The sequence below is a fragment of the Ptychodera flava genome, chromosome 10, assembly GCF_041260155.1.
Source record: "Ptychodera flava strain L36383 chromosome 10, AS_Pfla_20210202, whole genome shotgun sequence".
NCBI lineage: Eukaryota > Metazoa > Hemichordata > Enteropneusta > Ptychoderidae > Ptychodera > Ptychodera flava.
Window position 1 is genome coordinate 2,361,691 of NC_091937.1, and position 283,481 is coordinate 2,645,171.

Sequence of the window (283,481 nt, forward strand, 5' to 3'; positions counted from 1 at the left end):
TCATTGTTTATCTGCCATGTATTGAAATGTTGTTAGAAACACGGATATGACGATTGGTAGACCTGACTCTACTATCAACCCATGCACAGTCAAAACCACTACAAATCAATTTATTCTTTTACTCAGTATCACTCATCCTGACATGAATGTGACCAAATGTACAGACATAAACATCTTGTTCATCTGGTTCTTCAAAATCTTTAAAATGAGCTAGCACTGTTCAAGATGCTACTTGAAAGAAAGAACTGACAACCTAACAGAGTAAGTTGCTGTAGAGTAAAATTCAGAAAGGGACACAACTTTATGAAAAGTGCACTCATTTATTACTTGATTAATAAGACTTACAAAATGATGATAATATAAAACCACTATTCACAATGTAATCGACATGTAATTAATTCAAAAACTGTACAATTTAATTAGAATCATATCATAAGATACTTATCAGTGATGGCTGTGTGCATTGGGTGTGCACATGGTGCAATGAAACTCAGCTTTGTAAATGTGTGAATGAAATGGTGAGATTTCATCATCACAGAAAACTACTATCAATACTATATGGTTGATACAGATATACATGTACAAGGATTGATAATGAATGGACAAAATACTGATATCAGTACATTGATCTCCTAGATGGGTAGAGCTCCAACCTGACAAATTTGAATTAAATCATATAATAAATAGTCATACAAATTGTGGTCCTATATTTAATGTGGCATAAGATGGCAATGAGAAGTCTACACATTGTATCAACATTCTACTGCCACAATGCACTGGTTCAGAAATGGAATCTGTAATATGTTTGAAGATGTTTAATGAGAGTCACTTTGGCAAGACGAGGGTTAGATAGAGATTTCAGTATTGTACACTTTGCAGTACTCAGCACTTTTCATCAGAACATAGTACATACCAAACAGTTCATGAAAAAAACTGATTGTGTGGTTGAACAAACAATCGACAAACTGAGTTTTGGATCTCTATTTGATACACCCATTTCAGTGCCACTAAGTATTTTACAAATAAACTTTGCTTTCCAATAAGAAAAACTTGGGCTGCTGAACAAACAAATAAAGTATGTTCTGTGTATAAAGGAGAAAACAAAAAGTCTGAAGGAACTCTCTGGATTTTACTGTAAGTTATCCGTAATAACGTGTTAAATGTTTCCAGTCTCCATAAACATTGGTTAGGTCTCTCTCACAGAACACAACTCTGTTAACTGATAAAATTCTATGTTGTGGCAAGAAAATGTACATCTATGACAACATGGACAAACATGAAAAAGACAAATAACATGAAGATTATTTTCTATTTGTTGGGGTAATATGATGTAAAATTTATGACTGATGTTTTTCTACAGATAATACACATATTGTTGTTATGATGATTGACTTGAATGTACTCTGTGTATTGGCCAGTCTTTCTACAACTTTAACCCTTTCACCACCGTGGTTTCAACCAATCCCATTGTTTTCTATGGTAAAGTTGGACCTCTAGACAGGGAAATAGGGGTGAAAGGGTTAATGGACAGTGAATACTTAGTAGACAGTCTTATGATAATCATCTATGACAGGCTATACTTTATAAACAAGAAATGAAAGCATTACAAAATTTGTAATTTGTACATCTGTAATATCAGTTCAGTCATACATCAAAATAGGAAAAGTTAAAATACAGATCGTTTGCCAAATTTTGAGTTTTCTATCGTCACAAAAACCAATCTGATAAATTCCACAAATTTCTAACCAGGATATTGGAATATTTAGAAACTGTTAAGTAGTTAATGCAGAATGCATTCAGTCAGTATTTTGTCTTGTCAACAATGATAACAATATGAAAACTAGTATTCACGGGTAGATAAGATTTGATCACAGTTTGTCTTAATCTCGATGGGAGAGGATGTCTGTAATATGTGATGGTGCAGTTCCTTTTGATAACTATGTTTTTTGAAAGAGGAAATGAAAAAGAATCTAAAAGATTCAATTTGCAATTTTGAATCCAATTCACATTCTCTGAGACAAGAAGAATGCCCACTGTCCTGGATGAAAAAACCAGCTTTGAGTTGAAATAATTCATTTCACTGCTAATGACATAAAATTTCAAGGTAGCAGAATAAATCACTAATAATTAAACCATCAGTCATACTGAGACACCTGTGATATCAGTCACACTAACACATCTGTGTTATTAGCACAGACAGATAGTGAAATATTACATTTATCATTTGTGGAAACACACTGTAATGGAACATCATTTTTCAAGCTTGCAAAGAATCTTTTGACAAATACCTTCATAGAAAATAAAGAAAAGTACAAAACCATTACACTGATAAAATCAATGCTTAAACACTAAATAAACGTCTTCTCTGATATTCTCTGATGTTGGATATTTAATAAACCTAGGGTTTCTACCAATGAAATTTAGAAAACAAACATATCAACATAAAAAAATGGAGGTAGATCGTTACATATCTTTGTTGCCTAAGAAAATGGAAATGGTGTAACTGATTACACAGAAAGATTTTAGGAAACACACGCTGACAGCTGGCTTGTGGTATATTCTGGTGTACATAACATTGTTTGTTTTACTGTGTACTGGTAATGGTTTCACTGCTACAATTCAGAAATGTTTTAGGAGTCCTTATCTCAAAGTAATAAAACTCTGATTTTTTGTAAGTAGCATTCAAATACCATACATTGATGTAGACTGCTGCAAAAATACACATGAACTTGACAGCTGATATAGATGGTTGTGATGCAAATGTCAAGTCTGAAATTACAAACTGTTAATTAAAAAATAATCTACTTCATTCCATACAGAAGTATGAGCTACATAATACACATACCTGGCCAATCAATGGAGGATCTAAGACTTGATATTTAAAGGAAAAAAGTCTCTTTCAATCTTTTAGTTTGGGTTTGTTTCAAAAAAATTTTGATGCAGTAAAAGTGAAGTTCATGACCCATTGTTGAACAGTAAGGGATGGAAAGTGATTACATTGAAGACTTAATAAAGTATTTTTTGCTTTCTTTTAAGTATTAAGTCATATTTTTACATCATTAATTATACAGTCTGTCATCTTTTTCTCATATTTCCTGCTCTTAGTTTTGTTACTTGGTGCAGTGGAGCACGAAAATTGGTGTTGTCATGACAACAACTCAAAGCTGTGATGAGTTTCATGTGTGCATCTTGTGAGCTGTGAATCGAATTCTATCCAGTTTTAGGAACAGAAACATTGTGACCAAGGAATACAATTTTTCAATTTGACAGAAAGTGATGATAAATGGATTCTAAGAAAGCTGTCATGATTTTAGGTTCTTCATCTCTGAAGCAGACCACACTGTCTTCAATAATTAATTACTTGGATCATCCTAATTTCTCATGGTATACATGTAGCAGTGTAAAATTATCACTAGTAGTTTTACACATAGATATATCATGAAAACTTGGAATGACCCAAGACAGAAAACACAATGTGATATATTGGATGTGACGCTATCAGTTTGAAAAGTGCATTGACATGACCTTGGTATGACCCTGGTGTGACATACCAAACAACAACATACAGTATGATGCAAATTAGGACAAGTGTTTCAATTGTTGATTTAAAGATCATTTTTAAGATAAATATGTACAAGTATCTATTATCTAGTCGACCCCTGGGAGGATGATCTTGTTGAGAATGCTTAGAGGATGATTGGTGTTCATGGTGACAGTGTTAGCTGTGCATCTTCAGCATAGTCTAATCCATGGCCACTCTGACTCAGCTGTGATATACTCCTGTCTGTTGTCAGTTCATCAAACTAGAATCCAAGGAGACAAGCAACTCAGTTATTCATGGAATCTGTTCTGAGTGCCAAGACATAACATGCAGTATCAATGTGCACAGAAGGAACACCAGGAGTAACGTGTCAGGTATTTGACAACATGAAGACATTGAAAGATTTGAAACTTATGATTTTCTGAGATGAGGAAGGTTGGTGGATGTATCTTGAATTATGACCTTAGAATTTTTATGCCAAGAAATAGACAAAGTTGCTGAAGCCTTCTCTTGTTACCTAATATAATCAATTATGTACAATTGACAATATCATGAAAATTACAATACATGTACTTCCTAGATCAGAGCAATAAATCCAATCATTTGTTGTACAGATTCAGAACACTGAACAACATTTATATTTCAGAACTACATCATACTTGAACTGTTACATCACCATACAAGATTTATTACATCATCATTCCATACTTGAACAGTTACGTCATCCCACTTGAACTGATATCATTCTAGAATGGTTATATTATCACTGTGATAAAACAGTTGCTATGTCATTTGGGTGACTTCATTACACTTGCAGATGACAGCTACTGTAGCATACCTGACATGACATATTGAATTGCACTATTCTAAAAGTTACCAAGGAAAAATGTGTAACATCACAGGAGGATCTAAAATCATGCCATGAATTCAGCTGTAACAGTCAAGCTGCAAAGTTCTCATAAAATACTGAGTTCCTGCCATCACTGGTGATCAGCCCAACCACAGTCCCTTGACAAAGGAATCATGGCCTGACATGTATCATGAATAAATCATTGTGACTTACCAGCCAAACCACAGTGCCTTGACAAAGGAATCATGGCCTGACATGTATCATGAATAAATCATTGTGACTTACCAGCCAAACCACAGTCCCTTGACAAAGGAATCATGGCCTGACATGTATCATGAATAAATCATTGTGACTTACCAGCCAAACCACAGTCCTTGACAAAGGAATCATGGCCTGACATGTATCATGAATAAATCATTGTGACTTACCAGCCAAACCACAGTCCCTTGACAAAGGAATCATGGCCTGACATGTATCATGAATAAATCATTGTGACTTACCAGCCAAACCACAGTGCCTTGACAAAGAATCATGGCCTGACATGTATCATGAATAAATCATTGTGACTTACCAGCCAAACCACAGTGCCTTGACAAAGGAATCATGGCCTGACATGTATCATGAATAAATCATTGTGACTTACCAGCCAAACCACAGTCCCTTGACAAAGGAATCATGGCCTGACATGTATCATGAATAAATCATTGTGACTTACCAGCCAAACCACAGTGCCTTGACAAAGGAATCATGGCCTGACATGTATCATGAATAAATCATTGTGACTTACCAGCCAAACCACAGTGCCTTGACAAAGGAATCATGGCCTGACATGTATCATGAATAAATCATTGTGACTTACCAGCCAAACCACAGTGCCTTGACAAAGGAATCATGGCTTGACATGTATCATGAATAAATCATTGTGACTTACCAGCCAAACCACAGTGCCTTGACAAAGGAATCATGGCCTGACATGTATCATGAATAAATCATTGTGACTTACCAGCCAAACCACAGTGCCTTGACAAAGGAATCATGGCCTGACATGTATCATGAATAAATCATTGTGACTTACCAGCCAAACCACAGTGCCTTGACAAAGGAATCATGGCCTGACATGTATCATGAATAAATCATTGTGACTTACCAGCCAAACCACAGTGCCTTGACAAAGGAATCATGGCCTGACATGTATCATGAATAAATCATTGTGACTTACCAGCCAAACCACAGTGCCTTGACAAAGGAATCATGGCCTGACATGTATCATGAATAAATCATTGTGACTTACCAGCCAACCACAGTGCCTTGACAAAGGAATCATGGCCTGACATGTATCATGAATAAATCATTGTGACTTACCAGCCAAACCACAGTCCCTTGACAAAGGAATCATTGCCTGACATGTATCATGAATAAATCATTGTGACTTACCAGCCAAACCACTGCCTTGACAAAGGAATCATGGCCTGACATGTATCATGAATAAATCATTGTGACTTACCAGCCAAACCACAGTGCCTTGACAAAGGAATCATGGCCTGACATGTATCATGAATAAATCATTGTGACTTACCAGCCAAACCACAGTGCCTTGACAAAGGAATCATGGCCTGACATGTATCATGAATAAATCATTGTGACTTACCACCAAACCACAGTGCCTTGACAAAGGAATCATGGCTTGACATGTATCATGAATAAATCATTGTGACTTACCAGCCAAACCACAGTGCCTTGACAAAGGAATCATGGCCTGACATGTATCATGAATAAATCATTGTGACTTACCAGCCAAACCACAGTGCCTTGACAAAGGAATCATGGCTTGACAAGTATCATGAATAAATCATTGTGACTTACCAGCCAAACCACAGTCCCTTGACAAAGGAATCATGGCCTGACATGTATCATGAATAAATCATTGTGACTTACCAGCCAAACCACAGTGCCTTGACAAAGGAATCATGGCCTGACATGTATCATGAATAAATCATTGTGACTTACCAGCCAAACCACAGTCCCTTGACAAAGGAATCATGGCCTGACATGTATCATGAATAAATCATTGTGACTTACCAGCCAAACCACAGTGCCTTGACAAAGGAATCATGGCCTGACATGTATCATGAATAAATCATTGTGACTTACCAGCCAAACCACAGTCCCTTGACAAAGGAATCATGGCCTGACATGTATCATGAATAAATCATTGTGACTTACCAGCCAAACCACAGTCCCTTGACAAAGGAATCATGGCCTGACATGTATCATGAATAAATCATTGTGACTTACCAGCCAAACCACAGTGCCTTGACAAAGGAATCATGGCCTGACATGTATCATGAATAAATCATTGTGACTTACCAGCCAAACAACAGTCCCTTGACAAAGGAATCATGGCCTGACATGTATCATGAATAATCATTGTGACTTACCAGCCAAACCACAGTGCCTTGACAAAGGAATCATGGCCTGACATGTATCATGAATAAATCATTGTGACTTACCAGCCAAACCACAGTGCCTTGACAAAGGAATCATGGCCTGACATGTATCATGAATAAATATTGTGACTTACCAGCCAAACCACAGTGCCTTGACAAAGGAATCATGGCTTGACATGTATCATGAATAAATCATTGTGACTTACCAGCCAACCACAGTGCCTTGACAAAGGAATCATGGCCTGACATGTATCATGAATAAATCATTGTGACTTACCAGCCAAACCACAGTGCCTTGACAAAGGAATCATGGCTTGACAGTATCATGAATAAATCATTGTGACTTACCAGCCAAACCACAGTGCCTTGACAAAGGAATCATGGCCTGACATGTATCATGAATAAATCATTGTGACTTACCAGCCAAACCACAGTGCCTTGACAAAGGAATCATGGCCTGACATGTATCATGAATAAATCATTGTGACTTACCAGCCAAACCACAGTGCCTTGACAAAGGAATCATGGCCTGACATGTATCATGAATAAATCATTGTGACTTACCAGCCAAACCACAGTGCCTTGACAAAGGAATCATGGCCTGACATGTATCATGAATAAATCATTGTGACTTACCAGCCAAACCACAGTCCCTTGACAAAGGAATCATGGCCTGACATGTATCATGAATAAATCATTGTGACTTACCAGCCAAACCACAGTGCCTTGACAAAGGAATCATGGCCTGACATGTATCATGAATAAATCATTGTGACTTACCAGCCAAACCACAGTGCCTTGACAAAGGAATCATGGCCTGACATGTATCATGAATAAATCATTGTGACTTACCAGCCAAACCACAGTCCCTTGACAAAGGAATCATGGCCTGACATGTATCATGAATAAATCATTGTGACTTACCAGCCAAACCACAGTCCCTTGACAAAGGAATCATGGCCTGACATGTATCATGAATAAATCATTGTGACTTACCCTATCAGTGCTGCTGTTGAGAAAGTCATCTGCCATGGACAAATCTTCTTCTATTTCTTCAGTGATACTTGGTGCTGAGATACCTGATAGACCACCTTGTTGACTTTGACTTTGTGTGGGTAGAGTTTGGCTGTCAGAAGAACCACTACTACCACTGTAGTTATATGACAAATATACACATAGCCATACCCACACGTACACATACACACACATACAACCATGAAGGGTAGGATAGGCAGACACATAAGGGTATCATTTAACAAATGTTACATCAAAAGGATTTAGGAAATTGAAACATGAAATGTACAAGTGGCACGTATGGGATGTTGTTGATGATGACATTGACAGAAATAAAATGTCATAAAAAATGACAGAAGGAATCAAAATTATAGTAACAAACAATTGATACATGCATGACACAATGACATATAAATATTTATGAAATAAGATGTACATGCAAATATATCATGCAGTGAAAAATTAATATTGAAATAATAATGACAGACATGATAACAATATATTATGATATATTATGAATAGATTACAGAAATCAGGAAACACATTATTTAACATTAAATTGAGTACAATGTGAGGATATTTGCATCAATAACAAAGAATTACCCATAGAAAACAAAGACATAAAACATATTCAATTAATTTACAATGTGTGCAACACCACCGGACCATAATCACAACCACAACAAAAAGAGTTGGGGGAAAAAAAAGAAGAAAAATATGGAAATGAGTTGATAGTGCACTTATCTGAGTTGTGTTATTAACTTTCTTGATTTCTCGTTGAGTTTTTGAATACAATAATATAGAACATAGAATAGATAAGATACCATTTCATAGTCCACTTTACAAAAAAAGACCTTTAAAAAATCACCTATTCATATCTGGATATTTATCTGAAGGTTCAAGGTTTTACACCATATCAAATTTACCATTTAGGAAATATTAGTATTTCAAAATACACTTCACAATATGCTTGGTGATTAGGCGTTACAAACACCCTTACATAGATAGTATTGGATAGACACTTCACTGAAGGAATATATCTTTGTTTTGTGATGTCAGCTGGATTTCTAAACAAACAAATATCATACATGAACAATATGCAGTAAACAGAACAAGCTAAGATTTGATTTGGAATTCTGGGAGAGGGGTAACACACTGTTAAAAATCAATCTACAATAAAGTGAAAAGAACCCTATCACTTTGCTTTTTCATGACTTCATCAAACAATCAAAGGACATAAAAATCCAGATGAAGGCTGCCACAAATTCAAAAGTAACGACCCAAATGTCATAATCAATCCACAAGAACAACACACTATAGACACAAAGGTCACATTCTGATATCAAATGATGTTGATACATCACCAATTACTACTGTTCATACCATTAAGTAGATTTCTAGCCTCAACAAAAGAAATACCACATTATTACTAAGATGTCATACAAAACACTCATATTTCTGACTGAACCTTTCAGTACAAGGCATAACTTGCTTTGTTACATGAATACTCCAATGTCCCATTGTTTTAACATCTTTTAATAGTTTCTTTGATCTGAAAGTAATTTTACCAACTGTAACAACCTCTTTTACTCCCCTAACCTTACGATAATTGAGTTAATCTAGGGTAGGGGGGTTTATACATGGATATACAGCATTTTCAAAGTCCTCTGACATTATTGGAGGGGCTTACAAATGAGTAGGCATTATACACAGACAAGTATGGTATCCGTTGGCTGATCAGAACCTTTCCACTGAATTGACGATACTGGTCATCACTAAAGCTATCACTAGAACAGTTACCAAACAGAAAACTAATGTGAAGTGAGTTTGCTCTGCCATTTCTTACCTTTGAAAATCATCTTCATAATCATCAGCAGCTGTAGAGTCATCCCGATCTCTAGGAGTGATACCTGGTGATGTATAACCAGCTAATTTATCAAAACTTTCTAGATCTTTATCCAAGTCCTTCAAATCAGATGCTTTAACTCCTTCTGAAAACAAAACAATCTGTCAAATTGTGTTTGCACTGTGTATCAGGCTTACAGTAAATTAATGACCACAGGGTTGGGCAAATTCAAGATGTATTCAGTGGCTCCCAGAGCTATTTAAACTGTATTTTGTGGTTCTCAAAGCTATTCCAGATATACTTGGTGGTTTTCAGAGTCATTCAAGATGTATTTAGTGCTTTTCACTGCTAGATCAAAGATCTTGTCAGCAGTGCTGCAATCACTCTGTATCATGTGTTAAATCTATCTGTCTTGTAATTACTTTTATGTATTTTTATAACCACGTTTTAATTTCTCTGTACAGAGATAATAAAGTTGTCTTGAATCTTGAATCATACAAGTCCATTAGAAAACACTAGTATATCAGACCATTGGAATAACACAGGTCAGTGCACATCAAATGACAGTAATAGATCTCACACCTGATTAGATCACCTTTGCATTATCACTATATTTTTTATCAAAACAAAGGGAGCTACAAAATGCATTTCACTGACTGAAGGCATGTATCTTCTCATGTATATGCAGTGACTTTGGAGTTGGTACACTGAAATGATCTAAACCACCATCCCTGGATGCAGACCTGTGCATGAGGGGGTGTTTAGTTTCTGATTCATTATTATACACTGAGTGGGTTTACCTTTTGGTCCAGATAACCCAGGAAGCGGTGGAGCATCTTTCAGGGTGCCCATACCACCACCCCCACCACCAAGTGGTGGTGCCCCACCTAGAGATGACATGCCACTTGATTTGGCCGGTGCATTCTTTGGTGGGGATGCTCTTCCAGTGGGACTTTTGGGAGGGGATGACCTACCAGATGAACTCCTAGATGGGGAAGACGGTCCAGATTTGCTGTAAATTAATAGAAATATCTAGAGGTAAGGAGAGAAATACATGGGTATCTAGATAATAAAACCATGAAGCAAGATTTAAATTGTTCTTGACTTTTAAGCAAGTGTGCTCATGCATTTGACAGAGACAATGCAACGTCTTGAAAAAGATAGTATGTTGCTATATATTTGGTACAAGCATGTGATACACATATACATAACTCTCTGTAAGTTATCTGGTGTAACTTTTTCAACATATTTTGATACAATAAAGGAATGGGGATTTGAGGACACAAATCTTTAGGATACAAACCCAAAGGATATTTTATGGGGCCTGAGCTATATATTCTAACCCCAACCCAAATGACACCCTTAGGTTACCAGTAATTAATACAAACTGGTATTTGTATTCCACTTTACATACTTTGACCTTCACAGTGGTAGATGGGATACATTTGTAGGAGGATGGAGGTACCATCTATAGCAAGTAACTACTACTAATTTATCTTCACTGGACCTTGCAATAAAATGCCTAAATATCTTCCTATATTTGATAGATATACATACCTCACATTATAACTTTTGCTGTTGTCAGGAAGTGGATCATCAAAAAATGAATCATCTTTCTCTAAACTATCATCTGTACTTAATCCATTGGATGCTTTATTGGAACTCAAATTTCCACCTTGTTTCTCTTTCTTCTTTTCTCTCTGAAAGCAACCAAACAACATGAAACTTACAACTTGTACCTAAAGTCTACAACCCTCTATAATTCCTATGCAAACTGAAGACAATGTATATATTCAAAGGAATGGACTGATTCAGGAATTATGCTGCAATATTGTGTCAGTTATTCTCATATTGACTTGCCATCACTGCACTGATTTCAATAATGCTTGAACTGTTTTATTACAACTTTTTATAAACTGGTAGAGCAGTTGAAATAGATTAAAGTGACTTGAAATCTGTACCATGGTTTCACAAAGTATAACTTCACCAACACATTGACAAATGCACTTATTCTGATGACTTCATTCACAGATCTACACTGTAGAGTGAGTGGCTCTTGTACACACTCAGACTCAACACAGTTTTATAACTTACCCTTGGTGAATGTTTCAGTCTTGGTGATGTTTGTACAAGGTCAGCTACATCATGAGCTACTACACCTTTACAGAGAATGAATAATCTTCTGTACATACCAAGGAACTCTTCAAGATCAATACCTAGGACATAGATTCAGCATAAACATTATCAAAACACAAGGCCTAGACTACACGGACATAAAATTGCAATTGTTCCAAACATTGCATTGACCATCACTCTTGATTCAGTAGTGGCACATCTTTCATTTGTTTCTCATCTCAAAAATACCATATGATCACATGTACATGCATACATTGACATATAGGATTTATCTTTGAACAACTACGGTATTCACCAGAAGTTTGACTTGATCTTCTAATTGACTACATGCTAAGTTTGGAAACACAAATGTACATTTGAAAACTATCTTACCATTACTGAAGTCTCTGTCTCCTGCCCTGAATTCATCATTAACATAGCGTTCAAGCATATTACTGTCACAAAAAAAACCAAACAATTTTGTAAGATTACAAAATAACCCACTGATGATCAGTATTGTCAATGAAATAGACTTGTTTGACTAATATAAAACACATAACATTCAATTTCAAGTGATATCACAAGGAAGTGGTTTGACTTCATTACTTTGATACATGTGTCATGTACATCAGTTCAAATGAAACGACAGTTTGACTGACCACTCAGAGGGAGGAACTACTACCCTCTGGTAAATTTCAGCAAATAAATGGAAGAAAAAATCTCATCACATAATTTCATGACTCTTACCTGTGAAAATGTGGGAAAATATCCAAGAACAAATTTCTGAGTTCATCTTTATCAATGTAACCATTCCTATCCTACATGTAAAATGTGAGATACAGTGTGTTAATTTTTCAGATTATAAAATATTCAATTGATTATGTTGTAAAATGTTTTGCAAATCTAAACAACATTTGGCACAAGTATGATTCCCAGAAGTCTGTGGTCAAAGAAATACTGGGTTTTCTATTTTTGACAACCATTTATCAAAGTCAAAGGACTGGAGATTCCAGTAATTTATATAAACATAATCTAATAACACAGTAAAAGAGCTAACATTTACATACTACTAGTATGTCAAACATCAATGTCTTATAGCTACAGATGTATGTATATTGATTATTGGTTTTTTAGTTGTATGAAGAAGGACGATCCATACAAACACACAGATTGTTCCTTGGGTAAAAACACTAAACAACATTTACAATATTTGTAAGAACATGTTTGTAAGATATTTTTCTGGGTAACCTTTGTAACAGGGACAATTAAAGAGACATGTATCACAACCAACTGAAACTACAAACGACAGTTGTTTCTCTATGTGACTCAGAATTCATTATAATTCACTTCGTCGTACCTTGTCATATTTCTCAAATTTCCGCTTTGCATCTTCAAGCTGCTTGGATGTCAAGTCCTGCAAACAAAGACATGGTATCTTCAATAACTTAAATTATATCACATAATCATATTTGAAATATACTGGTTTTAATATGAGTTGCCGACTTTCAAACAATCCTTTAGTAGTGAAACATTAATTGAAATCAATAAATTTCATCCAAAAACCATCAAAACTATTGGCTAATGAAAAGTGGATATTTGACCCATCTAAGGGTCCAGAAATAATGAACTCAGTGAGGTTGTTAAAAACAGAAACACAAAACACACTATTTGAGAGAGAGTTTCACAGTACTCATTTAAGAAAACTTACAGGCTAACCAAACCTGCCAAATATTTCCAACTTGCATTCAAAAATATTACACTTGGAGATTTTTGATCAACTGCAGTGTGAGTTCATTCTGGAAGGATACCTCATGTGTGTATCAAATAGGAAAATGATATTTTTGATGGATAGTTGCTAATTGTATTGCAATGCAAATATTTGAACAAGTCAAGGAAGTTGTTTTTCCAAGAATTCACACAGTGATGCAAAATATTATTTCATGAAATTGTGCTAGGTTTTCATGCTCTGCAATATGTAAGATTTTTAGTAATATCATCATTTCTTCAGTATTTTTGATGTGAAATATCACAGAATTTCTGAAATACCAGGGCAACCCCTCCTTTCTTCATGGTGACAAGTTTTGCACAAAGTTCATGGAAGAGACATACAAACAAACTTAGCAATAAAGGATGAAAATACAATCAGAAAACACAGCAAACAAGTTCAACATGCACACATATACCCTTTGTAATTGCTGTGTAATAAGGATCCATTCAGCCATGCAAAAAAGAAGGAAAACAAAAACAACAGCAAATATGTTCAACAGAAACAAATGCAGATTTTACTTAAATGTCTGATGTTATGAACAAATTAAAGTGTATTTATGGCTTATAAAAAATCATTATTACTTCAAAATTAACAATACACCAGAAATGCAGAATTGGTTCACTGGTAACTTCACTATGTACAGCAACACTTGTACCTAGACATGCATAGCTATCTCTACGGCACATATTACATGCATAGCTATCTCTATGGCACATATTACATGCATAGCTATCTCTATGGCACATATTACATGCATAGCTATCTCTATGGCACATATTACATGCATAGCTATCTCTCTGGCACATATTACATGCATAGCTATCTCTATCGCACATATTACATGCATAGCTATCTCTCTGGCACATATTATATGCATAGCTATCTCTATGGCACATATTACATGCATAGCTATCTCTATGGCACATATTACATGCATAGCTATCTCTATGGCACATATTACATGCATAGCTATCTCTATGGCACATATTACATGCATAGCTATCTCTCTGGCACATATTACATGCATAGCTATCTCTATGGCACATATTACATGCATAGCTATCTCTCTGGCACATATTACATGCATAGCTATCTCTCTGGCACATATTACATGCATAGCTATCTCTATGGCACATATTACATGCATAGCTATCTCTATGGCACATATTACATGCATATAGCTATCTCTATGGCACATATTACATGCATAGCTATCTCTATGGCACATATTACATGCAAATAAACAAATAATACATTCAACATTCCCTGTATCTATTACACAGAAAGTGTGAATCATTAAGATACATATAAACTGTGAATAACAATGCATTTAAACTCTGTAGACTGATTTCTTTTCAAATTAATCCATGTTATCTGGTGTGGATTGACATTGGGTGTGATAAAGTTGACTCTATCTCTTCACAATAGAGTACCAAACTTTGTGGAGAGTAGCTTGTTTGGTTATAACATTACCATATTTTTATTGTGATTAGTGGTTAGTATTTTTACTGTGATTTATCACGATATGAATGTGACAGAAAAATGCAGGGAGTATTGCAATTCAGATTTCAAGTGTATGACATTTTGTCTTCCTTATTGTTAACTACCATGATAGCAAACTCCATTGCCGTGACAGACTGCAAATACAATGCTGATTTCAACGTTCCCACTCCTCAAGTCTTTCCTGCCCTCAAGCAGAGTCAAGCTAATGCATGTATCTGAATTGTACATTGTTAAACAAGCAGGACAAGAGCTAGTGAGCATGTTGAATTGGAAAATGGAAGAAAGAATGGTTAGAAATACCTTGGGTAGAATAATCTCCTGGAAAGGATGGAAAAAACAGAAGAGGCCAGGTCAGCAGTGAGTGATTGATATGGGATATGTATCACATACCATTGTGATAAAGAAAAAATTTAAGGGAAAAAGGGAAACAAGCAAAAATGGTTAGTTCGAGATCATTGCAAGGTTTGTTATGTAATGCTATTGTTACATAGGTTGAATGGATGTTATTTACATGTACCAGGGAACAAATTGTGCAACATGCAATAGACAATGAGTTCCATCACCATTAGAATGTCAACTAGGCAATACACTGACCAACATTTACAGTTATGTTCTGAACACTGATAGCACCAAATACATTTCCAGTGTCAATCATGTGCAAACCCTTCACAATCTAACAAACACTGGCACTTGGAATATTGAATGGCAGGATATGATTGTTTATTTTCTCAGCAACATTACTGTACATAATGGATTACAAAGTCATTCATGAAACCAAAATGTGTAATTGAAAATATAAACCACAATATTGAAGAAAATAACTTAATTTTTAATCTTCCATATTTGTATAATGTGAAAACCAGTGATGTTCATTTACGGATGTTGTCAAAACAAAGTTTTTGATATAATTTTTCTTCAGAAATGTCATAGTTGACAAGAAAGGCTACATGTACGTAATTTGCAGCTGACTTAGCAGTTCTTTTTGTTCCTGATATTCAGAAAAATTTTGAACATTGCAGCACTTTTAGAATGTGAATGTTTGACACTGGATTGACAATTTTGACACTAACATGAGGTTTCAACACCAGATTTATCCAACCTGTACAACTATGTATCTAATTTTCTATGGAAACATGCTACAACAAGATTCATCTTACATCTAATGCTACTAAACATGCAATGATAATTACTGCTCATAAGTAGATTCATTCTACATTACAACACGTCTAATGATTCCATAAATATGATACATGCAAATGTAAACAAGATCCCTCCACTTCATGGAGTGACTGTGATGTAAAGTAATTGCTTTAGTAGGGTTTTCTTAGATGGAACCAGACATACACAGAGTGTAGCCAACTTGCAGTAGTATAGAATTTGATGCCTCTGAGAGACAATTCATCAATATTTACTATTTATCTGAACAATCAATATAAACAATCTAAACAGTTATGTTGGCAAACAAATTTTCTTGACATTTCAAGAACTTCAGGTTTCCTTTTAGTTCAATAACAGTCAATCATATCATCTATGCTAACTTTGCATGCTATGAAACTCATGAAAGTTAACCTTCACATTATGAAAAACAATTTTATTGATTAGTACATACTTGAATAGGACTATTAATTACAAAAACATTTCTAAGAATCCAAGAGTGACTGAAAATTGTTGTAATGGAAAGGACACCTTGATCATAACATTTGTCAATTTTTCATGAAAAATAAGATAGACTAAAAATGAGAATAAAACATGGGAGACACTAAAAATTATGTTAACCCTTCTGTCAAGTTCATATGTCATCATCAGGTCAAGTTGGTCATTACCGGTGAGGCATACATGTTCCATTTCATGTTGCACTTTGACAAATGTGTGATCATTTACGAAGGCAGTTGAAAACAGATACTGTGAACGCTATTTGTACTTATTTTAACCTTTATAACATGCCATGTCATGAAGGTGACAATACATATAGGTTTTAGCTCAATATTCCTTTTTTACAGACTTGGCAGATGGGGAAGTGACAGGCCTGATAGGATAAGGGTTAAGGATGACATTAGGTGTAGGTGTAGTATGTCTGGTTCCAGTCTTTGCATAGCAAATACATGAATGAAATGAGTTTGAAGAATTAATTGAAGTCAAACCTCCTCTCCATCCTACAATTAAAGCAGATAAGACAGGAAAGAAATCAGTAGAATTAGTCAAAGAAACGTTATGTAAAGCTTTTCTAGGTCAGAATTTACTTAAAGACACATTTACTGATAATGTAAGAAACCTAGTATGAAAACACAGAATAAAGTTAAATCAAAGTACACTATTGAACAGCAAACTGCATTTACTGCTTTGAACTAGACAGTCTTGTAAAGTGATATTTTATTTCAAGTCAAGATCAGGGAATGCATGAATTTGTAGTGGAAAGTTATAGAACATGTGGTATTTGTGTGTTGTTACAGCCTACTGAAATGATAATGATTTATAAAAGCCTTTGACTTACTTAAGTAAACATCTTACTTTAAGATGATGTAAACTTGTAAAATTTCAAATGATAAATGATAATTTCTCTTTATTTACTAATCAATGCTAGTCTCAATATAAGTTACATTGAAAATTACAGTAAAATTTCATGTCCATTCCAACAAATCTGTGACACATATTGAAAGTCACACATCTCTTCTTATTCAATCTTAAAGGCAAGTTCTATGTTGACTAGATTCTGAACTTTTGCAACTGACTGTATGTATGAAATTAATGGGAGATCATTGTTAATTTCTCAGTAAATCATGCAGGCCAAGTTTTTTAACTAGGGGAAGTGGGCCTATCTTGCGTTTTTTGAGCAATTTATTCTGTGCTTATAACTGTGTAAAAGAATATATCTAAGAAACAAAAGAATACACAATTTATATACTGTTATCTCAATTAGTCATCCCAAATGTTTTCCCAAGATGTGGAGGAAACTGTAGTCTATGTGGGTACAATAAATTATTGAAAGGTATGGTAAATTGTGGTCAGCAACTAAAAAGAATGATGAAAGGGCAATGCAATTGAAACATTACATGTACCACTGCTACTGTACAGGACAGCCAACATGTTATATACCTCAGCAAATTTTATTTCAAGACTCTAGAGAAAAAACAATGGTTGATGGACAAAGGGAGCAACAAATACTGATAACATCAGCGATATATTTACATAAACCATTCAAAAACTTATTTTGTAAATGATATCTTATAATAACTGAGGTATCTGTTTGAATAGAAAGAAATCCTAATCAAACGTTTTAAAATGCCAATATTTAATTGATAAAAACAGGTCTAAATCTAATATATACACTGTACAAAGTGCAATTGTCCCTCTAAGCTGTCACAATATTTCTACTTTAGTACTCTCATATCATGTTAATGCTTCTGAAATGTCTCAGGTAAAATACTGGCATAAAAAATTATGTGTGAACACTTCTTAGTGGCCCTGAAATGTTTCAGAATTGAAACTGTGTCGCTGGCTAGACCTGAGCCAGTACACAGATTAACTCTGTTCTGCAACACGCTGTGCCAATGGACTGAGCTGTTTTAGGAACATTCTAAACACCCTAACACGACAGGTATTTGCAGCTTAAAACGAACAACCACCAACATTCAATTCACTTTTGTTATGGCGCCTGCACAGAGTACTGCATCTTGGGTAGACAATTGGTCCATTGAAGAGGTCAGATTACTGATTTCAGTCTGGTCAGACGAAAGTATCAAATGAATGCTAAATGGAACATGTAGGGACAGCCATGTACAATTTCAGGTAAAAGGAAGTTATGGACCGCAACAGATGAAGTGGAAGAGTGAGAATATTGATGCCTTTGTTCAAGGAACTATCTGAGAATATTGATGCCTTTGTTCAAGGAACTATCTGAGAATATTGATGCCTTTGTTCAAGGAACTATCTGAGAATATTGATGCCTTTGTTCAAGGAACTATCTGAGAATATTGATGCCTTTGTTCAAGGAACTATCTGAGAATATTGATGCCTTTGTTCAAGGAACTATCTGAGAATATTGATGCCTTTGTTCAAGGAACTATCTGAGAATATTGATGCCTTTGTTCAAGGAACTATCTGAGAATATTGATGCCTTTGTTCAAGGAACTATCTGAGAATATTGATGCCTTTGTTCAAGGAACTATCTGAGAATATTGATGCCTTTGTTCAAGGAACTATCTGAGAATATTGATGCCTTTGTTCAAGGAACTATCTGAGAATATTGATGCCTTTGTTCAAGGAACTATCTCAAATCTATATGCTTAGCCATATACATGTACATCTTTTGGACTGGAGAGGGTGCATTAAGCAAACTAAGACACCAAAACACAGACTTACAATGTAACTGTGTATGCGTGTGTACAGACTCATTAGGACTTGAACCGTGTTTGCAAATCACAAATACTGTCTCTGAAACGTTTCCAGTTTTACCAAGTGTGAACATGGTACTATTCTATGTATATCACTGCTGCCACTTAACTGACTTGATTCAGAAAGATACAAGACTTGAAGCAGCATTGGAATTACAATAATTAGCTTGATCTTTCTAGGATGTACAAGGCATGTACATGTAAACTACATATACTGAGATACCTTTAAATCACATGACTAACCTCTGATGATGAACTCAGTTTTCGTCTTCCTCTGCCTTCAGCTGCTATAGCTTTCTTCATCAAATAGTACAATAGTGGTTTGTCTTGTGTTTTTTCAGAAGCAATAACATTTACTTCTCTGGCTAATGAGTCTCTGCTTTCATAGTTTTCACCCTGGAAACAATTAATAATGAGTATTATAGTTACAGAGAGATTCCATACATTAATGAATATCTACTACTGAACACCAATGGTGAGGTTCAGATAAGACAACACTTTAATTATGTACAAAAGACATCATTTGATTTCATTAAAAAAATTTTCCAACCTTAATGAGAGAAACTACCATGACAAAGAAAATTAAAAATACCAGGAACATCTATCTCAGTATGGGTTGATAAAATGATTTGCATTGCCAATATTTATACAGTGAAGCAGTAATGGAACATTTTTAATGAAAGTTGACATCATTTAAAAGATGAGATAGAAGAGGTCTTTTTTCTTTTTTCAATATAGATACCTGGGTATTTCTTTATCACAGAATTGATATCTTTCAGAAAGCAAATACTTACAATGTTTGTCTCTGGGTCAAAGACAGCTAGGGAGAAGTCTAAATTGAAAAATTGAAGAAATTCCCTGACCAGTGACAATGTTAGAACACCTGAAACAAAATGTACACAAGCATTTAAAAAACACTACAAAATGTTGACAGACATGGTCAAGTGTATCAAGAACTTTTATGATGGGGCAATAGGGCTTAGTGTAAGAAAATGATACTCTAAATTTGTTTATGTAGGGACAGCCATGTATACAAAAATAAGCTGAAAAATAGGGCTTAGTGTAAGGAAATGATACTCTAAATTTGTTTATGGAATTATTCTTCGCATCATTGAAATGCATGAAAAATTGAAGTTGTTCGGTCTGTCAGTTTTTCCATTTCTTTAACAAGAAAAGTTCAAGATGGCATTGAACCTTTTATCATGCTATAAAATGAGCCACATTGTTGAATGTACATTTGTAAGACTTCACCCACTCTTAGCACATTTTCACTTCTTGTATAATGGCCATAATTTGGCAAACATTTCAGAACGATTTTAAACTACATTCTACGGTTTTCTGTCTGTGTCCTAGTTGTGTTGACATCACAAAAATGTACATAAGACACACAAGTTATCAACACAATGCTTTTAAATCTGACATTGACTGTTTTCCAAATTAAATCAAAATTAATGTGATGTTGATTTGTGTTCAGCATCACCAAATATTCAATGAGCTGTTACACACACGTCCAATAATATCAAAATGGCCAAAGAACTTCATCATCTTTTAAGTCTGTCCAAGGTTTTACTGGAACATGTCACAGCTTGTTCAAACCTCAAAGAAACTGGTCATTCCTTTATCATTATTGTCAAGTATTTGTTATAATATGCCTCTTACAAATGAGTGGGTTTGTCATCACAGCATGTATTGATTACAGAGACTTCATTGATCAAAACAGACTGAGCTACATTTGTATAACCTGTCTCCATAAACAGTTCAACATAAATGACATAAAATTGAAAATAAAGGATTCCTGTACAGAGATAAAAACAAAAGATTGCCCTCATACAATTCTTAATGTTTCAATAACACACATTACTGTAGAGACTTCATATACCTGTGCATGGCTGTAAACATTCATGTAAATTAAAGTTTCAAATGTCACTTTTAAGTTTTCTTGACCAGATCAGTGACAGAATCAGATTGCTACAGGAGAGGTATTGTGCATTGTTCACAGTACTACACTTGTTCAACTTCATTCATGATCTGTTGGTGTGTATGTTGCAGTGAAAACATGGTGAAAAGTCATACAAATAGAAAATTAAACTGCATGGTATTTTTGGAATCAATACTGCCAGTGTTGGTAGATGTCAAGTACTTTGTTGTCAACTAATAATCATAAGACAGTTTGCTGATATACATTTTTGAATCCTTTACAATTACATAAAACAAAACCTGTGGTGTACACACTCTGCTCAGCAAGAATTACACTGTGATGTCTTGGAAAAATAATTCACCTTCTTTAGTGTTCATAAACTGCTGAAGATCACGGTTGACAAATGGTGTTTTGTTCTCAACTGATTCTTGTTCTTCTAGTGCTAGAAAGACACTGGCCCGAAGTTCAGCCTGTAGACAACATATAGGGAGGAATGATGTACTGTTGCATTATAACAGAAACGAAGTTTGTTCTTGTATTTTAAATTATGTATTGTCTCCAGCTGAAATCTACTATGAACAGAAAACTGGCAATGGATCAAGTAAGGTCTACTGAGCTCAGTAACTGCAGATTTAGTGTTCAAATTGAAAGATTAAATGCACCTTATAACCTCATTGAACCCACATCCAAGACTATAGCCTTATCTTTTGGAGATAAAAAAGTAAAAAAGTGTGAGTAGCAGAAGCAGCACAGTACAACATTGCATGAAACAGATTGTAGTGACAGCATAACATTTATCTCATTCAACTTTATTACACCACTGGATCACTGATTGACATTGAAGAAATAACATTTTGTAGAAAAGAAAGAAGAATATTCTGGATAAAGCATAAATTGAGTTCAAACCTATGACCAAAGTACTACCACTGTGAAGACTCGATTTTTTGTTTCTACTGCAAATTTTATATAACTAAAAGGTCCTTGACAATCCTACAGAACTACAGTCCCCAAAGGACCCCTTACTGCTTTTTGTCAAATGATTTTTGCATCAGTGATATTCTCAAACAGGTTGTGAACTCCGGTAGTGTTTCTCTTCTTACATGTAGATCTTTGCTCAGAATTTGGTTTCTTGATAGCGATACCAGAACTGTAACCTACGAAGTTTTGTTTTCCACCTACATGTAAGTTACTATATGAATGTGCATTGTTGCAAAATGAACTACCAGTAAAACTTGCAAAAATGCCCTTATAATATTTAAGTGAAAAAATTTTGCCTTACTTGGATTGTTAGATTTAGCATTGTTATCGGTATTTTATATTATGTAAAGGTTAAACAATAAGCCAACTTGTCACCGAATTGAACTCTATTTTTGTCACGATCGCTTTTTTGTTAACTTCTCACCTTAATTAATGCAATGATAGTTTAAGTGGAGCGATTGCCGTATTTCTCCTTTATAAATTTATAATTTAATACTTAACTATGGCATGATGCTATCATAACAAATACTTTTACCATCTATTAGTCACTACATTCGTACGACAAATTGTAAACAGGTTCACTTCTGTGTGCTACCTCCATGCTTCTTCTGGTATGAACAAATGTTCACACAACATACACAGCCCCCAATCACACAACAATGAACCATACATGTACAGTGTAAACTAAAAGTGTAACCACATGACGGACTGCGGCCAGTGCAGTGGGACCGTGGTTCACAATCTCAACTCCAATTTGCCTGTGTATGCATACATGCATATGAATAAACGCGCCTATATGACAATTTCGGTTAAAATCAAATATATGTAGATTGTTTTGTGCAACATTTTGCACAGTGCATTCAATCTCAGGACAGCGAACGGTGATAAGCAAACTGTACCGTACACAAAACTTGTCGAGTCTTGTACGTACGCGTGTTGGAGTGTACTGAACTTGTTCATTGCATGAAGATGGGACGGAATTTTCTCATAGAAGAATCAAAATATGAGATTCTCGCAGGAAATAAATGACCCATATTAGTATCTGCATATCCGAACAGTCTACTCACCCTAATTTTACCTAAAACACCATTATTCTCTAACGTTTGGGCGACCAAGTCTCGCAATTCAGTGTCTTCGTCGGCTGACATCTTGACTGTTGTGACGAAGATGACCTTTGACTCGGCAATGTTCGGACGAATAACTCTGGGGAGGTTTGCTTGACAATTTGGTGAATATGATTTTTTTTGTGTTCTTATTTATATAAAAATAAAATTACGATAACCATTCCTATTGTAAAAATAATTGAAAATGTATTTTTATCGTGACTTGTCGCATTGCGTCGGCAACCTTCGGCAAATATAACCCGGAAGTAAACTTACGGCACGTGATGAAAGGATGAGCAGATAATAACAACACTGGTCTTTACTGTTCGCTTCGTGTAGCAGCTGGAAGCACTATTTCAGCAATGATGGAACCGTTTATCCGTTTTTGTTTATTCCATACTGTCCTTTTTACTGTCGTGGGAGTTTCCAATAGTCTTCACGACGGCCCATTGACTTTGTTGATTTCGTTTGACGGTTTTCGATGGGATTATCTTCAGAAGGTCGATACACCAAATTTTGACCTTTTGATATCGAACGGTTCTTTTGTTCCTAAAGGTATATTGCCAACTTTCATTACAAAAACATTTCCAAACCATTTTACAATTGCAACTGGTTTGTATGAAGAAAGCCATGGCATGGTTGCGAATAACATGTACGATCCTGAACTTAAAGAAAAATTTCACATCGGTGACGAAGATAGTACCAGCAGTAAATGGTGGGACGTTGGTGCAGAGCCCATCTGGGTTACCAATCAGAAACATGGTGGCAGCAGTGGCGTATACTACTGGCCCGGGAGCGAAGCGGAAATCAAGGGTGTTCGACCGGATCACTATAAAAAGTACAGTAAGACAACATCCTTTAAAACGCGCATCGACGGTGTTATTGACTGGTTTACCGGTGACAATCCTATAAATTTAGGTCTGTTATATTTCAACGAGCCAGACCACACTGGACATCAGTATGGCCCAGACTCTGATGAAATCCTGGATGTCATTAGTATGTGTGACAATACAACAGGTTATCTGATCCAGAGATTACAAGAAGCTGATCTCTTTGATAAAATTAACATTTTAATAACAAGTGATCATGGCATGACGGAACTCACTGCAGACCATGTAATTCAACTGAGTGACTACATAAATACAGATTTGTTTGATTTGGTGGACTCAGGTCCTGTTGCGGCCATGAATCCATTCGATAGTAAGTATGTTTTACCTTTTAGTTATATCCTAGAGGAAATAAATTTGACCATCATCGAGACAAGATAAGTGTAGTGTTCACAAGATTTACTTTATTGTGACACAGATACTGTATACCTTTTAGGTAGAAGCTTCTACATCCATAGACTGTCCTTGGTTAAGTAATAGATAACCACCAACACGGAGGAGTTACCTTGAGAATCGCTGAGGTGCTAGGTCAAGGCGATTCTAAACCAGAAACTCTAGGGGGTGGTAGGTCACAATTATCACATAAGCCCACCTGATGTGCTTAGCCCATCCCAATCGCAACGTACCTAAATAGACAATGGTTGTTACTATTAGGTTCTGCAGAACTGGCCAATCTTTTGTTTTCGTTTGTGAAGTCAATAGATGAAAATCAATAGCGGTCAATAATGATTTGCATATTGTGAAGATTCCACCTGGTCACAGAGACGAAAGTCATGCTTTTGAATGTCTAATATTCATCTTTAATTTCCAAAACCATGTTGCCAGAGATCATTTCGTGGATTAGTGGTTAGCACAGAAGGCTCTCAAGTGAAAGTCTGTAGGTTCCAATTCTGGTCTAGGCATGCATTGTTTAGGGCCTTGTTGGTGTTGTTAGTGTGGCCTTTGGAGGGTTCAGCCAGGTCGAAAAAAAAAAGTTAGGCACATACATGTAGTGACTAGCGACTGAGCAAATGGGAAGTATCACTGCTGTTGAAAAATAGAGACAAATCTATTTATACCACTCAAACCTGAAACATAGAAACTGCAAAATGTAGTAGAGTCAGAACCAGTCGCAACATACTGAAATAAACAATTGTTTTAACCATATAGCTTCTGACATAATTCCGTAGTAGGTTCTGACAGAACACTGCAAATTGAGGAGTTTACGGAAATAAATACTGCCGAGAACAATACTGTAATGTAGAGATTGTGGTTAGTGTGATAAAGAATAATTATTTAATATTAGAACATGGGCTCCTTTATCAGCATTTTATGTTATTCCACTCCCATTCACCATATGGCAATTCAGCGAAATGGCAAATTCAACGAAATAACATGTACAGTGCCCCTGCTATCTCATGGATTGTATTAGGCATCATTTTACAAGTGGTATAGCAACAAACTGATGATGTCAAATCACCCTACACAATACACAGTGCCATAATTACAAGGCGTCTGTGTTTTGTGTACGGCAATTTGACGTCATCAGTTTGTGGCTATACCACTTGTAAAATAGTGCCATGTATTATCTGCTGTACACGTAAATGCTGCCCACCTGCTTCTGGACCGGTCTCACCATGGAGTTAATTACCACCATGGTCTCACAAAGACATGACCAGTTAGAGATGGCTCCTTAGGATCATGTCCATAGAAGGATGTCAGATGCTTTTGCCTCCATGTTCATACACTGTGAAGGACGAAGTGCATATTGCTAGTTAGTCTTGAAGAAATTGACATGTGTAGAACTGTGTATGTTTTTTGTGATGATATTATCCACAAAAGCAAAGTAGAAACTTGCTGGTCAATCAATACTGCAATGACCCTCATTTAATCACCAGCATTCAGTTTATCTTAATTTTAATTGGTTGTTGCTAAATGGTAATATTGTGGTTGGTTTTCAGTTTTTTTCACACATGGATGTCGGGCATTCTGAGCCATCACAAATTATTGAGCATGTTTAAAAATTTACCAGCATGCCAACTATAGTATACATGTACATGTACATATTGGCAATCAGTAATGTTATATTCATGGCGTACCATTTGTTGTAGTTTTAGGCTTTAGTATGTTGTTTCAGTGAGTATCTAGATCTCACAAAAGATTTTGATTCTTGTTCCTACAGGCCGGAATATATTGACTGTTTACAATGCCTTGGCAAAGAAACATCCCAACATGACTGTCTATCTGAAAGACGATATACCAGACTACTTTCACTACAAACACAATCCACGTATCATGCCAATAATTGCATCAGCTGATGAAGGTTGGAGAGTTGTGCTCAATAAAACTTCATTGTTAAATAATACAGGTGAGATTTTTGCATATTTTTTTAGCAATCTATAATTTATAGTATACAGAATATATTTATAGTACACTACTGTTTTCTACAATAGTGTAGAAACACAGTTCAACAATATGAGCAAGACTTACAGAAAAATTATCATGTTTATACATTATGAGATTTGAATTCCAATTACTACCATCTGATCAGATCATAAGTCATATTATTGCATAAAGAATATGGAAGAAACTGTAATATCGGAAATGTGTATGTTTAAGAAGTGTACTACAATAATGTGAAGAAGGGTTTGATGGATCACATAATTGAGTATTCAATAACAAAACAATAGTTATGATAATTCGATATCCACAATTTGTACAGTTCAATTTAATTTTTCTAACAACAACATTGCCCCAGCAAGTTAAGCTGGAGCCTGATGGTCTTTGACACAAGTCATTATTGTGAATGAACATGCTGGAATAGAATTGGAACTTATTCAATTACTTTTCATGAACTGATGAAAAAACAACATAACTTTTCATTTGAAAGTGTCACTACCATTGTTGCCAGAGGAAGTGACACCAGTATCAATGAGATACAGTTGTATGTCTAGACTCTTTGTACAGTTGGTAAATATACTTTTAGAGCAAGTCCATATTCCTATGATGTCTGATTGTCAAGGTAGCAAATAAGCTGAACAATAAAACACTACACATTTCCTTGGTGCTTGTGTGCATGTTTAAATTGTACTTCACATAAGACTGCAGACCTTGTTGATAAGAAATGATATTTGGAAATGATTCAGTGATGAAATGAATTTCAAGTTTTCTAGTATTGCTAATATTATTACTTGTGCAGAGTTAAAGGAGTTTTGTGATGTAGATACCACAGTAGATTCTTAAGCCATAGAGTGCTGTAATTTTTCTCACCAACATTTCACCAATATTTATGAATTTTTCTGTAATTTTTTTTGATAATTTTTTTCCAAAAGGAAATTTCATTGGTTACAGTTTTTATGAAAATTTTGGCTGAAATCAGAAAAAAATTGACTGGGGTACATTTTATAAAGGTGACAAAAATTGACTTTGGCGCTCAAAGGGTTAATTATGTAAGAACAGTGAAATAACAAAATTTGCTAAATTATTGTGTGCGTGCCAGTCATGACTTATAAAGATGATTCATATTAGGACAATATGGTGGTTGTGAGTTTTCCATAATAACAAATACGATGTTCTATTTTTGGCTGTATACAGTAAGCATGATTCATACTCAGACAGTATCTGATGTATTATGGGAGTTGCAAAGGTTTAAATGACAAGTCAAGATATTTCCAAGGTTTCTTGAAATTTTGGATAAATTGCCATAGACCCAACAATATACATGATTTAATCTTATGGGCAGATTCATGAAAGAAATTAAATATACAAATACTATTTCTGTATTGTTGACACATGTTCTAACCATTTTTCAGATCAATATATGTATAAAGACATTTATTCAGTTAAAAAGTGAAATACATATGTCCTTGGTTACATAATATTGTTTAGAGGATAATTTCAAACGAGAATTTCAAGCAAATCCTATTGTGTTTCAGGATATTGTAAAATCATCAAGTTTCTTAAAAGTGTAAAATAATAGCAGTTAACACCACTTTAGAGAAATTATGAATTTGTTCCACAGTGAACTGACCAAACAGAGAGGAATCGTATTAATACTTTTATTGATATTCATGCCTTTGAACTTTGACTGTAGAAAGAGTTTGTCCAGTCTGTGAATAACATTTTTAATTCAGGTGACTTAGGTACTGTGTGGTCTTGTCACAAAAGGTAGAATGTAGAGACCCAATTCTGGAATTGTCTGTAACACCTTGTGATCAGTTCTACATTTTACCACTTTTAACCTTTTATTGCCAAAAACATATGTATCGTATGTACATGTATAATAGTAATGATGGCCCTCTGTACAAGAAAATAGAAATGAATGTGTTCGAGGGAGATCTGTTTTCTGTAAATTTTATATAATGAGAAATTACGCATAGGTATTGTCAGAACCTCAAAACATGCCATGAGACACCATGAAAACAGTCAATGTTCAACAAACCTTCACCATCATGTAATGAAAGCACATGTTAAGACAACAATTAGTGTGTTTGGTATCTGCCAGGAAAATATGTTGTGTTTTTACCAAGAGCAAGTGAAGCATAGTGGCTACTACTCTTTAATTTTGGTAAAACGATAAGAACTTTTTAGTATAACAATGTTGCCATGCAAATTGGCAACTATGATATCAGAAATTCTTTTAGAGAACACTGAAAATTTCTGCTCAAACAAACTACACCATCTAAAAAGGTTATTTCTTTGCAATAATGTCTTCCATCAGCAATATTATTTGAGCAAGAATAGTAACTTTTGAACGGTACTTCATGATACATAAAAATGGCTTTTTAATGCATTTTTGCACTTTTGAATGCATTCAACTGTTGGTCATTTTAATGGCAATGTTTTATTTTGTATATCCAAGCAAATGATAGATTGTCTGATTCAAATAGAAAACAGCTGCTGCCCACATTTCAAAGAGACCAATTTAGCATTCACTGTACAGTCTTCCATTAAATGGAGCCAATTACTGTAAACTAAAAACAGAATCCTGGCTGTCTTCTGTTTTTTAGCTGTTGTGTTTACAGGCATGAACTCTCTGAAAGCATCTGACATGACAGCGTTGAAATTTGGTTTGTAGGTTTCTGGGAGGGATCTCTTTCAAACACTTTAAACAGGCACTGTCACTCTACTTTGTAGAGGAACTGTGAAACAGCTGACAAATTTAGGTGATAAAATTAACAGATGTAAATCTCTATAAAGGCCAATTTTCATGCTCATTGTCAGTCAAAAATCATATTATTCATATCATTATCTCTATTCTGGTAGCTTTCAAATTTATCATATTGGTTTGCAGGGATGACTTCACACAAATGACAATTGATGACAAAATTTGAATGTATAAAGTTTTAGGATCAGTTTTCACTTTTCAGTCAACTTCTCTGAAAGCATATGACTTAAAGCTTTAAAAATTTGTTTGTAAGATTCAAGTATTATGATTTCATTCAGAGACTTTTTAATTATGACAGAATTTGCAAAGGTAAATTATTAGGTCAGTTTTCTCATTTTGGTGAAAAAACATTATTTTCTCTGAAATTCTTAAGTTTCATCTATTAAAATAACATTTTTACAAATGAATGATACCAAATGGTACCGATATCTGTTTTTAACAAAATAACCAAAAATACTAGCTGTACATTGAATAGTCACTTTAACTATTGCTACATATACATGGACAGATGTAAATTGATAGAAACTTATTACATAAATGTACATGTACATTCAAAAGGTAACCTTGCTCTTCACAAATTCAATGTGGTACATTAAATTTTCTAAGGGCTACTTTGTTAAATGTTTCTTGAACAAAACCCCAGAAACAGAGAGATTTTGTCCACTCAGTAGTGGTATTCACATTATCTTCATTTCCAACAAGTATTTTATCACATGATGTGAAGTGAAACTCATCCTTAATTTTATGGTGATGTCGACTATTGTGTACGTCCATATGGCAATGAAGGTTTAACAATTGTCTCCACTGTGAGGCAGGTCCATGTGCAGCAGGCAGGTCCCTAGATTACCAGGCATTGTTAATAACATATTGTGAATAGTATTTTTGGAGGTTTTGCAATATTAAATGATTTTTGCATGAGGTGGCATTCCTACTATCCCAGAATATGCTTGTGTTGATGATGGATCCAATTATGGTAATATTAAATACAGAATCCTTGCGTGTCTCATAATTTTTAGCCGCTGTGTTTACACACATAATATGGTAAAGCTGTCTGAGTGCCTGCCCATCTGTCTATCTAAAAGAACTGCTGATCAGAGTCAACTTAAATTTGGAACATTATAGTAGTTACTGAGTGTAAAAAACAATAAACAAATGTCAGTAAAGCTTGCATAATGCATGTTTACTTTGGACATTTTGTTTATTTTGGACATCTATGGATACATGCATCAAGTGATGGCCATAGCCAAGTGATTTGATATTCATCTAGGGATGGCCATGGCCAAGTGATTTGATATTCATCTGGGGATGGCCATAGCCAAGTGATTTGATATTCATCTAGGGATGGCCATAGCCAAGTGATTTGATATTCATCTAGGGATGGCCATAGCCAAGTGATTTGATATTCATCTAGGGATGGCCATAGCCAAGTGATTTGATATTCATCTAGGGATGGCCATAGCCAAGTGATTTGATATTCATCTGGGGATGGCCATGGCCAAGTGATTTGATATTCATCTAGGGATGGCCATAGCCAAGTGATTTGATATTCATCTAGGGATGGCCATAGCCAAGTGATTTGATATTCATCTAGGGATGGCCATAGCCAAGTGATTTGATATTCATCTAGGGATGGCCATAGCCAAGTGATTTGATATTCATCTGGGGATGGCCATAGCCAAGTGATTTGATATTCATCTAGGGATGGCCATAGCCAAGTGATTTGATATTCATCTAGGGATGGCCATAGCCAAGTGATTTGATATTCATCTAGGGATGGCCATAGCCAAGTGATTTGATATTCATCTAAGGATGGCCATAGCCAAGTGATTTGATATTCATCTGGGGATGGCCATAGCCAAGTGATTTGATATTCATCTAGGGATGGCCATAGCCAAGTGATTTTTATGGGGTTCACATCTAGGCCCAGGGCCAGCCAGAACTAATCCGGCAGAATGTGAGAAGATAAGCTAATCTTTTGTCCGCGTTCACATTACGTTCAACGCTGTCCTAGCAGCGAGCCTGCAGCGGGATTTACTGCAGGTCTGCTGCCCATAATCTGGCTAAGTTCTTCGTAAAACATACAGGTCTTTCTTCCCCGACCACTTGTCCTATTATTATCAGAAACTTTTTTGAATTCGGACTTCAAATGTTTCATCTTACGTTTGCATTGATCTGGGCTACGATCAAACCCTAGCCCTGCGTACGATGCTGTGTGTTCCGCTACAGCTAATCGCCCCGCTCACCACAAGTGAGCGGGGCGATTAGCTCACTTGTGGTGAGCGGGGCAATTAGCTGTAGCGGAACACACAGCATCATACGCAGGGCTAGATCAAACCCATGCTCTGACAAATGCTGTGAGATGATATTGTAGGCGATTCGATCCCTTGACGTGCCGTCCATCAGATTTTTCACCATATCTTCGTTCCAAATGCCTAAAAGACACTTGATTTCTTCCGTAGCCTAGTTGACTCCTCGACTCGCCATGTCTAAAATGATACTGAATCGTCGAATAGGTCAAAGACTACACTGCATGTCAACTACAGAGGGCGTCAACTGGGACCTGAGTGGGACAAAACGCATTCACATACGCTGCTTACTGCTCGGCCAGAGACCTGGATCGGCCACAAACCCTAGTCTTTTTTGGCTAATGTGAACGGCCCTTTTGATATTCATCTGGGGATGGCCATGGCCAAGTGATTTGATATTCATCTAGGGATGGCCATAGCCAAGTGATTTGATATTCATCTAGGGATGGCCATGGCCAAGTGATTTGATATTCATCTAGGGATGGCCATAGCCAAGTGATTTTGATATTCATCTAGGGATGGCCATGGCCAAGTGATTTGATATTCATCTAGGGATGGCCATGGCCAAGTGATTTGATATTCATCTAGGGATGGCCATGGCCAAGTGATTTGATATTAATTAAGGGAGGGCCATAGCCAAGTGATTTGATAATAATCAACATGGTACTCATCTATATGTATTTATTTTGTTTTGGAATCTATCAATACATTTGAAATCTTTTTCTGTTTGAAATTTATGGTAATGAAGTATTCTATTTTAATTTTTCCAATTCCATTAGATAAAGGCGGCCATGGTTACAACAACAGATTCAAATCAATGCATCCGTTTTTCATCGCACACGGTCCAGCAATCAAGCAGAATTTCACACTGGATCAATTCAATAATGTTGACATCTATCCACTGATCTGCAAAATCATGGAAATAAAAGCAGCTGCAAACAATGGTAGTTTGGCTGTTGCTGGAACAATGTTGGAAAGTCATGATCCTCATCATCATTCTTTCAAACCAATAAAGATATCCAAAAGGCTAATTATTGGTAAGTATAAAAAGAGTACATGTATACATTGTTTTCTCATACTGTTTGTGATCTGCAGGTCTGTACATACACACTAAGCCATTTACTGTCCCTGTTTAACCATGATACTTTTCATATGTACTGTTAAAATATACAGTATCCTATTCCCACCTCATTCTAATGGAGTTGTAGAGTTTGATTAAGGAAATGTTGACAAATTGTAAACTTTTGAACCCACTTTTTGATTGCATATCTCTAAATAGAAATCAGGATCAAGAGTTAGAATTGAAACAAATTTCATTTTTTGTTTATCTCAGTTTGTGACAGGAATATAGAAAAACAGTCTATTATTATTCTTTTGTGCAAATGTGGCGTTACTATTCCAAGACACAGTATTTTAAGTGTTGTGATAATTCTCATCTAGCTCCTAGTGCTGTATACATGGGTGTAGCAATAGTAGGTATTTATGTAAGTGCATCATACCTTGTTTCTGTATGTACATTTATGTTATACCAATTAATACTTGAATCATAAATGCTTAAATAGATACATATCGTATACTCAGAATGAAATTATTCTACAAATGCAAAGTGCCAGAAGTATAGATGAATTCATGAATTCAGTTTTCTCATTAAAATAGTGGTGTGCAGTGGCAAAGTTGTAAATGAAAAGATTTTTGTCTCTTACAGCCATTATCATTGCTGGAGGAATTGCTCTGATAGCTGCCATACTGCTGACTGGTATGTGTGTAAAACAACGTAGTTATCGCCTCAAAGACTACGTTCCAGATGTTCCTGACAAAGAAAGCAGAAAGGCACTTCTGTCAGAGGCAGAAGATGCTTGATAATTACACAGTTACTTGGTTTCAGCTAACTTTTCCCCATCTTTCCATTACTTTAAATGAAAACTCACACACTCCAAGATACACATCTACATACATGTAAATGTACTCTTGCGGTACATACATACATACATACATACATACATACATACATACATACATACATACATACATACATACATGCATACACACACACACAGTGACAGACAAACAGGGATCTTTGAGATCACAAGACAAAGAATACTGAATAGAAAATACTGATAAATCTTCAAGTTTCAGTAAAGCAAGTTTCAAAGGAGATATGTGATAGTGACAACCGGCTTTTATCAGATCAATATTATTAGCAAGCCCCCTACTTGATGTCTTTATAGGGTCAGAAATAGTACAGAGAGTTTTCCAATTGTACTTTTACTAAAGAACATAAAATTATTATTTCTTGTTCACAAGATATCCCACCACAGCTCCTGCTAATGCTAGGTTTTTATCGGGAATTTTATGTGAAGTTTTAAGTTATTTGCTTAGATATCAGTTTGGCTATGAGCTCTGATTTTTGTAATGGCATATGTGAAGTTTTCAAGTTACTAGAACTTTATCATTCTTTTTATTCGTTCTGTTCAGTATTGTAAACACGTTTTTTATCATTTTTTTTGACATTATGGTCAAATAGACCGTCAAGTATCAGTGTGCTAGGATAAACTTTATGACAATTGTTTGCAAAAACACATATACCAGTTCCTAGTTTAATTATTCAGTATTTCTTATATTGAAAATGAAGTCTCTTTCTAAAAATCAATTCTCTGAATAAAACTTGGTCAAAGACATGTTTTTTAGTCCAAGGTAAATTACATTTATTAATTGTCAAATTTGTCACTATTCGAGATGTTAAATACAATATTTATATACACACAGAGGTCAGGTAATCTTCAGAAACACGACAAAAGTATCTTGTCAAACTTTTATGAAGTGTAAATTTCACACTTTCACTCATCTGTTATGCAGCAAACATGTACGATAAATGACCACAGAAGTGAACATATCACATCCTAGGGCCATTCACTGGGAGTGATCCTAAAGTTTGTGTTTGTGACCATTTCATTGGCCCAATAATGGAAATACATGTTGTTGCTAGGGTATACACTTAGTGTGTTCTTGAAAATGTAGGCCAAAACTGATGTTTACGAAGTCTTATGGTACCACAGAAAAACTGACCTTAACTGCAACACTGCCTCTGAAGTGTCATTCTTTTTGAGTCCGCACATGAAAATGTAGTGCAATTTTCATCTCCATTCTTTGAACAGATGGTTTTCACAATATATAACTTTTCCATAGACTAATATACAGTGCATGACATTGAAGATACTTTGTTCCATTGATAGCAATCTGTGGTTACAGTGCTGTTGAAAATCTTGGGATTTCGAGTCAGAATGACAACTTTTCTTCAAGTAATGGATACTTTATATATTTTGATGTATTTTGGTTTTCATCATTTACCTGATTATCTCTCTGTTTTTTGTCCAATACCCAATGTTTCACTTAGATTAAGGAACCAGATATCCATTTCACTGTGACATCAGGTCTTGTATGGAGGAATGATGTTGTCAATTCTGATGTTAATAACTTTCTGGGAGAATCATGCAAATGCAATACTTTCTAAAACCATTGACGATGTTTTTGAGTCATTTAAGATTTTCCGTACTGTTATGTGTGCCCAATAATTACACCCAGTACCATTTAAATAATTTCTCATAAAGTATAGGCTGAAACTTTTAAAACAATTCAGAGCTGTTTACAGGTGTCTCATTGGAGCTATAGACAGTAGTTTCTCTACTCTGTCTCTACTCTGTTGTAACTTACACTTCACAGTATGTAAAATGAAAAAAGCTATTAGTACAAAAATGTTTCAAGAATGTCATCTTTGAAATTTATTGTGATGTCATCAATGTTTACAAACCTCTGCAAAAGAATTCTTACCCAGTGTTTCTCAATGTTTTTCTACAACATCTTCTGTTCTTTCAATATATTTCATCCAGAGTGTGTCTCACTTGGCATATTAACAAATCCTGTTTAAAAACTTAATTTATTCTTGCCTATTTAAAATGGGAAGTGTGTGTGTGCAATATTCTCAAGGTCCAATGTGTCATAGCAGTAGTGAGATATCTGATATATATAAATTGATATATTAGCTGATAACAGGAAGTTTTTAATTGTTTTCAAGTGCCTTTTACCCAAACTTCCTTCATATGCATGGTGACTTTCTTTTTCTGTTTTGAATTCCACTTGTTCCACTGTATTGTATTTCCTATAATTCCAGTGTAGAAGTAGAAACATTTTCCAACTCCTTAACTTCAGAAATTGATTTCCGTGAACAGTGAAACCTGTCTATTTAGGAAACCTGTCAGAATGCCAGGTGCCTGGTAATACTAATAGACAGGTTTCTGTTATAGACATTTATACATTTACATCTGTCCATAGGGGAACAGTGTCCTAACCGGAAAGAGTAAAGGATTGGTTTTCACTGTACATGTCAATTATAAAATAATACTTAAAAAATAGGACTTAACACAACTCTCATCACTATTGTATGGCTTTTTTCATTTATTGACATTTTTTGTACACAGTCTGATGTTCTTGTTAATTTGTATTTCTGTCTTCAAGGTTCACCTTTGGGTACTTATATATGCATGATGTAATGAAAAATGTGAATTGAGGAAACAACATCTTTTGTGATGTATACTTTAATTTTCCACATTGTTACATAAATACTTGCACAGAACCTATGAATTTAATAAACTAGGAATATTGATTCAAATTTTTTTATGTTTGTGTTATGCTTATAATCCCATGCACTACCAAAGTTTGTATAATTTCTGTTGTTCTTGACAAGGGACCAAGGAATGAATGTTTAGAGAGAAATGTCTTCTACTGGTAATTATGAATAATATTTTTATATTTTAGTAGAACAATCTGCAAACTGTGAATGCAATGCAGAATTTAATACCTTACCACAAAAATTATTTTGGACATATCAACCCAGGTATGGATGGTGAATGTGCTCTTAAACTGGTTTTGGTTTGGTCTTCACTTATGGTTTTGAAAGCTAGTAGAACTTAAAGTTAAGGATGATAGTCAAAATAACATAGGTATCAAATTAAGTGACATCATTGCTATACCGAGGGTAAATGCAAAACCATGTGCTCATTATCACCACCTGAGGGCGCACACATAGGAGGGCTGATGTGTAGTCTCAGTAGCTTTCAGCTTGTAGATTGGCTGAAACCTTTTTTGTTACTATTGGATATTTCCAGACACAGTAGCCATAGTCTCAGACTTTAAATAATCACAAAATTAATGACAATGTACCAATCCGATGTAGCATTCAGAACAACTACATATCAGAATGATTAGGCTGCCATGATCAAGAATATTCTTTATTTGTGGTTTTCAATTCTCTCAGGTTTTGCATATCAGGGCCTGAATGAATAGCTGTTGGTCAAAAGTTGGCTTCATTATCCCTCTGTGGAATGAGTAAAACTTTTGAGCCTGAGTTCAACTGATGTGAAGAAGAAAAATCATGCTATTATGCAAATTGTGGTGACTATTTCATCAAAAGCTACTGGTGTTCCAATATTTGTGTGAACACATACATTTCCGACACTTTTATAACACCCTGGCTTTCTTTAATACCAATTATTATTACCAAGCAGTTGGCATAACATTATCACATCACCCTGGCTTTCTATAAAATATTGTTACCACCTCGGTCAAACCCGGAATTCGAATGGACCACAGTACAAACAAACCCACCTGTGTAAACGCGCATAGACGAGGGTGTATTTCTATGAGCGTTAGTGCACATGTGGGTTTGTTTGTACCGCGATCACGTGATCTCTTGGGCGTACTGAGTCTGTAGAACGCATCGCGTCCTTTTTATTCCGGAGTAGAACCATTAGCAAACACGATGGGGACGTACAGGGCATCACCTGAAATGACAGTGTTTCCATTTGTTTTGGAATGCACAGTTGTTGTGACCTCAGTCAAGGGAGGCTACCTGTTTGTAATTTTTGGTCTTTTCTATGTTTGGTTTCTTGGTTTACATAACTGTCACATTTGACCGTATGTAAATTCATATACCATTGTAATTTTAAAATAATCACCCCAAACCTGCATATTCTTGATGACGTCATAGAACCTCTGTAATTGAAGTTTTAGAAAGGATGTATAATTGACTAAGCTTTCTCCCAAGTGGTTACACTGTACGACTTATAAGCTGATTCAGTTGAAAGATGGAATGATATCCAACAATGATGTTGATATACTTTATTTTGTTTATTGTTATTGCAACAATGAAAGTACATTGTTTTTGCATTCAAACTAGTCACGGTTTACCCAGACTGCAGTGGGGCTCTTCTTCCGGCCGCCCACACGGCCGGAAGAAGAGCCCCACTGCAGTCTGGGTAAACCGAGACTACATTAAAACGTAATATCACCAGGTACTGCCTATACCCAGGTAATCTCATTTATGCTTACACTGTGTCAGAAAAGTTAAAGTCTACTTGACATTAACATTGTTTTACCCCTTCAATTCTTCCCTCTGGTTGCTCACCGCCACTGGGCGTCAGTGCAACATTGTCATTATCTGTTTGGCTGAGTCGGACTTTGTGCTGTAAGCGACGGAAATCCATGTCCGGTCTTCTTCAGAATATTTACCTTTTGAAATGTCGCAATACCTGCCATTTGCATTGATCCAACACAAAACCGCTGAAGAAGCAACACCAAACGGTCAAAACAAGCACACAGTAAGTGATCTTACACACGAAGATCACTCATTGAACTGAAGTACAGATCATCTGTACACAGATCAGCTCGGTCAATAAATTCAAAATGCTGACAACATTTTTTTTATAATCATGATTTTTCTTATTTCCCAGTTTTAATAATGAGGTGATAAACCCCCTTTTCACGGAGGAGATAGCGATTTTGTAATTTTGTTGACAGATATTTTTGACAGCCACGCACAATGTTTTCAAGGAAACTACGGGAATTAAAGTTGCATCTGTGTCGGCAAAAGAAAGGGTATTGATTTTTGTGAATGTTCGTGACAGAGAAAATTTGCATGTTTAACAGGTGGTATGATCAGACCATATGAAGATGCTGATCACTTTACCTTATGTTACGAGGGAAACGCCCTCTATCATTTTTCTAGTGACCAGGTAACATAGTTTGAAATCCTTTTGTTTTCTTTTTTGCATGACCAGGTGTTTATGATTTTTTTGTCGTATATAAACGTGTTCATTGCCACGTCACTTTGACTTTCCGCAAGTGTTGGGATCGTCGGAAGTCCACGTCCACTGAGTTTCCATGTTTTGAAGACCGAGGCCGACTTTACGGATTTTTTCCCGTTGGTGCCAAAATTGTGACTGCCCAGTTTAGACACTTTGTGTGCCTGTTGACACCTGAGGAAGTTCTGGTATCAGAGTTCCTGTGAGAACATTACAGTTATTTGGAAACGTCCTAGTGGTAGGAGTTTCATGCTGTGACTTTCTACGAGGATTATTGTACTTGTGCGTCGAGCTGCTACGTGGCTGTTCTCCATGGACTGATGCGTCCGGACGGAGTTGGCACGGTGGATCAGTGTGTTTCAAGTTAAGAGAGCTCTCGGCGTCGCGCCTTTGGACACTTTCTGTTATTTATTTAAAAGCTAAAACTAATACGTTTTGTTATTTGGTCACGCTCATAATTTCAATATTGTAAGCTTATTTTCTTGCTGTCACTACGTGACGTTCTTCAATAAGAATAAGGAAATGTTCTCAATAACTTGCGTCTAGTTTCCTTTATTTGACCATCTTTTGTTGCGGCCAGCGGGTCCTCTTCGAATTGTACCACTTTATCACTTTTACCACTTTACCAATTTTAGACAGGCATTTCCGTTTGCCTTGCCGACTTCCCGTGGTCGTAACACTTGACAAATGTACAATTTTAGTACCTACAAACATCGGCTTCTTTTGAAATTTGCTCTTGAATTTTAAACATAATTATGGAGCATATTTTCAACAAATATTCTTGAAATTAAATTCTAAGTTTCAAATTGTTAATAAATTGATAAAATTGGATTAGCCTTTAGCAACTAATGTCTGAGTGCTCAAATCAAGGGCTACTGTGTGTGACTTCACTTACTGTGAAGCATTTCAATACTTCCTGCCAATAGTCATTCTATCTACTTCTAAGATGTGATCAGACTTTGGAAGATACTAGTACAGCTACATTTGAGAGAGTTGAGATTTGATATTTGCCTTCGTCGTTATCTTTTCTATGACATTTTTTCCATTATTAAAGGAATGGATTTCGCGTACCGTAACATTTTAATAATTAGGCAAACATCTGTCCAGAATTTGAAAGTCTCATTTCAATCGGAAAAAACTCTAATTTCTTCTGCAGTGTTACGTGAGTGTATAGACAAACATAAATATCACAAACCTGAAAACAAAGCAAGGTTACAATCGATGAAATAACTCAAATAAAGCATCATGATTCAGAATTTCTTGAACAGACACGGTTTCAAAAGTACGAAAGCCGCAAAGAGCCATCGTACTTCGTGCTTCAAGTTTTCGTTTTTAAATTTAGACACCCCACCCTATTTCTCACTTCCAAATGTCGTGTCATGTGAATTTCTCACTTTGGAAAATATTCTAAAATAGGACTTTCCTATGAATTTCTCACTTCAAGATTTTGTCACCCCATAATTCCTATTTTCTTATGAATAAAGTACAGTATCAAGATGGCGGTGGTCAGGATTCATGTTCAAGGCGACTAAAACCACGTGTTTCGCGAATTATCAGGTAAGAATCGAATTTATTTTATCTTAAGTCATCTAATGTGTTCAATAATGCAGCCGTACCGACGGAGGTAAGGTTTTTAAAAGTTTGGACAAGTGATTGATCAAAGGTCAGTGATTCCGCCATAATTAATAATTCTCCCAATTATTTATTACCGAATATGGGGGGGGGGTCACTGAAATATCTAATACACCAAATCGTGTAAATATTGGTTCGATTTCTGCCTTAAAATCAATATCATCGAGGGAGATCAACTGGCAATTACACGATATAACGAGCTCTAACTTTAATCGTGCCGCGGTTGTAACCCCCCCCCCCCGAAAAAATGCAAGGCACATTAAGTTTGTTTCTTATCTGGCCTAATGGTCAATAAAGTGGGTCGAAAGAGTCACGCTTCCAGAGGAAAGGAAAAGTTTTTCAATGGAGACATAGCATTCTGAAAATGGTAAAATCATTGAGGTGTACAGATTTACAGATAACAACTCATAAACACGCACAGACAGAGAGAGTATGGAGTAGAAAAGAAAACAAACCCAGACAGCACAGGAAGTGAAATGATTTTATTTTAGAGATGGTGACAAATCTTGATATAGTTTTCCTATATTATGTTAAGGGGTGAACACTAGAGATACTGCAATACTTGCGACAATATATCCTTCCATATCACTCTTATTCACTTTGCAATCGTACAACAGCTTGAAAATCCTGGACAGTCAAATTAATTACACATTCAATCTAATCAAAGTATATTGAACAACTTTCTTCATTGAATTTGTCACAAAGCCTAGGAAAACTGATTGTATCGCTTGTCATTCACATAATAACAAAGCCGTCGAAATCACCTGAAATCCTCAGGTCAGTTGTAATATTTGAAACAAATTTGACGAATTTAAATTAAACGATTATAAAAAGTCGACAATATAATTAAACACCATCTCTATTAAGCAATCTCGAGTAAAAATCCCTACATGCTTTTTGCCAAAATTTCAGTGTTGACTTTCTTCAACGATTTTAGAGATCCGTAGACATAGTGTTGGGACATGTCAGTAGTGTAACGACTTGCTGGTGGACTTCGACCCAGAGATTCGGCCAGAGTGCGCGTCAAATCAGCTGAGTTACCACAACACAAACCAACATACTGCACACCGATGTCCTTACACTGCTCCGCAAACCAGGTGATATCATCATTGTTGCATCGTACACAATTCAGATTATTCGGGAACACACGTTTACCTGTCAACAATTAGAAAGACACCTATGATAGACGACATAGCATGAAAACAATAACGTCGACTTGAATAAACCATGTGGCTGTATGATCACTGTTATGTATTTGAAATGTATAAATAATAAATCAAACTTCAGTGAAATAAAATATTTACCACTTTTAGGGTCAGTGAGAGACTGGAACGAAGGTTCTTTCTCCGTTGTCCTGTACATCACTGGTAAGGCTGAGATAGGTATCTGAAAGAGGTAAGACTCTCATGTGACTCACAACTTAGCTACAGTTGTCTTCATAAGAAATTCAAGTTCTCCATTCCAAAGCACAGACTATGTGAAGTGTGTCATATGGAAAGTGGGTCACATTCATAATCTTCTTTTGTTCTTTCAAATTACTTTCCTTTGAATTTTCTTAGAATGACATAAACACTCTCACTACTGAGAAATCAAAACATATTTTAATCGAATAATAGGCGGATAACATGAACAGTACGTTGCCAGTGTCGAGATAGATACGTAACTCTATTGAAGTGGAATAGTATGAACACGATTGGAACTAATTTGGGATAATTGGATGGTGAAGCAATATCGATTTAATATACAAAGGTTATCTCATCTGCCTTTTGTTTTACGTTACACATTTGTTTTTATGAGTAATTTGTACTATTGCAACATTAAGCTATAGCGCACTTAACACTTTTGAGAAATTTGAAAAATATGAAAATCCAATTATCCCAAATTAGTTTCTATCGTGTTTATTACAGTAGCCTGAAAAATTTTGGTGTACTATTTTAGTTTTACTTGAGCCCCGTTATTGATGTGACCCTACGATGTCTGAATATACGATGGGTAAAATGCCATTCAACCACAGATCCTTGAGAAATTTTCTCCTATGGTCCATTATTAAAAATTGGCATCCTTCAAACAATTTCAACAAAAACCTTAAACTAGGTATTCTTGCCTTGCATTTATCCTTGATTTTCCTCACTATCGGTATAAGTGTTTCTGGACCTCGAGTACAGTTCACACCAACCACAGTCGCTCCTGCTTCTTCCAGTTTCTTACAAGCATCAGGGAATTTAACTCCGTCGAAGGTGGCGTCCTCTCCATCTACCTTGTGCAGGTGAGTTGCAATGTTTATTACAGCAGGCAAACCTACATACAGGCATCGTAAAATCAGTGACATATTCCAGACTAGATGAGAGTCGTTGTAGTGGTATTCCTAATAATGTGAAATGCAATCTACCTATACATTAACTTGACATGGTGTATTTTAATCGACCCCTTGAAAAACCAACAAATTGCTATGGTTACCTTTGCCATGCTCTTTGATCATTTCCAATGCAATCATAGCTTCGCCTAATGTACCGAACGTTTCTCCTACCATGAAGTCTGCTCCGCCCTCTACGGCCCATTCGATTTGTTCCTGAAAAGATATTTTTAAAAATCGAAGCTTTAATCATCGGATAGTCAGCAATATTTCTATTCACATTTCTTCTTGATCACGTGTTTGCATTGGTTTACCGTCACGACACGTAACATATATCCATTATCCGATAAGCGGAACAATATTTTGACTAACGATAAAAAGAACGCAATTTTCGCTGGCACACAAACCTTAAAGATATTTTTCACGTCTGGTATGCAACTCGGGTCATTCATGTCATAAATCGTTGTATTACAAATGTTTCCCGCCATCAGAGTTCCTGTCTCGTCTGCAACTTCACGGGCCATACGAAGAGCGTCCATGTTGATTTTTGCTAGGTCGTCTTCCCGCCCGACCACTCGCATCTTCTCGCGATGCGCGTAATACTAATAAGAAAATAAGAAATCATTTTGTCAAATACTTCAACCTTTTGAATGTGAGCTTGCACTAGGCATACATTTAAATCCATTTCCATCTATAGCCATACGGAAATTTTGTCATGTTGGGTCTAGTATTTTACAGACAGCGGGTGAAATCACAAACAGTGCTTTCAAGCATGTCAATTTCAATGAACATCAACAGCAGCGCTAACGTTGGCGTGTTTGTATTGATTTATATTCCATCAATCAATACTTCAATCAATCATTTAATCATTCATTCATTCGTTGGTTGATTCATTCATTCATTCATGTATATTTATCTCTGTTCATGAACAGAAACAGCCACAGCAACAACAAATGATCGCGATCCATGCGCCCTTGTGCTCAATGCCGCTGGTTGCCATAAAAGCGTAAACGATAGAGTCAAAGCTTTGTACCCATATACTGTAGAAATAAACGTTTAAGCTCAATGAACCATCATTCGCGGTTACATTTCGGCTCCGCTTGTAAATAGACAACGTTTTGAAAACAAAAGTCTAACAAATTAGTTTGTCTACTTATTGATTTCTACACCATTACTTGGTATTTCAGTTAGGAAGCCTTCAGTAATTACAGGGAGTTGGCCAGGGACAGGGTAAGGTTTTAGAAAACTGTCGACGTCCTCGTGCGACGGCCGCTTTTTTACAAATATGTCGGGAGTGTACTTTTTATAGAAGCCAATTTTATAACCTTAAGGTTATGGAAGATGATTTTCAAAACTTACCGGGATTCATTCTTGTGATATTTCCTGGAAAGGAAAATACCAGCAAAATACATGGATTCTTTGCAATCCATGTACGTAATTCACAAACTGAAGGGGATAATACACATCTTCAGTGTAAGGTTGTAGATGTATTTTAACACCGTGAAAAATAAGCATGTAGCTACAACACGGATGACTATTGAACAGGTTCATATAAAAAGAAATCTAGTTTATTATTATAGAATCACCGTACAATAAATTACCCACAATTCATGATGATGTTATTACTCTCAATGTACTGAACAGCTGTGACAATGACACTAACTGCATTAGTGAGAGTGACACAGAGTGTGGTAATACCATTTCTGACAATAGTGACAGAGATGCTGAAAATGACTGTGCCATCGCTGGTATGTTTTCAGATTTAGTACATCATGATGAGACAGAGGGGAGGGTCACATTGTAAAGAGTAGGATAGGGGAGGGTCACATTTTAGAGAGTAGAATAGGGGAGGGTCACATTTTACAGAACGGCTTAGACCTGAAAACCCCAGGCTCACCCATTCCTAATATAACTGAAGGTTCCCTAAGATATACGGTCAGAGGACGTTTTCTGTTTGTTCGCCCGCACTCTGAAATTTGCCGTTTGATACTAAGGCAACAAAAACTGTTGACAGTTTTTAACATAATTTGAAAGCTTACCTTTTAACTCAGTTCAATTCGTAGTTTTATTCGGCTTCATTTCGTCAATTTTATTGCTTTATCAGATATTGTTTCTTTTTAGCTTAATGTGTGGTTGTATTTTTTTATTCTTTAGTCTATTATGTACAATTTGCTACTGATCATGTGGTAATAGATCGACATATGTATGGTTAGCTAAAGCGAACAACATAAACTATGGTATCACGGTAATGCAAATTAGATTGTGTTTGTATTCGCTGTTAAGGCTACTCTACAGCCACAACAAGGATTAGAATAACTTGAGTTACCGTAAAAGCCAAGACGACATCACTGCCAGCATGTACAAATTCTCTGTAGGTATTCTTCACCAACTCTGGATATTCTAACACCACTTCAGGAACAAAGGCACCAGCTCTTAGATAGCCACGACGTTGAAACTCAAACAGATAACCTTCGGCCGCAATGATTGTCTCCCCATCTTTTAATCTCTCTTTTAGTCCTAGTGCAGATTAAGGCAACAAAGAAGATATGTTTCTGTTCAGTGATATGACATGCTGTAATTGCTGATGTTTTCGTTGAATATATTATTTACTAGGCCCTGCTTATCTCTATCTGTTTGCAGGAATGAGAATACGCAGTTGCTTTGGTCAGACGAGTTCCAGTCTATGGAAGCTTTGTAATTATATTTTTATTCAGTCTGTGATCCAACGGGCTAAAGCCTAATTACAGGATGAGGTACCAACTAGCCATAACCCAGTGGAGCGATGAGGGCACAACGCGATAGAATCTCGAACTCGCCATTTGTTCTAGCGACATGCATGGCAGCGGTACGCGAACGCTGATCAGATATGACCAAATATGGAAAACCGAGTAGACCACTTTGATTAATAAAATGAACAAACAAACAAGCTAATAATTTAGGAGTAATCTCAAAACACTGTGACCTTTCCTTTTTAATCATATCTTATATTCATATCTCTTCTTTGGACTTTGTACATGTTATGAATTGGTCAGGGTAACAATTGATTGAAGTATTTCAACGCTACCATCATAAGAACAAAAAAATCAATAGAAATATCCCGGATAGGTTAAGGTATGCGTGTGTACACAGGCCTCACAAGTATTATTCTATAATTAGGATGTTTAATGGACAAATGCCACTTTTTGCAATGTATACCGATAATGAAAATGCACTATTAAAGATCAAACGGTAGAATAAATCGTCTGACTGTTCGAAAAGAAGCCTCAGGTTTGCATCAAGCACCTCAATTGATATATTGAAAGCTGTATGCTCTGGCTGTAGTCTTTGTCATTGCTTACTTTAATAGCACTAAAAGACCATGAATAAATGATATAAATGGTAAAACTTTCAGATGTTTCACAACAAACACTTGTGTTAAACGTCAACATCTGAAATCAGATACTTATTAATATCAGCATACCAATTGAAGAAAGCACGAATAAATGAGCAATTGTAGCTTTAAGTGTTTCGTTGTGAAACGTTGGTTCAACATTTGTTTTATTTTGTCTCGTCTAAAGGACTGTGAGTCATTCTCAAGAATGTAGCTAAACAAATGACCATATGACTTCAACAGTGTCCCATTTTAGGGCAGGTATTTCAGACTCCCGTTTACCCTCAGCTTAGGGAGCCTGCGTTAAGCACCGGGTCATGTGTAAGGTCAAGGACATGTCAGATGTCTTTACAAACGCCTGTGTTTACTTCATTTTCACGGAAGAGGTTTGTTCTGGAAGCTAAAAGAATTATCAGAATGACTTCCAAAGCGTCTATGCTTGGTATGCGTTAATTATGATAGACCTTTTACATTCAGATTGTAGTTTTAGATCAGTAGCAGATATAGCGCGACCCTTTATATCTAATCTTTAAAGTCACCCGAGCAGAGCAGTAGACTTCGATCTTTCTTCAAGAAAATACGTCTATTTCTCTTCAGTCGCTTGTTGACTTGTCGCCTGACGCAGATTTCACCAAAACCAAACTTGTCCGTCTTTTGGACCTTTGAGTTACACTGTTAAGTGAATCATGAATGCAAGAGTGTAATAATACAAACCTTTCACCTTGCCTTTCATAGCACCAGCCATTTCAATGAGAGTTCGGCGAAGACACTTTAGACGAGTGCAGTAGAAGATTGTGCTTTTACACTCGGCACCTTGATCCAATGATAACGTAATATGCACAGCGCCCCACGCGGGGGAGTTTTTCAGTCCCCGCGGACGAAATCCGGCGGGGACTTATAGATTGGGTCCCGTCCCTCCGTGCGTCCGTGCGTCCGTCCGTCCGTCCGCCCGTCCGATCGGAGCCGTTTCTCAGACACTGCTGCTGAACCAATTTTGTTCAAACTTGGCACAAAGGCATAGCACTATGACCTACAGATGCACATCGATTTATTTTGCGATACGATTCAATATGGCCGTAAGGTGGCCATATTTTTGCGATTTTCATGTCTTTAAACCATAACTCAAATGTCCTTGAACTGATTGTGTTCAAACTTGGCACAAAGGCATAACACTATGGCCTACATATGCATGTTGAATTATATTGCAATACAATCCAATATGGGCGTTAGGCGGCCATTTTGTTTGCGATTTTTCGTGTCTTTGAACCATAACTCAAATATCCTTGAACCGATTTTGTTCAAACATGGCACAAAGGCAAAGCACTATGGCATACATATGCATGTATCAATTAACCTTGCGATAGGAGCCAATATGGCTGCAGAACTGCCATTTTGTTGGAATTTTGCATGTCTTTGAAGCTTAATTCAAAGGTCATTACACTGATTTTGTCCAAACTTGGCACAAAATTCATGTACTATAGCATACATATGCATGTCAATGTACTTCTTGACATGTTCCAATATTGTTGCCAGATTGTCATTTTCCCCCAATATCGCTGCCAGATGGTCATTTTTGGATTTCTTCATGTCTTTGAGGCTTAATCATATGCAAATATTCCTTATCCAATGTTGTTGAGACTTGGTACAAAGATAAAGTACTATGGCATACATATGCATGTCTACTAATTTTGTGCTATGATCCATATAGTCAATAGACAGCCATTTGATTTCAATTTTGGTGTGATTTTTTATGTCTTTGAAACATAAACATAGGTCACTGTCCTTCGATGGACTGATTTTGTTTAAACGTGATATGGCTGCATTCTTGTGCACATTAATTTGTTTCATTATATGATCCGAAATGGCTGATTACAACAACATACCCGATCCCATACCATTTCTAAAAACTCCACCAAACCGTGTGTATAGTATGTGCCATCATGACACTAGAGGCAGTGAGGGCATCGTTGTGTGTGATGTAATCAAAAGTTCCTTCAATGGTCATTACCAGCAGAGATGAGTCAATTTTATTGAACGTTGCTCAGATTACATTATTATGCAAGTCACAGGCCTGATGCACCCGTTGCATCAATGTCATTCCACAGCGACCTAGACCACAGCTACCTAGACACCAAAGATTGTAACAAAATGGACAAGCGGGGACTCTGTCATCCACGATGACTTGTCAGTTCAGGTAATCGACTGAATTGAGCAGCGATTAGAATTGGAACATTGGTTCTGACTTACTGGATTTAGACTGTCAACAGTCCTTTGTGCCTTTTCTGTCTCTTATTGGTGTAGTCTCTCTCACATACTACGATGGGGGAATCGCAAGCGTAGCGCCTAAGGCGCGAGTTGGGCATTCCGAAAGCATACACTTGCGACCCCCCACCCCCATCGTCGTATTTACGAGAGGCTACACCAATAAGAGACAGAAAAGGCAAAAATTACTGTCGACAGTCTAGTTCTGACTATGCCCATTGACTACCCTCGCCAGTGGACAAAACCCCAAGATATGAACGTATATGTGCTTGTATCTGACTGTTGGTTTCAGAGAAAATGGGTTTTGATGGAAAATGAGGAGAAAATTTTCCCAATGCAAATTTTGTCACCATTAGAAATATCTAAGATATCCTCCCAAGCATGACGATCGGACTTACAGACACAACCTTCAAAACCAGATACACTTATCATAAGTATGTATTCAATGAACCGAAACATAGAAAAAGAGCTACAACACATGATGACCTATCATTGACAGAGCCTTGCCCTATTCAACTAAAACAAAATGCGATAACAAATAAAATAATGAAAAACTCCACATAATATTTTCTGACAAGCAACTGACTCTAATGTAAATAACCATTATGAACTCTGTTGGGAAGAATACAATTTTCAATTTTCGAAGAACTAAGACGGTGAAAATGTTAGCTACTCCAAGACCTTTAAAATGAACCCAACAATAACAGAAAGGAATTGTAAAAGTTTGGGAGTCCGAATATCTGTCTGAAGGCACATTCTACCTTAGGCCTATAACTGCGTTTGACACGAGAATTTAAATTGTTGAGCGAAGAATGGAATAAGTGTATTTGTCTCAAAAGAAGACCTTCCATGATTGTCGTATTTATTCATATGACGACGCAATTTCTAGAGACATGGAAGAGACCTCTACACAAAAAATTGTGTTTAGTAATAGTTAATCGACACTCTCTGGTAGCGCTCTCACAAATGTGATGAAATTGCTACTTCTCGAGATCTCGCAAAGCCACTAACACTATCTCAAAGCTATGAGGCCCTGCCTTGGAAAGCTACTTCTGAGTGTTGAATAATGATCAAGATAACTCAATGCGAATAATCGATTACTACAAGGGATTAGGTCATGTGATCGTGGTACCGGAATAAGAAGCAAAAATGACGGGGGAAAATTTGGAAGATTCCTTTGGTGCTTTAGGAGAAAACCAGGACTCGTTCTTGACTCTTGTCAGCTGTTTAGCATTGTGTAAGTACAACAAGCCTCTTGCATCATGCTACATTTCAAGTGAACGCACACAATATGCTTTCATTTCAGATCCCATGTCACCATGTCACCATCGTCGTTGAATTTCGCTGAACTTTTCTTCGACCACACTCAATTGCTTCTCTTGTCTATTCACTTGAAAAACAAGAAAGAGTGATTTATGACTGGGGTTACAATCTTCCGATTGCAATAATTTTGAAAACTATGACTTTTGAATAATAATATCGATAATAGCCAACGGACTTTACAATTTAAGAATGTCCAGTGGTCGTAGTTGACTGCATGGTACAATTAATGATATTGATTTTTTGTGGTAAACTGTATAAGGCCTGAATACAACGGAATGGTCATTTATTATTCATCTGACTTTTACAACAATTTTGTACCCAACTAGGTGACTGAGAGTTCCGCTGAAAGTTGTCAAACGTTTCGTCGATTCAATAACATTGTACCATGATTATCGCCAAACTTAACGCACTGATATGATTGCCATGATTGACTAAGATGTCGCTATTTATTGTCAAGGGACAGAGAAATATAGTTTCATTCTGAGAGCTGTTGTTACTTACAATACTAATATATCTTGCTTTTGTTTCAGTCATACAATGTGGATTTGCGCTTTTGGAAGCAGGCTTGGTACAGTCTAAGAATACGACCAATATTCTAACAAGACACCTTGTTTGTATTAGTAAGTAGTGGTATTGAAATACTTTATTTAAAAGTAAACAACTCATTATCGTTATATTTCGCAGTAATATTTACAATTTCAGCAAATTTGTTGTACAAATTTTAGAGGCTATGATAAAGATAAAGACCATAATGATTTGCAAAAATTGCCGTGGAGCGGAATGATGTCATGTAGATAGATTTGTTTGATGTCATGTAGAGTTCTGCATGCCAATACACAGAGATACGAATATAGGGATAAGCATTTGTTACATTACTCCTTCAGTTTATCGTTATTATTTTAGTGCTGTCTCTATTTTTAAAAAAGCTTCCTAGGTGCTTGCGTGTGTTCTTAAATTGCACAAATACCACAGTAATACCATAGTGGTGTATTCTTGCAGGTATCTGTGCATCCGTGTACTTCGCCTGTGGCTATGCATTTGCATTTGGTCCGGGCAATATCTTTGTCGGATACGATTATTTCTTCATGAAAAATCTCCCCGACAGACAGTTTTCACACTGGCTAAGTCAGTTCGTTTACGTCGTCACCACAACGACTATTGTGGCAGGAGCAGTGGCCGGAAGAGTACAGTTTACAGGGTATATCGTTTACAGCGTTTCAATAGCAGGTAAACTCGAAAATCATGTAGTCTTTGACTGTGTTGTGTGATCATCGCCAATATGTGAAAAGCGTTGTGGCCACACATCGGTAAAGCATTTTTGCAAAAGTTACATTTGATCTCAAACCATCTCATAAAAATGCTAGAAGATATAGCTAATGGGGCTTTAGGCCTAACTCATCTCCGACTTTCCATATGTGAGAAACATGTTCTTCATCGCAACGCAAAGTTAACACACAACCATAATCTAGCGCACACATACGTTGTGGCGTCCAGTTGTGAATGAAAAATTTCTCATGGCCACGAAATAGTGACGAAATTCTATACTGTATACATCATGCACGACCCGTTATATATATTCATTTTTATTGTTACCTTACAGGCGTTGTCCAACCAATCGCCACTCATTGGGCATGGACGTATCAAGGATGGCTCGTCAGTAAAGCCCCTGGAGATGAACTAAAATACCAGGTGTGCGTCCCATGATATCAACTTTTAACATCTGTCGACGTCTCTTTTGGAAAATTCTCAACAGTTCCATGAATAACTTACCTGCGCTTGTATTGATATTCTACTCATTGTAGCCTATACGAACGAACGATTTTTCAAATCTAAACACATTCTAAAATAATTACTGTCATCTCTTGCGCGTGCCAACTGTGCTAAATGGCGATTAGGCCTATAGCTCTGTTACTTTCATATCTTGACCAATCAGATCGCTGTGTTTTCGCAATCAATGTAATAATATAATCCATAATGTTTTACTCTATAGGAATTATTGTTATCCTCAAAAGATTTAAAGACTGCGATGGCAGAAGGGGTTCAAAATAACTGAGCATCATCTGTTTCGATGTAGGATTTTGCTGGTGGTGGTGTGGTTCATGTCGTTGGTGGAGCTGTTGGCTTGATTGGAACAGCTGTTGTTGGTCCACGTCTTGGTCGATTTCAGAGTGTCAACAAACCTCAAGTCATCACGAAACCTGAGCGATCGACTCAAGTATGTGTCTTGGCTGCTATGGTCAAAATTACCAGTACATGAATTGATACGGAAAGCAGACTTTTTGAAATATTTCAGGGTAAACCGGCTGTTACCTGCTCCAGCCACGGCCTGTATATTGCCTTGTCAGGGACCAGAGATGATGCAAGTGCCAAGTAGACCTTGTCATAAAATAGTAGTAGCCGTCATACATCATATATAGCTATTACAGTCTCTTTATTTTTTATGTGTTTTGCTTTGTTTTGTTTTGCGAGTTCGTTCAAAAACACTCGTTTTTGTAGTGATGTTGAATGAAGAAAAAATGATGATAATGATAATTAGAAGATAACAATGATGATAGTAGTGATAGTCACCACAGCGATAGTAATGGTGGTCACAATAAAATTAGCATTGTTTCTTGTGAAGATACTGACAAGGCTGAAAGTCAGATGAGATACGCTAAACTTTGAATTGTGAACCGATATTTCTTTCAGGGAACGTAAATATTATAAAAATGATTCTTTAGAATTCTTTAGAGTTTGTGAGAACTGTTAAAGAAGAAATAAGTGACCATGGGGGTAATTACAACAGATAGTTTTGCAATAAATTGTCGAGTTACTTAATAATTCCTTTCGCAAGGGAACTTCAAAGCCTTGCCAGATCTCGAGGACTCAGAAATTTCTTTAAGAACAGTTGTAAAAGAAATGGAGACAAAATTAACTCTCTGTTGGCTTTAACACTCAGTACTCACGCGATTTTATTGTTTATACTCTCAGCGCACTTCAATCGGCGGTGTCATCATCATGCTTGGTATGTTTGCCTTGAACTGTGGAGGAAAATTAAACGCCCCTCAAGTACATGATGGTTCTGATGACATACCATTGGTGTTTATCAATACTTTACTGTCAGGTTGCTTTGCATCCATGACGGCACTGACCTTGAAGAAAAGTCAGCTTGGTAGAATGCATGCAACGTCGTCGTTGATAGTGACCATCAACGGTGCACTCACCGGCATGGTACGGTATTCTTAAGTTGACTTTCATTTGAAATCAAATATTGTGATAAGTTTTTACACAGTAAAAATGAAAGACACTACTGGGCAACCCAACATGGAGAACACGGAGAAGCGCAGTGAAATTGAACCCATTTCGGAATCCACGACGTATTGTCCTGTTGTCGCCGATATAACAACAGGGAATCAGCGCCACGGTGAAGCCGTGAGCCGTGGTGATGATGCACCGGTTACCAAAAAATCTCGTCCACAACCACACGCAGGCTACCAAGAGCAGTTGGAGACTGAATATCCATGGTTACGTTTGATGTATAAATATAAATGTATAAAATTTGAACACTGTTATTGCCTGGATTAGCTGCAATAACTCTAACCTGTTGGGTTGCCCGATGTTTTTTTTACGGTTGCATGTATACCCTTCACTGTTAGGTTTCAGCATGTTTGAAACACAGCCCAGTTTTTCAAGTTGTTCGTTGAACTGTTTTCATTCAAATAATGTTACATGTACATCGTACAATCCGCATTGGTATTGTAGATTTATTGAACGGCTCATCGTATTTTGTAGTCAGGCTTTTCACCAATCGAGTGCGGAAGTGAAATTGCCCATGCAAATACAGCCATTACTCAATTTTAGCAGACTGATGCATATGCCGTACGCGAGGAGAAAAAAGTTACTGCGAACACTGACAGGTATTGTTAGTTATCATCTTATTTTCTTAGAACTGTTTTCTAAAGACCAAGAAAGACCAGATATTTTATCAAACAACTCAATAAGTCCAATTGAGGTGTACACCAATACTCTACTTCTATGTTCAATGCTCTTGTAGGTATCAATTTCTGCTGGTTGTAACTCTATGCAACCTTGGTGTGCAATCCTGACTGGTTTGGTCTCTGGAATCACTTACTTTGCATGGAGTAAATTCATAGATGCAATCAAGGTTGACGACCCAGTTGATGCTATTGCCGGTGAGTATCTATACGTGCCCACTTTGGACGCTTAAGCTTGGATCTGTTGGATTATCTATCAAGAGATTGGTTTTAATCAGTATCTCTATATTAAATATAAGAACAAGGCCAACCAACCATCAAATCAATAATGAACCACAGTTTAACAGACAATAGCTATTTTGTTTGTAGTTCATCTAGGTGGAGGATTCTGGGGCCTATGCGCTGTATCCCTCTTCACAAAGGGTAATGGTGTGGTATTCACGTTCAGCTCCAATGCATGGAGGGTAAGAAATAAACTGTCTTCTTTCATTCTTTAAAGTCATTTGAGAGCAACAATTCTGTGTCCAGAGAATGTTTATTTTCCCAAGGGTATGTCCTGATAAAAGGGCAGAACATAATGATTTCGTTTGGGTTTTCTTACATTTCAGTCATTTGGATGGAATATTACAGGAGGTTTTGTCATGATGGTATGGTCAATGGTGTTATCATTAGCAATCTTTGGATCCTTACATCTCTGTAAACGTCTGCGTATCACATTGAATTGTGAACTGACAGGTAATGCAATCATACTTGTCTCTATGGCATATGATATCACTCCTACGATGGCATTGTCTCCGTAAACTATGCCGACAATTCTCTATAGTTGTGTGTAGGAAATTGACAACCTCTCTGAAAAATGTTGAAAATGTAGCGTATAGTGTCATCTTTGGAATCTTCTAGACTATCCACAAAATCTACTTTCGAAAATCTCGATGTATTAGTCTCGTATCACGGCTTCCACTAGCAATGCAAGCACAGATCAGGAAATAATGTTCACACACACGTATAAGCATACATGAAAACACATAAAGTAACAAATATGGTTACGAACAATACTGTGATGGATAAATACAGATTGGTACAGCATCACTGTCAGAATAAGACAAATGATGATACACACAAATATAAGCTTAAGGCCTGTGGCAACCATCGCATTCACAACTTACGAATGTAGAAACAAAGGATAATTACCGAGTTTGCAAGGTGCACTAAATGAATTTCATTTTATCAGGTTTAAACATAAACAGAGAAGAAGTGCCCGTCTATATAGGTTCAAACTTTGGCGTTGAATGGGGACGCCACTTAGCCGATCACCATGAGCTGGAATTGGTAAGCGTTAATTACAATACAGACCATTTGAAGGTTGGAGATGATTCGGAAAGCAGCTCTACTAAAGGTATGGCAATAGGTCCGTCAGTTGATACATTGCGTTTATTATAGATTGATGTTTCATTTCACGAGTTATTACCCTATCGTAATCTATATCAATCTCAAAAATGAATCTGCCATTGATCCGGAACACATGTGATGTCTTCGCCAGGTGACTGTGTACCGTTCGGTGCACGTGTGATTTCGAATCCACATCGAGAATTTACTGAATTAGGAGATTCGACAAGGAACAGTTGTTGTACTCATACTCAAATGTTAATGTCAATTTTCAGACCAAACCCATCCTGAAGAAAATACGACATGTATGACAATAGGAAATCTGCATAAAATGAATGGTTTGACCAATACCGTGACTAACTCATGAAGGTGTGATGACGTCATGTGAACCTATCAACATTTACAATGTATATCATTCACCGCCAGTTACGTCATCGCATACTGTCTGATAGAAATGGTTCAACACGCCATAATCTGCATCATGGCAAGTTCTCCGGGTACCATACTGACCACAGGACATAAGTGCACCTCCGAAATGTGTCCTCGATGTTTCTCGACAGTCTGTCATACAGCTTGTAGTTAAGATACAGTTTACGGACGACCAAAATTGACTTACTCCTGGTGGCAAAGCAACATCGACTGCAAAATGACACTGTCAGTTTCTAATAAAGTGCTTTCTTTACTTTAATAGGACATTTTATGTGATAAATGTATTAACTCGTCAAACTGTACGATACAAATCCACAATTTGGTTGCAACCTTTCTGTAGTGTTTTATGTCAAGTACGCAATTACGTAATATAATTTTATCACAACTCATTATCTTCAATAATTAACAAATCGGAAGATCGGAAAAGTAGAATTTTCAAATGATTTGATACAGTAATAAACTATGCACACTGGTAATGTTTTGTAAGTTTTTTTTATGTAATTGAAAACTTCACATGTTGTATCCAAAGCCATAAAGTTTGCCATTCCTGGTGACAAAGAACGTGTCTTAGCGAATAATAATTAAACGACAGTATTCTTTAAAATTGAGGGTATTTTTTATAGATTGATAATTCGATTATAATCGACTTACGTCTGTTGTAATTTGTGTCGAGAAAAATCGCCCTCACAAGTTCAAACAGACAATGACGCAAGGTAGCCAGGTGATATCAGTCATGCAGAGTACCTCATAATATATTCACTAGTAACAATGCTTTACCAGTGTAAACATATAAGTTATGCATATAGAATTATGTAGAGCCATCTTGGAGACGCTGTGTGAGATTGACGAAATGGAGGTCTATGATTGTGACCCACCTCGTGTTATCAGAATCAAGGAACGCTTTAAACGGGAACTTAATCTTTTCCGAATCCATACGAACAAACAAAGGGGTTATTACGAGAAGTTAATACGTGATAGACAGAGGACCGACTTACAGAGTATATTGCTTCGTCAGAGAAGACTGCACAACTTAAGCATTGGCTCGTCATTGCCGGAATGTCGCGAAAGTCAATGTATGCCAGAGTTCAAAAAATGGGAATCGGAGTCTGAAGTCCCGATCCGGGAAGTAATGGCAGATAACTGTTCAGAAAATATTTCGAGAGGAAAACGAATCATCAATGTTGGTAAACTCTCCAAATTGGACGAAGAACGGTGTAAGCTTAATACCTCAGCAACAGCGTTACCAATGCTTCATAGCAACCTGTCACAGAGTCTAATTCATGCAAGTTTTCATCCAATATCTCTGAAATCGCCAAGGAAACTGAGCTGCAAGTCATTCCCAGTACCCCAACCAAATAACCGTATTTCGGAGATTTTAAAAAGCTCTTTCAGGATTCCAAGAAGACGTGATCAACAATTTCATCAACAATGTTTATGTCGGTAAGTTTGACTTCTCAGGAAAATACATAAAACGGATTGTTGTTATAAGTAGAATGCGCCCCAGGAAGAGATATTCGGACTCTCAACCTTTTCCAGCCAGTTCTTTTCTGATCCACCACTGGTGGGGGCTCATTTTGAAGATTTTGGTGTAGAAATACTTTCACGTCTTAGTTTTTTGAAACTTTGAAAATTTTATTTATTATATTCCCTGGAGTTAACACAGGGATGGCAGCCATGTTGAATTTCAAATATCTGTAAATCTTGGGCAGTTTGTTTCTCTGGTACTAAAATCTGCATGGTGACCTCCGATTTTCATTCTTGATTTTGAAAGAGGACGATTGAAATATTCCCTGAAGAAAGTTTGAGCAAAAATTGAAGTTAAAGCTAAGTCTTTCACTCACGCATACTACCTTAATACAAAAAGCCAAGGGACAGACAGGGTAATGCAAATATAGACTGAAGAGATTTAGAATTTGAAACAAAGAATGGCCTCATCGTTCGTCTTTTTTAGTTACTTCGATAGTTTTGGCTGTATTTGCTCTCCTAAAGTATGATTTACTGGCGACAAGTACTTTAAATCATTTATTGACCACTCTCATCATTTGCATGCGTACGAAGTCATTTATATCCTGGAGAGTAACATTTACAATATCCGCCAAAGCCATTATGAAAGCCGTAAGAAAGGACAGGTGCAGGTGTTCAGGAAGTATAGGTATATGAGAGAGAGAGAGAGAGAGAGAGAGAGAGAGAGAGAGAGAGAGAGAGAGAGAGAGAGAGACTCTCTCCGCCCATTTTTTATGATTCTAGCATCGTATAAAATTAGAATGGTATATCAGAGGATGTCCATTGTAATGGACACTTTTGTCGGACGTAGTTTTTCGATTTCAAGATGTCGTTGAAAGAAAAAAGGAGACGACGTCGTTTGAATTACGTCGAGTCCACACACTTGTCAATGAAAACTTGACGTATTCGACCCGTTAATATCTGCAGTGTTGATTCATCGAAATTTGACATATCTCCTTCATCCATGTCATCTTTAAGTTTTGTTTGTTTTTACTTATCCATTTACGCACATCCGTTTACCGTTCTCAGAATAGTTTTACAAAATTTATAGATTTACCCGAAAGTCACATCGGAGGAAGCCATAAAACAGAATGATATTTTTTATATGTTCCTTGCTTTACAATCGTAAGCAAAAGGAACCTTTGTATAGCGAATGTGTTCATGGGACACAGACCCTCTATGGTAGTCCTAAGAACGTTCCGTAATCACCATACCAATTTGAACACGTGATAAGATGTAATGGGAATGTTGTTTCCTGTCTTCTGTCGCTAGGTAGCCGATAGTGAGATATGTACCATGTACTTGTCTAGGAAGTCGACCAAAACACCGAAGCGGTATTCTATTGACGTCATCCCAGTACATGTTACCATGACAACAAAAGTCAAGCATCAAACCCATCCTCCTGCAAAGGTCACAGAGGACTTATTAAAATTGTCTGGGGGATTTATTGATGTCAAATTTGATGTACATTGTTATTGGGTGTTGATGAACGAATTTGTGTCCGGAGAGAAATTCAAAAGTCAACAAATGACACCCCATCGCAGACACAAGACTTTGAAGCTGTTTAAATTTGCATTTGAATGTTAGCTACGAAGCCTGATACTTAGGCTCGGGCTTCGACAACTGTGTTTAAACTCGAATTTGAATTGTATGAATACAGCAGTTGAGTTACTGAAGAAGGAAAAAACAATCTTAAAACATTTGATGGAATTAACCAGACTCATTATTGATAAACTTGTCTCTTCAACCGTAAATTGTCTAGTCTAGCAGTAACTCACTACTCTTTCTGAATTCAGATATATCCATAGCAGTGTTTTATGATTTATTCTTGTGAATAGTAAGTGAAATGATATTTATATGAACAGGTCATTCCATTAAGAACACAGCTATGGAAGAAAGGCCATTGAAAAAAACCGGAAGTAGCTTTTTATTAAGCAACAGATGTTAAGAATTTTATCCATTTATTTTCAGGGGTGGGAGGGTGTTTGTAAGCTTTGGTTAACAAGTGATTATGGCATTTTAAAGCATGTTCTGGAAGAATGCTCCTAATCTTTTTTTTTCAGGGGGGGGGGGGGCCCTAAAAGTGTGAAGTTGTGGTATTTTACATTTACATTTCATTGTTGTTATCTTGTGCAATTCTTATAATATTTCTAACCAATTATAAAAATTATTCTCCCAGCTCTGTCAAATTTCTAAAAGCAGTGTTTATTTATTACTTGTTGTGTCCTAAGATCAGTCACAGAAAACAGAGCTTAAGTAATTTTGCAAAAAATCATTACAGAAACTAAAAACAATGAAACACACAAACTATATACAATTCATTACAGGAAAACAGAATACAATATAAACCTTCCATTATGTACAAAATATCATAGTAAATGTTTGAAATCACAGCTATGGCTGAAATGTAAAAATAGTTTTATTTCAAATCTACTTTAAAGACTCTTTTGTACTGTTGAGAATTTCCAATACATTATATTGTCACTTTATATTTACATTTTGTGGTGTTATACGAATATTTAACGTTTTGATGTGCTGAAAAAACCAGCATTAGCAAGTACAGGTAGGAGAGCTGAGACAATTCCATAGCTATCTATTCACAGTATTATTACTTATTATTATTATACATCTACCATGGAGAGTAATAATATTTTACATGTACTAAAAAGCAGAACAGAACCCATATTCTGTAACATTGAGTCTTTCCAGGTCCCCCTAGCTCAGTGCTTGTTTTGTGTCCCTAGCGTATACACTTTTGGATGGTTTCAGTAGATCATTGAATGATTGCTAGAATATGTCTGGCACTCTCTACTTGTAGCTGTAAAGGTCATGAGAAGCACATTCAATGTAGTGTTCCATACTTGCACTATAAATAAGATGAAAGATTGTTGTAACATTGCATGAAAATAATCACTACATAGCCCATTTGATGCCCCTGTCACAAATGTAAGATGAATATGAATAAAGTTATGACAAAAATACTATCCTCTGCTTCACATTGGGCAATACACTATGTGAATGTGGTTGTGCATTTTTTGTAATGTGTTCTTCTTGATTCAACTCACAATACTCATCAAGTAATCCATTGTGACATCATTTCATAATGACATCACTCCAATGACCAATGGAATTCAAAGACCAGCACCACAATGCCTAAATTTGAAAGAGTTACATTTTCAGCTACTAAAATCAAAAAGTATTTCATTTTGCATCCAGAAAAGAAAAGCTTTTCCTGACAAAACATCAATATGTTTATGCTTAAATAAAATGCAATAAAATATCACATTATAGAAACAGGGTGTATCAAAGTACTCCTAACCATAAATATTATTTTCTAATGTGTTGTATCTGTTGGTTGCTTTCTCACTTATCTATTTCTTTAATGTTTTGTTTGCACTTATTTGTAAAATTGTTGTTCATGGGAAAATACAGACAATGGCTTAAGTTTACATTTTGTGCATTGACAGCAAAAGACTATAAAATTCAAAATTGTATAACTGCTGGAAGAACACAATAAACTTGGTGAAAAAATACATAATGGCACTTTTGCCAAATACTTCATGAAATGAAATATTGTTTGATATTTGCAGTGGGTTAAAGTAAAATGCTTTCATTGAACTAAAATCTATACTCCCTAAGATGAAATATGTTGATCAGTGTACAGTCCTATGTCACTGAAAAACATCATAGTCATTACATACAGAATAAAAGTGTTTTCAAAATAATTTGTAAATGTGCAATGACTCTGATACAAAGGAAAAAAAAACATGACAGTCCTAAATGTTTTCATGAAGTCTCTTAAATAAACAAGCTGTCATTCAATCATTTCAATTCTTGATTTGAAGACCACTGTATGAGGGCGCTCTCTCTCTCTTTCAAACTACTTGCTACAGCTTGCTGGTATACTCTTGGGTCAGGTGGAATTGTTCAAGTATTATCAAGGGCATTATTGAGCATGGACAGATTAAAGCATACAGTATATGAATTGGCTTAATTTATGGTTTGAATAACATCAACTGTTTGCAATACACTACAAATTCACCTACAATCTTTTTACATATACATGTAAATTCATGTCGGTCACTATGGATCGAGCCATTCTTGGACTACAAGGGCAAGTAGGCAGAACTACCTTGACAATTTCAAAAGTATTCATCTTGTCAATAATATTTCATTGTGAAGAAACAAAGAAACAAATCATTCTGGTTAGATCTTGGTCTTTCTCATTCACAGAACGAAATTGAGATCTAGCACAGTCTGATTGTTTTGGTGGGAAAAGCTCAAAACAGGGACCTTATGACATGAATTGTATTACTTGGGAACTTCTATTGTTGTCATCTACCAACCTAATCCATAATTCACAGACAGACGACAAGACAGAGATCATACCACTACCATGACTGCAATCTTCACATTTACAGTGAATGGCAATAGAAACTTTCTTTTTCAATTGTTATAAAATACCCTACAAAAATAGCTTTGGTAAAATACAGCTGACATCTATTGATTTGGTGTGTGGCTATTGTACATAAGTTGACATTATCAATGCCAATATAGCAATGCAATCATGAATGGATGCAAGGTGATGGCATTACTCACAAATCAATATTCAAAGTTACTGTTTTGTGAAATGGTCAGTCAAAATTGGAACTCTTTACAGTTACTACACTGCACTCTCTAAGTTATCCAAAGTAGAGTCTTCCTTACATAACACTGTCATCAGAGGTCACATGGTAACTATGACTGTCAGTGTTTATCAATGGTGTTACCAATGTTGCACTACATATATCCATGTACCAGAAAAATAACCTGTTACCAACACTTGACAAGAACACTGACTGTCAACTGCAGCGCATCTGTGATAAAGTCAAAAGGTTTGAATCACTATGGCATGGCATTGCTATCCTCATATCGTCAGAGTCATCTGCTGGACCACCATTGTCTGATGTGTTGCCATGAACAGAGCAGCTGATCAACTTAAACAAACAGCAACCATCAACTGATATGACCTTTGACCTTGGCTCTGATCATCTTGTTCCATCGATTGCTTGTTGAGTTTACAGACATTACATGTATTTACACCGTAGCATTATGGTACTGACTCACTTCAGTAGACCTCCATACATTTTGAACTACTTATTGTTTGTAATTGACCCTACGAATGTTTTTGTTGATTGGTTGTTGCCGATCAATCCCACTAGGTGCTGCCATGGTGATGCTCCCATGTTCATTTCTTGATGAATGCATTCTCATGGTGTACTGGATGAGTAGATAAAACAGAAATGTCAGTTACCATGGTGACAGTGATGAACACAAATATTACTTTCAAATATTCTAACTTTCAAAAGACACTACCATTAATTTAGTATAGCACTCTACAATTAAAATCATTGTATGCATTATTTTTCAATTTTCACTTCAAACCTGTCATCTATCTGTACATTTGCATACATCTACACATCTGGTGCTGGTCTATTGTGTAAGCATATTCTGTAATAGTTTGCAGACTTTACTGTAAAGCACAATTATATCATGGTATAGGTAAGTCTGCAAATCTATGTGCATTCATTGCAAGCCTGTCACCAAATCTTGAGGTTTATTATCAAGGTGTATATTACTATAGCTGACAACTTCCAGAACAATGTTGAAAGTTTGGTAAACATGGAAAATACAATTGAGAAAGTCATACAGTAGAGAAAACGTTGTTTAGGAAGTGGGATGAAAATATTAAGCACTCTGAAAAATATTGCTTCAACCTATAAAACAAATTATGATATGTGTATTCTATCTAGTGCACTAGAGTACATTATTGAGTAAATTGTGGATCGACATAGCTTACAGACTACGTTGCAACTTGGCTTACAGACTACGTTGCAACTTGGCTTACAGACTACGTTGCAACTTGGCTTACAGACTACATTGCAACTTGGCTTACAGACTACGTTACAACTTGGCTTACAGACTACGTTGCAACTTGGCTTACAGGCTACACTGCAACTTGGCTTACAGACTACATTGCAACTTGGCTTATAGACTACGTTGCAACTTGGCTTACAGACTACGTTGCAACTTGGCTTACAGACTACATTGCAACTTGGCTTACAGACTACGTTGCAACTTGGCTTACAGACTACACTACAACTTGGCTTACAGACTACGTTGCAACTTGGCTTACAGGCTACACTACAACTTGGCTTACAGACTACGTTGCAACTTGGCTTACAGACTACGTTGCAACTTGGCTTACAGACTACATTGCAACTTGGCTTACAGACTACATTGCAACTTGGCTTACAGGCTACATTGCAACTTGGCTTACAGGCTACACTGCAACTTGGCTTACAGACTACGTTGCAACTTGGCTTACAGACTACACTACAACTTGGCTTACAGACTACGTTGCAACTTGGCTTACAGGCTACATTGCAACTTGGCTTACAGGCTACATTGCAACTTGGCTTACAGACTACGTTGCAACTTGGCTTACAGACTACATTGCAACTTGGCTTACAGACTACATTGCAACTTGGCTTACAGGCTACATTGCAACTTGGCTTACAGACTACATTGCAACTTGGCTTACAGGCTACACTGCAACTTGGCTTACAGACTACATTGCAACTTGGCTTACAGACTACACTGCAACTTGGCTTACAGACTACGTTGCAACTTGGCTTACAGACTACGTTACAACTTGGCTTACAGACTACGTTGCAACTTGGCTTACAGGCTACATTGCAACTTGGCTTACAGACTACGTTCTTGGCTTACAGACTACTTACAACTTGGCTTACAGGACTACACTGCAACTTGGCTTACAGGTACACTGCAACTTGGCTTACAGGCTACAGTTGCAACTTGGCTTACAGACTAGGTTGCAACTTGGCTTACAGGCTACATTGCAACTTGGTTTACAGACTACATTGCAACTTGGCTTACAGGCTACATTGCAACTTGGCTTACAGACTACGTTGCAACTTGGCTTACAGACTACGTTGCAACTTGGCTTACAGACTACGTTGCAACTTGGCTTACAGACTACGTTGCAACTTGGCTTACAGGCTACACTGCAACTTGGCTTACAGACTACGTTGCAACTTGGCTTACAGACTACATTGCAACTTGGCTTACAGGCTACACTACAACTTGGCTTACAGACTACGTTGCAACTTGGCTTACAGACTACGTTGCAACTTGGCTTACAGGCTACATTGCAACTTGGCTTACAGGCTACATTGCAACTTGGCTTACAGGCTACATTGCAACTTGGCTTACAGGCTACACTGCAACTTATAAGGAGAAGAGAAAATACTCACTTGTGTGGGCTTTGTTGCCATCGATGAACCCTGTAAATTGGTATCTGTAACAACTGAAATGTATCAACAATAGAAATGATTTAGAAATCACTATGTGAGAATACTTCAGTAGAGTACAATCACTGTTGATGAAAAAGATACCTATTACAATTGCTCTGGCAAATTTTGCAGATAAGCATAGAAATTTTGAAGGTTGCTCACAGAATGTATTATAAAAAATAGGAAAGTTGCTACCTGTTCAAAAATTCTATCCCATTTCAGAAGATACACACACCTACCAGTGCATTACAAGGTAAATGCTTTGTATATTTCCATATTGTGTCTAAAATTATACATGTAAACAAAGTACAATATTTCATCACCAAATTTCCATGACTTCAAGTGCATTTTTGAGGTTTGCAATGGCACTATTCCTAATAGCTTCTGCTTGCATGGTTATTGCTATTTAGAGCATTTGCTAAAGCAACTACATGTACATGTACATGTACCATGCCATGATTTGGGCAGAATAGTGAGTGGAGTTAACTTTGCAGCAACTGAAACAGCAGCAGTGATAATTTAAGAGATACTCTCAATGATAGATGAGTTGTTGATACAGGTATTCCCTAGAGTACATGTAACATGATTTTCTCAGCTCATACTTCACAATTTTCCAATATGATTTTAGCAAAAAACTAACTTCTGTTCTGATATTAAACCATTTTACATTGTATCCTATTGCACTACAACCATCTCGATCCCTCCTGCCTTTACTGTGGACAAGCTTATTGAAATCTGAGGTAAAAGAACTCATGATGCTTTGAGTGTAGTGACTGTGGTTGGGTCATCAGAATACTTGCATTAGGAATATCAGGAAACACTGACTGCAAGATACATGTACTTTACTCACTTCGAAGCCTTTCATTCAATCTGTCTAATGACTGTAAAATTCTTTGTTCTTCTAGTGACAAGGCTGATGGAGCTAGTGAAAAGAAAAGAAAACAATGCAAAGCTTTCAGTGTTTCTACAACATGGCTATGACACTATGATATGTGACATCAACTATCTACAACATGGCTATGACACTATGATATGTGACATCAACTATCTACAACATGGCTATGACACTATGATATGTGACATCAACTATCTACAACATGGCTATGACACTATGATATGTGACATCAACTATCTACAACATGGCTATGACACTATGATATGTGACATCAACTATCTACAACATGGCTATGACACTATGATATGTGACATCAACTATCTACAACATGGCTATGACACTATGATATGTGACATCAACTATCTACAACATGGCTATGACACTATGATATGTGACATCAACTATCTACAACATGGCTATGACACTATGATATGTGACATCAACTATCTACAACATGGCTATGACACTATGATATGTGACATCAACTATCTACAACATGGCTATGACACTATGATATGTGACATCAACTATCTACACTCTATCTATGCAATGGTAAAAACAGTGTAACACAAAAAGTCATATATGAGATCATAGACAGTAACAATTGATGTATACATGTATCGGTTTTACATGGTACATTTGAAAGATTTGGACACATATACAAAACAAATGAATAATTTGACTGAATATCCACACTACAAACTCAACACAGTAAAGTTACAACATGTAAACACACTCTGACCAGCAACATTAAAAGATGACACTTTTATTCTGTGTGATACATTAATACTTGATGCAATTAAAGTGTAACGCCATTCATGAATGGTTTGCTGATTAGGATCAGTGAAATGATTTGATCTGGAGTAATGCATGACAGTATTACCCGTAAAAGAAATAAGACAAAAAACGTTAAAAGACTTGAAAACGTCAAGTGAATTATGGTAACACTCGATTGAAAATTTTTAAAAATAACTGATTCAATCAAATTTAATTATGAAACATCCTTCTTTGAGTGAAATATTTATTCTGTCATTGGATGATTATACCCACTCTTCTCATCATGACTACATACTAACTTCTTTGTCAGAAGAATTCAGTCATTGGATAAACCATTGTAGAAGTATCTCAATGCTGACATTTTGCTGGCCATTTGATTTTGTACAACAGATTTATCAAAGTATTCTGCAAAATGCTTTACTGTACAGATATTGCACCTAAAAGTTCGGTGATTTTATTCAGTATTTTTTGTTTTACTAGTAAATTAAATACAATTTATTATAAAGTATTGTTAAGTGTCAACAGTCTGATAATTCAGAACTGTTTTTTTTGTGCATATTTTAAGAAAGAGTACATTTCTACACATTGTCTGCACAGATTGTTTTGTCTCTTTTCCTTGTAATTTTTTTTGTAACTGTTGCTTCATTGTTTTTCCGTGTATCATGGTCATGTGTTTCCCTTTCTATCTTGTATATAAGTTTATTTTTGAAGGAAACTTTATTATGACAACAAGTCATCGTTAATAACACATGTAATAATAATATCAGTGTATTCTGAGAAAACTCAGATTTAGAGACGCTGACATGTAAACCTTTGCTTGTTCTTTGCTGTTGTTGTTACATGTTGGTTGCCTCATTTCTGTATTTGGTATTAACAATAAAATCAATTTGGCAATACAAAATTGCTTGTTTGACATGGGTTTTTTATCAATGATTTCTATTTAGCATTACTCAAACTGATTTTACTATGGATGATTTCTATTTAGCATGACTCAAAGGGTTTTTTATCAATGATTTCTATTTAGCATTACTCAAACTGATTTTACTTTGGAGAAATTCTCTGTATGAAGTAAACATATAAGTAACTTGTACAAACATTACCGGTAAGTCTGTTTTCACGATCTTAGTAACTGATTTTTAAAGCTAACTTTTGGATCATATCTAAATATGATAATAACAGAGTAGGAAATAGCTGCCTGCATGCTTGCCTGGGTCAGGTAGTTTTTCCTGTGGCAGATAAAATTTTATAGTTACCTGCCAAATTCACTGGTGAAAATAATTTCTTGATTTTTGATTTGCTTAGGAGCCAATATACAATGCATGTACTTGTATTCAGTATGTGAGACATGATTATTAACGCAGGTATTGACATCTGCTTGTTAGTTTCCACAGATTTCCTAAACTGGTAATGGAGAATTGCCTGTTTGTATAATTTCCACTATTTACAATATCTGAAAAGTCTGTTCACTATTTATTTGTTGAGAAGTTTAGGCACAGTTGAGGTGTTGTCTACATGAATGGCTTGTATCAGTTTTGATACAAGGCATGATAGCTGTCGTAACACAAAACAAACATTTGACACACATGATATGACTTGAAGACAACTTGCACATATATTCACCCTATTGCAATTGTACAATGCAACCAAAACATGCATTACAGAGTGCTAGCATGCATGCAGTGCTTAGGATGAGTCCATTGCAGTATTAAAGAGGGTTCAATTGCAGTATTAGGGGTGGCACCACTGTGATACAGGGATATTTCCTTGCAGTATGATGGGGTAGTTCCAACACCACATAACACTTTGCAGCATGCATCATCAGTTTGGATATATCTTCTTACCTTTCTTTCGGAGAGAGTTGGAGCCATTATCGGCCGCTGTGGCCATTGCTGCAGTGTTGTTTTTATGATCATTGTTATGATCATCATGCTCACCTTTCCTAGAATAGGTCTGCCCAGCAGTTGAACTTGCTTGTTGTTGTCTGTGTAGAGCTGCTGCTATATCAGATTCTGTTAAGTCTGACTGTTGTGCTAACTTCTCCGCTGCTTGGAACATTTGTAGACTGTCAGATACAGCTGTTTGGAATTCAAATCATTAAAAAATTGTTAATTTATAACCTTCCAATGTAAATTATTTTTATTGATTAAGCTTCACTGAAATTGAAAACTGATGGTTGATAAACCATTGTTGAGATCTAGAAGTGCACAAACTTTGTTCACTTTCAATTATTATGGATTTCTATGCTTTCTGAACACTTTGAATGAGTTCCATTGACAGACATCAATGTAGCTGTATGGTATTTGCTGGTGTATGACATGTTGAGTTTGGACTATTTCTTAAACACTTTTCACAACTCCTCTTTAGCTGAATTCATGAATTCTGGCTTTTTTCCAATCCCAGTGTACATGTACATATACAGTAAATCCTTAAATGGCAGGAGAGAGTACCCTTTGCCAAAAGTCCTTCTATCTTGAAAGAACATTATCCCACGAAAACATGAATCGTAGTAATAGTGTAGAATGTATGATTCCTTGGGGAGCTATCATTGTTGATGATGTAGTTTGGAGGAATGAGGGGTGGTGCTTTCAAAAAATGATGTACAGTGAGTAAGAGGAGCAGTTCACAAATGTTGAACATACAGAGGGTTACACAAAAACTTTCATGCATGATAGGTGTTCTGCATATCACCAAATGGCATTATTTTAAATTTAATGTATTCAAATTTGTAAATTTCCTGCAGCAGGGGAGACCCTAAAAGACAAGCAGAAAAAGTTTGATACAAATTTCATGAAAAAGTGTTGTTAATAGGTGTAAAAACAGTGGGTATAAATGTATTTTAATAGTCCCTTATCTGGAGCCTTGCATAACTCAGTGCATTCCTTATAATGGAAGCGTACGATAAAAGAAAAATATCTCACATGAAAACTTAATGTGAATGATCAATTTACACTTTCATTTAGAGAGTTGACAAAATTCAATTTTGAGCAGCAACATGAATTTCTATATATCTAAGTTACACTGGTCACTGCTGACTCTGTGAAAAAGATGAAAAGGGCATTTGTCAAGATTTGAAGTTGACATGACTGGTTCAATGTATATCCACATCAAAATCAATATTAGGATACATAACTGGTCAAGGATTGCACTTTCTAAAGGCTGGCCATTCAAAATCACTTTATCTGCACCCTTACACATTTAAAAAAATAATTTCTTAATCTTTATATCAAAACACTTGGTTTGCTAACCAGACAACAGTAAGTGTGATTACATCATTTTTATGCAAACATGTTGTTGTTACCTTGCAAATCTTCCTATACAATGTCTGCATCAGGTTTCAATGATCTCTGTATTATGCTAAATTTTCAACATTACACTGGATTTAATTGGATTAGAATTTCCTGCATTGAACTTTGGTAAGGAACTTGACAAATATCAGATAAAGATACAATACACCGAGAAAAAGTGATCATGTTCCATTTACATGTTTATAGGTAAAAGATTTACAATACACGTAGTGTTTCTTTCTTGATGTTCATGCAAACACAATGGAGTGAAGGTTTTACTGAATTGAATCACAGATGGTTAATTTTCCAGACACTACAGACAACTGACATTGAGAATACAGAATGACATGTAGTCACATGGACGGACATCAAATTGAACAATTGGTCTTTGTACGTCAACGTCAATCCTCAGTCTATGGCCTTTGTATCCTATTCAAATCTCAGACTGCCTACATAAATCTACCACGGCATGTTACAGCATGTTCTAGTCAAACAATTGATCTTTATAACTGTCATTACAGATTTCAAATATGTGACATTCATTATTTTGCTATGTAATAGATAACGGGAAAGAAAGAGTTTGTCATTGAGTTTCAAGTGGTTGTTTAGCAACAAGAAATGTTGAAGAAATTATTTGTGGAGAATTCTTTCAGCTTTGTCTCTACACATACACATACATGTACCGGTATCTGTTGTTGAATGTGGTACTGTCAATACCAACAATGTAGCTGCATAACCACCTTATTCAATGTTTAGTTTTTTTTTTGTAGGTTATTTTACATTTTATTCAAAGAAAACTGACTTTTCCAGAATATGGCCAGTATTCATGGTTCATATTATGTTCAGTAATAACAGAAAAATTAATTTGCTGTCGTGTTGTTAATTGTAAAGGTATTTTTACATACACGGTGCTCCAATACTACATGTACATATACATGTATACAGTCACGTGATTTGCAATTTTCTCAGTTGTATGGTGGAATTCTATCTTCCTATCTATCTATGTATCTATCTATCTATCTAACAACTTTATATAGTGCCAAATATCATAGACAATAGAAGCTACTGTCTAAGTGCTAATATCCAAAGTTAAACAATGCTCAGTAGCATTTTGAGTAATGAGGACTGTAAAAATGATCTCTGAAACATGTAATTTTAAATTTTAATTCTAATTTTGCTTGCAGACTGATGGCACATAATTTTAGTATGTTACACATTTTATTGTCATTAGTGGTAATAGACTATGAATAATTAATTTCAAAAATTCTCCTTATCATAGTACATCATGAATAATATATCAGCTGACCCAGTTAGGCTAATGTTATGGACTACTGATGGAAGTGATCAGTTTGGAAATAGAATTAACATTACATTTAAGCTTCAAGCAAACATGCACTGTAATGTCAATCACCTGTGCATTTTTGTCATAATTTGTCAAGTCTTAATATTTGATTTTTGAATTCATGTGTTGATGACTTATGCAATACAGAGGCCATTCTTCTTTATCAAGTATATCAACACATTATAAACATTTAAAAATATCTTCACAAAATGGATACAACTATCAATGTCCTTGAATATTCACATGCTCTGCATCTCTGCCACAATATACAATCTGTGCTTTAGTGACTAAACTATCGGTAATTAATATTGCCAAAATATGTATGCAATGCACAATCAATAGTATCACGAAATACGTTGGTACAAGCATTCTGTATACTGGTACATGTATTCATTATATACACATTTCACACAAGCATGCACATACTCAAATACTGCAATATTTTTAAATATTTCACATACCTGGGTCAGTAGCTGCATATGGTTGAATAGTTTCATATTCAGTTTGTTGCTGAGTATCACCTCCATACCTCTGTAAGTTGTTTACTCTCTTGGCATGTTGTTTACGTAGTTGTAGAAGTCTGATGTATGAATTACCACTCTGAGAAGCATTAGGTCTTTGGACTTTCCTCAGTGAGTTACCATCTCTGATAACACTATTGGCATTATCAAAGGTATTATTTGCAGTGATTGCTGTAGGTCGTAGCTGTGTTACAAATTGTCTTCCATCAATGATCTGTTTTTGAACAGTAGCTGTTTGTCTTGTAGGTTGTGTATCAAGTGGTCGTCTTTGTAAAGTTTCTTTTTCATTATCCTTGGCATTGAGGCAGGTGCGTACTTTATCCCACAACCAATTAATTTCATCGTCTGTTGGAGTTTTATCCAAGCCTGGCCCATTGTACATATAACTTCTGGGTTTTTCTCCATCAGTTCTTAAACTTTCCTCATCTACTGGTTCAGTTGTCATCTGGTTCTTGTTTTTGCTGGCATAAACAGCTTGAGTGTTTCCATTACTGGTAGATGTTGAAGTGTTTGAATTACTGCTTTGTGATGCTATAATTTTCCTACTTGCTACAACAGGCTGTGGTTTCAATCCTGGCCGTGTTTTTGCAGTTGGTGCCTTTCTGACTGTACCAGCACTGGCAGATCTTGGTGCCTTGACGGATGCTGGAACTTTGGATATGGATAATGTAGTTGCTGAGTAGGGTCGTCGCTTTCCTGTTCCGTCATTATTAACTCTTGGAGTTCCAAGTTGTTGCGTTAGTTTGCTGTGTTTTTCCCAATCTGTCCACCTAACACTCTTCTTTTTCACAGTTTCTTCAAAAGGATCAGGTTGTTTCATCTTGGCAATGTCTATACTGTCTCTAAGAGGCACTCCCTCTAAGCTATTACTTTGTATATATGCACTCCTAAACTGACCACCATACATGTATTTGGATTTGGAAGTTTTCTTCAAAATTCCCTTTGGCTGTGTGATGGGAGGTCTGTCTTGGGTAGAGTCCTCCCCTGTGTCATCTTCCTCTGCCTCATCAATGAAATGAAGAGCTTTTTTCTGTTCCTTGTATGTTTCATTCTGACTGAATTCATTGGCTGATTTGTATTTCTCATACGTCCTGTCACCACCAGATGAATTCTGTGTAGCTGAACTCACTTCAAAGTGAAAATTTCCATGGGACTGCCTAGTGTTAAGAGGGTGTGTATTTGTTCCTTGTGATGGTGAATGATTGTTACTAGTCCTGGGTACAGCAGTGAAGTTTGTATTCTGGTAAGTATTGGAACTAACATTGTAGGTATCATTATGATTTGTAAGATGACTATTTGTTCCAAGTGGATCTGTCTGATTATGACTCCCTACTGATGTTCCACTTCTTGCTGGATTGTATTCATTCCAGTTGTATGCTGCCGGAGTGATGGTCACTCCAGTGGCAGGTGTCCTTGCAGAATATGGTCTTGTTGTCCTACCTCCAATCAGATGTGTATTAGCATAAGTGCTCGCACCTGGATTGCCATATGCTGGATAAAATCTTGTTGATGAGCTTTGGTTGGTAGTTATTGGCATTGCAGGCTGAGTTGTGTACGATGTTTGTAAATCTATTTTATCATCCACAATGTCAGTTTCATTTGTTTCTTCAATGTACAGATCAGCTGTCTCTTTGCCGTCGGGTCTGCTGCGATTCCTGTCTTCTGTAGCAAAGTGATCGTTTCTGTGATCTGTATTTAATGATGTAGTTGATGTATCCGATTTTGGTACGAATAACTTAGTCTCACCAGTCTGTGCTAATGAGCTTTCTAAAGTGTTTCCTGTAGAAGTACCAGCAACGCTGTTATGCTGTGCCTGTATTACTTTAGAACTGGCATTTGTTGTAATTGGACTATTATTGCTGGCCGCTTTTTGGTTATTCAGAGTAATGTGCGAATTAGGTGGAGTTTGGGTTATTGAAGTGGACTGGCTATTAGGTGTGGAAATGGTACTTGAAATGGTATTTGTATTCACTGCACTGGACGGAACACTACTGTCACTGGTCCTTGATACTGTTTCCTGTGTACTTGTACCATCTAAGCTATCAATACTACACAAACTATCACCAATATCCTCTTCATGGTTATCTAGTCTGCTTTCAGTCAGAACAGCTTGATTAAAATCTTGCAGGGATTTTTGCTGTTGTATTGCCAGCTGCCTCTGTTGTTCTTGCAGGTGTTGTTCAAATAGACTTCTACTTTGTTGTAGATTGTGAGCACTTGTAGACTGCAATTCTTCATGCTGGGCTCTGTATGATGCAGAGTTATATAATGTGGGAGCAAAGTTGGGCTTCCATGGACTGTACACATGGACGGTATTTACTGGACTTTGTTGTTTACTATGGTGATATTTTGTACGGTAGTTTGGAACTGTGGATAACTGGACAGCATTCAATGCCTCTTCAAGTCCAGGTGTTCTGCTTCTTTCTGAAACTAAAATTTAAGAAGAAAACAAATAATTCCATCACAAATGCGTTACTATTTACCTCATAATCACACTGTAAGTTAGACTTGCAAAACAATAATATATACAAAACTGTTCTGAGGTAAAGAATTGATAATTTTAAGATCTAAAAGTTAGAACTTTGATTTTGATGACTTTTGTTCTGTTTCAGTGTTTGTGGAATACATTTTCTTGATCTTCTTCTAGTTATGTTGAAATGTCAAATGTTCACAACTTGTAAACACAGCCTTTATGAGTTACATCCAAATTTACTGTGGACTACTGAATTTTAAGACTGGACTAAGATTCATTCGTCGATCATAAAATTGCAGATCATACACTATAAACATTGGGTTGTTACGGCAAATTTATCTCACAAAGGTGCAGAAAAGAAACTGTACTTGTTTTCATGGAAAAAATTAAACAAAATTAAACTAAAGTTTCATGTATATACCAAACAGTTATAGCTATCATCCATTTAACTAATTTGTAAATCATAAACTAATCTGTGATTGAAAGACACTACTGTCAGCAAAGCTACATAAGCCATGGAGGTAAATCCATTTTTTTACCTCTATGAATAGATTAAGGTTTGGTAGTCAACATATTTCTTTCTACAATTATCTTTAATCGGGGAAACATAAACATTCATTTAAACACTATACCACTTGCAAGGATTAATTTTCTGTTGGAGCAACAAAATAGAATCATTATTTTGTCATATTTAATTTTGTGATGATATCAACTTACATGTTGACTAAATCTTACTATTATCGCGTCTGACAGTTTTGAGAGAGTTTTGAGTCTCTGTCATTGCAATATGACAATGGAAATGTTGACAGTAAAATTCTACTGTATTGTGAATCAGTTGTGAATAAAAACTTGAAGCTGTGTATGTCTTTACAAGGCATTGATGCTACTTCAAAGAACACCACTGTAAATATTTATTGACACAACATTATGCTGTAGTTATCGTTTTGTGGTCTCTAGAAGTCAACTTTCATCTCATGGGTTTTAGAAGTAATTTAAATCTATGATTTGAAGTTGTACATATCCACCAAAATACACTATCAATACAAAATATCATCAAAAGACCAAGATTGTGTCCTTTGGAGTACAATTGGAGTACAATGGATTTGATTACTGTGTTAAACAAACATGAGACGACATAGCAACACAGACTGCACCAAGTACCTAGACAAATTAAGTGTCAATGATCTACAGCTTGGAGTACTGCTGAAGTTGACTGTTTCCAATCAGTTACTGACTTTAACTTAGGTTTAATAATCGCACTGTGTTCATGTAAACACATGCAGAATGTACATGTACACTTTATACAGAAGCCAATACACAAACAGTGTAAACTGACCACAGGGGAGCTAATACACACAGAAACCTGGCATAGTGGGATTTGCAATCATGAAAAATCACTAAATTTCTTTTCATCGTTGAACCTTGTGAGTTTTCACTAACCTGATCTGTTTTGTCTCTGATACTTGATAGTTGCTTCGTGTTGACGTCTTCTTCTTTCTTCTAAAGCTTCTTGTCTTCGCTTGGCTTCCTTCTGAGCTTCAATTTTCTTCTTAAGCTCAAGTGCCCTTTTCAACACAGAAAATATTCAACTGTAACGATGGCTTTGTAAGCAACACAACAAAGGCAAGAAGTGCTTTTCTACTTGGCTTCTTAATTGTCACTTTTATTTCCCCTATTATGTTTCTTTGATGACACTATAAAGGCAACAAAAAGCTAATTATTCCTAAGACCTCAAAATTTAATTTAGGTGTCTGACAAGAGACTCAATCAATACACCACATATGCAAATATTTGATGTCATTCACCACCATTGACACAGGTTAGTGTCCTTTAAATTGAACACTGACATTCCATTTGTAAAGTTTTGTTACCTTCTAACAAGACATTTCACGCACTCAATGATTTGCTGATTGTTGATTCTATTTGTGTCACTGTCAGTTCATCTGATTTTCTTCTCTCCACTGACTTTTCATTTGTTACTTTCTACTAATACATTTCACACTCTACGTGATTTGCTAACTGTTGACCCTATTTTGTGTCAGTTAAAATTTAATGGCAATCTGATTATCTTCTCTTCACTCACTGATAACATCTTGACAAATTCACTAATTGATATATTTTATTTCTACACAGTAATTTTGAATTTTCGACTCTGACCTAACTATTGGCATAAATATTGTAATAAAACAATTCATTTGATGAAGAATAGTCACTTTCAACAAAACTGTGACATAGTCAATACATGTACACTAAATGAATCTGTTCATTACCAAACATCCCAACCAATGGATTACTAACTTTGAGGGTACCATACATTAAGGAGTGAACAATGTGAACATGCTTACACCCCTACAATTTTACAAAGATGGAACACACCGATCAATTATTCTGTACAATGAAAGGTCATGTCATTGGTTACTCAGTGATAAATCCATAATTACACATTCCTTCAAGTTTACGTCAAGACCAATCATTTCAATAACTTTTGTTGATTTTAATCACTTTAATTCCTACAATGCCAAATCTATCACTTCTCTTTTATAAGCAAGCATCATTATTTTTGATGCAAATTCACTTAATATTGCAGAAAAAGTCAACCAAAAAGTTTGTAAAAACTTTACCAAACATTGACATTACAACATTTTTACATCTAGCCAGTGAATTTAAAAATCATAGCCCAGTTCATGCATGATACAATTTCTTTATTGATTTACTAATTTTTGTTATCATATTAACCCTCTCAGGTCTGAACCTCTATACATGTATACACATATAAAGTCAGGCCTGAGTGAAACTGTTGATATCATTTGTTAAAATAGTAAAGATGTGACTGAATATATATATATATATATATATATATATATATATATATATATATATATATATATATATATATATCATTTGTTAAAATAGTAAAGATGTGATATATATATATATATATCATTTGTTAAAATAGTAAAGATGTGAGTATATATATATATATATATATATATATATATATATATATATATATATATATATATATATATATATATTTATATATAGTTCAGATACAAAATGTCAATTGAGAATATATGCATAGACTGTCCATCCAGAACCAATCTCTATCCTCACATATGTTCAGAACTTTGATGGAGTGATCCACAAAATGTACACACTATAATGAAAGTCAAGTTGGGTGAAATTTTAGCATTTTGTTTTGCTTGTGATGTATTTCGACATTCCACCATTACATCATATATTCCCTCAATGTAAATGTCAAAATCAACTTACATCCAAGATTATGTACTGGACTTTGGCTGATTTACAAAATTCAACACCACAGTGAATGATGAGATTTTAAAGTGAATGTTAGTGTAACAATTACAGACCACAGAGGGCAGTCTATCACTTATAAGGAAAGTGGAGTGTTCTTCAGAGAAAGGGAAAGCATTTACTTGTCCAATGGATAATTTGCTTCTATTCTTTCTACAATATATCAAACCTGCACTGCTATCATCTGACTCATGTAAATTCCTTTAGAATACATTAAATTGAAATTTAACCAGCCAGGCAGCTTGATAGTGAGTAAATTTCAACAAAGCTTTAAGTTAATGTTGATGAAGTCAGCAAATCAACCATTTCCCAAAATAACGTTACTGAATAGATAAAATGGACTGTTCAACATGACAAGAATAAAGTACCTGTACTTTGCTATAGAAAATGGAACAATATCCTCAAACCATTGATCCAGCGATGTGAAAATGTAAATGGTCATAACAATCTTCTTTTTTTCATGTAGCAATTTTGTGTTCTTGTCATCCTATTTTTGAGATAACTACAGTCTTCAATAGAAATAACTTGTGAGGTAATAGAAAGGCTTAAGGGAAACCATCGTATAAAAACTTTTCATTATTGATATATTGCTGGCTTCAACGACATCAACTAAATGAGTCAAATTACTTTGTTTGACTCATCTAGCAATTACTATCTTTACTATCTGTAGAAGTTATCTTCAAGACATGATATATGTATTGTCCTAAATAAACTTTATAAACTTTATAAAAATAACAATGTTGCTTCAGAAGAGAATTCAGTATTCATATAGTTATGCCTTGTCATATTCATCATTGCCATGTACTGACATATACATACACATTCTCGAAAATGCCTTTACATATTTCAGATGCATTACAAACCGACATTGACAGACAAAATCATACTGTATCAGCAATGGTAATGAACACCATCTAATTCATATGGGACCGAAAAATATGTTTCACAGTAAACCATACCTTAAATATTATCACAATTCATATATGCTGGGTGAATATTTCTATTTTTTGTAAAGGGATTCCTATCACACAGTAAGTACAACAGCTGCATGTCCATGTCAGATATGCTAAGACTTTAATATCTTCGGTCTTACCTTCGCCTTCTGGAGTTTTCAATGGAGAATTTCCTGGTTTTATTGTGAATGACAGCTCTTTGTTGCTTGTGAAACTCTTTAAGATGATGATAATGGTTCTTTTGAACGTTTCTAGCCTTCTCACTGGTAACACATGTGTTAAGAAGCCATCTTAGTCAAAAATAATACTGATAGTAAAACATTGCAAAAAAAAAGTTTCTTCTTGAAATTCAAGTACATCACTATTTTCTATTATTGGCCACAAGATAACAAGCTTGTATGCCAGGTTTAAAACAAATTTTATATTGAAGTTTGCGATTGGGATCAGAAACATAAAGTACATGTATCAGTCACTCTTCACACGTAAAACAATACATCACTGTGGTACATTGAAATTCAGATACAGGCCTAAAATGTACTCATAGCATTCCAATGTGATTAAATGCCATGGGAATCCTTTACATTGTAAACTGTTGATGTTAATCACAGGGAGGATGAAAAGGTTTACGTTAATATGAAAATAAATGTACATATTAATCAATCAATCGATCAGCAAAGTTTATATAGCACCAAAATCCTAAAACGATGTTTTGCTCTGTGACTCTCAATGGCTATACCACACTGCATGCTTTGGAGAACATGTGAGAGGAACATGTAGCAAATGTATACAGAAGGAGAGTAAATTCGTCTCTGGGAAATCAGTCCTTTTGTTTTGCTCAACTATATCTCATATTTGCCAAGAGAAAAACGATTAGTTTGGGAATGTTTAAAATTATTTGAATCATGAGTATGACTCATTCGGCAGGAGTCCACACTGAAAGATATAGTGTATCTTGGTAACTATGGGCACAGCACTGCAGTGTATGACTGAAGATGATCTGTGAGACATTAATACCAACTAGTTATACATTAAAAAGGGAATAAATAAGAATATATGGTTAATGGACCTTATTACATCCATAATGTTTTTCCATGAACGAAACCAGACTTAGTACCTTTGTGCATATGTACTGACATGACCGGTCGTAAAGCAGTACATTTCGGATATTATTGATGTTACATATTATTATAGACCATGTTGATATAAACCATACGATTGAAGAGAGTTGTTACACTCCATCGGCTGCAGTATTTCAGAAATTCTTCATGTCCATGGTGCTCGTGTATCTTAGACTTGCAGTGATGGTCACTCCCATCGCGTTACATGTCTGTCTTTGACATGAGAAGAACACAGGATATGCAGTGTACCGTACATATAATCGATCCGTGTTAGACAACGGCAAATACACTGCAAGTGTGAACGATTGTTTGGATGCAAACACATGATCAGAAGAAAATGTAAATGTTTAAGATGCTGTCAAAAACCTTTCACTGAGTCAGCCTAAAATTAACAAAACAGTGCTTGGTAATTCGTACTGTAGTTGTGTTTTACGACGAACGTAAATGATTAATTAATGACGGTACACCGGTAAAAACAAGGTAAATGGTTACATATCAATAAAGGATACGAATATCCCGTTGATGAATTCATAATTGCGGTCTTGATCTTCTCGTTTTACCAAGAGACGATTCGGGAAAGTCTACATGATTATGATCACCACAATCTGCTTCCTTGACAGCACCATAGCGTCACCACCACATACAAGAATGTCCGCCATATTGTTTTGGTTACCGACTCTCTAAGTTACGAATATCAAATCATTGAAAGATTTTGGCTGGATCAGCTCACAGAATATTCATTAGTTTAAAAGTAATACGAATAAATCAAATGTCATGCACTTTATGATAATGGGCTCACTTATAAAATAATCCCAAAACGTTTTCCTACTCTACAATGTAATATTCTTCACGCATTCTGCCTTATTTAGGATAAGATAGGGAGTCATAATCTGTTTTTCTGTTGCATGATGGGATATGTATGGCGGATAATTTGAGCAGTGACTGTACTGTACCGATATTTCTCTGTCTTTTTCTCAGGAATTGTACTCGTTAAAGCATTTTTTTCCATTTCACTTGTCTGAAATACTTAAAGAAGTATAAATATGAAGAAAAGGTTTTCTTCTCAGTCGAGTACGGAAATGGATGAGAAGTTTGAACAGTTCATGAAAGAGGTGAGAAAGTTTTTCTGTAAGAGTTTGTGTGGAAACAAGTTTGAACAAGTGTTTGTCCATGTTTCATTCCCGGATCGGTCAAACCAAGGTGGTTTTTGAAAAGGTATAGAGACTGGGAAAGTAAATTTTCAGTTTTGAACGACCACTACGTGAATGCTAGTCTATACTAGTCTAGTGGGTTCAAGAAGTGCATGTCGTCCACAAGTGAACTTGAAGTGCAGGGTAGACGACGACGGTATACGGTACACATACACGAGTACGTCGAATCGTCGATACGGTAGTGCTTGATGTGGAGAGTGTCTGAAACAAAGTTACGTTAACCGCACATCTTGAAAAGAGGAAAGATGCCACTGTAGTCATCTTGTTAATAATAATAATAATAATAATAATAATAATAATAATAATAATAATAATAACTTATTATTATTATTATTGAAGTAATAAGATGAATATTATTGTTGTTTTTGTTGTTGTTGTTGTTGTTATAGTTATTATGTATATTTTAGTAAAACATTACACATAACATTAACCCTTTTCCTGCCAAGTCGGTGAAAATCCGCTTGAAATTCGGTGTAGCCAGAATCTAAGTACTGGTGACCGTTATTCTACCAACCCGGTGGAAATCGGCCCTTTTTGGGTACCCCTTTCCTGCCAAGTCTCGAGACGGCACTACGTTTTGCTATCCCCTATGCGTTTAGGGGTCATCCGAGGACAGGTTTTCTGACAAGGAACGCCTTTTCCCCTCCAAATAGGTTCGCAGGGAGTCGATAGACAGGGAAAGGTGCAGAAACCTGTCCGCCAGTCCCCCACACCCGAGGGGGGCTGGGTTTTTTTTACCGCTTTTTAGCAGACTTGGCAGGATAGCATGGTGACGTTTTCTGGCGGAGTTGGACGTACTTGGCTGCCGGGCACTATAGAGATTGCTGCCGAACTTGACCAACTCGGCAATGCTAATCTAGAAGGCTACCTCTTGCAAACGACTTGGCAGATATGCCGATGGAGCGAGACGAAAGTCACTTATTCAGTTGTGCGTGACTGAAATGAGAACGTATTTTTGACAGGACGGCTCGACTTGTTCCTCCGATGGAACAGATATGAATGACTCGGAAATACCATTACAAACTGGTGTCCGACGTACTAAGCTGGGCTTCAGCTCTGCAAGTTCAAGCCAGGCAACGTCCTTCACCACCTTGGCCGTGCCATTCAATGGACGTACATGTAGCTTTGGATTTTTTATTTATTCCATCGTCCGAAGTATGGCTCTGGTTTGCAGGCAAACGTATCCTCTTGCCGACGCATTGGTAACTACGTACGCTGTTTGCGTACAGAGAATTCAAAAGGGGACATAAGGTCAATGCGTAGTCTGCTACGGGGATACCGCCTGCCATTAGCAGGGACTGCTTTTGTTATGCAAACCAGCTAGCAGTACAATATGGCTGCCCAGCAACAACTGCGTATACATGATTTTTTCGTAAAAAACATGGAGGTAGAAAGTGTAATGTAATGTAAAAACGTACTCATCAACTAATCACTCTTTTTTATTGCGTAGCGTTCATCTAACGCACAACGCAACTTCGGAAAGATTATGAAGAAAGGAAAGACAAAAAATACAAGCTGGTTTTCGTAATTAATTTTATTCCCATGATAGCTGTCATTTCTTGGTCTTTTCATCCTATGCCTGTGTAAAAAGGGCGCAAGTGGTTAAAACAATAACACAGTGATCGAATAATAATGTATTTAATAAAAGTTTGTTGCCAGACTCCGAACTCGCATTTGTAACTTCATTCAGAATTTAGTACAACGCAACCCTGAAATTGCCGAGCCATTCCCTCTATATTTGGAAGTTCCGTTTTAAAACTTTAAATGTTTATTTGGTATTCTGTGTTTCCGATGGTCTTCATTTCTCTGGTATTGCAAATAATGACAATGAAGACGTAAAATGTCGTTTGCAGACATAATATGATCATCGAAATTGCGGGAAAGCTGCGTAAAGCCTGCCTATGGTTGATTTCCGCCAGAGCAGAGGTAAATTTCGATTGGGTTCGAACATGAATTCCATTTACAACTGTCGAGTTATTTTACTCAAATGGGAATTAAATCGTTACGTTTTTAACAATAACTGATACGTGCTCTCTCTCCAAACGGTGTGGAATAAATGTGAGACCGTATTTAGTATCGACTCAGCCCTTGACTATCACCTGCTCGACAATTATGCCGCGAACGAGTAACAAATTACAACTGCGTAGACATGATTTTACAACGTACTCATCAACTAATCACTCTGTTTTATTGCGTGGCTTTCATCTAACGCGTAACGCAACTTCGCAACGATTATGAAAAAAGGAAAAGACGAAAAATACAAGATCGGGTTTTCGTTATAAATTTTATTTCCTATGCGGGCTGTCGTTTCTTGGTGTTTTTTAATCCTATGCCTGTGTAAAATGGACGCAAGGGTTAAACAGTAATACAGTAATCAGGCAATATTATACATGCATACAGTGTAATAAAAAAGCTCGCAGACACATGAATGAACAGTGTTTCTGTTCATTTTGTCAACATACCACGACTGTACATACATTTACTACTAGTACTTTCGGTATTTCGATATTGAAAATATTTCAGAAGGAAAGATTTTGATTTCATGTACTAGCAATTACTTTGTGGCATCGGTCCAGGCCATTCGATAATGACTTTCTCATGGACATGCATAGTGAACAACGCATGGTCAACTCGATATCACTAATGCAATGAGTTTAGCTGGGCGGTTTTGGAGCAACAACATATAATCAATCGGTCTTTTCTCCAAATGTTTGCACTATAAAACATCGACTGGGCAAAAAGTTGCTAGATTAGACAACATTTTATCATAGTAGACGAAAGAAGTTGGAGCGTCTAGAACGTGACAAAAACGCGACGTAGTGGAGTATTGTATTTACATAACAAAGGCCACTCATGACCTTCTTTCCATTGTGAGATAATGAGCTGGAAGGGTCGTGTTTTAGACGCGTCTTAGACGCGTCTCGCACGCGTCTTGAACGCGTCTAATCGCCGTCAAAAACCCGCCGAGTCTGAACGCAAGTTTCGTTGTGTACTGTAGCTTTGGATTTTTTATTTATTCCATCGTCCGAAGTATTGGCTCTGGTTTGCAGGCAAACGTATCCTCTTGCCGACGCATTGGTAACTACGTACGCTGTTTGCGTACAGAGAATTCAAAAGGGGACATAAGGTCAATGCGTAGTCTGCTACGGGGATACCGCCTGCATTTAGCAGGGACTGCTTTTGTTATGCAAACCAGCTAGCAGTACAATATGGCTGCCAGGCATGTGGACACGTCGATGGCTAGAACAATGGAAGCATATTGCGTTGCACCTGTGCATCGCAAAAGTGAACTGAAGACTTGGGTGTAGTGACTGGTTATCACTGGTTAGCTGCAGCCCAAGCCATGTCGGTACAAACCCGTACCTGACTGAGGACCACTCGATTAAGTCAGTAATGAACGGTAACACTCGTAAACCAACTCCCAACTGAGCTGGCTAAACTACGTGGAGCTGTGCTTCAATGGCTCAGCCATGTCGTTAATACAACGGCAAAAACGTAGTTTTTGTGCTACACTGCCAAGTCGTTTAAGGTACGTACCGTATTCAATTGACCCTACCCTGGGAAACAGGACAGGTTTGCCGGTGCTGCTGCACCCCTAGCACGACCCTCAGGGTCTCTGACTAACAGACGAGTGAGGTGATGTTTGTGCCTAGCGGACGTGCGTAATACTGAAGGAGTTTATTTCTGAAAAAATAAACATGAAACGGCAATAAAATGACGCACTCCCAGGGGCAAACAAAGCCGGTGACCTCAATTTTTTTCTGCAGTAACCCTTGAGCTCCTTCCCCTGTCTACGGGCATGTAGAAATTATCGAAGTCTAACACGTATAAGTACGGCTAAAACAACCCTGAAAATGGGCGATTTCTGCCAAAATGCCTGGCAGGATAACATGCAGGAGAGCCAATCTTTTGCAGGCACATATTATGGGGCGGTTTTCTACTGACTTGGCAGGATAACGGACAAGGGCGCTCGGCAGGAAAAGGGTTAAATTGCAATTGTATGGAAATTTGGTTCACTGAAAGGAAAAGAACAAGCGTATGACTAAATGCATTTTATTGTATTCATGGGAACATGAAATAAATTGACATGGAAAATATCTTCTGTATATCATGACAATCATATGTGACTATAATCAAAATGAATTTGTGGAAATTAATGATCATTAATTATTTTCTGATTTGAGGCTAGATTATTTATAGGAGTAACTGTGATTACGTAGTGGTGCTGTGGCGTACATGAATCAATTACGCTGGTGTCAATGGTCTACCCCCTGCTAACTACATTTATGATAAGAACATGTATTTTCAACTGTTTTCTACAGTTTCTGTGACGTTTGCCCTCTTGTGTACAATACATTGAATACGTTTGAGGTCAAATTTTCAAATTCTTGCAGAAACCGTCAACGGCTCACAGAAAAACAGTTGAAAGTACATGTTGTCACAGTCAAGATAGCAGGAGTAGGAGATGAGTCATAGATGGTAAATAATAAATCGGATACAAATGATTTATTCAAAGTCTAATATATTTCATTGTTTTCCAAACTAAATCAGCGACACTGATCAGTGTTGTAGTAAACTACCAAAAAAGTGTATGGGGTGGCTCACAGCGGTTCTGTGGCTCTGACCCTTGACCCGAGCGCGATTGATACACCACAGTATGGCCGCGATATCACAGCTAGCAACGGAGGGTTTACCATTATTAAAAGTTTGATCCTTATCATGCACTGATGATCATTTCTATTTATCTCAGTCTCTGTCTGATGTTGAGGATTCTGTGGACTCTGATGCGATGAATGCACTCCTCAGTGGTAGAACATCTGCCAGAGGAAAAGCCAAAGATTTGCCATGGTGGATGCAAGCTTCAGATGAAGACGATCCCCTGCAAAAATCAGGTACTGTAATAGATTACACAATAGAAGACCTGAGAAAAAGTTCTAGTTGCACATGTTAAAGGAACAAAGTCACTGTAGTGTATTTTACATTATTTAAGCTCATTTTTTGTCTTTGGATTGGTTTGACACACTTTTGCAAATACATGTAGTTTATCGCATAATTGCTTTAAATACTAGAAATTGCACCATTTGTTTTTGTACACTTTCAAAGTTTGTTGTCAAACAGTGTAACACCAGAGATCTGTGAAACCAAATGTGTTATGAAATAACACCTTGAATCTCTCATGAAATGAATAACTAATGTAACTTTGTAACACAGTTGATTTCAAGAGATGGTGACTACCTTTCTTTAAAATGTCATCCATGACTGAAATATTACATGGAGAAATCTGGATTCATTTCAAATACATACATGTACTTGTGTGCATGAATGGTTAAATAGACCTGCAAAAATTTGTTCTGGGAAACCTATATTATTTTGATACTTATAGTACAATAGATGTAGTAGTCAGATCATTTAACAGTACAATGTGCTCCTCCATCAGTTCATGATAAAAGTCATCAAAATTTGCCATCTGTTATGAGTCATCCAGGTGTTGATGTCTTGAGCAAAATACAATGTGAAGGAATACTGCACACAATTCTGATATCAACTGCCAGGAATCTTTAAGATTTACACCTCATTTATATGGTTTAACTCCACCCCTTGAATACATGTATTTCCCAAAAGTGGTACATATGTTTATTTACTGTGTTCACACAGACAAATTGGCCAGGACCAAATTGGCCTGATGTAGCACCAGTGCAAGGCCTCAATTTAGTTTCCATTCAGACATGATCGCAACGAAAAGATACTGTACTTAAGCTCCATGTGACCTCTGACCTTTCAAAGTTCAAAATGGAGGGCTTACATGACATCATGATGTTTGTACTGTTCATATACGTTTTATGCAGGAGAAAGGCTTATATGACTGTCACTGACTATTTTAAAGGTATACAGTCACCTGTAATCTAAATATGCCCATATATAGTCAAAGGGGCGTTCCTTGATATTCAAAATGCCCATGTGAGGGTGATGTTTTTAAAAAGCGGCCACCCGCTTAAAATCTGTGATTGGTTAGATTTTCTCTTTCCATGCTAACTGTGGCAAAATTGGAACAGATGACAGTATACCTTTAACCATCGGAGACAATTTCAGCATATCTTTACTGAGTGTATTGGCCGGAATCAGGAATGTTGGCAGTGAAGAAATACATTGTAATCAGTACATAGTGTTATAAGGATGTTGTTAACATGTTAGCCTGTGAGTTGTACCATGGATGAACAATCACCGTGTGCATTGGACAATATGGTCTCCTTTGAGGAGCTTAATTTGGTTGGAAAATGTTGTTCTGACTGTGTATGGGATGATAAGGACTTGATTGAAAACTTCTGGTAAATGTAAACTTGAAGATCAAACGATAAGCTTAGACCCTGGAAAAGGTCTATGATCAAACTTGGCTATCATCTGGGACCATGGCTGGGGTAATGCCACACACAAAGTTCTGGGCTGACTCAGATTTTAAGTCAGCCCATGATCCCCCTTCCTATCGGGACAAAATTCATCCAAGGCCAAGTGTACTGACAGCTGATATAACACTGGTGTAAAAATTACGTTGGTGTAACGTGTAATGGCTGTGTCTGTGTGAACATGGTAATTATGATTAAGTACACATGTGTATTGGTAAACTTCAAAACATTAACAATACACATATATGTTAGATACATTGTAGTTTATAGATCTCTGAATGAAATATCCATGGTTTGTCAGTAATTTTCATATGATAATTATATCTTTGAACAGCCAATGAAAGAAAAGTGAACAACTGGCACAAATACTGAATATTTCAGATGTCATGTTATTTACATGTACGTATCGTAAATGGCAAAGATTGAGTTGTTCTTTCATTTATCCATTTTCTGGTTTCATCTTATGGTTTACTGTAGTTGTAATTATATTTGCATGCAACATCTGCGAAAAAGTTTATTATAGCTGGCTGAAGTTGATTAATAGTTGTGATAATTCATCTGTTAGTATGGTCCATTGACATTTGATTTCATGTGTGTTTCTTTTCTTAATTTCCTGATATATAAGGTAAGAGCTGGTTGAAACCCAAGAAAACTGAAGAGAAAACCGAAGAGAAAATAGAGGAAACAAAATCAAAAGAAAAACCACAACTGAAAAAACAGGTAACAATTACAATCAACTGTGTCATTGTAAATTTTTGATCACATGTTCTAGGTTGACTTTGATAAACCTACTTGAAGTTGTAAGTTTATAAAATCCATTGAAAGGTGTTAATTAATTAATCATGTGTTGCATAGATAGATTGATAATCAAGGGACTTGGGCAGACTACAATACAATATCTTCAGTTCACCTATGTGTACAAAGTTAACATACCAAGGCATACTACAGTACTGATAGATCAACATCTGTACCATGTTCCATCAAATTTAATGCCGTATTTCAGGACATAGCATACAAACTGTACCAATTATGAAAATTCATTAATTAAATATGCAAATAGCATTTACTAATGATTTAGCTGACACAATACTGACATATGTCATTGTGTGCTATTAGAGCTCTGCTTGACGAACATCTGTACAAAATTTCTTCAAATGTGGCATAAGATATCCAGAAATAACTCTTAGGCCAAAATAAAAAATATGTGCTGTTCCGATTACCCGACCTACCCCAATTTTATCCCCCCGACCCTAGACTTTTTAGAGCTTCGTAAACCCGGAAGTAAAAATAATGATATGAAAAAACGTGAACACATGAAACTAATTTTTGTTCGATTTTGATACTTTTTGATCTACTTCAATAAAATGCTGTTGAAACAATACCACGCGTAAATTTCCGTACGCTGATTTTGCATATGAAAGCCTATCAGCCAGTTGAGAGTTACGTTCACAAAAGTTCATTGCCCTAGCCCGATAAGGTTTCTGTGTCACATCATCTCTGCATGATCGAGAAAAGGAGACAAACTGAAGGTTTTGTACATCATATGAATGTCCATAACACTGAAAATAATTCTGATAGCAAAATTGACACGAAAAATTGGACTTAATATTGGACTTTACTGTCACAGAAACGTGTTCAGTGCAGACTCGACTGCACAAGCATTGAAGCATGGATGCATCCATGATTGAAGCAAGCTGTGGTGTCAATGGGCACATGGGCCCGGTTTTGAATTCAGTGAACAGACACTGACTCATTTTTCGGAGCAAATAAACCCTAAAATTAACTGTCGGTGACAACCAACCTTTCTGTTTGTTATTTTCCCCATTCTAAAATGACTAAAAAACGCAACTGGAACAAATCTGACATCGAGAAAAACTCGACTCCGCATTCAATTCAAAACAAGGGATCTGACCCTCTAAGTTGTTCGTTTTAGCTCTACTGAGTCTGCGCACAAAACTACAAGACCAGCTAGGTCACTACAAAAATACAGCTCACTGGTTTGCAAAGGGCAATGTTGATCCAAACTTACAGTAGTGAGGGATGATATACCCACAGTAAAAACGTGACAAACAAGCACATTATTTTTTTTAAGAAGCTACAAAACATTCTTTTATAACTACAATAGATTTTTTTCTTGGCTTGTGTAGTGCAGACAGTTCTTAGTAAAAAATGAAAAAATCCCTTGAAGGTACAGTGGGAATGGCTGGCTGTTGTTAATTTTGATGTTTGAATGTACCGGTACATTAAGCCCTTATGAAAGCAAACTTACAGAATATGTGCAAGCAAACATACAGAATATTTAAGCATGAGGGAATATGCTACAATTTTTAGGGATATTAAAGCTTATGAATATTAATGAGCTGTCCGCCACTCTTGGAAGCCCTATACATTCACAACAGTGACACCCAAATTTGTTGACTTTTGAAAAAATCTTATAGAGGATGGTGTTTGGAGCCAGCTGCTTGGATTGTGTAAGCAAGTGATTTATGGCTTGTAGTATGTATATCACAAGTGACATCACTGCAACATTAAAACTTACATAAGATGTCCTTAAGTTAAATCCCCCAAAATTTTAAAATCCCCCTCAAAAATTCCAGTAGAGGGGGACCAATCCCCCCTGGTATAGTATCCTAGATGAAACACTGCATTGATGACAGTAAATATTGTGTTGTGTCAGTTCTTACAAGTCAGACTTACCTGTGGATAAACAGTTCACTTTCCTGTCAAAGAATTGTAATTCAGCCATATCAATTTCCGTGGCAGTCTAATAAACCACACACTTCAATTCTACTGATGAATATTTTATTTTAATAAATTGGTATTCAATTTGAGTGCATTTCATGAGGAAATTGTTCACTGGTAGTTTGTTTGAAAGCGTACAAAATGCACATTGAGAAATAAAAAAAAATGAAAAAAAAAAAATTTCCCTACCTACCTACCCTATTTTTGAAAACCGTGTAATCGGAACAGCACAATTTTTATAGCCCTTATTAAAAAAATCATAAATTATGCAAATTAGCACTAATTATGCAAGCCACATCCAAAATAATAGAGATGCATATGTATGCCATAGTATATCCTTGTACCAAGTTTAAAAGAAATCAGCTTAGGTATGTCTTAGATATCTGTGTGGATGCATGGTGACACGGACGCACACAGCCCAATCTGTAAGTTCCCCCGGACTTTGTCTGCAGGGACTAACAAACGACAATTTTCTGTCCACAGATATCATCATAATGTCCATAAAATATTAGCTAAATCAAATTTGACCTTTGTAAAATCCTGCTTTTGGTATGAGTATCTTAAACAGTATCTGCTATTGTCCACATGTTCATTTTGATAGTACATGTAGCTGTCTGTTTGTGGTGTAATTTTTCTAGCAACACAATGTCCGCTTCGGTTGACCTCAATCACCATTGTTGACTATACCACTTCCTATGCCATGCCTTTCTCTGTGTAATTTTGGTAACCAGGTAATGTGTTTCAGTTTCATTACCAACACATTTTCCCTTTACCATCTTCATGATATGTCACTTGTTATGGATCTTGAATAAATCAAACTCTACCTTTGTAAATCAGAAGAAATTTACCCGTCGTAAAGTTGATCAGCCATTGTTTACTTTGGTGTTAATGGAGCTTTCCTAGCTACCTCACGTTTTTTCGAATTTGTTAACAACGCATGGCAGTTTAGGAATGTGTTGTTAGTCCCCACGGACACCGTCCGGGGGACTTATAGTTTGGTCATGTGCGTGCGTGCGTGTGTGCGTGCGTGCGTGCGTGCGTGCGTCCGTCCGTTCACGCAGATATCTCAGAGATGCCTGGAGCGATTTCATTCAAACTTGGTACAAGGATTATCACCTATGCCATACATATGCACGTTGATTTGTTTTACGATCCGATTCAATTTCGCCGTCTGGCAGCCATTTTGTTTCCTGTATTTGATGTCGATGCGTATGTTCATGCAAATTTTTCAGTGATGCTAAGAGCAATTCCATTCAAACTTGGTACATAGATTACTCTATATGTTATACATGTGCACATCAATTTTTGTTTTGATCTGGTCTAAATGGCTACATGGCGGCCATTTTGTTTCCTATATTTTACGACTGTGCGTTCATTCACGCAAATTTCTCAGCGATGCCGGGCGCGATTGCATTGAAAGTTGGTACCTATATTAATCCTTATCACATATATATGCATGCTAATTTTTGTAATGATTCAATCATAAATGGCTGTATGACGGCCGTTTCTTCCTGTATTTGATATCCATCCACAGGGTCCCCAGGTATGATCCACAGGCATTCCAGGATGAAATTAATATTAATGCTGTGTCCATGCATAGGGGCTCATGAATGCAGATATCTGAGATATTCCTGTGCCAATTCTTTTTAAACTTGGTACAAGGATACTACACTGTGGCATACATATGCAGGTCCATTTATATTGGTGTGGCATGCATAATTAGGTCTAATTTGCATAATTCGAGATTAGAGCGCTGTTTCTGGTACAACTGTACCAAATCTGATGAAACTTTGTGCAGATGGTTTTAGTCCCCACGGACACCATCTGGGGGACTTATAAGTTTGGTCATTTCCGTACGTGGGTCCGTGCGTGCGTGTGTGCATACGTGTGTCCATCCGTTCACGCAGATATCTCAGGGATGCCTGGAGCGATTTCATTCAAACTTGTTACAAGGATTACTTCATATGTCATACAGATGCATGTCGATTTGTTTTGTGATACGATCCAATATGGCTGCCGTGTGGCCATTTTATTACGATTTTTTCATGTATATAGCCATTACTCAGGCATGTTTCAACCGATTTTATTCAAAGTTGGTACAAGGACATTGACCAATGACATAGATATGCACACCAATTTGTTTTGTGATACAATCCAATATGGCCGCCTGGCGGCCATTTTGTTTTGATTTTTTTCATGTACAGAGCCATAACTCAGGCATATCTCAACTGATTGTATTCAAACTTGTTACAAGGACATTGACCTATGTCTTACATATGCATGTCAATTTGTTTTGTGATACGATCCAATGTGGCCGCTAGGCAGCCATTTTATTACGATTTTTTCATGTACAGAGCTATAACTCAGACATGTTTCAACAGATTTTATTCAAAGTTGGTACAAGTACTACAAGGACATTGACCAATGTCATAGCTATGCACATCAATTTGTTTTGTGATACGATCCAATATGGCCACCGTGCGGCCATTTTGTTACGATTTTTTCATGTACAGAGCCATAACTCAGACATATCTCAACCGATATATTGAAAGTTGGTACAAGGACATTGACCTATGTCATACATATGCACATTGATTTGTTTTGTGATACGATCCAATAAGGCCGCCATGTGGCCATTTTATTATGATTTTTTCATGTCCTGAACTACAGCTCAGACATGTATCAAGCGAATTTATTCAGAAATATTTTTATCACTGACCTTATGAAGAAGACTCTATCCTCTCTGAGGACCTGCAATCAAAGTACCCATTAACAAGTGGGGACTGTGTCATCAACGATGAGTTGTTTCATTATATATTGCTTGTACATGCAGAACATTTTTAGATCGGTCCAATCATCAACAGAGTTATCACCAAAATCGAAGAAAATGTTTAGGTTGTTGCCATATCAGCAATATTGACTCATTAGGCATGATCCTAGTCTTATATACGCATGCACAAAAAGGAAGTCAGCCGCTCTTCAAAAGTATACAGCTGATTTACTTCATTTGCAACTAATAACATTTGATTTATTTAACAATGACACAGAGTTCTATCAGAGATGAAGTAGGAATGAGCAAAGATAGTTTGGAAGACCAAAATTATCAAACAGGTAATGTGTATACTGTACTGCATGTTTCAAACTTATATTGACTTAAAAGTCATAGAATTAAAATTTCAATCATACCGTTGTTATTCAGCCATTCATTTGCTTCATAATTTCATGTAATTACATTAAAAAAACTCCATTTCTAACTCGTGTGTCTCTATGTCGTTAAATATGTAACAAGTGGTTTTTTACATTTGTTATTGGCGTTTAAACCCTTTTCCTGCCAGACAGTATCACTTCCCCATCAGCCAAGTCAGTAAAAAGCGGTATTGAGCCAAAACGTGATGTATTTTTACCCACTTGGCTTGGTCTTTTATAGCATCTTTAGTAAAAAAAAAAGAATCAAGTATACAGTATTTATCTTTTCAACTGCCTTCAAATATACAATATTATGTTAAAATGCACCATATAGAATATGTTGTGTGTCATTAATTTTAACCATCTTGACCTGATGGTGAAATATGGACTTGGCAGGAAAAGGGTTAAAGTTCTTCCAGAACCATTTGTATAGTAATACTAATTTCACATGTTCAAGTTTTAGTAAGTGATTACCAATACTAAAGTTTTTCCTGTTGAGTTCACTTTGATTTGTCCCTTTTTGTTGAAAAATATTGAAAATGACCTTAGATAAATCATGGTGTGATTTTCCAATGATGTGAGTATCTCTTCCTTTCACATTGTCTAGGAGTTACAGGGGTAGAACATGGTGGAAAGGCATCTGTAAGGTAATCAAAATGCTAATAGTTCTTGACTAATTTCAATGATATCTCTGTGTTCCATTTACATGTATTTGAATTTGTGATCCAAATCTTACAGTTACAGTCACAAAAATGGTATTTTACCCCATTTTGTAATTTGCTTTTGTGTTGTGTTTCTTACACAAAGGGCAAATTCAATACATAGAAAATAAACAGTGAACTTTAGGAAACGTTGATGCATGATTCAGGTGTCAACTTTAACCCTTTCACCACTTTGGCTTGTAGTTTATCAGAGCAACCATAACTTAAAGACACAAGAAAGTATACCATATTTTGCTATCTTTCCTGTTTGAAAGCATGGTTGAGTGTATGGTTTGTCATTTGCCCTTTTACCATGTTTATAAATTGCTATACAGTGCACAAATGTAGCGCATTTCTCATATCATTACAAACTCTAAAAAAATATGCTAAAAACTGTGATTTTGTCCCTACATGTATAAAACTGAATCTACATTCACTTAAAGGTATACCGTCACCTGTTCCAATTTTGCCTCAGTTACCATGGAAAGAAAAATTCTAACCAATCACAAATTTTAAGTGGGTGGCCGCTTTTTTAAAACAGTGCCCTCACATGGGCATTTTGAATACCAAGGAACGCCCCTTTGACCATATATGGACACATTTAGATTACAGGTGGCTGTATACCTTTAAATGAACATTGTATGTATTTGTAGCCTTCCATTTCTATTTCCCTGTATATAAAAGTCAAGCCATCCTAATGAAAACAAAGAGTCTGGAAGTGAGAAAGTTAAACAATGAAGCTACTATTGTTGAGGATAATATATCAAGAAAACCTGTTCTTGAAATTCAAGTTCGGATTTAAGTTCAGATACAGTATGTACAGTACAGTATTGCAGTAAATACATGTCTTTTTATGAAAGCTATTACAAGACACGATACAATTAAAATGCCTTTGAAGTACCTTCTAAGTTACAGTCTGTATCATTTGCATAATTTCTAAAAAGTGTAGTTGAAGTGTTTCACAGGATTATCAGTTTTACCGATGAAAATATAGGCCAACTGTAAGTGTACATGCAATTGTCTTTTTACAATTTCAGACTTTCATCAGATGTTTACTCAGACAGTACTATGACATCAACTGGAAGAGGTGATTACACTATTGTCTCTTTTGGTGAAATTTTACCCAGAAATCAATTTATAAGTCCAGTGTCTGAGTCCATATAGATTGAGTGATATCTGTCCATCTTTTTATGAGCTGACTGTTTCTGTCTCTCTGTCATGTTTAGACTGATTTCTTTCAAATGCACTAGCAGCCCAAGAACATCACACAATGATTACTCATCCACATCAGTTTATTATGCTGTGCATGTTTGGATGGCCTTTTGTACAGTTAACTTTTAGGCATAAAACAGACTTTCATATAGACAGTCACATTATTATTTTTCTACTGTTTTACTGTGTATGTCAAGTGAATGGCTTTCACAGAATATTTACATTGTTGATTAAGACAATTTTCTCAATACAAAATATTATACTATGTTTTCATGTGAGCATAAAACAAGTGATGATGAAGATTACTGTATTCTTCCTAAAATATGATGTGCAGACTTTGGTCCAAGTCCAGGAGCTGATACATTAGAAGAAGCTGCTGACAAGGAGAGATTTTTCAGGGAATTAGAGGAAAAGAAAGGAACCAAAAATATAGATTACAGCAAACTGAATAAAGAAACAGACTTATCAGGAACACTTGGTACAGTACATGGTAGCCGTACACTAGCTGGGTAGGTGTCGTACATAGTGATTACAAATACTGCAAGTTATAATATCTTTCGTTTTATCCAAACAACTATGTAGGTTCTGTTTGTAATAGCTACAATCATGTTGATCCAATAGACATCTGCTCTGTTGTGTGGTATATTAAGGTCAGCTACATGTAATTATGCATATTTTATTTGATAGCTGATGTACACTAGTACAAATTCTACATTTGCTTGGTCGGTTTCCTTGTTATGGATTTCATGTCATTTTCTTTAGATTTTTTCAGTAAGAAAGAATTTAGTCCCTGATATGATAGCTAGATGTATTCAGATACACATAGGGAGGTAGACACATCTGCTTTATCAGCAATGATAATGCCAATATTGACTTGAATACTTGTTCATGTCAGTACTTCCTCTGAACTGTCCAGCAAATTGTATGTGAAACTAGTGCCATTTTGATATGTGACTGTAATATGAATGTTTTGTTAGAATTGAAGAAAAGGATGAAGACATTGATAGTAGCAGTCACCCCACTGAAGAAATCAAATATCAACCTGTCCAAGCAGAAAAGGTATGTTTTAAAAGTAGCCGATCTCTGAAAGTATATCAACAAACCATCCAATCAGTTAAGATATGTAGCAGTCACAAAAGTGACGTTTACTACATAATCACAAGAGGTAGTCCAACAAACCAGCCATGACCATTAAAGATATCAAAGTAGGCAATCATCTTAGGTCCATTTTCAAAGAAGCCCATCCTAGGCTTTAACCCTTTTCCTGCCAAGTTCATATTTCATCATCAGGTCAAGTTGGTTAAAATAGTGAAGCATAACATGTCTCATATGGTGCATTTTAACAAAAAACTCAACATTTGAAGGCCCTTGAAAACATATAGTGTAAACATAATTTTTATAGACTAAAGCTGCTATAACAGACCAAGCCAAGTGGGTGAAAATACGTATGGTTTTGGCCCAATGCTGCTTGTTACTGACTAAGACTTACAGTAGAATACATTATTTATTGTTTTGTCATTATTGTCATGAACAACATGTCATCATCAATATTTAATTCTTATTAATATCTTGTCAAAATAAGAAAAAAATATTTATTTGCATCTCTGCATTCAAAGTTTTTTTTTAGTTCTTCAGAAAAAAACTGGACTGTTCTTGCATAATTTTTCATTGTTAGCAATATTCTACAGCAAAACGATGTCATGACTTCTCAGTTGTCAAATTGCATATTGATCATATAATGTAAACCAGTATGCTCTACAAGATATATGAATATGCAAGTTGCATGTGGAAAATGTCAACTAAAGGCAAATTGATTTTATTTGAAAATCTTTGTGTTTTTTAGTCTTTTACCTGCCTGCCTTTTGTAATTTTAAGAGGACGCAAAGTAAAAAATTACTAATTTTTGTCTTGTGTAGTTCTCTATAAAATAGTGAGAAGGTATTCTTTTAGGTGAAATGCAGTTTTGTCCAACAAGGAGTTTTAGAAAGTAGAATTGATTTATTGGTTCTGTTAAGTTGATGTACTGATGTCAGTTTTGTTGCTGTAATCTTTTCATCAGGGTGAAGCAAAACCAGTCTCAGGAGGAATGCTTGCAAAGGGTTTGTATTTACAAATACATCAACTGATTATTTCCTGTCTTTTTATTGCTATTACACACTACATTACAAATCATTTCCTAAATATTAAGTTGATGTCCCCTAGCCCTAGATTGTTGGGATTTATTTAACAGTTACGTAATTGCTCATCTTAGCTGGTTGCAGATGTAGGGTATCCTTACCACAAAATATATTGTTTAAATTGTGTTTCAGTGCTTTTAGATGACTCTGTTGACTCAAGTCTAGGAACATTGAAATTACCAGGAGCAAGTCATGAACATGATGGTTCTTCAAACAAAGGTAAAGTACTTACATGTATTTTAAGTTACTTCAAATGTTGCTGACTAACTTGGCAGTTCTGTACATAGAATAACAACAAATCCTACATCAAATGAACTGACCACTTGCCTTTGTAGATGCCTGCATCTTTATTGTATTAGCAGCACCATATGATTACCAAAAATGTTGTCTAAACATTGTAATTTTACCATCAGCACAATTTCCAGAGGAACACACAAATGCAATGTATGCTCTGTAGTGACTGCGTTTGTTAATCTTGTCTTTGAGCATCTATTACCAGTGGAGAGTATTATAGGCCACTTCAGCACTTTTGGAAACCATGCATATATAAATATCTGACGTTTTGTGATTAGGTATACAGTATTGATATATTTCATGATCAAATTTACATAAATGTAATTGTAAGGGCATGTTTCAAATCTCAGGGACTAAATTTGTTACAGGTGAGAAGATTACAGAGATGTTGCTGTCTTTATTCGCTTTAGAACAGAAGTTTCATACAAATTTGCCAACATAAGAACCAGATAAAATACTCATGTCTGTAATAAAAGCCATTCACAGGTCAATCTTGCAGTGTATTTATGGTATGGCCTTGGTATGGAATTTTTGAGTGACAAAGAAACGTTCAGATTATTGATAAATTTTGAAACTTTTGCAACGAAATAAATTGTGTAATTTAAAGGAGATATACATACTGAAAGCTCCTGTTATTAAGATTATTATATTCGTTTGAAAACAGGTTTACTGAATGCTGGAACTGCAACACAAATGGAAGCACTGCATGGATTATATCATGATGCAGTAATGTCACCAACAATGCAACTAGAAGATACTGGAAATGGTAAGTCTACTGTATGATTTCTCTTATTCACTGTTGACTGACTGTCACTGTCAAGTTTGCTTCATAAGGTTTATGATTGACAAGTGCTTAAAGGGCAAGTAACTGCAACTGTTGATCATTTTTGCACTATAATTTGTGATTTTTATGCCAAGTACAGTGTCTTGTTCTACTTCGTAAGCATGTTGAACACCAACTTAGCTTGTCGACACAGAATGTATACATACAGATACACTGATAATGTTTACACATAATGGCTTTGGTCTGGACCAGAATTTACATGTCAACAATAACAATGCAGTCTACACATGTACAAGCTGAGTTGACGAGCTGAACACTATGTATCTCTACTTGTGTTAGGGGTAGAACAAGAAACTGTAGTTGACATTAATATCACAAATAGTGAAGAAATCATCAACAGTTACAGCTTCTGGCCTTTAAATAACTGAAATGGCACATAGAACACGATTGGTTGTGATAAATGCATGATAAAATCCTACAAGTTATATATGAATACACAAAATGACTGACGGAAAGTAGTTTCATTGTTTATTTTTTCAAATGTTCTTTTATTTGACAAAGTGGTTTCTTATTGATGTAACAAGATAAACAGCACAAATGTCAGACTTCCCATAATTTATATGGACAAATACCCGAACAATGAGTATAAAAATATGCTTGACTCTATGATAGTATAACTGACATCAGTGTACCAAATTTTTTTCTAAGACACTTTAATGAAAGACATCAAAGATGCATATGCATCTGTCGGTGATCTTGAAGAAACCGGAACTTTAGACCAGCAACTCCAAGAGAAGGAAATTGAAATCACAGAAAGCCATGATGCTGAAGAAAAACCACATGATGCTGACAAACTTGAAAGGACAAAGACCATTGTAAGTACTAGAGGCACTGCTCTGAGTAGCAATGTAAGTGATTTTGGACTTCTGCCATCTGGGCAATTGCATGGTTTTGATTTAACACCAGCTGCTGAGGCCAGGGGGTTTGACTTACAACCAGCTATGACAGAAACACAGGAGAGTCGTGGATTTGATTTAACTCCGGCTGCTGATTCCAGAGGATTTGAGCTTAGTCCAGTGCCAGTGGTGGATTCCAGAGGGTTTAGTCTGAGTCCAGCTCATGAAGTGAAGACACTGGACTTTGATATGACTGATGGTAAAGCCAAACCACAAGTGGTGGTAAGACTTTATTCTCAGCACTATGATGTTGTTTGTGCTTTGCAACATTAATATCGCTGCTAATCCCTCAATGTATGTGTTCAACACTACGTTTCTAATGCATGTCAACTTATATGTACATACAATCCTTTTCTGTTTATCTGTGGTAATATCATGGTGTCACGTGTGACTTTCCCATCCATGTTTCACAATGCATGTTTCAATGTGCCACACCATGTCATGGTACCATTGCATAGTTATTGATACTCCCTACTGAGCAGTTCATAAGTGATTTCACCATAAGGATAATACAGTACTGACAAAATGCTGACTCCAAATTTACAGTTTTGTAAGACCAACTTTTCAGGACAATTTAGTCTAATTTTTAGACTCCACTGAGCACTTTTCATCCCTTCAGTACAAAATTACAAATAAAGATATTGAAGTCAGTCTGAGTCCATTTCCTTCTGTCCACAGTTAAAGGATCAAATAGCTTAGCATCACTTTGGGTTTGTCCTGCACTGGATGGTGCAGTGAGCTGATCCAGGTAAAATGATTGGCTTTCTAATGATTTAAGCATCTTCTAAGACATGCATATACTGGTGACTTTTTTACATTAAAAGAAGGAGAAAGCCAGAGGAAATAGGTCCAAGATCAAAGTTTTTTGTTACCATTATAATTTTACTATAATTACATTATAATTACAGCAGTGTTTCCCCTGATTGTTTCTTTAGGGCATTGATTTGTCTGGTTTGAGCATTTTTTAGCAAAAGCAAAAATTCAAACAAACACAATCACAGCACAATAGCAGTACAATAGGGTTTCTGCACAGTTCTTTCATTTTGGCAAGAAATCTATCAGACTTTGTGCAGAGATCACTTGAATAGTTATATGATAGAGGAAAGAATACAAAGAGTAGTTTTATGGGAAATGATTTTGAGTCTGCATGTGGACTGACAAAATTGGCAGAGTTGTATATTGCGTGTCATTAGTAATCATATAAGTTGTTGATAGTGAGTGACATGGAATTTAATCATTTTAAAGGCTGTATCAATCAGTTTGTAATGATAGCTTTGTTAGATTTCACTCAGTCTGGCTTTGACGCCCAGACCCTGTACAAAGTGGAATCTTTTAGTTTAGAGCATTCAACCTTGTGATGTAAGTACATTTCAAATTTTGAATAGAGTTTAAAGGAATATTATGAGCATGAGTGGAAATGATTAATAATGTAATAGCTATGTATTTTTGTACAATAGAAGGGACATGATGACATAAATATTGAAGTGTTGCATTTACAGATAGACTAGTACATGTATATTGTTATTTACTTATATTTGCCTATTCTATTGAAATATGGTGATAGCACTGTTACAGTGTTGTGTACTGGGTGTTTATTCTAATCTCTTCCCTTCTGTGCAATGGTTCAGGTGTACTGTTTGAAAACATTCACATCTATAATTTACATCTGATAATCCCTCAGAATCTCACTTTTGCAGAGCAATTGGAAATCACAGTTTATGTGTCTTTGACATTCATTGATCAATAACATTGTAATCTTCCTGATATTTGCATTAGTTGTATAAATTGTGCAGTGTATGTTTCCATTTGTTAATTTAATGTAATAATGACCTTGCATGTTCAATTGCACTGTTTTGTTGTGTCTCTGCTTACCTATCCAGTTGCATGTGTGACTTTTCCATGAGAAGTGTCAAGAATTTACCATGATGAGAAAAATCATGTATACAATGAGAAATGAATCATGAAAGACACAAAACTTTCAGCTTTCATCTTCATTATACATGCACATGTAGTACAAATATATTTTATAAGTAAATGTTGATTGAATTATTCTTCCCCATTTGTTCCTGTGAGAATGGTAAATTCTTTTCGCTGCTTTTTTAGCTACTATAGACTATAGTCTATAGAAGCTATTGGGATGGGTATCCGTCCGGCGTCCGTCGTCAGTCTGTATGTATGTATGTATGTATGTATGTATGTATGTATGTATGTCCGTTTGTGAGGCGTCCGTCCACTCAAATATCTTGAGAACCGCAGTACTTACTGATTTGATATTTGTTGTGTAGATGAAAATATGATTTTGAGAAACTGTTTTTTTTTAATTTTTTGATATTGTTGAAAATAGGCAAATTAATGCCAAAAAGGTGTTTTTGGTAAAAAATCTTCTTCTTCATAACTGCTGGTCAGACAGCTTTGTTATTTGGTATACAGGTCCCTAGGGGTAACCCAACTTAGATTTGTTCAAATTGTGATGAAATATGCAAATGTGTATTTTTAAGGAATTTTTTTGTCATTTTTGGTCAAAATTTGACTTACATTGTATGTAATTCTGGTACTGTATAAACCCTATCAATTCACCCAGAAAAAAATAATTAATATGATTTTAAATAATTGAATTAATTAGGAAATCATCAAAGCCAAAATAATTTTAGTGTAGAATTATCAGAAAGTTCAACTTTTTTTGACAGTTCATAGTGAAATGCTTACCATCTTGGAGGATTAAAACATGTAAAGGCAACTTTCCTGAATCCCAACTTTGACATATTCTGAACCGTCATTTATTGTGCCCTGTATGTTATCTAAAAGAAATTGCTCAAAATAGTCAGAGATAGAGAAAGTTCTAATATCCATTTATGGTTGACTTGGTAAGGATAAATAAAATTACTCTTTGAAGAAAAAATAGAGTGGTCAATTAAAAGAGTGGTCAAAGTGATAGGGTTTTTATGGTAAAGCTGGGCTGTAAGATTCCTCATGTGCTATTTATAGCAATTATGCAATCTGTGTAAACAGTGCAATGAAAGTTACATGATTCCTTATAATGCTTTTGATGACCTTGAACTTCTTAAGTTTCAAACATTTGTCTCTTCAGTGTGCTTTCTCTGAGTATGTAGTCTCAACTTATTCAACAGAACTCACTTACAATGTTAATCAAAGATATCCACCTTCTTCATCAATACATGTGTCACAAAAGGTTATTCCCTACATAACACAGCGTAGCTCTGTCAACTGTTGAGTTGCTTGTTCTTTCAAAACCGCTGGTCAGACAGCTTTAATATTTGGTTTACAAGTCCCTAGGATGACCTAAGTGAGATAATTTCATACAGTCAGGAAATACTTAATTTTGTATCCATGTCTATAGTAGCTTCAGGGACTTTGGCCCTATGTGTTTATAATTATAACATGTTTGTCAAAGGTCTTCAATTACCAGGTACTTAAATTAATTTCATGTTCATTTGTCAATAGATACCAAATCAAATGTAATGATGTCATGAGCAAAGTAACAAAAAGAAAGATTTGCATTCATTTGCACACAGTATGTGTGTCATTCCAACACGCTTAGTAATTTACAAATTACTGCACAAGATGAAACTAGAAGCTTATGATATCAAGACAGTTTTTACTTTGGACAGAAGAAGGTTACAACAAAGATACCATTTGTTTATAGATTTGAAATTTGATTATTTCTATAGTTTTACTGTCCATAATCTCAGAAACAAAGATTAAAATAGCTCCTATGTTGTAAGGTATGAATAGCATCGATGTTGTAGTCTTGTGTCATTTGTTCAGTGACATAATTTGATCAATATGGGATGACAGAGTTAACTCTAGTACATGAATCATGAAGTCTAGGTAGTGTAAATCTGATGTTTTATAAATATATGCCTTGTCGTGTACAGTTTAATGGAAGAATATAAAATTAAATGAGTATGTATAAAATGAAAGTTCATAAATCCCAGTCAAATTCATTGAAGATTGTCAGAAAATAGGTAGACCATTTGAGAATTCTCACAGGTGATGAAATGTACATGTTTGTATGAAATGCATAAAAAGAATAAGGTATCAATCATTATCAAAGTGACTGTCACAACTGTCATACTATGATGTAGTGTGTGTAAACATTTCAAGATGAACAGGAGTGACATTGATGATGATGTCTGATGATTGTGTCTGTTACATTCACATGCAGGATAAACCTAAGAAGCAACCAAGAACAATCAAAGTGCAATCAGCTAAAAGCAAAGTGTCAAGGACCCAAACAAAATCAGGTAAAATGCTCTTTGCAAATGTTAGGAGATTATGTGCTTCTTGCTTTTCCCTCCTCCCCCTCTTCTTTTTCTCCTCCGCTGTCATCCTTTGCTTTCCTCTCTTCTTCTGTCCCCTCTTCCCTTCATTATCATATTTCAGTCCTTCTTGTTTATCTGACAATATGTACACGTATTAGTGACATTGCAGCTAAGCTTATTTTCTCACCTTTACACCTCTACAGTTCTCATGTAATCTTAGATCACGGTTAGTGTAAGTATGGATTTTCACTATAATTACAGAGAAGCCAGGTCATCTTTCCATTTTTTTTTTGACTGGCACCAGGAATTGATGTCTGAGAGTGTTACAGCAATAAGTCACTGTGTTTTCTTTTAGGAAAGAGAGATTCCAAACAAGAAACTAAGCCCAAGGACACTAAGACTGATGGAAAGAAAGAAAAGTCTAAAAAAGAAAAAGACAAATACAAGCATATAAAAAGTTCAGATTATGGAAGCAAAAAAGGTTGGTCACCAGCTGAAACAGCCCAACAAAAAGTTAAAGATGAGCTCCTTCAGCTACCATGATGCATTTCAAGTTTTATTCAAGAACCCCACACCTAAGAATTGTAAACTTTTTCTTATATTGCTCCAAAGAAAATTTTGAACCGATGTTTTTGGAACCAAAGAGACTTTATCATGTTAACAAATGTTGGTTTTCACACGATTGAGACTAACATCCTTATTTTCACTACTACAGGTTTTGAAATGATGCACAACAAGTTACAGCATAGGAAAGCGTTTTCAGATATTTGGATTTTATAAATGTGTCCCTGAGGTTTCAAGTGTGGAGGCTTTTTTCTTTCTCTCTTCAATCCTAACAGTCAGTATTGAGTGTCACAAAACTGTCAAATTTTGAACATTTCAGGTTCAGAGACTATCTCCATGGTGACCAAACCATATGACACTCAGCTTCTAGCATCAGTGGAATCATTTGCACAGTACATCAAAGATCACTTTGGATCTGAACAACAGAAAGATAAACCCATGCAGGTAGTACATTCAGTTATAACACAACAACTATTGAGTGAGAACAGTAAAGGATTAAACACTTACTTGTGAGTGAAAAACGTGAGTTTGTACTGTTTCATGGATGTGTGGGTTACCGTAAGATATTTCAAGATACAATATTTGAAGGCTATCTTTATGAAGACAAATCAAAAGATGTAGAAAGTAGCAGTCTCTATATCTTTTGTAGTTTGTACATTTACAGTATGCATTGAAGCAGGGATAATTCATTCATACTGTTTTACAGAATGGAGCAGAAGAACTGTCGATTCAACACAAAAGACCACTTGACTCCCAGGTACAGCAGTTGTCACGTGAGAGGGCGCTGTTGTCTGAAGTACAAGACTGGCAAAGTCAATGGAAGGAGGAACACAAACAAAACCAGAAAATGAGAGCTGAGATCATCTCACTTCAAAGACATCATGAACGTGAACTAGAGGAGATAAGAATACATCATGAAAATGACATTTTTAGAGTGAAACAAGAAAACATTATTCTTGTTGCTAAGGTATGTCATTTGTTTTATTTTCATTAGATGTTCATGGAAACTAAACAATACAGAAAGATTATGCAATGCAAATACAATCTTTTTGCCCAAATTAAAATGTAAAGCCCAAAAGTCATTACCTGAAATTTTCTGTCAAATGCTCCTTGCAAACACTAGTACTTGGTATGTATTCTCATTGCAGTTGTCCATTAGCTTGTCACTAATGTTAATCCTCTTTCTACCAGGCTCCATAGACAAACAATAGATATAAATACAACTTGGGAGAAAGAGGATTTTGAAGTTTAGGTCAGTAACCTTCTGGTTTAACAATTGAGTCATAATCCGTATGTACTTGTTTCACTGAGACTCCAACAAGTGTGATTTTGTCAAATAATCATGTGATTCCATTGATCATAGCAGACGGATAATAACCAAAACGGGTTCCGTGATCTCTGTTGCTATTTGCAACTATGCTCAATCACAAGTCCAATGTCTATACAGTGCAATTGAAAATGTTTATTAAATTTTATTTTCTAATTTCCAAAATTGTGACTCTGCAATATGATTGGATGACAGGAACTTTGAAATAATTCATAAATGATACATTTGTAATATCTACTGACAATAACTGTTTGAAACATAGCTGGTTTACTCATCTGTAGTTAATTTCTAATCAGTGACGGACATGTAAATGTTAGTACCTTTTTAAGTTTTTTTGTATGAAGCTGATAAAATTCTTCAAGAAATTGACTTGACTTCTAGAAAAGCAATATGAACATTGCCACTGTACATGTATATTGAAAGATTTTGACAAGAGATTCATTTTATTAGAATTTCCTTTGTCTCCAATCCACTTGGTATACAAACACAATCATTTAAGGAGGCAACAGAAACTTAACTGTAGTTCGAAATCATTCACCTTTACAAACAGCAAGAGACCAGATAAAATTATATTAGAAGAAGAATTGAAAAAGTCTTGACAATAAATGCATCTTTTTTAAGCATTGACTGTCACCATTCTCACAGCGTTACAGGGGCATGTTACTTTGTCAATGAAATTGTAAATTCACTGTGCATGTACATGGTATTGGAAGCTGTTGTCAGTGACAATCTCAATTTGCATAGAGTATAGGAAGCTGTTGTCAGTGACAGTATCAATTGGTATACAGTATAGGAAGCTGCTGTCAGTGATAGTATCAATTGGTATACAGTATAGGAAGCTGTTGTCAGTGACAGTATCAATTGGCATACAGTATAGGAAGCTGCTGTCAGTGATAGTATCAATTGGTATACAGTATTGGAAGCTGTTGTCAGTGACAGTACAGTATCAATTGGTATACAGTATAGGAAGCTGTTGTCAGTGACAGTATCAATTGGCATACAGTATAGGAAGCTGTTGTCAGTGACAGTATCAATTGGTATACAGTATAGGAAGCTGCTGTCAGTGACAGTATCAATTGGCATACAGTATTGGAAGCTGCTGTCAGTGACAGTATCAATTGGCATACAGTATAGGAAGCTGCTGTCAGTGACAGTATCAATTGGTATACAGTATAGGAAGCTGTTGTCAGTGACTGTATCAATTGGCATACAGTATAGGAAGCTGTTGTCAGTGACAGTATCAATTGGCATACAGTATAGGAAGCTGTTGTCAGTGTGACAGTATCAATTGGTATACAGTATAGGAAGCTGTTGTCAGTAACAGTATCAATTGGCATACAGTATAGGAAGCTGCTGTCAGTGACAGTATCAAATGGTATACAGTATAGGAAGCTGTTGTGAGGGACAGTATCAATTGGCATACAGTATAGGAAGCTGTTGTCAGTGACAGTATCAATTGGCATACAGTATTGGAAGCTGCTGTCAGTGACAGTATCAATTGGCATACAGTATAGGAAGCTGCTGTCAGTGACAGTATCAATTGGTATACAGTATAGGAAGCTGTTGTCAGTGACAGTATCAATTGGCATACAGTATAGGAAGCTGTTGTCAGTGACAGTATCAATTGGCATACAGTATAGGAAGCTGTTGTCAGTGACAGTATCAATTGGCATACAGTATATAGGAAGCTGTGTCAGTGACAGTATCAATTGGCATACAGTATAGGAAGCTGTTGTCAGTGACATTATCAATTGGCATACAGTATAGGAAGCTGCTGTCAGTGACAGTATCAATTGGCATACAGTATAGGAAGATGTTGTCAGTGACAGTATCAATTGGCATACAGTATAGGAAGCTGTTGTCAGTGACAGTATCAATTGGCATACAGTATAGGAAGCTGTTGTCAGTGACAGTATCAATTGGCATACAGCATTTGGAAGCTGTTGTCAGTGACATTATCAATTGGCATACAGTATAGAAGCTGCTGTCAGTGACAGTATCAATTGGTATACAGTATAGGAAGCTGTTGTCAGTAACAGTATCAATTGGCATACAGTATAGGAAGCTGCTGTCAGTGACAGTATCAAATGGTATACAGTATAGGAAGCTGTTGTCAGTGACAATCTCAATTTGCATAGAGTATAGGAAGCTGTTGTCAGTGACAGTATCAATTGGCATAGAGTATTGGAAGCTGCTGTCAGTGACAGTATCAATTGGCATACAGTATAGGAAGCTGCTGTCAGTGACAGTATCAATTGGTATACAGTATAGGAAGCTGTTGTCAGTGACAGTATCAATTGGCATACAGTATAGGAAGCTGTTGTCAGTGACAGTATCAATTGGCATACAGTATTGGAAGCTGTTGTCAGTGACAGTATCAATTGGCATACAGTATATAGGAAGCTGTTGTCAGTGACAGTATCAATTGGCATACAGTATAGGAAGCTGTTGTCAGTGACATTATCAATTGGCATACAGTATAGGAAGCTGCTGTCAGTGACAGTATCAATTGGTATACAGTATAGGAAGCTGTTGTCAGTAACAGTATCAATTGGCATACAGTATAGGAAGCTGCTGTCAGTGACAGTATCAAATGGTATACAGTATAGGAAGCTGTTGTGAGGGACAGTATCAATTGGCATACAGTATAGGAAGCTGCTGTCAGTGACAGTATCAATTGGCATACAGTATATAGGAAGCTGTTGTCAGTGACAGTATCAATTGGTATACAGTATAAGAAGCTGTTGTCAGTAACAGTATCAATTGGCATACAGTATAGGAAGCTGTTGTGAGGGACAGTATCAATTGGCATACAGTATAGGAAGCTGCTGTCAGTGACAGTATCAATTGGCATACAGTATTGGAAGCTGCTGTCAGTGACAGTATCAATTGGCATACAGTATAGGAAGCTGCTGTCAGTGACAGTATCAATTGGTATACAGTAAAGGAAGCTGTTGTCAGTGACTGTATCAATTGGCATACAGTATAGGAAGCTGTTGTCAGTGACAGTATCAATTGGCATACAGTATAGGAAGCTGTTGTCAGTGACAGTATCAATTGGCATACAGTATAGGAAGCTGTTGTCAGTGACAGTATCAATGGCATACAGTATAGGAAGCTGTTGTCAGTGACAGTATCAATTGGCATACAGCATTTGGAAGCTGTTGTCAGTGACAGTATCAATTGGCATACAGTATAGGAAGCTGCTGTCAGTGACAGTATCAATTGGCATACAGTATAGGAAGCTGCTGTCAGTGACAGTATCAATTGGTATACAGTATAGGAAGCTGCTGTCAGTGACAGTATCAACTGGCATACAGCATTTGGAAGCTGTTGTCAGTGACAGTATCAATTGGCATACAGTATAGGAAGCTGTCGTCAGTGACAGTATCAATTGGCATACAGTATAGGAAGCTGCTGTCAGTGACAGTATCAATTGGCATACAGTATAGGAAGCTGTTGTCAGTGACAGTATCAATTGGCATACAGTATAGGAAACTGTTGTGAGGGACAGTATCAATTGGCATACAGTATAGGAAGCTGCTGTCAGTGACAGTATCAATTGGCATACAGTATTGGAAGCTGCTGTCAGTGACAGTATCAATGGCATACAGTATAGAAAGCTGCTGTCAGTGACAGTATCAATTGGCATACAGTATAGGAAGCTGCTGTCAGTGACAGTATCAATTGGTATACAGTATAGGAAGCTGTTGTCAGTGACAGTATCAATTGGCATACAGTATAGGAAGCTGTTGTCAGTGACAGTATCAATTGGCATACAGTATAGGAAGCTGCTGTCAGTGACAGTATCAATTGGTATACAGTATAGGAAGCTGCTGTCAGTGACAGTATCAATTGGTATACAGTATAGGAAGCTGTTGTCAGTGACAGTATCAATTGGCATACAGCATTGGAAGCTGTTGTCAGTGACAGTATCAATTGGCATACAGTATAGGAAGCTGCTGTCAGTGACAGTACAGTATCAATTGGCATAGAGTATTGGAAGCTGTTGTCAGTGACAGTATCAATTGGCATAGAGTATTGGAAGCTGTTGTCAGTGACAGTATCAATTGGTATACAGTATAGGAAGCTGTTGTCAGTGACAGTACAGTATCAATTGGTATACAGTATAGGAAGCTGTTGTCAGTGACAGTATCAATTGGCATAGAGTAGTGGAAGCTGTTGTCAGTAACAGTATCAATTGGTATACAGTATAGGAAGCTGCTGTCAGTGACAGTAGAGTATCAATTGTATACAATATAGGAAGCTGTTGTCAGTGACAGTATCAATTGCAGGGATTACCCTGGCTCAAGAACGGCATGAGATAAAATAGCACATGAAAAAAAATAGTGGGAGAATATTTAAAGTCTGTGGGAACCTGACCTAACTTTCCCTGATTTTCTGCATATTGGTTAATTTGCATAACAATACACTCAGTGAGACAGTTTTCTGACGACCTCAGTTTTCAGACATTTGATGACATGCTGTTCATTATACTCTGTTCGCTCCGTTTTGATAGCGTTTTACAAGTCATGCTACAGCATATTAAGTCAGGTGACGCTGCCATCCCATTTTGGATTTTTTTTTTGGTAGAAGCTATTTCGGGCTACAAACTTGGTGAAGTTAGCCACACCGTACGATACGAGGTGTCGAACGCACCACACAGGGACAGCCTGTGTCCGATATCTAAGCGCTATGCACGTTGAAATATAGTTGCGTCGTCCATGGATTAAACGTAACTAATTATCACTAAATATTTCCATATAGTTTTCTAAACACATTGAAATTTAAAATCGGGGTTCGAAGTTTCAAAATATCAAAATTTAGCCCCTTATCATGTTCAAAATACGACGTCCGATTACTGCGATAGCAGTCCGATTACACGCACACTCAACATGGGGGCAAAAATTTGGCAACTTTGACCATAGACAGTCTTCCCCCCTCTACTATCTATGCTTTGATCCCCTAAATGCCACTTCTGTCGGTGTTAACAGTTTGAGGATAAACACAATAAAGTTTCGAAAGGTATGATAATAAGATTTCGTTGTGCTTGTCATTTATGAAACGGCTTTGGGCGAAATTCACTACCCTGTCCGAAAACTGTCACACTGAGTGTAGTTGTAATCGGAGGCGATCGAATCCATACTTTCTAGTGCGGGAGTAACGGAAGTACAGTAGTCCAGAATAGTGCATTTTCGTTTTTTCTTTGCACTACCACTCGTACTGGACACGAATATTCCTTCGAAAGCGCCATTTTGAGCGACGACAACACACTGTACATCAGCAATGATGATTGAAGCTGCTGTCAGTGACAGTATCAATTGGCATACAGGATAGGAAGCTGTTGTCAGTGACAGTATCAATTGGCATACAGTATAGGAAGCTGTTGTCAGTGACAGTATCAATTGGCATACAGGATAGGAAGCTGTTGTCAGTGACAGTATCAATTGGCATACAGTATAGGAAGCTGCTGTCAGTGACAGTATCAATTGGCATACAGGATAGGAAGCTGTTGTCAGTGACAGTATCAATTGGCATACAGTATAGGAAGCTGTTGTCAGTGACAGTATCAATTGGTATACAGTATAAGAAGCTGTTGTCAGTAACAGTATCAATTGGCATACAAGGATAGGAAGCTGTTGTGAGGGACAGTATCAATTGGCATACAGTATAGGAAGCTGCTGTCAGTGACAGTATCAATTGGCATACAGTATAGGAAGCTGTTGTCAGTGACAGTATCAATTGGCATACAGTATAGGAAGCTGTTGTCAGTGACAGTATCAATTGGTATACAGTATAAGAAGCTGTTGTCAGTAACAGTATCAATTGGCATACAGGATAGGAAGCTGTTGTGAGGGACAGTATCAATTGGTATACAGTATAGGAAGCTGTTGTCAGTGACAGTATCAATTTGTATACAGTATAAGAAGCTGTTGTCAGTAACAGTATCAATTGGCATACAGTATAGGAAGCTGTTGTGAGGGACAGTATCAATTGGTATACAGTATAGGAAGCTGTTGTCAGTAACAGTATCAATTGACATACAGTAGAGGAAGCTGTTGTCAGTGACAGTATCAATTGGCATACAGTATAGGAAGCTGTTGTCAGTGACAGTATCAATTGGTATACAGTATTGGAAGCTGTTGTCAGTGACAGTATCAATTGGTATACAGTATTGGAAGCTGTTGTCAGTGACAGTATCAATTGGTATAGAGTATTGGAAGCTGTTCTCAGTGACAGTATCAATTGGCATACAGTATTGGAAGCTGCTCTCAGTGACAGTATCAATTGGTATACAGTATAGGAAGCTGTTGTCAGTGACACTATCAATTGGTATAGTACAGTATTTGAAGCTGTTGTAAGTGACAGAGTCAATTGGCATAGAGTAAAGGAAGCTGTTGTCAGTGACTCTCTCAACTTGCATAGAGTATAAATTGAGCAGGTCTTCAATGAAGGCACATAATGGAAATGAGGACATGATCTCCCATGGCTTTATGATAAACACAGAAACTGAATAGAATAAGGACAATGACCATTAATGTAATTCTGAAGCTATCACTTGAAGCCATTTTACTGTAATAGTTTGTGTTTGGAAAATTGCCAAGTGTACGTGCTGCATGATGTGTGTTGTCAGCTTTTTTTGTCAGATTTAATATCAGACTCGGTGCATGTTATCTTGATTAAAATCTTCATTGCTACTCAAATTATTTGAAAATAATACAATATGTTGTACTGTTTTTTGTTTTTGGGAATCTCATTAATAATGACACACAGCTTCACCATTACATTAGTGATTCATGTGTCTGCCAGTGATTTTGAATGAAAACAAATATTGCTGAGTCATTACTAGACATCATTATGCAAGTTAGAAATATCCAATAATATTTGTGTATGTTGTAACAAACAGACCAAGAAAGGTTCATTTTAATCTTTCATTCATTCTCACAGTGTACATGTATCTAACACAAAAAATGTCACTTTATCCAAATAATACAAATTCAGAATATTTGTAACAAGATTCTTGGTCTTTATTCAATTAAAATCAGGTTCAAATTACATCTAAATAAACAAGATACTTGTCAATATATAGTCAGTAAATTAGTTCCAATAATGATTTCATTCTTCAAATTTTCAAATTTTTCCAAAAGTATCTTTATGTTTGACAAACTGACCCTGTATAGGGATACTAAATTTGAGTTGTAAAAAAGAACATTATGTTGTATTGATTTGGCAATGAGTTTTACGGTGGAGAGTGTTTATGCATAACTTGTCAATTGAATCAAGGCCCAGTGCTTGGATCATATCCAATATTTAAATTCTGGCCAGTTCAAAACATTGCCAGAGAGAATTCAGTGATCTCACATTGCAACAGCAACATGTTTATCAGCAAACCCTTCTTTTCAAAGTCTCAATCTTTGCCATTGAATGGAGTCGTTTCACACTGTCCCATGGTAAGACAATGCCATTATCTTTTGATCTATGGACAGGGGATGACACTGGTAGTCTATGTAATATACTGAATTATTGAATTTTATTTAAATTGATAATTCCTGAAATGTTGCCATGTTACTATGGATTATTTCAGATGCGTGTTTATGACAGAGGAAATTGTGAGTGTATCTACAGTATCTGCTGTATAATGGATTTCGACTTCTTGTTGCTTTTCAATTTTAATCAGTTTAAATTGTATCCAGAAAAGGTTTGATATGTACATGTATAGAGGGAAAGGATGGTGAACTTTACACTCCTATGGTCAAGTTCTATGTATTTTGTCTATAATCTGAATATGTGTACTTGAATTAAGTAATTTGATACCAACTTTGCTGGAGGATCTCCAAATGGATCTTCGTTCTTGTCTGTAGAACTACTAAAAACTTAATATATTTGTGCAATCTCCTGTACTTGTGCCAAAACTGTTACTGGTATTGTTAGTCTGATTGGGATAAAGCTTCAGTGGCTGAAAACACACTGATAATTTTTAAAAAGTAATATTTTTTCTACTTTATGACCACTGATAATGTATTTTTCACACACAGCTGAACAATGAAGAGCAGGGTGGTGGAACAGCCAGTGAAATCAAATCCAAAATAGCCAATGTCAAAGACAGCCAGGAGAAAATCAAATTAATGGAAAAAGAAATGCAACATCAAGAAACTTTATTGGAAGGATATCATCAAGTATGTCTTCAATAAATGCAATGTTCATTATGGAATTATTGTACTCAGGGAAAATATGGAATGATTCACAAACTATACATTAACAAGAGTAGAGAAGCACATTTTATATAGATGACAAATCTTCCAAAATCGTTTTTTGAAGATTATTGAATATTCTGAGAGACAAACTTTGTAAGATGCATTGTAATTGTACAAGTTGATAAGTTTTTAAATTATTGTCATATTCTGAAATGTTATATTATATGAGCGATGTAGGTGCAATATGATTTTTATATGTTTATTTGATGGATGTTTTCACAGGAGAACAAGAGGTTGTACAAGGAAATCCAAGATTTGAAGAGTGACAACAAAGAATATGAAGCAAAGTGGAAAACAGAAAATCAAAAAATGAAATCTGAACTCACAAATCTCAGGCAAGTTTGCATTATTTATACTGATGAATTTATTTACCATATTTGCCAGGCTATTTACTACATTGACCTATTTTCAACTGTCTTCCAAAAATTAAGACAGATGTTGCCATAGATACATGTAATGCTAACGTTTACATGTCAGGGGGACAAGTTTAAATTTTTCATTGTTTTATACTCAAATATTTTAACAAAAAAAACCCCAGCTTGTGACAGGTAAACATCTCAAAAGTACCAGTCAAAATATCACAGTGTTACTAGGTACAATGTGACATCACTGTTAGGGTTTGTTCTCTCAAGATAATCAGATTGATAGACAGCACATTGACTGTTAATAAGCAATGATTATGTGGAATCAAGTTAAATGCACAGGTTAATGCATGATGTAAGTTCACTGTAGCTCTATACATGTATTTGCACCTAGTACAATGTACATGTACCTGACAAAGATAAGTTGGGTGTTACATCCATGCTGTTTTGTAACTGCAACTATACATCCTGGTGTGTTTGTCCTTTCAGAGATAACCTTGATGAGAAGGATAAACAGTTGAAATACAAAGGTGTCATTACAAGTATTGAAGTACAGAAGGAGATAGCTGCTGGTACTGGTACAGCAGTTATGGGAGCCAGTAAGATTGCTCAGCTTCAAGCTGAATTACAAGATGCACAGGTAGAAAATAAACAGATATGCATTTTGCAATCTCTAAATTTAATCATTTCACCACCATGGTTTGTCCCAAATCCATTGTTTTCTATGGTTAAGGTGGACCTGTATACAGGGAACTGGGGGTGAAAGGTTTAATCATGGGTATTGGTAGATATTAAAAGGAAACATAATGCAGGAGGAATGGCCAGATGTATACTTCATGTACAAGTTTATCCAGGGATTTCAGTTGTCATGCAAACAGAATCAGTGACTAGAACACAACAAGTAGAATATTTGAGATCTTGTCAACTTATTTGCACCTGATTTTGGATTAATAACATTTCTGACTACCTGTACAGTATTTGTCTTTGTAAGATTGTTCTCCCTTTGTACAGTTCCCTGTAAATAGATCTTTGACCAGCAAACAGAAATAAGGCAGTGGAGAGATGAAATACTTGTCAAACGAAAAAACTCTTCAGAGTTTCTCCTCCAATGCTGCCTTACAGCACACAGTATCTATTTTACCATCTTACATTGATTCATTTTGACACATGCATGTAGAGTGTACAGTAGATCTGTGATCACAGACAATTCTTCTCCAATATTGCCTTACAGCATACAGTATCCATTTCATTATCTTACAATGATTCATTCTGACACACATGTACTGTAGATCTGTGATTACAGATAATGTTTAACAGCAGTCAACAGATTCTGTCCTTATTTTAAGCAATGTCTGGCAGAAAGTCATCTTCTCCTGTTCTTTGATCATCAACAACTTACTGTATTTTACCCAATTCATAGTTTGAATGCATGGTGTAATGTTAGTATATACCTATACAGCTGCAGGTACTGGCTTTTGTATTGTATTCACTTGATTTTAATACTTGGAATTATTGTGAATTTTATCATCATCCAGATTAACATCTGAACTTTTCTAGGTGACCAATATTGAATTGAAGCAGAGAATTAAAAGTTTGGAAGTTGCCAAGACTGATTTGGAGAAACATGTTGAAGTTCTGGTGAGGCAAAACAAAGATGCAGAAAGCAGGGTATTGTCTGCCATGGGAAACAAGGACAGAGATGTAGAGGTGAGACCTGGAACTGTGTGATGTTGCATTGAATTCAAATAGTTTGAACCCTTCATAAGGAAGCAGTGGGTTTGCTTTTAGGCAGCGGCCATTATGCTCAAACCAGACAATTCTAACCACCAAGCCTATGCCATAAGATCAGACCACACAAAGTCCAATACATCCATTGTAACTTACCAGGCTTCCATGACATAGTCCAACCACCAGGCTTGAAATATTGGGCCTTGACCTATAGGTTCAAGGCATCATGCTTAAACCACTAGGCCTGAACCACTATGTTAAAACCATCAGGCCTAAATCACTTGGCCGTGAACAACATGCCTAATCCTTCAACCCTCAGTACCAGCTTTAAACCACTTGCCTGAAAGTACTGTCATTTTATTTTGATTCATTTGAAAGTTAAAATGTACAAGGTATAAAGATGACCATTTTCTTTAATCCGATGTCTAACAGTGATTCTGCTCAGAGTACTTGATAAGCATCTCATCAATAAATGCTGATTGTGAGTCCAGTATCATTCTTATTGCTAAACTTGGCCATATTGCTAAACTTGGCCATATTGCTCAATCTATCAGTCTATGATAGACCTAAGATTTTTCTCAAACTACTTGTGTAATATTTAATCATCACTAGCAATCTTACTTTATCATGTGATAAACACCACATAAACTCACCATAAAGCAGCTTTATATGGGACAACCGGGCTACTGGAATCAATAGCAGATAGCTTTTTGGAGGGTAACTCTATCAAGGATTCTGTTTTGAGATGTCGTTAAACCTAATTATTGGAATTTAATACGGAGAAGCCAAACCAGCTTACCTGAGAGAAAAACACTTAAAATCACTGACATTTCTGTCATAGGACGGAAAAAAAACATCACTGGATACAGGGATTAATGGAATCTCATACCCCCGAGGACCTGGAATCAGATTTCTCACACTGGTTGGGAATATTTTGTCTCACACAAGCCGCAGGCTCATGTAAGACAGAAGATGCTAAGACATTGTGAGACAAACTGTTTGAGTGACTATCCTACTTCGTGGTCATGTTTTATTCCACATCATTAAAATGAACTCCGTGGCGAGTTTCACTGCCGGTATTTCAACTTCTGCTCTCGGATGAGATATCAATCAGGAAAAATTGGCGATATGCTCCAAGTGGCCTATGTTCACTTGTTATTTGGAAAATTCCACAGTCTTTTGAGAGCCTGTCACCACATTATCCAAAATCATGACAACGCTGTCATCTGCTACTCCACTGTGACTTGATAACTTTGTAGTTCTGGTCCGTTTGATACTCATCATGCCATTGGATAAGACCCTTTATTATCCAATCAGAGCTTGTGTAATATTATACAGCTTTCATATATATGTGTGGGACGATTTCTGAGAGTGTGGGATTGATTTTTCCCACACTGTCGATCCCACACTCCCAGTGACCAGGAATGTGAGAATATGTACATTGTGTCTTCATTTTGTCCAAAGGAACTCAAGAAACAACATGAAAAAGATACGGAGGGACTGAGAAAAAAGTTGAAATGGTATTCTGAGAATCAAGATCTGCTAGACAGAGATGCAAAGGCATTGAAAGAAAAAGATGAAATGATTCAGAAACTAGAAGAACAGATACAGCAACTACAACAACAAAAAGATGTAAGAACAGACATTTGTTTGTTCACTGGTTTTGAATGATAATGTGTGTATATGTTACACTGCAACACTGATATGAAACAGTAACCAAAAATTCAACACGAATCATGGATAGATCTACCTATCTATTAGAAAGAGATAGATATTGGCACTGTATTTATTCCTTGAAGTTTCTTATGTCCCAACAACAAGATTTGTTTGCATTAGAAGCAATAAAAACATAAATTTATTTATTTCATCTTGTTTTCATAAAGTTGAATTTTGTGAAAAGTCTCGTTTGAGCTTGCAACATTACAAAAATTGTGTAAAATTCAAGTTCAGAAGAGCAATCACTGGCTTGTGTATAATTTAATACTCCAAAACTGAACATTTATATTAAGACTGTTGATGGACATTAACAGATGACATATCAATTCAAATAGAACTTGTAGAAGATACTTTATCTGCAAGTTTGTCAAAAATTAAGCACACTTTCAAGTAAATTCAATGTGGCAATTGTAACCCTGACCCTTTTGTGAAAAAGGTTTATGTAACATAAAGAAACATAGTGTGCAAATAGACAGACAGCTACAACCATATACTGTCCGCATAGCAATCCTTTTACATAGATTATATTTCTTATTTGAATACATCATTTCACTTTATTGTAGTTTATTATGAATGTTTTCACATGAATTTACTCATTAATGTCAATATGTATCTAACGTTATATATTAATGCCTAAATACAGGGGTTTATGTGCCCGAGAGCAGGTGACAATTTGCCTGACACCAGGAGGGCAAATTGTCTCCTGCTGCGAGGGCACATAAACCCATGTATTCAGGCAATAATATTTTTATTACATGCCTCTTCACAGTTAACGCTATATGGCATTTAGTTACATGCAGGACATTTTCACATAATTTTACCATTATCCACCAGCATCAAACAGATTTTAACGAAAGTCAAAATAGCGCTGCATGCGTGGATATTTTCCATCCAGCCTTAAACATCTACTTTAATGTCAACAACATCGAAGGGCTTCACCGGACCGGGTAACTATGGAATCCGGTCAGTGAATCGTTCACATTGCCCGCTAACTCCCCTGATGTTTCTATTCAAATCAATGCACTGATTTTCTCTCACATAGAGGCATGTAATAAAGCTATAACCTGCAAAGTTTTGTTTGTTACAGTAATTCCTCTTTGTGAAGTCTGTCAAATGTAAGCAAAGTAATTTCTCACAAGACATTCCAACATGAATAGCTGTAGTAATTTTGTTAACATGATGGAAATTTCTTGACAGGATAAACGTAAACTGAATGAAACTCAAAGAAGAGCTAGAGAAAGGGCAGCTGATGCAAAAAAGATACAAGATCTAGAAAGACAGGTGAGATCTCAAGTCATCAACTTAAGCAAAAATTATATTTTCTGAATAACAAGGAAGAGAGAGATGTATGGATGTTTTCTTAGAATTGCCTATATTGTATGTCATGATTAAAAATAATGATGACAAAAAATTAATCTTTGAAACAAATTGCTGTTATCTTGATTGTTATCTTTATTTTAGACAGTATTTTTTTTATTGGATTCTGGAAAGGTTTGTGAGAATGGACAACCTTGTTTGTAACTTGGCATCTCTAATCTGTTAATGTAAATGGCTTTGTAAGAAGAAACAAAACTATCCAGCCATTGTCTAGAGTGTTGTGTTATACAGTAACATATGTTAAAAGAGTTGATATGACTGTAGATGCCATTTGGGCAAAGATTGTGACATTTTGTCAGATTTCATCAGTCTGCTTTCAACTCACTGTGAAGTCTTTTGTATGTATTGTGGTTTGTAAAATAATAACTGAAACATGACATAGAGTATATGGTGAACATGTAGCATATTTCACATAACAATTTAGTTGCATGTACATCACACACAGATGAGTAGATCAATTAACTGCTGTAGTCACATCAATAATCCAAACAATTACTAAAGTACTTAATACAAACTTACACTCTATCATTTCCACTATAATATCAAGAAACATAATGTCAAGCACTCTTCACTGTAAGTCAATCCTATGAATAAGTCTATAACACTGTCTCTGAATGATGTAAGATACTTGTCTATATTAAATGTATTTCTGCTTCACCATCTTCCCTATCTTGTTGCAGTCAGAAGTAAGTGTTTTTACAAAGTCAATTATGAAAGATGCTTGATGTGAAATCATTTCTGATGCCAAGAAATCAAACTATTAAAATTTTCCTGAATTGAACAGGTGAAAGAGATGGAAAACATTTTGCGCCGTCGACATCCTAATTCCCTGCCAGCATTGATTTATGCTGCAGCTACAGCTCCCACTGAAAACAATACATCTCCTGCTTCTAAATCACAAGCCATAGTCTTCCTAGAGGAAAGAATTCAAAAACTTGAAAGGGAGTTAGATGAGAGAGAAATGGAAGCCAAGAAAAGTCTGAGAACCATGGAACAAAGATATAATACCATGAAGGTAAGATGAACAGAATATCACAAGTCGCAGAAATTTCCCATTAGTGTGCGATATTCAATTTCAGCCCATTGCGATGGAGGATTATTTTTCACCAATCAAGGCCTTGAAAGTTTATTTTAAAGTTCAGTTACTGCAGGCAAGTCAATTTTGCCAGGAGAAAAAATGCCTTGCCGCCAATATTATGTAATTATACCAGTCACATTTAAGTTTTGGTTTACGGAAAACAGAGACAGCAAGTGTAACATGTATATTAAAGTGTAGCTGAAGAGATGAAAAAGCGGATTCAAACACAAACTACATCTTGTCAGAGTAAAGGATTGCTATCACATGTAAAGGGTGCAAAGTATTCATATAAGGAAAACATAGACAGCAAGTGTAACATGTATATTAAAGTGTAGCTGAAGAGATGAAAAAGCGGATTCAAACACAAACTACATCTTGTCAGAGTAAAGGATTGCTATCACATGTAAAATATAACAAAAAATTACATCAAGAATATTTTGTACTTTCTGCAGATTATTATTGCCGTCTCAAAAACTTCTTTGAATTTTGGAATTTTCCATAACCTTACCTATAACCATAGATCCGTTTTTAGGGTCTATGGAAATAAGTTTTTTCCACACTCAAGCTTGTCCATGTTACATAATCTCTTTCAATGGACCGTGCATGGTGCTGCTCATATTGTTCACGCTGAGATATTAACAAACAACTGTTTTACAAATTGTTATTTGCTGTTGGCCAGTGTACATCTGCAGCCCTTTAGGGTGTTTGCTCACTAAGCACAGCAGTCTGTTGAAGTATTATTGTTATATTTGTGAAGGTAACAGATGCAAGTTTCTTCACAGTGGGCTTTTGTGTACATCATGTCTGGTCCCTTCCCAATCCAAGGCCATGTCAAAATACAGTAGCAGTCTGTATCTTGCCATGTGTTTGTCTTGTGTTTGCCTTGTGTTTGCCTTGTGTTTGCTGTTTGTTGTTTGCCAGCGCCTATTCCTACCACCATGTATACAATATGTAGTTTTTCAACTTGGTCGATAACGGAAATCAAACAGTAAACATTAATGAGATTGATGGCTCCAAACAAGTTTTACAGTCTATGTCCCAGTGCACCTATGTACGTCCTCATGTGCAATCAATCTTCATACACTCATACTGGAAAAATGGAAATAACTCTTTGGTAAAGGACATAATACTTTACAATACACATGGAAACAGTGTGTTTTTTGTACATTACATTATAGAAGGCATGTATTGCTAATGTTTTCTAGTTTTCATGTTTTACAATAGCACGAATTTTTTTTTTTTCGCAATGTAGTTAAGTAATTTTTTGGCCAATTTTCAAAGGGTTTGCATGAAAGTTTTAAGGTTTTAGGAATTACTGTGACTTACGGAGCTAATCAGATATTTCCAAACTAATCTAAATTGTGTAGAGCATAGTTCATTCAAATTCACTTGCCTGTTAGATAGGGAGAATATCATTCTGCTTGCCAAACACCAAAGTCACTTGTCACAGGTTGTAGGCAACAAGAATTTTCAAGCCCTGATGTCCCTTCAATATTTTCAAATATTGCTGTTTATTTTTCAAATATTGCTGTTTATATTTTGTTATACTAGTCGAAAACAACATCGTCATCAGTGACATTTTTTGACTCATATCCCCTTTGAAAAATTGGTCCACTTGATCAACACCAAATGCTGTGTGAAATGTGTTTTCTTCTGGCTGTTGTACCTCGTACTCTAGACTTGGTTCAAGTCTGTGATTTGTGAATGTTTGAGTGGAGTGAACGCAATGATTTGTATTTTGCTTTCATGTGAACGCGATGAGTAGGGTGAACACGCGTGGAGTGAACGCTATACAGCGGAGTTTCACCCGGAATCACAGACTTGGCTTTCTTGCAGGGTTTGCGTTGCTATAAATTATTCATGAGATGACGTTTTCTTTACTCATATATTATTCATAAGATGACATCACTAAATTTTACACATTGGGAGGAGTTACCAAATTGACCCAAACGAGACGTGCATAAAACTTACATGGCGTTGTTGACAAAATGTCGAGTGCGATCACTCCCACAAAAGTCAGCACGACCTCTGTTCTATAACCGAAAACGCGTGAAAATATGTGTTGTTTTGTGGGGCCCATGTTACAAAATGCGAAAATCGTGGCCGGTTATTCAAGGATGGAAAAAGACACCGTCCTTACAGTTGTAGCCTGTTCTCTTACGTGCCCAAAGCGATGGAAATCAAAACAATGTGGAGCGACTTCGTATGTCAGTGATTTTCCGCTGCCGGTTGGTGTGCAGACGAACACATCTTTTCCCTCAATGTAACTCTCAACAAGCTTTCTTTGGTAATCTCGCATGATTAGCGGTGGTCGACTGATCAGTTGTAAAACGCGGTTGATGTACGAACTGATGCTATTATTCGCCCAGATATAAAACGTACTCGATGTCTAGCTTTGCACGGAGATGACAACAAACTTTTAATGCATGCAGAGGTTTATTAGCAAGCGTTCTTCTTATTGGCCAGAATAACGGCGGGGGCTGTCAATCATTTTGTATTTGCTCTACGTCACTGTGTACACAGTCCGTCTCACCGCCTGTACTTTGCAAGAAGTCCAAGTCGGTGAATCCGGCAGAAACTAACTCACTACTGCGCAGACTCAAACGTGACGCATTCAATCGCTGGGAAAACCTGGCGTGAGCTGCCAAATCCGGATAGGTTTGTACGAAATAGGAGAGACACAAAAGAAACTATTATAAATGATTTTATTTTTTAAAATTCACTTGAACCAAGTCTACTCGTACTCACTTGTACATAAGTTATTTTGCGATGCATCAGTCAGAATAATCACCTCAAATTGTGCTTTGTTCCTTTTACATATATTTGTCACTGCTGAGAAGCTTGTAAGCAATTTTTTGCTTGATTAGACATGTTGATAGTCATTCCTTTGGACATTCCTAAGAGTGATATGACAATGGTGTTCTTCAGCTGTGTTTGGAGTATACAGATAATGTCAAGTTTAGTCCTCAAATTCAAACAGAAATGTCTTCTAAATATAATTGTGCTGGAAATTAGATAGATAAAGCTCTTTTGATCTGTACCAACTTTTAATGCTAGATATCAGAAAACAAAGATTTCAAACTCTTTGTATTCAGGCTCTGTAATTTTGAGAATTACTGGCTGCTAAACTTCGATTGTTTGCTTACCAACAACACTCACATTATAAAAGTAAGGCTGAATGAATATCTGTACAAAAGATGGGGTGATCTTTAGCACGATATGAATCCTGTTTTGATGCTTGTTTCAAATAACATCTCAGCAGGTAATCTTTGCATGATGTAGTGAGTAGGGCTTACAATGTACTAGATTGTCTACTTTGGTTATGTTGATGATGATTTTGATAATGGCAATAATGCCAGTTAATCTTACTGGCAGTTCTCCGAGTATTGCATGCTGTGCAGCCTCAGTAAACACACCATCCATGCATCAATGATGTACTGGTACATCTAACATAAATCACACCACATGACTCTGTATTGCGTTCAATGCAGACCCTGATGAGCTCAAATGGTTTCCTGACAATTCACTCCAATTTTGACCGCCCACAATCATATCAGTAATCATGTCCTAACCCCATTGTGGTTTCAAACAAAAGATATCAAGATTTCACCTGACTAAATATATACTTTCTGTTTGCTTGAAATGATGCCTATACTAATACCATATTAATACAAACACACACAAGTGTTTAGGTCAAAGCCAATTATAGTTAACATTGAGGATGCTTCATTCCAGGACTGTGTCCCGCTCACAGCTTCAGCCCCATTTAAATTACAAAAAAGAAGTATTATTGTTCACAAAGACCAGGGTAAAACAAGAGATTCAAACGATAAAGTCTAATGTGAATGTTGCCATGAAGTGTTTTGAGTTGACTGGCATAGAAAGAATGAGTTTATGATAAATGCATGATGTGATTGGTTGACAGTTGAAGTTTGAAGAACACATCAGTAGATTGGAGAGAGAATTGGACAGTTTTAAGAGAGCAGATCATAGTGCTGAACATCCACACACGCATGTCGTAGCACTTGAACGGGAACTGAAAAGTGTACGTGAAAGATATCAAAGAGAAACTGAAGATCTCAGAGAGAGATTAGATTTCTACATTACAAGTAGTAAAGGAAAAAGTCCAACAAGAGGTAAGGGGAACTCTCTGTGTACATGACTGGCAAATATTTTCCAAGTGTCATTTCTCTCTTGCTCATTTCAACCATTGATAGAAAAATTCACTGACACCATGTATCATCTAGGACCAGCAGGAAATAGATGTCAAGTTTAGACATTATCAATTTACTGCTAAATACTGTTTCATCTTTTTACTCAGGAAAGTTTTTGTTTTTGGACAAATCTTTCCTATCCATAACAGCTTTGTAAATATGGCAATACACTGATAAGAGGAATCTGTTCACATTATGTTTTCATTTTTACAGAAAGTAAAACTTTAGAAATGAGATTGGAAGAGTTGGAAGATGAATTGCGGAAACGAGATGAAGAAATGATACTACTGAGATTGAGATATCAACAACTTGAAACACAGACTGGTCAACAAGGTAAGTAGTTGAGTTATCAACAACTTGAAACACAGACTGGTCAACAAGGTAAGTAGTTGAGATATCAACAACTTGAAACACAGACTGGTCAACAAGGTAAGTAGTTGAGATATCAACAACTTGAAACACAGACTGGTCAACAAGGTAAGTAGTTGAGATATCAACAACTTGAAACACAGACTGGTCAACAAGGTAAGTAGTTGAGATATCAACAACTTGAAACACAGACTGGTCAACAAGGTAAGTAGTTGAGATATCAACAACTTGAAAACACAGACTGGTCAACAAGGTAAGTAGTTGAGATATCAACAACTTGAAACACAGACTGGTCAACAAGGTAAGTAGTTGAGATATCAACAACTTGAAACACAGACTGGTCAACAAGGTAAGTAGTTGAGTTATGATATTATGTTATATAAACGTGAGAGTAAAATCTGAACCATTGAGTGCTATAAACTGATATTTGTTGATAATAACTTCATTAGTTGGCCTGTTAATACTGACTGCTTTGCTAAAGACTTAGTTGTGATGTGACTGTAACCATAAATGATGATGTCTGAGAGATTCTCAAGTCTTTGCTTTCCAGTAATTGAAATTATTTTAATAATATCGATACTGTAAAGTAATACAAACATTGTATTGATAAAATACCATGTGTAGGCAAGGTTTGCTTTTAGCATTTAAAGATGTTTTTATTGATAACAGAAAAGAAAAGTTACAGTGCTTGTCAGAAAGGTGTAACAGTACAGTTCTCAATGATCAGTTACTCTTGGTTGTATTTTCATCCATTTACAACAATGTCTTTATCAATCCTGGGTTACAATGTTAGTAAATTATTACCGATAGTTTGTGAATGTACCCCAATCTTCTCCTTTCCACCCTCCTCCTCTTCCACCTCCTGCCAACATGCTTGTTGACAGTTGCAAAGATAGCACATTAGCACCTATGCTTTGGCAAATGCCCACACCTAACTTTCAGTGAAAGTAATAACTGAAGATGATATTTTGGCAAGAACCCATCCTAATTTTTCACACATTGTAGCTTTTTGGGAATTGTAAATAAAAGACTTTGAAATCATGACATTGTGGCATGTGCATTATTCTCATTGATTGTACAATTGTTGTCACCGACCAATGATACCAATGTATCAGTTGCAATATAAGTACAACCTGGACTTCTATCTTTGTGGTTTTGTGAGGTCATGACAATGGCCAATCATAGGATACTTTAATTTCTTTCATAGCTATCTAGCTGCATTCATTCTTGAACTTGCATAATTCTGGAAAATAACATGCGTTGGACCCTGGGTGCTAATTCAGAGAAATAGGTGACATGACTTTTGCTGTATATTTAGATTGTTTTGCAGCAGTCTTTAATTGTCATTGTGATATTTCTGTTGACAGGGATTTCTCAAAGTGATAGAAGACATTACAAAGCTAGAGAGTTTGCAGGAATGCATATATCAGATGTCATAGAAGAAAATGATAGACTGAAAACACAGGTTATAATCATATCTTATAATTTTCAACGTAAACAAGCTGTGGTTTGCTTTGAAAGTAAAATTGCCTACACCTTGTGTTACCACATATTCGCCAACATACTTACATTAGCTCATTTATAAATTTATGATAAATTATGAAAATCTTGTCCCATTCCACTCTCTCAGGACTGACTATGAGTTTTATAAGACAATTCTTTTTTCCACAAAATCAGCTTGTCTAAGAGGAAGAAACATTGATTCTGACACGCAATATTCTTGTGAAAAGAATAAATAAATCTGAGATTGGATTATAAGTGATTTGATTTTAAGAAAATCAATATTGCTTTTCGGTCTCTTTGAAGTTGTTTAAACAAAACTATAAAACTTGACAGTAATCAAGATTTAAAAACTGATAAAAGTAAAAGAGATTAGCGATGTATTTAATGTCCGGTTAATGTCTTGCAAAGAGAAAGAGTTTGTATACTCTGTAGATGCCGTCCAGCATAATCCTTTATCTACATGTTTTATAGACAAGCAATACTGATTGGTTTTCTTCCAGGTTGAGAGATTATCATTTGAAGTTGACCAACAGAGAGTTCAGTTACAAAAGTCCTTGGCAGAGGCAGAGAGTGGTGCTAGGAAGTCCAGAGAAGAGATTGAAGATAGGGTAAGATTTTACAGATAATACTCAACATCACAAAATTTGAACCATATTGCAATTGTAATGTCCAACATTTTAATACATTTAGACTATGCTCAGCTGCAGATCATTGAACGTTTTGATCAGAAAATTTATTTGTCAAGTTTGTTATTTTAGCAGCTCTATTTATGTCAATGATTTGACAAGTGTAGGAACAGACTTGATGGAACATAATGACTCCTTTTCATTGTTGTCAAATGTTGTAAATTGTGTATGCCTCACTTTTTTCAATCAGAGTCAACACACATCATCTGAAATTCTAAATATAATATGATGCAAAATATTATTACAATAACCATAATTTTGCAGTCTTAATTAAAGGAGAATAATTATGACTACTGGCAAAATGACGTAATTTATATAAATTACAATTACAAACTGACTGCTTCCTCATTTACTTGAATAATATGCATTGTAGATCATTACCTAAGGAACAAGATTGTAATTACTGCTTGTTTTTTGATCTGACAGGTAACATCACTGAAGATGGCCCATGAAACTGAAATCCAAAGACTTATCATAGAACATGCCAATAAATTAACAGACAGTAATGTGTCACAACTCAACAGTCAAATCAATGCACAACAGGTCAATAATACATTCAAAACCAATTTTCAGCTTTCTATATATGAAAGTTATTTTAATATTACATGCTTTAAGTTTTTATTTAGTCTTCCGAGGGTAATTAATGTTCAATGTTGTGTTGAAAAGTATCAGAATTATCCTAAACTTTATCAATCTTTTAGATAGTCATAGTTGTACACAGTAAAGGATTTACATGTAACTATGCAAGCATTTTGTTATTTGCTTGTGAAGAAAACTGCAGACTTCTGTATTCAGATGAATATGTATGGGCATAAATCACATAGCAGTGTCTGAAACAAAAAGCAATTGTATCAACAAGCCAATCAGAACAATAAGACTGTTACCACACTATATCCATGGACACAACAGATATATGACATGTAAATTTAATACTTGAAAAACTATCGTTAAATGTGACCATTCATATATTCTAGTCATATATCAATTGTACGTGAAACATACAGAGTATATAGTCTACAACTGTAGACGCCCAATACAAAAGTAATCCTTCTAGGTTTGATTTTTACAGTGTGTTCCATACATGTATATTTGGCAACTTTATCCAAGAAAAACTAATGAATTTGAAACACAGTGATTAAAACAAATCTATCGTAGTAAAACTACATCAATTTCATATCAATAATGTGTTTACTTTTCACTAGGTTATGATCAGTCATTTAAAAGAACAACTAAACAAGTACAAACTAGACTCTGACAAACTAGCAGCAGCAGAGATTAAAGAGAAAGCAGCAAAACAGCAAATTAATTTACTGACTGATGAACTCAAGGAAGCTAAGAAGAGTCATACTCCGGTAAGTTTAACCTGTTCACCCCTAATTTGCTGTAAACAGGTCCACACTCACCATAAATAACAGTGGGTTTAGGTCAAACCATTGGGTGAAAGGTTAATCCCCTTTCTATCAGGTTCCATAGACAAACCAGAGAAATAAATACCACTTTGGAGGATGGGGATTAAGTAATCCTTGTCAGATGTATTTTCATCATTACAAGATAGTAAATCCCTCAATGTCATCTAATTAAATGTCAGCTCTGACATCTCATCTTGCTGTGTACAGCTATCAATACCCTGCTATTTACAATGACAGGTTTGCCACCAAACCATAGCAATAAATGACTTAAAGCTTAATCAATGATTGGAATAGCAACCCTTTGAATAAGCCAATAAGGTATAACTTCTTAGGTAACAGTAACTCATACAAGATGCATGTGTTCAGTCACCGTATTCAAACAAATAACATGTGTCCTTTTGGATCTTGTATTTCCACTTCTGTAAAGCAGACTGCAGCACCAAGGTTATCAGTAATTGGTTAGACACTAGCTGTGATATGTATAAACAGACTGCATTGATACCATTGTATTTTGTTACAGGAGATGAGACACTTTGAAGCCTTGCAGAACAAAATATTGAGTTTTGAGAGTAGGTATGTATGACATAACCATAGACCCTTGTCTTTCTCTCCAGGGTCTATGACATAACCTAGTACAATGTTGGTGTGCAGTCACCACTTTGATGTGTAGAGATACACAACTTCCCAGCTAAAGTGAGATGATGATGAAGTAATTCATCTTGTTTGGTGACAAATATGATTCTAATGAATATAATTTGTTACTTTAATCTGCTAAGTGCAGATTATATATCTGTGCTTCATTTGTGTATGTCTGTCTTGATTAATGATGAATCAGATGTAATAATCTTTAGTTTCTTTGATTTCATTCACCGAATTTGATGCAAATTTATTGAATTATTTTATCTAATAAGCCTACCTGAAAATTCCATCATTACCACACATCACTTTGAATAATCATTGTGAAAAATATTACAAAAAAACTTTCACTCAAACTTAAGTTCATCCTCGTCTGGTCACTATGTATTGTCTGAGTTGTGTTGGTCACATTGCTAATGCATACAATGATTTGACATGAAGCTGAGAGTAAAGTGTGTTGTTTATCATCTAGGTATGCCGAGAGAGAAAAAGAACTCCAGCACATCATTACCAAGGCAACCATGACAGCAACTGCAGAGAAAGATGAAGAAATACAATATTACAAACAACAACTCAGGGATAAAAATGTTGAATTGCAAAAATTCCGAAGTGAACTTGACACACTCCTAGAAGTTATCAGACAACTGAAAAATCAAGGTGTAATGTTGCAAGGCCATTCTGTCAAGTCTTTCCTGCAGTGACCTTTGACCTCTCAAAAGACATCTTATTTATTGTACATGATAAGGCTATAAATTTTCAAATTGTCATCACTTTAATGTCATCTAGTCATTTGTAACTGTACATTTATTCTGGTAATATAGCTAGGCATTGTATTTTGTAGTTTCATTGTCCAAATGTAGCTAAACACTATTACCTTTCACATAGGGCAGCTATACTTTTTGCACTTTCTTATCAAGCACACATTTTCATAAGGTAAAGTTTTTGACTTGTTTGAAGGCATGTATGGCATTACTTGAGTACTGTACACTGTACAGCATATAACATATATATATATATATATATATATATATATATATATATATATATATATATATATATATATAGTGCATGTTCGGCCACAAGATATGGTGACCAGGATGAACAAACACAGATTGCAAGAACTACCAAGAAGGACTCCTTTGCTTTTGATTTTTTTTTTCAGATTTATTTCACAGAGTTTTAAAAAACTTCTGTGTATTGTGTGAATGAGATGACTGACTGTAAAACACCCTAATACTCTCTAATACTTCTCTGTTCTTGCAAACATTGTCATTGTTGGCTTTATTGTATAGCTATGTGCAGGTACATTAGCATTAAAAAAAACAAAATTAAAGTAACATATTTCATTCTATATCAATGATGATATCCACTTTTACTATGTCAGTTTCTATATCTTAATGTCAGCTTTCTGTCATGAGAGTATTTCATGAAATTTACATGTAGATATGTATAAAATTACGTCATCATTGTACTTAATCTTTTAAGAAATTTAAGGACATATATTACTGAAATAATTTTTATACAGAATAAATTAATCAAATCAAATTTCATAAAACAATGCGTTGTGAGTTTTCTGACACCAAAGGAACACAACTTGGCTGAGACTATGAATGTTGACATTTTGTCAGATGATATTAGTCTGGTGTATCTAGCAAGAAAGTTTTGACAAAAAGCAATCAATCTAACAGCACCTTTTAACCCAGGTGGAAATTTTTATGATGTTTTGATGCATTTGTAGTGTGAAGCTATTCCATGATGATGGTTACCACTATAATGACAAAAATAAGTATGCTTACAGTGAATTTGAAGACTTTTTTCGAAAAATTGGAAGAAAACTATGGAACTATCTTTTTCAGAAGCTCTGGATCAACAATTTGTAACCTAATTTGGTTTAGGAAAATCTATGGTAACCCTCGACTAATAATGGGTACTAATAAAACAAGCATGTGACAATTGACCAATCAGAATGCTCCATTCAGAAGTCTTTATCTATTCATGAGGCCCTTCATGGCAATCACACAGCACTGCCAATCGTAATAGTTGGGAGGGCATGGAACACTGAAAATTGTGGGATAAAATCTCAAAAACAAGAAGAACTGAGTTTATGAAATGTGATTTTTATAACGCAAGAAAGGATCCTAATATAGATATATTTTAAGTTCAGCGACTTACACAAGCACACACAGAACATAAAACACTTCTTGTGGTCCATCGCAGTTTTCAGTCATCAATGATCTATCACTTCCTGTGTAACAAAACTTCTCTGACAAAGTCTGAAGTCATAGTAGTACATTAAGGTATGTACTTGATGGTTACCTTGAAAGTTGGACGTAATCATTATCTGGGTTCTGATGTAACAGACTGGTTCTAATTCAAGACTGGTCAGTTGATAGAGTAAGGCAGGTGTACCCCTGCCCTTGAGTGTAAATTTTGGAATCATGTTGAATTCGCTTCAATTTCTTCCAACAAAAAATAGCAGATAATTCATCTTATGAAAAGATTTCTAACTTACAATTAATGTTTGGAAATCGAATGTCAAAATGAATGCTACTGTCACATCTGACAACACAGTGAACTCACAGTATTAATATGCAAAGAGTGCATTGGAATCCAGCGGTATTACTCACACCTTGATTGGATGAAAACATCGTCTACATGCAAAATGCAGCATGTTGGATCTTTATTACTTGTATTCTCAGAACATTTTACACGATATCGTTGAAGTCCAAGGATTGAGGATTTCCTGAACATTCTAGGTATGTGATAATATTTCCTGTAGGTGTATTTTATTCACAGATCCTTTCCCTTTTGTAAGCCCGGTCCTGAACAAATGCCAGCGTAGAAAGTTTCCTTGGTCCAAATTGTGTTACACAGGAGCCAACCTGGGAAACGTCACGTCACTGTTATCGGTTACATTTTTAATAGTTTTATCACAACGCCAATCTGTATGAGAAAAAAATGGGATTGTCCTATGATCATTACATCATTTCCGGGTCGCCACCTCCTGTCGAACTCTTCAAATATTTCTCAGCTCTATTGTATGTAAATTAATGCCTGTGTATGGAATGGTCACAGCGAATCGATGACGTTTGCTATCTCGATATGCAATGACATAGGCTGAACGTAATTACATACCAGTATATAATATAAATCAGCATGTCAAGTCACGCCAATGCGTCGTTCTATTGCAAGACAGCGCGCGCCGACTTAAACTGTAACAGTTCTAAAACAGCATAGCAGTAGGACCGTGACTAAAACGGACACCTCAACTAGCATAAAAGCTGAATGCGAAGACACAAAGCGTTTGTATATCTGAAAAATATCGACGTCAGAACTTTACGTATGATTAAATACATGGCCATCATTACAATCGTAGTAGAAAAGTATATAAATTGATTTTAACCATCGATTTCTTAAATTGTAAAGGGTTCATTCACTTTCCGGGACACATGCAATCTTGTCATACTCTGAGTTATGACGCGTAGGCCTCGTCATGTAGATGTTCTGCCGAAATATACATCTTGTTTTCATGTCAAATGAAAAGATTGCGAAGTTACAATGGACGTTGTTTTCGCCTATCCTTCCAATAACCTAGCTTAGTTCTGAGAAGACAGGTAAATATTTTACGTAATGATTGTCGACAGACTATGTTTGTTTAAGCGACCGTGAAAAATAATCTCCCATAATCGTGATAATGGGATAATATGTAATCCAGGGACTACTTAATAGCAAAGATGAGTTTCTCCGGTTGAGTTAGTCAATATATACATACAACCCACGACTAATTGAAAACACGCACATCTACGCATGATATTTAAAATGTATTAAAATTATGAAGAAGCCCTTAGAATTTGAATTTGCTAGTGTTGTTTACTTCTAACAGTATTATTGGCCATATTTCCGAATAAAAGTGCATTTTCAACCTTTTTACAAATCATTGCGATCCTTCAGTCTTTTTTAATTATCCATTCATGGATGACATCATTAACCAAGTCTATCAACTGTTTTAATTCAAGTTCCTCGACCGTGCATTTGCTCCTCTGATTCAGCCAACGATTTCTAAGTCGTCGTTTATTTCTGCTCGATATAAACAATCGATGTCTACTTTCTTGTACTTGCTTAGTTTTTCCTTTAGTTGTTTTATTTTCTCCTTCAGATACTCAATCCTATGTTCATGTCCAAAATTTCCTAACTCAATTGTATCTGCCATTTCTTCCGTGCAATTCACTTTTCAGAATTCTGTTTGTAGCTGAGTAATACTTTCATGATGCATGTAGCCGACCGTCTGTTTCAAATTGGAGAATAATGTTTTCTTAAGTTTGTTTTGTGTCAGCAATATTAGTTCAGGTTGTGAGTTGCCGATTCTTTCATTTGTTCATAATATCGATTTTGTCTTCCACGATTACTTGAACTCGTGTCGTCATTTCACAGAAGCGGACTTCATATCATTTGTCTTACACATTTGATCTCCCTAAGCTTCTTTGAGCGGTTTTGCTGGCGCTAACACGCTAAAACACAGCATGTGTCACCTTATACACTTCGACACGGATTGTTTTCATGTTTTGTAGATTTCCCATTTCGTATTTGTGGATATTCTGTTCTCATTTGCGAGTCGTCCAATCAATCGTTGATAGTTTCAATCCTTGTTATTTACGGTCACACTTCTTCAAAATCTGCTGTCTCGCGTGTACAGACAAATTTACAGTCACACTTCTTCAAAATCATATTCTGACCTACATGTAAGGACAACACTGTTAATTTCAAGGAATCACCGTATCACTGAGCACACTATTTGCTTTTCGATTTTTTCCTCAAATATCGATGTCTAGCGAGACATTATATCTTCTACGTACGCATGCGTGAAGTCGTTCCAAATGTGCACATGAAAAGTAGCCGATGGCAGCTTTAAAGATCCAAGGATAAGAATACTCAGGTGAAACTAACTTTACATAGAAAGGCGGGCCTATTTCAAAGTAAATTTATTGCGCTTTCAAAATTCGCAATGTTACATCCCTGCCTTCAAATATTGTTCATGTTTTTAGCATAAGGATTAGGAATAGGCTTTAAAAGAAGTCTCAAATTGTTTCATCGACAAGTCCCGTCATTTTTACGTTACTCGGGTCTCAATGAAGCCAAATGAATTTGTTTACAGTGATTTGATGAGCGCCGGACCCTCAACGATGGTACATGGTAAACAGTTCACGATAATATCAATCGACTTTTGAATTCATGGGCTGAAGATAGGTTTCTTTCGCTTTCCAAGTCAAGCGTTTGTACGTCAGCAACTTGAGTGTTATCGAAAGCGCAACAAAACTGTGCGCCGATTTTAAAATTAATGAAAAACTATGCAATAAATTCTCCATTAAAGATAAAAAAGGTCTGCATTGAGATAAACTTCCCCATGCCGTTCTTCAAACAATATTTTGACAATATTCACATCCGATTACGTCATCAGCTTATGTTACAAAAATCATCGCAATCCCTCACACCCCCGTACTTGTCACTGATCTTGTATTTGCCTTTTTTGTGAAGATTGAACGTTTTCATAGCAGTTTAAGAATGTTAGTGATCAGAATATGAGCAATATTTCAACGAAATATGACTGACAGATAAAAACACTTAGCAAAGGATATATCTATGTTGGAAATGTATCCTGTACAACAGCCAACATTTGTTGTTCAGCAAACTGTAGCGTTTGATTTCGGAGAACTGTCAGCTAATCAATACTTCTGTACAACAAGTTGACGCATTTGTTAGTTGTTCTGCTTCAAAACATACAAATATTTATTTATTTCGATCTTTGATATATAAAGTGTATATATATATATATATATATATATATATATATATATATATTATATATATATATATCACAAGATCAGATATATATATATATATATATATATATATATATATATATATATATATATATATATATATATATATATATATATATATATATATATATATATATATATATATATATATATATATATATATATTCTCCAGTTCTCTTCTGAACACTATAAGCGTACGTAGAGACGTACAGATAGCGACCTTCTCTTCAGCTGTTGATCTGGTCTCTTTGGAGGCTTTAGACGGATGCACTGTCTCTATATCTCATTGTGATCAGATATGTAATGCAATTGAATATACAGAACGATATTTTTTTAGGAATAGTGCGATAAATACAGTTTAATTGTGTACTATTACATACAATCCACTAATTCATTTTATTTAGAATTTTATTTATAATTATTTCCTGTTCGAACATCCCTTTAAAGCCACTTCCTTATTTTTGTGTCGCTTAATCCTTCGAGAAATTCAACTAAAAGAGACACTTATGTGTGGTTCCGTCAACATATCTTTAGGAAACAGAACCTGTCGATCGGAAACCTTTTATTTTTCAAAAGCTGCAAAATCTGGAGAAATACATGATATTAAAAAGTGCGAAAATTACATAAAGCTTGGGGTACCGGTAATAAACATATTTTTCATTCGGCCTTTTACAATATTTTAGAATCCGATATCTTTCCTCTGACCAAATTCTAGACCACCATTGCCTAGGAATAACCAGATAAAGTCTATATTACTTACCTATTTGTTTTACAAGTAGACGGATAGGACTACACTGTGTATGCGAAATAACAGTTACTAACACGTACACGCAAATAATGACGCAAAGACGCACACAAAACACACGCACATCGATAAGGTGACAATATCCTTTTCTGTTCTTCCGTGTTTCAATTCTGTTGAGCTGTAACATAAATCCTTTCACATTTATCTCACTTGTAGTGTTATGAAGTGAAGCGAACTGAGTTAATCACAGTAGGTTCCTCTTTTCTTCCACGTTTTCACCGAATGAGGGAAGTATTTTTTTACCTTGTTTTGAACAGTGTACGGGACATCATATCAAACGATGTATTCAGTCAATCATTTTAAATGATCAGAAGTTACCATTGCGCATGTGCTACATGATCATTGGAAGAATGTGATTAATGATGCCATCTAAATTACTGAAACAAAGAGAATGTCATCTCTCTGTGACATATAGTGCTTTATCATATTAGTAGTGGGGGGTGTGCGTATGGTACACTTCATTAGCATATCTGCATACATGAATACATTTGCATAATTACATATTAATGACTGTGAGTATGGAACACTTCATTAGCATATGACGTAAGCTAAATTGACGTGATCACGTGAAGGGTCCCCACTGTTACATAAATTGGTATGATTATATTTGACTGAATAGTGTGATTACTATTTATTGTATTAAATAACCCTAAGTAATATCTCAAGGCACAATCACGCGTCTGCCTGGCAAGATGTATGATGAAGTGTCTTTTCTAACGCGGAACATTGCTTTTCTTTAATTTAAAATTAATACAAATAATACGTGTTTATATGTGTTTGTATACACTTTCTTCATTTTAATTTACAAACACTGGCGCTGGGATGAATTGTTTTAATTAACAAGCCATAGAGATAAACTTTAATTAAATAAATTTAAAATTAATACAAATAATGCGTGTTTATATGTGTTTGTATACCGTGTGGCTGTTCACCATTGTCATAGAGATAAACACTCATTCCATAGCGGGGTGTATCATAATCTTCTCCTTGACGTGTGACGCTCTTGATAAGCTTACCGGGAAAAACCGGGTGTTTGAAATTTTAAAAACAATGGAAACGTCGATTGTTGTGGACGAGATAGAAAAGTACGAACGGAGAATGGTATTGAAAAGGTTATTCTCATACCACAAAGGAAGAGGAATTTATCGAACAGAACAAGAAATAGTGACCAGTTTTTTGGATAGACACTTTTCGTTTGTTGACACCACCCCCGTCGGGTGAAGAAATGAATGACATAGTGGAGCAATTCACGCTGAATACATATCAGGATTAACTTGCTAAACATTGCATCTCGAATTTCTAACTGTTCACATTATAAAGAAGAGTGTTGGCATCAGAACACTACGTTCGCTGCATACAACAACATTGAGTTTTTGTGTCTCACTTCATCACGTCTACATATTTACGAGTGATCTCCGCAATGCAGTTTATTACCGCAAAATCAGCAAGAGATTACTCTCACTACTTTGTCACTGGCAGAAAGAATGAACCCACCCAGGCGGCGGATGATGCTCCACGGGCTGGTAGTTCAGGAACTGCGAGGACAACGACCAGAATCCCTAAGCAGGACAAACCAACGTTAAACGAACCTTCGGGCGGTGTTGGTCAAGTATGTATACCGATGGAGGTATCTCCGCAAGACGGGGTTAACGGTACCCAGGACAACTCACTCCTAGACCTGTCCATGCACACTGCATCGACCAACAACTCCATGATTGTCGACGTTTTGAGGGAGCAAGAGTTGCTGAACGCTTTACGGGAAGCATTTTCCGAGGAGGTGAAGACAGTCTGTATCAGAATAACGGGGGAACGTTGTGAGGCGTGTAACTTAGGTGACCTATCTCAATTTAATCATGACTGCGTGATGTTGGAAGCACGGGATTACGTATACCGATATTTTGACGATGCTGTCATGCGTATGGATCTCGTGCGGGTAATTCAGTCATGGAAAGAGAAAACCAGGACAACTTCGCCATCAATGAACTCACAAGAAATGCTAAGACTATTACAAAGTTTAAGTTGGGTGTACGATGAGTTCGATGAACACAGAGGTTTACAATTTGATTTGTTCCTACAACAGATTGGAACAGCTTGAACATTTTTTAAATTTGTTGTCTAAATGTTTATACTTAAATGTATACAGTAACTCAATACTTTTGACTTTTTCTATTACTGAATGGCTGCCTTGTTATTTGTGTAATTTTTGTGTTTATATTTCCTTTGTCATTAAAATAACCCTGAACTTGAAATATGACTGTGCTGCCTGGTCTTGTCACTTGCTTGTGTGAAACAAAGTGCGTATCAGATATTAAAAAACTGCTAAGTTTGTTACACCTTGACCGCTTCACGACGATAGCAACAATGGCCGATTCCATGGAGCAAGTCATTGCCGATGCCTTTATGGCTGCAGTAAACATCTCTGAATTACAATTATTGCTTGAAATGTACAAAAATGGAAATGTATCACTATTGTGCGATAAGATGACTCCTGAACACGAAGTGGCTGCGCTAATCCAATCAACCTACCGTTTATTGCCGATGCCTTTATGGCTGCAGTTAGACTTGGTTCAAGTCTGTGATTTGTGAATGTTTGAGTCGAGTGAACGCAATGTGATTTGTATTTTGCTTTCATGTGAAACGCGCGCGTGAGTGGACGCGATGAGTATGGTGAACGCGATGAGTGGAGTGAACGCTTTACAGCGGAGTTTCACCCGGAATGGGTGAATCCGGCAGAAACTAACTCACTACTGCGCAGACTCAAACGTGACGCATTCAATCGCTGGGAAAACCTGGCGTGAGCTGCCAAATTCCGGATAGGTTTGTACGAAATAGGAGAGACACAAGAGAAACTATTATAAATGATTTTATTTTTTTTTAATTCACCGACTTGAACCAAGTCTAGGCTGCAGTAAACATCTCTGAATTACAATTATTGCTTGAAATGTACAAAAATGGAAATGTATCACTATTGTGCGATAAGATGTCTCCTGAACTCGAAGTGGCTGCTCTAATCCAATCAACCTACCGTTTATTTAAGTTCGTTGGGGGGATTATGGATCCAGTAAATTCTCTATTGGATTCGATCTCACAATAAGGCTATCCTGTCACCCTGCGAAGACATCACAGTGAAAACCGCTCGGACAAACCCAAACATTAAAAAATGGTTCAACAATCGAGCTAAAGTTGTTACAATTATTCTGAATGCTACCCCTCTACACTGCTGTAGAGTTCATGAAGCACTCGCACTCATACACTCGCTACCTCACATCGAGCACAAACTTTATCAACACTGAACAGGGTGAAAGATACTCTTGGGGATAACTCAGACCACCACCACCGTTATCAACCTAGCTTTAAAAAAACAGTAAATTTTCGACCGGATTCGAACTCCCAACGTAGGGAGTTTTGAAGTCCTGCGAGCAGTTGAGATAAACACCGGAGTTTATATAAATTTCATTCACGTTACGATACCAATTGGGAGTGGTAAACGAATGAATATAAATTTGTCAATCTCGAGAAATTTTGTCATCCAAAGATTGATCATTTAAATAAAAAAATTGGCAATCGCTGCTGTGGTCGGATATTGGTCGCCGCGCGCTATAGTGAGTAAAAACCCGCAGCGAAATCAGATTTCACTTGGTAGGCCTATAGAGAAAAGATTAGCAATCAATTTGTATCAGAAAGCAGGAGTCGAATTTGGTATATTGGTATTGCCGAGATAAAAAATCAGGAGATGTTACGCGACATTCAAATCAATGTTGTTTGTACGACTCATTTCAATGCGAGCATTTATTTTAGGGCCAGACTGTTACACACCAATTTCTCTGTACCACCACGATCATCTCAACGTTGTCATTACCGAAAATGTTGGATTTTTAGAGTCATTCTATTACTGTCACAAATGCAAGAGGGGACATGTCAAAACAGGGTCCGTCTGTGTCAATTGGTAGTGGTAAACGTATGACTATTAAAGTCGTCAATCGCGATTAGTTTTTGTTACCCATGCGCTCTATAATGCAAATAAAATCCAGATAATCTCTGATGCCAGTGAACGCTGGCCGCCATGCTTGCTGTTGCGGGTAAACCCACCTCCCAATTGATCGGTCTATACTTAACCCCTTGACTACCAAGGCCAATGTATTCGATTAGCAATCGATTTGTATCAGAAGACCGTAGTTGAATTTGGTATATGTGGTATTGTTAAAATAAAGAACTTTCGAGAGGTATTGCCTGACTTTCAATCAATGTTGTTTCTGCAGCTCACTTCAATACCATGATTTTATTAAGGACAAGACTCAGACAAGTCAGTATATTTATACCACCACGATCGGCACTGCGATGTCATTACATGAATGTTTGATTTTTAGAGTCGTCCTATTACTCCAACAAATGCAAGAATGTATATCAGAATAGGATCCGTCTTAAATGCAGCAGCGCATGCTTTGACTGTAAAAGCATACGATTTAAGGCAGCGACCGAAGAACCACGCAAATTATGTGTCATTTGTAAGCGTTCATTCAAAAATCCCTGTTGTTTTGATTTACGTGAAAAAGGTTTAAGTAATGCAAAAGCGAGTCGCTATAATATATACCATCGATGTAAAAAATGCGAGAAGAACTTCAAACACACCGGCACTAAACGTTATAATGGTGCATATTATAGCGGCGCATTGCTATGTGATATTTGTAAACTCTTTGTCTGTCCAGATCACGGGTGTTACATAAAAATTGCTCAGGACGATCAAGATAATGGAATAAAAAAAACACAGCCGATCACTAGACAAACTGACCATTACACAGATGATAGTTTTCAAGACGTGTAGTTTTTTGGGAGGGCAAAACTGTGAGTAAGTCATTCAGTATTATTCCACCAATGAATTTTTGAACATTGCAAGAAATTTATAGATTCCACTGTTTCCGTCCTGACTGTATGGCTGTACTCAGTCATTATTTACAGCACGCCTTATTTGCAACTTACCTACACAACATAAACGTGTGAACACTGCATATGTTTACGAAATTTGTTGCAGACTTTTTGGGAGGCAAAATTAAAAATGCATTTTACCGCACAAATCAGTATTTGGTCGGCCGATTCTTTGCACGAACTTGCAGAATCGCTACTTTCGGAAAAATAATCATTCATAGTACCACATATTCTTAAGTCGAGAATATTTTTTATTTGTAGCATTTAATTTACAGGCTACATTCATCTGTTGTGAAAATTGATTTTCATTCTAAAGTTTCAGCACATAATTATGTTGTGTTAAAAATTCAAACCAAAAGTACATTACAAACTTCAAAGTACAATGACTGGTTTTACAAACGATTTTCTAATTTTTTCTTAATTTTCATTTGCAGCATTCAATTTACAGGCTACATTCAAACATTGTGACAATTGATTTCCGTACTAAATTTTCAGCACATGATTATGTACTGCTATAAATTATTGCAAAAGTGACATTGTAAACTTGAAAGTGATGTCACAAAGGGCTTTTTATTTTATCACAACATTCATTTGTAACATTTATTTTTACAGAGTATAGTTATCTGTCATGAATCGATACTGAATTGTGTACTGCTATAAATTAAACCAAAAAGTGACATTGCAAACTTGAAAGTAAAATTATGATGTCACAAACGGCTTTCGTATTTTATCTGAACATTCATTTGTAACATTTATTTTACAAAGTATAGCTATCGGTCATGACAATTGATCCCGATGCTAAATTATGGACACGGAATTGTGTGTTGCTATTGAAGTCAAGCAAAAAAGTGACATGGTAAACTGCAAAGTAAAATCATGGTGTGACAAAAGGCTTTCTTATATTATCTTATTTTTACTACATCCATTTGTCATGGCGGGTTACATTTCCAAAGTCAAATACTGTTTTAGAAATAGCGGCAGGGGCAATCCGCTGACACCGTGTGGCAGCCTACCCAGTCCGATACAGGCCCTTATCGCACAGCGGGCTAGGTGAGCAAGAGGCATCGGACAGTGCTGAAGCTCGATGCTTTGTATAAAGTGCTCACTGGCCCTTTCAATCTTCAATTCCTTTAACTGTTCTCTTATCGAAACTTTGATATTTTTAGCGTTCCCAATAGCAACTCGATGCATTGTACCAACAGCTCCCCCTCAGACCCCGATCGCACTCTCGCCTCCAACATACAGTATTCCAGAGGTGATTGGTCTCTATGTGTCGACGTTGCCGGGGTGGCACCATAACTGAGCAATGTTTGAAGGCATCTGACCCGACCAAGCTCACAAGCAAGATGAAGAGCACTTTTTCTAGACCCGAAGGCGCTGCAGGATTTGTAATTTATATAAAATTCGCAGTCTTCATAACGACTAACGACCTCATCCGATACCGTACGGTTCCGTACAAAAGAGTCACCTTCAATAATTTTTCTTGCTTCCCAATCGTTTACTTGCTGTAAGTGGTTGTGTTCAATCGCTAACGCTAGCGCTGTAGCTGGAGTGCAACTTTTGGCATCCACCTCTTCCTCCCAATCATTCACAATGCGTTTTCACACCTTCTCAATCTTCCTCGGTTGTTTCTGGTTCCTTATTGCGGTGGTCATCAAATTATAAAAAGCCATTCCAGATTCGCGATCAGAACCTCTACCTCCAACTCCCGGTATTATATTCGGTGAAGGTTGTGATGTGCAGTGATTGTTTGAACTCACATGCAAGTTCTTGTTCTACTCAGGTATGTAGTGCTAATTTATGCTTTAATTTTATCGACCACAACCGGTCTTCCTGACACACTGACGCCCTACCGGGTGCTCAAGACAATCATTGTCTTGAGCACCCGGTAGGTCGATAAAATTAAAGGTTGGTGAGGGTTGTTGGTCGATAAAATTAAAGCATAAATTAGCACTACATACCTGAGTAGAACAAGAACTTGCATGTGAGTTCAAACAATCACTGCACATCACAACCTTCACCGAATATAATACCGGGAGTTGGAGGTAGAGGTTCTGATCGCGAATCTGGAATGGCTTTTTATAATTTGATGACCACCGCAATAAGGAACCAGAAACAACCGAGGAAGATTGAGAAGGTGTGAAAACGCATTGTGAATGATTGGGAGGAAGAGGTGGATGCCAAAAGTTGCACTCCAGCTACAGCGCTAGCGTTAGCGATTGAACACAACCACTTACAGCAAGTAAACGATTGGGAAGCAAGAAAAATTATTGAAGGTGACTCTTTTGTACGGAACCGTACGGTATCGGATGAGGTCGTTAGTCGTTATGAAGACTGCGAATTTTATATAAATTACAAATCCTGCAGCGCCTTCGGGTCTAGAAAAAGTGCTCTTCATCTTGCTTGTGAGCTTGGTAGGGTCAGATGCCTTCAAACATTGCTCAGTTATGGTGCCACCCCGGCAACGTCGACACATAGAGACCAATCACCTCTGGAATACTGTATGTTGGAGGCGAGAGTGCGATCGGGGTCTGAGGGGGAGCTGTTGGTACAATGCATCGAGTTGCTATTGGGAACGCTAAAAGATATCAAAGTTTCGATAAGAGAACAGTTAAAGGAATTGAAGATTGAAAGGGCCAGTGAAAGCATCGAACTTCAGCACTGTCCGATGCCTCTTGCTCACCTAGCCCGCTGTGCGATAAGGGCCTGTATCGGACTGGGTAGGCTGCCACACGGTGTCAGCGGATTGTCCCTGCCGCTATTTCTAAAACAGTATTTGACTTTGGAAATGTAACCCGCCATGACAAATGGATGTAGTAAAAATAAGATAATATAAGAAAGCCTTTTGTCACACCATGATTTTACTTTGCAGTTTACCATGTCACTTTTTTGCTTGACTTCAATAGCAACACACAATTCCGTGTCCATAATTTAGCATCGGGATCAATTGTCATGACCGATAGCTATACTTTGTAAAATAAATGTTACAAATGAATGTTCAGATAAAATACGAAAGCCGTTTGTGACATCATAATTTTACTTTCAAGTTTGCAATGTCACTTTTTGGTTTAATTTATAGCAGTACACAATTCAGTATCGATTCATGACAGATAACTATACTCTGTAAAAATAAATGTTACAAATGAATGTTGTGATAAAATAAGAAAGCCCTTTGTGACATCACTTTCAAGTTTACAATGTCACTTTTGCAATAATTTATAGCAGTACATAATCATGTGCTGAAAATTTAGTACGGAAATCAATTGTCACAATGTTTGAATGTAGCCTGTAAATTGAATGCTGCAAATGAAAATTAAGAAAAAATTAGAAAATCGTTTGTAAAACCAGTCATTGTACTTTGAAGTTTGTAATGTACTTTTGGTTTGAATTTTTAACACAACATAATTATGTGCTGAAACTTTAGAATGAAAATCAATTTTCACAACAGATGAATGTAGCCTGTAAATTAAATGCTACAAATAAAAAATATTCTCGACTTAAGAATATGTGGTACTATGAATGATTATTTTTCCGAAAGTAGCGATTCTGCAAGTTCGTGCAAAGAATCGGCCGACCAAATACTGATTTGTGCGGTAAAATGCATTTTTAATTTTGCCTCCCAAAAAGTCTGCAACAAATTTCGTAAACATATGCAGTGTTCACACGTTTATGTTGTGTAGGTAAGTTGCAAATAAGGCGTGCTGTAAATAATGACTGAGTACAGCCATACAGTCAGGATGGAAACAGTGGAATCTATAAATTTCTTGCAATGTTCAAAAAATTCATTGGTGGAATAATACTGAATGACTTACTCACAGTTTTGCCCTCCCAAAAAACTACACGTCTTGAAAACTATCATCTGTGTAATGGTCAGTTTGTCTAGTGATCGGCTGTGTTTTTTTTATTCCATTATCTTGATCGTCCTGAGCAATTTTTATGTAACACCCGTGATCTGGACAGACAAAGAGTTTACAAATATCACATAGCAATGCGCCGCTATAATATGCACCATTATAACGTTTAGTGCCGGTGTGTTTGAAGTTCTTCTCGCATTTTTACATCGATGGTATATATTATAGCGAATCGCTTTTGCATTACTTAAACCTTTTTCACGTAAATCAAAACAACAGGGATTTTTGAATGAACGCTTACAAATGACACATAATTTGCGTGGTTCTTCGGTCGCTGCCTTAAATCGTATGCTTTTACAGTCAAAGCATGCGCTGCTGCATTTAAGACGGATCCTATTCTGATATACATTCTTGCATTTGTTGGAGTAATAGGACGACTCTAAAAATCAAACATTCATGTAATGACATCGCAGTGCCGATCGTGGTGGTATAAATATACTGACTTGTCTGAGTCTTGTCCTTAATAAAATCATGGTATTGAAGTGAGCTGCAGAAACAACATTGATTGAAAGTCAGGCAATACCTCTCGAAAGTTCTTTATTTTAACAATACCACATATACCAAATTCAACTACGGTCTTCTGATACAAATCGATTGCTAATCGAATACATTGGCCTTGGTAGTCAAGGGTTAGATATAGACCGATCAATTGGGAGGTGGGTTTACCCGCAACAGCAAGCATGGCGGCCAGCGTTCACTGGCATCAGAGATTATCTGGATTTTATTTGCATTATAGAGCGCATGGGTAACAAAAACTAATCGCGATTGACGACTTTAATAGTCATACGTTTACCACTACCAATTGACACAGACGGACCCTGTTTTGACATGTCCCCTCTTGCATTTGTGACAGTAATAGAATGACTCTAAAAATCCAACATTTTCGGTAATGACAACGTTGAGATGATCGTGGTGGTACAGAGAAATTGGTGTGTAACAGTCTGGCCCTAAAATAAATGCTCGCATTGAAATGAGTCGTACAAACAACATTGATTTGAATGTCGCGTAACATCTCCTGATTTTTATCTCGGCAATACCAATATACCAATTCGACTCCTGCTTTCTGATACAAATTGATTGCTAATCTTTTCTCTATAGGCCTACCAAGTGAAATCTGATTTCGCTGCGGGTTTTTACTCACTATAGCGCGCGGCGACCAATATCCGACCACATGCAGCAGCGATTGCCAATTTTTTTATTTAAATGATCAATCTTTGGATGACAAAATTTCTCGAGATTGACAAATTTATATTCATTCGTTACCACTCCCAATTGGTATCGTAACGTGAATGAAATTTATATAAACTCCGGTGTTTATCTCAACTGCTCGCAGGACTTCAAAACTCCCTACGTTGGGAGTTCGAATCCGGTCGAAAATTTACTGTTTTTTTAAAGCTAGGTTGATAACGGTGGTGGTGGTCTGAGTTATCCCCAAGAGTATCTTTCACCCTGTTCAGTGTTGATAAAGTTTGTGCTCGATGTGAGGTAGCGAGTGTATGAGTGCGAGTGCTTCATGAACTCTACAGCAGTGTAGAGGGGTAGCATTCAGAATAATTGTAACAACTTTAGCTCGATTGTTGAACCATTTTTTAATGTTTGGGTTTGTCCGAGCGGTTTTCACTGTGATGTCTTCGCAGGGTGACAGGATAGCCTTATTGTGAGATCGAATCCAATAGAGAATTTACTGAATCCATAATCCCCCCAACGAACTTAAATAAACGGTAGGTTGATTGGATTAGAGCAGCCACTTCGAGTTCAGGAGACATCTTATCGCACAATAGTGATACATTTCCATTTTTGTACATTTCAAGCAATAATTGTAATTCAGAGATGTTTACTGCAGCCTAGACTTGGTTCAAGTCAGTGAATTAAAAAAAAATAAAATCATTTAATAGTTTCTCTTGTGTCTCTCCTATTTCGTACAAACCTATCCGGAATTTGGCAGCTCACGCCAGGTTTTCCCAGCGATTGAATGCGTCACGTTTGAGTCTGCGCAGTAGTGAGTTAGTTTCTGCCGGATTCACCCATTCCGGGTGAAACTCCGCTGTAAAGCGTTCACTCCACTCATCGCGTTCACCATACTCATCGCGTCCACTCACGCGCGCGTTTCACATGAAAGCAAAATACAAATCACATTGCGTTCACTCGACTCAAACATTCACAAATCACAGACTTGAACCAAGTCTAACTGCAGCCATAAAGGCATCGGCAATAAACGGTAGGTTGATTGGATTAGCGCAGCCACTTCGTGTTCAGGAGTCATCTTATCGCACAATAGTGATACATTTCCATTTTGTACATTTCAAGCAATAATTGTAATTCAGAGATGTTTACTGCAGCCATAAAGGCATCGGCAATGACTTGCTCCATGGAATCGGCCATTGTTGCTATCGTCGTGAAGCGGTCAAGGTGTAACAAACTTAGCAGTTTTTTAATATCTGATACGCACTTTGTTTCACACAAGCAAGTGACAAGACCAGGCAGCACAGTCATATTTCAAGTTCAGGGTTATTTTAATGACAAAGGAAATATAAACACAAAAATTACACAAATAACAAGGCAGCCATTCAGTAATAGAAAAAGTCAAAAGTATTGAGTTACTGTATACATTTAAGTATAAACATTTAGACAACAAATTTAAAAAATGTTCAAGCTGTTCCAATCTGTTGTAGGAACAAATCAAATTGTAAACCTCTGTGTTCATCGAACTCATCGTACACCCAACTTAAACTTTGTAATAGTCTTAGCATTTCTTGTGAGTTCATTGATGGCGAAGTTGTCCTGGTTCTCTTTCCATGACTGAATTACCCGCACGAGATCCTACGCATGACAGCATCGTCAAAATATCGGTATACGTAATCCCGTGCTTCCAACATCACGCCAGTCATGATTAAATTGAGATAGGTCACCTAAGTTACACGCCTCACAACGTTCCCCCGTTATTCTGATACAGATTGTCTTCACCTCCTCGGAAAATGCTTCCCGTAAAGCGTTCAGCAACTCTTGCTCCCCAAAACGTCGACAATCATGGAGTTGTTGGTCGATGCAGTGTGCATGGACAGGTCTAGGAGTGAGTTGTCCTGGGTACCGTTAACCCCGTCTTGCGGAGATACCTCCATCGGTATACATACTTGACCAACACCGCCCGAAGGTTCGTTTAACGTTGGTTTGTCCTGCTTAGGGATTCTGGTCGTTGTCCTCGCAGTTCCTGAACTACCAGCCCGTGGAGCATCATCCGCCGCCTGGGTGGGTTCATTCTTTCTGCCAGTGACAAAGTAGTGAGAGTAATCTCTTGCTGATTTTGCGGTAATAAACTGCATTGCGGAGATCACTCGTAAATATGTAGACGTGATGAAGTGAGACACAAAAACTCAATGTTGTTGTATGCAGCGAACGTAGTGTTCTGATGCCAACACTCTTCTTTATAATGTGAACAGTTAGAAATTCGAGATGCAATGTTTAGCAAGTTAATCCTGATATGTATTCAGCGTGAATTGCTCCACTATGTCATTCATTTCTTCACCCGACGGGGGTGGTGTCAACAAACGAAAAGTGTCTATCCAAAAACTGGTCACTATTTCTTGTTCTGTTCGATAAATTCCTCTTCCTTTGTGGTATGAGAATAACCTTTTCAATACCATTCTCCGTTCGTACTTTTCTATCTCGTCCACAACAATCGACGTTTCCATTGTTTTTAAAATTTCAAACACCCGGTTTTTCCCGGTAAGCTTATCAAGAGCGTCACACGTCAAGGAGAAGATTATGATACACCCCGCTATGGAATGAGTGTTTATCTCTATGACAATGGTGAACAGCCACACGGTATACAAACACATATAAACACGCATTATTTGTATTAATTTTAAATTTATTTAATTAAAGTTTATCTCTATGGCTTGTTAATTAAAACAATTCATCCCAGCGCCAGTGTTTGTAAATTAAAATGAAGAAAGTGTATACAAACACATATAAACACGATTATTTGTATTAATTTTAAATTAAAGAAAAGCAATGTTCCGCGTTAGAAAAGACACTTCATCATACATCTTGCCAGGCAGACGCGTGATTGTGCCTTGAGATATTACTTAGGGTTATTTAATACAATAAATAGTAATCACACTATTCAGTCAAATATAATCATACCAATTTATGTAACAGTGGGGACCCTTCACGTGATCACGTCAATTTAGCTTACGTCATATGCTAATGAAGTGTTCCATACTCACAGTCATTAATATGTAATTATGCAAATGTATTCATGTATGCAGATATGCTAATGAAGTGTTCCATACGCACACCCCCCACTACTCATATTTATCACCTTTAGAATAATTAAAAGCCGTGATAGGTGGTCTGGTTACCTAGCGCTTTGAACAGTTGGGTTTCACTTCTCCAATGAAAAAGGGCTTCAGTATAGAGATGCGTATAGAGCAAATGTTTTCAGGCGTTGCATGTGAGAAGACGAATTTACCAATATGTCTGCATCATATGCCACAAATGTCCCCAACAAAACTATTGGTCGAATTTTATTGTAACCGCAAGAACACAGATTTTTGCAAAATGTAAAGTTAACTTTACATTCCGACTAAAACATCAAATACAGTTTCAGATCAAGGCAATCCAAGCATTGATATCAAGTATACATGTATTGTACGTAAAAAACTTATGATATGAATTTTAAGAAATAATTTCTTACTCGTCTACGATTTTGAAAGATATGAACAGAACTTCTTCAGAGTACTGCCTGGAGTGCCTATCATAGTGTGGTTTTACAGTGTCAAATGCTTTAGAATAATAATTATAATAATCATATAAATAATAATAATAATTATAATAAATAAAGTATTACACTTGTAACACGAACTGGAGACTGGGCAACAAAAAAGGTTAAACTATTTTTTAAAAAGAAAAGTCTTGAGGGAACGGCAGAAGGAAAGGACAGAGTGGCAGTGACGAAGGTCAGAGGGAGGTTTATTCCATAATGTAGGGCCAATGTAGCAGAAAGATCTCTCGTCAAAATTCTTTGTGGAAACTCTTGGAATACTGATAATTTGAGGAAGAGATGAGTTGTCCTTTTGGAGTGTATTGATGCAGGAGTTCAGAGAGAGATTGCCGTCCTGTGTCCATAACTTAATTGAAACAAGAAGATACAACTTTCTAGTGGATGCAAGAACTAATAGCCGGGGGACTAATAGGCAGCCAGTGCAATTTTTGCAAAAGGAGTTGAACATGATCGTACTTTTTAGCGTTATAGACGAGACGAGAGGCAGCATTTTTCACTCTTTGCAACTTGTCTATAAGCCGTTTAGGGCAACCAGAAAGGAGAGAGTTACAATGGTCTAAGCGAGACAGACTAGTGCGGAGACCAATGTTCGAGTAGCCTGTAAAGAGAGGAAGTGACGAATAGAGCTAATTTGATTGTATGCAACTTTGCAAATATTCTGCACATGTTCACACATATAGAGTGTAGTATGACTCCCAAGTTTTTGACAATGGAGGCGAAAATAATATCAAAATCGCCCAGAATTATGCACAAAGGGAGAGATGATTTCGCAGATTGTCTGGGTGATGATATAAGTATTGCTCAATCTGTTTTATTGTCATTTGAGTTGAGTTTATTAGATGTCATCCACTGCTTGATGGCAGTGATACAACTTTGCACAAATTCAAGGGTTGGTTTAATTTGATCGATTGTTTCCTTGTACAATTGATTGTCATCGGCAAAGGCATGGTGATTTTACCAGTATTTTCTGACAAGGTTGAAAAGAGGGTTAGCATCCAAAATAAATTGGACAGGGCCAAGAACTGAGCCTTGCGGGACACCAAGAGATAGATGATGTAGTTGATCGTGTGCCATTAATAGTTACAGTTTGAGTTCTGCCTGAGAGGTAAGATTAAAACCAGGATAGAACAGTTCAAGAGATTCCAAAAGAGTGTTTAAGATGGTAGAGAAGAATGTCATGATCGACCGTATCGAATGCAGCAGGTAAGTCTAAGAAAGTGAGAATGGTAAATTCACAGGAATTTAAGGAGGTCAAAACGTCATTGACTATTTCAATAGAGCAGTTTCAGTACTGTGGTGTGATTTGAATGCAGACTGAAGAGGGTTCAGAAGTTTGTGTGAAGTGAAATGAACACTTAATTGTGATATAATTATTCTTCCGAGTATTTTAGACAAAAAGGACTGGTTTGAGACAGGACGGTAGTTTTTTAGTTGATTTGGGTCGAGAGATTTTTTTTCAGTTGTGGTTTGACAAGAGCAGTTTTGAAGATAGAAGGGAATTTGCCAGATGGAAGGGAACGATTGATAAGTCTTGTACGTGATACACGGCGTCTTAGCATTCCATTAACAAATCGGTTACCATGGCATCAAGGTCGCATGTCTTTGCGGTGGAACTTAGAATAGTATTCTTAATTACATGATTAAAGTTACTGAAAGGCATACCTCGAAAGCAATGTTCTGAGCTCAAAGGCTGGGAGGCATTTGGATGTAATAATATGTAACGTTTTGAGTTGAGAGTGCTAGGTATTTGCCAGCTGTTACATTGAAGAGTCCCCGAGAAGTCCCTGTGCAGATTGAGACACAGTAACTGTGTCTTTGTTTGTAAGTACATTGAAACAGGTCGAGTGAGTGTCTTGATGTGCGCTTTGTGAGTCCTGTAGCAATATATATTCAGATGCTCTTAATTAAGCTACAAGTCTGACACGTAACAAAACTGTTTGAGATGCTCATGATCAAACGAAAAGTGTTTTGAAGAGATGCCTGGCAACAACATGCATAAAGGAAGAATTGGAGCAAGATAGCAAGGAATATCGATATTGAAGGTTACTGGGTGAAGGAGTAGTTTTCACAGTGTTCGAAAATCGAAAATTGTAATTTTCCTCGCGGAGTTGACAACGAGATGGAGGCCATTTTGAATTTCAAATATCGGTAAATGTCAGGTAATGTTTCCCCGGTACCAAACTTTGCACTGTGACAGCTGATTTGTGTTCTTAATTGACAAGAGAATGGTTGAAATTTTCATTGAGGAAAGTTTGAGCAAAAATCTAAGTCTTTGACAGTCGAGGCGCATTCTACCTTAATCGTTGAAAGCTTTGCGTTTCGGCATTTTGAATTCGAGTCATGGCCTGCTTAGTAATAAGTTGGTCTGTTGGACCAATCTGAGGACACTAAGCTCACGTGATCCGAGCAAGAGGAGGGAAAATATACGTCATTGCTCATTATTTGAATAGTAGTCGGCCATTCTTTTATCACGTGATGTGTTTGAAGGAAGATATCAAATGTAGGCTGAACTGTCAAATAATTATCACTATCAGTTCCGATAAAATTTAAAACCAGCAATTTAGCTACCGAAAAACTGATTTGTAAAGATGCTGTCATATGTATTCATCTAATAACATTTGTATAAAATACAATTGTATAAAACATAAACCTTATACCTGGTTTTATTTTTTAGTTATTTTATTGAGGATACTGATTGAAGGCACTAATATTTACAACTCTGTCATAACAAACAACTTCAGAATGTAAAAATTGCATATTTGCAGATTTGATGGCTTATTTTGTTATCTGAATATGTAAATAAACATTACGTCAGCATTGTCATAACCAACTGCCTGGAAAATAAGAGTAAACAAAATCGATTAGTTTCTTTTCAAGTAATTATTGTGTTGACCTTATGTGATCAGTTATCATATACTCATGCTTAAAGCGCCATATACTATTATAGCGCTGATCGCAAATGACGTCACTGTTCTCTGTCATTAATATGCATAAATAAACATTTCTCCGCATTTTCCGCATAAACGACGAAAAAAAAACCTGCGAGTGTTAGAATGGCTATTTAGCGTCACACTTATTCGTATGAATTGATGACTGAGACTACAAGCTGCAACAGCAGCCGCGCATACAACAACAAAATTCGTCCGAATTTCAGCATATTTGTCTTAATTTCAGCATATTTGTCCGAAAGTCGCGCGCGTGCAGCTATATTTAGTAACAAATCCTAAATTGCGATCAACGCTATTCAGTTATGCAAAGTATAGGATAAGCAGCATTGTTTCGTTATGCAAATCACATGATAATTATCGGTGCCTAAATATTCACAGATCGCGAATAATACGTTCTGTTGATGATACGCCAGGAATGAAATGTTATGCAGCAAGTTACGAACTCCTTGATAAAACCCAGACCAAGTCGCTCCAATAATATTTCATACCTTCAGCATGTGCCGACATTTTCTTCAAAATGTACTGTAAACGTCATTCTGAAGTTTCGTGCTTTAAACAAATATATTGTCCCTTGTCAAACATGGATACCTACTAGAGAGATGGCATTACCTGGTATGGACGCACTAAAGCACTGTTTAAACCAATGGATAACTGGCATTTGTTGCAATACCGCACTGGTTGTTCTTGTTACGTGACATCCAGATGTAACCTTGGTTACCCCAGGTCTCACCCCAGCTATTACAACAAAAATAAATAAAGAAATATATTCAGATGGAAGTTGTGCATACAAGGGCATAATTTGGAATTAGAAGTAAAAATATACATTTAAGGATTCTGATTGATGGTTATGCACTGTCTATTCATAATATGTCGGTTTACCTGTTCTTGACAATGTAGTAGTCTTGACCTTGTTCCGTGGCACCATAGCCAACAGCGAGTACACCGTGATCAAGAATGGTCTGACTACATGCTGGTTCATCATAAACACCTGAAGAAATGGAATAAAAAATGTTGGTGTGAAAACTCCATCCTGCTTATTAGTTTAGATATTTTTGTAATTTAAGAGCCGAGTGCCAGTTGCATTACTGGCCACACCTAAAACACTGTGCAATTGAATTTGTAGGCAGCTTTCCAATGCTTTACTTTGAGCTCTAGTTAATGACTCTCTAATCGACATTTAAGCGGCGACAACTACAAAGTATATAACTTACCGGAAGAATAGAATTGGAATGAAGAGTGTCCTGCATCGATTGCTACCGAGATTGGACCCACCGTTGCTATGGCGTTCTGTAGATCATTTTCATCCATTGACATAATGTCTGTGTGTCCAGTGTCCTCAGCAACAACTTTGCTGGCAGAATATGTGCATGGATCGTCCTGAGGTTAAAATCAAACAAGTCATTTTGAATGACATAGTCCCCACTTGGTTAATGAATTTGGAAACCATTCACGGTAATGATGGTCACATTGGATTGTATCACAAAACAAATCAACGTGCATATGTATGACATATGGAGTAATGCTTGTACCAAGTTTCCAAGAAATCGCTACAGGCATATCTGAGAAAATTGCATGAACGGACGCACGGACGCACGCACAGACGCACGCACAGACATACGGACATAATCAAATCTATAAGTCCCCTGACTTTGTCCGTTGGGACTAACAAAGAGACAAAAAATGAGAAAAAGTGAAAGGAAAATATCTTTCAGATTCTTTTGGATAACCATTGAACATCTAGGATACTCACCGTAGCAGTGTATGGATAATCTGCTTCAGATTCTTCTCCCATGTCTTTGATGTAATCGAAGGCACGATCCATCCATCCACCTCCGCATCCTTCGTTTCCATATGAACGTGAACAGTCAACCAGTTGCTGTTCGCTGAGAGAAATCAGTTTTCCCGTCTTCTTGAAAGTCTGACCCTCCAATGAGCCAGTCTACCCACCAAATGTGAATATTAGGGAATGTTTAGGAACTACCATCATGTGACATGTCATAGCTACATTACGTGAACAAATTAAAGTAAATAATATAACAGCCCTGATCGATTAAACTGAATACTTATCGATCATTGATCACCAGATTATCTTTATGTCAAGAAGCACGTAAACTTTCAAAAATTTGAGTGAGAAATCGAGAGCAGATAGAAAAATACGTTTGACTCACCGAACTGAAAGCCCAGCATGATCCACAGGCTTGCTGAAAGAAAAAAGCGATTGTTTTATGTCTTTAACAATTCATGTGAACGCTAAACAACACAAATGACAGAATATATCCACACCGGTATCACCAACTTTGAAATTCAGACTAGTTCACCTTGTTGAAATGTTGCCGGCAATTTTTCAACAATCGTTGACAATCTGCATCAACTTGCTCCGAAATTGAAAATTTGTATTATACAAGGCAAGTAATGCCAATCGCATCTGTTGTGTGGTCTTTTATCAGGTCACATTTTTCATTAGAAAATGTTACATGGCCGTATTTATATCAAGATGCTCTCTTTTCCGACAAAAAATAGAACAATAAAACAACATTAATTTGGAATAGCATATTGAATCATTTTTCCTTTAAGGCTTGAGAAAAAAATGATTGAATGATTTAAAAAAACGCATTTCATCTCCTGTTTTCGTATCGTGGCACTGGTCGTTCTTTTTAATGTAATCTCAGTATAGGCAAAGTTTATATGATAATGTTTAAGCGATAATACTGAAATAGTACAATTACGATCAGTTTGTTGAAAGTACTTCAATCTTTTAGACATATGAACACACTAGAACATATCATAGAGATTGACTATTATCATGACTCTCTCCATAACGGCGATGGCATTGATGAATGAAGCGAGATCTCAAGGTTAATATTACCTGATTCTTGACTGGAGTCACGTAACCCTTATCTCGCCAATCAACGTGATCTGGCAACACAACGTTACTTGGTGGTACATAGGTTGAACCTCTGCTACGCTGGCGAACTTTGTAACCGTTCATCACACTTTTGAATTCACCCGTTTCCTTGACAATACGAGGAAAGAATAATTACAATGACTTCAATACGATGACAGTAGAAGACCACATTACTCATCAAATTTTATGAATTTACTTCTTTTCAAAAATATTAAATCTAGTACCTGGTGCAGCAAGTTTTAACTTTGTTTATGAGATGGCATCGTCACCGTGTGGTATTTAGATTTCAAGTTCATTGTGTTATGTTTTGTTATAGCTATGATATCGTTGACCTTGACGATGCCTCATTTTTTGAAAATCAAACACGTATTTCGTAATATTTCGCACTTATAATCTTAATTATGTATTTAATTTGAATAACAATTTCAATGTACCATATCACCAAACTGGTTCATTGCCATCCTGAAACTTTTCTTGCCATTTTGATAGTCTGTATTGTGGTTATGAATCATTTTCATGTTCTGCTGCCATGTCTGTTTGCGCATGACTTCTTCTTCTGGCGTGTACACCTTTCCTGTTCAAGACAAACGGATACAGAAAAACGGGACTCGGTTAATTGATTCAGAACAGACAGGCGATCCGATTGTTGGTAATCCTTCCATTCTTTACCCTAATTCCTATAGGTATACAACCCTAATTCCTATAGGATATACATGGAATAACTTCTGTCTGATCGTCTAATCTATGTTGTCGTAAGGCATGTGACTTATATTGAATGAAAGTGACATGAATCAGACAACGCCCCCTTTAAAGTCAGGTGACGGGAGTGATGACAGTCACATGATTTAAAGTAAAGCACTCCATGCTCTTGCTATAAAATGATTGGTGATTTGTTTAAAAGAAGACTTTCTACTTTCTACTCTCTCAAAGTTAACAAAGAAGCATACGACAAGCATCATCCGTCTAAATAGAAGTTTATTCTGGTTTGGTAGAGGGATTCATCCTTTATTTTATACGATCACGAAATTTCACAAAAGCAAACTATAGTTATCTGTTTCCCATTGGTGTCCATTGTATTTATTCATGTTAGAAAATCTCTGTACTCTGTCTCTATTAACAATATACTGACTGAATTAGCCCAACATGACTTCTCCATCCAACTGCTTTGATTTAGAGTGAAAACTACTCGTAGTTTACAACGCAAGTATCCAAGCATCGTCAACAGATATAGACGATGTAGATTGGTAGGTTATGAGGTGTATTTCTCTAAATTTCCTAAATTAAAAAAGGTAGTTTTTATATAAAGATGTCCACATACCATGGGTTGTCTTCCACAGTTCCCAGCCTCTATTAAGGTCCAACGGAGACGCCATCGCCATGGCAACTAACGCGAAACACAGCACGATTTTCATCTTGAATGCTGCTTAGAATAAATAAGCACTGCATCACATTAACAGGAAGGTAACGTCCTATCTAACCATTTATAGTCTGGAATTTCCGACCATCCATGAACTTTGACCCACGGAAGAAACGCGAACGTGTAATTTTGAGAACAAATGTCGGTACACATATTGCAACATAAAGTGTACTATTCCATCAGCAAGCGATTATTTTGTGCACACTCTCATTTATGTTAACCATGCGCTTTGTCCTTTATAGCTTGAAGTGCCTCTCTATGTGTCTGAAGTGGGGATCCGCCCCCTGTGCCTTGTACTTTCACACCTAGATCCCTCATATGTCGATTTCTAAGTATATCAATCTTTATATATTTCTTTTCTTTTTCGGGAATCCAAAAGAAATCTACATGCAATCTTCGGTTTCACAATTTTTTTATCGGACTTCCCATTTAAGTTAAAACATAAAGTGAAATCAACTTTTTTGTCGACTGGAAGATTTCGACCTATTTAACGAGGCAGGTTATACAGCGTATACTTTTATGTCAGTCATTGTAAACTTTAGAATATTTCCCAAATTATAGCATTCCAATCCCAGGGTTATCGGACTCTATGTAAAGTTTACTGTATACATTATAGTATTTCACCACTGCAATGGCTCGGACTGATCAGAATACCTGACCGATTTACGTGTTGAACACGAAGGGGCTTGACCCGGCTAATGCTGAGAACAATTGCAATTGTCCCCTCCCCGTGCCAAGATACACACAATGACTCTCGCCGTCATTAATGCATTGAGTTTGTTTTCTAAGATAGTACCTAAATATTTGTATGTAGTCACCCTTCCCTGCTCAGGCCTAGGTAAGAAATATTAGCAAAGCGTACGGTCCATATCGTCAGGATGGAATTCTAGATAGCTAAGCTACGAAGTCCCACCTATGAGATGTAAAACACAGATAGTTGATGACAAAATCTAGATTGTCAAGACGCAATTTTGACGATTTTCCCGTCATACATGCCGTTTCAACATGGCGGCCTAGGATAACGTCGATGCGAAGGCAGCAGTCGTGGTAAGTTTTTACCGTTATTTTTAGTTTTGAAGTGAGAAATCGTGAAAAAATGTATCGCCTTCCGGGTCAAATATCATGGAAAATGCCCTCGTGAAGTATTTTTGTCGAACGTTTGGTATTTTTAGATAAGATAGATGTTAATTGCGGACTGCTGTGGGTCTGCTAAGCTGATCTGTGCGATATCCATAGAAAACCACGTGCGTATCAGTACAAGTATGGTACACGGTATGGTGCAGTGCAGTGCAATTTAAGATCTCAACTCGTTGACTTGGTCGTATACAACATGCGACTTCTACCATCTGATCTTTGAGATTACCGTATGTGCAGGGTCTAGCTTATTAAATGGTACTCATGCAAAGTTTGCTCTATTTCCTATTAGTATTTGCAAAATCGCACAGATCTGCTGGTAGACCCACAGCAGTCCGCAATTAACATCTATCTTCTCTAAAAATACCAAACGTTCGACAAAAATACTTCACGAGGGCATTTTCCATGATATTGACCCGGAAGGCGATACATTTTTTTACGATTTCTCACTTCAAAACTAAAAATAACGGTAAAAACTTACCACGACTGCTGCCTTCGCATCGACGTTATCTTAGGCCGCCATGTTGAAACGGCATGTATGACGGGAAAAATCGTCAAAATTGCGTCTTGACAATCTAGATTTTGTCATCAACTATCTGTGTTTTACATCTCATAGGTGGGACTTCGTAGCTTAGCTATCTAGAATTCCATCCTGACGATATGGACCGTACGCTTTGCTAATATTTCTTACCTAGGCCTGCTGCTGCCGCGCAGAAACATCGTATATCAACAGACTGGGAACAGCCCTTGGTTTTATCCTGAAATCAATAACTATTTCCTTTGTAACATTTAAATCAATATAGTTTTCTTACACCATTTTGAACAAATTCTCAACTTCACTGAAAGTATAGGTGGAATCAGAGTTCGATAAATCTACTAACGCTGAATCATCGGAGTGTACACATGACGCAACAGTGTGAGTGTGGCATCATCTGTACTTCTATTGTGTCGGTGTTCAAATTGGTACGGGTCAAAATAGGAATTTTTGTATTTGAGAAATAAACAGCGAACAACGCGTTAAAGCTAGACTGAATGACCTTGAAAGGATCATACTGACACAGTCTGATTGTACAGTGAACCTGCGTACGAAGAGTGCAGGATAGCCAATTAAAAATACCTTGCATATACCCAAGGCAGGTTGAAATGCATTGGTACATAACATAATAGGTATAGTTATTGATGCCAGCAAAAAGTTGTCCTATTGCTCGATTGATTCATTGTCTACTTGGCCCATGGGACACACTTACCTCTGTGTTGCTGTAATCGGAGATCAGTGAGAGTGGATATTGTTGGGTGAAAGCGACGCTATATATATCAGTACTTAACCCTACACCGGTCACATGACAATCATCACGAGATATAGGTCTTAAGTAGTGTTCCAACTTAAAGCTGTTGCTTTGCTTCTCAACGGGGTAACCCGGCTGTACTAAGTTTTCGGTCACGTGTTATATGACCCGCGATTGTAAACAAGTTCAGTTCAGTCCAACCAATTATTCTGAACGGTTACGGTCAAGGACAGTCATATCTGGGTTAAATTGGCGGTCATGCCAATAAACGAGTCGATTTCCACACAAGATTTAATTCCCGTAGTTCTGATCGTGAGGGTTACTCAAAAATTTCCTGGTGTATTTGGTTTGCATTTAAATATCAGGTATACGTATATATTTATTCCAAATGATTTATAAACATTTAAACTAGAATTATTTAAACTCTATATACACACAGGTAGCTCGATGTGGGATTCTATGTAGGGCATGAGGTCACTGTCATGGGTATGCATTTTGCTTCGCTTAATGTGCGGTTGATGGTCGCACAGATAATTTTGCCAGGTTGCAATGTTAATAATCAACAAGGGGCGAGGTGGAGTGTTTTGTGTCAACTCTATTTGTACAACAGACGAGTCTGTGCGCCAAATATCTCAATTTTACAAAAAACGAAGGCCCCCCGAGTTTAATACTCAGCTGTGTGAATTTAAGAGCATGCTTGTTTACTGGCAGAAATGTCATCAGAGGTTAAAACTGTATAATGGAGAATAGAACACAATTGAAAATGTGCAATGGTGTGTCGCGGATGGAAGGTTGCGATACAAATAGCATTCTCTGCAACGAACTTTAGGTCAGCCAGACCCACATACATAATTTGCCTTGGGATACCCAAGTATACAATTTACAGGTAAATGCTATGTGTGTATTGTGCCGTGATTTCCTGTTGTCGATATAGAATCTTTAACACTTCTTTTTTGTCAATTGTCACTGAATTTTCAAACCAAATAATTTTCAAAGCCATGAGAATGATTTTTATTTCTTCGTGATCACTTTTGATCGGACAAATATGTTGTCGCCAATACTAATAGCATGCATATTCACAACTGTTTCAAACATCTATAAGCCCCAAGGTACAATTCGTGCTTGTAAGTTTCTCGTGATTTACAACATTGGCCGCCCAGCATAATTTGGAATTTTTCATGAAGTTTGAAAAAAAAATAAAATTTTGCCTAGTTGTCATATTGTTGCGCCCCTTTTTACTGATTAACAGAAATCAAACAAATATTGTGGGCGTATCCTCAAACCCAAGCAACATAATCACATGACAGGTGACTGAGACTAAGTAGGTCACATTCGCGACGGGTACGGAATACACGCTGGGCAGATATTGGACGCGAAGGCATGTCGTGGCTAACTTATCTGTTTCGTCATAAAATGTATCATCGAGTTACCATTTCATTCGATTTTTTACGAACAAGCAGAAGAACGGAGAACGGAAGCAATGGCAGTAATTAAGCTCCTTCGCACCACTAATTTTCCTCCATGTGTGAAGTTTCCATAAATTTCCCTTCAAGAATGGCGAAGAATGCTACAAAACTTGTTTTTTTTTTAATTTCAATGAAATTGTAAAAGCTCTGCTTAAGATACAAATTCGATCAGAGGCTGCAAATTTCAGGAAATGAAAACTTGCTTTACATGCCTTTCTGTTTGAATATGATAATAGTGTATGGCCAAATGTAAAGCTTTAGATGACAATTCAAACTTTTATCAGTATCTGGCTTTGCAAAAGAAAACACAAATTTAAAGTAAATCATCTGAACTTTGGCTTTGCTGTCATACGATTGGGAACACCAACGCACTGATTGGTGTGTATGGCCCGGCATTGAAAGGTTTCGGCCAATTCAGGGTTCTTCCTACGCTGTGAGACCTGGTAAATAAAAGTTGTGGTAGCCAGAGTTGGTAGTTCTTCCAAACTGCAGAAGGAGAATGCTCCACTCCAGCTGAAGAAACTTGCCGCGGTGTCTTACCGCAAACTTGTTTCCTCGGGTCTAAGTCTTTTGTAGCTACCGACAACTAGCCAGCAGGGACCGCTCTCGTGCGGGGCGGATGAAGACGGTTTACAAGCAGTTTGTAATTCAAAGCTAAATATTCAGTCAGTTTACAAAGTGAAATTAAACACTTATATTTCTCAAAAAATCAGAATACTTTATTTCGAAATAGAACGATATGAATTTTCTTACATCAACTTTTTACATTTCAATGTTGAAAGATACAAACAGAAAGAATGGGTGTAGACAATGTCCTACAGTGTCAGTTTCTTTCCCGTTTTTGCAGATTCATTCTATAAAACTGTGAAACTAAAAAGTGTCGATATATCAATTACGCAGTATGGTGTTAAACCAATGGATAGCCAGCTTGTAATCGATATATCGATTACGTAGTATGGTGTTAAACCAATGGATAGCTAGCTTGGGTGGCAATGCCACATTGATTGCGCTTATTACGTGACATCATGACGTAACCATCTTCACCCCAAGTCTCACCCCAGCTGTAGAAATGAATATTGCAAAGCTAAATCAATATCATGGCAATGGAATCACACACAGGTTTGGATTTAGAATGGAATCGCTATGATTTGGCTGGTCTCGATTCCCTATTGTTTGGATTGGCAGTGAAATCACTATGGTTTGGACTGTCAGTAGATAGAATGACAAACATTTCAACAGATGGTGGAATCACAATGATTTGGATTGGCCGTGCAATCACTGTAGTAAGGAGACCTTTGTTCGGAGAAATGAACTCAAGGTGGCGGTCTCCAATAGTAAGCGCAAGAGATTTTGACCATAATGGTGTTGAACATTGCCATTTACGAGGAATGGGTTTCGAATCTAAACCAGTCTCACCTGTTCTTAACGAGCCAATAGTCTTGACCATCCAATGTGCCATATCCCACCGCCAACACACCGTGATCTAGTTTGGTTCTACTGCACATGATTTCACTGTACACACCTAGGTGAATAAGCAAAAGCGAAAACTGTTAATTCATAAATAAACAACTAAAATTTCAGATCGTCCTTTTTAGAAATAACTTGTCTCCGCTTCCTACACGCAATGGTAATAATACGAGATAAATCCTATATTGTAACTGTAACCATTGTAAAAGGTAGAATGCGCGTTGGGGACAGATATACGGACTCTCAAATTTTTGCATTTCTTTTCTCATTTAAAACCTGTGGGAGCTCATTTTAAAGCCCTTTGAGTAAGAAAAACCTTCACTGTCTTAGTTCTTAGAAAATCGAAAATTTTACTTTTCCCTGTAGAGTTACTACAGCTATGGTTTTTTTTTATTTAAAGTATCGGTAAATGTTAGATAATGTTGTTTCTCCGGTACCAAACTTTGTACAGTGAGCCCTGATTTTTATTTTTGATTTCGTAAGAGAATGGCTGAAAGTTTCGTTTCGGAAAGTTTTGGCAAAAGTTAAAGTCTTTAACATTTGAGGCGCACTCTACCTTAAGACTGTTAAGAATTATTTGACAGCTTTCCCATAATGCACACTGTTCCTACCTGTCCTGTAGAGCTGGAAGGATTCGTGAGAGGCATCAATGGCGACAGAAATTGGACCAATGGTAGCAACTGCTTCTTTTAATTTGTCTTCATCTTCCGTCGGCAAGTCAATATATCCCGTGTCTCCTGCAACGACTTTACTGGCATCAAATTTGCAGTATCCATCCTTAATGCACACAAAGTGAAACGAAGAAAGATCACATGCTAACCTTAAATACTGTATCTCACGAATAATTCAGGCTACTTATTATGATAACGTCTGGCACAACCGTAAAATTTGAATTTTTAGCAAATATAGAATAGTTAGTCCATAGTAGTAATCCATGAAACTTAGAGTACCAATCAATCGATCTATCTGTCGGCTTATGGTAATAGTAGTGCATCTAAACGATTATTCATGATTCGGTTATTTATTAAACAATCCTGGTAGTTTTCTACATATTTCGCATATCACCTTCACCCCTTTCTTCGCCAAGAAAAAGTGAACCCAATGCAGAGTAACGTCGTTGCTCAAAACCAATGTGTGTTGATACAAATCGTAGTGATTTCACTGCCAATCCGCTAATTTCACAATTGATCTGACTTTATGAGACCACTGTTTTAGTTAATAATTGCTAGAGAGATAAGGAGATATGTGAAGCTTTGGTGCATACCACGCCAGTGTACGGGTAGTCTTCTTCACTTTCAATACCACCAACAGCAGCGATATATCTAAATGCGTTGTCCATCAGTCCACCTCTACAACCTTCGTTGCCGTATTGCTTAGAACAGTCAACTAGTTGTTGTTCGCTCAGCGAAACAAGTTTTCCAGTTTTCTTGAAGTTCTGTCCCTCCAAAGAACCCGTCTGTAAAATATCACGTTTAAAAGCGAGTAAATTAGGGTACTGAAATTTCAGAGCAAGAATATGACGCATTGCAGTAAAACAGTTTGAGTATAGAAGTCCATGGTTAATTTCGAGGACAGGCACGTCGATTCATTGATGATCACTTTGTCTGACACAGATACTGCGGTGAATCGACACCAGATCTACTTAAGTATTAAAAATATTAGAATGTGTGACTTACTGTGCTGAAAGCCCAACAAGATCCACATTTCCCCTGAAAAAATAAAATAAAATATTATTTTCCGTGTTAACACGGTCCCTCCAGAAATGGGCCGTGATTTAAACTCATTCCGAGGTTTCTATATGTTGGAAGCAACAGCGAGGAGATCATTGATTCCCAGTAACAATTTGCATACTTCATTATCAGTCTTGGAGACGTACTAAGACAACAATGCACCAAGCAAAGCCTATGTAAAACCTACACTTAGAGTACTGAATTTTAGCTCACCTGATCTTTGACTTCTGTCACGTAACCTTGATCCCTCCAATCAACGGTATCGGGTAAATTAACGTTGGCTGGCGACAAATATGAGATGCTTTTACCTGTTCTGTTTGATGGGATGTAACCACACGCAATGTCCAAGAATTCTCTGTGTTCCTATCGGGAAAACCAAGATTAAAGACGTACAATAATTTGTCTTCTCTTTACGAACCATGATGAAGTATGAGTGTTCAAGTAGTAAATAGGTATCCACTCAGACTTATATCACTTGCAGACAGGATATATGGACACGCAGACAGGCATGCAGGTGAACGAACATACGGTGCACAGCGAGCATAGCGAAACAGATACAGAGACAGAGAGTCACAGAGTTATACAACAGAGAAAGACAGAGCGATAGAAAGAGGGAAGGAGAATACAAATGAAGAATGGTGCATGAATGGATGGATAAACGAATGCCATTAAGAAGTGGATAGAAAAACAGCGAATGAATTGAAGGCTAGGTACCAGATCTCCGTATTTGTTCATTCCAAGTGTGTAGGTATGCATTCCCATTTCATACTCGAAGTTATGTGTTTCAATTTTCTGCATATTCTTCTCCCATATCAGTTGGCGGACGGATTCCTCCGCAGAAGAGTAAGACTTTCCTGAAAAGTGATGTTGTCGATATTAATGTCTGTTTTGATACATGATATGCGTATGAAAAAGTACCAATTCACACATAAGATCATTGTAATTTCATGTTGTGCTTCATGTTTATGTTCGATTGATTGATTGATTAATTGATTGATTTTACTTGAAGAAATGATGTTGGAAATGTAAATGCTAAAATTGACTGACAGAATGTAACTACCTTGATTCTCTGTATGTCAAATATCTCCCGTCGACACAGTCTACGCCATTGACTAATTTCAGTCAACAAACATAAACCACAACCTTGCAACACCCATTCGACTTGACCGTGTAAGTTACCAGTGGTAGATTGTCTCTACTTCTGTGACGCAGTGCACTTGCAGTTCACTGACGTCACATCTTCCAGAGGCTCGCGGATGGTAATCTACTATCATCATAGATTTGTGCAAGACAATGGCAAGTTACGTCTTTAAAGTGAGGTCACTCACGGTCATCAGTGATAAGATAGTTCATCATGTTACATTGTAAGTCTGAACTTGACGGAGGAAGTGTAAATTGCTTCCATTTCTTCCAGAAATGTAGACTCTGACACAACAATGCTATACACTTGAACATACATTTGTAAAGCGTCATCTCACCGTGCAACTGTTTCCATGCTTCCCATGCTGGGTTGGGTAGGGCTGTTGCCACAGCAACGAGTATGAGACAAATGAAGGTCTTCATTTTGCCAATGCCAAGTGCACGTCTGATAACCTACAGTGAGGGATGAAACAACGAAACATACACTACTAGGTTCTGAAAGTATGCTGAAACATGATCAGACGATAGTAATGATTTTCAATAAACTCAGAATGCCATTGAAACATGATCCCCTAAACTAAATCGTGAATAGTCATTGTCACAATAATCGCACGATAACCACATTGTTGTGATCGGTTTCCCCAAATGTTAGCGGGAAGAACTGTGATGACAGGCAATATCGATAAGAATGCATGAAACATGGTAGATCAAGTTGACTTGTTCAACAGTAAGCCAATAATAAAGCTACAAGCTGAAATCAACCTAACATTAACAAATTCTCATGTAGGTGTTGTTAAACGTGGTTTTACAATTTATCCGAATTAAATGGTCATTTGAGTTACTGTAAAGTGTTTACAAATTTTTAATTTAAAAGTGAGTTAAAGATCTCCGCTAATTGTGATGATCAAAGTTCAAGAAATCTTGCAATTTTGTTAAAAGATTAAGCATTTACTATGTCACCCCGAATCGCAGAGATGAGTTACTTATAAATAACTTATTAAAAGACAGGAATAAAGTTTATAGAACCGTGGATTTCTACACCCATGAATGGCCTATTTTGAAATAATATAACCTCTCGTATGGAATATCGCATAAACAAACGAATCGATATATCATGTTGCATGGCGATTATAGATTTCTTTTTTGAATGTCTACGAACTGACGCTAGTTTGGATAATTGAAAATACAAAAATGCAGAATCATGCAGATAAATCAAATTTATTTTCGTCATTTTTCTATCCCAATCTATGTTTCTTGTCGTTCACAATTTTAACCGCATATATGTCGCAGAAATCGTTCGAGTCGAGGATATTATCATTACATTCGTCAACCGATTCATTCTTATGAATTCTGAAGAATTTAAAGCTCAAACCCAAACCCTATTTTATGATAGTTAATGGGACAGAGAAGAGTAGATTTATATGAATTTTACATAACGTTAGCAAAATATCTAAAATGACAAAGATACTATGTTGTGACATTAATTTTGTGTATGAGCGCACATAATCGCAAAGCTGTTACGAGTTAAGACGATGTCCTATTATCTTTCAGTTTATAGTTGCCCTGGTCACAGAGTCAAACTTCATGTAGTCGACTCAGATTTTCATTTATTTCTCTTGGCAGGTACAGAGTTTCTGAAGTAGATTGTATCACAGTTAGCACATGACAGTTTCAAGCTTGAAAAAAAAAACACTTTCATGTTTTGAATAAGTCTTGGTAACAAATGACACTTACTTTAATAGAGCTGCCGAGTCCTCCAAGTCAGGTAGATGTATGGACAATGTCTGCAGCTGCTGACAAGTTGTCAATGCCTGGTGCAAAGGTTATCCCAAAGTCCAATCACATGACTCCGTTTAATCAGATTAACGTGACATATGTGATTAAAGGTAAGCCATGTGATCTTATCCTGTCAGTTTGTTTTGAAGACGTTGACACGCCAGGTGAACTAGAATGACTCAGCCAATTAATTCCAATACTAATGAGACAGTGTGATGTTTATTGGTGAGATCAACAAAAGGAAGAAGTTAAAGTTTGTGTTTATGCATACGTTGACGTCAGGTTGACATCTCAACATTGGACATCTCCCAATCATGTTGCACGATGGCGTCTGTTGAATGTCGGAAGGGGAAGAATGGTCAAACATAAACAATTCACAGTGACTCGTTCATTTCAGTTTTACAAATTAAATGTAGTCCGGGTTAGCAATAACCGTGAGCATACACACGTTGTTGAAGGCATCGAGCATTGGTCATCTCTAGGTACACATCCGCTCTCTGAATTGTTGTGTCACTTTTTAATGAAAAAAAGTACGTTATTTCGCTTTATTTTAAATGCGTCATACGAACACGAACCGGAAAGTCGAAGATCAAAGGACGGACTATTGAACATTTCAATATTCGGCATGTTTATTCTATGGAGCTTGCTGCTTTGATATTTCTTGTTTTTATAGTAAAATTGTGTGAAGATGGATACCAGAAAGTGATATCACGTGAGAACCATATCATAATAAACTTGTTTCTTATAGCAGTCAAGCAGCTCTGGCCTAATCTCAAGGAGATTGCAAATGTTCAGCGTACAGATGTTCTGTTATGTTTTTTACGTATTGCCATATACGATGACAAACAACGGAAATTACTGGATATTTCTTATTAAAACACAACTGGAACTAACTTGGAATAATTGGATAGTGAACTTATGTTGGCTTAATCTGCGAATGTATGCTCATCTGCTTTTCTCTTTAAGCAATGCACTTGTTTTTGTGAGTAATATTGCAACATTCAAATATAGGGCACCGACACTTATGATAAATTTGAGAATATAAAGATCTAATTCTCCCAATTTAGTTCCAATCATGTTTTATGTCATATTGAATTTTTCCATCCGGACGAAAAAGCACGAATGACTTCGATATGAAAATTTGAAGATTATTTTAAATTTCTGAAAAACGCCATGAAAAGGAATTATTGCCCCTATCAAAGCAAACAAAAATCATGCTATTCCTTTTGTTGTAACACACTTTCTCGGTACTTAAACTGTTTAATTCAACTTATTTCCAGACGTTGTAAGATTGTGGTCAAAGACACCCAAAATTAGATCAAATGGAAAACTCCAGCCTTTCATAGCAAATTATCAATTTAGCCCCTCTTGTTTGGTGCAATTTTAAAAGTGTAATTTCATGTCATCATATCAAAGCAGTTCATATATATTTGTCCCCTTTGTTCATTTGTGACACTAATACACCCTTTTAGTAAATACAACGAATGACAGACTGTCACTTGATATGACACTTCAAGGAACTTGGCGTATTTGAAACTTGTAATCTTTTTTTCAGATAACTCAATAGGTATACCAATGGGTCAGTAGGGAGTTTACAAAACATTCATATTGTCACGATGGGTCATCTAAGGAGTTTTGCAAACACTCTTGTTGTCACAATGAGTCATATTAGAAGTTTTGAAAATAATCATACTGTCACAATGGGTCAGTTACGGAGTTTAGAAAACAGTCCTTTTGTCACCAAGGGTCAGCTAGGAAGTTTTAAAAACGTTTATATTGTCACTAAAGGTCAGTTGTAGAGTTCTGAAAACACTCGCAGTAAAAATCGCACTTAAAATGTGAATTTACTCCGCGTTCATGAATCACTAAGGTGAGATATGCCGAAATGACGCGGCGCCAGGTGTATAAGATAAAGACCGTAAGGAGCTGACAATTTTCCGTACATAAGTGCGTGAATAAGAATGTCAGCGGCGGGACCAGGGTAACTGCTTGTCCGGTAAAAGACTGATAATCTTTGGTACCAATTTCCCGTACTTAAAGTGGGAACTGCACTCAATGGGCTGCCGGGGACAGGTATCCCGGGAAAGCGGTTGAAAATTTCCCGGACAATATAGCGCGTAGATTGCAATGGCTGTCAACCAGCAGCAGATCTCAGGTGTGCCCGGAAACGGTTCGACATTTTCCGTAGCAAAGAATGTGGATTGCAATGGCCTTCAGCGGGCCGTTAGCGAAAGCTTTACCCGAAAAATGATTGACAATCTGTCGTACTTAAGGTCCGTGAAATTGAATTATTCTGTGCGGGCAGCTTGCGATAAGTGCCCGGTAAACAACTTAATATTTTCCCTACCTAAAGTGCGGGAATTTCAATAGTCACAAACGGGGAGGAGCCAACAACTATGCCGCTGCAGTACTACCAACCTCCGGTCAGAAAGACAAAATGTACAAATTTTTTCTGCATCCACATTTGTCGCAGATGGTAAAATATATACCTGCCAAACATGGAATTAGATTAATTTTCTTTTTTGAACGAAATTTTCCTTCAATGAGTCAGCAAACATTAAATCACAGAAATGCCTATTGATGTGTGGGAGTGGCACGGTTCTACAGGGATTTTACTATCTTCCCCGAGGCAGTTGACGGCTGTGCTGATAGAAGCTTAAGAAAGTCCCGTACTACTCCTGAGTGGTCAAACCGAGGCTTGACAGTACGGATGCATGTTGTCGAGTATCGGGAATTGGGCCACAAATGTGGTCGGTTGAAGTTTGGCAATACCGACCACTAAATTTGGTGACAGGTGTATCTGATAAATAGCTGACAATTTTCCTTACATAATTTGTGCGGAATAAGAATGTCAGCGGCGGGATCAGGGTAACTGATTGTCCGGTAAAAGACTGATAATCGTCGGTACCACTAGTACGGGTATATGAATGTCGGATGGCGGCGATTGGACGACGGTGTGCCAATAAAGGGGCGACCAATTTCCCGTACTTAAAGTGCGACGATTGGAACTGCATTCAATGGGCTGCCGGGGACAGGTATGCAGGGAAAGAGGTTGAACATTTCCTGTACAATAAGCGCGTAGATTACAATGGCTGTCAACCGGCAGCACAGGTGCAACCAACGAACAATGCACTTTTAAAGGGGTCCTTACTATGATAAGATATATTGTGCATGACAAGTAATGTAAACTGACTAATTTTAAGTCATGAGGGTAATTAATTAGCTGTTCATAATTTGCCCTCCAACTGAAAATTTTTCGACTTACCCTGCCGCACTCAAACTTCATTTTTACCCGCTTCCCACATATTTTTGCCTGTTTCCCCTCCCCACTGTAAATGTTTGAAGCTCCCCTGCCCCATGGCGGAAAAAAACTTGCCGATTTCCCCTGCCGTGTAAAAAATTCCCCTCAAAATTTTGTCGTTCCATTTCCCCTGCAGACATGAAGCTACCCTACCCTGTGCTGAAAAAAAAAACTGTCGATTTTCCCCTGCCCTGAGAAAAAAATTCCCCTGAAAATTAACATTCCCATGCCTTGTATTTGGTTTCCATTTCGCAGTACATAGAGTGAGATGTTGGGTCAATCGATAGGCTAAGTTACCTTTAAAAGGTATAAGTACTTGAACGGTGTCCCCATTCCCGGAAACACCATGGCTGAAATTTCCCTGTCCCCGTTTTAAAAGTAGCTTCCCCTCTCCTCGTTTTTCGCCAAGCCCTGTCCCCAAGACAATCATGCAACCAATATCTGCCCTACCCGACAAAAAAACTAAAATTTGCTCCCCTGCCACCTAAAAATATGTCCCCTGCCCTAGCAAAATTAAAATTTCCCCTGCCCTCAAAAATTGCTTCCGGAATAGCTTTTTCGATGAGTAGCTCCGTTGGCTGCACCTGGCAGCAGACCTCAGGTGTGACGGAAAAGGTTCGACATTTTCCGTAGCAAAGAATGTGGATTGCAATGGCATACAGCCCCGCCTACAGCGGACAGTTAGCGAAAGCTTTACCCGAAAAAGGATTGACAATCTGAAGTACGTAAGGTCCGTAAAATTGAATGACTCTGTGCGGACAGCTTGCGATAAGTGCCCGATAAACAACTGACTATCTTCCATACCTAAAGTGCGGGAATTTCAATAGTCACAAACGGGGAGAAGCCGACAAGTATGCCGCTGCAGTACTACCAATCTCCCGTCAGAAAGACAAAATGTACAAATTTTATTCTGCATCCACATTTGTTACAGAAGGTAAAATACATACCTGCCAAACATGAAATTAGATTAATTTTCTTTTTTGAACGGAATTTTCCTTCAATGAGTCAGCAAAACTTAAATTGCAGAAATGCCTATTGATGTGTCGAGTATCGGGGATAGGCGACAAATGTGCTCTGTTAACGTTTGGCGATACCAAACACTAAATTTGATGCGGATTAGAAAGTCGGGCCGCGGGAATTTGTTGACAGGTGTATCCCATGAAGAGCTGACAATTTTCCATACGTGAATAAGAATGTCAGCGGCAGAACGAGGGTAACTGATTGCCCGGTAGAAGACCCATAATCTTCGGTTCTACTAGTACGGGTACATGATGTCGTATGGCGGCGATTGGACGACGGTGCGTCAATAAAGGGGCGACGAATTTCCCGTATTTAAAGTGCGACGATTGGAACTGCATTCAATGGGCTGCCGGCGACAGGTATGCCGGGAAAGAGGTTGAAAATTTCCCATACAATAAGCGCCTAGATTGCAATGGCTGTCATTCGGCAGCAGACCACAGGTGTGCCCGGAAAAGGGTCTACATTATCCGTAGCAAAGAATGTGGATTGCAATGGCCTACAGCTGGCAGTTAGCGAAAGCTTTACCCGAAAAAGGATTGACAATCTGTCGTACCTATAAGTTCCGTGAAATTGAATTATTCTGTGCGGGCAGCTTGCGATAAGTGCCCGATAAACAGCCGACTATCTTGCCTTCCTAAAGTGCGGGAATTTCAATAGTCACAAACGGGGAGAAGCCGACAAGTATGCTGCTACAGTACTACCAACCTCCCGTCAGAAAAGTAAACAAAGACAAAAATGTTCAAATTTTATTCTGCATCTATATTGCCGCAGATGGAAATATCTATACCTGCCAAACATCAATTTAGGTTAATTTTCTTTTTTGAACGAAATTTACCTTTCAATGAGTCAGCAAAAATCAAATGGCGGAAATGCCTATTTGATGTGTGGGAGTGACACGGTTCCATGTGGATTTTACTATCTTCCCGGAGGCCTTTGACGGCCGTGCTGATTGAAGCCTAAGAAAGTCTCGTACTAATCCTGAGTGATCAAACAAGGCTTTTGAGTACGGATGTATGTTGTCGAGTATCGGGAATCAGGCGACAAATGTGCTCAGTTAACATTTAGCGATACCGAACACTAAATTTAGCGTAGATGAGAAAGTCGGGCGGCGGAAATTTGGTGACAGGTGTATCCGATAAATTTTCCGTTGGGTCTGGGGTAACTGATTGTCAGGTAAAAAGACTAATAATCGTCAGTACCACTAGTACGGGTATATGGATGTCGGATGGCGGCGATTTTGACGACGGTGCGCCAATAAAGGGGCGACGAATTTCCCGTATTTAAAGTGCGACGATTGGAACTGCATTCAATGGGCTGCCGGCGACAGGTATGCCGGGAAAGAGGTTGAAAATTTCCCATACAATAAGCGCCTAGATTGCAATGGCTGTCATTCGGCAGCAGACCACAGGTGTGCCCGGAAAAGGGTCTACATTATCCGTAGCAAAGAATGTGGATTGCAATGGCCTACAGCTGGCAGTTAGCGAAAGCTTTACCCGAAAAAGGATTGCCAATCTGTCGTACCTTTAAGGTCCGTGACATTGAATTATTCTGTGCGGGCAGCTTGCGATAAGTCCCCGGTAAACAACTTAATATTTTCCCTACCTAAAGTGCGGGAATTTCAATAGTCACAAACGGGGAGAAGCCGACAAGTATGCCGCTGCAGTACTACCAATCTCCCGTCAGAAAGACAAAATGTACAAATTTTATTCTGCATCCACATTTGTCGCAGATGGTAAAATATATACCTGCCAAACATGAATTTAGATGAAGTTTCTTTTCTGAACGAAATTTACCTTTCAATGAGTCAGTAAAAATTAAATGGCAGAAATACCTATTGATGTGTGGGAGTGGCACTGTTTTACGGGATTTTAATAACAATTTGAAAATCTTCCTCCATGAGACCACTTCCTGGACTTTGTTTTTTCTTGAAATTATATTGGGATATCAAAATTTAGTGGAAAGAAATAAGCTAACAAACAGAACAAGAAGTTTAAAAAGCCAAAGTTGCTACATGTACTGACCAAAATTATACCCTTGGGATCTAGCTGTATGAGGAAGACATTAAAATCTAAATATAGCACTCCTCAAATGTATTTTGCCAAGGAACCATTGTGTATATGACACAGTCTCACTTTGCGCCCGAAGGGCGCCCTGATAATAAAAAATGTGTTCCAGAAAGTAACTTTTGATGAATTTTTTTTCATTTCACCTTAGTGAGCCATCAATTTTTTTCTTAGCCCCCCTGGCGTAATTTTTTTCATTGACATTCGCTGGGAATATGTTTTGGAAATCTTCCAACCCCCCGGGATATCGAATGGTCCACCCCTAATCGTATACACCGGTTTCTTTGGACCTCGGTCTTTTTCCCAGGAATAGATAGACTTGCCCGAGAGAGGGCGTAAACTGGGCTAACGTAACCTGTAATGTCGAGTTGGTCGTTATCACAGATCTCACGACAACTCTAGTGGACTTCAGGCTATGCCAGAATGATAGTTGTAATATTAAAATTCCAACCTTTACAACCTGACGCAGCAGCATCAATGCAGTTCTTCAATTTCATGTCCACTGAAAATAATCTTGAGATAAGTAAGGGACTGGTCAGTTTCCTCGGCCTTGGGGACGGGGGTTAAGCTTATGTTGTGCCGACGTAATGCTATCTTTTGACTTTCAGTGAGAGAGTTGGTATTTTTTATTTATTTTATAAGTGAAAACACTGGGAACAATTTTATTTTCTTCAGCACTTACCAACACTTTAACTGAACTTGATGCGCGTTTAGCGAAGGTATGAACTCGAAAGATAAAATGTTTAAAGTGACCTACAGGATTTTGCCTCATAAGAGCGTGAAAGTTGGTAATGCCATGACAAGTAGCGCAATACATTATGTGTTATGCATTATTCATGGTAGTTTTATTAATCGAGATAAACTTAAATAAATATAACTCACAAACAAACGCGTCATACCATCTGGCTTATTTCAATGCAGGTACCACGCAAAAACCAACTTCCACAAACGATCTCACTATGCGTTTGTGTTATATTCAATAAATATTAAATATGTACACTGTTTACTTAAAAGCTACTGAAAGCAAACTTCCATATGCATTTACAACTACATAAGACACTCCGAAGTATTAATTTAAATTTACATCGACAATATACGAAGGGACATTTTAGCTGTGCACTACAAACTGTTAACACTAACCGTCGATTCTTTATTAGCATAATTTATATAAAGATGTGAGGTCCATCGGGAATACAATTAACTTCGGTTTTCGATCACTTTAAAAATTTACACTTTGTACAAGAATCTGCGGAGATCATCAACTTATATTGATATCTTGGTTTCCGAAACAAAATTAAGCGAATCTAAATGCTCAATTACATGCTAAAACAACACTATTCTGTGAAATCAACACACCAATACAATTGATTCTTACGTTGTGGCCAATGAAAAACAAAGCCATTATCTTCAATCTAAAGATATATTTAGAATTATTCGAGTCTAGTAGGCGGACCAACAACACTCATACTATTCACTGGAGAAAGGACCAAAAACTCTCCAATATAAGGGATATGCAAATAATATACGCTATTCACAAACAGTAGAAAAAGTTCCCATGATATCTATACAAATTACTCTAACTCGAAGTCACTGCTGATGTAATGTCTAGGTAGCGATGTACCACACAGTGTGTATATAACATACAAAAATACATATTTCAGTCGTATGAATCCCTAGCTTATTAAATGTGTGTCAAGTAAACTTGTGATGGACGATAGAATACTTTGGCTGTCAATCAAAATGTTCTAATTGATCGCTATGATAAAAGTTTTGTTTGCTATAATTATGTTTGTCCTTTGTACATACTTCAAGTATATTCAGCCAAGTTGGAGTTACCCTTTTTTAGTATCTCTGTCGTACTCATGACATGTTAAAGATATTAGAAATTCGAGTTCAAACAATTGCAATAAAGGGTAATTTTAGTATTTCAATAGCAAATATTCGTCTTCAGACTATTGACAGGTATCGAACAGTAAATTAAACACGATTGGAACTAATTTGGGAAAATAGAGAATCTTTTAATTGTTCAAATTTATCAAAAGTGTTAGGTGCCCTATTGCTGAAAGTTGCATTGTAACAAGTTACCCATAAAAACAAGAGAATTGCAAAAAAATGAAAATTAGATGAGCTTGAACTTGCTGATTAAACCAACATTACTACGATATCCTATTATCCAAACGGTTTTATTTGCAAGTCCGTTGAAATTTTATAATGGTACTTTAAACCATATTTATTCATGTCATTGTAAGCTGTACCTCCTTTGGAGAAAAATGATAAATATCTCAATTTACAGCGATTGTGGAGTGGCTTAATAGAACTACCCACACAAGCAGCGTAATTCATGTTGATTCTAATTTGGCATTATGTAAATAAATGTCTTTAAATGAATAATGCATACTTTTTTGGGCAAACTGCGCATGATCAGAAGCTGGAGTTTGTCTATCACATAAATTAACGGATGACACTGTTCAAATTACTGTCAAGCAGAATACTGTAAAAGTACAACTCATTAAAAACCGTCTTCGATATTTTACTTTGGTTTCGTCCTTTTTACGAATCCACATGTGTGAATGATGTATGAGTTTCTATAATTATCTGTACCAGTTCTATGGTACTGGAACACGGAACATAATATGCTTGTCACGGTAGATGTCATTTTCATTTGTATGGTATTCAAAGATGTTCCTGAAATTCTCAAACTGTAGGAACACACTAATAATATTTCTTCTTTTTAATGAACTGTCGCATATTATTTTAACAGAGTTATTCGAATTCTTTGGCTACTTGCCAAGTGTCTGGCATTTCTCATACAGGAAATGATTCTCCCTTTATTCTGTATTTCTGAATTTTAGGTTTTGTTGAAACAAAGCGGTGTATTTAGTGTCCCTTTCTGTGTACTTCATCGATTATCATAAATCATATAAAAATAAACGCGGCTAGTAAACGCTCCCATTTCTCTACCTCTTCACTCTTCTATCGTCTTATTTGTACCTTTTGATCTGTAAATTTGGATAGAAATACAAGAACAGATGTTCACAGTGTTCCGTTTTTTTGGCGATAATCATATCATAATTCAAAAGCTTTGTAAATTTGCAAGGAAAAGTTCTTGATAATTTTATTTGTGATCAGGATTGCCATTGTTGTTCGGTTTTCATGAAAATAGAACACCGTGGGAATCCAGGCAGACGTGCTAGGTATTGAAATAAGTTACTCCATTGTTTAAGCAGTTTATTCTATGTGCGGGTAGGTTTAGAGTGGCCGTCAAGGCCTACCTTGTACATATAGCGGTACGTAGCCATTGCGCAAAGATAACAAGCAATATCGGAAAATATTTCGGACACATACGTGAAATTTTTTATATTTAATGACATTATTAGAAAGTAGATGGGGTGATAGATTTAGTAATTAAAAATCCATTTCAGGTCATCCTTAGAGTTATACTGGGGAGTGTGTCCTTGAATTAAATCCGAAATTAAGCTATCCTATTTAATCTTGCCATCTCATACATGACAGAAATTAAGACAATCTACATCTCTCCTTATATATACGACGATGTTAGCTTCTGCCTGCGGTCAAATTAAGGTTATTTTATCTTAAACCTGTCATACAACAGTCGCCGAGAGAAGCCATATTGAAAAAAGTTATTTGAAATGATGGCGTCGCTCTGATAAATTCAAATTTTTCTGAAATGGCAAGAATATTATTCCTTCATATCTTCATAAAAAGGTTGAAAATCATAACTCTGGGTGGATGTTTCTCGTACTGATTTTGATGATTGTATGTCTTGATTATCCAATGGAATTTTCACATATTTTAACGTTAATTTAGAAAGGAACGATTTAGAATTCTATGCTGAAATGATTAACTATGCTTTTATCTTAAGCAGCCACCTTCTTTGAGGTGTGAAAATTGCCTTCAATTACAAGAATTAAATATGCCTTCAATTACAAGATCTGTTTTTCTTGACTCTTTAAACCCCTAGCCGAAGGATGATCGTGTGCGCTTTATTGAGACGCACATTGGGTTTAAGGAAAGTTGCTTAAAACGAAACTTTTCATTAGCAGAGATAATCCTATATAAACAATGGCACCATTGCGGGTTACCGAACTCTGGGTTTTTGTACACATTCAGGGTTTAATTCGTATTCACTGTTTAAATATTTCATTCGAAAAAGAAAAGTGACATCTGGAGTCTGTGGATGATAAATCAATAGTCGTCCACATAATACAAAATTACCTTGGTTAATACAGATTTCGGATCAATATTGTTTAACATTTCTAAATGATATTTAATCTACCACGACTGGGAGTTCCTTACCAAACCCATACTTTTGTTTCCAAGTCAAACATATGGTGTATTCCTAATTAAATTATGTCAAACGCAGCCTCTTTTTAAAAATATGATGTTAGTAATTGAATCGCTAATTGACATACGGCTTTGTAAAATAGCTAATTCTACTTTTCAAAAGTATCTTCATAAAGTTTCGCTTGTATCAATGTTACGTTTTCGATTTAGCCCGAAACTGTCTACGTGTCGCCAGCAAATTAAACCAATTATACGTAATACTGTTACATCGACAGGGTTATATATATGTACATTTAAATGACTTCTGGCATCCACAATGTTGATTTCATTAAAACCTTCCAAAGATACTGAACACAGTAAGTGACACTGATCAGAAGTTCGCAGTTTTCAAAGACGTCATGAATACGAAAAAAACACTTTGCGGGAGAAAACTGTCGCAAAATGTTGTCACAATATTGCATTAATACGGAAAGTAACATTTTCGTCACCAATGTCGTAAATTGCAGATTAAATTTTAAAATGGTTATTATTTGTGGGCTCAGTATCCAACGTCACCATGTCAACACGAAGTCTTGGCATTAGCGAATCTTACCGCAGTCTTTTATCGATATTCAACAGTAAAATTCATTTGTGGACGACATTGAACTGTCATCTTCATTGTTGATTGTCGCATAGATGTGAATCCAACGTCACCATGCCAACACGAAGTCTTGGCATTAGCGAATCTTTCCGCAGTCTTTTACCGATGTTCAACAGTAAAATTCATTTGTGGATGACATTGAACTGTCATCTTCATTGTTGATTGTCGCATAGATGTGATAGGGCACAGGAATCTTGCGTTCTTCCTTGCAGGCACTCTCTCCCATTCTCATAGTCTGCTTTTGGTTTATCGCTGCCATCACCTCTGTAACACCATTGACTTTACTTGCTGCCTGTTGACTGTTATCGTCATTGACATTACTACCAGTAGATACAGCGGCGTCTTCAGTAGATACCAGTTCCGTCACTGCGTAAGGCGTGATATCATTGTATACTTCATCATAACCATAACTATCACTTTTCACTACTTTTCTGTCGTTTCGTTCTCTGTTTGGTTCGATCACTTCTCTACTAGTGGATGTGTTTTTGTTTCGTTTCTTCACGATGTACACTGCGATCAAACTTATCATGAGAATTGCCAGTACAGGGGCGATAACCACTGCTCCTATGACTAGCGTCTCTGAATTGTCCGTTGCTGAAAGATGCTCCTGTACAAACTTCTCGCGTCCTTCTTTCGTTGCATTGGCTACGGCGCCTTGCAATGTTGTGAACGTCGCTATTGTCGTTTCCGATGGCAACATTTCGTTCAGAAGAACAGAAGCAGTTCCGTTACCCGCTGTATTGCCTGCCTTGCACGTTATGTGAAAATAATTTTCCGTGTTTACGTTCAGCAGAGTAAGAAACCTACCGTCGCTTTGGGTTTTGAAGTTTTCATCAGCATTTGTTGCATTATAAGACCAATGATATGTGTATCTTGATGGATTTCCTTCTGCAATGCACTCAAGGGTAACATTGTTGTTTCCATGGAGACTGGTGTGGCTTTTGACATGGAAGGTGACTGTTGGTCTGTATTTAATATCGAATGGACCAATGATACACGCCGTATCAACCCTGAGGTGTCCTGCATATGAAAATGCAGGATGATACATATTACATCTGAACTGTGCGTTCATGTCAAGACGGTTCGGAATCCAGTCGTAATCAAAAAATAAAAGTCCTTGATCAAATCCCGATCTTGAGATTATCAAATCTTTGTCATCTTTGGACCAAGTGATCGTAGCTGGTGGGATTCCTAGATCTGACTGGCAAGACAATGTGATCTGCTTTCCCTCAATGACGGCAATACCATTGTCAGATACTGTCAATTCCTGACGAACACGACACAGAGGTTGTCCAGATCTTGGTGTAACATACAATGAAACTTTGGCTGTGCGAGACGAACGAACCACAGACTCATCATGACGCCGTAACACTGCACATCTGTAATCGCCAGAATCAATAGTAGCATACAACACAGATACGGGATGAATCTTTAAATTATAAACGCCATCGACTTCATCACCGTCAATACGATATCTACCATAGTAGCCGGGTCTCATTTGCAGACCATCGCTTATAATGATGCCGTTTTTCAGCCATGATATCTTCTGATCTGAATGTAAAGTATCTATCTTACATTCCAAATCCACAGTCAAAACGTCAGTTGATCCATGTTCAAGTACTTTGACTATACTGCTTGGTTCAATGGAAAAGCCAATGGATGATGATCTCGCCGTCACACCGTTTGCAAACAGATAATGAAATTGAAATAATACTTGGTAGAAGAATAATTTATAAGACATTTTGACTACTCCGTAGTATTGGAAATCCAGCTCGAACATCTGTAATATCCACGTGAGTTACTGTCAGACATCACGAGACTTGTGTACAATCCACGGTTCTGGCTGCTTCTACACAACTCAACGGGTACCAGCTATTTATTCAACATGTCAAGTTTTTCATTGGCTTAAAATTAATGCGACATACTCGTAGTTGTACAAATATTAGCATATTTCAATTTACATCTCTTGTACTTTTTGCGCATGCTCTCGCAAAGTTACTGTGCTTTCAAAGCGTATGGCTCACTTGTACTACCGATACATTGAAATATGCGAATAAAAGGACTCATCTAAGCCTAGTTTTAATGTTGAAAACGGTTGACATTTATTTCATGTTGACGAGATGACACAATATATAAAATGGAGGATGGAAGTTCAAACAAACGGATGAAAGAACTGCGCCAGAAATTATTGAAATGCTAAGTGAGAGAAACAAACAGCTACACAGACGAGATAAAATCCGCCTTCATAATATTAATCACGTATTATATTTTATTGATAGAGTAAAGGTTAATTAAGTTGACGGAATTCAAACATTCGAACGATTTATCTAATTTGTGTCACAATTTGTCATCTATATCACGAGTTTTATTCAGTGTATGTATATTTGTAACTTTCCTATTTGCATGGAATTTTATTTTTAAAAATTACTATGGAACAACTATACCATGTGGTTTATCTTGATGAGGCCATTGATAGCTGAGGAATTTAATACCACTTGTTTGCTATCTTGTATTAATTATGAATAAATCCATTGACAAAATGTCCGGTAAAATAAAATACACAGCATTTAGTCAAATAGATTGAAGAAAGGAATATGAAAAATTGATACTTCTTTGTATGAGACGAACAAAGATATTTTAACACGCTGAAGGCAGAATTATCAGCTATCTAGTGTCATGACTTTCCATTTTCAGTGGTGTCAATGCTCTATGGTTTGTTATTCAGTTCCCGTAAAAAACACTGCAGCAAGTACCAATTATTGGAGTCAAGCAAAGTCTGCAAATACAATCACAATGTCATGGTCAAACATTCAGAGTAATCCACATAGATTCATTGATGTAGAGATGTGTGTAACGACAATGCAATACAAATCTAACAGACATGGAAGTCACGCACTGTCAACGTAAATGTTGGCAACCATCATCGTCGTCGGTTGAATTAAAATGTATAATTATTTGTTCTGTAAATAAATTAATTGCACGCTGAACATTTAGCATTTTTTGTTCAGAATCGACCAACATTTTAACGTAATTGGAACCTTTACAACGTGGGTGACCTCATTGGTAATATATGACTCATCGAAAATGCTTAATTTTAATTTCAATGAAACTGAAAGTAAGAAAGTCACGTTTGTTTTCGTATTACCATTCGCTGCAGAAATATCAGAGAAACACTATCAGAAGGAATAGTGGCAGCCATCACACGGAATTGCGATAGCAAATCGGAAAGACAAGAATGGGATACGAGTTATTAGAGAAATTGGAAGACATTAACACGCTTGCCAGGAAGTTTGAAACAAAACGTCGATACAAGCATCAAGCATAACCAATGTTCCAGGGTGCCTGGATCACTTGACGGATGATATAAATGAACTCCTACTCATCTGTAAAAACTCGCACACTGTCTGGTTTATGTGTTTAAAAGAATTTGAAAAAACTCTCTCTCTCCCTCCCCTCCCTCTCTCTCTCTCTCTCTCTCTCTCTCTCTCTCTCTCTCTCTCTCTCTCCAATTATTTCCCTTCTTATTGTTATTCTCCTTTGTGTCAGACGACAGACTCTTATCGACTTTTCATCCCACAAAAATTTAATCAATATCGCAAATTATGACCTTTGTGAAATGTAAAATAAATAAAAGCTTAATTTTGAGTGAAAACAGAGAGTATGTTGACTCATCCATGATCAATAGTATTATGACATCACATTTTGACATATCGTAACATGCGAAAAATGATTAATAGGGGTCAGATTTGCAGATGCATATGTCTTTTATTTATCAACTTAAGAATTCGCTTTTATAACAAAAATCCTTCTTCTCAACTGTAAATCCCATTTCTTTCAAATTTCGCCAAAAGTCTACCAATAAAGAAAACACAATGTGTAAATGTCTGATAAGACTGGTTAGAAGCAGTACATTTTCAATATTAAGTGAATCTTCAATCGAAGTTTGATGAATGGCTTTTACTTTGAACGTTGCAATGTGTATACCATTTAGAAATTCATTCATCATTTGGAAAATGTTTTCAGGTAACGTAATTTTCCAAGTTAATAACGTTAATCTGCCAGGCTTGAGTTTTTTCATGACGAAGAAGTGAAAAGGCACCTCTCTGATAGTGGTGACTTTGAATACAAAGTAGCGTGACTGGAGAATGCCAAGTTTTGACAACTCTGCAAAATATAACTGCATACTCTTTTCCTGCTTCCTCTCCTCATGCTTGTAGTAGCTGAGCTGTCTGGATTTTAATCGAGCTGCAATCGAGTTTTTTCCCTATAAACTGTTCTCTACACCTGTATAAGTCTATTATTGTTTTTTGTCATTTCCTGTCATTATCTTCATTAATATTTCCATTTTCGTCAATGCCCTTGTTTTGGAATTCTAAAAGCTGTACAGCATTCTTCTGAAGTAGTTTGCTGTGGAATTATAATTTCAAGTAGTGGCTGTTCATATTTTTTCTAGAGCATGACTCAACAAATAGTAGATAAGTACCATGTACCTGAGTGACAATGAACGTTGGCAGTAAATCTGTTTCATATTATTGATTGATGAGTAAAGGATGACGAATATCATTCTATTCACCGCAGTTTCACCTCTATATCAGTTTTAATCATTAATTGGCGACTGTCGGAAGACATTTATTTTCAAAGTCTATAGATCTTTCCATCTAGCTGGTTTGTACCGTTCATCTTTGGGTTCTTATTATCCTGGAACAGAAAGACAATGATGTGATTAAACAGACATGTCGATTGTCGTCACTGAAGAAGAAATACAGTCTGTACGTGATCACTCACTGAGTGAAAGTACTGCAATATTGCTGTTACCAAGTTTAATCTTTTCTTGTATTTTCTGTCTACCTTTAATCTCACATGGCCGTCAGGTTTGTTGTATGCCAATATTTGCTAAGGATACAACCTGATTTGGTATCTGCATGGCGTCTTATAGTGAACACACAGAATTTCAATCATATTTTCAACGATTTGCCTAGGAATCAGAGTCACGACTTTTGGACTGAGATGAGATCAAATTGCCGTGTACCTAAAGTACATCCTTAATTTTCTAGCTTAATGACTGGAAATCCAAGATGCATATAACACATGAATCCATAAACGTATCTTATCAGATTTCCCGCCATTTTCAAAAAGTTATCATGTGATAGAGAAAATAAAGATTACAACAACAAAATGTTGGCCATCCTGTGTTGTGCATTCAAGTAAATTGCATCATACTTGTTTCTCTTATGATCACAATACTCCATTTTCGTACTTTCCGTGGGGCGCCATTTTACGAGTGCGGCACCTGTTTATATATTTAAATTACCTGCTAAAACGTGTAGGTATGATCCGAATCAACGAGCAGTGATACTTCTCTATACACGTCCTTCAGTTAGCACATTTACACGAACCAACTTTGGTTTGAAAATAAAATCATGAAAATAATGGATAAAATTGGCAGCTATTGGGGCTTTAACACTTACTTTACCAAACTTCTCAGCGTCTGCTATTGTATCAGGCAACGCCTTTCCTCTTGTTTCCGGCAGTAACAATATCAAACCGCCGGCAAAAATTGACGTCAGACTAAATATTACATTTGGAAAAGGTTCCCACCATTTTCCAAGGTACAATATCTGTGGAGCCGCCGTACTGCCCATCATACTAAATGTACTCGTCACGCCCATACCAACAGATCTATAGATAGAAAAAACCGAGTTACATGATTCTAATTTGATAGTAACACTTTAAGTGACTTATCGGCCAGTTCTTGGGAAAAAATTATCATTAAAAAACTAAAAAGCATTTTAAGAATGCAAGTAAAATAAATAGAAATGATCTATAGACTACCCATGACCTAATATACTAATTGTATACCTGCAGTTACAACTTTATAAACAATTCTACCAAGGTATAACACAATTAAGCCACCTTTCACTGTGTGAGAAAAGTATTCACCTGACTGACGTAGGGTATAACTCTACAGCGATAAACCATATAATTGTGTACATTCCAGCGACGCCAAACTTTGCAATCATCGCAAATGTTATCCTCAGCCAAGTTATGCCATCACCTGTCGATAAAAATAAATGCAGTAGTAGTGGGTCCGAATAAATGAACTCGGAGAATGTGACTATTTGCCGTCCGTATCCTAGCTTTGTATTCTTTTACGTCAATTTTACCATTGAAGAGACAAATTTCCTTTCTTAGTTTTTACGCTTGCCGAGTGTATCTGTGCCAATATACCATTATAGCTATTGTTTCAGAATTTCTTTCAAGTACGCTAAATATACTTTTATTCAAGGATTACACTCCTTGTGTTGTGAACCTTTACAAACGGATGTTGTTACCATGGTGACAGTGAGTTGATAGAGACAAGATGTTTTTGTCAGATATTTGAGAAAGACAACATTTAACTATCATGACGTTTCTTAAGAAAAGCATTGATGCCAACAAATACTCGTTGCTATCTTCATGCAATGCAGCGGCGGTGGTGGTGGTGTCTCATCAACACTGCTAGGGAACCAGAAAATTCTGACTTAATTGCTATTAAACACCCAAAATAGCCATTTAATATGTAACATGATATAATTCAAGATGCTGCTTCATCCTTTTCGATCATTTGTTTCAAGTATCTCTGCCATCTCAATGAAATGTAAATGCTCGTTATATGGCCTTAAAATTGACAGGTTCACTTAAGACGTAAACGATTAAACTTAAAGGTGCTTGTGTTCGCTTCGAAGGATACATGTAAACACATGGCGTAATTTGTTGCCATGCCAATTGGCCTAACGTATGGACGCTACACCATGACCAGATGATGTTTCCACGATTTGTAGTTTATTACACGCATACACAAGGACACACACAAACACCCATCAGCCAGACACCTGTTTGTTATGTCGATTAAGGTAGAACGCGCCTCGTGGACAGATATTCGGACTCTCAAACTTTTACAATTCTTTTCTGATCTACCACTTGTAGGGGTTCATTTTAAAGCTCTTGGTGTAAGAAAACTTTAAATCGTGCTAGTTTTTCGAAAATTTCATTTTTCTCCATAGAGTTAACACATTAATGGCGGCCATTTTGAATTTTTAAATATCGGTAAATCTTGGGTCATTTGTATCTTTAGTACCAAAATTTGCACGGTGACCCCGTTTTTATTCTTGATTTTGAAGGAGAATGGTTGAAATATTCTTTGAGGAAGTTTGAGCAAAAGTTTAAGTCTTTCACTTTCGAGGCGCATACTACCTACGTTCCATATCTTTCATGTACTTACACATTGGAGTGAAAACTAAACACATGGAAAAGATGAAGACCAACAAGGTAGATGAGAAAAATGTATAACGCCGTCCCATTTTCGTTTCCATCAGGTAAATGATACATAGGTAGGATGGGATTTCCACCAGGCCGCTTATTCCAACGTTTATGAAATCATTTCCACTAAGGTTAGAGGCGTTGAATGATATCCCATAGAAATTCAGACAGGTCACAAACCTGAAAATATAATCAACAGAATTTACAACCAGTCGTCGTTTCAAAATTGAAACGAAGACTTTACTACACTTTCTTTCTTCAATACGAAAATCAAAACGTTGCTTAATTAGAGAATTCTTCGTCTTTCAGGTTGGCATGACAACACTTCCGTATATGATTCACCAAATTCCTTTTAAGGTATAATGCCCCTCAGTGACAGATATTGGAACTCTCAATTTTTTACACCACTAATCGCTAATTTTGCAGTTCTCCGAGAAAGAAAGTTTACCAACGTCTTAATTTTTCGAAAATCTCAAATTTTATTCTTGTCCAGAAAGTTAACACAGGGTTGGTAATCATTTTTCATTTCAAATATCGGTAGATGCAACTTTTTCTCTAGTACCAAACTTTTAATGATAACCCCTGATATTTTTTTCTTGATTTGATTAGAGAATTGTTGAAAATTTCATTGAGGAAACTTTGGGCAAACTGAAAGTCTTTCACTTTCGAGGCGCAAGCTACCTTAAATGAAAACATAGGCCCTTGAAGTTTTGATTAGGAATTTACAAGACAGGTATGCAAGCTATTATCAATGGATATACATACATGCTGATGCAAAAGATGAGGGTTATCTTTCGTGTGTAGGGATATCTGAACAAATCCAAAGGGCGAAAGGTCACATTATTTTTCTCGACTTCCTTGGCGGCTTCCTGGAATTGAAAGACAAAGTTTGTCAATTTCCTGTTTTTCGAAATGTTTAATGCCTTTGTGTTTGAGTTTTATGTTTTGTTTTGGTGGCGTGTCCCTTCTTTTATCTCAGCTACTTTGTCCTGTAACCAATTTTGTTCATTCTTTTTCACTAAATCCCAGTTTTAGAATAAATTGTGATATGGTTGTAAACTACTATGGACTGTACCATATCTTCATTGGAGTTCGAAATAAATATATAAATAAAAAAAATAATGTATGAAATTTTGATGAAAGTGACAGTAAAGACGAAAAGAGAAATTTCAATCAGTGTTTACACGATTTACATCATTCAGGAACTTCGTTGAAGGATGCTTCACTTACGGACACTAACAACAACGGACTCTGACTGTGTGCAGAGATATTTAATTAGCATGAGTGACGAAAAGGCATAATCTTTTAGGAGTAAAAGTGAACACAGCAGCTGTGTTGTGCGTTTTCTGAATTATTCGCACATCATCCACAATCTGTAAGTGCTATATTTAATAACTAGTGAGTGGGTAAGTGAATTTTCAAAAAGGTGAATCTGGCTCAATCACTGTCGTTCTGTTGAAACTGCGCATGTGCACAGTGGTGTGAATATTCGTGGCCAAATTTAAAGGTTGTGATATTGCGCCCGCAGTGGACGGAAATACAGTATCGAGGCACCTGTAGTATTCGCGGTCAACGTAGAAAATAGTTAAATGAAGTAAGGATTTTACTAGGCAGCGTCCCTATCAGTAATCTGTCACCATCATTGGATGGTCTCGTTGAATTAAACGTTGCTTTATATTCCAATCTAGCACATATTATTTGATCAGCAGCGAGTCACACTTTGTTCCATTATCAGCATCATGGTGTCCTGACAGATGCTCCTCATTCAAAATTAGCAAGTGTGTTTCTGATTCACCTTCGGTACCCGAAGTTGTCATACGATATGCGCGTCATGCCCATCTGGCTTGTGTTTTTGAACTTTTAGAAAAATCCCGATGTGCTATATTTTCATAGCTACATTTAAACAGTCACGTTATCAATAAGAACCGATTGAGAGCTTGCTGTAATTTTGTCACGCAATCTTTCTGAGTAGATGTCTTTTGATTGTTATGGTTATGATGTATCTTTTTATGGATGTTCTTAAAGGAGCAGTAGCTATAACTTTGATGATTTTTCCCACTTTCTTATTTAGAATGTCAATTTCCAGTTCTTGTTTAACTCCTAAAACATGCTAAAAATGTATTTAGCTAATGATCACAATAACAATGCAATGTACACAAGTGGAGGCTGAGCTGACAAGCTGAATGCTCTGTATCTCAAGATGTTTTGGAGAGTTGAGCAAGAAACCGTAGTTGACATTAAAAACAAAGATAGTGAAACAATCACTCAAACAAACAGTCTAGCGGCCCTATGTAGGAAGTACACTGCAAAGTGCGCCACCATTCACATTTAAATGAGGCAGAGCAAAACTTATTTGAGGTCGGCTTTTGTTTATCATAATTTTGAATGAATGGGATTTATTCTTAACGTTCACATTCACACATAACTTAGTTTCCATAACAAACCCACCATAATCTGCGACTGATGGTGAAATTTCAATTTATTTGATCTGTTTGCAAAATGCAGTTTCTTTTTCACTCCGAAAATCATGACGAAGTGTTTGATGTTCGACTTGCCAACAGAGCATTTATGTTTGTGGTGACCGATATCATTGTTGATAGTGAATTGTTAGTCCGGACTAGATTTTATTTTTCAAGAAGAATATTGCATATTGTATGGAATAATTGTGTTTGCAAGAGTAATACCTAGTATTTCGACATAGCACAGTGAGAATTTATAATACTGGGTCTTATATATTTTAAAGTTATGAAAAACAATCATATGTTGCCCCATTAACTAGTTTATTTATACTCACGTTTTTATCACAATTCATAGATGGGTCATCGAATATACCATTAGGAAGTTGTACTTTATTGACAACCGCGCTTTTTCGTATGATAGCTACAGCCTCTTCAGTTCGTCCAACCGTTATCAGCCAACGGGGTGATTCGGGTAATATCCTGAAACATGAAAAGTTGTCAGGAAATACGAAATAAAGCACATTAAATTATGTTGCAACCGTAGGAAAAATATTCGTAACAATGACATTAGGTGCAGAATACCGTGTAAATATACAAATATTCTTATGGCTTCGTTTAGAGTCTGTTGAAACAATCTTGATAATATAACCATGGCTGAAAATCCAAGATATTAAAAATATCTTCATAATATCTTGATATGAAAGTGGGAATCTCACTGTTCAAATCATATATTACATCGAATAATTTGTGTGTAATTTCTGTATCGAGAATGGGATAACCGCATGCTTGTAAGTTAGATCACTGAGTTTGCCATTCTGGAGGCTGCAAAAACTAATCAGTTAAGTAGGAATTTGATGTACTTTTCATTCTGCCATTTTGCCGATCTCTTAACCACTGTCATCTTACAAAGTTTGCCGATCTCTTAACCACTGTCATCTTACAAAGTTTGCCGATCTCTTAACCACTGTCATCTTACAAAGTTTGCCGATCTCTTAACCACTGTCATCTTACAAAGTTTGCCGATCTCTTAACCACTGTCATCTTACAAAGTTTGCCGATCTCTTAACCACTGTCATCTTACAAAGTTTGCCGATCTCTTAACCACTGTCATCTTACAAAGTTTGCCGATCTCTTAACCACTGTCATCTTACAAAGTTTGCCGATCTCTTAACCACTGTCATCTTACAAAGTTTGCCGATCTCTTAACCACTGTCATCTTACAAAGTTTGCCGATCTCTTAACCACTGTCATCTTACAAAGTTTCCGCGTCGTTGATGACTTATTCTTACACATGTTAATCAATAACTTCAAATAAACTTTTGTCATGTAGACGACCTTGCATGTCTGGTCATGTCTGGAAAAGAGTGATTTGAGATAGTCACGTGTTCGTTGGGTGAGGAGTTTTCAATTCACTTGCAGGACGAGTTCAATAACCATAGTTAAGTACATCTTCGCCATTCGGTATGCAAACAAGTACAATCAAGAAGTGACACAATGCGTTGGCCTCGGTTCGAATGTCACCGCCACATGAAGCGAATCAAAAAGCCACTATAGTAGAAGCGGTTGACGTTCTTTTGAAATGTGGACTTTTACAAAACCTATACTGTTATTAAGATCGCTATCATAGATATAGATATTTATTCACCTAAAATTTATAATGTTGCAATACACGATAAATATGTCAATATAAAGGTCGTCGAAGTGAGAGGCTAAAGGCAGTTAAAATGAACGTTAAGTAATCTAGTTCAGCCTCAACTCTAATTAATGGATGTACTAAGTATACAGGTTATTGTAAGTTTTGAAGAATTAATCCGCTCTGTCATTGTAATAACTTCATTCTTGCAGGGAGATGCATGCCTCATTTCTTACCAGTAATATGGTAAATACAATACTTGGACAGCTGCTATTACCAGTGGAAGTAGACTTTGCTTGTGAACCAAGTATGCCAGGATTGGTAAAATAGCCACACCAACAGCATAGAAACACACAAATGTTACTGTACAGAAAGTTCGTCGTGATGGGCCGACAAATTCAGCACCTGTAAAAAAAGGGTGTATCCATGCTTTTGTGATTTAATATAAATGATGATTATGATATTACTGTCGGCCATGCTTCTATGGTGTTTTATGATGTAAACAAGTGCAATATGGATGTATTAAATGCATTTTTATTCGAATTATCAAAGTATTTGAATAACCTTCTCCTCTTTAGGCACATTATTTTCTTTGCCATTTGGCGACATAACCAATACGTAAAATGAATTACCACTCACTGAGAACAAATCCCTGGGTGAAAATCCCAATAGCTCCAAACATTGTTAAAAACCTGAAAGCGATATAAATAATATAATGGGGAGAGAACGTTGTCCCAACACAAGCCACAATCGATACGATTAAACACGCCAGCAACGTCGGTTTTCTACCATATCTGAAATAAACACATAAAGCATGCATTATACAAATTGACCAGAAAATTAAAAGAGTAACCGAAAATAGAAGTTATTTGGTGTATATAACTCCCACTCTCATTTTGCGAAATTGCTCTTGATATCAGTTATGGATAGAACCACTGATTTTTCGTCAACGATAATCTCACCTGTCTGATAGAGGGCCTAAACACAAGGAGCCGACAGTACTTCCGGACAGATAGATGGTTGTCGACAGAGCCACCAGAAAGCCTTGCCCACATACCAGGTTGAACTGCAAAATAAATATATCTTCTTCAACGCAAAGTTAAGTTCAACTGAAATTGATCTGCATGAGTTTATCAGTGAACATTCTCCGGCATTATTGCTTCCCTGGTCGTCATATGCACTCATTTAGTATTTATCATATTATTTGTGAGCTTGACTTTTTCACCGAGTCGCTTAAATATCGTTAAATTTGTCGAGTATCAACAAAACAGTGTTACAGTTCACATTAATAATATTATAATTAAGCTAACTCATCATTTTTTATTTGACCTTTGACATTTCAAATCAAAGAACATTTTTGAAAGTTTACAAATAATTACTCGTATTTAAAGTTTCAATCGCACCATGAAAAAGAGATTACATTTCACAATTAATGATTTTATTGACTACTTTGAGTACAGTAGGCTATTGGATTGTATTTACCATATCTTGCCTTCTTATGTTTGTGCAAAAAATGGTGACTGGCCCTTTCTAAATGCATGCGCCAAATTTCATGACCCTTCTTCAAAAATGCTTGCGCGCGCGGAAAATAGCAACCCCAAAGACACCCCTGTAATTTCTCCCCAGGTCCTAATCGCATGGGAAAGATAACTTGGACCAAGAGAATATAAACATTTAAAAGGGAGATGATAAAATCTCTGAATTATTTCGTCGGAATACAGGCAATAAATGGTCCGATACAAAACTAGGTTGAAATCCTTCGTGATTTTAGAAAGAGGTACAATTCTGGTGGGTATATAGAATACGTCGAATACGATTAATTGAATGCGGTGAGTGTCCTTGGAAAGCAGACGACTACTTAATCAATGAGTGACGTGACAAATGAGTAATTGTTCTGTGGCCGATCTCGAAAGATATTTCTATATATGTGAAAAACGCCATATTTGGATAACTGAATATAATAAATAAACGACAGATATAGTCGACATTGGTTTTCATTATGGAAGAGAGTCCAGGATAACACAGAGACTCTATGCCTGATTTGATGAAATATATACATACCCAGTGTTAGTTGTCTGAGGGTATGTATGTTGTCCTTGATAAAACAATGTTCTTTCAGAGATCGTTAAATATGTGTTGTTCCAGGCACTTTAGATAAATAACACAGTAAATTCACCGCTGTTTATCTTTCATGGAGAGAAGTACTGGCCCTGATGCGAACCTTGATACTGCTGTTGATCAGATCATTGTCCCTCATACAAAGGCGATGAAGGACATGCTTTGTCTACTTAAAATTGTAACTGGTATGTATATCACGTCGACTGGTAAGATACTCGTGGCCGTTACAAAAGTTTCAACTAAAGCGTGCTCCAAAACCAAAACGTTATGATTCGAGATATGTACAACACAAAAGCAAAAAGTCTCAACCTATGACCATTATTTTGAAAACTGGATGGCAGTTGTTATTTGAGTTGCACACTTCAGTGTATGCAGAGATATGCCCTGTGAACTCCTTTATCAGCAATCAGTATTTGAAAAATAGTGCCAAGGCATGCAAGGTCGACCATTGCAATGATTGTAATGACACTTTTTGATAAGACAGACCTGAGAATGACCACAAACTAAAGCTGTTCTCAATATGAAATGGAACGGCTCTCAATATGCTGTGAAACTGCTGTCGATATGCAGATTTTGGCTTCCATTCGCGTTTTATTGACAAGTGACTTCATTCAATCAAATGATGCCAACACATGTACATATCTATACCAAAACATACCTTTGGCCATGAAGAATTGTACGTACACCTGTGGTATTTCGCGAGGCAATAACAGCAAAGTCATATCTGTACCGAAATTCAACAAGACATCTATACCATAATATATGCCTCTAAACAGCAGCTGTTTTAAAGTGATATGGCTTCAGTCTTGACCGACATTCAGTGGCAGTAGTCAGCTAATTTGTTCAAATACAAACGTGGAATTTTACCTACCTCTTGAATAAAAGTGGATTCATAGATCGATGTGTCGTACTCCCAACCTTCATCACAGTCAATGATTAAATGGGTTGAATTTTCATGACTCAGTTCAAAGATTGAGCCGAAATCAGAAATGTTCAAGTCATATTTGTGGCAGCGACTTAATTTCCACGAGCCTTCACAGGTACCGATGATTTCCTCTTCTGGTAGGGCAAACTTCCTCAGAGTTGATTCACAATCAAGAGTACCATTAAAGAAGGTTTGACATTCATCTAACAAAGTCTCATAGTTTGTGATGGTACACCAGTGATCTGTTTCCGCTTGTATGAACACTGTTGATAATACTATCATACCAATTGGCACTGCTAGAAGGGCTGTCAGAAGGAAACATCTTTTCTGGTAAGTTCCAAATTCACCTATTACTTCGGTCAAAATGTCGTCGTATTTCAGCATGGTGTGAGTAGGTTGTGAACTACGAACATGAAGACTTTGCGTTTGCAGCTGGTCAGTTGTAGGTAAGCATCATGAATATCTGCAATTGCAGATGTTCAGCTGGGTGTCGCGATGTTTACAACAGAAGACAAATACGGAAAGTAAATGTGTGGCGCAATTCGGCGAAGCTAATAAGAGAAGGTAAACTTGACGAACGTAGACATAATGCCCAAGACATAATTGAATATAGAATGTTCGATTAGACAAAGCCTGCAGAGTAGACATCAACCTTTGCACCCATACACACAATTTGCCATGGCTTGTTACATTTACGATGACCCAGTGTCAACGACCTGCTTACCTTGCAAATAATCTCTGCAGACTTCAAGATTACGGGGAGGGGGTGTTTAGCACAGAAATTACTCTCCGATAAGAGTAGAAAACATAGGAGTAGTTCAGCGCCCGCTTCTTCCTTGACGGGAATCTAGAAATTAGAAAAATGCAATAAATGCAATAAATCATTCTAGTATCTCATATTTCTATAAAAGATAGGCATTGTTGGAAATACAGGAAATATATTCATTAAACAATATCATGATTATTCTCTATTTCAGAGTGAAATTGCTAGAGAATTTCTTGTTCTGTAAATCCATCCAAGAAAAGTGTAAACCGAGCAAGTTTTTGCGCCTTTTTATGATTATACAATCTAATTAGAATCTGTTAGCAATTTGTGTATGCGTATGTATGAAATCACTCGTGTCAGCTACAGTTAGAATCTGTGTCGAAAGTCAAATTACTGTCGACTAATCCCAGTCTGCTCATTACTGCTTTGAAAAACATAATGCGGCACAAAGTAAACGAGTATTGTTGTGCCATGTCTAAAAATGCAAGCTGGCACACTTAACTTCTCTTATAATTTTTCTCGTAACAACTCATGTCTCACAACAAATAAATATAAAGGAAATTGCAGTTCTTATAATTTTTTTGTAGTCCACCAGGGAAGTGATTGCGTTTTGAACGGTTTTAAAAATTTTAACTGCATTAAAAACACAAACCGTACTTTCATGAAAATGAGCGACCGTGAATGATCTTAAAAGATTAAAGAAAAGTGTTGGTCCATTCAAACAACACTCGAATCCTCTCAAATACATTGTTAGGGACCGTTCAGTTTTTACGGCCTGGGGGGGGGGGCGGCAAAATCTTTTCGCCGGTGTTCAAAAAAATATAGACCCCCCTGCCTTCTTCGCGAAAAAGTGATGAACCCCCCCCCTTTGTCAGACGAAAAATTTTGATGACCCCCCCCCCCCCCCCCCCCCCGCTGAAAAATAACCAAAACCTATATGTCAAATTTACCCGCACGGTTTGGATTTGAACTCCGGTAAGCGGCGCACTTTATTCGTGTAGCAGAGATGCCAGTGCACAAACTTCTCAGCCACATCCATGCAAACGTCTGTTAATTAGGACGACTGTAAGGCAATTATTTCCATAGACAACTTATGTCCATGGACATTGTATAAAGTAAACTTTATTGGAGTGGTTCGCCAAAGGCAGCCCTCCGGTTAAGAGGGTCATGGGCCATTATGTAAAGTCAACTTTATTCTAGTGGGCAACCAAAGGTGGCTCGCTGGTAAAAAGAGGGTCGATCATGGCCATTGCACGAAGTAAACTTTACTGAACAGGGCCGTTGAAGGCGTCCGGCTGTTAAGATGGTCATGGGGTATTACAATAAAGTAAATTTATTGTAGTGGGCCGCCGCAGGCGGCCCGCCGGTAAACAGGGTCGATAATGGCCATTGCATGAAGTAACCCTAATTGGAGTGGGCTGCAAAAGGCGTCTGCCAGCTAAGAGGGTCATGGGTAATACATAAAGTATATTTATTGTAGTGGGCCGCCGAAGGCGGCCCGCCGGTAAAGAGGGTCGATCATGGCCATGGCATAAAAGTGAACTTTATTGTAGGTATTATGTTTTTGAAAATGTGGTGACCCCCCCTTTCCCACCAGTGAAAAAGTGATGACCCCCCCTTCGCGGATTCCAAAATTATGATGACCCCCCCCCCTGGATTTTGCCGCCCCCCCGCCCCCCCGGCCGTAAAAACTGAACGGTCCCTTATGTCCTTCTTCACAGAACTTGATATTTTTGATAGGGGCTGTTAAGTGTTTCACTGAATGTTTAATCTTGTATGGCTGAAAGCAGAGTTGAGGTTTTGTACAGTTGACTCGTCTTTCAGCACGTATGAAGCAGTCAAACAACCCAAACAACTTTTCTTCTCAATCAAAATTGATAAAAAAAACTCAAATTGTTGTATGTGATTTTGACTGCTATACAGAGGATGTATTTGTCAATACAAGTATACTGTTCAAACTACAGTGACCTATCTATGCATTTCATAATTTCCTAAAACGCTTTAAAGTCTAATACTTTTGTGCATTCACATTTCAGCGCGGCGCTCCAGAGTAAAATTGATTTTTCGATATCCTTGCACAAAATTGGTGACCCTCCCCCTGATACAAGCACGAAATGAAATGGCCCTCCCTTCAAACTGTAGCGTGAGAATGATGACCCTGTTTACTCTGTCCACAGGGTACTGCAGGCATTATTCGTCCAGAAGTTATGAATATGATTAATAACTGTCATGTACTGTATTAAACTTTTACTCATTACGCAAGCCTTACCTGTGTCGCGTGTGTACCTGACACTTTACCCTAGCTATCTATTTATAGTATTTCAAAGAAAACAGTCCATATCTGTTAAAGGGCCATTATTTGTAACTTTTGACCAAATTTTACCCCGGAAAATTCCATGTTGGAGGCTCATATTTGTTGCAAAATGTTGTTTTACGAAGAAACAAACATGATTAGTGATGTTATAGCCACATAAAACTGCTAATTTTTGTCCAAACGTGTTGCCCTTCTGAGCTCGTTTGTCGACGTCTGGCATGCTCAGCGTGCTGGGGAGAACGCAGATATGGTGACGCCGCGATCACGCGAGATGTACAAGTTCACCTTTATTTCGGGATCAAAACAACATTGCGTCGTGGATTGCTAGACATCTAGCTACGCAACGTGTTCGGACAATGGACTACGACGTAAGTACCGGGCATAAGTAATGAATATTTATTTTTAAATTGCTGTAAATGGCTCGCGCAGGTGCAGAAGAATGCCTACGTTGGAATCCGCGTGTCAACAGAGTTTGTATTTCTGTCCGGACAAAAATTGAAATTTTCGTTGTAAAATCACATGTTATTTAGTTGTCGGGCACGTAATGTTTCCGAATAATATGCGATTCTCTGTTATTTGACAGACTCTTCAACATGAGCCAGTGATCATTTCAATCAAAACTAACGGAAAAATCGCCAGAAGATACAGCTAATGAAACTTTAACTGTTTGGTCTAGCCATAAATTGCGAAGAAGTTCTAAACTCGTTATAACGTGTAATGGCACTAACATCGTTGCCAGGGATATTGTCAATTATTTAGGAGCTGATTTAGATCAAAGGTTATCGGGTAAAAGTATGGCTTGGCAGTGATACATAAGGCGAATTCAAAATCAAAATTTCTTTACCCTAAAAGTACTTTTTTGGATACCGACTCAAGAAAACTCCTGGCAAATGCCCTGATAATTTGTTTGTTTGATTATGAAAGTGCCCACTGGTATCTTAAGCTTGGGCTGAAAACATACATTAAACATCGTCTAGTCTGCAAACTACATAAAAATAAAGTCATTCTGTTTGTACTAGGGTTGCATCCACAAACACATATTGATGGTTCTCATTTTAAAAAATTAGGGTGGCTCCCGGTAGATACAAGAGTTGCATTTCTAAAATTAAATTTGATGCATAGGATTATTCATGGGAAAGGCCCTTCTTATCTTTCAACTTCTTTACTTATGAAAAGAAACGTTCACAATTACAATATTCGCCCTAATGATCTGTCTATTTACATTCCATTCGGTGCAAAATTTCTCAAACTGGCTTTCACTATTCTACATCGAAATTGTGGAATCACTTGCCATGTAATATACGGCAGAATTCATCAACAATATTTTTAAACGTTTGCTGAAGAGGCATTTTTACAGTTAATTTGTACATTAAAATGGTTGCAGGTTTTCTATCTTATCATGTATATATGCAATTGAGATTCGTTTGACAGAGTTTTCATTAATTAACCGGCAGCAGGGATTTTGTTCAGGTTTTTCATTTTAGTACAGTTTTCTGTAACTTTATTTTGCGACATCTATATTATTTATTAGGTTGTCTAGTCTTAGTTAAATTGGACCACAGTGGAAATAAGTCCACGGACTTTTCTGTGTTATCCATGCACAAATATTTCCTTGCAGGTGTCTGTGTATTTTATAGGTCTGTTCTTTCTTTTATATTGTTGTTATTTGTGCTAAATAAATAAATAAATATATAAATAAAATAAAATAAAAAATTGCCCCTCCCCCAATCCGCTTTATTAATTTGTTCTGCCGATCACCAACGAGTGCATGAGCTTATCGCCCTGACCAAATAACTCGTTAGCTTTCCCTCTCCCCTCTTGAGGAAATTCTGTTTATTACATGCCAGCCACATTTGAGTCCTCCTCGCTGCCCGACCTCTGAGCAAAAGGTTTAAAACTTCCTCGCCCACTGACGATAAAAAACACCGTAGGTTATTCTCTCACTAAAACGAGGGAAAATACCTGTCCGTACACTAAGAAATCGATTACCAACAGCTTATTCTACTGAAAGCTTCGTTTTTGCTCCTGTTCAACGTTCAGAGGCGGAAAGACAACTGCTTGCGATATTGCAAGAATTTCGTTCAGCTTAAGTTGTACAGTCTACTGTCGTTTCATCATTGCACAACAAAAGCAAAGGATTGAAGGACTGGCTGTTGTCAGAGTGCGCATGCACAGGCATTTATTTGTATGTGGTGCATACAAAAATCAGGTTATAATGTAGATTGCGGTGTCAAAATGACATGCAGTACTTTCAACTATAGTGAGGCAAACAAGAAATAGACACTGCTTTCATCTAAAAAGAAAATAGGTAAGTAGGATCTTTGCTTTTTTATTAATCTGTCTTTTCATCGCAATAATTTTCTCTGCTCTGCTTGCACTTAAAGTTTTACAGGAAGGTGATCTTAGCGAGAAAGCGAATTTTTACTACAAGTTGTATCAGTTTGAGTTGCGTGACGTCATTGAAATCACGTGTGATTTATACTTTTTTCACAATACCACAATACTTGCTTGTGAGTGAAAGCAAACTGGCGGAATGGAAACGGTGTTGAAACAAAGAAAACATAAATTGTTGACTATTTAACTTGTCAGTTCCTTCTACATATATGGGTACTCAACGTAGGTATTCAAAAACATTGGTGAAGACCAAGTCTAAGATATGCACAGGAAATAGGTTTGGTCTGAGGTTCACTTTGGCCACAGTGACGAAACTAAATTTTGTTACCGAAAATATGTCTGATGCCAGCAATTTGCACGTAATGAGGCTAAGTACGAGTAGGTATTACCTGGGAAAATACCTTATACACAAAGCCTATTGAGAAATGTCACGTGATGTAAAACTATAGGCAATAACCCAATACGCTATCAACAAGCAGGTAAATGTCAAAGGTCATCAATCGATGACGTGCTCACAAACTGGTATGCAAACTGTTCAGTCTCGTCACTTTGCTGCAGGTTTCACGTCTATACATGGACAAAAACCCTGGAGGGAAACAAAGCTTGAGACCAACTGTACTCCACAAACTTTCCAACCATCTCTGCCATCTCGTGACAAAAAGTACTAGGTAACGGTAAGTTTTGATATACATTCAAGGTATTTTTAAGATGAAGGATCGACCCTTCAAAGAAACACTTCAGCGAGAACAAACCTGTCACCAAAGAGAATTGAACTCTTAATAGAAGAGCTGTAAATTTCAAATCTTAAAACATAGTGGTATTTGTTGAGTCACCTGAATAGGTAAAATAGTTTGCGAACCTCTATTGTAGTCTTTTCAACGATTAATACCACGCTGTGAGTACTGTTTGCTATAATGGCAATTTCAGAATCAGAGATTACATTTCCACTATGGTAAGCTGTGAGAATACTGGGCGTGTAGGAGAACAGAGAAAAGCCCGCATGTATGAGAAATCGATATATGAGTACAAATCGGGGTCAAAATTACCTACCACCAAGCAAAAAGTGTTAAGGACACTGTGCATATCTTCAAAACACCATTCACAATTCACAGGTAAATATGTAGAGTTCAGCATAATGATCGTGTTTTGATCATGCAAATCTTACTTCTAGTAATTTCTGATACTTTGTTTTATATGGCAGGTAGTTTTGTACGTCTACAAATCGAGTTAACATGGAGAAAAAAGTCATAAAGGAGAGAATTATGAGAAAGCAAAGTCTGTACACTTTGCCGCCATATTTATTGAAGGAAACGCATCTTGAAAAGGTTGATTTGTCAGTCAATAAGATTTCCTCGTTACCACCAGAAATGAAACATTTCCAAGACTTGTCGGAATTGATACTAAATACCAACAAATTTGAAGAGTTTCCAGCTATCCTATCGCATTGTAAACAGTTACGTCATCTTGATTTGGCCGGAAATCAAATCAAGTGTCTATCATCAAGTATCAGCAAATTAAATAACTTAACACAAATTTGGTTAGGTTGGAATGATTTTGCCGATTTTCCGACTGAGCTGTGCGCTCCTGCACTTAGAAATATGAAAGAAATTCACATTTCAAATAACAAAATCTCTTCTCTTTCGAGTTCAATTTCGGTTTTTGGTGAGTTAGAAGTTCTTGATTTGAGTCACAATCTCCTAGAGTCTCTTCCTGATGATGTTTGTCTCTTAACTTCGTTAAAAACTCTTCGAGTAGCACACAATTACCTTACTTGTCTCCCAGCGAAGTTGACGATATCACTGAGTTCATTGAAAGTACTAGATTTGATAGGCAATCCAATACAAGACCCACCGCCTGATATTTGCTCCCAAGGAGTGAATGAAGTCAGACGTTACCAACGTAAGAGTTGTTCGGTCGAGGAAGATAAATCTGCACAAGAAAATGATCAAACGCCAACACGATACAGACACCATGCAGAAGGTAAAGTTAGCTGAATTAATGTCAATGCTACCACATATTGAGGAAAGTGGCTTTTAGAAAATATTTTACACGAGAATTCAATTTCTTATCATTAATTTCCTAAAAGTCCGACACCTCCCCATAGGCATATATTGCAGGTTTAACACGTGCCTTTTGACATAAGGTAGCACTCTTCAATTGTGATGAATATGGATGTATAAAATGTCATTTATTTTAATGTGGTCCATTGTCACGATTGAAATTCATCTTCACCGATTGGATCATTGCTATGTTTTTTCCGTCGTCAAGTTAACAATCTAAATGACTTATCTAAGTTGTTTATTCTGTGGTGAGTCGTGACATTTTTGTTACCAGCTCTACCATCCACTAAAGCAGTAACACTTATTATTTCGTGACTTTGAAGGTGCTTAAACCGTAGAGTTGGCATACCATTCTAATCTCCTGTACACCTAAGGACATACATCACAACGGTCCACTATTGTAAACCATTGGATGCATGCCAAATGTCATGCTCCGACTCAAATTACCTGCAGAACTTTGCACACTGTCGTTACCTGACCTGTTGTCAGTTGTGCCTTACTTTCAGCAGTTCCCCGCCAATGCTATTGTTCTGGACACTTGATATCTTGAGGACAATGTTACAAACAGTAGACAGACTTTGAAATATGCTAATCCTTGTGTTATTACGCTTCAACAAACTTTACTATATTATTACTCCATTTAGAGTTTATATTAACTACATCGGCATTTTGTTCCGCAATAAACCAAGTAAATCATTATTACTCTTGCACTAACTAATTCAATTATTGGAGAGCTTGGGTGTATTAGTTCAGTTCATTTGTTAGAAATTGCTTTTTTATCTGACGGACTCGGAGGTGACATAAACTATATGTCGAGTGAATATAATAATAGTAACATAAAATGAAAATTAATTTATTTTCATGTTTCGATCGACCTGCCATAGTTCAAGAGCCCTGATCATGTCTCAGTGTACACAAAGCCGACTTTTCAACTCAAGTGAAGTAAACGAAAGGTGCGGTCTCAAAAATCCGCTTCAAGAAACGGCTACAGTCGATTTGAATGTTATACTGGTGTCTGCTAAATGTATAAATGCTCAAGTGATTGAAAGCTTATGCGACATGTGATACAACAAATTATTGTAGAATAAAGGTTTGGGGAAACGATGAAGTACGGAAACATCTAACTTCATACAGCAAACACTATGATTTTGACGCTATAACTATCTTTCTCACTTTGTCTTGCCTTGTTCACGCTCAGAGCAGATCGCATCGAATAGAAGGCGTTAGATCCCTCTTACTGCATACTGTCAATTATCATATGATACTTTTGTTTAAATGTCGAGTTTTCATCATTGCAGATTGCACTGCATCGATGTGTTACATCGAATTGTAAAGTCATTTATTTCCGGATCATTAAGCACATTGCGAATATAAAGGACCACGTTTGAGAAATTTTGACAAAAAACGTGATGAAGTGTCAGCCATGCAAGTCTTATCCCTCAGAATTACAGCGCTGAAGAAATGATAGATGAAAAGCAAAAAAACAGTCAAAGTGTAGATGAAAAGAAATCGGGAAAATCTACTTAAATTCAAGATTGATAGAGCGATATCATCAATAAAATATAATGTTACAGTTTCAGAAATATCACAAAAATCAGGTAGTGACTAATATAAATGGTGTAAAAAACCCATATAACGAAGATATGATTGGTACTTGAATGTTTATTGTAGATTTCTTGTAACAAATGTATATATCTTATTGGCACGATGACAATAGTTTAAGAAACATTTATGAAGAAGCAATACAAATCTTGCATCATGTGACTTATATGTCGGCATATATGCATACATGACTCGTCATCTTAAAATTTGGGAAAATATCACAACCTAGCTAAATGCTGAAATTGTAGGAATGTTTCTGTTTTATTTACGTGGGTTTATTTTTCCAAATATGGTATTAACAGGTAAAGATGACACTGATAGTGGTTCAGATCGGGTCGAAAGTCGCCAAGACAGTCGACCTTCATCATCAGTATCTTCAAGTGTTAGTAACGAAGGATCAACCGATGAGGAGTCGATGGTCGGAAAGTTTAGACGAGGCCAGTGTCGTGCATTTAAAGTCAAACCAAACGATAAGGTATTTGTTGACACGAGTTGAGAGTTATTTCATCGTTAAAAAAGATCGTAGCGTTGTCATGTTTTCATCAAACGTGTATTAGCTTTATTGTTCGGCCTGTAAGAAAGATTAACATAGACTTTGTTTCCATCGATACCATAGAATGGCATTAACTAGAGATTTAAAAATACTTATGTCGTTTAGCGAAAGGGCTTCAAAATACGTGGAAGTTTCTGATATGATTTTAGCAATATCTCAACCCCTTGACATCGCATACACTGAGTATCGCAAAGTGAAAAATGGAATTGATGGAATCTGCAAGTAGTGTGACTTTGACCGCGATTCAAAAGATCGTATCTGATCTGTAATAGTTGTATCGTATACCGTATGCAAGCTTCAATAGCTCGCTACATTTGAAAGAAAAATGAGAAATTTCCATGGAGAACTCAGTTATCAAGGCAATCAAAAACATCTCATCGATCTAATACTCATTTTTACCTCAAACAGGAAGTCACAGTAATTGCCCTGGATTCTACAATGCAGCTGGAGATACCACCAAATGCATTCAGCAAAGAACTATATGTGACTGCAAAAGCCCTTTCTCAACCCCAGGATCCAATAACCTTGTCAGATCACGAAGTTCCTATGAGTGATTACATCGAGTTTGGTCCCCGAGGATATTCCTTCCAAAAACCGATAACGTTTGCGTTTGAAACCGACAACGATGTTCTAGCTGACAAGACTCGTGAAGTTGTCGTAAGATCAAAATATGGAGATCGAGAAAAAGAACTTAAGACTTGGACGGTAGGCACGCTGTTTAAACAGACAATATTGTAACTTTTGAGCTTTTCATGTTTTTAAATTAATTTTTATCAAGAAAACAACACACGTTCATGTTCTCCCTAAAGTGCGTTGGAATACAAAGTATAGCCATGTAAAACATAACACATTGGGTGCAATATACAATGTTAGCAAAAAAAAAAATCATTGTCCAGACTACATGACACTAAGTATTTCTAGGAGTGGAGCAAATCGAAAATTATACCAATATAGCAAGAGGAAAATATAAAAAAGGAAAATTATCTAAACCGATTTGAAAATATTCATGGACACAATTCTGGTAAAAATCGGTGAAGAAAGGTTGAAACCGAGCAAGAAAATATATTGCAAATATTTCACCAACACTGGCGTATTTTCTGACCAAAAATATCATTTGAGAGCGATGATTTTTTAACTTTTGCTGATATACCTATTGAAATTTAAGCATTCGAAATTTAAATGTATTTGCAAGTTGCTAATAAAAGAAACACTATGTCATTTGCTTTAGGAAGGGACTTCTACCAAAGCGGAGATGGGTATTTTCACAGCAAACCGAATTATAAACAAACCACGGCAACAGGTTTTCACAGTCTCCGTTTCAGACATCGAAACTTTAGATATTTCTTGCATAAACAACGACATATCAGTGTGTTCTCAAGCAACAAAATACAACAATAATGACGTCATACTAAGTATGCAGGTAAGCCACAGACTAAATTTATCGAATCTTTTTTGGTTAAATACAAACCTCGACGCCATGTATGCTATATATGTCACTCTGGCAACATGTTCACTATCTAAGCGGTAACCTTGCCAGACCGTGCAGCCGTCTGTTTGTGATGGTAACACTTTATAAATGATTGGTAAAAAAATTATAATCAACTAATAGTGTTATAAGGGGAACAAACTTGTGCAATATGCAAAACGAGACACAATCATAATGTTCATTTTCCTCATGGGATTTTAATTTTAAGTATCATCTTAAGTGTAAAATTACCTCTTAAAAATATGCTCGGGAAAAAGCGCCTTCAATTAATCGTACACACTGTACGAAATTATTATTGGTTATATACCAGTAAACAAAGTATTGTTACATGTACCAGAAGTTTCCACGACAAATCTTCAATGCGTGTTTCCTGTAACCTGGCCCACCCTATTTAAAATAGAAGCTCAAACCTTACACTTGTTTCACATTTTCAAAAGTCGCGCATAATTTGGCTGAATTTTGCTGTTTCTGATACTCAAATAAAGAAGTTCCCGACCGACCTACCCTATTTCCTGAGGGCATGTTGACAGAAACAGACACGTTTCTTGTTACGCCTTATGTACGAAGTGTTGACAAACGTGTTAAAATACGTTTGATTTAATCCTTTCGCTGTTTTATGTTTTCTTCTTTTAGCTTCACATCATTGGTAACGACGTATTACTTCGTGCCAGTCAAGATGTTGACGGCAGAGACGGCTATTTTGGGATGGGAACCATACTTGATATAAAACTCGACGCTCATTTGCCAAATAAGGTGTCCTTCAGATTACCTCTACCGGTCCATGAAACTGGCATGAGCCGCGATGCAGCGAACTCTGATGGAGAACTTAAGACAGTTATTTTCAGAGACCAAAACGATGATAAATGGACAGATATTACTGATGACGTCAATCCGAATATTAATTTTAGGGATAACTCTGCAACTTTTGTCGAGCATGGGATACCACAGTAAGTAAATCATTACAACATCCATTCGATCAATATACCCATAGGTCCGCCACATCTCTCTCTCTCTCTCTCTCTCTCTCTCTCTCTCTCTCTCTCTCTCTCTCTCATAAATATAGGCATGCGCTCTCTGATCGTAAATTACGATGCCCTATTTATCTCTTTTTTGACATTACAGACTTCGCTGCCGTTACGTTGTAGTTGTAGCTGAGAAGTGGCTTAATTTTGAAGAAATCGCAAACGAAGCCAGCAGACTGGCAAGGAAAGGTTCCAAACTCGCTAAGTTCGTACTTCTTCAAGACATTAACAATCCCGAATGTCTGTACATCGACTGTGTAACCAAGGACAAAGCACGTAACACCGTTGAAAATGCCAAAAGAGACGGATATTCCTCCCTGGTTGGAAGACCAACCTCTCGTGACATTGACCTTGTAGAAGGTCAAGAAATCCATTTTCAAATACCTGATCAAAGCATTTCGATGACCGGAACAAATAGATTGGTGTTCAACTCCCATATCCAGAATGACGAACAGGTCATTGTTGATTTCAATTCTTCGCGTGACGTCAGCAAAGACTTTACAGGAATGGTAGATTTCTTGAAGGATCAAAGATACAAGTACACCAGCCTTCCATTCAAGATACCGAAAGAGGTAATTTGATTATCATATAGATAGATTTTATATTGAAATATGTCGCATTCGATACCATGCATGACATTCACAGTAATATGACATATGTCATTCACATGATATGACATGCAACAAATCTACATAACACCCATGACATTGTGTGTCTTTTGATACATATATATACAACTTTGAGTCTTGATCATTAAAAGTGTCATAAACTTTGCAAAAACACAAAAGTAGAATATTTTCTCTATTGTCGTCTATTCGCTTTCTTCTTTCTCTAGCCTCGTTTTGATCTGTTGGAAGAAGACGCCATCGAAGAACGACCTAAAATAGCGACTCCGTACACTCGCTTCAACAGTGAGTGCATCCAATCTTAATTTTCATGACCACTTCGATATGCGATGTTATAATACACAGAATCTAAACCAATCACATTTCACAATTCCAAGCCAGCGTAACCCTTCGCTGTCGCTGGCCATTGTTTAGACTTGTTTATTATGGGCAAACTCATCATATTGTACTGGTTGCTCATTTTAAAATTGTGGTGGAATGTTATACTAATTAAGTTGCTATATTATAAGTTAAAAGTAAGCGTTTCTTCGATATGTTTAACAATTTCCTTTTTTCCATACGAAATAATCATAGATAACCGTATCTGTTAACGCATGCGCAACACATTTCAATTCTCATTCTGTTCCCAGGTAAGTTCACTGATCAAGCGATTGAGGTGCTTGTAAATAAACTGAATCCAAAAACTGGATGGAAACCACTCGGTAGAAAACTAGGACTTAGAGACTCTAGTCTTGCGGCAATTGAGGTCAATAATTACGACGTACGTGAACAAATCTATCAGATGTTTGTTGAATGGAAGATGAAAGAAGGGAAAAAGGCTACTGTTGAAGTCTTGGTTCGTGCACTGAAAGAATTGGAACTAATCGGACTGGCCGAAGAGATCCAACAATTTTGTACGTAAAGAATTTTAGTAACAGTACAATGACCTGAAAATGACTTTGCATGCAAAGGACAGACAACCATGACTTACAGACATACACAGAAAGTCTGACAGACTCAATTGTACACATATTCATACTAACACCAGGGTCTACAGACCGAAGCTCTAAATAGGAAACGATCATCACCGATTATAGAGAAAGAGTGAGTGACAAGCATTACACGTGACTAATAAGCAGACATGTAAAAAAGCTAACCTTCCAAATCTCTTTTACCATCAGTGTTTTCTGTCATTTCAGGGAGACCATCTGTCAAACCAGAAAACACACAAATCAAGGAAAACAAGCCACCTCCTTCAAGGGCTCAGAAGAAAAGAGCTGGACCACTTCCCTTTCAAGCTACTGTCTTCAAGAAAAAAGAAGTTGAAGCGAAGAATAAAAAACAATTTCCTGCCAAGAAAATTCACGTAGAACCAACGTTTATAAGATGATAAATAAATACTTGATTGCGAAGGGAGTTTAAAATCATGGTACATTAATTTGTAAACACTACATCAGAATCTGGACTTATCGGGAATGAAATATTCACCCGTGCATTGAAAATCCGCAAAGTCCATCCTCAGCCTTAAGGTCAAAGACTGTGAAGCATCCACGATTCAATTCAAGGTTTTTGTCTTTGCCATATGAACATGATATTGGGTACCTATTTTATGCACTATGGTCGAATATTATGATGCATATTCAGACTTTGTATTCATGTGACAAGTGAATCCGTTCATTTGAAAATCGTCGCCGTTGATGATTGAACTTATTCATTTTCTCTCAGACAAAATTAATGAACAGCCTTTATTGTTTTGGTTTGAGTGAGATCATTCTAAGCTAAATCTAGGACTTGCAAATGTGATGTAAGCAACCCTAGAATTTTAATGTCGGCTATTGTAAGTTTGTCCAGGTCAATCTCCTTAGAGTAACAGAATCACAAAGAAGTGTTTTGATTGCTTTCCACATAGATGTGCTTGTATCATTAACGTTATTATTTATGACAAAGCAAGATAAATTACACTCAAATCGTTCAGATTTATCTATTTCATGTAATTTCCAAGTGAGTGACGCTCAGAGACAATCCAGCATTACTTTCAAAGATTGTAGCCTATAGTTGACTCAGATTACTTGATACAAGTCCCATAATCCAGTAGCTTATATCACATCAGTTCCAAAAACGTTTTCTTTAGGCTTGAGCATTGACTGACCCTGATAGATGATAATATATCTCACCATTCGAAACTCAGATATTTTACTAAGGATATTGATATTTGCCGCAGACAGACATGGTGTGAACTTAACCACACTAATGTAATTGGTGTTATTTTGTCGTCGATAACATTTCAATCAATATCAGAAATTTCAAAATTATTCGATAACAATAACGATATGGCATTTACATTTGAAGAATATCGGGTAAATAAACGTTTTCTATGTTTTTTGTTTCGAAGTCACATTTTTATCACCTCAGGGGATTTTCAATCGTACCTTAAAAAGTTAGTTTTTATGAGTTCATGTATCAAAAGTGTGTTCAGCTCTGAAAACAACGGTATCACCTTACAGTATAATTAATATTATGTCCTATGTATGACTAAAATGCATTCAACTGACCCCCCCCCCCCCACACACACTATTTGAAATCATCAGAGAGTCCAATCAACTGAATATCAATTAAACACAATTTGTGTCAGCTTCAAGCATCTGAAGCATTGTCTGCTTATCACTTAACTTTACGGCAGTGTTTGTGTCAGATACTGTTTGACACAGTTCAACTTGAACCCTGGCGTCCACACTCTATCTAAAGCTGAATCGTTCTACTATACATGGACTGTAGAACTGGACCTTTGTCTGTGATATTTTTAAAGACAAATCAAGCAATGAGAACCACGAACCACCGTGTAGTGTACATTATCCGTTGGGGACCCGGAAAGTCGATAGAACCACGGGATTGCCATATCCCAGTTCCGGGATCGCGCCCTTCCATTTATAAGCTCTGTATCGATTACTATACACAAAGGAACGACAAAGTGCACAAGGTGACATCGATTGCGATACAGATACATACACGAAAAGCCTGTGCCTAGATTATCATTAACGGTTTTCATATACAGTTCTTGGTGCAAAGCCAGAATGGTGACTTGACTCGATCACTGCTTTCCTCCTTTACTATTCACTGAGAGAAAAACGTTGAATGATTGAGGGCCAAATACATAGTTTGTCACATTCATGTAGACTAGATGAAAATGTCTTATCAGAGCAACACGTACATGCTTTAGATTTCAAATTTTCGTCTATGAATTTGATGGTAGTCTATCTTTAAATACATTTAAGCATCAGGGTTCAATGTATTTGGTTGTTTTTCACAGTTATAATCTTTTGATATGCCGACAAATTTTTAATGCGGTGGCCGTGATACTATTTGACCTTTTTGTGAAGTGCACAAAATTGCGTAAATGCACAACGGTTGTGAATGTATTCTAAACGATTGTTTTTGAAATAGTTCAAACCAGCTCCTTTTACGGAGAAGAAACAGTCATATAATAATTCTTTCAAGACTAATTTGACATATGAACTACACGTTAAGGTTTCTGTGACTTTTCATTCAGCATGGTGATTTACAGAAACGTTATTAACATTTGCCTTTATTCATCAAGTTATATTTAAGTATAACAAGCATGGGATAGAAGACACTAATATTCATCGATATTGATTCCGAGTCTTACATTGGTGTTGATAGAAGAGGACTGAAATGATTGGCCAATCTGGAGTCGCCGTAAACAGTACTGGTGGAATTATAGCATTGACCAGAACTAGGTGTAAACAGATAATGGCTGTTCTACATGTAGAGTTTACCTGTGACACTGTGATAGAGTCAGCAATCACACCATACAAGGTCACCTTTATATCCACTTTAAACTTCATATTCCATTAACAAATGTTGGTGAAAAAGGCAATATGCACGTGTACAAAACCTAATATTTGCTGAAATCAAGCTCATCAGACCGTAGTAAAGGTTTATGGTATCATGTGTATGCATTTATATAGCTTATCAGACATGATTTTTAGGTCAAACGAGGTCGATTGTCTACTTTATGAATCTGATTGGCTGAGCAGTGCAACTACATACAAGCAAACAAGCCCGCTCACGACGACTGTGAAGAAGTCCCCCCTCGACGACACAGCGCCACCTACGTTACTGTTCAACAAAGTCTTGACGATTTCCAAAGACCCGTTATTAGGAGCTGGTTCCAACTGTAAAATCTGGCACAGCAGAGGATAGATGTCTACTGAATTGAATGGTTCGCTGATATAACCAGTTTTGAAATCTGGTCCAGTTGCTACAAATATATTCTTCATCGTCATGTCCTGGTTGTCAAAGCCATGGCCTCCTACCTGACCATTTGGTACCCATTTCTGAAAACAGAAAATATGCAATAATATTAATGTTGTGTCAGATTGATATGACAAATTATTGTTCGTGGAAGTTTTCATCTGTACGATAAAATATTTTGAATGAAAACAAATGTGCCATCCCTGATCAACACAATGTGTGTGATTTTACACTTGATTTGGCTAGGGCATTTCATGAATGAAAAACTCAACTATTCAGTCGGTTTACTTTTTTGCGGCAGTTTCCCAATCCCCGGTTCTCGTATTAGTTCTTGTTGACTTTGACTATGTACAAGGTTTAAGTGTTTTGTTCTCCTTGACACTTGTATCAAATAAATCAATTTGTTCAGACATAGAGCTGATATGCAACAGGTCCCTTTCAAGTAGCATGCGCCTATGGGGACTAACTTTCGGACTTCATTTTTTACATGCAGTAAATTGCTGGTATATGCTTGTGGACTAAGTTGAAGTTCATGTACAAAATTAAATTTCGCCGTCATTTTTTTCTGGAAATCGAAAACATTTGGATGCGGCCATTTTCAATTTCATAAATCGGTAAATTTTGTAATATGTTTCAGAATCGATATTGAAAAAAGTTGCATGGTGACCCCTGATTTTTACTGTAAAATTTGAAAGAAAATGGTCGAAAAGTTACTCGTTGTAGTAACAATATAGTCCTTTTCACGGCGTATGCTACATCACAGAGTACCATAGACAGTGTATGTTACTCTGTGCTACATGTACCATTGACTGTTAAACGTCGGCAAAGAGTACAAATTTTAATTGACACCAAACTAGTAAGTTACCGTGGCTATTTCCCATGGCCTGTCTGATATCGCAAATATTGGTAGAATGCGATAATGATCTCGATAGTTGAACCTGTCTGGGATATCCTCCTTCATATACACCGACATATTAGGATGTGCATCCCTCAAATTATCAAAGACTGCATCTAATCTTCCCTCTTTTGGTTGAATCATTGCAACTGGTCCATAGTCAGCAATCACGTGGTACACATCATTTGGGTCGATGTAATCATAAAGTTCGATCTTCATATCGTCAAAGATTTCTGACATTCCGTGGTCGCTGACAACGATGATGTTCATTACGTCAGTCAAACCATTTTCATCCATCATTTCCATGAGATAACCGAGTGCATCGTCGCATTGTCTCACCATATCACGCTTTTCATCAGAATCAATGCCATTGTAATGTCCAACGTTGTCAGGTTGGTTGAAGTACAAAGTTATGACATCGATGTCTTCTTCCAAAAACCAACTTATTACGGTATCAATGCGTTCATTGCATGGAACAGTGGGGTCATTGTTTCCGATGTAAACGTTTGGATGGAGTCCCTGAATGTGTGACAATAGTTGGAAAAAACGAAGCAAGTGACAACGATTTACTGAACAAAGTCAATGTACCCATCTCTTTTCTGTTTGATTCTCAGCGCTGTGGTAATTGCAGGAATATTATCAATTGCTATGATGAAGATAAAACTGTGACAACGAAAATAGGTGTGTGTGTGTCATTAATGGGACAAAGTCGGCCATTTTTTATGAATTTCGTTTGATACGAGATACTACATATTTTGTAAACATTTTAACAGCAAATCCATCTGATATAGCAAAAATATGTTGCAATGTTATTCGATTTTACATATTTTACTTTCATTCAGCGGATACATGATGTAATTCCTCTCGATTAATCTACTCCGACAGTAAAATTAATGTCTCCGTATTCAAATTTATCTGTACAAGTATTCGACACATTTGCTACATCAATTTTTGGAAAGTATGACCGGGCAAACTTGATGCAGTCACATGATTAAATGGCTCTAGTGTGTACATATAACCATTTTTCTTGGACACCAAAATTTGAGCCGTACAACCGTAATCTGCTTTTCAGTTACTTGAAGAATGCTAAAACGAACACCAAAGTACCCAACATCAGGTGCAGCATTGCCTTTATCCTGTATATTTGACAGTTATGAAAAGGTACTTACCATAATTTCAACCTCCCCACCGAAGTAGAAATAACTACCACTTGTCTTCCCCTGAAATCTGGCTGTCTGCCATATTGGTTCTGCACCCATGTCCCACCATTTTGATTGGTTTGTCGTTTCTGGTGTAATTGTTTCGTTGAAAACTGGGTCATACATAATGTTGTGTACCACTCCATGACTTTCAGGCCACAGACCTGTACAGATGAAGACATTAATACAGTCGTGATATCAACAAAGGGCTCTAAAATGCCAAGCATATACTAGTGTTATATGGGCTGAGGTAGACTGCGATAGAAACGAGAAATATTTATCTAAGAAACAGATCACTGTTCCAAAGATATTCATCAGCTTGGCAGATTAAATGTCGGCATGAAGTTTCTGTAACCCAAGCAGTCAATGTTTTTCAGCGTATTGAGCTTTCGGTCTGTCATGGACGACGCGACGATCTTCATCCGGATGATAAAAAGAAATTAATTATTTATAGTTGACCACTAGATGGCGCTGTGATCAACTAATTGTAAATATGGGGTATTTCAAGACCTCCATCTCTTTGTATTTGTGGATTGTGACGCCTAATGTTAATGACTTCTCGGATCTTCCTCACTCTTTCCTAACTCCGGAATGAAACGTAATGAACTGATTCTAGAAAAAGAATTCTTAACTGTGATTTGGTCTGTTGAAACCACAAATGAAGTAGACGCCAGCAAAAAAGGGGCCAGTGGTAAGCGAAGCCCTATCTCCGTTCCCAGTTTCAGATAAATCGGGATGCAAAATTGTAATCGAGAAGAACCATATGAAAATGCAACACTTTTGAACAATCGATTAGCTTTCTCACTATTTGTGAATATCATATTTCCGCCTTTTGTAGAGGTCGTGTGAACATAGATTTGATCAAAGCATTTTTTTCTTTCTTAGCTATGTAAGTACCATTTACTGTTCTACATTATCCCATGTGTACATCATTTTTAAATGCTTAAAGTTCCCTTATCATGCTTGTGTCATTGCCATTCTGAATGCTGGGCAAAGCATACTTTGATATCAGTAAGTAATAGTAGTAAATGTAACCGTTATCATCAGTTGCTGTCACCTACAGGAAATATATAAAAATCTTTCTACGTGAGCGATGTAGCAAGTACCTGTAGAATGCAAGCTTACAATTTTCTAACCTGTTGTATTTACTTATGAGAATGGTGACAACCCTAAAAACGTCGTTGAAGTGTCATGGCTGCAGAACTAAGGTTTGCCTCAATCATCACAAAATGTCTCGTAAATCGTTATTCTATTCATAAGGGGGAAGTTTACGTAAACTGCTTTCTGCATTTGATGTGAACACAGTGGATAGAGGGACTGTGATGTGAATTAAATGGAATACGTACCGGTGACGATGCTGAAGTGTGATGGTAAGGTCAGAGTTACGAACGCAGGCGTAATGTACGGTGCTGTAACTCCGGCTGCGATTGCTGCGTCGAAGTTTGGTGTGTCCACGTCTTCAAGATAGTCATAGCGAAAACCGTCAAATGAAATTAAAATAACTTTGTTACCTTCGACCTCTAAGGCTTGATGACTCAAAAATGACAACACGGCCAAAATTCACAGTGCACGCTTGTTGAACATGATTTTAAAGTTCCGTTAACCGTAAGTCAAAACTATGTCTTAACTTGTGGTAATGGCCTTAACTTCACAGTATAAATGCTGCTGAAAGAAATCGACAATATACTGATCAAAGTCCAAAGGTTGTGCTCATAAGCCCCATGTCAAGACTGTTTAAACACCGTCACATTCTCCTAAGGCAAAAGTTCAAAATTGATATGTCTTTATGGCCCCTTGCTTTTTAAAGGATCCTGTCGCTTTTTGATGATTTTTCCCACTATTTTTGATTTTCATATTGATTACAAGTTCTTGTTTTAATTCGTAAAGCATGTTGAAACACCCAGTATTTAGCTTTCCAACTCACCATCAGTGTTTGTAAAATACATTGTTATTATTCACTTTTGAATTTTAGTACGAACCAGAATTCACTAGTCAATAATAAAAATACTGTTTACACACGTACAGACTGATATCTCGACATATACTTCGGGAGTAGAACAATAAACTTTAGTTGACATTAAAAACAAAAATGTTTGTGGGCTAATGTGCAGCACCTCCGAAACTGCAGATGATTGACAAAAGCTTAGCAAGTCACAAGGAATGGACATACTAAATATGAAAGCTGCTAGATGAATGGTGTCAGAAAACGTGTTATTATTACAAAAAAATTATATAAAAACATTAAAAGCAAATTACATACCAGTTCTATCATATCAGGATAAAGTCAATGCTATGGCCCAACAAAAGGAAAATGAAAGTCGTACTATTGGAGAAGGTGATATGCTTTTACAAAAAACGAAAATTTCAATATGAAAATTCAATCACCCTGATCATTGTTTTAATTTTTGTTGGTCAACTGCAAATTCAGGTTCTTCTTTCCAAACAATGCCCCATTTGTAGTTAAAAAAACACTTTGGGATCCCCTAACTCAAAATGTAAGACAGGAACCCATCTTTTTGTTTATTTTTGTTGATATAATTAATCACAGCGCGACATATGTACAAGTCAGAAAAATGACAATATTCGCTGAAGGGTTTCGGACTTTTCCTCACTGAAAACAAAAACATTGCAGAAGAAGCTTAAGGCCAGATTGCAGTGAAAAATGTTTGGGGTAGGGGTACTATGGGACTCCTGACTCAAAATGTAGGACGGTCACCCCTCTATTTCTGTTTATTTTCGTTTACAAAATTATTAGAGCACAATACATGCCAAAGTCAGAATGGTGACAATATTCCCAGACAAGTGTTGGGCAAGCTGTTTGCTGAAATCATCTAAAATGACAAAAAGTGCCAGTTTGTAATTGAAAAAGCATGGGTAGGGGCACTTAGGGACCCCTGGAACCCCTTCCCCTTTTCTGTTTATTTTGGTAGATACAATTGATCAGAGCACAATATGTAAAAATTAGTAAAGTGACAATATTTCAAAATTTGAATAGACCCCTCCTTAATTATAAGTGCGAATGAGGAGCCATTCATATATGAGACCCTTGAACACGTCTTATTTGAATATAAATATGGAAAAGAAATTTGGCAGAAATGTATTTCTAGTTTTGGTCGAAAAACGCGCTATCGAATATCACGACAACGCCAATATCAAAAGACCGACAGTAGCAGCCTGAGAAACTGAAAACAACAATAATGCTGCAACATCAGATATTATCCATTGTATCATTTCCCTTGTGAAATACACAATTTCGAATATAAGAACCTCAGTTTGCCCTGATTGGATTAAGGTTACCATTCAATCCTATCTTTTGCAACCCACAGGTTATCCATCTGCATGGATGAATACATTGTACAAAGTCGATGACATTTAATATGACCAAGTTTTCAAACCTGTTAGACTTGAAAGCATAGGATGCGCGCGTCATGAATGCTTTCCAAAAACTATATTAATTTATTGCTTTTCTTCTTCTTTTCTTCAAGCTAAATGTATATTTTTTCAGAACAGTGCCTTGTATTTTTAATCGTTTTCTGCACATATTCAGTTATGAAGATTTTTTTTAAAAGATAAATTTATTTCAACATAGTCACAAACAAAACAAATCTACATTTGTGAATGCATTAAAATTACAATGCGTCTTGTTTGAAAAAACCCCAAATAATTAGCTGTTTGATTACAAAGATCATCATATGAATGCATTCAGGATGCATTCTTCTCCTTCAAGTCTTACAAGGCTTGAAAACTTTGTGATTAAATATTCAGTTTTGTTCATCATCTAGTCATAGACCTGCGCCCCCGCTCGGCCGTCCGCTACTTTTGGCTGGTCCCCGCCTCAGTGACAAGCACACTTCGTGCTGCGTCTAGTCAAGTCACGTGAGACGCAGTGATCAGCGAATCTGCTACTTCTGTATGTACTTTTGCATTCATATGATTTTGTTTGTTACGTATGACAGTTTACCCGCGATGTTTGTTCGTGATTTCTTTGCAACTCGGGAACACATGCGCAGCACACATTTTGTGACCGAATAAACCGATCTCGGCTTTTATCCTGTTGAAGGTTGTCTGACTGCCTATTTCCGTCTGACTCATTGACTAAGGAACCACATTAAGGAACAATGCCAAAAAATAAAGGTAAGATGTCTATCCTCTACTTATCGATGCCAGATATCAGATTGATCGTAATACTATGCTCAGAACGAGATTTCGGGAGTAGTCGAGCTGACATGGCACGCCATATTGAAATGAACAAGCATGAAGGTGTACATACATATACATTTCATTTCAAACAGACTGTGCTTGAGTCTCAATTTTTAAGTACAACAGGATATTCGTTTTTTCTGTTTTACCATCTTCCAGTTTCTTTGCGAAAAAACTACTGTTGGCCCGCTAATATCAGCAGCTTTTCAGTGATCGGCTGGAATGTAATAATGTCATTTTGCCACAGCGAATGTGATCGCTGTAAACATGGGCAGTAGACGAAGCCCTTCAAGTTTTACAGTCTATTCTCTAAACGCCGTGATTTTCATAGACAGACTACAGTTGATACATCGCTTTTTCCGGGTGCGCTACAAGTGCCAATTCTTCTGTAAAATGTACTCCTGACATAGACTTTTGTACGTCAATGTAATGACATGTATGATGTTTGTTGGAGAAGTCTGGAAGAAGTCATTGTCCCACTCACATTGCGTCGGTCAGGGTTACAGGAAAACACTGCGTCATTGACTCATTGCGCAATTCTTACTTTTTTTGCGGTGACCGTCTTTAACACACAATGTAAATTCATGTATGTCGTGAGATTTTTGCAAGAAGAGGAGTGTTTCAAGCAAAAACTAGGAAAAGTGCTTTGATTGCAAGTTTTATAAAATAACAGAAGCCATGATCAGTATCTGCATTTAACCATACAGCAGTTCCAATATTTAGATTTCAACATTTGTTCATATTTAGTGGTAGCCATACACATAGACATTTACATAGCTCGTGCAGTTACGTGTCTTTAGCTAAAGTATCTCAGGATACCTAAAGTATCTCAGTATTTTTGTAAATGAGTAATAAGCTGGCCTGGGTAAAATGTTTACTAGACTTTCCGAGTCATTGTAATATACTTTGTACCAATGAAATTGTAGTCATTTCAGAATACATAAAAAAGGTCATCAGAGCTCTGAGTTCATTATATTTATACTGTATGTTGCCCAATCTCAGCCTGGCTATCTTCTACACATATGTAGCCAACTGACACTATTTTTTCAGCTGAATTGTACATAAGAACATAAAAATGTTGAATGTACATTGAACAAAAACAGCTGTGATACTACTATTTATTAGTAATAATCACCAATTTTGAAAGCGGGAGATGTTTACTTGCTACTGCACCCCTAGCACGACCCCCAGGGTCTCTGACTAACAGACGAGCGAGGTGATGTTTGTGCCTAGCGGACGTGCGCAATACTGAAAGAGTTTATTTCCGAAAAAATAAGCATGAAACGGCAATAAAATGACGCAGCCCCTGGTGCAAACAAAGCCGGTGACCTCAATTTCTTTCTGCAGTAACCCTTGAGCACCTTCCCCTGTCTACATGCATGTAGAAATTATCAAAGTCTAACACGTATAAGTACGGCTAAAACTGCCCTGAAAATAGGTGGTTTCTGCCAAAATGCCTGGCAGGATAACGTGCAGGAGAGCCAATCTTTTGCAGGCACATATTATGGGGCCGTTTTCTACTGACTTGGCAGGATAACGGACAAGGGCGCTTGGCAGGAAAAGGGTTAAACTTCATGTATTTTACATGTAGCATCATAGGTGAGACATAAACCATTGATCCCCAGTGGAGAATGAAGTGGGATGAAATAGCAGAACTTGACAAAGCACTGTACCACACCCAATATTTTATATTTATGTATTTTATATATAAATGTAAAATAACACTCTGTTTGTACAAGTAGATTCAGTATATCTAATTACAGCTTCGCTCCTGGGATGAAGAAATCAATGATGTGCCTCAGTTGTTTGTATTAATTATGATATTAAGATGTAATGTCATTGATGTCTTGCAGGAAAGGGAGGAAAAAATAGGAGAAGGGGAAAGAATGAAAATGAATCTGAAAAAAGAGAATTAGTATTCAAAGAAGATGGGCAAGGTAGGTGAACTCTCTATCCATATCAGTTAGCACACTGGCACAATATCCATTTCATGTACACCAACAATTTTGGTATTTTTACTACTGATCTGTGTTTACATGTATTATTTAAGAGTATTTCTGTCAAGGGCAATTATGAATCAAGATTAGACTTCAAACAATGGAAAAAAAACAGATCCCTGACTTTCATCAGAACAGAAAAATTTAAGTCTTAAAAATTGTAAAAATTTCAATGTAATTTTTTGTTACAATTAAATCACAGAACCAGATGAAATTTCAGGTGTGAAAAGGGAAAGTATTTCCACTGTTTTGCTTTTGAGTATGTTTCACTAATAATGCACTATGTACAGAATAATTTACATGTAGGACCTTTATTGTTTCTAAAAAATGTGGAGGAGATCCATGGCTTTACAATAAAATATCAGATTTGAACATTCTTAACAAGAATATTTACTTTCAGATTTGTCAAACTTTGAAAGAGTTCACAAATACTTGCAGGATCTAAGTCATCCTTTTCCTCTCCTTCATCAAAATAAATGTAAACTTTTTTGTGTGTATGGAATTTTGTAATGTCATTACATGACTGTTTAACCTACATTTATTTTGTAATATCATTACATGACTGATTAACCTACATTTATTTTGTAATGTCATTACATGACTGTTTAACCTACATTTATTTTGTAATGTCATTACATGACTGTTTAAACTACATTTATTTCTTCCTTTTCACTTGTTTGTCAACTTATTTGTGAAGTTTTCTTTCTTTTGCATATGCATGTATACACAATTGACACTTCAGTACTATACATGCAAGCGTCAGTGATTCTTCATTGATAACACTGGGTCGCTTACTCAACTCTCTGTGTTGTACATATCTATTGGCAAGAAGGGATCAAGACAACAAATATTAAATTCTGTCTAATGCTATTATATGATGATTATCTTCCACAGAGTATGCACAAGTTGTCAAGATGTTGGGAAATGGTCGATTGGAAGCATCATGTTTTGATGGTGTCAAACGTCTGTGTCACATTAGAGGAAAACTCCGGAAAAAAGTAAGCACTCACCTGTAGAGTATACGACCCAAGTATAAGCCCTTGCATGTTTATAAACCCCTTTTCTACTTTGTAGAGATCTTCTAGAATTCTTTACCTTGTGAAGTGCAAATTCAGAAGCAGATAATTAACTATAGTGTTACAAGAGTGATTGAGTATGTGAGCTTTGATGGAAAGGCCAGTACTATGATGTAAGAAGGGTTTTTGCTTAGTTTTGTGCGAAGGTCAGTCAATTCAAGTATGGTAACTGATATCGTGTGTTAGAATAAGTGGAGAGACATGCTAGAGAGAACATTGGTGTTGAGGGGTATGTAAACTTCATACACATGTAATGCATTGCAAGAGAAGGTGATTTGATTCTACAGTAGGTGAAAGAATTCAACAAAAAGTGTGAAAGTGGTGATACAGTTGTCAGTAGGTTTTCATAGCTGGGGGGTATGGCAAGGAAAAACCCTTCTGACCTCTTTGATTTAACATGACCAGATAGTTATCTGATATTTGTTTGTTGAAAGGTTTGGATCAACCAGTCAGATATCATCCTGGTTGGACTAAGAGACTTTCAAGACCAGAAAGCAGATGTCATTCTAAAATATACACCAGATGAAGCACGTAATCTTAAACTGTACGGAGAACTTCCGGAGAATGCAAAGATAAATGAAACAGTGGGTCCGGATCAAGAGGGAGAAGATGACAACATCACATTTGACTTTGACGCTGATGCGGATGTAGATGATATAGATGATGTAAGTTGTAAAATCTTTGTATTGCTTTTCTTCTAACACATGACATGCTGTACAGTCATTCATTGTTACTCACTGACTCATGACATGCTTCAATAGTTGTCTCCATTATAAATTGTTCCTTATACTCCAGCTTTGCTTTATACATTGTAATAATACAAAAATCCAAGTGCACAGATAGGGCAATATACGATAGTTAATGGGTTACACAATCTGTGACAACTGGCTTTGTATGTAGATAGGTCCCAATACCCTCAAAGTGTGAGAAAACAGTGGCAGTTGGTTAACACAGCAGCCTGTTGATATACACGCCCTGCTTGGTTCTCAGAAATGATGTACAATACTGAAGCTAGTGAAAGAAAGCAGTTTATACATCCATATTATTTCCAGGATAGTTTCACAAAAATTGATGATTCCATAATGCAAACCATGCCATCTAGCAAAATCCAACAATGTAATAGATTTGCCAGATAGCAAAATATGCAGTGTAACAGATTTACTAAATGCACCAGCAAGGAAAATATACAAATGGAATTTGCACACCATCCCATCTTACAAAATACACAATTAGCCAATTTATAAACCATTCATAGTTACGACATTGGTGCCATTTCATTCATCACAAGCTGCAGTTCTACCTGTCAATGATAACATATATTTTTCCAAGAGTCACTGTAAAATGACAGTTTCAATACTTGTAGAGATTGTATGTAATTGATCTGTCAGACTTACCATGTATTCATTTTGATTGTTTCAGATATAATCACAATGGTAACAGTCAAACAGGGCATCTTTTGGAATGAACAGTGAGGAAGAAGTTCAGAAACTGGGCAATTTAGAAACACATGCACTGCTTATCAAGCAACAGTTCAACATATATCTGTGAGCAGATTACTTCTATCAAAGTATTTATATGTCTATGAATGCCAATGCTCGTCATATCAGTGGTCAAAAATTGCCCCAGCAAACACAAAGCATTTATTTGAAGGAATTCTTTGAAAGTGTATTGGTTGATTATACTGTACAGTATACATGCCAGTGAGTACCTGTCTGAATTCATTACACTGTATGACCCTCAAAGTCTATGGCTGTTTTAGTCCATGAAGTATCAGCATCAATGTAGTCTGTGAATCATGTTCCAGAGTGGGCAATTTTTGATCATTGATACATCTGGAGCATGTAAAACAACAATGAAGCTTATTCTACATGATATCAAAATTGATATGTTACTGAACACAATATTAATGTTTAATATGACAAGTGAATATTGGTAGATACTGTATTTGCTTTTTCATTATTCATATTTTGTAATTTGAATGCCATGTCTCTACTTAAGAACATGCCTGTACTGCTATGTTCATTTGAGCCATGGTAGAAACAAGTATAAGATTCAAGTTGTTTTCCTTTCTTTTAGAGAACTGCATGTTTTTGTTGTAGGTGTGATTTATTTATAAATTACCCTGTAATATTCCATCAATAACAATATATGAAATCCTATTGTTAAATACATGTACCTTTACAAAAGCAAGTGAATGGTGCTACCGGTAATATCGTTCCAATATTATTTGAAGTCATATAATTACTGATATGAAAATGAACTTACATTATAATTACAAATTGATGCAACCACTGTATCACCTCATAAGTATCAGTATATTCTGTAGATGTAGATAATATCTTGCTCTTGATCCGTGGCTTTTATGTAGATAGTTGGTGTCTCATACTTCTAGTTTGACTTTGATATTGTGCCATGAAAGACTGTCATATTTTTGCCCAAATTAATTGGTGAGATAATGACAATGAATCTTTCGATTCAAATTTAGCAGCAAAATGGTACAGAACATTCAGTAAATATAGTTATCTGTGATTTTCCTTGTTCGTGCATTTTCTTTTGTTGATCAATTTCGCTAAGAAATTTTTATCATTTCCACACTTATCTTTTCAATATAATCATGCATGTTTTTAAGCATTTTGATATATCCATAAATGTTTGAAGTGTTTTCAGACTGAAGCAAACAACAAACCATGAATGATACATCATGGTTCCTTATGTCACAAAGGGAATATTGACCCATGTCTCATACGCTGAATGAATTCAACCTTCTCATGTCTCTGTATTATTTTCATAGCCATGTCTATTATTCCATTCTTGATGAATTTACAGATACAATAAACATGGTCAACTCCTAAAGCTGGCAATAGCTGTATTAAGTCATTAAGATGTCATGAACTATTTTTAAAAACTTTTGTTGACATTCTGTTAGAGTTGGTAATCCCTTTCTCAACAATGGTCTAGCCCAAAGCCATTGTTATCAACGGTGAGTTTGGACCTGTTTACAGTAAATAGCGGTGAACAGATGACTCAAACGTGTTACCACAAAAAGTAGCTCAATCTTAACCTTTTCATTCTGAACTCCATGTAGTGGTTTAACTTTGCGTAAGAAATCAATAGCTTGGCTAATTGAGTTACTGTTGAAGGGATTAGTGTTTAAAGTTGCCAAAAGATGAAAAGTGATGATCATGTTGAAATGTTAGAAATATTGTATTTGTTGGATATATGATAGATGCATTACAGTTATCAGTGTGTAAGGTGATGATGTTCACATCGCTGCACACTTTTTCATATGCTCTTGATGAAATATTTGTTCATATAGTAAGTGCACATATACATCAAATGGAAGTAGTCTGATCACAGTATGGAAATAGCCCAAACAACACCGCAGATTTTTCTGTAAATATTAAGACACACAGACAGAAAGACCCAAATAAAAATAAATTCAAATAATATCTGGAAAAAAGGTATTTTTTGTACAGTTTTTGGTTTGAAAAAAAAAAAAACTAAAATAAAGATTACTAAAAAATCCAAAAGTATAATTTGAAAGGAATTTTTGCAAACTATGAGTGATTAAATATGAACAATTCTGTAGGAGATTGCTTTTGTGTAGTCAAGTTTGTCTTGTACATGATAAAAATGTATTGATAATGGTAAATGAAACCATTACCTCCTTAGTTGCCACACTTCCACCACTATATTGAGGCATGTATCTTGTCATACTTAGTTTCTGTAATTTATTGTAGTATGGTAATAAAACTGAGCAAGTTGTATTAACTTGATATTCGGAGTGTGTTTGATCTATTTACACTTACCAAAACACAAATTACTTGCGTTCAAGGGACAAAAGGTGTAATGTTTGATAATGTAAGGTTATTCACAAAATACCAGAATTTATGTCTTAGAACATGGCGCAGTGAAGGTATTGTCTAAGACTCAAAAATACCATAACATATAATTACGAGAACATGAATCCAGGTATTTTATGAATAACATGATTATGCACCTTTTTAGTACAAGAAGTATAGCATTTTGAGGATATCTGTCATGCACTACGTTGCACAGTTGTGAGCAGATTGGAAATGTTCAGTGCATCCACTGAGCACACAATATAAAAACTTCAAGTTGTGCAGTGCACATGGTAGAAATTGTACTTCAGCTGCACAATGTCACTTAAATTTGCAGGTTTTGGACTGACCAGTATTCACTGCGTCATGTACTGAGTGGTTTAGATGTATATTTTTCGTTAAAAAATATAAATTGTTCTCTTGTTGTTCCCTGTGCTGACATAAAGGTATCATGAGGTCACAGGTCAATAGCATCAAATAACACTGATAGTTATTTTACCTTGTGTCAAACTTATTGGCCTGCCCACCCTCTGATACTGAAAATTACTGTAAAATTAAACTCCATAGATTACAGATGCAGGTTTATAATTAAGCAATAAAGCACACTCAGCGATGGTATAGCATGAGATCTTGACCAGTTCACGACATATATGCACGAGCTATAGCGAGTGCGTATATGAAGTGAAATGGTCAAAATCGAGTGGTATACCGTTGCTGGGTGTGATTTATTGCTATTATATCATACCAGTATATTGAAATTCTAGCGTGTAACGTCAAAAACCGGATTTTTGCTCAAGCTGAGAGCTCGCGCGTATGCCAGCCGTGGTATATCGCCGATATACCACGGTTCTTTTCGCGTCTCGACCAATCAGATCGCTGCATTTGCGCCATCAATATACTGGTATGATATAATATTCATTATATGTCCTGAAAACGTATAATGCATATTTTTCCCTCCCCATCACAAAGGTATGTTGAAATAAAATCAGTAAATAAATCAGTATATAATGTTTATTGTCCGAGTGAAGCCCTTCATTCCTATTATTGTACTGACAAACTGAAGGAAATTCCCATCAAAAATGAAACTTTGGTGTGCCACAGACTGGTTTGCCCCGGAACATTGACAAGCAAATGTGAAGAAGTACAGAATAACTACAGACCTGTCTGCTTTTTGTGTATGTGTCAATGATACTGGTCATACTCATTCAAGTAAGTAGCCAATGAGACACCTCAGTGTTCTCAGATTAACTCTCCTTTTGAAATGAATAACAAAACTATTTGGCTGCATGGTCAAGATATGGTGTCTTTGGAGAAAGAGCTTTGCTTACTTCAGTACACAGCCCTAGCACAGTAGATCACTGACATCTGTGCATGCAATATCTGCTACTTCAGTAGAGACAGTGATGAAAATCCAGACTTGTTTTTTATTAACCTATCAGTGCAACACGTAGAACATGATGTCTTTGTAAGAGATTATATATGCTTAAGGACATCTTGTGCAAGTGGATTGGAATATTTGTTTTATAGTTATTCATAGCATTAAAAATATCCCATTACCAAGTATCGATGGTCCGTCACATGGCCAAAACAGACCAATGGAAGTACTTCAAATTGTTGATGCGCAGGGCATGGTAATCCATTGAACAACATTGGACATCATTTGCATGGAGCGTGCATTACATGTTCATGAGGACAATGCCCCGGAAAATGACACTTACAAAGTCACCATCATTTCAAAAAATTTGAATGAACCTTATCTCTTGGAATTTATAAAGCAAATTTGAAAACTATGTGACAAGCGATTTGAAAGAAAAATTTCAAAGAAAAATTTAAGGGGCATAAAATAGTCTAAATTAAACAAATATAAATTAAGGCATCCTTAAGAATATTTATACCTAGTATCAAAGCAATAAGATCAGCGGATTGTTGGAAATTTGGACACATGGGGCCAGGGAGGAAAACAAACAAACACATAAATAAATAAATAAACAATATAAACAAACATACAAACAAGCATACAAATACACAAATAATTAATAAACACTCAGACAAACAAATAGATAAACAAGTGAACATACAGTATCATAGAACGTTGAATAAATAAACATAAAAACAAACAGACAAATGTATACACACATGCATGTATATATATATATAATATATATATATATATATATATATATATATATATATATATATATATATATATATATATATATATATATATATATATATATATATATATATATATATATATATATATATATATATATATATATATATATACACAAAATGTATATATAATGTTTGTGTGAGTGTAAAAGACAACATATTGGAAAAAGATTGAAAGATTGAAATCATTGACTGAACAGCTCATGCAACATATCAACATGTGACGGCAGTACCACTACTCCCATACTTCCCCAAGGGATGTGACTCAATGGCTGCCAATGCCATGACATGGACGGTGATATTGAGTCACATCCCTTGGGGGGATATATATATATATATATATATATATATATATATATATATATATATATATATATATATATATATATATATATATATATATATATATATATATATATATATATATACATTTATATATATATATATATGAGTGTGTGTGTATACATTTGACTGTTTGTTTGTATGTTTATTCAACCTTCTATGATATTGTATGTTTGTTTGTTTGTTTATCTATTTATGTTTGTCTGTGTTTATTATTTGTTCGTGTATTTGTATGCTTGTTTGTATGTTTGTTTATATTTTGTTTGTTTGTTTGTTTATTTATTTTGTTTGTTTGTTTGTTTTCCTCACTGGCCCCTCTGTGGTTTTAATGCTGGACATCGAGCGACATGTAAATCACCCCATCCGTCAAGCTCTGCACGCTGAGTTGACCGATTTCTGTAACTTTATCGCTACACAAATAAGGGATCGTCTCTTGATCATCTCAATTCGTCCTGTCACAAACGGCCAATGTTCATCATCAAAAGACGCTTCCCCTTGAGAGCGGCATATAAAAAGAATGTTTGTACTTGAGAACGCACATAAAACTCGAGATCACGTCTATTGTTTCCTATCCCCTGCCACAGATTCAAAGCCGACTTCCTTTTTTTTTTTTTTTTTTGCAGATTCTCAATTTTTTATTCAGCGATGTTTGAAGAAACATTTCAAGAGAAAGTCAAGTCAGTGTTCTACATCGAAAAAATTAATGATATATATCTATGAACTTAGTTTTGAACAACTGAAAGTGCGCCCTCAACAACTCAAGTTATCTGTAGGGCATTGGCGGTTATACAGGCTTTAAATCAAGCGCAAGTAAACAAAAACCTGTATTCTACCCACTTTTCCTATAACGGTCAAAATTGACTCCGATTGGACTGGTGAAAGTGGTTTTGGAGAGAAAAAGTTAACAGGCTGCTTTTAAGGGCATAGTCAGTATCGCCTCTTCGGAGAGGGGGGATTCCTCATGTTGAGTGTGTCCTCATAGAATTGTGAAATGTAATCGCTAACAAATGTTCAGTTTTGGACAAAACGCTAAGCAATATATTTATTTCAAATGATATGAATAAGATATAAAAATTTTAATGACAACAATATTTATCAAAGTGATATTTACACCGTTCTTCAAATCAAAGAGGAAATGTGGTCCATTTTCATTTTACAACTTTTCTATCACTTGAATGACCTTTGGCTAAGGGTTTTAGAAGCCATCCAGTCTAATAACACACTCTTCATTCACATCAGAAGTCAATGAATTCAAACCCGTCTTGCAGGGAAATTCCTTTCCCTATTAAAATCACACTTTGATGGTAAACAATGCATATGCAAATCATTTGATCAGTTGTCATACCGTCTCGTACAAAGACACAGAAAGGTCAAAATTGAGGGACGACTGATGATGCCCTGATTACAAGGTCAAGATAAGTCGGACTGAATCTATTACTGTAAAATAAGATAACGTTTTCTTTTTACGCATCACTCCAGATAGGTAAAGAATGACCAGTCTCAGTAGGCAACAACGTAAATCTTATCGACGATTGCTATTGATCAGAGCATTTGAATAAATTTGTTGACCATCTGCTACTATTCAAGTAGTTAATAAATTATTGCTTTAGTAACGAATAATATAAAACATAATAATTCGTCAACCTTTGCGTCAACTGGTCATATCCAACATTCTAAGTATTTAACAGTTTACTCAATTTGTCTAATCACACAGGCAATGTTCATCACCCCCCCCCCCTTCCCACCTCCGAAAACGGCTTCCCTGTGGCAGTGGCATGTTTGTGAGGACGTTTGTATTTGACAACGCGGGTAAAACTTGATATCCCACCCGTACTTTCCAAAACCCCTCTTTTACCCACTTTTCCTCGAACGGTCAAAATTGACTCCGATTGAGTCAGATGCAGTTCAGATCGTCGCACTTTAAGTACGGGAAATCAGGGTCTGGGAAATTGGTCGCCCTTTAATTAGCATACCTGTCGTCCAACCGCTGCCATCGGACATTCATATACCCGTACTTTTGGTACCGAAGATTATCAGTCTTTTACCGGACAATAAGTTACCCTGGTCCCACCGCTGACATTCATAGTCACGCACTTATGTACGGAAAATTGTCAGCTCTTTATCGGATATAGCCATGCGTACCGTGCTGTGTGTTCCGGGCGTTAACGCGTAACGCCCGTTAACGTGTAACACCCGGAACACACAGCACGGTACGCAGGGCTATATCGGATACATCTGTCGCCAAATCCTACCGCCCGACTTTCTAGTTCTCGCCAAATTTAGTTGTCGGTATTGCCAACCTTTAACCGAGCACATTTGGCGCCTTATTCCCAATATACGACAACATACATCCGTAAAGTCAAGACTTGGTTTGATCACTCAGAAGTAGTATGGGCTTTTATCAGCACGGCAGTCAACTGCCTCAGGGAAGATATTAAAATCTCGCCGCCCGACTTTCTAGTCCTAGCCAAATTTAGATGTCGTATTGCAAAACTTTAATCGAGCACATTTGTCGCCTAATTCCTGATATATGACAACATACATCTGTTCTGTGAAGACGTGTTTGACCACTGTTGAGTCGAACGATACTTTCTATCAGCACCGCCGTCAACTGCCTGAGGGAGGATATTGACATCCCCTTTAGAACCGTGCCACTCCGGCACATCAATGGGCAATCCGTTATTTAATTTTTGCTGAGTCATTGAAAGGTAAATTTCATTTAAAACGAAGTGAATGTAAATTGATGTTTGGCACGTATAAATATTACCATCTGCGGCAAATGTAGACGCAGAATAAAATTTGTACATTTTTGTCTTCCTGAGCGGGGAGGTTGGTAGTACCGCAGTGGCATACTTGTCATAAGCTTACATCCGTTCTATCAAGACTTGGTTTGGTTTCGATTTGCTGTTAACATGTTTCATAACTGGAAGTTATTTCGTCATTGAGGCTGCTATTCGTATTCAGGAAAACCAATACTTAATTTAGTATTTAGCCCAGTTTGTATTCACATTTGCATTGTATTGATTATAAATAAGGTTGGCCGCAAAAGATACTGTGCTGAACGTTTTGCTCAAACATCACTTTTTCGCAAATATTCATTTAATTTCAATAAATTTGTGAACCAAAGATTAAATATTGGTTGGGTTCACCTTAGCTTGTCAAGCAGTTTTAAGTTGCGTGCTAGAGAAGTGTTAATTTTTGCAAATGTATGCAAATCATCCGATTTCCTGGCTTCTTTTTCCTCCCAATTTCAAGATTTCCAAAGAATTTAACTCCACTCTGGCTGGGTCAAATTTTCTGAAATTTTCACATTATGTTTTTTAAATGCTGTATAAAAAACGACTTTTTTGTTTGCCAATGAAGTTCTTACATTTTGAATAAGAGGCATTTTAATTTTGCTAATCATGATTTTAATAACTTTTTTGAGTGTCAGTCTTTCAACCCATGCCATTTTAGAATGAGGATAGATAATGCAAAATAAAATAGACGTTTTTTCTACATATACTCTTCTTTCAAGTGAAGTATTACATTTCAGAAAAAAGCGTTGTTTTTGACTTAATTTTTACCATTAATACCAAAATTGAGATTTTTTACCCCAAATATACACCCACTTCATCCTTTGAGTAAACTACTGCTACCATACTAAACTTTAGAGTCTCTGCTTTTTGAAATATATAGTATGAGAGGGTTTCCCTGTCATCTTTGATGAGAAATATATATATATATATATATATATATATATATATATATATATATATATATATATATATATATTATCATCTTTGATGAGAAATATATATTTTAGAATTTACATTGATCATGGAGAGAGAGAGAGAGAGAGAGAGAGAGAGAGAGAGAGAGAGAGAGAGCACCTAGAGAATGGGAAATACGCAGATATTACAGTTCTCTCTCTCTCTCCTGTTGTCGTACATACAGTATGTTATGAACTTCGTAAATCCCTAATCCCTTTACAGACAAATAAAACAATAAATAAAGCAAATAAGAAGAACGTTTTAGTACCGAGTTGTTAAGTAGTAAACACTACCCCATTCAATTGAGATGAACAAGTAACCAAGTAAAGTAAAAAAATCAATGGAATTAATGACATCTGGCTTTAGAACTTTAACAAACTATTTATTTGTCATACTAAGTTATGGATAAACATAGAGGAGAACGCGCACTGTCAAAAAATTCTCATGTAGAAAGTTCTGAGTCCCCAGATCCCCAGATTGAGGTTATGAAGCGGTCAGTTCCTTACTTTCTACCCAAACGCGTTTCTGTGCTAAAAGGCCTTTCAGACCGTGTTGAACATCTGCTTTAGACATTTAAGCGAGAAGAAGCGCAGATTGCTTTTTTATGATGTTTTTGCTAATTTTCGGCCTCAACAAAGTCAAAACAAAACTGTTTTGACCCTGTCCTGTAACATTTACTTGCTATGAATATGACTTCCCTGGTTTTTGCTCAACAATTCATAGATTGATGGAAATATAAAGCATTTCAGTGTGGACTTTAAAAACAAATTTATAGGTTTCAATCTGCTTAAGAGTGGCTCTCTTTCAAAGGAATAGACAAAGTACTGGTAATATTCTGGACATTTGCAGGAGGGGGGGGGGGGGGGATTCTTTTACCGGTCAGTTGAGTTGGCATTTGAAGCGCTTGAAGCAGTTCTTCCAATCTTACATAATGAAATTGTTTTAACAATAATGACAAAATGATAGATCACATGAAAACTAACCAGAGTTTTTGAAGGTTCTTAAATGATGGTTTGTTTTTAATGTGGACTGGTTTCATGATGAGGTAATGGGGTTGTGGGTATAAGCCCAACAATGGATTGAAAAAATTTAAAGTATGGTTTGCACTTGTTGTACACCGAATTGCATTTTACAATTTTGTTGTAGGCAAAATGAAAAAAACCCGCTCTTTTTCACCGGTTTCTTTCTTTCAATTTCTGTGGCTGAGTGAGATAGACGAAATAATAGAACACACTGAAAAGGTGGGCACAGTTGGAGATTTTAAGTTTTGCCGAAAAAGTTTGGTTTGCCTGAGATTATTTAAGAGCAACAAAAGATAGCTCTCATTTTTGATTTGGAGTATTCGTGTATACACTGTGTATACACTGTGTACATTGACACCAACAGTTGTATTTGCCTAAAAAGTCCCAGTGTGGAAAAATAGAAGCATATATACATGTATTCGTGTATACACTGTGTACATTGACACCAACAGTTGTATTTGCCTAAAAAGTCCCAGTGTGGAAAAATAGAAGCATATATACATATACTGATATCGACAGAATCAATGAATTAGAAGCACTGTAGTAGAAATGCTTTTAGTGTCTATATGACATTCCCTGTGGAAGTCTCTGTCTATAATGACTACTCTAATAATATATTCTAAGCATTATGAGTGCTTTTTTAGTTATGCATTTTTCAAATTTTGAACGTTAATCTTCAATTTAGATGTTTTGTTGGAGTACTGGACAAAAGTAAATTTTGGACCAATATCTTGAAAGAATCTATACCCATAGAACGTATAGATACTGGATGGACATTAGAACCACTGTCCATCCATAAAATCCACTGTCAGCTTCTGTTACAACACATGCTCTGCATAGCCTCCACACTCAAGAGTATACATAAAAGTGTTCAATGAGGACAATGTAATTATTGACAAGTCTATTATGCATGATTGTTGATTATGATACCATTTGACCAAGGGGCAGTGGTGCTAGTGACTCCTATGCACAAGTCCTTGCATTGCGAGGTCTGGTTATGATAAATTCCATTTCATACATGCAAGTTATATATTACCCCCTGTCATTTCATACATGTAAGTATATATTACCCCCTGTCATTTCATACATGTAAGTATATATTACCCCCTGTCATTTCATACATGTAAGTATATATTACCCCCTGTCATTTCATACATATAAGTATATATTACCCCCTGTGAATCACTGCTGCCTTGATCATTGATTGATCCTTTAATTTATTTCTATTTCTTCACTCAACTTATACCGAGAACATTCACTTCAGATCTATTTGTTAACCTTTACGTCGCTGTCTCTTTAAAAGATATAACTGTACCTTATCATGATTATTTATGACAAAGCTATGTCGTCAGTATGGTTTACAAAGAAAGGTACGAGAGTGACATAGAACAATATTCTAGGTTAAAGGTTGGAATTTGTTGACTTTCATCTGAGATACTATAGGGTATGGACTGTGCAAAATAAGTACTCAAATTACAATAACAGTACCACCAATGGAGGGACAGTGGTACATACTGGTAGCTCTCCAAATTTATTTCAACAGTTGGAAATTCAAGTGATAAAACATCTCCTAACGCCAGAGGTGATAAAATATTACTAAAAGGCGTTTATTGTTTTTTACACCAGCTAGTTACCGACTTCTCCATACATTGTCATTCTACTAGAACTTCATATTTTATGAAAGTTTATCATCAAAATTCTTGGAAACCTGGAGTAGCCTATGATTTGATATTACACTTGAGGTTGACAGTTTACAATCCCAGTATTTCACAATGTTTTTTGGAAACACTACTTTGCTGAGGTAGGTTTCATGGACTATCAATGGTTTTATTGGCCTTTGACAGGTGCTTGAGAGGGCAGGGATTGGAGAATCATTGCTTCAGATATTATTTTGATGTCGCATTCCATATTGCTAATTGAAGGCCTAATTTCAATATGTCAAAAAAAAAGTTTCAGCCTTCAATGGCATCACAGAACCTATGACATTCACATCATCTTTGATTGTAAGTGAATGAAACATGATCGAATTATATTTTAGTCAAGTATATTACACACTATCTGTATTTTGATTTCATTGTTGTAATCTTATCACAGACTCTGATGAAAATATTTGCTGAATAACATGGAAACTTGATCCACTCAGTCTCCCTACCCAGTACCTCCATCTAAGTCCCATACCCCTCTAACCAGTCTCCCTACCCAGTACCTCCGTCTAGGTCCCATACCCCTCTAACCAGTCTCTCTACCCAGTACCTCCGTCTAGGTCCAATACCCCTCTAACCAGTCTCCCTACCCAGTACCTCCATCTGGGTCCAATACCCCTCTAACCAGTCTCCCTACCCAGTACCTCCATCTAGGTCCCATACCCCTCTAACCAGTCTCCCTACCCAGTACCTCCATCTAGGTCCCATACCCCTCTAACCAGTCTCCCTACCCAGTACCTCCATCTAGGTCCCATACCCCTCAAACCAGTCTCCTTACTTGGTACCTCGATCAAGTCTACTCTCATACCTCAATTCATTTTGGTTCCCTATCTCTCCAGCCTGTCTCCTCAACCCCTCCATCTAGTCCCCAAACCCCTCTACCCAGTCTCCCTACACAATCAACCATCCCCCTACTCCTCTAACCACTCTCTCCATTCTTATCACCAAGATTCCTTGTACCGGTACTTCCTACCCATTTTCATCTTCTCCATCCAGTATTTCCATATGATCAGCTTGTTCCCTCCCCTTCAATCGATGTCATAATCTCTCCAGTCAGTGTCTGTATTGCTTCTCTTTGTATCAAAATCACTAAAGTTTTAATGGAAATGTAGCATGAAGATTCTTTCATTAGGGTTTTGAGGAACATCTCAGCTTTTTTGTTCATGAATCTCATACGAAACATTATGTCAAATATTGGTGGTATATATTTTTCAAACACAACAGCTACAAAAAATACAAGCAAACTGTGATTTTGAGTCCATTCTATACAATAAATATGACTTCTGACTTTTAGCAGCTGCATCTGTCTACTGCTAAAGCACCGTTTTACTATCTTTCCATCACTAGCACAGCAAACATAGGGCATGGATCATGGACTCAGTGAGTATATTTGAACAGATGCATGCAGGATATAAATCACTATTGGACGTTGAATTTTGTACTCCCAACCACTTGGGAAAGTTTATTATACATGAAAATTTGCAAGTGAATGGCACTCCATAATTATACCAAAAATATTTTATGAAAGGTGAGAATGAAATGTTTATAGAGACAGCAGTGGTGCCATTTTCATTCTTGACCCAAAATATGAAATTTCGGGAAATTCAACATTTTGAAAACTTCATTTACAAGGTTGTTTTTGTTACATTTACTTAGCAGGATGATTGATCACACACGTATTTCAAAGAATATACAGGAAACAAACACAAAGTAGTTGTAAAATAGCATCAATATACACAGCTTTTCAAATATAATTACAAGAAGTGTTCAATATTCACAAGAGTAATAAATCCATGATAAAATGTTGTGTTTAGCTTACAACTGTGTCTGACTCGGAAATCTCCAATGTTTCTGGAAAATAAAAAAAATAGAGAACACATTGTTTACATAGAGCACCACATACAACTCCCTTTCCATTTGTAATGCCGGTTTCTGATTCTTAAAGTCATGACCATATATGGTATTTGATGAATAAAATGATTTTTGGCTGATGAATGCACCTCGGGGACAGATATTTGGACTCTCAAACTTTTATAGTGTTCTTTTGGCCTATCATTTGTGGGGGCTCATTTTGAAGCTTATGGAGTAAATAAAGTTTTCACTGGCTTAGTTTTGCGAAAATCAGGACTTTATATGCTATATGTTGTATTAATTGTTTCTCTAGACTAAAATTTGCACTGTGACCCCTGATTTTAATCTTGATTTTTGATAGAGAATGGTTGAAAGTTTGCTTAGGGAAAGTTTCAGCGAAAGTTTAAGTCGTTCATTTTTGAGTCACGAACTACCTTCACACAGAGAAATTTACTTGGTTAGAAAACGCCAAGTATAGCACAGTTCTAGATTATTAATAATATTAAACACAGTATGAGTCAATGATATGACAGATTAGCATGGATACATACGGTAAGGAGGATCCTTCCTTGGACGGATAATTCCTTCTCTAGAGGGCGGTCTAGTTGATAACAGCTTTACACCCGGAGCCAGCTGAGGTGGTTTATCACTGCGACATAGTTCATCATGTACATTAGCTGTTAGGATAGGTAAACATTTGTTAAGGATGATATCCCTCAAACCAATTATTTGGAAATATTCATTAAACCTCTTTCATAAACGTACTGTAGAAAGTCTTTAAATTTTCATTGTTTTTTTGACTGAGCTGATGTTGTAAATGTCGGCAAGTTTATAAACTGTCATGATTATGTTACATCTTGTAGTTTATTTCAAACACAGCAGAATTGATAAATAGAGACGTTGTTTTGTCAATTATGTTGTCAATTTTTAAGGTGACCGAAGATGCAACAAGAAAATCGGTTTTAAAATTAAGTGTAAGTTTTCAACATGGACAAAATGTATTACTATCCTATTATCTATGAAAGACAGTATTTATTAAATCATAATATAAGTTACCAGTTTGACTGAGTTGCATACTTATTTTCTTTTTCTCTTATCTGTACTTGTAATTCATAACATAACTGTTGACATTGGGTTGTTTTGATTTAAATTTTGATACTGTTAAATTCTAACAATGGCTATAACTCTCCATATTGTGTTCCTCTGTGTGGCATAGGTGACAGTGCTGCTACAACAGGCAGAATATATAACAATTTATCAACAATCAAGGTGCTAACAATAACACTGTGACTTGGGAATTAACAGGTCACCAAGCCTATACAAAATGTTTAATGTTTATGAATCAAGTTCCAATTTAGTGATTTTTGACTTATTTAGCTGAAATCACTGAGATAATAAAAGGATATTTGCTGAGACAGGAAGGTAGAGCATTTCATTTTCTGTGATGACTTCCAGATGGTGGCCAACAGAACCTTTGCCATTATCACCTTCCACACCATTGGCAATGGCATACAATTCCAATTCCAGCATTGCCTTCATACCAGCAGCAACCTACAATGGGAATGCAGCTTTTGTAAATGATGTAATGCATGTAGAAATAAGATGTAACAATTATTTCAGCCTTAATTCCTGTTCATTGGCATTATACTGATTCAACATCGGTCTGTCTCTTTGAAAATACAAAACAAAATCTTCTTCCTTCTCTTCATCTCTGGGAAGTCCCAGATATCACAACACATCTCTATTCAAACAAACCAAATTTGAAAACTTCTGAGATTTTGAAACTTACTGGTCCAGGGGTGTAAATCACTCTCAATCCAGTTGAAGGAGGTGGTTGTTTGATCTTGTACCGACAACTATCAATGCCAGTATTCTTTAAATGTAATGTGAAGGAATAAGTAGAGCCTTCTTTGAGAGTTCCAAAGTCTACTTCTGATGGTACCATTTCAAATCCACGCATACCAACCACCTTGGGACCATTGACACCAGCAACAGATGATGTGTACACTTTGCGACGTACAGGATCTTCCAACATTATGTACTGTACATAACAAAAATTACACTTATCAATATCAACAATGACAGTATTCTTGGTTCTGAGGCATATAATGTTCTCCCTTTTTTGATAAATTCGTAGAGAAGCATAGAAACCTTTATCAGTAACAGACTTTCAAAATGGATTTTCGTAAATCTGTGTTTATCAGGAAATGACTGACAGCAACTGGTTACATTGGCTAAGATTTCACTAAAAGATACCAACATGTACATGTAAGACATGTTATCATTTATTGCAATATCTTTGGCACTCACATAATTCTTACTACTGTGTCAAAAATTGACAAAAATAGGAATAGATTTTAAACACTTTTAATCTTTATAACTGAGTATTGGAAAACATGCTAGCTCTGTTGTCATGGTTTCAAATATCCAAAACAACTGTCTTCTTCACTTTTAAATTAGAAAGTTTGAAAAAGTAAAGCTAATAAAAAAGAACTCTCATACATGTATTAACACTGTGTATTGAGTGACACACTGTAGTGAGTGACACATCTGTAGTATTTCTGATAACTCACCCTTTCATTAGGTTGAGAGCCAGGTTTTGCTCCAAGAATGGCAGCTGGTAGACGAACCTTGTCGGTTCTTGGCTCCCCAATCACATTTGTTGTCAAGCTTCTTGTCAATACTATGTCACTTTGTGCTGATGGTACAACATTACCAGCTGGTTGGTCACTCCCTGCAATGAAAGCTATTTGTCAGAAATAATACAAAATATTCTGCTTTTCACAGCATCTTCAAACCACCTTTTATAGTCCTCACATTGCTTTGCATCTGCATTGCATTGCATCCGCATCAGCATTGCATACAAAGAATGATCACATCATATCAAATAGAATCAAGAATCCCTTGATACTAAGATCATATTGTCATCTGTATCATATCAACTATTTGCTATCTATTGCGGTCCCATCACATTGTATTGTCAATCAAGTTGTATCATCCATCACATTGCATCTATGAAGTGTTGGTTTTATCAATTATTGATGACTGCAGCTTTGTTTAACGTTTAAGTCTCTTAAATATTTTTTTCGGGGATCATTTCTGTTTTTGAAAAGTAATGATGCAATGGGATTGATAATGTAATACACAATCTGCATGTAGTTAATGCAACCAGGATGCAATGCAGATGCAGTGCAAACCAAGCTGCTTGTGATGCAATAAAGGCTTGACAAGCAAAGCCATAAAAATTATGCAATGCAGAAGTGGATGCTATGCACTGAGAATGCCAAACATGCAAGACGTTATGCAATGGCTGTACTGCACAACCTGACAAGACTTAAACATTGTTGTGTGCTTATACTTACCTGATCTATTTGTATCTTGTTCATCTATTTGTTGCTCTGGATGTTCAGGAATTGTTGATGGTGGATAGTTGGGTAGTGATGTATAGCTAGATGGTGTCTCACTTGGTAAATGTACACCACTATGTCCACCCTCCATGGCTGTTGGTGTGGGATGAGTCGGTCTCACTGTACCAGGGTTAGATGCTCTAGCAGGGGTTGGGTTGGTTGGTCTTACCGGTGTGGGACTGCCTTGACCTTTGGCTTTGGCAGGTGTTGGGTTGGTTGGACGGAGATCAGGGGTCATGCCTGTGGTTGGAACACCTATTGCAAAAGATGGGACAGCATATCAGTTATTAATCTAGAAGTTAATAGAAATGATGAGGTCAAGCATTTCCTAGAAACAATACGTGCTTTCTTGGTTTGTAGAATGTGGTTTTGCACAATTTAGTTGCAACTTTCCAGCACAAAATGTCTGGGATAAAAACTGTTTAAATAATGTTGTCACTATTGCTCAGATGATTAGTAACATGGAACAGTATTATACACAGATGCCTGCTCATCAGAACACACAATATATTTGATTCCCAAGACAGTGAGTTATCCCCAAAATCAGTCTGTTTTCCTGAGGTAAAGGCCAAGGGGGAAGTAAATGCAGGCTGTTACCTGTAAATGACCAGTCAATGATATAATTATGTAACATGCATCATCTATTTTTCTTCTTGCATCTTTGGAGAAATTCTCTGTTATCACTTGTTTACAAAACAGTCAACATGGCCATCATCATTTATGTTCTCTAGACTGTGCATGCCTAGATGACATTTTCAAACTTATCCAGGTAACTGTTATCTGCATTGTTACACAGCCAGGTAACAGTTCCAAGACTATTACATGGTGATTGGCTTTTTTACATGCTTTGTGCCAAAATGATATATTCAAAAAGAACCAGTAAACTGACCAACTGTCACAGAAATAATAGATTGAGAAATCACAAGCTTTAATATTTAAATGTGTACATAGGAAAGAAAAAAGTTAAAACTGTCCTGGTCTGAGTAAAGAAAGATAAAGAAGAGTTTGATATGACAGAGTTATGACTAGGTCTGTGGTTTGAGTGACTGACAGACTGACATGTATACAGTGAAATTTTACCTTGTGGTAGTGGTGATGGTGAACTTGGTTGGACTGTTGTAGTAATCTTCTGTGGACTGATAGTGTCAGATATATAACCTTGCTGTGAAGATTCCACTGCAATCAAAGATCACAGGTAAGGTCAACTATTTCTCACAGTTTAAAGATGAGGTAATGTTACTCTCTGATCATGACCTGACTGATGTTAATGTAAATGGACGGGAAAATTTTCATAGCAATCTACACAACAATTAATTGTGTACAATATGCCATGGAAAATGAACTAGTATCTGAAAATATGTTTTGTGGTTCTATTTTGCTTGTGTTCTTGAAGACCAACTTGACAAATAAATTTGTACAGGTATGATTTTTGTGCATTGTTTTGCTCAAATTTACAACGTGCATACTGAGCTAATTTTAGTCAATACTGCGACACGGACAAATATACTAAATTTTTATCTATCACATCATTTTTATCTTTCACATCATGATAAACTCAAATGAAAGAAGAACTACCAACTGCACAAATGAAAACAACAAACTTTAAACAAAAGTACAAACCAAGTATAAAGAGAAATTGACTGACCTTGTGGAGGTGCACTTTCAGGGCTGATTTGTACAGATGCTGGTGTACTTGGCTGACTTTCTGCTTCACCTTTCCTTGTCTGTACAGCCAGTGCCTTGGTCAAGTTATCCATATCTGGTACCTGGTTCATCAACAGAAAACTCTTACCCCATTCACTTTCAAAATATGGAGGTACTTCATGGTGTCTCAGCGCTGTTCTGTTCTTGTTCTCCTCCGCCAATTCTTGCCTGGTGTAAAAATATTACAGATGACTGTCATGTATAATATTATTGACCAATATAGACACTAGTTGATATCTTTACTACAATCCTTAAAAATTGCTAAGGCTGTGTTGATGATATGACGCATACATGTCAAGATATAACAGGGTGTAAAATAATTCTTCAATTCTTGTACAAAACAAAAGTAGGTTTTAGCAAGTACTTGTCAATGTATGCATTATATACGACAGATTATAACTTTGGTAAAGGATGATAGTGGGATGAGTCTCACCTATCCTTTTCCCAATCTGCTTCTGTTCTCTTTGGTTTTGGAGGAGGAGGTGTTGGAATTCTAGGAGGTGCTGTTGCATTTTCATAGAGTTCATTGATGTTATCATTTTGTTGGAAACTCCTGGCTTTGTATGCAATGTCATCTTGCGTCTCATCAACACCGGACTGCTCTCTTAGCTTAGCATCAACAGCAGCCTGTATAGCAAAGATATATTGTGAATCAGTTAGTGTACCTCAGTAGGCTGTAAATGTCAAGACTAGAGAATAAAACCATATATTTTATTAGACTCTAGAAAGACAATGTATGAATGAAAACATGAATTCTGTTCTTGAAATAATGTCATGAGGCACCTTGTATTAAATTCAGAATAGATCAAACAATATTTACCAGCATAATACCAAAAGCGGTACCATCAGTACAATGAACTGTACATTGGAATGAGATGAAAGCAAGAGTTAATGTGATCTAACCTGGAGTTCTAAGTCTGCAGCATTGATTTTTTCTTCTTCACTCCTAGGATCTTGCACAGCTACAGCATCAGCATCCTCATCACGGTTCTGAACATTGACAGCATATGCCTTGAGACCAGCTTGCATCCTCTGTCTCAATTCATCACTGATTGGCTTGTATTTAATTAGCTGTCTTAATTCTAATGTTTTAGGGCAGATGAAGAAGGGGCCTCTTTGTATTGGTTTTGGAACTGATCCCACAGCCAGTCCTTTGCCAACATTTGTACCAAACACTGGACCAGGTTCTTTCAGTTCATAAGGTGGCATTGCCCTGAAATCACGTGATCTTAGATTTTTGGGTATGACATTGTCTTCATCAAACTTGTTGAGCCACTTGTCACCAATGCCTCCCAGACGTGGTCTCAGGATAGTGATTCCAGTGACACCGGGATAATCTGGAAGTGAATCTTTCAGGATAGCTGTTGCTGGATCATTTTCTGCTGATGTCAAATATTCCATGATGTCAGAATATTGCAGTAACTCTGTACCTGTCCCATCATCATTGATGACAAAGAATCGTGGTGCATGCTGCTTATATGTCACAACCTTCTGCTGGGATGTTTCTTTTTCTTCTCCTTCCTGTTCATTGTACAAGTCTTCCAAATCAAATGCTTTGATCACCTCTGTTTTTCCAGTGGCCCTCACAGTGAACATACTCTGTTCAGGATCCATCAGTGTGACCAAGGTTGGATGGTTGTGTCGTAAGACATAGATGCTAGGTCTAGGATCTATTACGTCATTAGCTGGTCTAGGAGCATAAACCGCTGCACCATCCTTCTCAATGCTCAACTCACTGCCACTAACATGTAGGACTTTGTAAGTACCTCTGGTTTGGTCACAATGGTTGTACCGTTACCAAACAAAGTTGTTGCAATGCTGGTATTGCGCTTGAAGATAACAGTGGCATAACCCACACACTCTACCTTGATATACTGTACTCGCTTGAAGCGAATTGGAGGTCGTTCACCTGTGAATCACAGTAACAGCAAACAAAACCTTAGTAGAGGGCATTGATTTGGTTGAGTTCACTGACTCAACATTTTTCATGAGAAAGTACAAAGATAGATTCCATTTGAGATTAAAGTCCATATATTACCTCTGAAAAAATATTTTTTATTTTTTTACTATAAACTCTTATTGGAGTCATGTGTCAAATGCTGGTGTCATTTTATTCATTTCTGTTGATAAATAAATGCAATCTTGCTATAAATTCACGGCTTGAGAAAAAAATCTCTGTTTGAACCACGCCCTCACCTGTGACGTCACGTGAGGCAATCGTTGTGCAAATCAATCTATGCCTCCTGCTGCTGTACATACACAAGCAACAATGGCGTCAAATTTAAACTCGGCGAGCGCGAATGAAGAGATAGTTTTTGGACTCGGAGTGTATGATTCAGATGATAATGGGGAGTCTTGGGCTCTACGGTACATGACTATTGTTCAGGAAATTCAGAGCCACGGCCGTATAGGTTTTGAGCCAGCGAGGTGCGAGGTATCTCCCCAACCTGAGCTGCGGATCAATCGGCCAAGCGATGAAATACCTTCAGACCCAGGTTCACCCGAGCCTTCACGAGTGGGAAACACAGATAGGTAGTAATAAGAATCATTTAGGCCTTCGATTTTATGATAAATATGCCCAAACGAAATATTCTGAAAGCGGCTGTGTGAAACTCGAATTCATAACTCTGTCTGTCATCAGATGCCGATACGAGTCTGACTAAGCCTGGGTAACGAGAAGAGAGCACCCGGTATACGCGCCACGTTGAACTCAGCATCGCACTAAAATGTCTTGCGTATGCACATTGTTTTAAAAACGCTTAAAAAATCATTTTTGACATTTATGTAATAAACAACGAGATGAAACCACGATTATTTATTTCCCTTGTTGTTGTCCACTGTGTCATGGACGTAAAATAAACCTACACTGCTGTATGCACAGAACATACACGCTATTTGTGTCGGAAGTTCACCGGTACAATTAGTCATCATCACCTTCCCTGCAGCTGTAGTGGCCCGGGGCCGTTTGTCCGTGATGTACCTGAATATAATCATCGTTGCTGGAGTTTTGATCTGCTTCTCCAAATTTACCAGACGGTACTGGCACAGCAAACGACCTTCCCGCGTTCCGGAAATAACTACTGATATTCGCGCTGCGTTAGTTCGTTGAACCTTCATTCCGAATCCTTGTTGAAAGACCAACAAAACGATCTGTGAAAGTTTTTTTCTCTTGACCATATTTGTTTGTATCGCAGGATTACTAATTTTGTAATGGAGTCAGGTTGATTCGTGTATCTCCACCGATCTTAACAGTATAGTTGAGCCACGGGGACCGGAGCATTCAGCATCATGCAATGCAATGCCATGCTGCATCCAACACTAAGTTTCATCGCAATCAACTCGGCTAGCAAATCGCTCGATTTTTCCATAGAATATTATCAAAAAATCGGTAAAAGCTACCGTTTCTATCACTCAGAGAGCAATAGCTGTACATGATATAATCGTCTTCTGTGTCTGAGTTGTAGAAAAGCTATCATTAAGTCTCTGACTCTCGTTGAGTGCACGGCATGGCAGCGGGGCAGCCGACCTGATTTACATGTAATATTCACGTAAACCACTGACCCCTTCTCGGAAAGTTCGCATAAATTACTGGATCTCTCTGCTGTTGGGGTGGATGATGTTATTATTTTAGTCCTTATATGGTACTAAACTGGGTTCAAAGGGTAAACAAAAAGTTTTATGGCTCGCCGAGTTCGGCAATGCGTACCTAAGCTGGACAGAACGCATAGTACGCAACCATTGTATGGTATCGTAAACTTACGTGGCGCTGAGAGCGAGAGTATTGTCACATTGATTTAATCACCTGATAGTATCGCATCGTCCACCGTGAATTTGACCGGGGTCTTTTAGTTTGAGGCCAGTTCGCCACACTTTCATGAGCGTGGCGAACCAAGAAGACATTTTATTCGCCACCCAGCACTTTCTGTCGCATTTTGCGAATGTGGCGAGCGCTAGTGCGACCCTGTCACTGCACACTGCACTGATGGCCTCGCATGACGTCATGTCACGTGACCATTTTGCGGCCAATATGAATTCAGATTTTTTCTGAGGACCAGTATTTCGAGTGTTTTATGTATGAAATATAATATTTTAGAAATGAATACCAAAATAATTTTTAATTATTTGAGTATTATGGCTTTTTTACTAAACAATAGTATAAGGTTCAAATTAAACAAAATCAGGTAATATATGGACTTTAAACATAAAGCAGAATTAAAATTCAATAGACAACAAAGACATACAGGATAACTTTGATTGCATCCAAATAGAACAATAAGCGTGCAATTGCAATTCAAGATTTATACTCCTTTCTCAAACAAGCTAGTGTCACTATGTAGAATATTAATTTAAAGTGAATGTCGAGACAAAATTTTTCGTTCTAATGGCAAGAAAATGGCTCATAATGAAAATCTTTGATTGTTAGTATTTTAATTTTTAGTATGACAAATACAACTGTACTGTTGCTAATAATATGATTATTGATATCTCCTTAGTTACTGTGGTTCATGTCTCCTTAGTTTACCACTGTAAAGTCTGCAGTTGTTGACTGATACCTCTGTTTATCATCTATTCAAAGTAAATACTGCATAACTTGACTCACCAGTTTCATTGTCTTGACATGTTAATTCTTCATCTTGGTAATATGTTGTAATCCGAGTTCCTTCATTGTGATCTACAATTCTAGTATCATCAGGTCTTCTTACTGTTACAACTCTGTCTTCACGAGTTATGATTTCCTATAAACAATAATATCATTGAAAAATATTAGTTGTAACTTTTCCTGGTAACTTCAACAATCAGATGATTTGAAATGAACCACAGACATACCACTGCTGATACTTTCTGTTTCTAAGATATCGTGTCAAAGGTTATATACTTTACAAATCTTCCCTGCCACTTAGCAAAGCAGTAGTCTTATCTTCTCCATTGCTGTAATGTTAACTCTTTAACCCTTTCACCACCATGGTTTGGCCCGATCCCACTGTTATCAATGGTGGTAGTGGACCTGTTTACAGGGAATTGGGGTGAACAGGTTAAACTAAAAATTCAGCTATTTCCACTCCATCACTGTTCCAAAGGGATTTCATTAAGCCAAGATTTATTTCCCAGGCACCATATTTTGATAAAATGAAACATCTACTGTATGATCTTTGGCAAGATGACTGATATTTAGCAGTGGAAAGCATACCTGGCAGTGTTTATGTTCAGTATACATGTACACACAATCTTACCTCATGTGTCATAGGATCTGTGGCTGTGAATGACATGTATGGTTTGACATTGAACTTGCTGCCATCAGACTTTGTTCCAATTCTTTCACCTGTAGGGGTAGTGGTTATCCAGTCACCAGATTTTTCATCCAGCATGGCTGTTGGAGATCCAGGATCCTTTTCTGGAATGGATGGTTGACTCAACTTACTGGGAGCACCTTTGAGAGCACCTATGAATCAACAATACAGTGATATTTGCAATGAGGTGATATTTTTAATAAGGTATTGGTGTAGGACAGACTTGTACCAACTGACAATTGTATGGTCTTACATAACTGCTACATGTATGATTTGCTTACCCTGTAACTCAGGAAGGATACATTTTCATTTTGCAAGTTTGTGAAATCTCTACAAGGAGATATACATGTAGTTGCGTATTATGTACTTGAAAATGAGATTGACACTAAAGTTTCTATCGATATACATTAGAATTTTTTCCATTAAATTTAGCTCGTTAGTTTTGGAACTCACTTATTACTTTTCAACTTAAATTGCCTTCACCAGGATAAGCAGTGGTTCCTGATCTGTAATCACTAATTTATTTATTCAGATCTGGGAACTCATCATCCACTTGTTACAAACAAACAGCTTTGTTTCAAACAAAAATTTAGAATTTATTCCATCAGCAAGACCTACCGGATTTTCTGAGAGTACGCCCATTCGAAAAACCGCCCATGGGCGGTTATTTGGGGGGGGGTGGGCTGTTATTAAGAATTTTAAATTTCATCTCAACCTTTGTCTATGGCATTTCAACTTGACTCCCCTTGAAAAAAATTACCTACGCAAAGGTCAAAAAGTTTTATATAGCGTACAAAATAAAATAAGTTACACTTCTAAGATAATTACTTCGGCGATATATGTCCGTATCCCCTATTTATGCTACTAAAATGCAGGTGGAATGATCCAGAAGAACGCAAAGTCAACGTTAGAGTTTGCCACACAATGCCGACAATGATTGACAGATGAAGCAGGAGCCAGGAATTTTCCATTCTGCACGATGGGGATCATGAAATAAATAAAATGACTATCATAAAAAATAACTCTGTTTCATTATTTTTATATTTGATGTACATCATTATTTTCAGGTTTTTTTCGCTTTGATACAAAAATCTGATGATTTTCTACGCGGAAATTTGTTGCATTCACAAACGTAACAGTAGTAGTAATCCCTAGTAGAAATGGTATGATCCACAATTGTTTACGATTATTGACCTCTTTGCGTGCAACGAATGTGAAACACTGTATCTATTTTCACAAGTTCGACTACTTTGATTAACTTGTCACACTTACAAACTAGGTTAGCCCTGCGTACGATGCTGTGTGTTCCGCTACAGCTAATAGCCCCGCTCACCACAGCCCTGCAAAGACCCGTACGTAGGGTCGGTGACTTCAAATCCATTTTCGGACTTGACGTAAAAAGCCAAATTACTGCCGAAATTCAGCGTTCTTGGGCCCAAGTCGTATCCCTGCCTACCTCAGCTACTCGATCGCTTCCAAAAATGCCAGTCTTTTATTCATTTCTCGTAAATAACGTCGATGTCGGCAACTCTCTCGCTAGCCCTGCATAAGTACGCAGTGTACGCTGTGTGTAATAGGAACGCACACAGGGAATGCACTGCGTACACTGCGTACGTATGCAGGGCTAGCGTAAAACTGTTGGTCGAGGATCCCTGCAGTACGTCACTACAGTGACGTATGCGGTGACCTCTCAACTTCTGAACACGAACCAAGAGATTACGGCCAGCATCCGCGCGCCACGAATAATCATAGATCCTAGGACTAAACTTTCCCCCACCCCCCAAGTAAAAGTTCGGTTTCAGTTTTGTGAGACTGGGAATGTCCATAAGACGAACGATGGTCATCGATATCACACGAAGAATCTCTCAGTTTGTGTTTAGAAGTTGAGAGGTCACCGCTACGTCACTGTAGTGGCGTACTGCAGGGATCCTCGACCAACAGTTTTACGCTAGCATAACGGCGGTCTCCGTGTAGTCATGTCGGGCAAACTTAGAAAAAAGGCGATATTTCAGTGAATTTTGAGCGGACTTCTGGTCTGGTTAGTCCCTAATAACCAAGCTGTCGATGAGTGTTGGCAATTTGTAATTTGGATGGAAAATATTTCGAAATATCGTCGAGCAAACTTCCGCAAAGGGTGCTTGCGACGGAACATGGACGCTAGTCTATGGAATATCCCATAGCTGTGGTGGCGGGGTTAAAATCGTAAAAGTCAAAACCAGCCCGTAAAAGGCATGAATCCCGTCTGAAAACACCACAGCTATGGACCCACAGCTAAATGGGACCTTGTGTTGTCACGGTTGTGCGTTGATTATCCATGCGTTATTTTTACCTGACTCGTAATTTATTTTTCCATGTGTGATTTTATTTTCCAAAGAAATGTGTATAATTATTATTGCAATTTGTGTTGATATACAAATAAAAGAAATCTTGATCGTATCTTGGGTTCAGTTTAGTTTTATGCGTGCGTGAATGAGTGCATGAGTGTCAGTTTATGTTATTGTATGATGCATCAGAAAATTGCAACATTGTGTCCTTTTTGTTGAAGATGGATCTGTTAGAATTTGTAGCGCACAATGACGAAAAAGAAAACAAAACTCTCGAGAAAAAATGAGTGGATGTTTTGCAGCGTTCTACCGTCATTTATTTTGGTTTTGTGATCAACAGTGATAAAATAAGTCCTTTATTTTTTAGTTAATTGGCGGTAAATTTTTACCGAATTACGGCCCTGGGCCGTTATTTAGCTACAGGTGTGAAGCAGACAATGTAGCCATTTTCTGTTTAACGGCCCTGGGCGTACTCTCAGAAAAATCCGGTAACAATCAAGACCCTGATTATTTTTATTTTTGAATCATCTTTTTGCAGGCTAATGTAAGATAAAGTGCAACAGATACATATAGGACTATACAGAATGATAATGGTATCTTACTCTTTTTACTGTGTGTCTCACTTCCTTGCATACTCATGGCACTTCCCATCCGGTTGGGTGAACCTTCTCTGCTTGGTGGAATTCCTGTTATTGGACGAATTGGACCACTACCAGCATTGTAACTGACTGTTCCATCAGCAAACAGGACCTGGTGTAATGATTAAAGTCATTGATCAATGGATCGCGGAGCAGGTGGGCGGTTGTATACATGTGTGTGTGTGTGTGTGTGTGGTGTGTGAGAGAGAGAGAGAGAGAGAGAGAGAGAGAGAGAGAGAGAGAGAGAGTGTGTATGCAAGTACATAACATACAGGAATATGTATAACAGAGATGGGAGTGACAAAGTGATAGACATAAGAGTGGAGGAGATATACAGACATAACAGTGAACACACAGAAAGATTACAAGTGACTAATAATAGCTGGATACATTATACATATACCGGTATGCTCTTGAAGCCAATTGGCTTACTTCAATGCAAATGATATCTATATTTGTGAAGATATAACAATAAGACAAATAATTTACAATAAGTCTATGGGAAGCTTGTAAAGAGTATTGTTAGTGCTGAAAAATATGAGTTCAACCTATTGACAGTCAGTGTATGCAATGATCTGATTGTCATACAATCACAATTTCACAAATTACCTGAGTAGATCCATCATTCATGAGTTTAATGACAGTTCCATCTGTGTTGATAACTCTGGAAGTTTCTTGCATAGCTGGATATTTGCGAGATGATTCACAGTCATGTTTACCAGCAGATTTAAATGGATAGTGTTGTCTGACAAGAAGTCTAGCCATCTCCTCACCTTCATCACCTTTGATGCCTGAAACATAAGAGTAGACTTTGGTTAATGACATTTGACCAAAATCAAACAGACATACTTTCACAGAAAATACTAGGACTAAATAGACAGACAGTATTTCAAAGGTGTAATGTGGGGAGCTTTGATATACAGGTTAATATACATACATTGTATGCACATGAAGCAATACCAGTACACTATGAAATTATGCACATCAAGTAGACAGAATTACAGCTGAAAGGTTGTATGTATCTATGTATTTGTCTCTGGTCTGTATGAACCCTATATACCACAGCTATTATTACTATTAGCTACTATTATTATACTGTATAGTACTACTTTATCTTTATTGGAGAAAAAATTTTATATCACACTTTTTTTATTGCCACAAATGTGATGTAAATCCTATATTTACAAGCAAGCAATAAAATATTATTATTATTATTATTATTATTATTATTATTATTACTATTCTGCTTTTATTCAATATCAGCTGTGTCTGCTTCTTCATGTAAATTTCTGTGAAACTTCAGGTAAACTTAGAAAATCAGGCTTCTTCAGATTTGACAAACCATGCACACTGTTCATTTTGTTAAATATTCAAACTTCTGTTTGCTTGGTTTTATAAGGATTTTGCTGATACCATAAACCTAGTCAACAGAGCTAAAAAGCTGCAAAACCAAGTCACAAAAGTGCATACTGTAGGTATAAATATGAAATGCTGAAAAAGTTATGCCATAATCCAATTGCTCGTATTCACTGAAAGTCTTTGAAAATTAAAGTTGAGTACAACATTATTATTTTAGTTACATGATAACATTCATTAGGAATAAATTTTTTGAGTAGTTATGAAATTTGTGATGTAAGTTTGGAATAAAAACTTATGAATTAAATTTTGCTTACCAACAGACTGTTCCAAGAAGTATCTGACCAGCAAACCATCAGGACAAGATACATTTAATTGTTGGAATGGTGGAACCTCTGGTTCTGAGGAGGTGACTTCCTCTGCTGGTTTTTCTTCTTCCTGGAATTTAAACAAACAGGATTGCTTAATATCTTATAGTGTAAATGAGTTAAACCCTGAATTCCACAATGGACCTCAGTACACACAAAACCATGTGGTGCACAAATGTGCATAGAAATATGTGTTTTCCTACAGGCATTTGTTGTACACGTTGATTTGTTTCTGCTGCCATCATGTAATTTCTCAGGCATACTGAGTCTGTAGAACACCACACATACTTTTTATTCCAGAGTAAAACCATTATTACAATGAGATTTTCAATGCATATCCATATGCATATACTTTGCCACTAGATGCCCACCATTGAATGTGGTGAACAAATGAGCTTGTTTTCTGATTGAGAGTATCCCAGTTACCAAATAAATGCTGGATTTTTCAAAAACAATAATAACTAGATTTGTATGGTTGTGGTTGATTGTATACAAATTTTTCCATTACCTGTGATTTTTCTTGTTCTGCTTGTTTTTCCAATTCAAGCTGCTGTTGCTGTTGTTTACTCTTTCCTTTTTTACCTGATGAAGCCCTACCTTTACCACTTGGTGAAGGTGGGGGTTGAGGTGTTGGTGAGGGTGGTGGGGGCATCAGAATCTCTGGTTCTTTTTCCTCTGTAATGAAATTAAATATGAAACTAATGTAGTGAGGACAAAATTAACACCAGTAGGGATCAATAAATCCTTACATCAGGAGTATCATTCAGGGAATATCAAATTGGACTAGGGGGTACACTCCATATAACAATGGAATACTAGTCATATGTCATACAGACAATCCAACATAATTTGTTACATGAAACATTCCATTAGAGAAACACTTAGTTGAAACTCTATTCTTTTTGTATTCACCTTTCAGTCCTGAGCTGCTATTCAGCTGTAATTCCACTATTAAGGTTACTGTAATGCAAGGCTTGAAGGAAGATATAATTTGATTGAGCATGTTCAATACCTGATTTTGTTTTGCCCATATTACCATAGCTACTGAGGGACAATGTCATTCCGTCATTCAAGGTTGCAGTAAATGAACCAAAAACTGAAATTGGTTTATTCTTCTTTTTTCCTTCCTCTTCCTTCTTGCCAGTTTCATCACTGATGACAACTGGTACTTCACTTTCTTTACTGACCACTGAAAATCAAAATAAACATGGAACAACAGCTGCCTTAAATACTATACTACCGGTAATATCACTCTAGACAAATTATTTGAAGTAGGACTGAAACGGTAATTATACTCTGACTGAGTACAAGTTTGGTTGAAAGAACATTGCAGAATTGTGATTTTTGTGAAAGTGGAGGATTAGTAATCAACTACTTGCACAAAGAATTTGGTTGAAAAGTTATACTAAACCTACTGAGAACAATATGTTAGTTTTACAAGAATGGTAGACCAAGGGTTGTAAGATATTCATGTGTGATACGGTGTACTGATAGTTACTGGTCCATTTGTTTGGTCCTTTGTTGTTCGGGATACTTAAAGATTATTTATTTCTGAATTTCTTCAGTTTTCCATTTGTCTTTTTTATCAAAAAAGGCAGAACTAGAGGTTTGTTGAATCAGAGACACTGTAAAATCAGTCATACTTATATTCAAACAAGTAAACTCAAACAAACTGTAAATCGATCATTTAACAATGCAGGGACATAATCTAAGTTTCTTCCAAATACATAGTATGCATGGGTTTCTCCAATAGGTTGCCTACGCATGACATGAAAGATGTCAACCCATACTGCTGATCCAAAGATTCAAGTTAGAGTGTTGTTGGTAAACTGTGCAGGTGTTATAAAGGCAAAGCTTGTGGATGTTAGGAGCACATCAAATATTGCAAAGTACAAGGAACAAGATGTTGTTAGCAAGGATAACTATACTTAGGGCAATAGGGATATAGATATAGTTTTTGACAATTGATGTTATTTACATTTTTTATGTCTTGACATCATTTTCTACCACAGTAAAGCAACATGTGTCAGTAACAAGTATGAATTTCAATTTTACTCAAGGTATTAAAATTGAAATATTACTCTAGCCATCAAGAGAGAGATAATTTTTATCGATGTGAGTGGTACTGCAATGCACAATGGGAGTTTTAATACCTGGTGTAGTCATTCTTGTTGATAAAACTACCCACAGGTAGCTAGTCTACCACTGAGGTAATGATGTAAAAAGTTCAAAGTGAACCTTACTTTGTATTGTTTACACATACAAGTACTGTTACAATATGTTGAAAACTTTTCAGAAACTAATGTTTCTTAATTAAGGTAGAATTCACCTCAGGGGCAGATATTCAGACTCTCAAACTTTTACAATTCTTTTCTGATGTACCACTTTTGTGGATTCATTTTAAAGCTCTTGGTGTAAGAAAACGTTTCACTAGCTCAGTTTTGGAAAAGCAAAACTATTGTTTTTCTCCATAGAGTTAATAATACAGGGATGGCGGTCATCTTGAATTTCAAATACTGATAAATCTTGGACACTTTGTTTGTCTAGTACCAAAATTGACACAGTGACTCCCGATTTTCATTCCTAATTTTGAAAGAAATTAGTTGAAATATTCCTAGAGGAAAGTTTGCCCACAAGTTTAAGCCTTTCACTTATGAGGTGCATGCTATCTGAAAAAGAAAAGGTACAGGTACCATATGCTTATATATGTCAGTGCCAAGTCATTAGAAACATAGATGTTAATAAATTATTCCACTGGGAGATCTTCAGTAGCTTGGCCACTGACTCTGTTCAAATTGTGTCTACAAAATGAGCTTGTAAAGTGAACGACTTCATGGTCGTCCATGCAGAATTTCATGTTATGCCCGACTTTTTCGATTGAATTAAAGTTCAAAGTGTGACAAAAAAGCGGACGTGATTTGGATGTGAGATTTGTTAGCATGAAAAACTATGATTAGTCATCTACTGTGCACAGTGTTTATACCAAGACACCTAGAGAGAAAAAAAACACAGATATGGTCACATTGTCACATACTGCTCAATGTGTCTAGGTCACTGTTTCTCTTGTTTACTGGTTGCATGTTGCCATCTTGTACAGCTGCAGCTACTGTTGTATCCACATTGGAAGTGTCTACAACACCTTCCGTGGCTGAATTAAGAGATAGAGATGGAGTTGGCAATGTCAGATGGCTGTACAATTACAAATCTATGTAAAACCTGCCTATCCCTTTGTGGAAAACATTGACATTCAATCAGTGAATAACAAACATTTACCCTAGTTTGTGATGCCACAACAATGCTTGTGAGATGCTATAATTATAAACTTAAGATGCAGGGTGTCAGGATTGGGTAACTTGAAATTAGATGGGGTAAGTGCAGTTGAACTACACATTGGTGTTTGTTTTGAAGTGATGGATTTTCACTCTAAATCATGAAATCAGCTATCTTGACGAAATAACAAATCCACTTTTAAATGACACGTTATGAATTTTTGTGGCTAAGCATTGATGACAACAATATTGTGTATATATTACTGATTTGTGGAGGGCAGTCATGACGTATACTGGTAAATGATAACGTGAAATGAACTACAAAAGATATGACTTGCTATGATTGAATGGTTGTCAAAAAAACACATCAGATTCTGAACTTCATTGATACAACAGCCATTATCTGATTTTAATTTACTCACAATTCTATCTTTAATAAACATAAAACATTTGTATCGAGCATACACTGGTAGACCATGCTGTGATGATCTGGGTATGATGTACAACAACCAGAATGAAACACAACAACTAATATATATTTGTACCTATGCTCGGTACAAAAGATGATTGTACTACATGTGCCAGTGTTCTGGTCAAGGACTTTCATGAGTATATGCTAAATGCTTTATAATGATTCTTGAGTTGAGAATCCATCATGACTATGATACGTATTTTCTGAAGGTTACAGAGGATGAAATAATCATGGGAGGGAAAATAAATATATTAGTAGATCAACCGACCTTCCTTGGCTGTCTCTTCTATTTCTACTTTCTCTGATTTTTCATCATCAGCTTTCTCTCTGACACTATCAGGTTCATCCTCTGTAGGTTCTTCCCATTCGTCTATAGCATCTTCTTTAGGTTCCAGGATATGGATAACAAATGTGTGTCCATCCTTCAGAACTGATGTCTTCACAAATACTGGGCCTGGAAATCAGACAGAGATAACATTATGTATGAAGAATTCTCCTGATACACCGATTTATTGAAGACTATGGAAGACAGTGAAGTACTGTATAAAGGTTTAAGTGAAATTTACCTGGTAAACACTTCCATTATGGCATGTATGGTTGATTACTCTTGACATCTTTCAATCATGGACTCATAAAAAAACATTAGTCGCACATTTCAAGACCACACATGCAAGGCCTGTTAATCAGTAGTCAAGAATAGTAAATTGACAGTGCTATGTAGACTTTCTAAGAATTATGTAACATCTAAGATGTGATGCAATGTCAAATCAGTATGGAGATGTCACAGACATTTAGCTCTCTTTGATGCAAGAAATGACTTCACAGTACAGTATTTTTTGTTTTGTTATGTTGCTAACTTCACCAAGGTTTTCTAGCAACTCTTGAATTGATTTTAAAAGCTAAGAAACCTGCTGGTAGTCACAAAGCCATTATTTTGTTCATTGAAAGTGATTTTGATTATTTGCCTAGAAAACCCTATAGCATGGCATGACAATGCATGACAACTTCACTGACAATAAATTTTCTGCCATAGATGATGTACACACTGACCTTGAATGAACTCAGTTCTCTCAGTTCTAATTTGACCACCATCAGATGGAAATAGAGTTGAAACAATGCCACTGGCATGGATTAGGTCATTACCAACATTGTAACCAGTAAACTGAAAAAAAAAACCGAGTTGATGTGTTGTGACACAAACAAACAGAGATTCCATTTTCTTTCAATGCTGATGTCTTATCTGGAAACATTAACAGATAATTCCTTTTTCCGTTTAGTTCAATGCAAGTTCAGATGTATAGTATGTATTTTGTATGTCAAGTATTCTAGACCAATGGAGTTGACAGCTAAATCCACAACACAGCTCCCTAAACTGACATGTAATGCCATGATAGTAACTCAGTCAATAAAGCCAATTATGTAATATTCTTTTTCATAGTTTCATCTCACAACTTGTTCAACAGCAACAATCATTATAGACTGAAAGATCTGTCGCTCGAGGATGCTCCCTACGTATATGTTCCCTTCCTGCTACGGGGGTGGTGGTGGTGTAGAGAGCGCCCTCAACCGATGGATCTTCCAGTCTACAATCATTATTACTAGCATTGTAGCAATGCATGACATGTGAAGACAATAGTTGATGAGTGGTTTGTTTGAAAAGTACTTGCACCAATGTAAACATAAAGCTTGTTCACTGAGCTTGTCCATGGTATAAGAAAATTTTGAATGTATGAGACTGATGTGTACCCAGTATGGCAAAGAAGTTCACTATTCCATTGGCAGATCTAAGCATTTATATCTGTGAATGACTCATCCTGGTTTGTTTGATTTTAAATGAGAAGCATCAACTTACGGGAAAGACTTTTTCAGGTTCTTTAGGCTCAGTAATCTCTGGTACACTTTCCAATGACTTAGACTCCTGAGCCTTATCTTTGTCTTTGTCTTTCTCTTTATCTTCTTTGCCACCACGACTACTGGTGCGAGAAGACGCTCTCTCCTTCTCCTTGCCTTTACCATCTTTGCCATCTTTTTCATCCTTTTTCTTGGGAGAAGAAGATCGAGATCTGGATTTCTTGGCTTCCTTTGCCAGTCTTTTCTGTTCCTCTTCTTCTTTAAGTCTATCATGTTCTTCTTTCCACGCCTTCATGGAGTTTGGTCGCATGAAATTTGCACTGTTTGGGTCGAGATTCTCAATTGATCTGGAGGGACTAGCGCTCTTTTTACCTAGGATATAAAACATTTTAGAATTTAAACATCCAATAAAGTATGAAACAGAAAGGGTAGATGTGGTGCATATTTGGAGGCTTTGCCATTCAAGTGTGGATTTGGACTAACAGATTATGGGTGTAAATTTCATGTCAATAAAAATATTCTCACAAAATAGCTAAATTTGTTGTGCAGGCACTATACCTGGTCACGTGAGCAACATGTGGGTAAGACTAACATTAATTATATAAGCAGTATAATAGTAGCTTCTGTGATAAATTTCATATAAAAATTTAGCGAGACGAAAGTTTTATGACAAGAAGGTTTGTACATTTGAAAGCAGTTGTGTTTTTTGGTGATATCTTAAAAGACGTTATGTATTTCACATGGGAAATCATAGTTTCAGAATGCTGTTTATATTTCAAAACTAAACTAGTAGGGTACATAGAAGTAAATACAGAGCTTACAGATCACACATCAATTGCCCTATGTATTGCCTTTCACAGCATAAGGATGTACAAGATTTGGTAGGGAAGATGGTGAAGATTGATGGAGTGGATGATTGGAATAGTAGGGACACAGCAAACACATGAATTGTTAGTTGCTAATAAATCTATGACTGCAATCCAAGGATTAGTATGGACAATGTTTAATGGTGACCATAATATGATCATTTCAAACAGTGCAATTATCAGCCAATAAAATTGGTCATAGCTTAAAGCAAACAAGCAATTCTTCAATGCTTTACAAGCACTACATTTTCAAATTCTAAATTCTTTGTGAATTGCACTTTCCATAGTTCCATGAAGTAAAAACCACACATATCATTATAATTAAAAAAAGCTAAAAAGTCACTCCACAAAACAGCACATGCACTTAATGCACCAGCCATTCCCAGGTGTTCACTTGTAACATGCAAATAATGAAAACAATGTCCCAGCTGTGTTGGTTACCCAGATACCTTATGTTTGTCAAACCAAGTACATAATTGTACAGTCTTTTATAAGATGAACATGAAATAAGAAATGATTTCATGTCCTGAAATGTTCAAAGAGATGAAACTGAAAAAAGCATGAAAAAGATTTGTGTGAAGATAGAGAGAATTTCACTACAATGGCATCGTAGTTCTCTTGTACTACCCCCAGAATATTGCTGTTTACCATCAAAGCCAGTGTCTAACATACAATACAACATAGTCTATTGACATACAAACAAAAATGACAAGTACAAATATTTGGTTATATTTGGTTAGTTTTGACGTAAGGACAAGTTAATTTCTAGAGTATTATTAGTTATATAAAGATACTGAACAATGAGTCTTCAGGAGAAGCAAGGAAAGAAAAAAGAGAGAGAAAGAGAAATATAAGAACTCTTAAATATCAGATGAAGTATCTAAAAGTGAATGTAGACCCAGATATAGGCAAGACATTGATATTATTTATAAATAGATATTCATATTCAATCAAAAAAAGATGAAAAGTAATAAAAACAGACCTGAAGGAAGAGGATATACCGGTATATAGGCTTGAATTGTAATTGGTGAGACATGAAGTATACAGTTATAAAAGGAGAGATAAAATAGACATATAGAAATCACGTATGATTGGTTAGTTTCAGTAAATATTCGTCAGTCATCAGTATTTTAGTTCTCATTTATATCTACGTTTTAGTTAGATCACAGAGGTTTGTTAGTAAAGTTTGTGCATGCAGCCTATCAAATCTCTTCACAGCAATGTGCATGTGATGTTAATTTGATTACGCTGGCAATATACATATCTCCATTAGCAGATACTGATTGGTTAAACAGCAATATTCCTACTGTAGTACTCCATAGACAAGTGAACATTGGTACCTTTGGGGGATTTTGACCTAGCTTTTTTACCATCTTTCTTTGGAGAATGTGAACGTGAACGACTCTTGGAACTTGATGGCCGAGAATCGCCTTCAGTTGGGGGAGGAGGAGTAGCAGCAGCAGCTGCAGCCTCTGCCTCCCTCAATGCTGTCTGGTATTTCTCCTCCTCTTCATTAGTCCAGTCTTTAATAGATTCAGCTACATGTTCCAAGTAGTTTCTGTAATATCAATAAAGCAAAAAAGTTTGGAAACTGTGAGGTACTTTGCTTGCATTAAAGCCTAGGTATATGCCAAAAAGAGAATGTTTTGTACTGTGAACATCTGTGTGTGGTTGTATTTTTACACTTGTTTTGTGCAGTATGTATTTGTGTTGGAGGAAGTTGCAGTATGTATGTATATGTGTTGGAGGAAGTTGCTATATGTATGTGTGAAACAAATTTGAACACATCCTCCTGAACTAAGATGAAATATTCTACAAAATATTATGGATTTTTTCTGTTTAAGTAAACTTACATTTGCATGTGCATAATTGTTTGTTGATTGTTGATTTACTCACCTAAAGCCCACATCAGAGTGCAATTGTGTGTCCCAGGGTTCAAATGTTTTCAGATCAGGGCCGATAGGATTATGCATGACAACTAACAATGAGTTGTCTCTCTTATGGTAATAGGTGTCCATGTATGGATACATATATCTTGCATTCTCAAGAACCTGAAAGTCAATAACAAAATTATATTGACATCATATGTTTCTCTTGCATATCTTACACATTAAGACATACATTGTCACAGACATCATAGATTTCTCAACAAATCTAATCAAAGTAAGTCCTTCACTATGCAATATTCACTTCAGGGCTTATACCGTATGATCATTTGACAAAGGACATCAATTTGTAAAGAGCAACCTAGCTTTCAAACTCAACACATCAACTTTCATTCCATGCAGTGCTTGCCACATTGGAAACAATATTAGAATCCTTCTGTGACAACATGTTGAAGTTCATGTATAACTGTACTAATGGTGAAAATGCTGTAATAATTTCTGATGCATTTGCTACACTCTCTTGTAGATGTACTTGGGTTCCTGTCATAGTGAAGCTTCAACATTACAGTTCTCCTTCGTAATTTCATTGTAATTTTGTAATGGTTTACCAAATTTGTCCTCTATGAGTCCGTTCTAAGGATTTGCAAAGTACAGGATTATTAAAACTACAATCATTATGCAAGTATTGTAACTAACAGATAGTAAGTAACTTGTGATACCAAATGGTACATACTATTCAGGTTTGCTCAGAGCAGTAAAATTTCATGTAATTATAACGATGACACACTGGTAAGTTAGAAATAATATCAATGAAAAAGAGTTACATATACATACCTGAAGTAAAACATGTGGTTCAAAATGTTCTGCATAACACCAGTCATCTAAATTTCTTTGTTGTGTGTCAGCAATGTCACTAAAACTGATTGTACCAGATACAACAGATGGAGATCTCTCATCATCTGCATCCTGGTTCTCAGCTTTGACAGTAGCTGAACCTGTCTCTGCATTCACCTCATCAGTGGGAGCAATAGGCTTGCCATCAGCGTCTTTTTCAAAATGTACTGTGAAAAAGAAGTCAGTGAAGACCATTTATCAAACACAGATACCGACTTCATCCTGAGCACTGAATCTCTCGGACACAGCAACTATTGGGGAGCATCGCTATATTCAAATTATCATCATTAATTACATTTATGGGTAAACAAATAAAATGGGATGCAACTTGCAAGGTTCAAGAATGTTAAGCTCTTAATGATTACACATCTATTAAACAGTACCTACATCATACTATCTTTGTTCAGGATGGTAAATTTCTTCTAGAAAAGGTACATGTATTTGTCTTGGTATTGCATGTAAGATATCAAGCCTTACACTTTATTTAATATGTAAAACTAATAATTGACCTTAAAATTCACTTTTCTTGTGTTCTAGATGATTCTTGGAAAAAGGTATTCCATTTTGATCTATACACTACAGATTTGATGTATTATACATGGTTGTCTGTCTAAATAATTGAACCAAATTTTGTATTTCTATAATCAATTTCAATTGATTGAGCTGCACCCCCCTGTAAAGGGTCTATGCCTCAACATATCAACACTGACTGCAATTCAGTACTTTCAATGCTGTGGGTACTTGTACACACATACTTTGCATGGTAAAATTTCATGCTTAGTGTCAGCATGCACATATGGGCATCAAAATCAACAGTAAAACAAGCTATGCAGCATGCATCAGTTGTCACCACAAACGACAAAAATGCAGTAAATTACATGTGTATAGTGGTGTCATGGGGAACATGCATTCGTGCAAAAAAGCATTACAGACATAATATTGCATATTCTCACTATATTAAAAAGTATATCTAGGCTTTATGCCATATACATTACATGTATGTATTTTCACATTTGTATTTTAAGTCTGTTTGGGGATAAAACCTACATCAAATTTTAACACAATTATTTTACATCAAGCATACATACATTTGTAATTTACAGTGAAATATTTTAAATCAAACTTTCTCTAATCTATCACCTCACATTTCCAATCTAATCACTAAACACTTTTCAGTAAATATTTGATCATTAAATAGATTGATACAATGCAATGGCTTGAAAATTACATTCACCTATTGCCCTAGCTGTCCTGGAAATCTCACTAAAACAGACAACAATTTAAATAATGCCTAATAGTGGATAAGCTTATTATTGTTATCAAAGTCACTTTGGAGAGCTGTGATGCAAGCATCAACACATCAAGACATGCTGTGATTGGCTGTACGGTGAACATTTAACAACAAAGTTGGGAAGCTGTGCAGCTTGCAGACAACAGTGGCAATTAACACAAAAAACAGATCTAAACATTGAACCAATACCTTCTTGTCCTGTAAAGTGTATGGTAGTTTTGAGAGAGCAGTTTATGAAAAGTGAAAATGGTATACAGAATCATTCATAGAAGTACATTTAAACTCATGCATTCTAACATTACAGTTTGACAAAACACATGCAAGATTTTAGATCACTCAGCCAATATGACATGCAGATTTATATTAGATCAAAATAGTTGAATTACATATATGTACGCTGTACTTTTCCTTTGTATATGACTAACATGGTAACTAATGTATCAACTGATATTTTAATATGTCCAAAGGAGTAACTGATCATTTCTGACGTCTATGGAACACTTATAAGTATATCAATCAACTAATAATATCTAATAACAAATTAATTACATAAAAATATATAGTTGTAAAAAGGGTTTTCTGGATATGGAAGACTTGTCTTTGACTAAATTTGACTGATTCCTATCAACTATTATACACAGGCTTTCAAAGCTTCTTACCAGCTTGCCAGTGTTGTAGCTTAAACCTATCTTGTGTTGGCAGTATTGTAGAGTATTGCAGGATGAACAAAAACAGCACAAATGAACCAGTGGTCTGGTAAAGCATTCATTGCATGATAGTGTGTCATTGGAATACATCATAGGCAAACTCTTTGCCTTGTCACTGATATGCTGGTAAAGAGCTTTGAAATGGTCTACCACTGTACAATTACAGAACAGATACATTACTAAAGTATTCTAATGAAGAAATTGGATTATCAAAACTAAATCACACTGATCCTTAATAACAACATATTTGATACAGTCTGCTTATACAAACTTGACTGACTTGTTTATGAAGTCAGAAAAGTTTGAAAACATAGGTTTTGTGTTCTTAGCTCATTCTCACAACACCTTGCATCTACCAACCATGTATACATAGTACAATATGATCATTTCCGTAATATTGAATAATTTCTTATTATTTCACTTTTTGAGATTCAAGTTTGAGACAAATCTGGAGAAGTGACTGCTGTATGGTATGTTACACGCTTGGAATGCTTCACAAGCAGTGTGATGTATGTTCAACATTGAAAAAATCTTCAAAACATTTGACTTGGAAATTTATTGAAGTTCTTCAGGGGATGTTTCTCAGAAAAACCCTATATACACTAATTTTTTCATAGTGCACAATGCATACAGGAAACATGAAACAATGAACCAAGATGTGTATACGTCAATACTGATTCTAGAATTCACATGGAATATGATTTGCTTTATGGATTGTGATGGGTGAAGATATACATCTGGAAACTTTACTGAAACTGACATTGCTGTCAATGTGATATTGTGTGAAAGACAAGAGAAAATTTGGAATACAGAGTATAGAATTGAGCATTGACAAATGAACTAATGATTAGACAAGGAAGTTGCAGAGAAGAAATGAGAGAGTGTGTAAGTAAGGTGAGAAAGAGATAATCAGAGAGGTTAAGGTGATACCTTCATCATCAAGAAAAAGAAGTTCATCAGATTCAGAACTAGAAAAATCTGAAAAACAATCATACATATATCATGTCAAGTGAAAGAAGATTTATCTGATAGGTGGTGTTACTGAATGGAAAGGAGTTTGAATGAAGAATCTTGCTTTGATTGTATTTACATGTATGTGCATGATAAACTGAAATGAAGGTGAATATTGCTTTAAAATGCGTGTTGAACATGAATTGAATGACAGTGACTAACAGTGATGATACACACTCAAGTTGCTACATTGCAGAAAGATGTATGACAGAGTGACTTGCAATTGTTGAGTGTTACAGAATGTTGCACACTACAGGTATATGATTTCTTATTCCGTATACTTGTTATGTATAGTTACAGCAGATTTTTAAAAAATGTGAGTGACACTGCAATAAGAAAAATGATATTTTTTACCTGAACTTTTAGCCGACTTTGCACTACTTGCAGATCCTTGTCTTGATGCCCGTAATATTCCAGTACCAGGTCTTGATCCAGGCTGACTGCCAGAATTCTCAGCAGCAGCTGGAGATGTCTTATCCTGGTCTTCCTTATCCACTGCTATGGAAGACTGTCTGGAAGCAGCCTTTGCTGAACCTGGACGGACTGGGGAGGCTAGGTGATTGATTTAAAATAACAATCAATTATTGCCAAGAACATCATTTCTACAGGTATCATTCAAGGTCACAAATTTCATGATTATTGTTGTCATCATAATTATCATAAGTGTCATCATTAACATCCTCACCATTGCCAATCATGACCGAATAACATATATATATCACAAACAACATTACAAGTTGTAAATTTCACTGTCTGGAAAATGAAGGCAAATCACTTTATGTAAATAATATTCTGTGTTCTGATATCATGAAAATATCATGAAATGAATGATTATAATCTTTGGAGCAGAATAATGTCAAATTGTCAGGTGACATAGTATAATGAATAGGTAAAAATAGTTGATTTCATCTTATGTATTTGGAGTATTCAGGTATAAGTGTTCAGCATAGAAAAATCCTCATGGAATAATTACCTTTGCCTGCATCATCTTGTTCTAAAATAGCTTCCAGTAATTTACCACTGCTGACAGAGTCTGATCTAGATCCTGCCTCTGAGCTTATCTTTCTCATCTCTTTGAAGTATGGATAAGGATCATCCCAAGGAATCAATTCAGACTGTTTGCCAGATGTCAATTTTCCAAAATCATCCGTTGACTTCAACTCCAGACTTTCAAACACAAATTGTTTGAATGCACGGTTTATCTCTGACTGTGAAAGATTGCCACTTGCACAATACTGGATGAGTTCCTGCAAACGGGCAGCTCGTTCTTTCACATCAGATGGTGATGGACGGGTGAATTCACGCAGCATTGCTGATGGAGTGAAATCCAGGAGCTGCATTTCAGCTTCTGTTGGATTGAAACCATTGACTGACTTCAAGTGATGTAAACGACCTGCAATGTTGTCACCAAAGTGATACAAAATAGGTTTCTTTGTATCATCTTCTGCTTTCTGCTCTGATATTTCAAATTCTTGTTTCAGTGCCTGTTAAGAGAAGCATTGAATCAGTGAATCTCCAATCCATCATTCTTTGATGTACAGACAAAGCAGTATTCATCTATGAGAAGTCATTAGCGTAGTATTTCAGACAACAATAACCAAACATAAGAAGCAAGCAGTGATGAATGCAACAATGTAACCTGTAACTCTCTGAGACAATTTCTGTTTTTCAAAAACAGCTGAAACTTACATCTTTGTCATCTTTGCTAAGTCCCAATTTCATGGCCATGTTTGATATATGAGTAGCCAGGGCATGGTCCACGCCATCGTCACGTGGGGATTTTGGAATCTCACTAGGTGGGTCTTTCTCTTCCTCTGTGGCTACAATCTGATAAAAAACATATTCAAGACAGTTAGACTATCCTCCTCAGAAATTTGGTTTACTGGTAATTCCATTGTTTTCAATAGTCTGTATGGACATTGAGGGTATCGGAGAATATATTACATGTACTCTGCAGAATTTCAGCTGTACAGCTTTCACAGATACCATAATGTCTTGTCAATGATTCCAATTAATATTTGCTTTGGTTATAACCCAATAAATAATTCATGCAGAAAAGAATAGTTCATGAAATACATATAGTGAACACTAAAGTAATGTTCTGCCATTTTGACTCATCAGTGTTCTGCCAAACATTTGCATTGACGTTAGTCTGAATAATGGATGTGTGCCTGTCTTATGAATACTATTGCTTTGTTTGAAAATTGACCGTATGACATGTAATGTACCCATTTAGTATGTACAATATCTAATCAAGCATAATTCAACGTTTAACTATAATTTTTTCTTTTTGTTTAACTATAAACTTTTTACCAAGCAGATAGAGCTCTTGCAAGTGACATATGTATACGTTAGTTAATAACCCATGGTGCAAGATGACTCACATATTAATCATTCAAATCACCTAAACTGTAATGATTTCTTAGGTGTTTCTCCAGATTCTTACAAACACGACACTCCTTACTAGGACAAATGCCTTAATGATATTATATATTTCATGGTGAACAAACTATGGACCAACGTGTTAAAACATTAACCCCATTTCCAATATGGTTTTGCCAGAAGCTATTGTTAATAATAGTGATTGTATGTGGGCCAGTTTACAAGGCATTGTGGTGATAGCTTAAAAGTTAGCTATATGATTATATTCAGTAAACAGACTGGAATGATGGGCAAAGTGTCCTTGTTTATGGAGAAGACAATACGTGTCTTTATTTACCTGTTCTAGCATACAGTGCATTACCAATGGTACACTAATACTCTCCTGGGGTACAGCATTCATGAGTTCATTGTAATACCTCATATCAGTCTCTGGTGGTGGTAGCTGTGCTCCAGTAACATCAGTAGGCAGTGATGCTGTCGGTGCCCCTCCTGCAAACGGTACAGCAGGGGGTGCCATGGACACACCAGACTGCACCTCAGATACAGCTGTAAACAAATTTGTTATCAAAGTTGAGTCAGGAAATTTGGTACATGTAATAAATATAGTGATATGGTCTTTCTGTAGGATACCTTCATTGGCCTGAAATTTTGAGGAGTTTTGTATGTTATACAAGGAAAATAATTCTAAGAAAGATAAGCAACACACCCACTCAGTGCAATGTGTTATTGCTGGCTGTGAAAGAGCTTTGTGAATGTGAGAGGCTGTGGTTATCTTGTCTTGATTATATCACTGTCAATGTTATTGTGCTGTCCAAATCTGCCAGATTAATATCACACAGATTTCACACATTGTGATATTTGTTGTTGGTTGCGAGGAGGCTGTTTCTGATTAATTATGCTTCTTTCCATATTCTTTCTTTGACACTTAAGAAATATATTCAAGCCCTGGTAACGGTGATACATAAAAGATACATTTTTGATTCATTTCATTTTAGTATGTCCGAAATCTTATCACTATATCAGTAATGTGTATGCGAATTACTTTGCTGAAGAGATATATGTTATAAAAATGTACTTTTTTAATGGTAAAGGAAAGACTACTCAGTAAATTTCAGTGTTTCAAATTGCACACTAAAAACAGGCATTGATGTTACAACTTGACAAGTCCACTCATATGTGTAAAGTCTGCCTATTCAGTATGTATTGTGGACTGATTTCTATCTGAAAGTAGTTTTAAGTCAGACTCCATTTGATGCAAATCAGAAAATAATTGCAGAAAAAGATACACATGTACTAGGGCTTGAACACTGTGTATTGCTTCAAGAGGACAAGCAAACATTGCAAACTGCAAATTGTGTCTGTGATAAAACAAAGAATAGTAAACCAAGTAAAAGCTGTTGGCATAGTAGTAAATAAACCATGCATTAAGGACACTTAACTGATACCAGACAGAAGGCTATTACGCCTTTGTACACCTCGAGTTCCTTTGTGATGCATTTCAATTGAAATGTGAATGCATTAAAATCACTATTTTGTGAAAGATTACACTGTATTAATAGAATAGCATGCTCTAAATGACAGAAAATCCTACTGAAAAATTTGTTGACATTCAATGTGAAGCATTCCGGTGACATAGACATATTTAGCAACATTCTGAATGTCAGGGTAAACACTTTGGGACTAACACAGGACCATGTATGGCAATGAAAAACATAGCTTTATATCAACATGCATGCAAATAACATTAACATTAACATTAATAGATGCACTAAGCATCACACAACAAATATCATTCTTATTTTCCCTGGGATAACAATGGTGCTATCAACATACAGAACATATAATTCAGCCAAAAATGTCACACAATTTACATACAATATGAAAATGCTGATTATGCTTTGTAAAATAAAGAGCTCAGTAAATATCATTTAGCCTAACTTTTTACATTCTGGCTTTCTTGATTACAACTTCCAAGTACGAGATCTGGTATTCTGTTCCATGGAACATGTACACACTATGCAAATGTATTTTTTGTAAATCATCAAATTTCCAAGAAAAATGACCAAACATGTAGTTCTGTTGATAGCATTATTATATCCTGTACAGCAGCTTTGTATTTCTAAATACAAGTTACATACAATGATCAATGACCAATATCTTAGCACAGTTTTGCAAGCTTACTGCAAGACACATTATTTTTTACTTTAAGATACAGCAGAACTACAGCATATGATAAGCACGTGTACATAGCAAATATTATAGCATAGACTATGTATCAAGCAATTGCAATGAAGGGAATGATAGCATTGGTTAAATGTAACAATGATATGCATGAAATACATGTAGTAGGTACATGTGAATGAGTTACTGGCCATTATTGCCTTTGGACATGTGAATTACTAGTAATTGTCCAACTTGACAATATCACATGAACATTTAATGGTTGGACAAAAAGTGTTATTATTAATTTATTCTATTAATGCTACTGAGATCCTTGACAAGTTAACTTGATATTTTATACATTTTATCTAATTACTATATGCATAGCATTTTTACGGTCATGATGGACTAGCCTGCTTTACAATGTATTTTATGCTTTGAACTTTTATCTACTAAATGCACTACTGTATGCAGAGTTAGTTTGTTATATAAGATTACAAGCTTACTTGCTTCAAAATTAAAATAGTATTCTCTACTTGCTATGGTTGACCTTGACCATCAAGGGAGGTGATGGTCTTGGCATGCTATCTTTGTAAAATCTACCTGAATATTCAAAACTTAAGAAGCAACTTAATGATTGGAAACCTTGCAAAACTATGAAAGCTTACAGAGTTGTGAGCAAATGTATGGACAGCTGACATATGAGTTCTGTTATGTTGATGTTGAAAATGAGGCATAGAGTATCTGTATATATCAACAATGTGTATGGAATAACATGTTGATACGTGTTAAAGTATCGACCTGAATTACAAACTAAAAAGGCTATTTTAAGGAAGTAGTGAACATTATTCCACTGCAAACTTACTTTTGTGGCCACCACCAAAACTCACTCCTGGTTGTCAAGGATGGCAAGGAAAGAAAAAGTAGTGAGAAATGTTAAAAAAAGACTTGGTGTGAAGGGAGGATAACAGTTTGCCAGTCTCAATATCTGATGAACTTTTGACAACATCTTGTACATACTTATATGTCTTCTCAAATTACCAACTAGGTTCTGGTAATGTTGATGTTGACCTTACATGTACAAAATACGTGTCAGTTTAGCATGCTATATTGGGAAACATGACTGTCTATCAAAAAATACAATGAATGGGGTTTAGATGCATTGACTTGGCACTGCTCAAATTTGCCTTCATATTACGGTACTATAAAATTTACTTATCACACTACATGTACATGTAGGTATACCAGAAATGTACTGAACAGCTACCTTGGAAAGAGGAGAATGATCTTGTCTCCATTTTATGCAAGCTTGGTCAACTTTTGGCTTTGACATTGTTTGTCATAAACAATTTGAATGCTATATTGAGACTGACAAGTGGCATGCAAGGAGAAGATAATTCATCAGAACTGACAGAAGACAGGGATGTGCACTTCAAAATCAATGAGAATCAAGAAAGAAACACAAGACTATCAGTGAGACATTGAAAAGTTTTGAAAAATAGGGGAGATTGTTATGCTAATCTGTCCTCTGACAACAAAATACCAGATTTACAGGCAGGTCTAGACTTGAAGCTCGAGGGTGCTCCCTCTGCTGCCCCTCTCAGGGGAGCATAGACAGCACCCTCTGCTGCCCCTCTCAGGGGAGCATAGACAGCACCCTCTGCTCCCCCTCTCAGGGGAGCATAGACAGCACCCTCTGCTCCCCCTCTCAGGGGAGCATACCGGTAGACAGCACCCTCAAGCGACAGATCTTTCAGTCTACAGGCAGGTCCTTCTATTTTACAAAAACCTGCTTCTACAATTTCACTGAATCAGAACTGTTTTACATTTATTATCTATTGGCTTGTCAATAGACAATGACAACAGGCAGCTGGCTTTAATATTCACCTGGGATCAAAATTTTATCATTTCATAAACATCAGTCAAAATTATCAATGATCTAACAAAGTAATTCTATACTTGGTAAATTATGAGTCATTTTGTTTTAGTTTTGTCTTCCTAGACCTGACAACCTGCATGTACACTATAGCCACTACAAGAACAACACCCGGGCACTGCATTGGGACTTTAAGTTAAGCCTTCTACGTTGTAATGACTTGAATACTCCTATATTGATTAGTTGAAGACTTTCTGCTGATTCATGTTCTTAAATGGTGTAATTTAGTTTGTAGTGAATTAATGAGCTATCGGTACCATTGAAATCAGTATTAGTTTGTATAATGTCACTTGAGGTATGCATGAACAGGGCGATAATACTTGTATTGCATGTGGTTCCTCTCTCATGACCTACACATTGAAATGATTGACAACTTGCCCACAGTCACTGAGTATATGGGTATCATTACAGAAGCAGCTATGAAGTCTAAAATCTTGGTTTTTAGCATGTGATATAACTTTAGTATTCCCTGGTTATTTTCTACATTAATTTGGCAAAGGAAAATATGAGTGATGGAATAACAATGTTACTGATAGTAACACTACTTTCTTGGACTCAGGTGACACAGTCATAACGTCACTCATATTTTCCTTTGCTGAACAAAGAAAAATATTTCAGAATAATGTGTTAACACTTTGACAGCATTTGATGTCACAATATTTGCACATGTATAGTAAAGTATCTATGGTAATCCTTTTGAAGGATGGTGATGGTATGAGAAGCTTTTGAAAGGTGGCATTTGTTTAGTCATTTCAATAGATGATTTCAATATTCATTTCAACAGATCTAAACTTTGTACCTATGCATACCAGAGAAATCGTATTAGTACTAGAGATGAAATCTCAAAACAAAGGATGAATGTCACATTTCAAAAACTGTAGTGTTCTCAGTGGCTTTTTCTAGGGATGTTGACAGCTTAATTAGTATCCACATTAAAATGTAAAATCAAAAACAAAGAATGATTAATTTTGTGAAAAAAGACCATAGATGTCTGCAACATGTTAAACATTTGAGAAAGACAGACAGACACGGCACTGCACTATCAATACTAGATGGTTACCACAGATTGGTCATTAATGCTTTAGAAATACACACAAAAATCAAAATCGGGGGAAGATAGAATAAAAGCATTGGTTGGCTTTTGGAGAGCATTTTACCTGCTGGGAGATATCTGCCTGAGATGTAACTAGACACTAAATTGGAAAAGTACACGGAATGATTGACATTTATGGTTATATGGTGAGGAAAATAATAGACTGTGTCTTGTGATGAGATTAGTTCATGCATAGACAGTAGAGAGGGGCCCCCCCTGCTGTCTATGGTCCATGGCATGTATTGATACATGTATGTGTATACTGTGTATAGTGAATAGATGTACAGTGTAAGCTAACAGTGAAATTGCATGCATTTCAAAACAATGTGTGATGTTCAGCAATGAACAACTCATTCTTGGGGAAAAATTCATGAAAATATTGTGTAACTCAGATTGGAAATACTAGTACACCAAATACATATGAAAATGGGCAATATATAGCAATGTTGCATCAATAGCCATGAATTTCTAATTATCAGATTTGAATTTGTGAATCAAAAGCATAATGCATTTGCCAGTTTCTCAGATTGGGGAAAAAAATTGGGGGAAAATTCATAAAAATATTGTCTTTCTTAGATTTGAAATACAGCTAGCAATGTGACAATGGGTAATGAATAGCCAATGGTACATCAACAGCAATGCACTTTTTATAATAAGATTTGAATTTGTGAATTGAAAGCATGCACAAATGCATTTACTAATTCATCTGCAGTTGTTTCTCAGATTGACTGTCACATTTAACCCTTTGAGAGCTGTAATTTTTCCCATCAAAATTTCAGTGTAATATTTTACCAATTTTTTTAAAATTTTTCTGTGAATTTTTTGATAGGTTTGGACCAAAATGGACATAACTTTTCATCGGCTGCAAATTTTGATCAAAATTTAGGGAAAATCTCTTTAAAAAATTTCTAGATCTAAAAATGATGTTGCTGTTCTTCTGTAAAGGCAAAGAAATTGACCTTGATACTCAAAGGGTTAATGCATTTTCACACAGTCAAAACAAATACTGGCCAAATATGTAAATAACAATCCAATCATCAAAATATTACATAGGAATACTGACAGTAGATGTACTTTCACCACACTGTATAATTTTTGTCAGCTTCTTAATCTTTGCACATTTTGGTATGAACACCAGTCCAGTCTATCTGGTGTATTTGTCTCACCGAACTCTCTGTCAAACCCCCAAAGTGGAGTTTTTAAACAGCATACCTGTTGGTGCCATCTGTGGTGTACCGGTAGCAATAGGTACATGAATAAGTTTCATGTTGTCAAGGTAGTTGTGGTATTGTCTTTTCCAGTCCAATAAATCATACATCTTACATGCAATGTCTTCAAACAGTGCAGTACCAAAGTCCGTCTGGAGACAGAACAAAATATTGAAAGCATACATATTATAGCTAAAGCTGCAGTGTAAACACATTTGTGATATTGTCAAAATATGCATATAGCATTGACTGTAAATGCTACATGTACCATGAAAACTATATTACCATACCATACTGATTATAATGGTATGTGTATGAAATCAACAACTATAAATCTGTTGAAATGGGTTAAATGAACTATAAATCTGTTGAAATGGGTTAAATGTATATGTCAGAAAAACCCTTCCACAACAATCATTTGGTCCTCTGTTAACAATGACAATCTCGATCTACTGTCTATGCTGTTCATGAGGAATTACAGGAGACTTAGGTTAACAGATGGAGGGGGTTGCTCAGTCTATGGTTGTGCGTATGGGACTTACACTCAATAGGTCTGTTACCATGCACAGCATATCGCAACATCCCTTATGCATATCTAAAATGTTAAAATGGTGGCTGTACTGAAACTGGTGACTGCAGTCGATGAAGCTACATATAAAGAAAGGGATGCAACCGGTTTACTTTGCAAAGTCTTGCAGTGATTAGAAAGCTACAAATCTTGTGAACTATAAACATGCATCAAATGCTGAATTTACTTCACATTTGCACTGCATTCACTGCCACTTTCTGGGAAGAGGCGATGTTTATTAACAAGACAGTTGTGCAACTGCAGGCTGGACAACCCCTCCCACTGAAATTATAACCAATCATAACCTCATGTCCAGTTACTACTTGTATCATACTATCCAGCATCATTTGGTTAATTAAATAGGCCAAACCCGGAATTCATATCGACAACGGTACAAACAAAGCCATGTGCGCAAACGCGCTTAGACGTACATGTATTTCCATAGGCGTTAGTACACATGTGGGCTTGTTTGTACCGGCATCACGTGATTATTTGGGCGTACTGAGTCAGTAGAACGCATCGCGTCCTTTTTATTCCGGAGTAGAACCATTACAGTGTATTTTAGTTGTGGTGCTGTGCCCATACATAATATACATGCATGCATTCAAATGCTACAGTTATTTAATCTACCTTTTTCTCATTATCTTCTAGATTTTCTGGTATGATATTGTCTGGAATTTCATAAGTAATTCTTGCCACATCATGGAGCTTGGAGTTCGGAGGTGCTTTCTGTAGCAACAATTCATGAATTTCCCAGAACTTTTCCAACTCCTGTTTTGCCTTCTCAGTTCTAGCTTTCTCTGCTTCAGCCTCTGTACAAATCACAATAAAATACAGCAATTAGTTATGAAAAATATACATTAACATTTGTCAGCTAATAATGACATAGTTGTAGTAATACAAATATTGAGGAAATTGAGGCTTAGGCAAGACTCATTCTTTAAAACAATTCTCTAACCCTGAAGTTGAATCCTATTCTGTTGCATGGTTTGAACAAATCCATTGATGGAGAAAATAGAAGTGAAAAGTACATGTACAACTGGATATGCGACCCAGCATATCTAGTCACTATATCATTAAAAGCAGGCAACCCATTATTACAACGTACCTTCATTTGGAGGGGCTTCTGGATCCACTTCTACCTCCTCCTCTTCCTCTTTCTTCTCAAATCTGGAATAATCTTCCGACTGAACCTTGATGATGGAATTGATGTTGATACCCAGATCTGCTAGCATTGGTAACAGCTGTGCCTGAGGAAAGCCAGTGATGATGACGTAGTGTTGAGGACCATCATCTGGCTCATCATCTGCAATCAGGATTATCAGTCTATTACAACCAGTCTTATTGTTTGACAACGCACACATGTATAGACTGTAGTCTGAAAATTTATGGAAGCTGGATGCATATCTGACTTTGCTCTGTTCAACTGACTCTTTTCACATTCAACTCATCATTATTCCTGACATGTATGGTAGTTGCAAAGGACAGACAGCAGCACTGTCATTATACATGTAGTATCTCCTTATGTTTATTGACAGTTTACTGATCAAAGACTTTTGTACTTAAATTGACCCTACAGCTTTGATATTAAGTAGCGTATTCTGCATGTATGTGCACATACAATGTATGGATAGGTTACCAGTGGAGTGTACCTCTAGCTGATGTTAGAAAAACAAAACAGTAACATGACATTTTGTAAATATATTACACTGAGTGTGTGTAATTTTGATCACAAATCTCCATTTTAGCATGACAGCCAACAAATGACTATTCAGCAGTTAAAAGTTTGCAGTACATTTAGGACTTGTACATGTGATCAATCCAAGGTATATACACTGGGATATAGTGTTTTTATGATGAGATCTATACAAGACTTGTTCACTTGAATCTGTCCTAAGGTTTGTACATTATAGTCTTACCAATGTACTTGTTTTCTTCGTCTTCTTCTCCTCGTTTCTTTAACTTTGTTCCTTGTTTTGGTGCCGGAGGTTCTGGTGTCTTCTTTCCTTTACCCTTTGTTGGAGATTTACTTCTTGGACGTTTCTCCTTTCCTTTGCCATCCTTGCCTTTTCCTTTGCCATCCGCAACCTAGACAAAAGAAAGAAAATATAATGTCAATTATCAAACGTAAGGAGAACTTGATTGTAAAACAGCCATTTGCAGTGACCAGCAAAGTACTTGACCAGATTTCTACATGTAAAAAATATCAAATTATTAGCTCATCTATAGAAACTCACATTGTTAAAACCTATTCATTAAATATACAGAACATGTATCATCTATTAACAAACAAACATACAAACAGTAACTAGATGCTGAAGGCAAAGTATACTTGCAGTATAAATCACATGTATTTTGCTGTCACTGAAAGTGGCTTTCATATCTACACCAGTGTACTCAATGAAAATAACAATGGTTTTGAGAACAAGTGGTTATGATAAGAGAGTGATGCCAAACGTATGATCTTTGTGTCAACAAAACAAATCTGGGTACCTCACTCTATCACTCTGATCCCAGTCTTTGGTTGGTCATGTGTCAGTTTGTGCAAAAGATGATTATCAATCGCAGTGATCCCAGTGATATTCAGTTATAATGTGATTTGACTGTGTAAGTTTTGCTGTTTAAGGTCACCAATCAACCTTGCCCTTCAATTCAAAGTATCAAATTAGAATTAAATGGCAAGTTTGTATGGAAAATGATGCATTTTTTCAAGTTTTTTTAATAAAACAGTTTGGAAGCACATACTGTATCACTGGCAATATTCAAAAAATGACAATCACAAGGTAGATTTGACAGAATTCTAGCATTTCTGCATACTGTTTGAAAAGTAAAACAATTACAACAGCAGTTGGACAAGTGTTAATTTTTGCAGTGATCTGCTTTTTGACGTGAATAAGCAGCATGTGACCCTGTATTTATAGTAATGGTTATTACTAGTGAATGTTCAGATTTTGCAGATTTCGCATGACTGCATGACAAGTGGAGTGATTCAAGGAAGTGTACATGTAGGTATGGATTTGTATCAAACACATCATGGTGTGCTGTTCATGATAATTTAATAGATCTTTCAGAAATTTAGCAAACACTTGACATCATAATCACTTGGTAAACAGAACTGTGACATTAGTTGTATACAACTCAACTAAAGAACACATATACTTACATCACCAACATCCTGAAAGAAATCAGGCTACACAAAGACATTACTTTGACTTTCATAAAGAAATCAGGCTACACAAATACATTACCTTGACTTTGATAAAGAAATCAGGCTACACAAATACATTACCTTGACTTTGATAAAGAAACCAGGCTACACAAATACATTACCTTGACTTTGATAAAGAATTGATAAGTCAACAAAGACCAACAGAAAGTTTCATTTTTTTCAACATATGAACTATAATGCCTATGATTTTGTACATATTTCTATAGCAGACACTTCAAGTATAGTTAGGTTATTTGATATGTATGTAAGTTTTTTCCAAGGGAGAAAATTTATTTCCAAATACCAGAACAGAACATTAGGAGCCATTATCTTTATAACTCTTCTATGTTGAAAACATATTGTATAATTCACAAATATCAGCATTTTATTAATAGACTTGACTCTGTATGAATATCATTAGATATTGTGAAATAGCTTCAGTTTGAATAAAACTTTTGCATTGTTTGTTGACAGACTGTATGTACCTCACTTGGAACAAGAAATGTCTAATGTAGAAAAGCCCTATATACTACTACTATTATTTTAATACGTAAAAACACAAATAAAAGATAATTAAATGTGATCTTTAGAATCCAAAGGCCCATATGATTAAGGGTCATAATTGTACGTTAAGTGTAATAAATGATTTATGAAATGGAATATTATTGGCTTATGACATTGACGTTTTAGACTACAATACTTGATAATTCAATACTGTACTGTATCAATAATGTTCTTGCATTTCAAATACTGCTAGAAATTACCATTGATTATTTTATAGAATCCTAATTATCCTTTATGCTTCTGTTTCATTGAGTGAAACAAGACAACAGCAAACAAAATATCAACAGAAAGTTTGCTGAAATCATGCAATGAAAATGAAATGAAAGCGACAACAGTATGACAATAGTATAAACTAATAAACAACATAGAGAAACGGAATATATAATAATAATGACTTTGTAAAAAATAATAAGAAGGGCCTACTACAGAAAATTCCTTTAGAAAAGCAGATTGTATGAGATTGATGGGAGAAAGTCAGTAAATAGAGTTATAAAGCAAGCAAACAAATAAACAAACAGATAAGTAATGACTGCTACAGGCAAAGCTGAGAAAGCTAGGAGTACCTTACTGACACTAGCACTGCTCTTGCGATCAAGCTACATGTGAGAAATGAGCAAGTCGGAACAGATGATCAGAAATTCAATGAAAAATTGTAGCATAATGAGAAATGATTCTGACAATGACATCAAAATGATAAGGATCACGGTGAAATTATATGACTACACAATGAATCATTTATTACTTATTATCTTTTGCACTAAAATATGAACTTTGTATTTCCTGTCGTACACCTGCAATACATGTTTTGATCTTGTCCCACACAGCTATCTTTCTGCAGATACATCATCACCTTCCCCAAATAAAATCTGTTACTCCTTGCTAGAAGTGGTGTAGAAGATGTGATATCAGATTCCGCCAAACTTATACATGGATTTTGTATCATTATGGGCACAGCTCCCACCCAGGTTGATGCAAGGGCATTGGGATGCTCATAAAATATCATACATGTAGTTATAATATATGATAGCAGATGTCACTTACCAAGGTAAACTTCATCTCCTGGACATATCATTTTTGTTTATGCATGTACAGAAACTAAATTTGCAACTTATTTTGTTCTTCATAGAGGTCATGGTCGATACTTCTCACAATTTACTAAGTTTGTTTTACAAAGGTTTTTGTTGTTTTCATTTGAAGTATTCAGTTGACCTTTTTTGCCTTTTTATTCTTGTATTTACTCTTATTTCATTTCCGATTGTGAGATTACATCATGTATACACTGTATGCACTGACATTGTACATTGAAATGTCCAGTATATACATGTATATATATGTATATACATTGATATTGTACATTGAAATGTCTATTATATACATGTATACATGTATATATGCATATGTTCATAATGTTGTTTACTTGCAGTACAACACAGACTGTTCAACCGCTCCAATTTATGGAACTGTACATCTGCATTTTAAGCCTTTTTCTGCCAAGTTCACATGATTTCACCAACAGGTCAAGTGAAGCACAATATGTCTCATTTGGTGCATTTTAACGAAAAAATGAATATTTGAAGACCCCTTAAATCAAAGATACCGTAAACATAATTTTTATGGACTAAAGCTTTTGGAACTGACAAAGTTCAACCAATGCAAATATTTATGGTTTTGGCTCAATACTACTTTTCACTGAGTTGGGTGATGGGGAAGTGATACAGTCTGGCAGGGAAAGGGTTAATGGTCACATATATTATGGTCAAAAATATAAAATGTGGAAATATCTAAACCTAATACATACAGCTAGCAAGTAAAAAATTCTGTTTACACTGGGGTAAACTTACCTTTTTGTCATCTTCTCTTCGTTTCACATCCTTTGCTTTGATATCCAATAGTTTCCATTTTAACAATTTAGCCAACAAAGGCAGTGGAACACTACCTTCTTCATCCAGATGTTTCTTGGCAACTTCACAGATTTCAAAGAATTGAGGAGTATCCTTTGGTTTCTTAGCTTTTGGATTGCCAAGCTCTTTAACCTGAAATAGCAAATAATTGCAAGTATCACTACTGTGTAAAATAAGAGGATACATGTATACAGATTTACTTCAGCCTTTGGTGGTATAAATAACATATAAGTCATGTTGTTTAACAAAACATTCATTTTCAAGTTTAAATCTTTCCTTGAATGTAGTAACACATTTCAATTCCTTGAATGATTGAATGAACAAAGCATTGTTATCTGTACCATTAATAGATTAATAGATCTAAAAATATAGATGGAAAGAGATAGATAGGAGATATACAGAGAGACATTTCAAGAAGAAAAATCATGTTTTGTTGCATTTTTAGAAACTAGAATATGTTCATGACTCAGTAAATGTATGTGTGCATTGAGTTGGTTAGAGATTACCCTATTCAGTGAGAACAATTCTGTTCTTCATGAGCATTACTTGTACATATCTTTTCCTGATGTTTTGTGATACAAGCCATTGCTTTAGATGAGTTTATGTGTTTTGGGCTAGTGAGTGTGCATGTACAGTATGTGTATACCAATATTTTATTGAACTCTAGCTGTGTAGAGGGGTCACATTCAATACTGTAACAAGTGAGCTAAGTCATTTAAGCAGCGTTTTTAGAAGTGTAGAAGTGGGAATGGTGCTGAGTCAGTGGATTTTGATCACAGTCTTCTTTGCCAGGTGGACAGTTACATGTACTTTGGATTGCCTTTTAATCCAACGGAAAAATAACTGACTTCAGTGGCTATTTCTAGCCTGTTTCCGCTACAGCTAGTTGGCATGACTCCTAAAAACACTTGATAAATCTTATGCGAGTTACAATGTACCCGAACTAGGTCAACTTTCAGATGTTGCTAGATTATGACCTATACATACATTGTATACACCAATCAATGTAAATAATTTTCATGTACAGCATTTGCTATTTCCTTACCTCTTCATAGAGTAATTCCTTGTCAATAACACTGAATAATTTCCTCAATCCTGATGCAACAGAAGAAACAAATATTTCAAGGTGTGCATTGTCTTCCAGTTGACTGCCCACCACTAAACTTATGCTGGCTTTCCAAATTTCCTGTTAAAACAATTGATGCATGATGAAACATGGTTAGGCAAAAAAAGTGTGAAAAGAATACAATCAACTATCTTGACAGTAGTCTTACATGTAGATAGGATGGGAAAAGAATATTGCATTATCACATTGTGTTACAAAATGTGGAGGACCAGGAATAATATTTTTTCTCAGCTTCACAATGTGTGCTGTATGTTTGCAAAATCTTTATCAGCTTTTTTTGATCCATACTGATTAAAAGTATTGGACAAAGAGGGCAGATGGTCTTCATGGACAATACACAGTACATGCATATAGTATTTTTAAAGAAAAGTTGACGTTCAGGGATTTGAATGACCTTAATAATTAGACAAGGATCCCAGAACGATTTGAGTGGTCAAAACTTAGTTTTGTGTTCTTAACCATCATCCACAATCCGTACAGTATGTCTGTATGGTGTATGGGAACTGAAGGCTTTATCAAATGTGTATAAATTGATTGATTGCAAATGACATTATTTTTCTCTCATTAATATGCAATAATGAATATATATGTCGGATTGTCTGCATTTTCCAAGAGAACGACGAATGCCTGCTAGTGTCACAATTACAAAAATTTATGGCTCAGACTACAAGTTGCCATAACAGCAATGCATGCAACAACAAGCTTTTGTCCGAATTTCAGGCAGCGATGTCCGAAGTTGCACGTCTGAAGCTATATTTAGTAATAAATCCACAATCGCTATGGTGTTGTGTTTTTGTCATGATATGGTATGGTTAAAAATGAAACCATGGCAGCTGAAGTAGGTCGTATGATGACCCAACGATGGTGGCACTACATTAAACCTATATAACTTAGGTTCACATGCATTGTAAAGGTTGGGTTTGTCTGGACCATGGAGGTTAACAACATTCTAGGACCTTGTGAGGAATCAACTGGGGTTTTACTCTTTCGGAATGTTAATTATGATAAAGATAAAGTTTTGGCAGCTTCTGTTTATCTTTTCAATCGTTGTTACTTTTTCGAGTAACTGTTTTCAGTTCTGTGTTTACGCACAGGGTAGGGACTGTAGTTTAGCACCGTCCCTGTGGGTGGAGGGACGGTGAGTTTAGGGTTCTCTGGATCTATTGATCACAGCTGTTTACAGTAAATCTCTTCTGGTACCTCCATGATAACACCACAAAATCCAGGTGCTAAATTTCTACACTCGATGGAAACATACAAAGCTAGTGTCTATGACAAAATATAAAGCTGGGCTTTGCAAAACTTCGTAAATGAAAACATTTTGCAGTGTGCCACACATTGTTTGTGAGTTACAAAGGCGACCAGCTAACACTACGCTGTACATACATAATGCATGTAACATTGTAACAGAGGTGTACCTTAGTCCTCAGCCACGACCAGTATTGATCAATAATCATACCGAGATCAGGTTAATTTGAATTGCAGTTAGCTTTTGAATTTTGCTGCGATTTTTGTTTCAATAGGATTGCTCTTTACTAAACCTATTTTTCCTAATTTTTTGAATCCACGATAAAGTGCATGAGTAAACATCCTCCTCGTGCAATCTTAAAACCCAAAAGTTTCAGCGGCCGTGGTGCAGCCCTGCTCTTTCTCACCTCTTCGAAGACAGCTGTTACTAGCCCAGTTTCCCAACGAGATACCCCTGCGGATCCACCACTTTTGGCCCGCTTTGGAGGCATTGTACTTCTTGTAAATTTCCTCCGATAGATCTGCTGGTAAAATGTTCGAACGACGCTTTAAATTTGCTGGACGGATAAACTGTCAGTCAACGATGAAGTTAGTCGCCATGTTTTGTGTTCATGTTGCTAGGTTCGGCGACGAGGCTGTTTCTTGTTTCTTACCTCCAGAGAGCCTCGTCCGCGCACGCGCACATTCACATTGCTAAAGACAACTTGCCTCTCTAGAGGGCGCCGTCTATGGTTCCCAGACACTTCGCACGAAAACCACCTCTCACCGTTTACCATTTCGCACATAAGGGAGCCGTCATTATTAAGGCCTGGGGGGGGGGGGGCTCCCGGAGGAATTTCATCGGAAACTCTGAAATTTCGAGTAATACCCCCGCCAACCCTGATGAATTTGAGTAACCCCCTCTAACACACGACTTTTGACTGACACCCCCACTTAGAAAAGTTAAATATCAAGACATGTATTTGTAAAATTTATAAAAATACAGCAATAGCAAAGACCTTTCATATCCTGGTGTATCCTGCTAGATTATCATTGATTATCTCATGTCGGTTGAAAACGATGCAACCAAGAAAACGAAATTCAAAGTCACAATAAAATGTAAATATAAAAGCTAAAGCTATATCCAACTATACATTTGGATGGGTATCATGACAAGGTTTCCACTAAGATATCTGACAGGGCAGAGTTAGAAAGTACGGGGGAGAACACGTGGGAGACTAAGGGGGAAAGTGTCAGGGGAGGTTGTATCCTCTCTTATATGAAAAAAGTGAGAAATTGATGTGTGGAATGGTGCAGTTTGGTGCAATATGAGACGTGTTTTTAATTTGTAATTTTACTGAGTAAAACTGTTAGAACACGTTCCCCAAGGGGGTAGCGCGAGAGGAGAGTGTCCCCATCGAGCATCGAAAATTTTGAGAAACTGATAGGTGAAATGGTGCAATCTGAGAGGTGTTTCAATTCATTTTGCACCAAAAATTGAGTAACCCCCATTCTTTCTCTCCACATTTTGAGCAACTCCCCGCTTATAGCTTTCAATTTTTTTAGTGTCTCCCCTCACATTCCTCCAGCCCCCAGGCCGTAAATAATGCTGGCTCCCTAAACGTCCTCCTCGTACCAAAACAAAACCTCTTGGCCCCAGAGCCCCCCCCCCGGAGTCATGTCACTCCAAAACCATTCCGTCTCCAAACAACGCCATTTCGCCAAACTATCGCAAAACCGTAAAACCGAAAATAAATAACCTCTGCTTTCCAAGTTTTCAAGTCTTGAAAGTGGACACGTTTCGAGAAAATGACATGACAGCACAAGGACCTGGGTAGCTTTTGGCAGTATGCGTTTTTCTCTACCGTTTATGGTTTTTTTTGTTTTTTGTTTTGCAAGAATAAATGGTTTACCGGTAACAACGCTGTGATATATCGTGGCATCGTGGTTTTAGGACGAGTTGGTGGTATCATGATGATAGCATTGGTATTACTATTAGTATTGAGGCAAATGTGGAACCGTGTAATACTTGGGACGAGGTGGTTTTGGTACGGAATAGTTTTCATACGAAGTTGTGTGGGGCAACTTGTTTTTGGATACAATGCAAAATGCAAGGCACATGAATATCAAATAAGCTTATTGATAGAGAATTATAAGGAATTATTAGCTTAAAATTTCAATACCTAAACAATACTCATTAATATAAATAATCTTGCACTGAGGAGGGTTTTTTGTGCGAGGTGTCTCGACCCCGCAGTCTGAGTCTGTAACCTTAGACTTTTCAGAGACAGAAGTAATTTGGTAAATCTGCGACCCGGATCAGAGAGGTTACATCCCAGCAGGGGGATAGGTTATGATATTGTCTTATCTTATCAAGAGATACTATTGGATGTAAAAATCACCGACAAACCGCTCATCATCATTGTACTAGACCAAACGACCACAGCTTTTGACAGACTCAACGCAGATTTCGTTTGTTGGATACAACTTCTTTTACAATACTACATGTAAAATAAAATAAAATAAAATAAAATGGCTTTCTATCTCAAAAGTAGTCAAACTCATAAGGGTGTTAGACTAGGATGTACACTCATGCTTTTTATCATGGCAGCAGGAGTGAAGCTGAAAATTTTTAAATGATAAAAGAATAAAGGCATGGCAGGTTTCATTCTACAAGACAACAAATTACGAGTTATCCCCAGATGACACATTTTTATATTTATTTTTTTTATTTTTATTTTTATTTTATTTGATACACAGATCAACGGGCAAACCCACTAACAGATCTGCGAAACAAAAAGTCACACAATCACAAGACAAATGTACAAGACAACCATAAAAGTAGCACGATACATTAAATTGAAAAAAAAAACATACACGAATCAAAAAGGAGAACTGTTAAAATGACTGGATAAAATAGTTTTAAAATTACATAGCGTAGAAAAAATATCTATATACATTTAAAGAGATATCATTAAAAACAGACATGCATCTGGGCACTGTCAAGAATTTTCTGCAATTAACAGAACACAAGTCTGGTTTGAAAGGGGGTTTCCTGCGTAAATTTCTACTGGGGGCATAAAAGCAGATTTGATTTAGAATATCTGGAGCATCATAATGTGAATGAATTATTTTGTACAAAAAGCACATGTCAAGGAACAGTCTTCTATTGTGTAACTTAGGAATGTTCAGAATTCTGCAATAAAATGGGTAGCTGGATTTACTGCAGTGAACATTGAGTTTGCGACAAATGTATTTCACAAATTTAATTTGTACTCTCTCGATTTTTTCTGACCGGCCCTGCTGGTGGGGTGACCACACAACAGAGCAATACTCTAGAATAGATCTTACATAAACAAAATACAGAGAATAATTGCTGAAATGTCATTGAATGGCTGGCAGAGACGCTTAATAAAACCAAGGGATTTGAAGGCTCTAGAAACAATGTTATTGATGTGAAAGAATAATTAAGGTGGGAAGTAAGGTAAATGCCCAAATCCTTGACAACAGAGACCCGTTGAAGAGGGGTACCATTGATGGAGTAATCAAGAGAGGAAATGATTCTTTTCTTAAGTGTAAAACTGATAAATTTACATTTACTGATATTAGGTGACAGCTTCCAGTTGTTACACCATTGTGCAAATTTGTCAAGATCTTGCTGTAACATGACACAGTCAGCCAGGGATGTGATGGTGCGATAGATCTTGGCATCGTCGGCATACCAACTGAGATTTGCAGAAATATATAACAGTGAAATATTGTTAATAAACATAACAAAAAGTAGTGGCCCCAAGAGTGAACCCTGGGGCACACCTGACGAAGCAGTGTACCATTTCGACGAGCAACTACCAAACACTACCCTCTGTCGTCTAAGATGAAGATAAGAAGCCAGCCAACTGTGCAGATTACCACATATACCGAATTTGGCGGCTTTGTACAGGAGAAGTGTGTGACAGACACTGTCAAAAGCCTTGCTAAAGTCCATGTAAATTGAATCTACCTGTTGTTTATTGTTCAGTGAAACAGAGATGAAATCTGTATAATCCACTAAGTTAGTTGTAGTGGATCTGTTTTTAACAAATCCGTGCTGGTCGATGGAAATATTTGGTTTAATATGTTGATAGATATGAGGAGCAATAACTGCCTCGGAGATCTTAGCAAAAAGAGGCAACAAGGAGATTGGGCGGTAATTTTCAACTGCTGATTGACCACCAGATTTAAACACGGGGACAACATTGGCCTGTTCAAACTGAGAAGGAAACTGACTAAGACAAATTGATTTTTGGAATAAAATTTGGAGGGGAACAACAGAACATCGGTACAGTGTTTAATGATGCAGGCGGAGATACCGTCCGGGCCACTGGCTTTGTTCAAGTCTAGAGAAGCGATGACTTTCTTAATACTGTCCGGACATATATTAACATGTGATAATTTTCCAAAACATGGATAATTAAGCTCGGGCAGATTAGGATCATTGTTTTCAGTGAACACAGAGGCAAAAAATCTGCAAACATTTGAGCAGCCTCGGACTGGAGTTAGAATGCTTACCGTTAAATTCAAAGTTCAAAGAATTCAGAGTTAATTTGCGTTTTGATTTCACATAACCCCAGAAGCGTTTGCTGTTATCGTGGATGGAGGACTGGACATCTGAGAGATATTCCCGATAACGTACGTCCTTGGCTAGGTTAAGTTGGGCACGCAAACGCGAGAAAACAGAGTAGTCGGTAAGGGACTTAGAACGTTTATACTGGCGTCTGGCGATTTCCTTCTCCCTAACAAGGGAGATCAGGTCAGCATCAAACCACTGAGGGAACTTCCTTCTTTTTAAACGGGCTTTAGGAACAGTGTCATCTATAGCTGATTGTAAAATATCGTAGAAAAGAATTATATCAAAGTATAACAGTCTTTCAAAATGTTCAGTAAATATGAAAAATACAACAGATGCAAAGCTGAACGATAATAATGTGAAGGATTATAAGTAAAGAGTTTTAAAACCCGTATTGACTTTGTTGAAGGGATTTATTTTTACGAACAAGATGTTCCAAGATTTGGGGGTCGGCCCGGCTTAGAAGATGGCAAATTTACAAATTGCCTCAAGACCTGAAACACGAGAAACCTGTCCTTTAAAGGGATGCAATACTTAATAATATGCTAGCTGCATCAAAATTGTGGTACTTGGCATCGTTTGATCATGTACGTAGAGAAGTAATTAACAAGGCCAGGCAATGGGAAGAGGCAAACGGGAAGTCATACAAGGGAGTGTTTTCATTGAAAGATATGGCGATTGTAAACAGGTTGTCGAAACTGAAGAAAAGATCAACGCACTTCAAGTGAAGTACTTATTGTTTTAGGATATCCCAGATAAGGAGACCTCGAAATGGGTGTAACCTCATTAAAGTATCAGGAATTTTGACAATAAACTGTGAATTAGCAAACAGACCTGTTTCGAACAAATCCCTTGTCTTTCATCAGTGTCCACACTTCATCTGACAGAAATATCCAATTGAAGGCATTTTAACAGATGGAGGTATGACCAAACTCGAGGTGTGAAAACGCTTTATTATAGCCACAGAAGTGTGGACACTAATGAAGGACAAGTGATTTGTTTGAACCATGTCTATTTGCTAATCCACAGTGGAAGAAGATAATTTTTTGGACTTCTGTGTTAATGCTTCCATGATAAATATGCACAGTATTATAAATATTATTATAGTATGTCAAGTAAAATTTACTATCTCCATCTCAATTTCAATGTCAACAACAACCAAAGCCCAATGTTGTATGGTGATACATTGAATTACTCGAAGTTACTAGGACTCCCGAATTTGCCAACATCAAAACACAATCTTCTTAGCTAAGTTCTATGGTACAACGATAATATAGATAATGAAGGAAGCATACATACATACATACATACATACATACATACATACATACATACATACATACATACATACATACATACATACATACAT

At 36.5% G+C, this 283,481-nt stretch overlaps 14 protein-coding genes across 26 annotated transcripts; 5 read left to right on the forward strand and 9 right to left on the reverse strand.

The window, feature by feature from the left end:
• Nucleotides 1-300: 300 nt before the first annotated feature.
• LOC139141730 (centrosomal protein 43-like) lies at nucleotides 301-23,585 on the reverse strand. 9 transcript variants are annotated; one of them, XM_070711352.1, is made up of 15 exons: nucleotides 23,439-23,585; nucleotides 21,755-21,863; nucleotides 20,270-20,358; nucleotides 19,719-19,871; nucleotides 17,226-17,237; nucleotides 15,385-15,402; nucleotides 13,171-13,227; nucleotides 12,561-12,631; nucleotides 12,207-12,268; nucleotides 11,793-11,914; nucleotides 11,256-11,398; nucleotides 10,499-10,710; nucleotides 9,699-9,840; nucleotides 7,835-7,964; nucleotides 301-3,803 (listed from the first exon to the last, which is right to left on the reverse strand). In XM_070711352.1, exons 1-15 carry the CDS (start codon nucleotides 23,517-23,519, stop codon nucleotides 3,705-3,707), a joined length of 1,500 nt encoding a protein of 499 aa, XP_070567453.1. In that variant the 5' UTR covers nucleotides 23,520-23,585; the 3' UTR covers nucleotides 301-3,704. The 9 variants fall into 9 exon arrangements, with proteins under 9 accessions (XP_070567453.1, XP_070567450.1, XP_070567452.1 ...); XM_070711349.1 differs by having other exon boundaries at nucleotides 7,835-7,988; XM_070711351.1 differs by having other exon boundaries at nucleotides 9,699-9,843.
• A 157-nt stretch (nucleotides 23,586-23,742) lies between these two features.
• LOC139141732 (ectonucleotide pyrophosphatase/phosphodiesterase family member 5-like) lies at nucleotides 23,743-36,479 on the forward strand. The gene is made up of 4 exons (XM_070711358.1): nucleotides 23,743-24,674; nucleotides 26,523-26,708; nucleotides 32,593-32,850; nucleotides 33,519-36,479. Exons 1-4 carry the CDS (start codon nucleotides 23,837-23,839, stop codon nucleotides 33,671-33,673), a joined length of 1,437 nt encoding a protein of 478 aa, XP_070567459.1. The 5' UTR covers nucleotides 23,743-23,836; the 3' UTR covers nucleotides 33,674-36,479.
• Nucleotides 36,480-41,048: 4,569 nt separating this feature from the next.
• Nucleotides 41,049-47,122, reverse strand: LOC139141733 (betaine--homocysteine S-methyltransferase 1-like). The gene is made up of 7 exons (XM_070711359.1): nucleotides 47,019-47,122; nucleotides 45,261-45,451; nucleotides 43,342-43,536; nucleotides 43,039-43,150; nucleotides 42,686-42,879; nucleotides 41,886-41,967; nucleotides 41,049-41,736 (listed from the first exon to the last, which is right to left on the reverse strand). The coding sequence occupies exons 1-7, from the start codon at nucleotides 47,047-47,049 to the stop codon at nucleotides 41,468-41,470; spliced, it is 1,074 nt and encodes a 357-aa protein (XP_070567460.1). The 5' UTR covers nucleotides 47,050-47,122; the 3' UTR covers nucleotides 41,049-41,467.
• A 2,557-nt stretch (nucleotides 47,123-49,679) lies between these two features.
• On the forward strand, nucleotides 49,680-55,942 carry LOC139141763 (putative ammonium transporter 1). 2 transcript variants are annotated; one of them, XM_070711408.1, is made up of 11 exons: nucleotides 49,680-49,803; nucleotides 50,420-50,509; nucleotides 50,889-51,116; nucleotides 51,490-51,578; nucleotides 51,964-52,104; nucleotides 52,860-53,099; nucleotides 53,923-54,061; nucleotides 54,233-54,327; nucleotides 54,472-54,598; nucleotides 55,095-55,259; nucleotides 55,525-55,942. In XM_070711408.1, exons 1-11 carry the CDS (start codon nucleotides 49,716-49,718, stop codon nucleotides 55,614-55,616), a joined length of 1,494 nt encoding a protein of 497 aa, XP_070567509.1. In that variant the 5' UTR covers nucleotides 49,680-49,715; the 3' UTR covers nucleotides 55,617-55,942. The 2 variants fall into 2 exon arrangements, with proteins under 2 accessions (XP_070567509.1, XP_070567510.1); XM_070711409.1 differs by lacking the exon at nucleotides 52,860-53,099.
• A 3,425-nt stretch (nucleotides 55,943-59,367) lies between these two features.
• LOC139141762 (centrosomal protein of 126 kDa-like) lies at nucleotides 59,368-80,041 on the reverse strand. 2 transcript variants are annotated; one of them, XM_070711406.1, is made up of 8 exons: nucleotides 79,724-80,041; nucleotides 78,237-78,359; nucleotides 75,269-75,393; nucleotides 71,296-73,785; nucleotides 68,050-68,283; nucleotides 65,387-65,458; nucleotides 64,498-64,550; nucleotides 59,368-62,440 (listed from the first exon to the last, which is right to left on the reverse strand). In XM_070711406.1, exons 1-8 carry the CDS (start codon nucleotides 79,744-79,746, stop codon nucleotides 62,318-62,320), a joined length of 3,243 nt encoding a protein of 1,080 aa, XP_070567507.1. In that variant the 5' UTR covers nucleotides 79,747-80,041; the 3' UTR covers nucleotides 59,368-62,317. The 2 variants fall into 2 exon arrangements, with proteins under 2 accessions (XP_070567507.1, XP_070567508.1); XM_070711407.1 differs by having other exon boundaries at nucleotides 68,143-68,283; nucleotides 79,724-80,035.
• LOC139141684 (keratin-associated protein 5-4-like) lies at nucleotides 62,635-64,463 on the reverse strand (the record flags this gene model as incomplete). The annotated part of the gene is made up of 3 exons (XM_070711269.1): nucleotides 62,635-62,693; nucleotides 63,165-63,935; nucleotides 64,193-64,463. Coding segments are annotated over 3 exons (1,101 nt in total), but the record flags the coding sequence as incomplete, so codon positions are not given.
• Nucleotides 80,042-80,117: 76 nt separating the features above from the next.
• LOC139141761 (centrosomal protein of 162 kDa-like) lies at nucleotides 80,118-131,389 on the forward strand. The gene is made up of 31 exons (XM_070711405.1): nucleotides 80,118-80,326; nucleotides 85,176-85,317; nucleotides 87,452-87,546; nucleotides 92,616-92,679; nucleotides 93,362-93,401; nucleotides 94,493-94,542; nucleotides 95,002-95,176; nucleotides 95,645-95,726; nucleotides 96,727-96,766; nucleotides 96,977-97,063; nucleotides 97,803-97,904; nucleotides 98,631-99,100; nucleotides 103,065-103,143; nucleotides 103,517-103,679; nucleotides 104,043-104,169; nucleotides 104,432-104,692; nucleotides 113,089-113,229; nucleotides 113,530-113,642; nucleotides 114,159-114,309; nucleotides 115,227-115,376; nucleotides 116,862-117,029; nucleotides 118,311-118,394; nucleotides 119,275-119,505; nucleotides 123,494-123,704; nucleotides 123,996-124,115; nucleotides 125,519-125,616; nucleotides 126,155-126,262; nucleotides 126,767-126,883; nucleotides 127,543-127,692; nucleotides 128,270-128,322; nucleotides 128,858-131,389. The coding sequence occupies exons 1-31, from the start codon at nucleotides 80,258-80,260 to the stop codon at nucleotides 129,084-129,086; spliced, it is 4,170 nt and encodes a 1,389-aa protein (XP_070567506.1). The 5' UTR covers nucleotides 80,118-80,257; the 3' UTR covers nucleotides 129,087-131,389.
• A 19,916-nt stretch (nucleotides 131,390-151,305) lies between these two features.
• Nucleotides 151,306-158,495, reverse strand: LOC139141734 (procathepsin L-like). 2 transcript variants are annotated; one of them, XM_070711361.1, is made up of 10 exons: nucleotides 158,296-158,495; nucleotides 155,816-155,917; nucleotides 154,932-155,071; nucleotides 154,459-154,605; nucleotides 153,761-153,793; nucleotides 153,343-153,531; nucleotides 152,804-152,969; nucleotides 152,472-152,580; nucleotides 152,202-152,327; nucleotides 151,306-151,474 (listed from the first exon to the last, which is right to left on the reverse strand). In XM_070711361.1, exons 2-9 carry the CDS (start codon nucleotides 155,907-155,909, stop codon nucleotides 152,228-152,230), a joined length of 978 nt encoding a protein of 325 aa, XP_070567462.1. In that variant the 5' UTR covers nucleotides 155,910-155,917; nucleotides 158,296-158,495; the 3' UTR covers nucleotides 151,306-151,474; nucleotides 152,202-152,227. The 2 variants fall into 2 exon arrangements, with proteins under 2 accessions (XP_070567462.1, XP_070567461.1); XM_070711360.1 differs by having other exon boundaries at nucleotides 151,306-151,478; nucleotides 158,296-158,483.
• A 2,123-nt stretch (nucleotides 158,496-160,618) lies between these two features.
• LOC139141735 (cathepsin L-like) lies at nucleotides 160,619-166,005 on the reverse strand. Its single transcript, XM_070711362.1, has 9 exons — nucleotides 165,872-166,005; nucleotides 164,476-164,590; nucleotides 163,712-163,851; nucleotides 163,211-163,360; nucleotides 162,944-162,976; nucleotides 162,532-162,723; nucleotides 161,879-162,044; nucleotides 161,217-161,322; nucleotides 160,619-160,861 (listed from the first exon to the last, which is right to left on the reverse strand). The coding sequence occupies exons 2-9, from the start codon at nucleotides 164,558-164,560 to the stop codon at nucleotides 160,762-160,764; spliced, it is 972 nt and encodes a 323-aa protein (XP_070567463.1). The 5' UTR covers nucleotides 164,561-164,590; nucleotides 165,872-166,005; the 3' UTR covers nucleotides 160,619-160,761.
• Nucleotides 166,006-180,987: 14,982 nt separating this feature from the next.
• On the reverse strand, nucleotides 180,988-192,318 carry LOC139141736 (organic cation transporter protein-like). The gene is made up of 10 exons (XM_070711363.1): nucleotides 191,623-192,318; nucleotides 189,596-189,699; nucleotides 189,273-189,427; nucleotides 188,870-189,038; nucleotides 187,336-187,480; nucleotides 185,307-185,410; nucleotides 184,504-184,721; nucleotides 183,183-183,297; nucleotides 182,711-182,921; nucleotides 180,988-181,940 (listed from the first exon to the last, which is right to left on the reverse strand). The coding sequence occupies exons 1-10, from the start codon at nucleotides 192,058-192,060 to the stop codon at nucleotides 181,878-181,880; spliced, it is 1,722 nt and encodes a 573-aa protein (XP_070567464.1). The 5' UTR covers nucleotides 192,061-192,318; the 3' UTR covers nucleotides 180,988-181,877.
• A 5,330-nt stretch (nucleotides 192,319-197,648) lies between these two features.
• Nucleotides 197,649-206,857, forward strand: LOC139141738 (uncharacterized). Of its 2 annotated transcripts, none has more exons than XM_070711364.1 (10): nucleotides 197,649-197,824; nucleotides 198,352-199,130; nucleotides 201,115-201,287; nucleotides 201,774-202,070; nucleotides 202,594-202,785; nucleotides 203,485-203,798; nucleotides 203,974-204,445; nucleotides 204,709-204,784; nucleotides 205,129-205,392; nucleotides 205,678-206,857. In XM_070711364.1, exons 2-10 carry the CDS (start codon nucleotides 198,383-198,385, stop codon nucleotides 205,866-205,868), a joined length of 2,727 nt encoding a protein of 908 aa, XP_070567465.1. In that variant the 5' UTR covers nucleotides 197,649-197,824; nucleotides 198,352-198,382; the 3' UTR covers nucleotides 205,869-206,857. The 2 variants fall into 2 exon arrangements, with proteins under 2 accessions (XP_070567465.1, XP_070567466.1); XM_070711365.1 differs by having other exon boundaries at nucleotides 197,726-197,818; nucleotides 205,678-206,445.
• Nucleotides 206,858-208,014: 1,157 nt separating this feature from the next.
• LOC139141739 (ectonucleotide pyrophosphatase/phosphodiesterase family member 7-like) lies at nucleotides 208,015-212,498 on the reverse strand. Its single transcript, XM_070711366.1, has 4 exons — nucleotides 212,191-212,498; nucleotides 210,815-211,008; nucleotides 209,616-210,164; nucleotides 208,015-208,833 (listed from the first exon to the last, which is right to left on the reverse strand). The coding sequence occupies exons 2-4, from the start codon at nucleotides 210,968-210,970 to the stop codon at nucleotides 208,510-208,512; spliced, it is 1,029 nt and encodes a 342-aa protein (XP_070567467.1). The 5' UTR covers nucleotides 210,971-211,008; nucleotides 212,191-212,498; the 3' UTR covers nucleotides 208,015-208,509.
• A 2,288-nt stretch (nucleotides 212,499-214,786) lies between these two features.
• Nucleotides 214,787-221,893, forward strand: LOC139141740 (eukaryotic translation initiation factor 1A, X-chromosomal-like). Its single transcript, XM_070711367.1, has 5 exons — nucleotides 214,787-214,978; nucleotides 216,898-216,981; nucleotides 217,936-218,039; nucleotides 218,552-218,782; nucleotides 219,537-221,893. Exons 1-5 carry the CDS (start codon nucleotides 214,963-214,965, stop codon nucleotides 219,540-219,542), a joined length of 441 nt encoding a protein of 146 aa, XP_070567468.1. The 5' UTR covers nucleotides 214,787-214,962; the 3' UTR covers nucleotides 219,543-221,893.
• Nucleotides 221,894-232,384: 10,491 nt separating this feature from the next.
• LOC139141741 (sperm-associated antigen 17-like) lies at nucleotides 232,385-278,162 on the reverse strand. The gene is given in 40 exon segments (XM_070711368.1): nucleotides 232,385-232,801; nucleotides 233,353-233,490; nucleotides 234,208-234,352; nucleotides 234,591-234,842; nucleotides 235,375-235,535; nucleotides 236,164-236,463; nucleotides 237,289-237,384; nucleotides 237,854-238,080; nucleotides 238,346-238,539; nucleotides 238,816-239,681; nucleotides 239,684-239,821; nucleotides 242,513-242,648; nucleotides 243,144-243,352; nucleotides 246,127-246,274; nucleotides 246,772-246,953; nucleotides 247,836-247,956; nucleotides 248,395-248,561; nucleotides 248,899-249,075; nucleotides 250,921-251,034; nucleotides 251,896-252,081; nucleotides 252,678-252,789; nucleotides 253,480-253,850; nucleotides 255,715-255,902; nucleotides 256,241-256,395; nucleotides 257,065-257,291; nucleotides 260,488-260,685; nucleotides 261,107-261,617; nucleotides 261,823-261,960; nucleotides 262,853-263,061; nucleotides 263,955-263,999; nucleotides 265,541-265,567; nucleotides 267,769-267,804; nucleotides 268,917-269,064; nucleotides 270,111-270,292; nucleotides 270,589-270,786; nucleotides 271,400-271,568; nucleotides 273,816-273,848; nucleotides 275,094-275,285; nucleotides 276,199-276,339; nucleotides 277,935-278,162. Coding segments are annotated over 40 exon segments (7,362 nt in total). The 5' UTR covers nucleotides 278,019-278,162; the 3' UTR covers nucleotides 232,385-232,760.
• Between the last annotated feature and the right edge of the window lie 5,319 nt (nucleotides 278,163-283,481).

Excerpts from the sequence above, each read along its gene's own strand:
- LOC139141732 (XM_070711358.1), top strand. The coding sequence starts at position 23,837 with ATGATGGAACCGTTTATCCGTTTTTGTTTATTCCATACTGTCCTTTTT. Across the intron at positions 26,709-32,592 it reads TTCATTGTTAAATAATACAG|ATAAAGGCGGCCATGGTTAC; the intron begins GTGAGATTTTTG and ends CAATTCCATTAG. Across the intron at positions 32,851-33,518 it reads ATCCAAAAGGCTAATTATTG|CCATTATCATTGCTGGAGGA; the intron begins GTAAGTATAAAA and ends TGTCTCTTACAG.
- LOC139141738 (XM_070711364.1), top strand. The coding sequence starts at position 198,383 with ATGGAGAAAAAAGTCATAAAGGAGAGAATTATGAGAAAGCAAAGTCTG. Across the intron at positions 204,785-205,128 it reads TCCGTACACTCGCTTCAACA|GTAAGTTCACTGATCAAGCG; the intron begins GTGAGTGCATCC and ends TTCTGTTCCCAG. Across the intron at positions 205,393-205,677 it reads CGAAGAGATCCAACAATTTT|GGAGACCATCTGTCAAACCA; the intron begins GTACGTAAAGAA and ends CTGTCATTTCAG.
- LOC139141762 (XM_070711406.1), bottom strand. The coding sequence starts at position 79,746 with ATGAATTCATCAACGGGATATTC. Across the intron at positions 78,360-79,723 it reads AATTCATCAACGGGATATTC|TGAGAAGGCTAGAAACGTTC; the intron begins GTATCCTTTATT and ends ATGTGTTACCAG. Across the intron at positions 62,441-64,497 it reads TGGCAACAAAGCCCACACAA|TACACCATGAGAATGCATTC; the intron begins GTGAGTATTTTC and ends CTACTCATCCAG.
- LOC139141735 (XM_070711362.1), bottom strand. The coding sequence starts at position 164,560 with ATGAAGACCTTCATTTGTCTCATACTCGTTGCTGTGGCAACAGCCCTA. Across the intron at positions 163,361-163,711 it reads TGAACAAATACGGAGATCTG|GAACACAGAGAATTCTTGGA; the intron begins GTACCTAGCCTT and ends TTTTCCCGATAG. Across the intron at positions 162,977-163,210 it reads TGACAGAAGTCAAAGATCAG|GGGAAATGTGGATCTTGTTG; the intron begins GTGAGCTAAAAT and ends TTATTTTTTCAG.
- LOC139141730 (XM_070711348.1), bottom strand. The coding sequence starts at position 23,519 with ATGTCAGCCGACGAAGACACTGAATTGCGAGACTTGGTCGCCCAAACG. Across the intron at positions 19,872-20,269 it reads TTGACCCAGAGACAAACATT|GGTGAAAACTATGAAAGCAG; the intron begins GTAAGTATTTGC and ends AATTGTTTCCAG. Across the intron at positions 3,804-7,834 it reads TCAACAGCAGCACTGATAGG|TTTGATGAACTGACAACAGA; the intron begins GTAAGTCACAAT and ends CTTGGATTCTAG.
- LOC139141734 (XM_070711361.1), bottom strand. The coding sequence starts at position 155,909 with ATGAAAATCGTGCTGTGTTTCGCGTTAGTTGCCATGGCGATGGCGTCT. Across the intron at positions 153,532-153,760 it reads CATGCTGGGCTTTCAGTTCG|ACTGGCTCATTGGAGGGTCA; the intron begins GTGAGTCAAACG and ends TTTGGTGGGTAG. Across the intron at positions 152,581-152,803 it reads ATTCCAATTCTATTCTTCCG|GTGTTTATGATGAACCAGCA; the intron begins GTAAGTTATATA and ends CCATTTCTTCAG.
- LOC139141733 (XM_070711359.1), bottom strand. The coding sequence starts at position 47,049 with ATGGCTGGTGCTATGAAAGGCAAGGTGAAAG. Across the intron at positions 43,537-45,260 it reads ATGTCGTCTTGGCTTTTACG|TATTACGCGCATCGCGAGAA; the intron begins GTAACTCAAGTT and ends TTTTCTTATTAG. Across the intron at positions 41,968-42,685 it reads AAATCAAGGATAAATGCAAG|ATACCTATCTCAGCCTTACC; the intron begins GCAAGAATACCT and ends TACCTCTTTCAG.
- LOC139141740 (XM_070711367.1), top strand. Across the intron at positions 216,982-217,935 it reads ATTCAAAGAAGATGGGCAAG|AGTATGCACAAGTTGTCAAG; the intron begins GTAGGTGAACTC and ends TATCTTCCACAG. Across the intron at positions 218,040-218,551 it reads GAGGAAAACTCCGGAAAAAA|GTTTGGATCAACCAGTCAGA; the intron begins GTAAGCACTCAC and ends GTTTGTTGAAAG.
- LOC139141736 (XM_070711363.1), bottom strand. The coding sequence starts at position 192,060 with ATGCTGAAATACGACGACATTTTGACCGAAGTAATAGGTGAATTTGGA. Across the intron at positions 189,428-189,595 it reads TTAGGCCCTCTATCAGACAG|ATATGGTAGAAAACCGACGT; the intron begins GTGAGATTATCG and ends TGTTTATTTCAG. Across the intron at positions 184,722-185,306 it reads CTCATCTTTTGCATCAGCAT|GTTTGTGACCTGTCTGAATT; the intron begins GTATGTATATCC and ends TTATATTTTCAG.
- LOC139141761 (XM_070711405.1), top strand. The coding sequence starts at position 80,258 with ATGAAGAAAAGGTTTTCTTCTCAGTCGAGTACGGAAATGGATGAGAAG. Across the intron at positions 92,680-93,361 it reads AGACCAAAATTATCAAACAG|GAGTTACAGGGGTAGAACAT; the intron begins GTAATGTGTATA and ends CACATTGTCTAG. Across the intron at positions 124,116-125,518 it reads AACACAGACTGGTCAACAAG|GGATTTCTCAAAGTGATAGA; the intron begins GTAAGTAGTTGA and ends TTCTGTTGACAG.
- LOC139141763 (XM_070711408.1), top strand. The coding sequence starts at position 49,716 with ATGACGGGGGAAAATTTGGAAGATTCCTTTGGTGCTTTAGGAGAAAAC. Across the intron at positions 54,328-54,471 it reads TCAGCTCCAATGCATGGAGG|TCATTTGGATGGAATATTAC; the intron begins GTAAGAAATAAA and ends CTTACATTTCAG. Across the intron at positions 54,599-55,094 it reads ATTGAATTGTGAACTGACAG|GTTTAAACATAAACAGAGAA; the intron begins GTAATGCAATCA and ends TCATTTTATCAG.
- LOC139141739 (XM_070711366.1), bottom strand. The coding sequence starts at position 210,970 with ATGTATGACCCAGTTTTCAACGAAACAATTACACCAGAAACGACAAAC. Across the intron at positions 210,165-210,814 it reads GTGGGGAGGTTGAAATTATG|GGACTCCATCCAAACGTTTA; the intron begins GTAAGTACCTTT and ends TCACACATTCAG. Across the intron at positions 208,834-209,615 it reads GGCCATGGGAAATAGCCACG|AAATGGGTACCAAATGGTCA; the intron begins GTAACTTACTAG and ends TTCTGTTTTCAG.